The following is a 283,652-nucleotide window of genomic DNA, read 5'->3' on the forward strand; positions in this document are numbered from 1 at the left end:
ATTAAAAGGCATCCTAAAAATCTAATTAAAAATCATGTGTTGCAAAGTTAAGAACACAATATTAAAACAGGTAGTATGAATGACAAAAATGTACTTTTGACCTCTGTTAAACTGCAACTTAATGTCTTTCAATATCCACCTAAAAGATTTCTTTCATGACTTATTTGTGTTCAACACATTTACATCCAGTTGCCAAAAAATCCTCATCAGTTTGAATTTTTATAAAATGTCTTATTTTACCAGGCACACTGTGGTTAAACTAACATAGGCCTTGGATGCAAGAAGACAGTAAACCACACAAATGATACATTTAAAAGCGTTTTTATTAGAGCTGTTGTAGATATAATCTTAACCACAAAACCATATAAAAAGAAGAGAAGTGATCTTGCAGCACCAAAAGAATCAAAAAATGCATTCATAATCAAATGTAAAGAGCAGCCAATAAAAATAATGATACAGTGACACAGACAACAATCTGTTTTGCAAACTAAGCATTTAACAATATTTTTGTTTCTTTTTTTCATTTTTGATAACAATGCTTCTCATGTGGTCTAAGATGAAAATATGCAAATAACACTGGCAGTAGATGAAGCTAGAATTTGGTCCACATTTTAAATATTGACAGGAGGTCACCTCTGTGGCTAGCTTGACATTTCCCTGAATGGCCTAGTGCCAGTAGGGTCAGCAGCAAAAGGTCAGGGTTTAGGAGAAAGGGCATATTTTCTTCTTCTCTTGACGTAAGACTTTGGTTGCTTTGGTGATGGCATCCATAAGAATTTTGGAGATACACTCTGGAGCCTCTTGTAAAGGTGCGCTGCAACAGCGACGGACAGCTGGAGTAGTAGTCTTTCTTCCTGAACACAGGTCCTCCGACATTGTCTCAAGCTGATTTCATGAGAGAGAAAATTAGAAATAGCATTAGAAAATCTGAATTTTGGGTTAATAGATCCTAAACTTTAATTTTCAAATATTGCATTTCAGTGTAGCAAGGGATGACTGGAGTCTGGATTTTAAATATTTCTAGCAACCGGCTTCATGTGTACAATCAAGCCCTAAATCATTGACTAGATGCATCTGTAGAGTAACCCATATATAGAGTGACTCATCATGCATGCTTCATTTTGCACTGAGGAAAGTCCAACATGGACTGAAACGTTAGCACTTCTGCACTGTTCTGCACATTTTTTCACTGCCTGTACAGCCCTGTAATGTACTGAATAGAAATATTTAAAATCAAAACTCCAGTCTGAATCTCTTTTTGTTTTCTGTGTGCAAGTCCTCCCTTGCTGCACTGTAACTTTTTCCCTGACTACTGCACCAGAGAAGAAGACAAAGTACAGTTTTTAAGGAGCAGCTCAACCATTGTGAACCACAAATATTGCATTTAAAATCTTCCCGGCCCAAACTTTTGTCTTGCTAGATTTTGTGCAGATTCCCTTCCTTTTTTAACTCACCTTTTGCAAAAAACAAATGGTCTTGTCTTGTTCAGACAGGGGCAGGCAGCAATGGTTCACAAAGCTCTTGAGAGGGAAACCAACAGGGAACCTAAAACATAGTCACATCGTTACTGTGTTTCTAACTTTACATTGGTCACAGATTGTGTGCATATATTAGATCCATGACAATCTTGATAACAGAGAATATACTGTAGATAAGTGGTGTTAACACATTTATGATAAGAGATTTTTCAGCATATTAGGCTGCTTGAGATTAATTTCTTTTCTGTGACAGAAGAAAAAAAAGCGTCAAAAGAAAACAGAAATTGTAGAAACAAAAAAAGAACATTAAAGAGAAAGAGAATGAAGACAGACAGAAAAACAGATCCAATGATAGATATAGGAAGTACTCTCTTACTTCTTCTTGATGATCTTGTGAGTGTCACAGATTTTGTGCAGTGAGAGCTCTTCGATGGCGAGAGTCATATTATAATGTGGGTCAGGAGAAATGTTTTGGAAACAATTGTATCGTCTAATTCTCTCATGAACCATGCAACAGAAGTAATCCTCCTTTTCCCCGTTCTCACCCAAGCAAAACCTGTTAAGCTCCTGACGCCACTAAAATAAAAGGAGAAAGGACATGAGAAAGTACCAAAAATTACAAAATTAAGAAAAATATTTATGTTTGTAGGTTCATTTACCTTCAGAACAGCACAGGACAGCAGATCCTGCTTCTTTTTGCAGCACTCTTTGAATCCCTTTTCTATACGATTAATGGCCTTTGCCTGACGAGCCAGCCATTCGTAGCCAAAACCTGGCAGGCACTTGATATTATAGAGGGGGCGTTGCTTCTGGGTGAGACACAGTGATTCAATGGTATCTGCAGTGGGTCGTCCAGGGGGAAAGATGATGTTAATTTTCTTGGGAGCAGATGGTCTTTTCACATTCTTTCCTTTGCCACGGTACGTAGTCACTGTCCTGTAAAGTATGAGGCATTTGTGTGTTTTGCAATGTGAGGTCCCTCAATAACACTTCTCACTTTCTTTCCTTTGTCTTAAAGGATAAGGTTGGAGTTACTCTATATTTGTGATTCCCACTTAGTCCTTCTCTCAGTACTTTCTGATTTTCCTACCCTGTCTCTTTCAATCCCAGTCCCTACTGATGATGTAAAAATGACTCACAAATATATTGTTAGAATTTTTTTAAAGGCTCAGTAATTTCCTCAAACAGCTGGTCGCTGTAGTTTTTAGCTAATGTTACTCAAAGAGGAGTAAATAGTGCATTTGTTGGGGACTATTAATACACATTTGGTAAGCATTTACAGCATCAGAAGACTGTATGTGGGATTGACTCAAGATAAACTAGTGTCAGTGTTCATTGCAATGAAGGAACATGTCACCCAGTGCAACAGTGTGAATCATTGATATGTTTTTAATAGTGTCTCAATGACACATTTTGCCAGACATAGTCTTTCAGGCAAATTTGCACTGGCAGCTGTTCAACATATTAAACACTGCAATAGAAACATATTTCTGGTTTTGTCCTCTACATAGGAGCATAAATGGTGTAAGTTTCTTTCGCCAACTGCTTAGTCGGCCTAGGAGAAAGACAGAACCTGTATTATTACTCATGAATTTCATTGATTTTTAATATTATAGTAACTTAGTGATGCTTAACAAAGACTTGATTGTCAATATAAACAGCTTTATTGATGCTCATTTTATTTATTTCCCTGCATACCGCTGGCAAGTGTTAGGGTCAAAGCTGAAGTTGCTGGTAGAGGGCAGCGGTGGCACCGGCAGCTCCTCTGTTGGCTCGTAGTTTGGGTTTGGAGCGTCTTTGTGGAAGCAGTTCAGCCTGTCGCTGTCTTTTTGACTGCAGCACTCATATTGACGATCCTTAACTGATGAGTCCTCCTTACAGAAGGATTCGACTGACATCTCCCACTGTAGTAGGCACAGAAAAATAAGACAAATAGTCCGGGTGTATGAATTAAATCATAACATATACTGACATAAAGTCAGTATTAATGGAGTCAGTATTAATACTGACATAAAGTCAGTATTAGTAAGAAGAAGTTCCTAAGATGAAGATAACAGGTTTGTTGCTTGCCCTCAGACAGCTCCACTGGTGATCATGCCAAGGCCCGTCTGATATTTCAGGCTGAGCTGCATATAATGGGCTTACTGACTGGACGCACCCCAAGGCCTTCAACTTTGTTTCAGAAATGCAAGTACCATCATCTCAGCAATGCGAAGAATGTTTCTTGCCCTTTTTATATTCGGGGTAAAAAAGGCTGTGTTTGGTATGAGTATATGACACTATGCCTATTACATTACAGCTACTGTCTATGAGAGCCTTCTTCCTCATGAGCTATGAAGTGGATAACATTAATTTTCCCGTGGTTTTTAACATGAAATCATATTGGTTTGGGATCCAATTTGATCTCCATAGTCCATAATGTCATTGTGTTTTTCATTATGTTCCACTGCTTCTTGAGAAAGTAATTACGATTAGACTAATGAGAAGAAAAACATAATCAACAAAGTAGAATGAATCAAGAGGAGCAGAATTAGGGCGTGAAGATACAGGATATCATATTGACATTGTACTTTTGTACAGAGTAAGAAATTGCTGAATCGGCTGTAGGAGTTGTTGCGAAAACTTACCGCCTGTGTGGCGCAACACAGCGTCACTTCCCTCTCCCAAGTTTGGTTCCCTTTGCAGCATGTACTAAACCAGGACTCTGCCTTATTGACAGCACTGGCCCTTCGCTTCAGCAAGCCAAAACCAGAGGCAGGAAAGTAAGAGTCTGGGTAGCGGGGACGACGGTCTCCATGGAGACAGATGGCTTGGAGATTGTCGAAGGTCGGTCGGCCGAGGGGGAACTGAACAGGATAGTCCAGGAAGGAAGGACCACCAAAGGAACGGGGGCCAAAAATTGGTTGACCTTAGGAGAAGGAAAGGAATCATTTTGTTATTTGATACTTTTACAGTAGTTGGTAGTACAGATGAAGTAAACGAAAACTCAAGAGAAGAAAATAGATACGAACGTCCTCTAGGTGTCAAAACTCCTGGCCTGGAACCTCCTGACAGAGTAAAGCATGTATTATTATTATTATTATTATTATTTTCAAGTGTTTTCTATAATTGCTGCTTTATTGTACAGGATTTGGGGGAGTAAGACAGGGAAGATGAGGAAGAAAAAGCAAGAGAGAGAGAAGCAATAGCAGGCACTGAGCCAAGATAAATAGATAAATAGATTCAAGTGGATGTGGAGCTATGTAGTTATGTCAAGTTCATAACAACACGTAAGAAGACGAACAGTACCTTCGAGGTCGAGGAAATCTTTCAAGCTCAGTTGTTTCTGCAACACGGGTGAATTTGGTTGTTGCATCTCTGAAAGACATATGGATCTTTAAAACAATGATTTAAGAATAATCAACAGTGTCTTAAATACATTTATACTGTATTTCTATACATGAACCTGAGCTACATTAACTATAGTCACGTCCTTGACTTGCCCATAAGCACTCTATGCCTACAGTTACCTAAATTCTTATCCTAACCTTAAACTTAAGGGGGTTTTCTCTAGTGATTTAGTACGTCACTTCAATAAAGTTGGGGACTCACAAGAATTTACAGAAAGACATAATCAGGGTTATCTTTTCAAACTTTGGAAAGCTCTCTCCAGAGCCACAGAAGACAGCCATTTTCAAAGGTTAAGTAGTACTCCTTGTGTACTCCTTGAGTAAAATCAGTGGAGTACTCCTTAAATCTCAATCTCAAACTCAAGTCCTAACCCTAAAATAGCCTCTTGAGGTAGTGAGAGCTGGTCAGATGCCACTCTGAACATCTGAGATTCTAACTGGTCCTTGCAGAGATACTGCACTTGTATGTGAATACACACACCTTGCATGATTTTGTCAAGTTCAAAGGTGACTTCACGCTGCTCAATTATGCGCTCATCTGAAAAAAATGTACACAAAAAGAGAGGCAGAAAGCCAGATGAAGTTATGCAACTCTATATTGGTTTGCTTTCATGCACAAATTATACTGAGAGACAGACAGTGGTGGAAGAAGTATTCATTTACTTAAGTAAGAGTAGCAATACCTCAGTGTAAAAATACTCCATTACAAGTCCTGCATTTAAAATGTTACTTAAATAAAGGTTTGGCAGTATGAGAATTGAGGTGGAGTTCATTTTCAATATTTACATACTATTTGTTAGTTTCATCTATTACAATGCATCATATTCCAAAGTAGCTATAGCTATGAAAAAAGTGTAAAGTATTTGCCTCTGAAATGTACTGAAGTATCATAACATAAAAATATTCAAGTTAAGCATTAAGTATCTGAAAACTGTACTTAGGTAAGTAAGTAATTGCACTTAGTTACATTCCACCACTTCAAAGTCCTACAGGATTCATGTCAGTGGGTCTACAGGCAACAGAAACAAACGTACTTACAGCAGCTCAGACGAACAAACATGGAGCCCGACCAGCAGCCAAGAAGCAAACACAACAAATTTCTGGCATGAGAACAACAACACAAAGAAGAGGGAAATAATATTACTAACCCTTGGATGCTGAGCTCAGTAAAACCAAGACAAATGCGGTGGAGCAGACTAGAGCCCGAGACGACCCCATTGCAAAGTTGATAGCGTCTGTCTGGTACGGTTTGTCCCGCTGCTGCTGACTGTCCTGGCAGAGTGAGCAGAGGCCGCCCGGGGCAACACTCTCAGGGGGGCAGCGCACAGACAGGCCCGTTAATTGGTCCAACAGAGTCTGTCTGTCTGTCTGTCAGAGCAAAACTCCGCAACCGGGCAAACTGTGTTTTATAGTTGTTGTGGGGTGTGGGATAATGGGGGGTGGGGGAGTTTTTCAACATGACTCATAAGTGATCCGTTCAAATCCTGGGTGCTGCTAGGTTGCTCTTATATGGGAAATTATGATCTCGTCTTTAGTCGCTGAGCCTGAGCTCATGTGTGAACATGATTCTTATTTCATTTTTTTATTATTATTCAGACTGGCTGTTACTCTTCAGCAATTAACTCATCACTCATTGCCCTGCCATGAATTATATAATTATCACTTATTGACTGAGCCAGTCAGCAGTTCTTGCTGAAACAGGTAAGCAAGTAAGTAATAATTGGACTAATTGTACGATTTTGTCACATAGGTAATTAAAAGTGAATTATTTTTATTATTGTTGTTGTTGTTTTAGCAAATATTTCTTATAAAATAGTTGACAAACTTCAACAAACAGTAAATTCAGTTTATTTGGGAGTATGGTTATTTACAATATCCAATCTGAAAACAACAAAACAATCTAATCTTATTCGAAATGGTGGAATTCCCCATTAACAAAAACTATGATATTTTATTCTGTGCTATTTTTAAGATTGTAAGTGCCATTGTGTAATGCAAGCAGATTTTTCAAGGATCAAACCTATGAAACTGCTACCATTTGCCATGAATCAGACGGATACTTAGCCTTAATGCCTTTACATATATTTATATCATGAAAAAATAAACTGTGAATCACAGTCCTTGTGTCTAGATAAATGATTGATTACGGTGAATACAATTTTACCAAACTCTATCACAGTGTGAGACCTTAAAGGGGTACTCCAGCAGTTTAGCATTGCACTTCCATGAAGTTGGTGGATTGTAAAGAGATCAGATTTAAAAAATAATAATTAAAATCAAAGCAGCAGAGCCTGAGATATCCTGTCTCAAATATATATGTAGGTCAGGAAGACAGGGTCCTACATTTCCCATAATTCAGCCTCCCGCTGTAATGAAATACACTGCTGATTGCCTGGTAAAACCCTATGTTTTTCAAACTCCACTCCCCATGTTTGTAACACAGGCTTTCTGCTAAAAATGTGTTGCCTTCCACCTGAAGCAGGTTTTGTTTTTCAGGCTATAGAAAGGCTGAATATCACTCTCTGTGATTGGTAAACTGAACTTGATGTGAAAAATCAGTGGTCCTTTAAATATAAAAATATAACAGCATGTATCAATGTCAAGATAATACTGTGTTTGTTACCTTGATCTGAATTTTATCCATCTCACCCACCATGTTTGTGATTCATTGTTTGCTTGTCAAGAGATATTAAAGGCCTTAAAATCCTTGTTATCTCACATTGAGTTTGAGTCCAGGGTTATCATGCCCTCACGGATTCCAGTCTGAAACACTAACTGTGACCTCTAAACAATCCCTCCCACCATGTTCTTGTAAATAAAAAGCCAAATCAGACCAGAGAAGAACTCCCTTTGCAGCTGTAGACTGTAATTTAATGAGTTTCCACATTTTGCTCTCTATAGGCCACAGCTTAAACTGGCAGGATTAGCCTGCCTTCAGTAGCTCTGCCCACAGCTCTTTCCCATCATATACAGTAGACATCAGGAACAAAGATTTTGGTTGGTGGTTGTGAGTGATGGGGGTCCGGAAACTGTTCAGAAGTGTTTGTGCCAGGTAGAAATCCCCCCGAGAGGTCAGAGAGCAAACAATGGCAAACAAACCCAGACAGGACTGCAATGCACTCCCTCTCATACTCATACTAAAACAGAGGTCTGTTGTTTGTCATGAAACTATTGAGACATCTGAATGCAACAGATTTAACTTGCTTTACAGCTGAGAATGCTTTTTATGGTCAAAATATATGCATGAGTTGACAGTACAGACTGCTAGTGTTTGTTTACAATGTTGTGGCCAGTTTCTGACTGTTTTCCTTCACTTTCAGGAGTAAAAATCAAGTGAGGTCTAGCTTATTTATATTGTTCAATTCCATGTCTCTATGGACTTCATATGTTCAGAACAGCAAAAATAACATAGCACATAAGAAAAAAAAAGAACAAACCACAGGAATGGAAATTAAAAGACAGCTTCCCCTCCTTGGATTACTGTGGATGCAATAGTTACCATCAGTGGGGACATTAAATAAACAGTGGGTTGTACTGCAGTTGTCCTCTATTCAACATGTGAGAAAGAACATTACAACAAGAATTGTTTACCTGACATCTATTCAAACCAAACTCAATAAAAACATGAGTAGTTCTCTAGCATAACTGGAGGTACATTTTACATAAATTCACATCCAAATGACTCACAGTCTTTTAATGTGCTTTTTCTTAACTCAGTTAGCAACTGTTTCTGTTTATGACAACCTAATGGCAACTTTCCACTACCCAGTCTGCTGTATCAGCCACAGTGACTAATATTTCCTTTGTGTTAAATGCTGCAGCCACAATTCTACAGTATAGTGCTGGGACTGGTGCCTGGATGTCCTTCAATATGCTACCGAGAATGATAAAACCTGTTTATCACTTCAGAGCTATGTCTGCTATGTATAAACAGTTTTTGTTGAGTTAAGGATTTTTCTTATCATACCATAACAGGATTGTTCTTGCATGTCTGAGTCATACACAACTATATTATATTACACAGTTTTGGCACACAATAGAATAATAAAGTTACCACATCTTCTTGGTGTCACAGCCTCAGCAATTTATTAGAAGATTTACATAGAATTATCGCCATCGTAATATCAGCTGTTCCAGGAACAGAGAGGATTACATCCAGACATACAGTACTTAATGCTGAAACCTCTCATCGGTTCCTCTTTACTCATGTTTTGTTCAAAGATACGTAGAGAAAACAAAACATATGCAAGTTAATCTGAGAGAAAAAAGGGAAAGTTTGCACACAGAGAAAAATATTTCTACTGTATCTCCACATTTTTATTTGAATATTTATTTCTACATTTAATGCAACATCTTTTCAAAAGCTCAAAAGATATAAAAGCCTGTGAGGATTTATTCAAACACGAAGGATAAAACTTTAGAGGTACTGCTGCTTTGTAGGACTTATTAGTCAATCTGTGACAACATCAACCTGAGGAGAAACATTTCTCTAGAGATGTACAGACACAAAGAGGCAGGCCGTCTGTTGTTTTTGGACGAGGACTGAGGTTACCACGGTGAGGATGAGACGGGGGTGGCTATCATATAGTTTACTGGCATTTGACGAATCTGAAATCTTCCAATTGTTCATGTTAAAATAACCTTCAAATATCTAACATTACTGAAATAGTATAATCCACCAATGATGTTGAGAAATCAATCTGTGTAACATGTTCTGGCTGCAGCCTATTTTGCAGGATCCTGAAAGACTGAGAGGGTACCTGTGGCTAGTTTGGGAACAACTGGTTGTCACTCCGGACCATCAGAGATGACTGCACAAAGATAAAACTTTATTAGCTACCCCATGTGCACTGCTGCCTCTCTAAGTCTCAAACACATGAGCGTGTATTAAAGCAATGCTGCAGCCAAAATCTTTTGAGGCGGAAACACTGAGTAGGAGCAGGAGGATCTAATTCAAGCAAACTCAGAAGGATTGTGCATGAAGAGTAAAGAAGCAGAGTACTTAATTAGCCATATTTGTGAAAAGTGAAAATTACAAGTGAAAATATGAACTTTTGGGACATACAGAGCACATGAATAGACAGTGGAGAAGTGGATTGTGTAATGTTGATTATGTTATGAAACTAGGTCAACATCTGTAACAGTTTTGTTGAGTGGGGTGTGCACATGTGATTATTATTTTGATTGTTATTTTGCTCCTGGAATGTGATGTTTACTTCTCAAGGGAAGAAGCATGATAAGCTTCTTGGTGTTTTTGGCTCTGCCTGCACATTTGTTGTTACTGTAAGATTCTTTCTCTGTTGCTTAACCGGTTACAATTTAGTTTGGCTTTTTATATTTATGTTTATGTTTTGTATTGTACAAACAAACAAACAATAGAGTATTTTATGAATCCAAGCTGATGGCATTCATAAAGGGGCATACTCTTTAAAGTCACCTTTTAATTCTACAGGAGGTCAGTGTTTTATACTAAAACACTGACCTCCTAAAGATAGATTCTGGGTGAAACTACCATTTTAAGTTTCAGTTGACAATGATGGTTGTCCTGCCTCTTTGAATCACCATGTCTGAATGCACTGTGACGCACAGTAACTGTAACTGTACTGTCAAAGAACAACAAAACGCATGTTTCCCTGGAATAATCAAAATAGTTTTAAACTATCAAACTATTTTAATTTATGTTTGACACAATCCAACCAAAAAGATCTGCTGTCAAATAATACTTAACACACTACAATTACTGTGCTTTTCTCAATTATTTTCATTATTAGAAAAATAGATTCTGTCAGGAAGTAATAATGAGACTTAAAATAATGTGTGTGTCTGTGTGTGTACACGACTGTGTCTTTGCATATTCTAGTAAGTCATCAGTGAGTGGTCCCCGGCAGCAGCTCCGCCTCAGAGGCGAAGAGCTCCTTGTAGAGTGGAGGGAACAGAGAGTGAGCAGTGAGAGGGTGACGCTGACTGAACCAGCGCAGCTTCTCCATGTGCAGATTGCACAGTGAACGCAACACTGCCATCTTCTGGTACAGCTGCAGGGAGGACACAGACATATTTAGCTTTCTTCTTCAGTGAGGAAAATACAGATCAAAGAATAATACGTTCGCTATTTAACCAGCTTTTAGCTAATGAGAGACACAGAGACATGTACCTTGTGCATTAGACTTTCTTGGTTGTCTCGATGTAGAATGTGTGTGAGTCCTAACTCCACGCTTCTTTGCACTCGCTGAACCCTGCCTCTGTCCTCCAAACATGGACGATCTGCACAGAAAGACAAAAACAAGCAAAGAAGGATTTATTTTTAAAAAGGGTACACCTTTCCATTTACTCAAATCACTCTGTGAATAGTCGTGGTTCACTGTGTGGCCTGTTAATATTACCATGTCTGGGGCCACTGGGGGGCGGAGAGGCTAATTGTGTGGGAATGAATGAATGAATAAAACCACAGGGAAAATGTGATGGAAAAGATACTAAAAGGACGACTTGTACTTGTCCACCAGTTGTCTGTCTACTGAAAGCTGAGAAGTGGATTTAAAAAGGTAAATATTTCAGGAATTATTTGGGCATGAAAATGTAATGTTTTTTACAAACTGAGATATTTAGCTAGAGGTGACTAAAATATGTCTCTCATTAGCAAAATCTGGACCAAAATGAATAAACTATACTTTCAAAATATTAACTTTTTGGTCTGTAAAATGGCCACGATGCACTGACTGGATTTAGCCATAAAGAACCATCAATGTAAATCAAAAAATGTAGGTAAACTAGGTAAATCCCGGAGAACAAGGAAATCAGCTTCCAAAAGGTAAACAAAATAAAATGGATTTTGCCTGATGGAGAATGCATTGATGTGTCTTCCCAAATTTTTATGTTTCAAAACTGAGGAGTATAACGCAACATAATTGGTGAGTTGATCTTACCTGTGCTGATCAGCACCAGAGCACTGAAGAGAGCAATCTGGTACTCAGTGAGCTTTAGAGCACACATATCATGAGCAAAGTCAAACACCGACGTGATCAAATCACCACATGCTGCAAAGAAAAGAAACCACAGAGCGCTGATAAACCACCATATTTATATATTGAGCTCATTGCATGAATGGTTTCAGAACTGCCCTTGTGCTTCAGGTAAGGAATAATGTGTAGAGAAATCCTCACCCAATGACTTGAAGACTTCTACTCCAGCAAATTTCCCATCAAAGAACACGGTGTTGTTCTCTGTGTTGAAGAACCGACTCATTCTGACCAGAACCACCTCCATAGAGCCTGAGTGAAGATGGAAGAAAAGGCATCAGTTAAAAGAAGGGGAAAGAGAGATTAAAAGCATTTTAGATTGTGATTGAAGGTGACGGCCCCTTCTGGTAAGTGACAGGTAAACTTACCACTCTTTAGGAGAGCGATCTGGTCGTTCTGACTGAGCATACGGAAACCAGGGATGTGTTTTGCGAACTCCACCACATACTGTACAGCATCGGTCAGTCGGATGGCACAGTGCTGCCACATCTCATCCACTGACTGGGAGTGAGAGTAAGACAGAAAAAAAAAAGATTTTAGGATAGGTGTTTTGCAATATAACATTAAAATCACTCAATTTTGAACTCATTCCACATAAATTCATCCTCGCTGTCCCAACCATTGAGTCTACTGCTCTTTCTTCTAATTTAGCATATCAAGTTTCTGTATTTTATCTCTTTATGTACTGATTAAATATTAAATGTGCGGCTTTAAAGCAATTTTTGGAGGATCAACAAAGTCATTAAATTTAAATTGAACATAAGCTTTCCATGTGATGAAAGAGGGAGAAGAAGAGGAGGGGGGAAATTATGAAACAAGTTTTCTGTTTGATGAATCAAAAGTAGCTTCAGTCTCCAGCCATCTGAAATGACATGTACTGTTTTGAGACTGCTTGAATAAGGTCACACATATGAAAGAGGAAGCCTGAGAGCCAAAAAAAACAGTAATCAAGTTGGTATACTGTACTTTGCTTTGGTAGGCTTGGATCTCCTCTCTGTTGAACAGTTTCCATCTGAGAGCGTGAAGCTCCTCCACTCTGTACTGACTGGTCTCTCTGTGGGAACGCACAATGCTGACACACAGCTCATCTGAAAAAAAAAAAAAGAAACACTCATGAATATTAAAACTACACCGCACCAACATGCACTTTTTGCCCACTGTGCTGTTTGTTCACCTATGTTTCTCAGAGAGAGAGGATAGAGGCTGTAAGGATCCTCCAGATGGTTGTAAGGATGAATCCCCATCAGATCATGAGATGGCTGTCTGGAGTCAAATCCTGACATGATGAATAGAGAAGACAGACAAATAAGAAATAGTTAGAGGAGGACGAAGGGAACTGCACAGAGTGAAGGGTGTACACACACGAGTGCCTCACCTCTTATGTCAGGGTGTCCGCTGTTGTCCCCCCTCCCCTGGGATCTCAATGTGGGAGAGACACCGGAGCCTCGGGATATCATACCTGACACATGCGACTCGTTCGGGGAACACACCAGGTAAGGATGAACGTCAGCGGTGTACGGCAGCAGCTCGGCCTCCCCGGTGAAGGAGTAGGTAACGGGCTGAAGGAGCTGTGGGGACCGGTCTTGGCGGGCCTTGGTGGGGTAGGACAAGACAGACTGAGTGTCTCCCTGAAGCTGCTGCTGTTGCTGCTGTTGCTGTCGGTGCCTCTCCACTTCAGCGATCAGAGAGTCCCGTTGACGTTTGGACATCCGTCCAAACTTCACAGCTGAGGAGGACAAAAAATTAACACACGGAAATAAACAAATGCTGTGAATGAAGCGTATAGTTTGTCTGTCTGTCAGCATGGGTGTGTTTGTGTCTCACCATCTCTGCTCATGCCTTGTGCCAAGCACTTCTGCAGACGGCAGTGTTGGCAGCGGTTGCGACTGGCCCGGTCGATCTGACAGTTGCTCTGTCTGGAGCAGGAGTAGGATACAGTAGGCAGCTGGCTGCGCCGGAAAAATCCCTGAGGGGTGGATACCAAATGGTTAAAGGGACAGTTCACCTCTAAATCAAAAATATATATTTTTCCTCTTACCTGTAGTGCTGTTTTATCCATCTAGATTGTTTTGGTGTTGCTGAGTTTTGGAGATATCAGCTCTAGAGATGTCTGCCTTCTCTCGAATATAATGAATATAATATATAATGAATATTTTTTTGGCACTTTGAGCACCACAAGCTGAGTGCCATCCAGTTTCATTATATTCGAGAGAAGGCAGACATCTCTAGAGCTGATATCTCCAAAACTCAGCAACTCACACCAAAACAATCTAGATGGATAAACAGCACTACAGGTAGGAGGAAAAATATTTATTTTTGGAGTAAATTGTCCCTTTAATAGAGCCCAACACAAACATGATTTATGAGGCAGATACCAATATTGATATTCAAGATACACATAACACACGCAAACATTTTTGAGAACGATCCCTTAAATTTGAAAAATTGAAAAATAAACGTGCCTGTGCGCTCTGATGAGCAAACAATATAACAGTGACATTCTTTCTAAATTACCTCAAACATATCTTGGACGTTTCTGTGCTCACATTTCTTATTACATCAGCTGAAATATACTGTTGATATGCTGATACCAAAAAATCTGTAATAAGATAATTCAACATGATAGTTCAACATTTTGGGAAATATGCTCATTTGCTTTCTTGCTGAGAGTTAGATGAAATGATTGATACCTCTCTCATATTTGTATGTTCAGTATGAAGCTGGTGCCAACAGCCAGTTAGCTTAGCTTACCGTCTCATTAGGAAACAGCTAGCCTGGCTCTGGCTCTGGAAGTCTCCATAAAACCACCACGTGTCTGTTCAGGTTTTTGTATGGATTAATCAAACAAGATATAATGTGTTAATTGGTGCGCTTTAGAGGTGCTGGTAGTAGGACTTTTTACCTTTAGGCTAGCTGTTTCCCCCTGTTTCCAGTTTTTATGCTAAGCTAAGCTAAGCTAACAAGCTGCTAGCTGTAGCTTCATATTGAATAGACAGAGATGTGAATGGTATCCATCTCCTAATCTAACTCTCTGCAAGAGAGCAAAGCGTATTTTCCAAAATGTTGAACTGCTCCTTTAATACGTTTGTACAGTGAGAATGTGTGCCAATGCTGTCATCTCACCTTGCAGCCCTCGCAAGTGATGACTCCATAATGCACTCCAGAGGATTTATCACCGCAGATCTTGCATGGGATAACTTCAATCTGGGCTGAACAAACACAGAAGTAATTTTAACATTTTCAGATGCAGCCCTCTTTTGCTTTTCTACATACAGGTGCCACTTCACAGTCACTCAGGTAATACGGCAACACACGCATGCAAGCGAACAAGAAGTGAGTTTGTCATTGTCAATCCATTCAGATATACTTGATCGTCAGTATCACAACTATTCTTCATGCAACTGAACAGGTCATGAACAGCTAAAATGTCAAAATCCAAGACTGTGTGCTGAAGGAAACATGTCATATGATATCATTGTGAAGACTGGCCAAATTTAGATTAATCAGTCCCCTGTACTTGTAACATTAACTCATTACCTCAGATTTCTTTATTCACACGTCAGCACTATATAATCTCAATCAAATTAATCAATACAATAGTTTATGTTGTTTAAACAATATTAAAGAATTCTTTATGTTTTCTGAATCATAAATCAATTTAATCCAATAAAACATCAATCTTAACCTCTATAGCATACAGCTAGAAGTAAAATATGCCAACAAGCACCATAATGATACTACATATTTTTAAAGAAGTAAACTGGAGAATGATTCCCACTGTGAGAAGTCGCATGCTGTACTTCCCCTTACACATCTATCAATGTTGTGTTACCAGAGTAAACCAAAGGTATTTTCCTCTCAAACACTTCCTGCCTTAATAATAATACGACAAAATAGCATCAAATACGACAAGGAGAGAGTCTTCTGAGGACGTGGAATATTTGCAAATGGAGAAAGGCGGAGAACATGAAGGTGTCAACCTCAGAGTCCTTTTAAGTGGTTGACTGGCTTCTCTTTCACTATGACTGTCCCTCTTTCATGTCATTTCTTTCTTTGTGAATCCTTCTCTGTCTCGCTCATAAAGGACACAGCTGCCAGTAATTTACTCTTTCTCCTTCATCATTGCCAGTAACGGCCACCCCCCTCTCACCTCCCCCCATGCCCCTGATCTCTGTAAACTCTCACACCCCTCAGTCTTTTTGCATGGTGGCGATTTTTGTCAGAATCAAATGTCATTTGATTCATTGTCCTGACGACAGGTGTGAACAGTTTTATAGTATGTCCTGACAAACATGTCCAATAAATTGATATAGGACTGTGCATCACATACTGTATAAGCCACATTATTTAACATATTTATAGTAACATTGAATGATGACACACATACAGGAAGCAGAGCATGCAGTATTGTCTTTTTTTCTAACACTAAATAACCTCTCCTTTTATCTATTCCTGTCATCTCCTCTCTTCCTTCCTCAAATGCACTGAAGTTGTGATTGTTTTCTGCCCGAGACGAGCATCTGCACGTTGATGCTTATACACAGTAGTATTTGCATTTCCGTGCATAACTGTGTCAGATTTTTTGCACAAGTGTGTGTTAGTGTGTCAGTGTGTGCCCTCTTTATCTGGTGCCACAGGGATCACCTGAAAGCTCCAGAGGGGGACAGCCGATCCGAGGTAAAAACGCACTTTTTAAACGCAGACGTTGAGCACAAGCAAGAATGATGAAACTGACTGCGCAACTGATGAGACTACTCCGTCTACTAAAACAGGTGACTGATTAATCTCAGGATTCTCCCTGATAAGGATTAGAGTATTTCATAGATTCAACAAGATTCTGACACTGTAAAAGACAACTGGATGATTTGGTTCAAAAAAACCACTCAACAGAAACATTTCTCTGCAAGCTAAATATCATTGCTTATTTAGTAAAATAAAATTACTGAGATGTGACTATGATTGCGTTTCTGTCGGCAGTGCGTGATAGAAGAAGAGAACATGAGTGGTCTTTTTTCGCTATTTCAGTTCTGACTGTCAACCTCAAACAACAGGAAATCCACTGTGACCCACAACCTTTCACTGTTCATACACACACTCACACACAAACACACAAACGCACACAGCAATCACATACACTGCTCCTCCATCAAATTTCCATGCAATCATAGCTCTGATCATTCTCAACTAAATTTATATGACAACCTAAACACACATTATCACGTTATCTAAAGCAGCGTCAAGTTAAATTCTGACTTTTTTTTTTATTTATTTAAAAACCCCCTGCAAAACAGTGTCTACAATCTGCCTTTGATGACCCAGGAGTATCAAGACACCAGTATCTGTAAGTGGAACTTAACTTGACAATCACCAATTCAAAAAGCTTCTATGAGCTTTCTTTTGGGTCTCATCTGGTTATCTCCAGCCACAGGCCAAGACCAATCAAACCCAGCATCTCCTGGTGCATGTGTGTGTTTGTGTATGTGTGTGAGAGAGATAAAAATACTGAAAAAGAACTAAACCACCTTTATTTCTATTAGTGTCTTTTTCAGTGACAAAGAAGAGGTTGTGTCTAGCGTGGCAGGGCTGCTCAACAGATCAGCATGACCCAATAAATACGATTTTTGGGTTAAAAAGATATTTTTACTGTGTGTTTTACTTATGTGCTCGATGCTCAATCAGTAAAATGAAGAATCATTTTGCTTTCCAGTATGGTCAGTCCAAGCAACACTAATTACTTTAGGTGCATTATGTTATGATTTGCAATCTCTTGACAAACCCTCAACATTTAATATTTCCACTGCGCTCCAGTAACACCGTACAGTATGAAACCAACCATAAACACACCACACAAAGCTGCATAAAATATTGCTACTGAAGTGAGATAATTTAAGCAAAACAACCAATCCAGTCGATTCACATTGTTCATCCTAAAATCGATGCAGTATGCCCTGGATGATGTTAAGAAGTGAAGAGGTTATAGTACAATAGATGTGCAGCGATGGAAATATTCTGGTTTGTCAGTCAAAATACAAGACTGCCATGTCCCACGCTTCTGCATACAAAGTGTACCAAGACGCTGCTACACAGAGATGGACTGATTTATGTCTTTCAATCAGTTATCAATGACTTACACACTCCCACTTAAAAAGCACATCTGTCAGTGTCGTCGTACAAACAACGGATGCTTCCGTGTATAACAGCAAATCAGGTTTTCTTGTAAGTGTAACGACTGCCTTCTCAGCACTGGACAATAAATTCGGTTCTCAATTTTTTGTGTGAGAGGTGGACGATACAGATTGCCACTCTCAACTCATCACTCTGTCTAAAATCACCTTGTCAGCAGTCTGTTCTTTTGCACTGTAAATGGACAAAAAACCTCAACTTTCCCTTGACGGAAGCTTACCTTTGGTACACACGCAAGCAAGAGTGCAAACAAAGTTTGTTTACACACCTCACACCCCTACACACACACACACACACACACACACACATACACACACAGACTAACAAACAGATTGTTAATCTCTCACAAACATAAAGACTGCTAATCAATCACAAGTTTTCAAATAACATGTTATTAAACCCAGGATAGGAGGATTATACACAATTCATGATCATTTTATTTAAGTACAACACCTCTGTTTTCACAAATAATAATTCTTCTCATCATTATTAATAATAAAGAAAAGTTTTTTGTTTATGTCACAATCTACTGTAATTCATATAAATTATATTTTAAAGATTTTAATTTAGTATCTTGCTGAGGCAAACGTTTAAAACATTTCAACAGTTTTCTAATTTAAAAGATCGTGCATCACTTGGGTAATAACTGCACTGTATTTTCTATTGTGTCAAAATGTATGTGGAGGGAAAAAAAGAGTATATTGCAACATATTTGTAGTTAACAAAATAAAATAGTATATGCATAATATGCATGCTTTTTCTCATGTATTTGCAATCGAAAAATACAGTTAATAAAAGGTAAATGTCATACCGAATCCAACTTTAGATTCATTGGTCCTGCCGTGCAAAGTAGAAAAGGATCTGTAAGATCTCTAAACATTACTCTGACTTACTGAAACAAAATTAAAATATGCCTGTCAGAATTAATTTCCTTTTATGAGAAGCCATGATTTAGGACTGCAATTTCTTAAAATAACTGTAATATGGATTTATGGAAGAAAAAAAGAAAAGAAACAAACAGAAAGAAACAAGTATTCATCATGAGATAAAATAAAAGTTACTGCCAATAATGACAAACTGGGGTATTTAAATAAGAAGTATTTCACACCACTCATCTGTATTGAATATTTTGTTACTAAACATTTCTGGTTACATATATTTCAGTGCTGACTTCAGGTCTACAGATGTTAAATATCGTTCTGTTTTAGAATCAAACTGTGATGGTTGTTACATAAATGTGAGAACTCCTTCACTACTGAGTTTCATTCATTATTTAACAACAACAAAATGGAAAAACTACCTACAGCACCTTGTCTGAGAAAAAGAGAAATGATCAAAGCTGATCTGAACACCAATTAGCATCAGATTTACCATATTTGACTTTGAAATGCAGGCTGACTTTGGGGGTGTTTGAAAGAGGTAATGTTTTGACAGCAGCAAAGGGTGTGAATCAGCTCAACTGCTGTATTACATTTGCCATATTTTGGGTGGGAATGTGTCACCTGCGATTTTGATGTTAGCTTTGATCTAAAGCCAACCGCTTTTGCTGCTTTGGAAGTGCTGTGCAGGTTTCTGCACCCAGAGGAACAAGGAAATCCTTTCTGATAAAGAAACTATAAGAATCTACACAGGAATCCCCCGAACACAACAACAAAGCCATATGAAATGTGTGTGTGCGTAAATTCTGACAGTATCAAACCCACCGTGAGTGTGTAACAGCAGAGAATTGGATCATTAATTGTTTCTTGCTGAAGTTATTACGTTAGATATCAGGCTGTATATCTGGCAATGGGAGCCTCCTTTTCTCCCTTTCATGCACACAGTATCCACACACAGCTGCAGGGCTGAGCTATGCTCCATCTAGGCGCCATCTAACAAGCAGCTGCAGATCTGTGTGTGCATGTGCATCTATACGTGTGTGTGTGTGTGTTTGCATGTTGCAGGAGAGAGAGCGTGTGAGCAACTTGCATAGAGAAGATTCATTATTCCTCATCATTTGTCCCTCCGTGTGTGGTGTGTGTATTTAAATCTATTAATTTCAAATAAAATAAATCAAATTCATTATCATTTTAAGTATCACATTTTCATAATATTAACAGCCTCTGCATCCTGTCTACTGTATGTGTGTAGAGTTAGTCCATTCAAACCGATGCACTGCGGTTATGAAGCATCCTGTTTTCCTGTCTCTTTCGTTTTTACATTGGTTAGAATTCGGTGGAAGTATCTGCAAAAAGGTTTGTAACATCTATGATTGTCATATCATGAACTGGTCCCTTGAATCTTAATTGGTTTCATTTGTTTTTTATATTACTTATCATGGAAATATGATGGCTCTAAACAAAAGGTGTTTTGCAGATCAACTCAAAACGTGTGAGATTTGTATAGTATACAATATAAAGTATACATTTTTATACAACTTATTGCACTCTGATTCTCAGCATCTTAAGTGAGCTCAGCTTGTTGCCCGAGGTGCACTGTGTATGTGGGAGGGAGGGTAGAAATATCTGAGACATGATTCAAATCTTAAATTCATCAAAGGGAGCTCAAAATTGAGTCATGTTACCAAACCATAAAACTGAAACACATAAATCGATGTGAACGTACTTAACAGTCATCCAATTGAGAACTCTGGAGAGACCCAATCAAGTTTCAAAACAAATAATATGGTATATTTTAAACTGTACGTACACAAACACATGTGTATTGTATGGGATCTGTTACAGAGCAACTAAAAATATCTTAAAGCTTGAATGTTAAAACATTAATAAAAATAAGTGCAAAATTGTGACATTTAGAGCCACTTTGAACTTCAAGAACGTTTTACTGTTCAACTCGGTGTTGAATCAGAAATGAAAAGTGGAAACTAAAAGGCTCAATCACAAAGCCTGATAAAGTTTTTTTTTTGTTTTTTTTTGTTTTTTTTAAAGTTGACGCATTTGAAGCCACAGGTGTTAAAGTCTGTGTGAATCCACAGTTACTTCAAAGATTTGACAAAAGCTAAAAAAAGATACAACTCTTTAAAACCTAAACGTGACGTTATTAGACGTCTTGATAACAATAAGGTGCACCATCAGAAGCATCAGGTTGCAGTCATATTATCACTCTTAATAACCCTAAACTATAAAATCAGAGTGGATTGGAGAGAAACTTTGACCCAAAAATATGTAACTGATCTAACTGATAAAATTATTTGATTGTATTGCCCACACATACACACAGACACACACACACACACACCAAGAACTTCATCCTTACCTCGCATCATCCTCACTCCTCCACTCGTCTCAGACGTTTGTCCCACTTTCACAAACACAACAGTAGTCTTTCACACTTTTTTCGCACCACCTGTTCTTTCACTCCTTCAATCTTTCTTCTTTTTTCGTCCGTCCTTTAGCAAGCCAGGTCGGGTGCTCATTGCAACTTTAGCACACATATTCAGACTTTTGAGTGTCAGTCACCGCCTCACCTTCCTTGTTAGTGTGTGTGTCAGTGAGTGTGTGTGTGTGTGTGTGTGTGTGTGTGTGTGTGTGTGTGTGTGTGTGTGTGTGTGTGTGAGTGAGAGAGAGAGACAGAGAGACAGAGAGAAAGAGAGAGAGACAAAGACAAAGAACAGGGGGGACTGTCCCCGGCCCTGGCTTCTTTCTCAAGGTACTTTTTCCTCATACCTTTGTTGTTGTCCATCACCCCCTCACTCTACACCACACGTCAAAAAATTAGCTTTGTAAAGTCTAGCACCTTTAAGAATTTAAATCAAACCCTTTGCAACAGGAATAACTGGGGGATGCAATAAAAACATGTAAGTCACAGAATCATTTCAGTACAGTGAGATTTTATTTATTCTCACACTCACACTTGTGATTTCAATTGGGATTTTTTTTAAGTCGTCCTGTTGATTACAGGAAGATTGAACGTAATAAAAAATATCAATTAAAGAATAATTTCTTTCTTCTTGCAACGTCTTTTCATCTTTCTACGCTCGATTCTTGAGCTTATTAAAGTTTAGTTTGCAGATCTTCGGTCACGAACCTCCAGTGGTGGAAAAAGTATTGAGATCTTGTATTTGAGTAAAAGCAGCAATACCACACTATTTAATTACTCTCTTACAAGTAAATTCTGAAATTCATAATTTTACTTTAGTAGAAGTAGCCAAAAGTAAAAGAATGGCCCCCGTCAGCATTATATCATATTACTGGATTATTATTACTGATGCATTATGTAAGCAGCATTTTAATGGTGCAGCTGGTTGAGATGAAACTAATTTTAACTACTTTATTTACTGTTGGGTAGTTTAATCTGTAACAATGCATCATATTTTATAAGCTGGTTATATGATTTGTGTGTAAAAAGTAACTAGTCAGATAAATGTAGTACAATATTTGCTGCTGAAATGTAGTGGAGTAGAAGTAGAAAGTACAGTACAAGTGCAAGTATATTGAAGTACAATATATGACTAAATATACTTATCTTTCTCTCCCTCTATTATCCCTCCATCTATCGCACCTGACTAAAGCACCGAACGACACAAGACCACCATGGCTCTCTATTTCACCCCGCCTTCCTTACTGCTAACCTCCAAAACAAAATCCAAAATGATTCTTCCACTCTGCAGGCGCAGCAATCAGGTTTTACATTCACGTGCACTCACTCACAAGCAGCAATCAATAAAATCATTATTATTTATGCTCAATTTATTTATCATCACACCACCTAACATGAAGGTGGGTGGTGTGTTACACACAGCATCTCCACACTTGATAACACACCCAGGTGTGTTAAAGTTGTGGCAGAAAGTGTTAAACCAAAGAAGTTAAAAAAAGATGAGATGTTATCGCTGTCATCTGCATTCAGATGCCAAAGTACCAAAGCCATAGTACTTGGCATTTTCATCACTGTGTGTATGCAGTGTGTGTGTGTGTGTGTGTGTGTGTGTGTGTGTGTGTGTGTGTGTGTGTGTGGGGCAGCACAGGTGCAACACACAGCATACACACTGCGTTGCTAATGGCCCAACTCATGTGACACCACAGTGCGTGTTTGTGTGTGTCTTGCTGTACAGGTGCAATGTTGTATGTTCACTAACTATGAAGTTAACCACAATGCATGCACAAATATCTAGCACAAACACAAGCAATGTGATGCCACATACAGACACACACATGCTCACATACAAAGAGATACAGTATCTCGTAGAAAACTTACTCAAATGAGTCTTCTTGGACATGGCTCCTCCTGAGGGAGAGAAAATGTAGTTAGTGAATCAAAACATTATGACACTTACTGTAAATAAATGTAAGTTTTAGTACGGCCTGTATTATTATTATGAAATTATTTTATTTTATTTTAGAAACAGAAACGCAACACTGGCACTTTTTAAAGAGGGTTAAGATCTGATTTTAAAATAACTAAGTACATTTACTCAAGTACACTTTTTACGTACTTGTACTTTACTTGAGTATTTACATTTTCTGCTGCTTTATACTTCAACTTCACTACAATTCACTGGGAAATGTGCTTTTTTATTGCATTACATTTACATTTTATGACAGCTGGAGTTACAGTATAAACAACCACAACACCACCAGCTAACATGAAAGTACTGCTGACATGTTAAATACATGTCCAATAATATAACACTGACAGGGGGTATTCTGCATAATGAGTACTTTTAGCTTTGATACTTTAAGTACATTTTGTTGCTAATACTTCTACTACTTAAGTAAAGTTTTAAATGCAGGACTTTTTTTATAATGGAGTATCTCTATAATTTCTTATTTCTACGTTTACCTAAGTAAATTATCTGAATAATTCCTCCATCATTGAAACCTGCACTGCAGGGCTTTTAGCTTTGCAGTGAATCATCAATGCTTACAATTGTGTAAATCATTCTGATGTTCAAATGTAACATCAAAACCAATCAAATCAAATATGCAAATGAGCATGTTACCCCACAGTCATCAAACTATGTGAAATCCTGAAAAAGAAATACACGTGGTCAGAAACTAGCATGAAATATGACAGAAACTAGCCAAGGCTTCAAGTTAAACTGTGGCGAATACTCTAACTCCTCAATGTCAAATCCTTAATGTCAGTTTGGAATAAGGTTTGCAGGGTTTGTATTTTTTCCGATATACAAAGGCCTGTGGACAGATAAGAAGCCTTACTGATTGCAGAGAGATTAAATTAGAGGATTCCTATTTACTCTGGTGTGCGTCTATGTTATGTTTGTGTGACTCTTTAGCACCCATACACACACAGCAGATAAAGACAGAGGAAGGTGGGTGTCTGTGAAGCAATAGGTCCTCTTTTTTGCTTGCCTGTATGACCACAATTGTGAGAAAGACTAAGTTGCATGCATAGAGGGTCTGAACAAAGGGGTTTATTTCTGGAGTTGTATGTGTCTGTGTGTGTGAGAGACAGAGATGTTTAAAGGCAGGAGAGATAAGTATCAATGGAAGACGTAGAGCTAGCCTGTCTTTGTCTGGTGCCAGATCAGGCCCTCTGTGGTTTCCACTGTTTTCCTCCCATCATCAAATCAGTTTTGCTTCGTAAGCAGAAAGCATGGAATGAAAGCAGAACAGTGCACGTACACACGGAAAATGTAAAGAAATGTCAACACTAACTGAGCTTGAAAGTGATTGCTAAATAAAATGAAAAACAAAAACAATGTCAAATGAAATAATACTTCAAAAGGAACTTTTTACAACTAAATATAGCATCATTTCCAAATTGAGAGCAATACATTGTTTTATTCTTTGATGGGTTTTAAATGTTTCCATGAGCCTGAGGGTTGTTGAGCATAGTTAATATGTAAACAATTACATAAGCAGTGCATTAGTATGGTTTCAGCGAGGAGTGTGAAGACTGATTGTTCTTCTTTTCATTAGTCAGTTCTAAAAAAGCACAACAGCATCTTCCCTAAAATATATAAAGATCATTTGTAAGGTATTTTTTTATCTGCTAACCACATGACTGCACCCACACTTAAAAGATTAAAGATGTTGGCTGATGGTTGGTTTTGTACTTTGGTAAGTTGCACAATTTTATCAACAGAAATAAGCCAGGTTAAATGATTTAAAGTCACCCGAAACACACTGAATTTCCGCCACTGTCATCTGTGTTATTAAAGATTTTAACTTATTGAAAGTGATCTCTATGCACACAGAATGGAATATACGGTTGTGGTTGGTGGTTGGTGGTGGAAAAAGAATCTAATGCAATCACCAACGTCGGCTTCTGTACAAATTAAATGTTACACAGCATGTACACATTTAGCAAAACACACCTGCCAGCCAGGCCATAAACCCATCACCATGTACACACACACACACACACACACACACACACACACACACAAACAAACACACACTCACTGTTTATGACCCTGGTGATTACAGAGGCACAAACATCAACACCACTCATCAGTCAAAATCTCACCAACGTCTCTACACTCTGACATCTAAGCTGACTGCTGAAGTGACAGTTGCTGCGTTACATAACAGCACTGAAGACCACTGAACCCAGAGAGTAGGCCGGCAAATTTGCCTGAATATAAACCATGACACATACAGCACAGAATAGATACAAAATGTTAATATATTAAAAGCCAGATAAGCTACTTTATTACCTCCTCAGTACTCCTCAATCTCAATGTCAATGTAACATTATGTAGAGTAAAATAGTCATGAAAGCAGATGGTGTTTTTTTCTGAAAAGTCTATGATGGTCTGGATAACTTAAATAAATAAGTAAATGACAAAATAAATGTAAGAAAGTAATTTACAAAATAACAAAAAATTACAATATACAATAACAATATATTATGAAAATGAACAGAAAAGCAAGCCTGAGCAGGTTTGGATGTTGGTCAGGGTTAAGGTAGGTTGTTGACCAAAAAGTGCAATTAGCCTTAAATCTTTTGTCCTAATGGGTTCATAAAGAGGTCAGAAATCTAGCTCAGCAATGATCTTTAACAAACCAAAAAAATCACCATCAATTTGAATCAATAATAAACTAGTCAAACTAGGTAGTCAATGAGGGGAAACTAAATTTGGGGCAAAATACTCTGTCTCTTTGATTAAAATAAGAGTTTAAAAAAGGACAAGGTGTCAGGGTGTGACAAAATAAAAGTGTCACACAATAAAAGCAGATTCACAGTTTTAAGGTGATTAAAAAAGACATTATTGAAGAATGTCTTATAGAAAACAATACATAACTGTTTAAACATGTTGGCATATAAGTGACTGATTAAAAATTACTTGAAGAGTTTGAAAATACATTAGTAGAAAGGCCAAAATGGTTGTGAACTTTATAACTGAAAGTATTTTTGGTCCCTTAAAAATGTATTTAAACTTATTCGTATTAAGTTGCAAGCAAATTAGCAGACAGCTGAAGAGGCCAGATGCTTGATATCACTTTGGTTTACAGAGAGATACTTTTGGGTGTTACTACTGTGACAACAAAGGCTGATATTAAGTTCACAAATGACTGCAAAATAACATATGCAAAAAATATGCAAAACAACATTCTCCATATACATACAGTATATGGAGAAGAGGATTGGACCCACAATAGATCCCTGAGGGACACCACAGACAGTTTGTATCCAATAATGAACAGGAGCAGAGTTTTACCAGGCAGGAGGAAAGGCTATGTGGAGCAGTACCAGCGACGAAACCCAGCGCTCCAGAAAAATGAGAGGACACCCACAACAGCCACTAAAACCAAGACACTCATCACCTTGAGAAGAGTCATGTCAGCAGTACGAAAAACTGTACAACCACACTGAAACTCTGCTTTAACCAGATTAAAACACCATCACAGCAGTTCCAGTATCTGATAAGTAAGCTGATGTTGTTGGGGTTTTTTTTAACAAAAAACCTTTAACCCCTTAACATCCATGTTATTTCCCCTTAAGTAGCTTTAATGGTGTTAAAAAGGTCTTTTTCCACTCTGTCAGACAGTATCATGTATATTGTGTATCATGTTGTTCCAGCTCCAGCTGTCTTGTGCATCATTTTCATATTTGGCATATTTGGAAACTTTGGAAAGAGCAATTATGATATAATATAAAAACTAACCTGTGTTTCCCTACAGTATTGAGAATATGATTACATTTAAATTTAAATTTTCAAATCTCTACCACTTGACAATATATAAAAGACACTTTGAACCATATTTGTGTACATGTCTTTGCATATACCTGACACATATACCTAAGATAAATACTGTATGTTTATGCTCTTATCCTCTCTTTCTACTATACCATAGTACCACTAAATCACTCTATTAATGGCAAACAACATCACTTAACATAAACAAACAGAGGTGGAATGTAAGTACATTACTCAAGTAACCAAAACTATCTGCATGGCTCAATATCACTGGCGATACTGTCCGTTTAAGTAAAACTGATGTCCTGCTACGTTTACCTGAGTAAAGGCAATAAATGCTTGTTCTTGTACTTTATTTTTCTTCACTCTGCACTTCACATCCATTAAACTGAGCCATGAGCAACAATGTTGTTCATATAGTCATCCTTGATACAGCAGTGCAGGTACACTCTAGCAAACTGTGTTGCCATGCTATGAGAGTAGTAAGGTGTGCAGTGGGTTTTTGTGGCAGAGGGACAAGGTGTCTTATCTCAAGTGACTGCCAACAGTTTGATTTTAGCTGAGGAGAGGCTTTGAGTAGGAAAGCATTGACCAAAAACAGAAGCAAAAATAAGAACTAATCCCCAAGGATTACTTCGGCTTACTGCCATTCTTACCCACTCACAGCACCTTAACCACACCCTAGTGAAAGGGATGAGGAGGGTTACTGGGGTAAAGATGGATGAGAGAGGAGGGAAAGAAGATAATAGTGAAAACGGTGACAGGGAAGACAGAAACAATCAGCTGGTACAGGACAGGTGAGCAGAAAGAGGTAAAGACTTGGGGTGAGGAGGCAGATATGGGTGGGAGTGGGCACAGAATGGCATGCTGGGAGATATAAGCAAGGCTTGCTTTGTGTAAAAGGGAGAGGGACATAATGTCACAACATAACACTTTAGAATAAAAGTAAAAATCAGCTGAAACTATTCAAAAAGCTGCAAGCTGCTTGCAGAGGCATTACAGTTCAAACAGCTCACACATGCTTACAGCAGTCTAAATGTAATCTGCAGAATAAAACCAAAGTGAGGTATCCTCTTACCTCTTTTGAAGGGGGCGTCAGCTGGGGGCACCTCGGGCTCCTCATATTCCATAACTCTCCTGTCGAAACACTGGGTGGCCCTACACACTCACCTCACACAAACACACACCTGCTAAGTCAGTCGGTTTTTTAACTCCCCCTGCCGCCATTTGACTCAGAAGGTGATGTGGCAAAACTCGGGCTCATATATGTACTACCTGTTGGTTGTTCTAGCGCCCGGGCCGGCGCAGGCATTTGAAAACATGCACTGCCATCTCGCCTCCTTGCTGTCCTCACAGCGGCTCCCGAAACTCGGTCGTCATCTTGTTACCCTCTCAGTCAGCCTCCCTTGTTTAACACCTCCTCTTCTGTGGTTGTTTTGAAATAATTTAATTCCCCCCGAGGCAGCAGCAGAGAGGAGAGTGTGCAGCTGGACCGGCCGGCCGTTCACAAGTCGTGCGCCCCGGTCCCGGGTGCCCCCCCCGCGCGCTCTCTGTGCGCCCTGACCGTCCCAGGCTGGAGAGAGTTATGTCACCGGCTGTTACGTAATAGCAGCGGATCGGGTTTTGCTTTGTAGTGCTCATTTGAGAAATATAATCCCATGTTGCTGCCACAAATTTCCGCCACACTAATCGAGTTAATACAATGCATAGAGAGGAGACATTAAAATCCAGTGCAGGTTTGGCCTTTTTACTTCATGGCTAAATGGGAAATAATATACTTAAACAAAATCCCTTTTCATAGGCTGGTATAATTAGGTGCCTCGTTAAAACCACCTGCAGGGCTCTGTGTATGCAATATCTGCAGGGAGATTAGTTTAATAATGGCATGCAATAACTAATTTTAACTGAGGTAGGAAAACAACTGCAGACAGAAAGAAAACGATGAATAATCGATATGTCTTCTCGGTTTACATGCTCTAACATGGCGCTTACACTGAGTCCACACACACACACACGCTGAACAGTCTATGTAAGTGGTGGAATGTAACTGAGTCCGTTTACTCAAGTATTGTACTTAAGTACAATTTTGAGGTAGGCCTACTCTTATTTTACTTGCTACTTAGCTTCACCACATTTCAGAGGCAAATATTGTACTTTTTACTCCATTACATTTATCTAACAGATGGAGTAATTGGTTACTTTGCAGATTCACATTTTACAGACAAAACCTCTTAAAATATGATGAAATAAATACAAGGTAGTTCAAATATGTTCCACCTCAACCTCCCCCAACATTAAAATGCTGCTGATATGTTCATGCATTCATAATAATAGTACGTAATAATATAACTTCAGCAAGGGCATTCTGCTGTATAATGAGTACTACTGCTCATAATATTAATATAATTTTACTTAAGTAAAATTTGTAATATAGGAAATTTAAATGTATTTTAATTGGTATTTTTACCATGTGGTATTGTTATGTTTACTAAAGTAAAGGATCTAATACTTCTTCCAGTACTGCAATATGCTAGACTGTTAAGCATCAATAAAATCCACAGCTATTATGTCCCATTGGTCAGTGAAAGCTGTTGATGACCATAGGGGTCCACAGGTGGAGAGGGCCCACACAAATCCAGTATGATTAAGCGTGCAACATTTTTATCCATTACCAATTACTGTTTTGATTAGTCAATTAATTATTAAATCTAAAAAATACTTTAAAAAACAACATGGCCATTACAAGTTACCAGAGCGGTCATTTTGTGTGACCAACAGTAAAAAAAAATACTAAATCATAGAACAAGAAATGTTTCGTATTTTTACTTGATTGACAATTTTTAATCAAAAAGATAAGTGTTCACTGTCACTGTTGCAGTGGAAATGAGGCTTATAGACACCTCACCATTCTGTCATTGTCATTGTGCTTCCTCTTTTTGCAAGATGTTTTGTTTAGAGATTACAAGTCAAATGGGCCATTAAGCTTTTCAAGTGGAAGGTGAGCTTTCAGGCTAATTTCTAAAGTAAAAATCAGTTCTCTAAGTGCTACAGTGGACACAGAGCTTGTTGCAGGTGGTTTTAACTGAAAGTTGAAAATAACGCCCACCCACCCACCCCCATCCGCTTCCTCAAACCCAACTTGACCACATGGCTCTTCAGGGGAAAAGAAAAAAAATGCTGGCGTTCATTTGTCCTGTATCTGCCACCCAACACACATGCAAAAAGGTTTTAGGCACTAAAGCATTTCCATCTGCACTGAGGTTAAAGAAGTGAGGGGCCCTCAGAAGTCCTCCAGGCCTGTACTGTGATGAGCCCATTCACTTAGAAACCACACATCAGACCAAAATGTGTGAGAACTGAAGTTAAATGCAGTTAAATGCGTGCAGGGTTGGCATACTAGTAACCACTAATTTACTGTCAGTTTTCTAACGCAGCAAAGTCTGTTTTTCCCCCAACATGTCAAGCACAAGGAACATTAGTGTTACACCAACAAGAGAAAATGTTGGGCTAGGGATATCAACATTACATTCATATGCAGATGTTCTATAGTCCAATGTAAAAATCAATGAATGCAATGACGTCTTCAACCTATAGTCAGTACAGTATGTGTATAACCCAAAATGGTGCTCTATATGCTCTCTACTTTTTAGTATCGTGGTCTGCAGTAGCTGCCAGAACAGCACAGATCTCTGTGGTGTGGGCAGTGTTGCTTATTATGGCACATTGCGGCATGCCTCAGTCATCTCTGACTGTAGAAACATATTCAAAGTGTCAGAGTGAGTGAGGCAAACCAGTCTATGAACAAGATATGATGATTTGGGGTTTGAACCCCTTGTGTCTCCATGATATTCTCATAGCATGCAAATTCACACCTCATATTCAAATATAACCACAGCCACCACATGGTGGGCTAGCAGTTAACAACCCCCACCTGAAAATCTAAATTAAAATGTGTAAGTAAGAAGTGTGAAATGCTTTCTTGTTGGCTGAAATGTTACAAAAATTAGATCTCCTTGATTGCACCAACTTATCAAAGTGACAGCAAAAATTAAGTTTCAAAAGTAAACATTAAATCTATACATCCTCTAAGTAAATTACAGACAGACAAAAAGCAGCACATTCTGCATTAGTCTTTGGCAAATTTATCAAATGCCCTATTTTTTTGCACAAAATCCTGACTTTTGTGGAATATAGAAAGATCAGTATCTGTGAGTTAAACCTTGTGAAATGTACTACATGTGATGTTAGTTATATTAGCAGTTAAACTATCAAGTTTGATCAGGGGATTAATTAAACATTTTAGATATACAGTTTGTAGTGTTTCTGGGCAAAAATCTATGGTGATCTATGTACAATATTTAAGTTTTTAACATACCAAGAGAAACTTAAAATGTCCTTTTGAATGTAGGTGCAATTCGACATCTAATTCAAGAACCAGTCTTATTTTGGAAAGTTCAGAAGCAAAAACCTCAGAATATTAACCCAAAAAAGGAAAACAATAAAAATTGTATTCCCTGTTGCAAACAATTTCACTTGTTGACAAACAAATAAACACATGGTTTTATACAATACCAATGGGTAAGGCTTTATTGGAGGAAACAAAATAAACCTACCCCATAAAACCATCAATTTTGTTAAAGTTACAATAAATATTCCTTAACATTTAGTTCAATAAATTTAGATATGTATTGTTGATGTGTTAGTAACACTAAGCAGAGGTAGTGATGTAAAGGTACTTCATTAACTATACTGTTTGTTAGAAATAACATATTGGTGATTTAAGAGATGCATGAATATTAGGATAAAAGGTTTGTGTTAAACAATGTCATATTTAGAGAAGTTATCTCTTAAATCACCTGGCAAGTAAGTACACACTCCACAAAAAATACTCCAAATCAATGGCACACTCACACACACATTCGCACACACTCGTCGTGGCCTCAGCTTGCTGACAGTGCTTGGGTAGGTCGTAGGCTGGTGCGTTTGCGTCATGCTCCCAGTAGTAGGTGGCTGACATTGATTGACAGGAACAGTGCTGCACGAGAGGCATGAAAGAAAACAGGACAGTGACAATACAGAAGGTCGAAGAGTAGAGATGTGACCAATCACAAGCTTTGACACTGACATGTCCCATCAGACCCGTTGTGTGTATAAAAATGTATGTTACCTGTTGTTTCTGTGTGCACTCTGGAGCCATCGGTGCTGGTCACTTTACATGAAATAAATGTTTTTCTGCCTTCCTTCTTATCCAGAGAGGATTCAAGCAGCACTGTGCTTCCCAGTGGGATGGGGCTTGGGACAAGATAAGTGTTTGTTAGGGCAAACTGACCATGGATGATAACAGTCATACAGTATGAAGAGGTTAGTTTGCGCTGATGCACTGCTATCTTATTAATGGCCCCAAGCAAATGTCTAATGATCCTTGGCTGACCACAATTAGCAGACCAGAGCATTTGGGCTGACTTTGCGAGGCAAACACTGTTGTTACAACTACAGAGATCGCCAAACTGAATATTTAATTTGTGCATTACATCATCTATGTGGGATCATTCAATGCTCATCCCAAGTACCTGATACTGAGATGAGCTGATAAAATGAACATCAGGGTATAATATTGAACAGAGGGTGTTAGGGACACAAGGGTCTTCAAAATGTACAGAAAACTATTAGTCTATCATTATACTGACCAAATAAAAAGTAGCATTTCCAGCAAGGTATTTTACATTTTGGTGAATATTGAAACAAAGTATGACTATGTATGACAAAAAAAATAAAAATCTACACAACAAATTAACTGTTGCATGTCTATAAAAATATATTCTTCCTGTACCTGCGGTAGTTGATGTTGAGGTTGGCAGTCATAACAGCTCCAGAGAGCAGAGCAGCATGAGTACCTGTCACAGTGTCAATCATAGTGGCTATCGCCCCCCCGTGGACATGTCTGGAAACACACACAACGTCTATTAGACGTCTAAAGTATTGTGAAGTATTCCTGGTTAGCCTATTCGGCTAACCAGGAGCCCCAAACTAGCATATTTCAGACCAAGACATAACATTTTTTTAAAAACATAAAATGTGCAAATGTATTAAAGGTAATATTACTGTGTTGCTTACAGTATGGAGTACAGTTAAGTAGGAACAGTATGTAAAAATATTGCAAACAACATTAACTGTTATCTTACCCTGGTGGCCCCTCCAGTAGGTGTCCAGCCTGGAAAATGCACACACACTTCTGCTCCTCACTGTTAACAAACAAAACATACTCAAATGCTGCCCCCGGGTCTCTGATGTTCCGGGTAAAAAGACGAGCTTTTGACTGGATTATTTTACTAAGATACACTCCACCTGATGGGAAAAACACACAAGTGAACTGTCAGCAGCTAACAGAGCATCCCAGGGGGAAAAAACATAACAAATACAGGTGCAAACAGGGGTTGTAGGGTATCAAACATTTATATTTAAAGATTTAATGTTTCTAAATTTTTACTTTAATGCATGATACAATCACAATCTGAGATTATCACATCCAAAAGTCAAATATATATGTATTTCTCTTTGTACCAAGAAGGAATGGGACAATTAATATAAGGATATGTCAAAATAAAAAACATAAATAGGTTAATATAGTTTTTATTGTTATATATTATTTTATTTATTATTGAATATGTAATACCAGCACATGCTTAGTTCCAACTTTATTGTTGTTTATGTATTTCATAATGACAAAGGTTTGATCATTTCACCGTCAGCAGTTCATGTCCAGTCAAACATATTCATAGTATGTTTGTATATTTATGTATTGTAGCAGCACAGCTCAAAATTAAATGTTAACTTAGAAATGCTGAAAATGCATCTTTGCAGACTTTGCTGATCATCATTGACACATCATCACCTTTTAAGTTGATATGGTGAACTTGTTAGCTAACAGTTGCTTATTTACACATCCAGCAATTATGGAGCAACATTATCATTTGGATTCGTGTTTGTGTCCATCTGATGAATGTAAGTCCAATATTCACTCTCTTTTAGCTCTGTTTTTGGTCTCCAACAACTCCTGAGGGAAATTTCTGGGTCTTTAGCGGCTGAATGCTCCTCTATGTTCACCAGCTAATCGATAACTGTGTCTGTCCGCTGCTTGGTGCTGAGCAGGTAGTGTACAGTGGGGTTTTAGAGCTTTTTATCCAAAAATAGCTGCCTGATGTGGCCAGAAACGACGCTATGAGAGCGGTGAGAGTGAAGTTGCGGGCCGATAGCTAAACAATGAGCTGAAACTCACTATAAAAGCTCTGTAAAGCCGAGGAGAGCTGCTGATTCAGGTGATAATTCTCTGTAGGTTCATAACTACGAGCGACCCCTTTCACGTTGTCACATTGCCATTTGATACATTGTTATTATAAAAATATTGATTGAAACAATAAATGGATATTTTGATAAAATACAACAAACAAAAACAACGCAATTTAACCCCGAGAGCTTGACCCCTTGACTATTTCCAAAAACTCAAGTCCCTTCACTGCTTACTCTATTTCATAAACAAAACAAACAAGCAGAAAGACAGACAAACATCACACTCACAATCTGCACTTTTACCTGTAGCATACTTGAGGAGGCGATTGTAGCTTGGCAGTCTCCTCCACGGCCCTTCCTGTTTCTCACCTCTCTCTGTCTCCACCTCACACTGGCTGTTATAATGCTCGTACAACCGCGTCATTTCTGAGCCCCATGAGGAGTTCGGCAAGCTGAAGTCCCGTGGCTTGGAGGAAAAGGGCGATGGCAGCGCCTGCCAAACAGGGAAATGCTTTACCACCTTAGTCTACTACCGTAACTGGGTCTAAAAGGCTTGGGGGAAAGTTAGCAGTGGGACGATGTGTTGAGACAGAGCATGTCATAGGATTATGTAAAAAAAAATAAATAAATAAAATATTTAAGCTCACATGCCAATTATTGGTTTCTGAAATGACAATTATATAAATATTGACACAATAGACATTTGTCATCCATCATACCATTTCTACCGAGATCGCTATCTCTTTAAAAGCTCTGGTTGTATTAGGCCACTGAGGGCAATGTTGTCAACCAAAGACCTGCTTTATGGCACTACTGAACGATATTTGGATCAATGTGATGAAATACCTTGGCTTGTCAGGTATTTAATTCTGCCAAAAACTGTTGTTCCTATGTGTTATTTTCTTTATAAACATTTTCTCAATTGAATTTCTGGTGGAAGTGTTTTTGTAAAGCAAAAACCTATGCAGCCACTGTTGTGTAGAGTTTTGCTTCCTGGCGCCAGAACTGTAATTAATACATTAATTTTAAGTCAGTGGAGACAGACCAGAGAGTGTTTTTTTTTAATTCATTACAGAGAGGTATTCATTTCACTAGATGTTTGAGGTTGTAGTTTGTAGTGTTGTACTAGACTGCATTATATTAAAATGTGTTTCTAATATCCTTCCCCCTCAAGTTTGAAAATGGGGTGGACAAAACGTTAGAAAACACCTCTCGATGCAGTCCGGTTCAGCACCACTGCAAACTGCAACCACAATAATAAACATATAGTTAAATTAACACTTCTCTGACAGGTGTACCCAATAAAGTGGCCACTGAGTGTATATCAATATTGCAATATAAAATTGCACATGCTGTGATATAGAATGGTATGTGTGTTGGCCACCCCTCATAGCATGCAACATTTTGCATAATTACGCATGGACATGTGTTTGTTTTTGACAATATTGACATGACTGTTATATTTTCAGGTCCCCTTGGTGTCCCCAGTGTTTGTACAGGAATGCACTTAACGCTAACCCATCAGTGCTTTACACTGTATCACAGGCTAACTAAACCCATCACTGGACTGAGAAACATCTGGAACGAGAGAAGGAGAATGAGTTCACAGGGCACACATATGAAACCCCATTCAAAAAGATCCGACCAGTCACTTCAAGCACTTTCCTCAAAACAGTTTACTCTACCTACCACCATGGTCCGTACAAAGGTGGTCCTGGCTGAAACGCTGGTCGGATGGCTGAGTTGAGTCAGTATGGGAGAGTGTGAGCCGAGGCGTTGAAAGCCCTTGATTGTTCGACCGAGGCTCCTTGCCATCTGTACACTGTTTCAACTGACGAGGACGGAGGAAAAGCTTGCACAGAAAATGATTCTTACAGAGCTGCCTGTATTTTCAGGAAATTAACTAGATAACTGCTGGTATAAACGCAGTTAACGGTAATTAAAAGGCAGCTGTCGAACGCGTTTGCTAGCTAGCACCGTAACAAACTAGCTACTATCGCTGCCATAAATACGGAGCTGCTTTATAATACACCGTAAGCATGTTTAACGCATATTTGTGTTTGCCTATCTCGGAAAATTAAAAATACACCCTGCTGTGACACACTGTAATTGTTCTACCGGTGACTTTCACGTGTCATCGGATCGGATCGGATCAGCAAGTATGTCAACTTCCGGCACGAGGTCGCGTGGTTTACGCATTGCACTGTGATTGGCTGTGGAGGATTTAGGAAAGATATTTAATTTGTTTCAGAATCAGAAATACTTTATTGATCCCCGAGGGGAAACTCTTTTGCTACAGCAGCTCACTATCACGTCAGTGCACACAGGAATAGAAGTACTAAGCAAAAAAATATATAATACACTATAATACAGTTTCATTTGTAATCATCTCGTACCTGACTTGAATTTAAATACGAAGATTTGATTTTTGGTATTCACAAGTGTCATACAAGTCAGGTATCAATATTTTAATTGTATCTAACTATCATTCATGGCAAATACTTTTCACACAAATGCAAATTTGAAAAGGTGAAACTCTGCTTTGTATCCTTTTGTAACTATATGGACTCTTACATAAAGACTGTTTCCTCATCACAAAACACAAACACTCTGAAGACATATTAACTATCTCAGCAATACAGATTTGGAGATGCATTATTCTATTTTATAATTTTCCATGTATATCTACCCCTGGCAGAAGATTGCCAGGGATGGACCAGATCAGACATGCAAAAAGATTCTTTCCCAGGTGATTTGCAAGAGAGGACAAAAGTTGTGATGTGGATGAGAATCTGTGGCCAAATGCAGAAGACAGAGCTATCCTCTACATGTATGTTTAGTGAATACATACACATTTGTTTTGCATTGCATTTTTTTAGTTTAGGAAAAAAAGCCTAGTGAAGCATATTGCAGCATTTCTGATTCATTTCTGTGACATATACTGTAAGGTAGCACAACCCATGCAGTAAAAAGGTGCCATTGTTTTTACTGTAATGGAATCTTGGTTTATGCAAAACAAAAAATGTTTAAATTAAATAAAACAAAAATAAAAAGTACAAAAACAAATACATGTTTTTAGATTGCTACTTCAAAGACAATAGTAATACATATTGTAATGTTACCAGCTGTTAGTGTTTTAAAAAAAATAGCCATTTAAAATATTTATTAAGGATGACTCAGTGTTCATATCTATGTTATTTTACAGAATGCTAAACAATAGATGTAGCCATAAGAACAAAATTTTCATAAAATGTTTATCAACTGTGACGTAACAACACAAGGGTTTTGCCGGAGAGTTTCACAAATGGGCAGCAACAAAATAACTGAATAGGGCATCTACTACAGAAGTAGCTACAATAAATGTTTTGGTTTTATTTATTTTATATACATTTTTTCAGTCTTATGATACATTTAAGTTACTCGTATGTCTTGCCACAATTAATGAACACTTCTCCAAATGTGATCCTATCCATATAAGATCCGATTGTTCACAGTGCACATGTAACACTGAAGTGTTACTTCACTACAATTTCACTCAACATCACTTAAATTGAATATGATTGTGAAAGACACAGCCACATTTTGTTTTCCAGTTAACTTCAGTGTATTGGACTTTTGAGGAGGTCTTAAATTGATCAAGACAGATTCAACTAGATGTCTCTCAGTTTGTTGTTCATCAGAGGAGGCCAACAGACTCAAAACAGAGACAGTTTGGCGGCAGCAAGACTCCGAAACGTAGTAGATTGATCTGAAGGGACAGGAAATGGGAGATAAACTATGCATAATAAGTAGCTTTTAATCGTGACTGAAAAATGCAGTGAGACTTTCATTCTTAATCCTTGGTTCTGCACTAGGGGGAGGTAGAGGAACATGCCATTGAACTTATTTGGTTTCTGATGAATAAGATGATAGATTAATATCATGTGTCATAAATTTGTGTACGTTACATTTACTTTCCAGCTCAGTTTAAAGTATGATGGTTACAGCCCGGCAGTATAATCAGCCCTCTAAAGCAAGAGAACACCAGAAAGTTTATCAGCCAGGCAGCATTTCATTTCAAACCAGAAACAATGGGGCAATTTTAGATTATTGTGGCTTAAATAATTACAATATCTGCTTGTCAGTTACCATTTATTCTGAGAGTGTTCAACTGATCTTTTTCACTCCGACATGTGACATGACGTGATAGTTCCATGAAGCTTATTGCTCCCAGCAAAATAGTAAATTTGGTTCACACATTCTTCCACACACAGATTCAGGTGCTATAAAAAAGTAGCTTTACTGGTTCGGTCAGGGGAAGCTATTTCAGAATCAGAAATACTTTACTGATCCCGAGGGGAAACTAAGTTTTTGAGTTTACTTTGTTTAAAAGGTAATGACTATTATCATTTGTGAAAGCTGTAATCACACGTATCAGTCAAAGTGTTTTACAGAGACAAAAAGCCAAACTAAATGCAAACACAATCCCATTACAAAATGATATAAAACTATGTAACATTTCCCCACCCATAGGTCTGTGCCACTTGTCGAATGGATGTAAGACCCCCTTCTTTTTTTTCCTTAAAACATAGTTTTTATTTTCTCATAATAAACAAGCACAGCTGCAATCCCATCAGTATGTGTGCATGGCATGCTTCTATTGTTTAAAAGCTCACAGTCATTGTTGAGTGTTTCTGAGTTGACTTTATTTTGGAGCTTCAGAGATTCCACACAGCTTCCTGCAAAATTAAGAAAAGAACAAACCATGTTAATTTAGTGTGTCCTGACATCTTTACTTTTACAGCCATGACTATTATGTGGTGCTGCTCTGTTATGAGACAAGTTTACTGTTGAAACTGCGAGGCCTAATGCCCCATAGGCCTGATTTTACTTTCACAAATCAATGATCATATTGTAAAGAAAATATCACTCCCATTACATACATTTGGTTTGTTTTCAATTCTCTGTGCGTCCTAAAAAGTACTACGTTGTGATCTGTGACAAACAAATATGATTTATACATACAGTATCTGAAATACATCTTATGGAAATGTTTGTCTGATGCTGAACGTCAATAAAAAAAATTAAAAAAAATAGAAAAAGAAACTGAGGCCTGGGGTTCTCTGATGTTGGATTGTTCTAGCTGACCCTCTTATTTGCATTATTGATGCAAATAGGCATTTCAAATCTTACCGTGCTTCTTCCTTGGTTGTATCTGCAAAGGCACAAATAGCTTTGTCTCTATCCAAAATCTGTTGTTTCAAGTTCTGAATGTCGCCCCCAGCCTTCTTTTTAACATCATCGTGATCAGCTGAGGAAATGACAGCAAATAACAGAGAGAAACAAATGTTATTCCAGAGTCTGTACAAATGAGAATTTCCATATTTTATATTACACTATAAATTGATTTTAGGTGGAAAACAAATAAAGACTAACAATTAAAACGGTGCAAACATGTTAATGGCAGCTGCTACTTTTGCTAAAATCATCTCAGTTATATCAGCTAGGATAAGAAGTGTGCTGATGAGTGGCTGAAACCAAGGGCAGCCTGCCTGGATGCTTGTGGGTAGGTGCTGTCACATCTAGTTCTACTGGTTTCTATAGGTCAAAGTTTAAACTGAATAAAAGGCAGTTATCCCAGGATATCTGGTTAGCTTGGTTTTTCAGAGGCCTGTATAGACAGTGCAATAATGACAGATCTCAGCAGCTCCAATCCATCCTCCTCTTTTAAAAATGGCAATAAGAAAACCTGATCAAAGGTGTGTAGGGGCACACTATGGTTTATTACATTCTCTTATCTGGTTTTGGATTGGTTAATATCTGTCCAGAGCTGATATCACCAGACCACAGGTGAAACAAAAAAGCTGCTTTACCTTTGAGTTTGATTATGGCCTCAAGCATATCCGTTTTCTTCTTCTCAACATTCGCCTAATAAGGACACAGGTGAAAACATTTGTCAGCAATTAGATTAACGCATGAGGATGTTCACTAGAAACACAAATCAAATATGTGCATGTAACAGAATACGGAGGTAGAAGTTGATCCTAACATGCCATAGTCAATGTTAGACATCGTGTGCATCCTGCAAAGTGATACTGTCCTGTATAATGTTATGCTTGTTGGTTGTGCAGCAGTGTGTGCATAGTAAATAACACCACTTGTGAGCAAACTGCAGGTGTTTGTCGCGTGCCTTCTCTGTGTTACAGGTCTGTAGACTTTTATCAGTGTCCTGTGTTGATTTCTCCGTGTCTGCCTTCGTCTTCTTCAGCTCATCCACCTTAGTGTTGACGGATGCCAGCTTTGTCTTCAGCTCCTGGATTTTGTTTTTCGCTTCGACGATGGCTTCCTCTTTGGTCTTGACCTCCGCCGAGTTCTCCACGATGCGGGTTTTCAAATTACGCAGGTTTAGCTCCTGGCGCACGGCCTGGAAAACCATTATAGCCATCACAACCACACTCAGGCCGAGTAAAACAATCGCAAGCTTCATCGTTGTTGATACGAGGAAAGACTGGTTCAACTGGTGGAGACTGCTGCTGGTCACTTGTTGCTCATTCCGGGTAGTTCTCCACCCCTGCACGCGTGTCTCCTCCAACTCCTTCTCTCAGTGTGACTGTTGCTACTGTGCTTGTAACCTGCTCTACCTGCTCAACTAGCTGGGCGTGGAAATCCACCTATTTCCTCCTTAGACTCTCATGTAGTGGCCTAGGCACGCACGCAAATACAAACACCTTGAATGTATTTGGATCATTTTGCTGCCCTTGAATATCTTATAATATCATATTGTGTTTGGTTTCAACAATAATGGGCAAAATAAGCAACAAGACATTTGTGATGGCAAAATACGAAATTCAAACTCAAAGTACCGTACTTAAGTATATTTCTACTTTACTTGAGTGTCTTAGTTTTCTGCTGCCTCTCCTCCCCTACTTTTCAGAGGGAACTATTGTACCTTTTACTCCACTACATTTAGTTGACAGCTTTACTTTCCATATTAAGATTTTACATACAAAACAATAATAATCTTTTAAAATGAATTGTTAGAATTTAAACTACCTAAACAGTATATAAAATACCAACACTCATCATTAACATGCTGCTTACATTAATGCATCAATAATAATATAATACTTTTTAGTTTTTTACAGTGCGGTACTGCTACTTTTACGTAAGAAGAACATCGGAATACTTCTTCCACCACTGTCTCTGAGTAAAGTTGAGAAAAAGTATTATTAAAATTAATATCAGGCTGATTTAAATGTAACCTCAGATGTTGTATTAATTATCAATGAGATAATTACACTGCGCAAATAATGTGTCACTGGACAAGATGAAGCAGAACTTTTATATCAGCTCCAGTTTGTCACATATAAAACATAGGATAACCTGCTTATCTACAGTCATATTTGACTTCTTTATAAGGTAATAAAGCTCAGAGCCAACACACATGAATCCAAACGCGCAGGTGAGACAGCCTCCTTGGCTGATTGATTTTTATTCGGCAAACGCAGAGAGGTGTAACAAGGACAACGCGGAAATCAACTCTGTGTTCAAGCTGAGGACTGGCTGACTCTGAATCCCACATGGAAGTTAAAGAAGCTGTGCTGGGACACCTGTAACAAGACTCATAGCTGTATATCAGCGAGGATAAACACCTTACACACAAAAAAGGCTCACGGCTCTCGTAAAATAAAGCATGAAGGTGCCATTGATGCTACCTTTGACAATAGTCGTGTCTATCGCTATAGTGGGGATCATGAGAGTCCGGAAAAAGGAGCAGGACAAAGTAGAAAGACGGAACAGATTTGAGGATATCAAGCTGCGGGTGGTCGACGATGTGCTGGTAGAGTATCAGACCGGTATGGTAGAGCAGCAGATGCTACTGGAAAAGACCCAGAGTGTGTACCAAGCGCTGGAGGAAGAGGTGAACCTGCTCCGGACCAAAGCAGATAAGGCGAAGGGTGAAGTGGACATCTGCCTGGGAGGCCAGGTGGGGAGAAAATGAAAGATGCCACGTCAATATTATGTTGAATTTAGTTTCCACAGAAGATTGTCAGCTTAAACGGCAATTAAATGCTCCACAACTGAAGGAGGAACTTGAGTATGGAGTTAAATATAAGTTTATAACCTTTTTATGCATCACCTGTCTTTTCATAGCCATTGGGATATTCTTAATGTAATGTAATCTTTCTGTGGGGGAATAACTGATTTGAATGGCGTCACGTCAGGCACGAGCCAAATAACCGTTTCACCTGGTAAGGAAATAAATACATATCATCAGCACCTGCCGGGAAATCTGGCTTGTCTTGTTAGAGCAGGGACTGGCGATAGGCCTGCAGGCAGACTAAATTCTAATAGTGTACTTTTTCCTACATTACTGTATGGTCTGTAAACGATTTATTGTTTGAATGATGTATATTAATCTACTGTCCCTGCTTGTATACATGGCTGGCCTTAGTCTCTATGGGGTTATAGGCCAATTTCCTAATTTCCCAACCAATCATTCCCCACACAGCCATTAATCTACAGATATCACATTGGATGTTTCTTTAAAAAAGATTGTTTGGCATTCTTTTTGAAAAAACAAAATATAAATGAGAAATATGATCCGAACCCTCCTGTGTCTGCCCCCCTAGTACTCCTGTAGAAAAATGCTTGGGGTTTTGCTCATATTTTTACTTCTTAAAAGGGCACTAAATACATGAAAAAGTGCATCACCAAAGCGAATGCGAACACTCACATGACCGAGGAGCAAGAGAGGACAGTCATAAAGTTATTGTACTGTAGCTCTGTGTGGTTTATTCATGGAGAAACAGAATTTGCATTTTACATTCATTGTCACCCATTTACTGACCTTTATGACCCATCTATGCAAAGTTGATCTAGTGGCTTCACAGTGGATTAAGGTGATTCCTCAGTGTTCCTCAGAGCATCTAAGGAAAACAGCATCCCTAAAAAGAATCTTTTAGGGCACAGAAAATGGGGTAATGTGAAAAGGATTAACAAGATAAAATGGAAGTAATAATCTTGTGTAGCCAAATAAGGGGAAGACTTGTCAAAAGAGAAAGAAAATGAAGTATATCCTTATACTTCTTGACATAACACTGTGTTGTTTGCAGATCCAATTAATGTTATGACAGAAGTGACATAACATCCTGTGGAAGTCACAAGGAAGTTGCTGCATCACACTTGAAGATGTAGATGCAGTGTGGTAATCTATGTAGGCAGGATTTCTCTAACAAACTCAGGTTTGAGTTGCTGGATTCTCTTTTCCACTTGCAGAAATCTGCAAGTGACGAGCTGGCAGCAGCAAGCACCAGATTCAATGATCTTAAAGGTAGGTGCCGATTTATGGGCCTCAATGCCAAAAGTTGTCATGTGTTCATTAATGGAGAGAAGAGACTAAGCAACTTTCCCCTGTTTTACCAAGCACATTATACTGCTTCAAATACATTTTAGTTTATTTCTCTTCCAATTTGATGGTCTTAACCTTGATTTTTAATTTGTGAAACACTTAAAATTCCTCATGTCATATAATACTTGTAGCTGAAACCGAGAAGGAAAAGACCAGCTGGAAAACAGAAGTGGCAACACTGGAACAGCAACTAGCAGCACGGAGCTTAGTGTGTGACTTTTTGAAAAAAGGATCCCAAATAGCAAGGTATTGTTACTACTTTACTGTTTCTGCAGAGTGTACTCGAACATCCATAATGAGATCTATGCATTCACTACATTTTCTATTGCTGAACTTTCTCTTAAAGCAAGTTCTGTGGCGAAGTGATTGTGGAGGCCCCTAAACAAGAGGAGCCAAAGGCAGAGGCCCCTAAACAAGAGGAGCCTAAAGCAGAGGCCCCTAAACAAGAGGAGCCAAAGGCAGAGGCCCCTAAACAAGAGGAGCCTAAAGCAGAGGCCCCTAAACAAGAGGAGCCAAAGGCAGAGGCCCCTAAACAAGAGGAGCCTAAAGCAGAGGCCCCTAAACAAGAGGAGCCAAAGGCAGAGGCCCCTAAACAAGAGGAGCCTAAAGCAGAGGCCCCTAAGAAGAGATGAAGTATTACAACACGTGTTTTCTGCTCTACAACGCTTCATCTGTTTAAAAAAATCACTGTTTTTGATACGCTGCAACCAGATTCCAGCACTATGCTTTACAGGGTCAGTGTCACATGTGACAGGCCCTAAAGGGGGACTACTTAGATTTTGTAGTTGCTAAGTGAGATGTTAATGAATGTCATTTTCAATCTGTTATTTATATTTATGCAACACAATGAGGAGGAATGAAGATACATTAAGATGTGAGTCATATGTTTTGTGTTTGTTTAGCTTTTGTGTATGTTGGTGTAAAATGCTTTGTAATAAACAGCTATTGTCATAATTTTGCAAATATTCTGTGCTTGTTAGGTGCACCGACATCTTTGTAACTGAAAGGCAATGAGGAAATAGATGAGTGATGTGGGTGGACTTGCAGGTTCATGCTGTAGAGTCATACAAGATTTCTCACTTTAGCAACATTGTTTATCTGCCATAATTCAGTTTGGATTTATGGTACAAAGAAAATAAACACATGCTGTGAACCAATTTTGTTTTAAAAAGGGGGTGTTGTATTTGCAGTATCTTGTCAATAATGTAGTTACTTTGAGTTGAACTTAATAAATATATTAAAATATATTGTAATTAAAGACCATTCAACATGCACTTTTCTACAAATATCAGCAAAATGCACTCAAAGTATCAAAAGTAAAGGTACTCATTGTGTAGAATGGCCCCTTCCAATGTATTATATTACTATTACATTAATGTGCAAACAGCATTTTAATGTTAGTTGGTCAAAGTGGAGATCATTTTAACTATTTTATATACTGTTGTGTAGTTAATCTATAAAAATGCCTTATATTTTTGATATATCATTTGTATCTAAAATATGCAAACTAACTAGTAACTATAGCTGCCAATGAAAGTAATGGAGTAAAAAGTACATTATTTCCCTCTGATGTAGTGGAGTAGTATAAAATATCATAAAATGGAAATACTCAAGTAAAGTTCAAATAGAATTGTATTTAAGTACAGTACTTGAGTAAATGTACTTAGTTACATTCCACCACATGTCAAACTCCATTATACTGTACCAACATTCAATATCTTCACAGTTGTAAACTGTGATGCCATCTCCATTTTGTGCTTTCAGAGTAGTAGTGGTATTGTAGAGAAAATAACATCCACTATAGTACTCAGTTGTGATACTTGTAAAGAGTAAAATGCATGAAGGATATAGCAAAATTAGTTATTTGTAGGGGGGAAACGACAGGATATTGGTATGTTATCATAAACAGTAAGACATGCTGTAGTTAGATTAAAAACACCACACTGGCTCCACCCGCATGTGGTGTCTCATAATCTGTCACAAAAATAACCGTTTGAGAACCTTCTGGAAACATTCCTTGAACCAGAATACCTACTGGGAACGTTCCTAAACCATTCTTTAAAGGGACAGTTCACCCCAAAGATGCATATTATCCCTCTTACCTGTAGTGTTATTTATTCATCTAGATTGTTTTGATGTGAGTTGCAGAGTTTTGGAGATATCGGCTGCCTTTTTTTGAATATAATGGAACTAGATGGCATTCGGCTTGTGGTGCTCAAAGCGCCAAAAAATGTCAATGTCTCTTTTCAGAAATCATGACCCTGTTACTCAAGATAATCCACAGATTTGTTGTGAGCAGTTTCATGCCCAAAAATTTCCTACTCGCACCAAAACAACTGTGAACTGTCCCTTTAAAGGTTACAAAAAAATTTTTTGCAAACATTTTACCAAATGGGAAGCTTTAAGGGTCATTCTAGGAAGGTTATGTTTGCTGGGTAGTATGTCTTCCCTTGCACACATCACCACCGCACACACACACATCTCATTGTTCCTTGAGGATAGTAATGAACAGCACGTCCGAATGCTCCACACATAACACACTGTACACAGTAGTCAGGGTGTGGGGCTCACCAGACACAAGGTTGTGCAATACTTAGCCAATAACCTGTTTCCTGGTTGCACAGGTAATTATTAATTCATGCAAACTGTGTGAGACATAAAGAGACACAGAAAGTGATGGGGAAAATGCTGAACAAGTCACATAGTGTGGTCATGTGTCTTTATCACCAAAAAATGCAGATCTACTCTTATGCTGAGCCTCAAAGCAGGTTGACATTCCCCCATTAAATTATTTGTTGTTTTTATATTCTGATGGCAGTTATTTGACTGCATGTAAATAGGGGATGCTGGGCAATGCAAATAAATTCTGAAAAAGGACGAGAGAAAGAATCGTTTGTGTCTTTTGCTGCAGGATATTATGCTTTTTTTCCTCTGTTAGATAACTCCTCTACCTACAATGCTGAAAGATAGGCATTGAATAATCATTGTTAACCTTGTCTGCCTCTCTCTTTCTTAGTGACCCTGCCTCAGGGTTTGTGTGTGTGTGTGTGTGTGTGTGTGTGTGTGAGAGAGAGAGAGAGTGACACCAAAGCACTGACCAATCAGAGAACCCAAAGCCTTTGTCTGTCACTCCCTATAAACTTCACTGAAGTCTGGCTCATTCTAAAGCTTCATCATGTTTATCTGTTGGAGTGTGAGTTTTCAATAAAATGTTGCATGTTGCATGATATTTTAAACCTTAACACTAACAATGCAGAAATGCACTTTTGTTTAAGTATGCATTTTTAATTTATAGAATAATGTTACAACAGTAGCTTTGTAAAGGGTTCCTGTAGGTTGGTTTAGCATATTTTCATCCTTCTGGAATATTTTCAACAAAAATTAAGCAATATAGCATTCACAAGTTCAAGGTTGAACAGGTGTTTCTTTTAGTTTGTCCACCGCCTGTAAGGTTCGATATTAATTACATTAGATTTATTTAAGCAGTTGCACAGAAATCATTTTGGATTAGACTGGATTCATTTTTGTACCTTAATGATGGGGCTGCATGATCTGATTTATACAATCATTATATTCAATATTTCTATGTTATTTTGATGATGATGTCTGTTTGTATTTGTGGTCATTTGGTTATGTGAAGTAATGGTGTAATGATATAATCCCCTGGTGTTATCAGTCTGTTTTTATTAAGAAAAGAGCCTTTTCACATCAAAAAATTCAAATGTTGAATTTTAACCTTTTCGTTGTTGTCCATCTTAATAACAACTTATGTTCCCTGTATTCACCACATGTGAAAAGGAAGTGGATTTTGCCCTTTTTTAAAATTGTCAAATTAGATTAAGATGTTTTATATAATTTGATGTTTTAGTGCTGCATCCTTATTAGATGTCAAAATACATCGGTAAAACTGATTCACGTCAGCTGAATATAGGCTCATTTCAGATAAATCTGCATTGAGTCAGGCTCCTATAACTGTTTCTGTTCAACTAAACTGAAACTAACGTTGACGTGTTCAAAATGGTTTGATCTTTCAACCTTGAATATATGAGTGGAGAAAGCATAATAACTTTGAAGCTTGGACTCACTCAGAGGTAAATGATTTTCCTCTGTGTAGTGACTAGGACTATAAAAAGACAAGCTAATTATTACACTGAATATATATAATGTTTGGTCATTCAAATGATTACTTTTTTAAAACCACATGTTGTTTTTTGAGTAATTTCTCTTTTTTTTACCCTGTCATCTCTCACTTTGCCTCACACTGCCCTCCATCTGTAGCGCGCCCCCCCCCTGGCTCATGATTAGGCAATCAGTGGACCATCATTCCGCCCCAATAGGCTCACAAGGTCAGCGTCATACCCGGAGAGGATACAGACACAGCAGCGGGGGGACATTCAGTCCGACTGAAAAACGAGGGCTGTTGTTCATGAAGTGTACTGTCCACTCTGATGTGTGTGTATAGAGATTTAAAACATAGCATTTTTGTGTTCAAAATTGTATGTTGTCTGTCACTAATGATGTTTGTAAATGAAGGAATGACATGATGGTGATATTTCTGAAACAGTCAAATACTGAATGTCTCTATGAATCATATACTGTATTCTGGATACAGAGTAAATTCTCATTCTCACAATGTACTTTTTATCAGCTACACCTGATCTGCACCCACTTCTTGCTGATTAAAAACCACAAAAAAAAAAAATCCTGACTCGCCTACAGGTTAGAGTGTTGTGTTCTTCATTAACCATCATATCTGCCATGATGATGTGAATTCAACACGTGTTACAGTCCCACACTACCCCCCAAACACACAGTTGGAGTGATAATACCATCACCAGTCACCTTAACAACCAGAGGTCATCCTGACAGCCAGAGGTCACCTTGACTGCAGAAATGTAATAGTGGGATTGTCAAAACATCTCCTTTCACATCGGGATGTTTACCAATCAAAACACTTATTTTCTTAAGCTTTTAATTGACGTTCTGAATATTAATATATATAATAGTTATGTCCATCCAGTTGGAGACCTTTTATTTAAGTAAAAGTAGCAGTACTTAAAAATACTCCATTACAAGTAAAAGTCCTGCATTCAAAAACATTATCTAAGTAGAAGTACAGAAGTATTAGCAGCAAAATGTTCTTTAAGTATCAAAATAAAAGTACTCATTAGGCAGCAATGACCACTATTAGATTATTATTATATATTATATTATTATATGTGTAAGAAGCATTTTATGAAGTAAAGCTAACTACTACTACTGTATGAACTGCTGGATAGTTTAATCTATAACAATATATTTTGTATGTAAAGCCAAGTACAAGTACCTCAAAATTGTACTGTAAACATCACAAGATGAGACAATAATGCCATTTAATTGTTAATCTTAGTCAGTTTTAGGATTGTTAGACACAAAAAAGTGTAGCCCTGCAGATCCACTTTGTGTATGACAAGTTGCCATGTGAAGGGTGTAGATCAATTTCCCTAAAGGTAACAACATCTTCTGACACCACACCAGCCTTCCACTTTGGAAATCCAAAATTTAATTTTTCTTGCCATATTGAACAAATGTCCAATAAGCTTTGCATATTGTCTAACAGGAAAAATATCAAAAGTTGCCTAAATATGGAGAATGCAGTAAATGTTAAGACTGCTGATGCTGACACAGGATGGAATTTATATTCAAAAATATTCATTTTATTTACATGTTTTTGTCATGCTACTCTGCACCCTTTTTTCTTTTTCATTTAATAAATATTTTATAAATCCTGTTATAAAGGTAGTCATTTGAGATATCAGTTATTTGATATATTTGAACTTTAAAGGAAATATTAGTGATATGATACAACTAGTGACTTAGTGAAGTGACCATCATGTGTTCATGTTTGTCCTCCCTACAGGCAATAACTGAAAGTTATTTGACTTTGCATCTGCAGTCGTGTGTGTGTGAGAGAGAGGGAGAGGGAGCTCACAGTAGGATGAACATCACATCTATTGATCAGGCTAATGTGGGGAGGAAAGGCTGCAGGCCACAGCAGCTGATCAATATACCTCTAATTACATGGGGCACTGAGTGTGTGTGTTACTGAAAGAGTGAGTGTAGGTGGTCCCCCCCCCAAAAAAAATCACAGGGTTGTATATATAAATGCTGTCCCACAGAAGAATTGCACACAGATCATAGCTCACACACATTTAACAATTTTTAACACATTTTTTTACCTTTTTTAACCACACATATACTCAAAGTAACCACATGTTTTACCAAGAGTTTTTCTGACAGGACAGTGGGACGATGTGCATGGATAAAGAAAATTGGTAAGTATCCTCATATTTGATTTTTTTTTTTTTGAGTGTGGAGGATTTCTTTTTGTGAATTTTGCCTCTCCTTTTCTTGCTTTAACTGTCCAGTGTTTCCCATCAACCCCTGTCTTTTCTGAAGCAGTAGAGTCACTGATAGGTGATCTTACATGCCAACAGGATCTCTGATTTCTTGTGTTAGTGACTCTCTCACTCTCAAGGCCTTTCCTCTGTCATGTCCCTCTTATCTTGGACAGGTTGTTCAGGTCTTTCTTCATTATATGTTACACATTGCATGCTTTCCATGGGATTGTGCGTTGCCAACATTCAGTCTGAAACAAGCTGACTGACTGTGTGATGTTTTCAGTATAATTCATTCCCTTGTTTATTCTCACTGGATTGTCTCTCTCTATCTCCAACAGACTTTTCCAGTCTGCTGAGGCTCTGACTGGCCAGAGGCTGTGTGATATGTTTGATATTCGGTTGTTGTTGTGCTTTATCCTGTCAACTAAATATCAGACATATTCCTACAGAGTCTGGCACTGACTTCTGATCCATGTTGTACCTCTGAAAAAAGACCAAAGAAGTCAAATTGTTTTGGACGGTACACTTTGCATTATTTGTGTTATCATCTATTGCTAAATATTGTAGAATATTATTGTGATGTTCACTGAATTCCTCCAGTTAAATTGCATTGTATTGTGGTGCTTTACTGTTGCAAAAAAGTAAAATACTCTATATGTTCTGAATAAAAAAGTAAACAAATATATCAAGTTTCACTGTTTGCATGCTTTTTTCATTCTCTCTCTCAAACACACACACACACACCCAATTAACAAGACTGACTCTGCCTTTTTGTTTACAATGGGATCTAAGCGTGCAAGCACATCCTGCTCCATGAGCAAACAGGTGTTTTCCTGGCACCATACAGGTTTGAGACATCAGGAATCATATCAAAGCCAACCTGTTAACAGCCTCTGTCTGTTTTATTCTCTCTACAGTCTAAAGTTGTTAAACAACTCAACTGCTCTTGACAAGGCTTTTTTTTTGCTTATTTTTCAGTAGGACTGTATAATTAAGGACATTTTTTTTATCATCTGTGATTTTATCCATGCAGGACATAAATAAAGCCTGATGGCATGTTAACATCGTCATTCATTACTATCTCCACATCACTGATTCACATCCTGTTGCATCAGACATAGTGAGCTTTATGCTTCAGATACTATTTTAATACTTTAATTAATTGATTTTACATAGCGGGAACATGCTTTTGGACTTTTGGCTAATGACACATCCTCCCTCCCAGTCAATGAATTCTTCAGAGGGCATTTTATTAAACAATAGTCCATTTTCTAAGGAAGCGTAGGCCTAATAAGTTACCTCCTAATGTGCACAAGCCTGCGGAAGCACTGGCTGGAAAATCAGTGGCACTGATGTGAGTAAATAATATGCTTTCTAATCAAATGAGTTACTGTATAAGAATAATGCAGTCAACAACTGGGTATCACAAAATTATATATTCAGCTTTACTTCAGAACTCCATTGTAAGGTGAACACCAGGCCACTGAAGAGTTGCCTCTTGATGCCTCATGTTGAAACTGAAACTATTCTGACAACAGTCAGGAAACTGGATAGACAGATCTGGGTGCACAGAAGCCATCTGAGGCAGTCTGTTAAAAATGTGATTTGAGGGTATCTGGGTTGAGTGTATGACCCAGTGTGTGTCATCTGATCTGTTGTCAGATTTGAGGACCAATTTCAGGTTTGATTTTAAACCTGTTGACCCTGCTGGAACAGTTGTCTAATTTCAAACGAAAGGTGTGTCCTTTTGTTGTCACTGCAGATTCAGTTTCACTGTGAGTTAAAATGAATTGTGTAGGGTTATAGGGATTGGTTATAGGGATTGGTTAAGTTTAGAGTAAGCTTATGTGTGTGTGTGTGTGTGTGTGTGTGTGTGTGTGTGTGTGTGTGTGCGTGTGTGTGCACGGTTATGTCCACATACGGGCATCTTATCAGAGGACTCAGGGTGGTTTATTCAAACAACTCCCAGCACAAAGAAGAAAAACACTGACACAAACCCATCCTCCAACATAACAATAACCTCAGATTTAACCAAGAAGCCCTAAAAATGTAATGCCCCCTCCGGGCAAAAAAAACCCCACAATGACGCAAAGACATACCATGTCAAAGAGACTCAGTTCAGTGAATCATGTAAAACCATTCTGTGCTGATTCATTAACAATATAATATGAAATTGAATTAAGTAACTGATGTGCATCAATGAATTTGATCATTAGTCAGCTGTAAAGACAATTATCATAAACATCCTTTTTAAATACAATATAACAGTGGTGGGAAAAGTATAATTACTCAATGAATGTACTTAAGTACAATTTTGACATTCTTGTACTTTACTTGAGTATTTCCATTTTATGCTACTTTATACTTTTATTCCACTACATTAATTTGACTCTCATAGTTATGTTTTACATAAAAAAGAAATGACATGCTTGTATGTTATGATGCAGTACTATACTACTAATCTACCCATTAGTATATAAAGTATCTAAAATTGGCTCCACATGGATGAACTACAACATAAAATGCTCTTACATGTATTTGTTAGCGATAAAAACAGAATAATATAATTTTCTATTGAGCTGTTGCATTTCTATTTTTACTTAAGTAAAGGATCTGATTATTTCTTCCACCACTGCAATATAAATAATATTATTTTTTAAATTAGCTTTTAAACATTCTTTTCATTGAATGTCACAATAGCACAAGTATACATGCGTCTGGATGATGAGCATGGGGTCAAGGGTTCATACTCCGTACACACACATGCGGCTGCTGTGTAGGACAATAGGCCACTGGCTGGTTGTCCTATGGATGGTGTCACTGGGGAGATCTACTGATAGGGTCAAATGACACCTCCTGAGACAAATGTTATCTGAAAGAGTGCACAGTGTATACTCTAGGGCAATTTCTGTGAAGCAGTAAAAAGAGGGAATGACGAACATTGTAATAATGATGCTTGTATGTTGCATACAGATATAGAATGGTAACTAATGGGTGGTAGTGGGGGAGTGGACAAATAGCAATGAAGAAAGTAGAAATGAGTGCGGAGATAAAGACGTTCTGGTTCAGTATAAATATCTGAGAGCACAGGGAGAGAGTGCATCAGCTCAAAAGTGGCACTGAAGAGGAGACAGAGGTGAAAAGAGGGAGTAGAAAAAACAACAAGAGGGTGAATGAAAGCAAGAACTGAAAATACAGCAAGGAAAGGTTTTTATAGTGGAAATAGGTAAGACTAACAATCTGGCATTTCTCTCATCTGGTTATTATGTTTTGGGGTTTGTTTTTTACCTGTGCACTGCTTTTTTTTTTCAGAAATGGCAAACACAGCGAGAGGAGAGGTTTTGGCTTTACTGTTGTTCCTCAGTGCCAGCGTACCATGTTTTTCTGTGCATAACAGTGGCGAGTGCTTCTTCAACACTAAAGGTACAGTGTGTGTAAATGTATGTCTGTAGAAATAATGTTTCCTATAGGATAACATGTGTACATGTCCAGTAGTAGAAATGTAATTAAAAGGTACTTTACTCTTATGCTACTTTATACTTCACTATATTTCAGAGGGGCTCATTGTTTAGATTTTTCATCTAAAACATATGACCAGCTTATGAAATATGATGCATACTTATATAATAAGCAACTCAACAGTATATAAAGTAGTCAAATAGCTATACCCAGACCTGCTGCAACATTTAAATGCTGCCTAATGCATCAGTAATAATAAAACTATAATATGTTTAATTATGTAACAGTATGAAAGGCACCATTCTGTATAATTAACTACTACTTTAAGTACATTTTGCTGATAATACTAATTGGTATGTACCTCCACTAAAGTCGCATTTTTAATGCAGAACTTTTATTTGTGATGGATATTTTACATAGTATTTCTAGTTTTTCTCAAGTAAAGGATCCGAGTGCTTCTTCTACCGCTGTATATGTCACAATAAGTGAATTTTCAGGGAGCTGTGAACACATGGGACAGGTGTACGGGATAGGAGAGAGCTGGATAACCAGTGACTGTTACCAGTGTGTCTGCATGGAGCCTTTTGGAGTAGGATGCTGTGACCAGTGAGTTTGTTTCAAATTCACAACCACCCCCAAAAAGTATTTAAACCTATTTGGATGTAGCATATATGCACTCTAACTCTGATCTTCCCTACAGTGGATCTAAACCTGTGGACTATCCAGACTGGTGTGAGATCATCCGCAAACCTGACTCTTGTACTAGTGTTGCAGTGATGAGAGTCAATCATAAACTACCCTGCCTCTGGGGACGAGGCCGTCTCAGACCAGCTTCAGGCCAACCTTGGAAATCTGACAATGATCCTATATTTTGAGTTCAACAATTAATGAAAAAAATAGCAATATAACAATGTGTGATGATTATTTTGGATTCAATAAATAAAGACCATGGGTTTTGTGAGAGACTAAACTATACTGAATTGTATAACAAAATGCAAATAACTACCACAAGAATTATCTGTTAATTCTGTTTATATGTACTTGTATAATTTCATATTTTACGATTGTGTTGTTGATGTTAGTTGTTGATGACTCTGTCTGAATGTTTGGATTGTTTCTGGTTCCTGTTTTAAGATTAAATAAAAATGTATATTTAATTGTTCTACTACTTGCTTTCTCTACAACTGAGTAACGCATTATAAAATAGGGAATATGCCCTAAAACAGAATTTATGTTGTGCTATTCTAAACATATTTGACAGCTCAATCAATATCTGCAAACATATGGAAGACTTCAGGTCACTCTATAGCTGTGTTTCCACCGCAGGAACTTTCCCGATTATATCCTGTTAATGTTGTTGCAGTGAGACACAACGTTTATTTTCTTTCAACGTGTTTTTCAGATGAAACGGGAGGGCACATTGAACTGCAGACTGCAGCAGAAGTGTGTTTAGTGTGTTTACTCCTGCGACCAACTGCATGTCTCCTGCTGAAGCACACAAAAGCTGTATTTTGCACATTTGTATTTCTACAGATAAATAAATAGCTGTGGAACTAAATGTGTGTATAGTGGCTGTTCTTGTATCTGAAAACAAGTAGCCTATGTACTGTATGTAAAAAGACAAAATGCTTATGCTTCTGTTACCATATTCTAATATTTACAATGCTCTGAAGAAGCAGTGGCTCTTAATTTCACCATTATACACTGGTAAGCTCAGTATTTAAAACAGGTGAGAGTGCATAGGTTAAAATAAGCAAAGGTCCTTATGCTGAGTTATGCAGCTGTGTGATGGGTGTAACCTAATGGGTATAATTTGCCTAGTCTTCATGGTGGAAACGCAGACAACAACGGGCTGAAGGAACCTTTTAGTTCCTTGAAAAGTAGTTCCTCGAGATAAAAATACCAGTACTTTGGTGGAAACACGGCTTATGTCGAATTCAGAGCATCAAAACCAGAAGAGATGATTGTCAACAATTGTGTCCATTGACACTGAATTGGTAGGCTCAGGGAATTTTGTTTTAGCGAAATTATTTTAATGTACTAATTTTTATTTTATTTTGTTATTCCATCATTCACACAAGTCAGGCTATGTTTTATACAGTCTATTCCCTTAATAAATGAGGGAATTGACTTTTATTTTGAAAAGAGAGCAGTGGCGCAGTATTTGAACGTCACCAGGTGGCGCGCTGAGAGTGCCCGTCCACCCTGTTGATAGTTTTTGTAAATAGACTGGCTGTTTTAATATGTTGTCTTTGTCCTGAATTGCGGGTGATTTGAGTTTATGAAAGAGCAACAAAAAGCAGTAAAATGTGGATACTGACACCCCTGCAGCCTGGAGGTAACTTTTTCTGTCGTGGCTGACATTTTAACGCTAGCTTAACAAAGCTAGCAAGTTAACGCTTTGATCAAGTTAGCTATGACAACGCTAACGCTGAAGGTAAAAATGTGGTCATAGACTGTATATAAAGTCTACGACTTTGGTTAATAGTTACCGAAATGTCAATGAAGGTGAGCTATTTTTGGTGGAGGCTGCATAATGAACTTTAGTTATGTGATTATAACTTAACAGTTACTGTATCATAGGTATCATCTAATGTAAAAGTGTGTTTTATGTCAAAGATGCATGTGCAGTTTAATGCAGTTTAATGCAGCCTAAGCATGCCATTGGGTGATTGTTTCAAATTGGGCTCATTTATAACTGCTGTCATTTCACAGGTAACAGTAAAAAAAAACAAAAAAAAACAGTTACTTTCATATATATGTTTCCACATTTTTATTAAATATTCAGTTACATATAGTCCTTTTATAAAATAGACACTAGACATTGAAGCATGCAGTGTCTTAATTAAATATGAAGTCAGTCACAGTCAGTGATTTAATGTTTGCTTAGTATTAATCCACAGAATTTCATTTTTAGATGCAAATTAATCAGCAACTATTATGATAATTGATTAATTAATTTGAGTCATTAGAATAAGAATAAAATGTCACATTTCTCTGGTTCCAGCTTCTCCAATGTGAGGAAATGGTGGTTTCTCTAGTTTCTCTACTGGGTTTTGTACTGTTGCTTGGACAAAACAAGACATTTGAAAATAAATTTTCATTTAATCAATTAATTGCAAAAATAATTGGCAGATTAATTGATAATAAAAGTAATTGTTAGTTGCAGCCCGACTGATCTTAGAATTTGACATTTTGCTTTTATCTTGTATAATAACTCCTTAAACACCAGTAGTGCTTTGTGTTTTTCTCAAACAATGATATGCAAATAGGATACATTTTTGTCCTACTACAAGTCAGCCTATCACCACAACATGGTAATATACATCTCTGCTACAGTGATGTAAAAACTGAGTGTGATATCTACTGTGCAGTGGAATGTGTTGTCTTTTCCTGGTCATAAAGGCGGCATTGCATTTTAAAACAAGTTTGGAAATGGACTGCACTTATACAGCACTTAAGCTTGACAAAGCACTTTACAGTGCCTGTCATTCAGCCATTCACTCACACACACGCAGCCACATATGCAGAGCTGCCATGCAAGACCATCGGGAGCAATTTGGACTTCAGTGTCTTGCTCAAGGAGCCACAGCCGCCACACAAAATAATGTGCTTGTTTATTCAATAAGTTTCTCTACCTGTTTGGCTATCATATTTTCATTACTCATTGTTTTCCACTGCGACCATTTCTCCAACTGCTAGTTTAGATTAAATGTTGTGTGAAACCTTTAAATGTCATACTCAATAGATTGTCACATTATTGATATCAAGTACTGAGTCACATATATCGTGATATTTATTTTGAAAATATTGGCCAGCTCTAGTGATAGTGAAACAGATTTATGGAAAGACGATTGGCACACATAAAAAAGTCACATGCACTTACTTTAAGATTCTTTTTCAGCTTGTCATGTAAGTAGATGAGTTTGTAACACCACAGTTGTGTTGTCTGTTTGGGATTTTACATTAGAAGGTCCATAACTTGGCCCCTGTCACTCACAGGTGTGACCCACTATCTCTTCTCCAGTAAAGAGTATGTGGTGGGGCGCAAGAACTGTGACATCCTCCTACCCAGCGACCAGTCCATCAGCAGGGCTCATGCTCACCTCACTGCTACTGACCAGGTGAGAGGAAGATGGGAAATGAATATAAAGTTTAAATTATAGTATATATAGTATTTACTGGACTGAATGTGTTCAACAGAATCTGCTGTGCTTAAACAATTCACTGAGCTCATCATATGTACAGTATCTTCCATGTTAAGGCTGCTGTATGTTCATGATTATGTACAAATATTGTGGAAGCTGTCAAGTGTACTCAGAAGTAACACATAGAGATCTTGTTACAATGATTTTCACTTGTATGAAGTCATTGTTTGTGATAGTTTAAGGTGTGTGTGTGTGTGTGTGCGTGCTTGTAAAGGCATCTGACTAAAGACAAAGGACTAATTCTCTGGCACCAACAAGACTACACTGCAGGTCTGTGCAATGACCATTAGTTTGCTTATATAAGTGTTACAGCACATACAGTTTGTATAGTAGATAGTGTCATATTAGTGTGAATATTTTGCAGGATTATCAAGATATTAATTTGACCATATCACCCAACCCTTCTAATAATGTACCAAGTAGATGAATAATATGATTTAATTTGGAAAATGTTTGCCTGTCTGATGGCACTTCTGCACAGAAGGTGGTGCTATTGCACCAGTCCAGTGTAACTAAAACTGAAAACTGAAACAGACATTGTGATCACTCCCACGTCTAACACCAGCCACTAAAATAATGGACTGCTCAGAGATTTGATATCTCCAGTAGTTAGTTAGATGTTATTTATTGTGTCATGCACATATAAGTACCCAGCCCACTTAATACCACCATAATATATTGGACTTAGACAGTTGCAGTGGTGGAACAAGTGCAAAACATAAATCTATGGTTACAAACACAATCTTAAAATACAAAATTAAAGTTTAAGGCCAGTCATGTTTTGGTGAAGTTGTATGTTGTTTTAAGGCAGTGTATAACTTACAGCTTCCACCTTTTGTGTGTGTGTGTGTCTAATGGGGATTATTAACCTTGATGTTATTGTTAATTCTAACATAGATTTTTCTTTATGTCCATGTTTATCAGAATCCTCTGGATTTATTTTCTGATGAAAATCCTGTCTGTCTTTCTGTTTACTGTTGTGTGCTTTTTGATTCATAAATTCATAAACCTACTGTACCATAAGAGTGTGTAAAAGTAATTTAATCTGTTAATACTCAAAAGAATCAGAATTTCAAGTGTTTCAAAACAGCCTTCTTTTAAGTTCTGGATGCCACTTGTAGATAAGCCTGTAGTCCTGTCTGTTTGTTCTTAAGTTCTTACACTTTAATTTTTTTTTTGTTTAATTGATTTTCTGAGCTTAGGATACATTTCCATCTTAGGCTTAATTTATGGGTTTCTCGTTGAGACATGAATAATTAAACACAAAGATATAAGATGGTTTGTTTGACTGATGGACAATTGCGTGAGTTGCTCTTATGAACTTTGTTCCTAGACCCTGACTCTAAAAGACACCTCCAAGTATGGTACATTTGTCAACAGCCAGCGCTTGACAGAGAACACACCAGTCACCCTGAAGTCAGGGGACAATGTTACATTTGGGGTTTTTGACAGCAAATTCAGGTATGAAACTAAAACAAGACCTGTTTAGTTATGTTTTATATCACAGGACCATGATTTTGTTTTTAGCACTAAGTCTATCATGCTCAATGTAACAGTTAATATTAATTTAATTCATTCTGAACCTGCTGCATTATGAATCTCCTTCATTGTTACTGCTTCATCTCAGTGTGGAACATCAGAAGCCAGTGGTGTGTTCGTCGTGTTTGGGCAACGATGGCAAGGCATCACTCTCTGAGACCCTGTTGACTTTGGGTGGAAAGCTGGTCAACAGCTGGACTCAGGACTGCACCCACCTGGCCATGCCCTCTGCTAAAGTCACCGTTAAGGTCAGGACCAGATTTTGTATCATCATTAGCACATGTGACATGTTTGTACCTGAATATGTGTTGATGTGCTTTCTGTTTTCCTAATTAGACTATTTCTGCCCTGCTCTGCTGCCGTCCCATCGTGAAGCCAGAGTTCTTCTCAGAGCTCAACAAAGCTGCTCAGCAAAAATTACCCCCTCCTAAAGCTGAGAGGTACAATGTAATCCATCCTTATATATACACATTCACACTAAGGATGAGCTGAACATCAGAGGCCACACTGAACCAAACATTATCTCATCTGTGCTGTTCATTGTTTCTAAAGTTTCATCCCTGAGATCGATGAGCCCAGCTTGAATAAAGAGGATGTTAACTTTGGAGCGATTCCAGTTCGCAAACAGCTTTTCACTGGAAAGACCTTCATATTCCTCAGTGCCAAACAGGTGTGTCTACTTCTTTCTTTGTGTTAACCTAATATTGTTTTCATGCTCTACAAACCACTTGGTAAACTAGTCATAGAATAGCAGGATTTCAGGTGATCAGTTGTAATTGCTCTGTAGTTATCCTATATAGAAATGAGCACTTGTTATAGGCTATATAATCACCTATCGCCCTTCTTGTTTTTCAGTCATTAGCCTCAAAAATGATGTGAAAGTCACATGAGCTTCATGTTTATCAGCTGCACATTAGTTGCCAGGCAGTAGGCAGCACGGAGATCCTCTGGGAGACTCAATGCTCCAGTGGAGAGCCTGGGTTTTACAAGAGCTGCAACTCATGATTATTTTCACTATAGATGAGATAGAGATGAAAATTTGAACCTCCAGATGAGGTCAGGTGCACCAAGGGGTTTGTGCAGGTTATGAAATCTCATCAGAGACAGCAAACGTATCTTTACTGTCTTATAAAAAAGCTCTAAAATGTATCTTTTATCTCCAGGAGAGTAAACTCTGCAAGATGTAATGTGTTTTTGTCAGCTTTATGACTTCCCTGCTTTAAGAAGCCAGCTGAAATATAAATTGTAGTTGACTATTATCACATTATAAGTGAGTGTTTCTGCATTTTCCAAGCTTGAAGTGACAAGTGAACATGAGAACAACAGCACTGTAGAATATCTTCTGGAACAAATGCTTTTACAATAACTAAAATATTTCTGTATAACTTAAAGGCTTGAACCTTTAATCAGATTAACACTGGAATAGAGGGCATTCAGCTTTAACTGGGACACAACTAAATGAGGGGAAATATAAGAATGTTATTGTCAGTAGACACACAGGCACTCTGATCTTCTGTACAGATAAACAGTCATGGTTGTGTAACTGCTTCTCTGCTGTGTTGTTTGCAGCTGAAGCGCCTGAGTGCAGCAGTGAGTTTTGGAGGTGGCAGGAGTCAGCTGCTGGAGGAGGGCTCTCTGCCCCGGGACCTGCTGGAGTCTCCACAGAGCTGTGTGGTCGATGCTACAACAGGCAGCTCCCAAGCTCTGCTTCCTTTCTCTACCACAGAGTGGGCAAACTCTGTGAAGAACATTGTTCAAAGGTTTGCACAAACTGAACAGTGTTTTAGCAATTTACTTGTCAAGGTGATTTGTGAACACTTTAAAAGTCTCTGTCTGGCATTTGTCCCTTTTCCACTGTCACAGAAAAGGCCTTCGAGTCATCACAGAGTCTGAAATTGGTTTGGCTGCCGTCTATGCTTCCTGTAACAAGTTCTGCAATCCATCCAGTGTAATATCAGACTCAGGTGGGTGACCAGACACAAAAGTACTGATTGCTTTCTTTTTTATAAATACATTTTTCTCTTTTGTTAACAATTTTCTTTGATTTGTTTTTGTCTTTGTTTAAGTTTTAGGCTCAGTCCAAAACATGAAACCCAGAATTCCAAGTGCTTCGCTGTCACAGAGCGTGGCGGTGGATGAGACTGTGTTACCTTCAACATCCCAGAACATCACAGCTTATGCAGCTAACACAGAGCCATCACAAGGGTACCGACAAGCACTCACAGACACGTGCATTATGTGTTAAAGTTGCCCAAACTCTGCATTCTTCAGTTTGTTCTAGAAAGCCTGTCTAATGTGTGTGTTTTTTTTTTTTGTTTTTTTACTTATTTATTAGGACAGAGCTATGTAAAGTTACAGGGGTGACGGCAGTAGGGGAGACTCCTGAGAAGAAGCAAAACCAGAATGCTGGTCAGCTCTGTGGATCCAAACCCGTAGCTAAGAAGACAGCCACTCAGTGCATTGTGGCTGATACAATGAGATCATTGTTTAACACTGTAGAGAACACAGACTCACAGAGGAAGAAGCCTGAGTCCAAACCGACAGGTAGCTGCATGAATGTATTAGGGATGCACCGATCTGTCTTTTTCTCTCCTGATACCAATTCCAAAGTCTGAGATATGCAGATACCAATCCAATACCAGTGCTCTGTTTCTTTTTCAATTTGAAGTCTATGTGAAACTGATTGGATTATTCTGTGTAACATAACAAGGAGCTTTACTGTATCTAAACATAATTTCTTCTTAATTGTTCATAATTAGGTCACTTTGTAATGATGAACAACAGACACAGTTTCTAGAGCTCATCCTTCGTTGTTCAACAATATTTTTTGGCTATAGTAAATTTTAAATAAATTGTTCCAAAGGGTTTGTTAAGTTGTGCTTATACAAATGATGGAACAAAATTATGTGTAGGCATATACCAATCCAATACACTGGATTGGAAATGGCACTATTACTCTGACCTAATTTAAAGGATCGGTATGGGACACACGTGACCGATGCACATTACACACTTTGTCCTAATCAATGCTGTTTTATCTGTCAGATTGTATTGTGTTTTAAACGTATTTTGGGGTGGCCCAGTGGTTACTGCATCAAGGCACACAACACCTACCTGTTAAATGAATAGTGAGAGATATATCGTGTTAATTAGTGAGCTTTAAAGATGCTGGTAGGTGGATTTTGTTACCTTTGGCCAGAGCCAGGCTAACTGCCTCCCCCTGTTTCCAGTCTTTATGCTAAGCTAACCCACTGTAGGCACAGTGGACAGATATGAGAGTGGTATCAATCGTTTCATCTAAGTCTAAGCAAGTACTTCCCAAAATGTTGAACTGTCCCTTGAATTGACTCACGATAGGAGCATCAGCTGAATGCCTATAATGCTGTAACAAACCAATCAGTGTTTGCACTTTCAGGTGCAGGCAGCAGTGGCATTAGGTCCCAGACATCCCTTCCTAGGACCAATGGTGGCACAAAGACATTCCTACAGAAGCAATCTCCTCCGAAACAACAAATCTATGCACAAGCTTCCCCACAGAAACAATCAACTCTGACCAGTTTCTTTCAAACAGTCAACAAGAAAAGGTAAATCTGCTCCTTAAGCGAGTTAAAGGACCATATCAGTGTTTTTGCATGTTGGTAGTAATGTAGTGCACAAATTGTACAACAGGTTTACCCAATGCCAATAAACATACCTTTGACTGGCAACAATATAAGCTCCCTGGGATCCTGAACAGGATAAGAAGTTTAGAAGATGTTTACTGTGATGGGTCATCTAATATTCAAGTTTCCAGTGTCAGCAAATTGATTTTCATATCATAGTGAAATGAAGAGAAAGCAATGATACCACTGTACCTATTAGATGTAGGCATGTGGTAGGAAAATTTGTTATACAATGTAATTTTTGATATTTACTGAATAAGATGAAAATTGTAAAAGAGTACTCCTCTGATTTAGCATTGCACTCCTATGGACAGTAAAAAAATTAATGCAGCACAACCAGAGATATCATTTTTGCAATTGGCTGAAAGTCTATGTCTCTTTGTTTGCTTAATCCCATCAATAAGGCCTTTGGAGGACGAGCTCTTCGCTGTTATGTCAGAGCCAAAAAGGCCTGTACTGGAATCATCCATCAGCATACAGGCACCAAACACCCCTGCAGCAACATCCCAGACTCCACTGGGGTCAGCAGCTGATCTTTTTGTAGGACAGTCAGAGGTTCAGTCAGACAGGGTCTCCCACGCTGTCCAGGAGGAGCCACGGAGCAGAAAGAGGAAGGAGATGGAAGCAGAGATACAGATGGATGAACTGGAGTCTATTATGTCTGAGGATATGGACTGCTTTGATGAGCAGCCCTCAGATAATCAAGGCCAGCAAGCACAGCTAATGATGCACAGTTCAGCCAAACAGAAACAAGGTTTAAAAACTGTGGAGGCCTCAAGCAAGAAGCAACGGGTCCACGTAGAAGAAAATGGAACCAACAAAAGGCCACAGGTGGAAAAAGAGGCAGGTTCCCATAACAACCACAGCCAAAAATCTGAACAGCACATTGTCTCCATCAAGACAGAGCAGGTCCATCCTTTTGAATACAGGACAACTTATCATGAGCCCAGCAATCCTCCAGAAGTGTCAACTGCCAGTACAAGTAAAAACATTGAGCCTTTTGAAGATGACGAGGCATCTTTCATTGAGGTGAGGATTTACTGCCAGTTTGTCAGTGTTCCTCTGTTCATCCATTCATTTAGAGAAAATAAGTTAAAACTTAAACTGTCTCAGCACACATGATGGCTTCACTTCTCAGTTGTATATTCAGTTATGTTTCACTATTACCACGCATAATTTTTCAACCTTTTTATCCCTGTAGGATTTAGAACTACTCAAAGCAGATATTTGCCAACCTAAAGAAGAGACCAAGACTCCTCTGAAACCTGTTACAGTCAAACAGGAGCTTCAAGTAAGTCCTGTCAAAAAGCTGAAAGAGTTTTGTCTCTCTTCCTCCCCTTGAATAAGATACATTTTCTAGGTGTACCTTGATGCTTTATTTTCTGTATTTATTTATTTGTCAAAATTGGCCTTTCCAGTTTTCAATGACTCTAATGCTCGTGATAGGAAGCATTGGACGCATCAAAGTTAGCGAACACCTACTATTTCCTGTGGCAGCAAGCCAACAGTGTTTATTAAATGGTACATCAAAAATGTTTGATGTGGTTCCAGCTTCACGTTTTTTGGCATCCAAGAACTGTAAGAGTGGCTAGCCAAGTTATTTATTGGGCTGTGTTGACACTTAAAATATGCAGTGTAAAGTAGTTGTATTCCTGTGATGTTTCCTGTCTGTCCAACGCATAACCGTGCGCTCACATCAGAAGCTTCATGAGCTACAAAAGTGGCCAGCAGTCATTCATTTTCAGTGGGAGCTGGCGACGAGAGGCATCCGATGCCAGTGACCAGAGTGACGAGTTGAAGTTGTGCAGAGCTGAACTTTATGCAAATGAGCATCGCACACTCAAGCAGCAACCAATTGCACATTGGGATTTGATTTTCTTCTCCCTGTAAACGTCTCCCTATGTACTGAAGTTCCTAGCAAATATTTGTTCTATACTGACATTGGAGGAGAAACTGATTGTTCTGGTCGCAAGTTTCCCAGAGTTCCTGACTCCTGGTGAGGGCTGGCAGCGACCAGAGCACCCAGCAGCGCTCAATTTAATTTAGAAGTCTCCGTATCACAGAGCTGAGAAGTTTATTTATCAACTGTGAATTGTCCCACTCAGTACATGTCTTGGTGACAATTCCTTAATAACCAAATTCAAGAGATCCTTATCAAAAATATGCATTTATGTTATGCATTTGTTAAAAAACAAAAATCAGCTGATGTATTGTTATCAGATTTTCAAATATTCATATTGGCATTGGTCAGAATCCAGTATTGGTCAGCTGTTGTCTAAAGTGGATGAGGGCCATAGTTGGATCAAGACTACTTTGAGCAAAATATTCACACAGCATTGTAAACCATTCAGGATTCACAGAAGATACTGTGCATCATGTTATTGTTGTTTAAGTCACTTTAGTTGTGTTTTCTTTGATATTCTACAACATTAATATATGCTAGAAAGAATATTAACTGTCCATCAGACAAAAGTTGACTTCTTAATTTGCTGTTTTGCAGGAGTCAAAGATTGATGAAGACCTTCCTAAAAAGGTGGTGTTAGTGGAGTTTAGATCTCTCACTGTGACTGCACCTCCCAAAACCAAACCAAAGAGGATGCAGGATATCGGCTATGCAAAGAACTTCAAATGTTTCCGCAAGGTCAGACTACGATGCAACTTACACAACAGAAACACACAGTAGAGCGTCATTTGAATGTTTTAGAAACAGTACTGATATGAATTACAAAACTCCCAACAAGCTCTGTAGTGTTGTATTCAGTTGAAATGCTTGTAGTTGCATGCATGCCAACAGATGTCTAAATATTTAGTCCTCCACTAATCATACGCAAATTATACAGCTCACCTTTTGAGTGACAACAATTAACATTTCCATCAATTTAAAAAAAGAAAAGTTATGCCCTCATCCATGCGAAGTGTGTAAAAAATAAAAATAATAATAATCCAATTTCAGGCACTCAAGTGGATGATTAAAATTAAAAAGTTTAGAATTGGATGATTTATGCCACCCAATACCCGTGGATGGGGGCATATTTTTTCCTTTTTAAAATGACATATTTTCCCCTCCAAGCACACCAGTGAGTGATTCCTTTCTTCATAAAATTTCCATTATTTGCGAGACACATGTCCAAATCTGTAGAAAGTTTAAGAGATGATTATATATGCCCTGATGAAAACATTGTCTCCATTGATGGGGCACACATCAATGGAGACAAAATCAACTTTCAGCCCCACCACAAAGCACAAAAAAGAATTTCCAAAGTTTGCCTCATGTTCAGAATCATCTTCTTTTATTTATATATATATAAATTTCCTTGTGTGCATGTGACAGATCTGCCGGCCAGGCGCAGGCGGCTCACCCCACATTATCGGAGGGTCTGATCTGCTGGTTCACAACAGGGGCAAGAACTCTGATCTGGATGAATGGCTGAAAGATGCAGCTGAGGTACTGTTGTCACTCTGTCCCTCTTATCTGTCTGTGATCTGTTTGAGCCTTGCATTCATGATTTGAGCCTGTGTTTGTTTCAGGAGGAACGTCAGAGCAGACGAGACGAGAGTGTAGGAGATGACCTCTTTAGGTGAGAAACTGGAGCTCATTTTCTGTAAGATGTGTAGTAACCTTGTTACCCCCTTCACAGATTCCTAAAAAGGTAGGTTTCTAGTATGTGAAGACTTGTCACATGTCTCTTAGGTGCATAGGTTGAGGTGTGCTTTCCCAAACCATTTCATCTTACCGTCATTAGGTAGACATTTACAAGTAAAACAGTTGCTCATTCTCTCATATATCATACCGATTTTATTGATCATTAGTAATGAGTCGACATCTTCCTCCTGCTTTAGTTACTGTCGGTTTGTTTCCTGAAAAAGAAAGAATCCTCGGCATAACTTACTCATATAGTATAGGTACTCATACTCATATAGTATAATTTTCTAATCAGTTTTAGTATTTGTGAATTAAATTCCAAAAAGTAATTGTCATTTGATATCCAGTCTTGGAACGGGCTTCGGCCAATTTTTCGGGGCTTCCGGTGGGCCAAGACTTGCTCTTACTCTTAATCAGGTGCAGACAACATAATTAACTGAGAATTATGGATATGGGGCCACTGTAGCTTCAGTTTAACCAATCAGAACAGTAATTCTTTTGTCACAGTGGTTGCCAGGGTAACAGAGGTGATGTAAGCTGGCGCTGTTGCTGCTGCCGCCGCTGCCGTGTTTTCTTTGACTAAGCAGAAAAGAGACAGTCTGAGATTGATTTTGTGTGTGTGTGTCAAGGCTGAGCTGTTTGATCACTGAGTCATGCTCAGTCAGTCATGCGTAGCTGGGGAACGGACCCTGCTGCTAAGAAAACAATCCGGTATTTTTTTGGTAGGTCTAAACGAAGTTTCCAGACGTGGTTTATAGGAAGCCTGTTTGCTTTAAGCTGTTCAAACACTGTCCGTGTTTTACAGCGCTTAATTTGGGCTGTTTTTATTGTTTGTTCAAAATGCCTCTAAGGACATTGAGGAATGATCCATGAGGAATGTTAAAAGCCCATCTGACATGGGCAGACCAATGAGATAAAATCTTTTATGTGTGTGTGTGTTTAGATACAACCCCACCAAACTAACCAGGAGAAGATGAAATGCCTTCATTATGATGTCCTATGGAGGGAATTCATTTCAAAGGCACAGGAAGTATGTCAAACACCAGAAAGGACTCCAGAAAGAATTTGATAGATAATTCTTGATATGTTTTTCACGTATAATGTAGATGATTACAATGCAGAATTAACAGCTTCATAACTGCTAAAATGATCAGAAATGTTTGTCAGTGTTTTGTTTTGCTGATCTTCCTGTTCTATCCATAATTGTTTTCATACTCTTCACTAATTAAGCCACTGACAGCAATCAATGTAACAAAACAGTCTCATGTTCAGAGATTTTCGCAGTTTTTATTTGTCAATAATAAAAAAAAATGCGGCATACAAAACATTAAAAAGTCTTCAATTGTACAAGAGAGCATTAAAACTCTACATGCTGAAAGCAGCAATTCCTTCGCTTTGAAGTTAAGACCAAATGTGTTCCCTGGTTTTTGCTGACGTACAAACTTAAGAGGGATTCAAGTTGCCGTTCCTTAAACGATCTCAGATGAGCCAACCCTACAGGCACTTTTACAGATCTGAAACTGTTCAGATAAGTAGTCGTCATGCCAAAACTTCAGTGGGCCTTTCTGTGCATTCAGCATGAATTATGCAGTAATAAAAGTTTTTTTCATGGGCAGCAGAGTGCCAAAAGGAAGGAGACTGAGCTTTAAACACAGTTCTTTTCTCTATTGCAATGGGATTATTTTTCTTATTACTTTGTGATAAAAGCAAATTTTCTACTATTACTACTACTAGCAAGTTTCTTTCTAAAATCCATACAAATCTGTACTAATATGTAAACTATGTGGATGGACACAAAATAAACCTGTCATTGCTTTATTAAGCAAGCAGATTGCGCTTGGAGTTGACAGCAGTGGACAGTTGTGTCCAACCTGGATGTAACAAGATCATATTCTTATCTTTAAGTAAATTCAAAACAATAATAAGAGTTATCTCCACTCTTGAGTCACCCAGTCTCCTCTGCAGTCCTTCAATGTACTGGATTAAAACTCTTCCCACGTCTGTTCTCATATAGCACTTTTCTATCTTCTGCTCACAGCAGCTGCTGCTAGGCAATGCTTCATGCCTGCATGCATATATTTAATATTTATATCAAAACAATACTCAGAAGTCTGTGAAAAAAGCATCAAGGAATAATTCAGCTGAAATTCAATATTTAACACAAGTAACATTTTCACTAGTTAACTGTTATATGATTACCAAAACTTATACAGCAATGTTTTAAACTACTTTGTTAGTGGAAAAAGTAATGTGACTACAGTAACATGTTACTTTGTAATGCATTACCCCCAACACTGACTGACTACCATATTGTATTGAAGGGGGCAAAAGAAAAATTTCCCTACACAAAGATCAAAGTGTCACATCACAATAAACAAACCATGAGCTGTGCGTGAGCGGCATACAGACAAAATATGCATATGGCATCACACTCTTGCAGACAGTGTTTAAATGACTGAAAGGAAGGAAAATATAGTGGAAATGAAGAATAGATTGCTACTTTCACTGCTCACAATCTGTCTAAACTGGCATTTAACAAAACAATATTGGCTGTTTACTGTGAAGCCGTATTAAAAAATGGAAGAAAAATTTGGGCAGTATGGGGGGGAAAACACATTAAATGTGCCTAGTTGGTGTAGTCTGACTTGGTAATAGCTGTGTAGTGTTAAGTAAACAAAGTTGTGTACCATGTTGACTACAGGGATAGACAATAAGTCATTGACATATTGCCCAGTCATGGACACAAGTTGATTGAATAGTTCCAAGATGGAGCTTAGATGTTAGCCTTCATAAGGATAGCCACAACATGTTAAAAAAATGGCATAATGTAATTATAAAACTAAAAGAGGATGCTAAGATTTATTTTGCTAAAAATCTAAAAAATAAATGATTTGGATGGTATGATTGTAAAAATTGGTATTCTGCAAGTGTGCTTTTTTTGTTTTGTCTTTTTCAAAGCCCTTTCTCTCCATGTGTATCTATGAGTTTAGATTCAGATGAGCTGGCAGTGACTCTGGCCAAAATGACAGGAACATTTGCCCTAATTGTTGTAATTGTGGCGTCTAGATAAATGGATTATTAAGGCAAGAATTGTATTACTTTTTCACTATATTCTAGTTATGATGTAATTGGCAGTTATTAAATTAAAGGACCATACTGGTGTTTCTTGTTTTATTTTAATTACATTTTACTGCTAAAGGACCTTCTCAATGAACACCATGCCCATCGTATTTTGTCTAAATATATCATTTTGGAGTAACAGTTTAAAGCATGGGTTAATTAGTTTGAAAGTTAGCTGTCAAATGGCAGAAGCATTCACAATATTTCTAGAAAATCAAACCCAGAAAAAAACAAAACAATAAGCAAACATTATCAATCTTACTGTAGTCTCTTGTGCTATGAAATTTGCTGTTCTGAATGTAAATCTAAACAAAAATAAAAACTGCAAAGATTTTCTTCCTTAAAATGTTTATACTGTATGGAAATAAATAAAAAGGTAGGAAAATTTCAAACACCAGAATGATCCTTTATAGACCAGATCTTTTGCCAGGATACTTGAATCCAAACAGTAAAATCAGAAATGGCTGCCAAAGAATACATTCAGATCTGCAAGTAAAATTATTTGCATAGAAAGCCTTTCAGTAGCACTATAATCAAAGAAACAGGTCAGATTTATTATTCTTTTCTAACTTTTTTAGGTAGACCTACAATAGCAGCTAAACAAAGAATCCTCCGAAGTAAAAAACAAAAGCAAAAAATGGTAAGCTCAGAAGAATCAGGAACATTAAGATTGCTTATCCATGAACTTGTGTGCATCTACTGTTGCAAACACTCACCAGTCATGATTGTATTACTTCAGATGATCGTAACTTTGTAAGTGGGACCACAGATTGCTCTGCAAGTGTTAATCACTTACACATAGCTGTCGTATGTTGCATGGAGAATGAGCGTAGTGGCCTCTACTTTTGAGCATTCCCTCTCTGAAAGGCTAAAATAAGACTTAAAAGTGTGATACAAGTTGTAAGTATTGTTAGTAAATGGATTGAAAGACACATGGTGAACGAATAAATAACCCTGATGAAAATAAGGTCCCATTCAGTCTAGATTGACTAGAAAACATTGGCACACAGTAGCTTGGACTTATGGGGACTTCTTATGAAGTCAGACAAGACTCTTAAAAGCTGTCATTTGTTTCTTTAGAAACTAATTAGTGTACATCCATTGTCTTTTTGGTCTCAGAAAGTTGTAAAATGCCTAAGCTTTGATGAGAAAACACTGAATTAATGATTAAAACTCTTCTATATCAGTTGGTAAGAGTGCTTGAAATCTGTGCTAAACGACCAATGTGTACTGCTCTTCTTTCCATCACGTTTTCAAATGAAGTTATTCCCTCCATTGCTGATGAACTTCCCTTTCTTCTTGAGTCTCTTCAGCAGACAGGAGGCGATGCCTAAAGCGCCACCCTTCAAAAAGCGAACAAAGTTGTCTCCCACCAGCGGGCCCATGGCAAACAGACCTGGCTCCTTGGTACACTCAAAAGTGTAGGGGTGGATGTCAATGGGGTTCTGTTTGCAGGAGATGGGTTTCATTGGATCCTGACCCAGGTACTGGCCCTGCCCCTTCAAGAAAAACAAGTTTGGGTTGGTCCCAATCAGCACTAGGGCCATGGAGATTTTGAATGCCTTGAGGGAGTTGTTCCCCTGCAGCAAACACTTCATGTCAGACTGGAGGGACACCACACAGTGTTCGGGGAAACTGGTGTAGTCAGGAAACAGGCTCACACTGGCATTACCAGCCATGTTACTTGCGGCAAGTTGGGGCTTGGGGCACATCTTGGCACATACTGAAAAGGCAATACTAACTGCCTGGGGTCTGTTTGAAGCAGAGGAGGGAGCCACATCCGTGTACGTCTGAGAGCACATCATGTTGTAGACTTTGTGGTACTCTGGGTACAGGGTCTTAGGCAGCTGTTTGAAGATGATGTCTGGGTCATCTATGTTCTTACGAAAGACATGCAGCACTCTAATGTTGCTGTTACAAGCGCACAAAACTGCATCTGCAGCGCTTAAACCGGCACCTACAATTAAAACCGGATCAGAGTTCATATCCAGTTTTCTCCGGCTTACGGCCAAACCCAGGTCTGAGATGCTGTGGAATACAAATGGTAGGTCCTCACCCTCTACACCTAATCGAACTGGCGAATCGGACGCACCGGTGGCCAGAACTACATTCTCAGCAAACAAAGAGAAGGGGACATGAGTGTCGTTCTGCACCTGCTGGTATCCCCTTACTTCCCAGAGAGCTCCCCCTCCTCCATTGTTTAGACACTCAACTCCATTTCCCTCAAAGCCTTCATTCCCACCATCTCCCATCCCTCCATCTCTTTGATCAGTGTGCCTATTTTCCAGACCTTCCCCCTCGTGCCCCCGGCAGAGTTTCTGGACAGAGGTCACGTAGGTGTTATCAACAAAATTCTTTTGGAGGCCCTTTAGTTTCACATAGTTACGGTAATAGGATGAGATCTCCTCTGGGGTGGCTCTGTCACTGGTTACATCCCTAGAGAAAATAGAGAGACGATGAGGAACGAAAGGTAGCACAGAATTAAACTGAGACCTGAGCCATGTATTTGCTGTCCTCTCAGTACCTGCGTTTCCCATTGGTCAAGTCTCTGTAGTTAACCCCGGGAAGCTCCATCCAGATGCCAAGACTAATAGTCAGCATGGAGCCTTCCATTGCCTGAGGAAAGAAGAGAAGGGTAGAGGAAAAAGCAATGTCAGAGAAGGATAAAAACCAAAATATGGATTAATATGAATAAGGGTGTGGCAGACTAAAGCTTGTAGCTTACATGCCAGGCACCTCCAGGTGTTGCCCTCCCCAGCACCAGATGTGGGATGTGTTGCTGCTTGTCCCTCCTCCACTGAAGGACAGGGGGGAACTCATAGCCAAAGTCAGCATTGGGGTGCAGTAGTGTGTCAAAAAGCACAGCCACAGGGTTCCTTGACCTCCCTTCGAGACCTTCACTCAAATATTCCAGATCCTGCAGGAAAAAAGTCCCTATCATGACACACCTGAGTGACTGTGATCATGTGTGCATATGCAAGGAATTCGTAGGGGTTTTTACTTGTTCAGTGATGGGCAGTTGCTTGGTCTCCTGCAGTTTCCTGTAGAGTATCGGGTTTGGGTGGACAGTTGAAGTATCTAGGTAGGGCTTGTATCCACTCAGCAGGTAGGACAGACAAATACCTGATGGCCCATTGCCTAAAAACAGACCCAGGTTTGGGAAATGGTGAATTAGCATCACAAAGGAGAACACGGAATTACGTGATACGTGAAGTTAGATTGAGAAAGATGCTTCTAAGAATTGGAGTAACAGTGCAAAACCATTAAAGGTCAGGAGGCAAAATGTTTACCTATGATGACCACGGGCACAGTGGGTGGGTGCTCTTTTGGCCGAGTGGTCTCTTCCAGCAGAGGCATAGCTGCAGCCTGGGCCAGAGCCGGCACTGAGAAAGAATGATAGAAATGTGAAGAAAGTTTCACATTCCAGACCATTTGATATTCAGATTATGGGAGCAGGTTCAAACTGGCTTGCTGTCTATGTATCTGCCAATGTTGTTGTCTCATATTAGCATAGATCCTGTCTCCATCCACCATCATCAGCTGACTCAGAAACACACACATTGAACGGGGAAAAAACCTTTATTCATCCTGTTATTGTGCTTCCACACATAGCCATGACCCTCCCTGTCTGTCTGGGGCTTCACACACGTGGAAACACCCCGCCACAACACAACGTGACCCCAGCTTTTCTCTTTGCCGTCCCGCCAACATCCACACACCCCCTGTCCTATCAAACATAGCCCGCGGCGAGGCTAGCCTCTGTTAACCCCGGTGCCGCTTCCCAAACAAAAGGGAGTTCTAATCAGATTTATGTAGGCTTGGGTCTGTTGTGAAACGTTGCTGTTGAGCATGTGTAGTGTGTGTTTGTGTGTTACGCGACAGTGCCATTGTGTGCCCGCCGGGCAGCAAATCCCCCCTGATCACTCCTCCGAGTGGGCCCTAATCCCACTGGGCCTGTTTATGTCTTTACTGCCCCTTTCAACAGCAGCAGGGTGAGAATGTGGTCCTGGCATGCTGACAGACCAAACATCAGAGCTCCTCCTCCTCTCATAGCCCCCCTGCCAGCTACTGCAGCTACCACCACACACACACACTCACAGACACTCCCGCCAAAACATTACCCACCGGCCACAGCAAACAGTGCCTACTTGCCCCAGTTTCATACTAACCAAAACACTGCCCACACCGCCTTTGTCTTACATCCCAAAACTCTGGCTCACATCCCTTAAAACTCCCATGTCTCCCTCCCTGCTGCCAATACAGTCCGCCTCATTTCACGTGCATCCCTCTCTCCCTTCCTCCCTCCCCGTCTGACACAGGTCTGTAGGCCAACCCGTTGTCTTTGGTTGTCAGCTTGTTTACCCTTTTCATTGAAAGCACTGGGATTCCGCCTGCCCTGTTTGGAGAATGTCGTGCCCCCACAAGCTGATACTGGTATTTCCATGCCACTGGTCAATTTGACAAACCCTACAGTGTTTACAGTCATAAGTTGTTTGTTTATTTGTTTTTTACTAGAACTTTCAGTTTGCACACCCTTAGCTCAGTGCATACCAAAATTAATCCCTTACTGTACGTGGATTTAAGGGCATCCCATCTAATTCACAAGAATTTATTTTAATTTAAGATTATTGTGTTATTTGTCAACTTTTTCCACCAATAAAATAAAGAACAGATCAAAATAACAAAAGTCTCCCGAGATGGTTGACAAAACAAAAATATGTAGTTCAGTAAGGAAGTTCATTCTAGACATTGGGAACAGTATTTATGACGAAACAATCTAAATTTAAAGGTCCAATTACTAGCTTTTTGTTTAAGCTTTCAACTGAATCTTAATCAGCAAATGGAACAAGATCACACTGCAGTATGTAGTGGGTAGTGTATTTGGGATGGTTAGGTTGTTATTCAGTCCCCTGAACATGCAAACTTAGTCTTCCAGCTCTCATCTATCAGCCTGATAGGATTATTATTCAGTACATCAATTACTGTTGTTGCATCATTTGCTGATTACACCTGTTTTACAAGACAGTTTTATATTTTTGGATTATGGTGATAAATGCAAGAGTAAATAATGAGCATAAGTCTGTGTGTTTTATTTACTGTATCTTTGACATTTAATTAAACGCCATTCAAAACCATAGCAAACAGTTGTGCAGATTTCAAATTTCAGGGAAACCTTGAGAGTAAAAAACAATACATTCACAGCTGAAATGCGATATAAATAGCAATGTTGACTTCATTGTTGTTGTTCATGCGCCTACATGTGCGCGTTTTGCAGCATATGTGGATAAGATACTTTTCTAGAACAGTGTACTAAGTATTGAGGGCTATATATGGAAAACAAATGAAACTTTTAATGCTCAGTGGGGTCAATAGAATGACAAAATGTATTTTTCTGAAACCATCAATCTTTTTGTCAAAACCATGCTTGAAAATATTTCTGCGTTTCAATCAAGAATCCTCTTTTTTGTCTGATTTATTAGAGACCATGTTGAAAAGGTGCGTTTGGTTTTTACAGGCCTACAACTACAGCCTCATTTATGCAACTTGGGCTAATTTGCACGGAGCAGCCTGGAGGTCAGTTACAAAATTAGGTTAACATTAACCAAGCACTGGATTATATATATATATATATATATATATATATATATATATATATATATATATATATATATAATGTGTGTATATGTGTGGATGTTGTTGCAGCACAAGCTACTGGAGGAACTGAAGAATGTTGTAGCTGTCTGTTACCCCATCATGCACATCACCCTCATGGACCCGCAGGCTCAAACCTCCCACTACACTCCTGACTCCTGAGCAGCGGTCCTTGCATCCTGCATCCAATAAGGCACAAGGAGCACATGCCACAGTCTGTCACCATCATTGCATAATTTAGGTCAAACACACACTCACGGACATCCGCAACACTTGGCCAAGAACAGGATCTCTTACCGCGTTGTGATATATCTCTCTATTTCCCAGTCGCGTCCTGTTAGCACGACCTAGGCAGCGTTTCTAACCGTATAAATAGGCAGACACCGGTGGGAGGACCTATCCAACTGTCCGGGCTCTTGCGTGAAATAATAAGCCAAGCTCTCTCGTCATCATACACACACTTACCTCCGTGCAGTTAAATCAATGCAGACCTGGTTTATTAAGGTCTGATCAGCCTGAAAATGTCGCCTGAGGAGGTAGATCTTTTCTCTGTCTTGATTGCAGAGTGAGTGTGTGTGTGTGTGTGTGTGTGTGTGTGTGTGTGTGTGTGTGTGTGTGTGTGAGAGAGAGAGAGAGAGAGAGAGAGAGAGAGAAACCGGGTCCTGCGTTTGCTTTTGTCGTCACATGCGCATCTCGCTCCGCACCGGCAGGCGTGAGCGCGTTCACAGAGAAAGAAGAGAGTCGGAAGATCAGAGCATCTCTCTCAGCATCCCTCACAGCGCCGCCGACACTGCTGTTCACTGAGTGGGCTTGAAGTGGAGAGTTAGTAATGCTCAAGCCAATGCTGTCCCATGTTGTTTCTGGCCATATATAAACAAACAAGTAAAAGCCTGCTATGAGCCCCTGTAAGCTGTGGTGTGTTTTACATCCCATAATATAAAAGTGTTGTCCAGCATTAAAAACATATTAGTGATTTTGTTGTTTTCCAAAATGTCCTGGGGTGGCGCTAGAGAAATGGCTCTCCAAATTGGAAAGCACAAAACTATGGGAGAGAGAAGATAGTAACATGCATTAATGGGATAAAAATGCCTACAGATGAAGAGGGAGAGGAGGAGAGAGGAGCTCAGTGCATCATGGGAAGTATCCCGGCAGTCTAGGCCTATAGCAGCATAACTAGGATGGTTCAGGGCTCACCTGAGCCAGCCCTAACTATAAGCTTTATCAAACGTTTTCCACCTGACAAAATGACCTACCTTTAGTCCATTTTGACATTTCACAAATGACCGGTACTGTTAGGTACCTCACTTTAAAGCATGTTTTATTTGATGGGTAGTTTTTTCTGATAGAGTAACTGATATGCACAATGTATAAGCCATACATTTAAAATATTCAACATCATAAGTATTCTTGAACTACAGCTGTATTTGCAGGGGCGACAACTTCATGCAGCCTGTTGGTAAAGGTCTTTGTTTATGCGGGGGAGGGGGAAAAGTTTGTCCGCACCAGCAGGACATGTGCTGAGTGTTTTGGACTGGAGCGCCAGGATCCCAACCGCTGTCACTCAGCCCTGCGGAGTCCCGCCTCTTTGTCTCATGATCCAATGAGCTGAGAGAAACCACCACTTCCGGTCTTTCGTACAAACACATGTATACTAGCCGTTATCTCAGTCAACAACACAAAAAGTGGCAATAAACGCCGCTGAAGATGGTCCAGTTTAGTAGAATTTGCTTCCGGAAGGTAAGTACTGTAGCTGACCCAATTTTAATCTCATGAAAATAATTGAATTTAAAACCAAGACTGTTTACTAACAATTATAATGTAGACATTGGCTGGTAAGCTAACTGCTAGCTAGCTGTGTGACAGGCTAACTAATGTCCAAACATCAACATTGTCTAACTTGTGTGTGTGTGTGTGTGTGTGTGTGTGTGTGTGTGTGTGTGTGTGTGTGTGTGTGTGTGTGTGTGTGAGATCTCTTTCATCATTGTATAATCTTAATACGATGCTAGCCATCTGTGACTGAACAGAATAAGAACGAACTAGCGTTAATGTTGAATAAATGCACGTTAGTTTAACGATGTGTTAAATGCGTAAAATACATTGACAACAAGGATATATTTTTACGCATGAAAACTCACTCTTGGTCTGAGAAATAGTAGTTTGACAAAACAATCCCAATCAAGGTCCACTTACTTGCTTTTTCCTGAGCTTTCGACCGTCATGGAGATGTATCTGTTGACATGCAAGCAGAGTTAGTAGCTGTGATTTAATCCAAAGCACTTTTAGGACTTCTCGCCCATGTCGGCTTAAGAGTTAAGCATGAAGAATTTTTGAGCTTGGAAATGTCTGTCAAAAAAATCCCATGATGCAATTGAAAGCTCCAGAAAAAGCTAATAAGTGGACCTTGAGTTGGGATTGGTTTGTCAAACATCATATTTATAGTTTATTGACATAATAAGAAGGAAGACATTAAATCCAGGTCAGGTGATCAGATAGCTTTTACTAGTAAACCAACATGATAAATACCTAAATTATGATCAATAAAATCACTCCAAGTCCAACAGAAAAAAATAAGTTATAAAAATTACACAATATTGCTAGTATGATAAGCTTACACTTCCAAATTTCCCATAACACAATTTGACCTTGTTTCTAACATAGTAGTGGTTACTTAATTGTTTTACGGTGCTCTCCAAGGTTGAATACCATGTCGGTATTAAATGTGATGTTGCTATTAAACCTAGGTGAGCAACACTAGCTCTATTATGGTGGACATTAGTTCCCCCAACCCAATGAAACTTAAAATATCATGTACCCCACTGAGTTGTACTTGTATGGCTTTAGCCCTCAAAGGTAACCACTCAAGCTGTTGCAATTGTTGTTGCCAACATTAGCCCTTTTGTTCAAACCCAACACAACTCTGATTAATTTGATCCAAGAGATCTGTTATTAAAAATACAAATAAAAACAATCTAGCTTTCTTCATGGATGGATGATAGATAGAAAAACCATTGTGTAATTTCTCTTTCTCATGTTACTGCCCCATGTCATTAGATCTTGCTTGTAAAAATTATAACATTTTAATAGTTTAGGTTACATGTTGGGGTCAATGAGGCAGCTCCAGACTTGACCAACCTGTTTATTATAAATTGCATTGTCCTTAAAGGTACTTGGATACGTTTTGAATCTCATCACTGTAATGTCTCTTTTCCTCCTCCTGCAGTATGGAAATTTTGTGGACAACCTCCGCCTGTATGCCCGTGGAGGCAGTGGGGGCATGGGTTTACCCCGTCTTGGGGGACAGGGAGGGAACGGTGGAGATGTTTGGGTGGTGGCTACAAAGAACATGACCTTAAAGAGAATCAAGGACAAGTACCCCCAGAAACGTTTTGTAGGTGGAGCAGGAGCCAATAGCAGGTTTGTTTCTACAAATACAACCTAAAGTTTCCTTTCAGGAGCTTTTTTGTGTATTTAGTTCAATTCAATACAATTTTAGTATATAGCGCCAATTCATAACAGAAGTTATCTCATTGCACTTTTCCTATAGAGCAGGTCTAGACCGTACTCTGTATAATATTATTTACAGAGACCCAACAAATCCCACCATGAGCAAGCCTTTGGTGACAGTGGCAAGAAAAATCTTCCTTTAAGAGGCAGAAACCTTGGACAGAACCAGACTCAATGGTGGGCCGCCACCAGGTTTTGAGAGAGAGAGAGAGGTTTTGGGAAAGGGGGGTGCACAATGCAAATACCACCTAGAATTTTTAAAAATAGTAGAAATGTAATTGTAGTGTTAATATTAATAAATGAATAATAGGAATGACAGCTATAGGAAAAATATAATGTCAGTATTAGTAACAGAGCCAATAACAACAACTGTAGCAGCAGTTGTCAAGCAGGAATTTGGCGGCAGCAGGTGGCCCACAACCACAGTTCCAGTGGACAGAAACAAGAAAGCACAGAACTACGGGAGAGAGGAGATGTCGAGTTAGTAACATGCAATAATGGGTTAAAAATGCATACAGATGGAGAAGGAGAGAGGAAAGAGGTGCAGTCTAGGCCTATAGCAGCATAACTAAGGGATGGTTCAGGGCTCACCCAAGCCAGTCCTAACTATAAGCATCATCAAAGAGGAAAGTCTTAAGCCTACTCTTAAATGTGGAGATGGTGTCTGCCTCCCGAACCCACATTGGGATCTGATTCCACAGGAGAGGAGCTTGGTAACTGAAGGCTCTGGCTCCCATTCTACTTTTGGAGACTCTAGGAACCACAAGTAACCCTGCATCCTGGGAGTGCAGTGTTCTAGTGTATTTAGTGTGTGTGAATTTTATTTTTTGACAGTGTCCGAGCACTGAAAGGAGAGAGGGGGACGGACAAGGAGATCTTGGCTCCTGTTGGTATCACAGTCACCACTGATGATGGCAAAATACTTGGTATGTCAAACGTCTTCTGTCTTCTGCTGACCATGTACTGTACTTTCGTACAGTGCATGGTCAGCGTAGTCAGCGATACAAGGTTTTATTTTCTAACAGAGCCTTTACTTTGCTTTAAATCATCCTGTATTTTTCACTTCTTTTTAGTTTAGTTCATAAAGAACAAAGACTTGATGCAGTGGATCCCTGAGACTATGTTGGTGAACTACATCAGTTATTAGTCTTGTTATCCAATATGACACAGCACTTGCTGTTGGTCAAACATTTGTATCTCCTTTGTATCACACTGTATCTGTGTCAACACAAACTCAACGGGGAAGTTTCATTTGAAATATAAGCAAAGGGTGGAGGTTGTTAAGTTATGGGGTTAAGTACGTCATTTGTGGCATAAAACGTATAGTGTCAGTAATCAAATGGGAGTGGAATAGCCAAGCCATCTGATGTTGCAGTAAAAACATAGCCTCATATTTACTATTCTCCCCCCAAGGTGACCTGAATACTGAGGGTGATCGTCTGATTGTGGCAAAAGGAGGAAACGGAGGCTCCTTCTACTCTGCGTTTGAGCCCAGTAAAGGCCAGGCCAAACACATAAGGCTGGACCTCAAACTCATTGCCGACCTGGGCCTTGTTGGGTGAGAGCAGAAAAGCACCCATGAACATGTTGGTTAATTTCAGCTGAGTCTCACATTGGCACAAATCTTTCTCTAAATATTTGATTTTCTTGTGTTGATTTGCCGTCAGGTTCCCAAATGCAGGAAAGTCCTCTCTCCTGACAGCCATGTCTAATGCCACACCGCAGATTGCCAGCTACGCTTGTGAGTATACAAAACGACACACGTGTGCAAACTGTGTATTTGTGTTCTTATTTGTGCATTTCTACTTATGTCTGAGTTGAATAATTCTTCGGGTCAATATACTGTGATCTTTTTTTTCTAAAATCTTTATTTCAGTCACAACTTTGAAGCCAGAGATTGGCAAACTGATGTATAAAGATTACAAGCAGGTATGGAAATTCATATTAGTTTATTGTCCTTTAACTGTCCATTGAATTGGTTTATTTTTAGTGGTTTCCCTTCATTGAGTAGTGTATTTATCATTTTGTTTTATTTTTGGTAGATTTCTGTTGCTGATCTCCCAGGCTTGATTGAGGGAGCTCACATTAACAAAGGCATGGGCCACAAGTTCCTAAAACATGTGGAGAGGACCAAGCAGCTGCTGTTTGTGGTGTGTAGTGGAAGTGACAGAAAGTATATAAGTTGACACCTACATATATGTTTGAATATGATCAGAATAACCAGCTGATAAGTTTAGTTTGGTGATGCTTTGTCTGGCTGCAGGTAGATGTTTGCGGTTTCCAGCTGGCAAGTAAAACACCATTTAGGTCGGCCTTTGAAGCTGTACAACTTCTCACCAAGGTAAGACTGATGATATGAAAGACTTTCATAATTCTTCTTCTTACCATTCTCCTCTTTGACTTGACTCCTGATCCATCCACCTCATTTATTTACCTTCTAAATCTTCTTCTTCATCTTCTCCTCCTCCTCGCTCACCACGGCTTCAAGGAGTTGGAGTTGTACAAAGAGGAGCTTGTATCGAAGCCGGCTTTACTGGTGGTGAATAAGATGGACCTGCCTGATGCTGAGGACAAACTAGCAGAGCTGAAGGAGCAACTACAAAACCCAGACAGTACGTTTGATGGATTTTTTACTGTTTTATTCATTAGCTTTATAATTTCAAATTCAGTTGAATCTATGGTGCAAATTCAATTATATATTCAAAGGTTCTTTGTGTGACATTCACTGTCATTAAATGTCACACTAGAGCACCAGCATCTCAGACCAAAACAAACGGGTCCTATGACCCACCAGACTCCATTGAGGAAAAACACAAATTTTACCTCGCAGATCATCATAAAACACACAGAAACAAAATAAAACTCACCCAAACCGTCTTTATTAGTCTTTCCACTGTTCAAAGAATCGCCAGCTCTGGTTTGATCTAAAAAAATACTTAATTCACGTTCAAGTTAGATGAGATAAGGCAGCCGTGAAACAGGCTGCAATGGCTGCAACATTCGTAATCCTTGGGGACAAATGTGCCTGTGAGAGTACATCCACTAAAAGTGCTTGTTTTTGCCACTGACAGGCTCAGATTGTTATTCTAAGTGTCTGACAACATTATGGAAAGGATCCCTACAGAGAGAGACCTTTTTGTTTAACCAGAAACATCTGTTATATCGCTCTCGCTCACCACCAGACTCCATTGATAAATAGAATAATTTTACCTCGCTGATCATTTTAAAACAGACTTCATTCAAACGGGACAGAAACAAAATAAACTCACATGCACTAACATGCACGTGTGGCCGGACTGGCTACCAAAACAAAGAACAGAGAAACTCGGTTGACAACACACATAGAGGAGGTGTGGCGTCATTCTCTGCTCAGGATGCTATTACTCCACTATAATTTTACATAGCAAATAATTGTTTGCTGCTATAATAATGTTCAAAATCCTGTATACAGAAACTTTTTAAAGATAGCTTTTGCCCTATAGCATCTCTAAACCCCATGAATCCACCTCCATCTTTTCCCACACATGGACAAAAACTATTAATGCATTTGGCTCTGGGTTGAGACATCAATTAAATGCAATAACAAGGTAAAAAAGCACAACGTGGTGATCTTTTGTCTCTAGTTTGACAGTTTAAATTTGGTGCCAAATAATACTTAAGGTGCTCCCTGCAAAGAAAAAAGTATTTCAGATTTAATCGGCTGCTCTTTTTTGAATAAGTTTATAAGTGAATAAGCCCAGAGATACTAAAGCAAATCTTCCATTAATGTTTAATGATTTATGATTAACCTACTTATAAGACACAGAAAACATGCTAAATGCAATCCCATCGATATTTTATTATTTCATTACAAAATTGACCTTTTTTTTACTTTACTATTGCATCTGAATGAGAGGATAATTTTGTAGCTACCTCTCAGTTTGATGTACCTGAGTGATTCAAAGGTGGAGTCAGCCTCGTAGCAGTTTATATGAAGACAGGAAAAAGACAGGAAAAGACAGGAAAAAGAGTTACAGTTGGGACCAATGGCAATAATAAAAGGGTTAACAGACTTAGGTCAATAACCCAAAAAGGTACAGCATTGAACATGCATATTGACTGATGATAACCAAGAAACAAAGAATCACATCAATCTCATCACATCAACCATTTGTGTTGCCTGTAACATGTTAACAGGACAATAATACATATCCTTCCTGCAGAGTTCTCTGATCTGTTGCCTGATGACATGATACCGAAGAACTATATGACCTTCAGACACGTGGTTCCTGTCTCTACCTCCACTGGGTTTGGTATCGACCATTTAAAAAGTTGCATCCGAGAATCGCTTGATGAAGATGCAGAAATGGCAACTAAAGCTATCCATCAAGAAAGACTGCAGGCACTGAGGTCCCAGTCACACGAGCATTTGTGATAAACACGGACAACACGTTGCACATTTCAGTGGGACCTACAGTGTACAACGACAGATGAGTCTTATTCTGTCTGCCAAAAAAAGTTAAAACTAATTGAACTTTAATGGCAGGTAAATATCATCCACTGAGAAACACCTGTGACAACAGGAACTATGCGGTTTCAGCGCAGACCTGTCCGTGGAAGTGACGGAGGATGACTTTCTCACTGACCGTCACAGCCAAAACATCCAATGTGACGAGGCTCCACAAGTTCAGGATGAGCTGAACCGTGCTTCGAATAGTCGTTTGTTTGGTCGGAGGTTGTTATCAAAATCTAAGCAACAATTAACAGGGTCCACCTTTATTCAGAAATTGTACATTGTAATAAGACGGATTTACGGATTTATATGCTTACTCATGAAAGAATGGCAGCATTTGGTGCCAGATACATTAATTTATAAAGAATGTACTTAACACCCTTGAGAGAGAGGACAGGTGCATTTGTACCAACCAGTCCTTTTCTGTTTCATCCAATTGCTTATGAAGATTAAAATTGTATTTATTTTTATTTGTGTGTGTGTGTGTGTGGTAAGGATGCACTGATCCAACTTTTTCTCCCCTGATACCGATTCTAATACCTCAAATCTGGGTATCTTACAATACAGAATAACGATCTGATATCAGTGCTCTCTTTTTCCCAAGTTTAAAATCTGTATATCTTACTGTGGAGAACTCATAGCAGTGAGTTTGATGTGAGGTAACATGAGGCCAGGGATTACTGTGGCACCAAAACCTGAGTCTGCAGCCTGCCCTAACTGATGGTGTAAAGTAAACACTGAATTTTATTATGACATTGACAAAGAAACTGTATTTACTGTTAGATCTGTCACATCTGGCTGATACCCATTCCGCTAAATAATGTCAGTATTGGATCAGTCCATCTCAAGTGTGTTGCCCATTTACTGAATTGTAATACAAAACAATTAATAAATGGAGCCCATTTCCCAGTATACCTGTAGTGTTTCTTTTCCTCTACAAGTTAAGAGTAAAATCTGAAGTTATTAGAAGCATAGGCAGATGTGTTGATGAAAGTTTTATTTTATATTAAATATATTACAATACTGAATGATTAAGAGGGGGAAAATAATATGAGGATTGATTTTTGCATCAGTCTGTACAGCATACAGGCAAAATTTAAAATAAAAAAGAGCAACTGCAGTACTTATATTTGAACTAGCACATGTGGGATTTTCAAGGTTCCTGCAGCAGAGTGCTGATGTGTCTGGCTGGATGGGACCACATGGTTGAGAGACTGGGTGGTTGTTGTGCTCCAGTACACGAATACATTCAAGTCTCTGGCCAGACAGAGACAGACCGCTCATCTGTGGGGTCGTTTTCGCCAGAGTCGTCCTGCAAGGATCTGTCAGTCCAACCGTGTGTGCAGGCAGATTCAGCAGATATGTTTGGAAGATTGACAGCTGTACAATCAGAAATCACTGCAGCCTGCATGGTCCCATCCTTAGCGGAGAGTCCTCAGAATGTAGTACAGTGCAATGTCCATGACACCAGGACAAATGTCTTGCTGTAGCACAGTATTATGATGTTAAAAGTATTACTCAAGATCTCTGAGATAATGCTCTCCATAGCCCAGGAAGATGGCTAGGTCACTAGATGCTGACCAATACTTTAAGAAGACCAGAGCAAAGAAGAAAGCTCTGGCGGAAGGCAAATCATGAGCCCATACAGATCTCATTTACAACATTATGTTTGTCCAAACCTTATATGATACAGATTAGCACATGCCAGAGGGACGACTGCTTCTATTGGCCCTGGGACAAATGTGTTTAAAAAAAAAAAAAAAAGCCTCCCATTCAAACTCATCAACACACATAATTACAATAATGCACTTAATTACGGTTTGAATCGTTGCTGTACATAATGCTGAGAAAAAAGTGAACATTACAAAGGTACTTAATAAAAAAGATACTAGTAGCAATATTAGTCCAATATTGTGAAGATCATATTACCTATACAGTCCTAATGCATACATGAATTACAAATGAACAAGTGTCCACACTGGAACAAAAACTAAACAACAGTAAAATGACAAAGAGGAGGCTGTAAGACAACAATTTCTACACAAGGTAGAGCAATGAGTTGTAACTGTACAGAGAACTTGCTTTTGGGGAGCGATATGGGATTAGGTTCCAGAAAACCCACCTTAAATAGCTACACTGGCATCAGTCAAAGCACAAAAACTCCACTCTCAATAATTTTTTAACCCTGTGAATTCTTGCCATGAATTGTCCTGACTTTGCTGACAAACAGTGTAGTCTGTGGTACACAAACCCATTTAGACAACAGCAAATAGGCATTGGGGGGGGGAGTGTTTCAGTGACATGCTCGTTTCCCGTTAAGGTCTCACAAATAGCCTACCAGAGAAATAACTTAATTTGATATAGAACTGTCATGCTGTTGGTCTTCACAAGCTCAAACAGCAAGCACTGTACAGCATAGTTAATCATTTACAAGGCTAAATATCTCATTCACAGCTAAATCCAAAATCAATCACAGTTTCCAGATTCCTCACCCAGTTAGGTCATCAACCACATTCGCGTTATAGACTTATTCTCACATTGATCTGAGCGACTTTGTGTGCTGCCATTGTAAAAACGGGAGCACACTGGTCTCAAACATCGAAATGTAGAATCAGGGGAAACTAAATACATCTTAATATTATCAATGGGAAATTTCCAAAAACCACATGAGTAAAAAGTGGCACCTCTATAACTACACTAAACACATCCCATTCATTTCACTCGGGAATGGGACATTAAACTATTAAATTTTCCTAAATAACACTCATCAACAGCCGCGTCAGCAACATTCTTCATGCACCACAATCAACATCTTTATCAATACTTCCTCAGTCATTACTGGATGTCTGTGCATTTCTCCCAGAGGTGGATGAAACCAGTGCCAAGATCATATAAAAACACTTTTACATTCTGCTGTGGATGGAGAAAGCTATATAGATCACAGTCACACAGGAAAAAAGCCAGAGGGAGGAAAAAAAATGAGGCCGGAAACACAGAAGAACGAGTGCAGGGTCTCTACACTTATCTACAGAAATCCGCTTCTGTCTACAACACACAACACAACAGGCAGAGGAGAGAAGAGACGTCGCTCTCTTTCAAAATAAAAGCACAAACATACTCTGTGTGTATTTTACTGTACATATTTACACACGCACAAACAAACCGAGGGGAGGAGGAGCTGGGTGGGGTCAGGTTGGGTCTGTGTCATGGGTTATGGGCTATAACTGGTGATACAATATGAGTTACCTATAGTGGAGAGAAAGTGTCTAAGCCTACAGAAGGTATAAAATCATTGCCCCCTCGCATGCTTTCCTTTCAGATCAGACAACTGTTCTCGTCTTCTCAGTAGGAGGAGGTTGCTGATAAACAGGGTTGTCTCATGCATACAGTGTTGGAGTTTCTACAGTGATTCACGTGCGTCAAAATGATCCAACAAATCCAGCGATGCAGTGTGATACGATGCTCCTGGCTCCACTGCTCCTTTAGAGAGGAGCTCCAAACAACTGGGAGGGGGGTTGAAGTGAGTATGGCGAGAGCAGAGCTAAGGAGGACGTGTCGAGGTTTGAAGTTTTAGGACAGGTAGGGAGGGTTGGAGTGTTGGGGTTTCCAGTCCCATAGGTGAGGCCTGAGCAGACAGGAACAGCTCAGTCTGAGCTCCAGCTGGTCTGGAGTGGATGTGGAGCTGGTTTCTCCTCCGGCACTCCGCATCGCCTTGTAGAGATCCACTGAATGATGCCGTCTGGCAAGATAGCTTCAGCGATGCTTGTACACACTTACTCACACATACCTTTGCCTATTTCAACTCCAGTGGGGGGCTCGCTCTCTTTCTCTTGTATCGTTTAGAGTCAATTTTGTTTCATTTATGTGTTCTTCATTCATAGAAAAGGAGAGACAAATATAGCTCCTTAAGGTCTTTTGCAGAGTGGGCAAGATTGCAGTTATATTGAAGTCTCCCACAGCTGAAGAGACAAGAAAGGGAAAGCACAGAGAAGAGAAAGGGATGAAAAAATGAAATAATATTAAAAGACATTTTAACATTGTCACTTCACTTCCTATTTACATGAATTTAGTTCTGTCTTTGTACTTAAAAGATTAAGCTGGTCTTACTTTATCTTTTTATGATGATAATATGATGACAAAAAGACAAAACTCATGATCCTCATTAGCAATGTTTTAGTAACCTTCAGTGTTCAGAGTTTTGTCTTTTTAAAGCCATGAACACGCTACACTACACTAACCCTAACCCTAACCAAGTAAGAAAACTGCTGAGATTTAAGTCTTATGCTGAATTCAGACTACATGATATCTGCCCAATAATGGCCCAACCAGACAGACGAGGGACGTCAAACAAAAATGAGCATTGGGTGCAACAGTTGCTCATTTTATCCCATGTTGCTCACGTAACATCTGGGACATCGCATGACGTCATGGAAAAACACTCACATGTCACACATTTTCTCTTTTCTCATCTAGTTTGACATCTCTGTGTTCTGTGACGTTGGCTCAGTAAACATGGCAAAGCGAGAGAGCAAGAGCCATGATGTTTTATTTCATTTCAGTGAACATGTAACCATTAGACTATCACCCTTGGGTCAGAAGCATTAAAGCCAGTTAATCACACACTTGTCCTCTTTCTATAGACTGGACAAAAAGTAGACAGAGCCCACCATCACTGCTGAGTTCACTTTCGTTATTAAAACGTGATCACAGGTGTAAACGCGTTCGTTGTTGGTGCTGTCAGGTGGAAGAGTGAAGTCGATCCCTGGCATGTACAGATCACCTATGTGCGTCACACAGGTCATGAAAAACTGCAAGCTATAGTCTGCCTTGTTTCTTGTCCAAACCATGGCAACAATTTATTACTCTGTAATCAGCTAATCTGAGACATTGACCATCTCAAAAGACAAAAATATTGTTCAGTCTGATCCCAGCACTTGAAAAAGCACAGACTAAAAAAATATATATATAAAAGCATAATTTCTGTCAGCAACCAGCTCAAGCTACAAATCCAGGTTCAGATTCATCTGCATCGCTCTCAAAAATTGACAGCTCCAGCTGGACTGTAGCTCAGTCTGGGGCAAAAGATTTGATTCCTAACCACTTCGTACATTAACATACTCTAACTGCCCTCTTTTGTGCAGACCAGTGCAGCATCTCCACTGTATTAAAATTAGTGTTATAATTTGGCTTGTGTTCCTGATTGATACTTGCCCTGGCACTCTGCCTGTTGGCTTTCCTCTGGTCATCGGGGAGAGGGGGCATGGGGTACGGGTATCTCCTGCTGGATGCAATAGATCCTGTAGAGGAAGTGGGAGACTTGGCAGGGGATAGCGTCCTGAGGAGAAGAGGAAGTGACATTATTAAAATATCACCTCCTATGTCCTGGTTGTTTTAGGATTAAGTTGGCCAAAGACACAGATGGATAAATGAGGTGAGATTCAGGAAGGTGAGCTAATGTTAGATCTGTGACTTTGGGCAACATCCTCCTTGAGCTGCTCTAATTATTCACCTTCCTACAGAGAGAGGTTGATCTTAAAAGCTTTTACTGCCGTTCACCAAAAGCACAGAGACAGACACATCATGTAATCTGTTAAAAGATAAACAGGTGTGACCATAGCTCAGCTTTTAGGGGCAACCTCTGTACACTGTATGTACCTCTGTACACAACAGTACACAGTTCCCAGCAGCAGTGTGGGCATAGTCATAGTTTCCTGCAACTCACATGCTTCACCCTGCCACAGCATTACTTTTTCCATCATCGGGCACTGACACACAAACAGCCAGAGTTTGCAGAAACTCACCGTTAGCCACTTTTTAAAAAAAGCATGCTGCTAAAAGTAACTTCTGCTGTCAGCTGAGCCGGTGTGTAGTCTTGAAAAGTTGAATCACTGTGTGTGTTTAAATGAGGAATGCTGGGAGCAGTGAGTATGATGAGGTGACTGGGACGGCAGACCAGACCGCAGCTGGGTGAGAACAACAGACTGAGAGAATCTGAGGGAGACGTCCTGTCCAGTGACAGCCACAGAGAGCCCGCCCATGTACAGTAGTAGCTTGTTTACACCACTGTTGTGTGGTGAGCGGAAATACCTGGATTGGTCAAAGTAGTGGAGAGAGTGAGGACGCAGGTGAACCACTAGTTCCAGAAGTACTTTTTCTTACAGTTAATTCCCATATTAACGTTTATTTTTCATTTTTAAAAACTTAAGAATTTCCCGAGGATAATTAAGTGATTCACTAAAATTAAATAAAGCTTTTTTTAGTAGTCCTAGTGGTGTGGTTCTACGGATGGCAGTCCACCACTTTGGTCCAGGCTGAAGTATCTCAACATATATTGGATGAATTAAGATGAAATTTTATACATACATTCTTGGTCCCCAGACGATGAATCCTACTGACTTTGGTGATCCCCTGACTTTTCCTCTTGCGCCGGCATGAGGTTCACATTTGTGGTTTCAGTATGATGATTATTGGATGGATTGCCATGATGTGGTACAAACATTCATGTCCACCTCAGGATGAATTGCAATAACGTTGGTGAACCCTTAACTCATCTAGCGCCATCATCAGGTTGAAATTACAATGTGACCAAATAACTTAAAAACTAATGACATTCTCATCAACCTCAGCTGTACTTTGTGTTTAGTGCTAATTAGCAAATGTTAGCTTGCTAACATGCTAAACTAAGATGGTGAACCTGGTAAACATCAACATGTTAGCATCGTCATTGCAAGTATGCTGACATTAGCATTTAGCTCAAAGCACCGCTGTGCCTAAGTATAGCTTCACAGAGCCGCTAGCATGGCTGCGTTGGTCTTGTTATTAGATTAGTATGTTAACGGCTCTGACTACTACAGTACCTATCAGCCTACTCTGGAGAAGTGAATTTTTCTTATATTACAGGCTGCTAGTACTGTCTTATCCCGCTCTAAGTATACACGCGTCCTTAATGAGCATAGTGCCTCAAAATTCTGTACACTGTTCAATTCTCCTGGGATTGTGTTTCCCGATTCCTCCAACACCAACGATTTGGTTGATCATTTTAACTACCTGTGTTCTTCAACCTTAGATCTCATAGCTCCTCTGAAAAATAGACCAAACTCAAAGACTAAAAAACAGCCATGGTTAAATGACTAAATGGTTAAATGAGTATTTGAAGCTGTAAAAGGAAATGCAGAAGAGCAGAACGCAGATGGAAGAAATCAGGTCTCCAGGTCCAATTTGTGGCCATGAAAGAGTTATTACGCCTTTGTGTAATAACTCAAAGTTTGTTTTGCACTTTGCTGGAAAGGTGGCGTTAGTAAGATCTGATATCACCCCCAACCATGCCTTTTTAGATGTGGGTCACATCAGGGATCAGGGATTCTTTGAGCAATGTTTCTGCTGTTACGCTGCCTGAACTCGCAGACATCATGTCGCTTATGAGGGTATCCGGTAGCCCTTTGGACAAAATCCCAACTAGGTTTTTATTGGAAGTTATGGATTGTATTGCGCCCCTTTTATAAATTATTTTTAACACCACGCTGTCTACTGGCTACGTCCCTGATTACTTTAAAACAGCTATCGCCCAATCTCCAAATTGCCTTTTATTTCGAAGATTCTCGAAAAACTTGCATCTAAGCAGCTTCTTGCTGCTGTGGAAAACAATAATACCTTTGAAAAGTTCCAATCTGGCTTTCGTCAACACCACAGCTCTGAGACAGCCCTTCTCAAAGTCACCAATGACCTTTTAATGAATGCAGACGCAGGCATGTGTTCAATTCTTGTGCTGTTGGACTTAAGTGCTGCTAACCCCTGTTTTAGCCTCTTTACATTGGCTCCCTGTTTGTTTTAGGATTGATTTTAAGATCTTGTTGATTACTTTTAAGGCTCTTCATGGCCTGTCTCCAGACTATATTTTAGACCTTGTAATCCCTTATGAACCTTCACGTAGTTTGAGATCTTCAGGCAAGGGTTTCCTGTCTGTTCCTGAGTCCAGGATGAAAACTATAGCTTTTGCTATCAGGGCCCCAAGGCTCTGGAACAACTTGCCCAAAGAAATTAGGTTGTCTGAGTCAGTGTCTTCGGTTAAGTCTCTTCTCAAAACGCATTTTTATCTGAACGCATATCCTGATTTTACTTGAACTGGCTGTTTATTTTATTGCTTTTGTGTATTTTATGTTTTTTATTTCTTTATATTTCATCATTCACTGTGATATTGTATTTCTCTTGTTGTGAAGCACTTTGTACTTTGTTTTGATAAGTGCTCTTTACAACATGCAACACCCTATATCCTCAGTCCCTTGTTTCTGATAAAGAAAACTCCACAAAAAATTTAACGGGGGAAAAAAGCTAGATTACTGTTTTTTAGGTTTTTACATTTGTTGCATGTTATATAACTCTTTCCTCTTTTGTACTCAGCTTTTTTTAATAAATTATAGGTTTTCTTTCAAAGCAGCTGCTACTTTCTTGTACAGACAATTTAATCAGAAGCGCTTTGTGCCGATTTAAGTGTTGGAAATAATCAAAAAGTATAAATGTAACATTGTCAGTGAGAAAAATGAGTCTCTAGTTTTAGTTGTGGAACCAGGGCTCCCTAATGCAGCTCTCCAAAGCTCTCCACTCTTTTGGACTGTTTCTGTCCTTCAGTAGGTGTCTATAGATTACAGTGATGATTGACTGTTTGGTGACGTTTAGCTTGTAGAAGTGAAAAAACAGCCGGTGCGTTGACATGGGACCAGCGCTCTACAGAGCCAGGGCACCCATGAGCTTCCTTGTTGTTGTCAAGGAAACCTTGGGGCTTGTGGTTATGATTATCTATAGACCTTGGACACGATCGGAGTGGTGGTCTACAGTTTGTCACAGCAGCACAGTGATGATGTCAGCACAGCGCCCAAAATGTTTGGCTCAGCAATGACATCACACTGATGCGAAGGCATGTGAAGTCACTGGGGAGCGAGGAGGGGCCCGACACACAGACACTCACTAACAGAACAACACACAACATGCAGCGGTAACAGGAGACTGAGGGGGAGAAGCAAAGAAGGGAATAAGGAGAAATTAGGAATAACATGACTGTATTATAATTGTAACACTAGCACGGGCAGTAAGAGCCATTTTTTTTTGCATCAATACAATACAGCTGAATGATTTTGCAAAGGAAAGTGCAGCTGATCAAAAAGAAATGAATGTCTTCACTCAAACTAAAAGGAAGAATGACATAAAATAAGATATATTATAATGTAAAGCAGAAAAATCTTTTTTTTTTAATACTCAGCAGCAACCCCTTTTAGGAACTTCAAGTCGCAACATGCCAGCTGTCAATAACACTTTCTCTGAGATATAACTTAACTTTAAACGTCCACAGAAAAAGACCAGATTGGAGCAAATTGTTACTTTCCTTGACCAAGCCACAAATCAAACCAAAAGTGAGGGGGTTTTTAGAGAAGCGTGTGGGGTACAGGACGTGGTCTGAGGTAATACCTAAGGTAAGGTCCTTGAGTGTTTCTATTCACATCTTCTACCCATTTAGTTACATCATAAACCTCTGCTTTGAAGCGAGGGGTTAAATACCTGTGGGAGGGGGAAGGGGGTGATGGACACAACACAAGGAAGGGGGGGAGAAGAGAGAAAAGGAAGAAAGGAAGGAAAAGAAATTGTAAAGGACAAAATCTCCACAAATAAGCAAGTGTTGGGGGGAGGGGGCGGAGAGAGGAAGAGGAAATATTTTAGGAAAGCAGAGCAGAGCAAAGATATCCTGAACAAACACCAAGATGCAATTGAGAAAATGGTGAGAAGATGGCGGACAGACCTGTGTGTGGTTTCAGATGAAAACAGCACCATGGAAATCACAAACAACTGTGGCGTGTGTTACAGGCTCAGTTGCATATTGGTTACATGTCGCATCATTCCAAGCTTCTCGCCGCTCAGTCAGTCTCATGCTTGTAACGAGAACAGGTGCACTGCAGACTATTTCAAATGCCAAGACCTTCAAACCCACAAACAATCAAACCAACGCGCCAGGCTGGGAGGCAGCCGATGCACACTGTTCATTCACAGTCATCAGGCATATATGCAAATAATTAATAAATACTGTTTGTTCACAGGTAAGTGGTGAGTAAAATTTAAAAGACTTAGAGGTGTAGTGCAGCCTCACAAGCCAGACAGGAGCTGAGAGTTCACACGGCAAGAAGACAACATGATCTCACTGTCTTGTGACTCAACCAGCTTGCGAGGCTCAGTGCAATATGCTCTTTATACCTCTCTGTCTCTCCGATACTAAATTTGAGGAAAGCATTTCTTCCAGAGTTGTGTGAGTTTTTTTATAGCTACGCTACACTTATAAAGGATAAGGACCATAATATTCTTTATTTTCTTACTGTCAACAAATCTAATGAAAAGACCAAAACCAACAATAAATTGATCCTACTAGAACGTACTGTTTGTGTAGCCAAAGCCTGATTTCAGTTATTCCTTTGTGCCATTGACTTTCATTTTTGTTCAAACACTATTTAAAACACATGAATGATCACAGGCACTGTCGTTTATTTTGAGTCTATTCCTGTCAATGCTGTAAATTTGTTTTCATGGGATTTGTTGACATAAAAATATAAAATAAAGAATAACGCCAGCTTTATCCTTTAAAAGAACCCAATAAGTCTATTTTCCACTATAGCTTCTCCTTATCTACATATCCCATGGACAATGTTCATTGACCTCACAACGTGACCGACTCGCCAGAAGGAACTTACTCTGTGGAGTTAGAGCGAGCACGGAACTTCTTTCCTTTCAGTTTCTTACGATTACCACTCAGATTTCCTGAAGAGAAACACAACATAAACACACACTTTAAAAATACAAACATATACAATAACATACAAAACATTTACTGGGGTGCAATGTTTAATGCAGGAGAGAACATGTATGAGTAGGGCTGCAACGTGTTTGTTTCCTCAAAACAAATTCAGGCAAATAAAAAGGCAGTTATTTTGGCTTATTTTATCTCCATTACTTCTAGATAAAAATCACTCAAATGATCAAGACATGAGGTGATTTTTTGCCCCCTTTTTTTTACCATAGGTGTGCTGCCTTTTTGGGGAAACAAACCCATTGCAATCCTTCTTTTAGATGCACAAAAGTGAAATTAAGTGCAGGAGAAGCACAACTGTGTGTGAGTGGGGAATTGTATGTTACCTTGCCATGAGTTGCTCCTCGGTCGCCCATTTTCACAGATGTCAGAGATGTGTTTGGCATCTGGGATTCTCTCACTCCATGAGTGTGATAGGCCGTTAGATCTACATACACACACACACACACACACACAAGCGCGCACACACAGACGGCATGGACAGAACATTATAAGCACAGCATCGTCCTTCCAAGCTGCTACAAATCACGAAAACGCTATTCTGCTCCTGTTGCATTAGTGGAGACAAGGGAGAGGCTGACATAAACCATCGCAGCAGATGGCATCGTTATGAGCTGTAAAACAATATCATGACAGCTGAATGTGACATGATATGAGAAATGTAGTAGTGAGGTATTTTCTGCTCAATTCTCCATTGGCTAAAATGTCCATTTTTTTTAACATTTTGGTTCAAGTCCAAAATGTTCACAGAAAGAGACGCATAATGAAAGCCATGATAATAACAAAGCATGGTATGAATACACAAGAACACGCCAGTGATTTAGAAAACGCAACACACACACACACACACACACACACACACATTTTTCCAGCGAATGAACGAGTGATGATGAGATGGCACACCTGAAGCCAAACAGTGAGATGTTCTGAGAAATGGATGGGATGGAGGGAGTGAAGGACAGGGTGCAAATCTGCAGGTGCGACAGGCAGGCTGACCTCTTCTTGGAGCTGCAGCCGGAGTTTGTGCTGACACCCGGAGGCATGTCACTGTAAAATGAATCTGCATCCCCAGGCTTTGTTACATAGTCACCTGGGGGCATTTGCCTGGAAATACAGAAGAGTGCTTTTAGATAGGAAGTAACAGTAATTACAGAAAAATTATTATTTTTGTTTTTACTTGGAGAATGTGCTGTTTGTTACTTAATTTGTTGAAACCCCTTCAACCTGTGTATGTCTACTTGTACTTGATTGCTCTTCAAGGAAGACTTTTTACAAATCACCAAAAACAGATCAGTTGTTGCCCTGAGCTGTGAGTACTCAACATGCAACATATCTTGTGGCTGTATTGCATTTAAATCTGTTGAACCTCCTATTAGTGAAAAAAAAAACATGCATTTCTCTCTTTTTTGTGAGGTGTTTCTCACGCTACAGTTGAACAGCTGTGCCAACAGTATAATGTCTTTCTCACTGGTGCAAAGTAACATTTACTCAAGTACTGTAATTAAGTACAAATTTTAGGTACTTGATGCAACTTTATTCTTCTACTCCACTACATTTCAGAGGGAAACCTTTTACTCCACTACATTTATCTGACAGCTTTAGTTACTGGTTACTTTTCAGTTTAAGAATTTGTATACAAAACATACAGTAAGATCAGCCTCTAAAATATGATGATTTGTTATAGACTAAACTGCCCCACAGTATATGAAATGGTTTAAATTAGCTCCACTCTCAAACAACTACAACAGTAAAATGCTGCTTACACGTCTGTAATAATAACCCAATAATGTAATATATATAATAGTATAACACTCTGAATAGGGTCATTTTACATACTGCATACTTTCAGTTTTGATACTTTAAGTAAATTGTGATGATAATACTTATCTACTTTTACTTAAGTAAAATTGTAATAGAGTAAATTAACATTGTGGTATTGATACTTTTACTTGAGTAAAGGATTTGAGTACTTCTACCACCACTGGCCTTTTTGCAATGGGGATATTTTATTCACACAGCTGATTTATAATTTAAGAGAAAGACGTCTGTTGCAATCAAATACTTGTGATTATTAACCACAAAATTGGTTTTATGCAAAAATAAAAACTACTGTAGTAAAAAAACAAATACATTTAAAAAAAAAAGCAATATTGAGAGAACACTAACTCTCAAAACATGCTCAATCACACCATAGCTCTGTCATGTAAAATCAACTTAAATGCAACACATTGAGTTAAAGTGAGCAAACCGGCAGAATCTTCGGTGAACCTCAGACTCAGCGTAGCATCTCTGCTTGTAGCTCCTGTGAAGAGAAGTGCAAGGATCCTCAGTCCAACAATAATATAGCTCTTGTCAAATGTATTGCAAAATATAAAGCAGTGATTCCCAGCCTTGTTGACTTCTTGCGCCACTTTGTCATTGTTGCAAATGTTTATTACAAGAAAAAAAGACAAGAGGAAAGTCTGAAAAAATAAACAATTGTGTGTAGCAGAAATTTGCTTTTTTCTTTCCTATCCTGTTAATCCTCTCACGAGTCACAAACCCTCTGATACAAAATATCACACATGCGGGCTACAGGGACACTCACTTGTAACACAAGGCTGTAACAGCCAGTATGAGGGCGAGGAAGAGTATGGAGCCTACGATGGCCCCGATGATGATGTTGGTACTGGTGATACCTGAGACAGAGGAAGAGAGGAGAGTAGGGAGCAGAATGTGTGTTAATTGAATGTGTGTCTCTTGTTTCCTGAATCATGTGGACACAAGGGGATACACAAACCACAAAACACTGCAGCAGAACACAAAAGCACAGTACATTTAGCAGGAAAAGTGTAAAAGGAGAACAGGGGAGAACAACCAAACTGCTGTCACCCTTCAGCACTACTCTGAGAGGAACTTACATGTGCAGTAGGTTCCCATTCAGGATAACATTAAAAACTGCTTATTTTTTAACTCTATAGTAGTCAGAATGAACTGACTAAGGTGAGCTGAAGTTGGGGTAAAAGAGGAAGAGGACCAGGAAATTACATCAAAGACAGGACAAATACAATGAAAAGGAACTCAAATCTGACCTCAAGTCACTCCGTCAAAGACATCAGCCTGTCGACAAAGAATGAGTGTGAAAATAATGACAAACAAAAAGAATGACATGCATGGTTCAGTGAATACAAATGCAGCTGGTTTTAATGAGCAGACATGGACCTAAAATAAAAAACAAAATGCAACGAACAATCAACAAAAAAGCAAATAAAAAGCTTTGAATATTCAATATAACATTTGTGAATGGGATTAGTGAAGGAGAGGGATTTTTTTTAAAAAGAACTGAAAGAGATGAAGTGGGGTGGAAAGAGTTGAGATGTACGGGGATGGAAAGCAGAGGAGAATGAGTGGAGAAGAAGGTCTAGAAAATGTGAGTTGAAAAGAGGTATGGACAGAGGCAACAAATAGTGAGAGCGTTATCATCTCTACCTGAAACTGAGGCAGTGGGTCCCACCACAAGATAACTGAGAGGAGACGTGGAGTTACAGTCCTCTCCTGCCCAGCCCAGGTAACACACACACTTCAGTTCACTACTGCACACCTACAGCAAAAAAACAAAATAGTTAAAAAACAAATTATTTTGGCACTGTTCCACAACTGTGAGGATATTTTTTTAACTAAAGCTTTTAATAGAAAAAATGTAATGTTGATTCTCAAAAAAAATCAGAAATAAAAACACATTATCAGAGCAATTCACTTGTTACTAAAAATTCAAATTATTTTGCAAATGTAAAATAAAAAGTCCCACAATTCCTGTCAAGAATGTGCTTTTGCTCAAAATTATTATTCAAGAGACCTAGTTTGAGGTTTTAGGGAGTAATGCTAATGTTTAAACTATGTAGCCTATGTATTTAAAGAGTAACACTATTGTTAGCAAGCTCAGTCAAGCGAATTAGACCTTACATTATGTCCTTAACTGAACAAATAATTGTTTCTCAACCTTATGGTAAGGACCTCTTGTGGGACTGTTTTATATGTCATAAAGCTAAATTAAAGAACCTTATAAAACATCTGGAGCTTCTTCATACTCTGGATAATAAAGTACAAAAGACTACCCGACTTATATTCACACAACAACACTCTGGGGTCAAGTTATTAAAAAAACCTTGTCAAGGCTTAATTGACAAGATTATTGAATTATTGAAAGGATTTCCGGGTTTTCCTCAATTATATTTGAAGTTAATTAAGATAATTTGCCTTTTGTTCACAATCATTCAATTGGCCAACCTAAAACATTTTGTGTGACAGAATAGTCACTATAAAGAGGTGAGGATGGACATGAGAGCAATGACATCTGATTTTATGGTAATACCAGGCCAATACATCAGAGAGCGAATATAACCCTGTTTTAACCGTGATAACAGTTTCAGCAGTATAGCTAAAACGGTTGTACATGTATATATTGATGTGTGTGTGTTCACTGCATGTATGTGTACCCCGTGTCCAGAGCAGACAGTCTTGTCGGTGGTCCCGGGGCAGGTGCTGAAGTTGAACTGTTGAATGGGGAGACATTTGTGATTGAAACAGATGCGGTCTGTCCCACAGGCCGTCCCATCCTCAACGTATCCCAGGTCAGTGTCTCCATCGATCAGCACATGAGCACCACTGAACAACAAATATGCCTGAGTCACTCAAACAGCACTTAACATGAAAACGACATGAGTTGAACTCACATAAATGTTGGAATAAAAGACATGAGGCCATTGTCTGTTAATACAGTGCAATACATACGAGCTTATGTATGTCTGATATTTGTCATGTATATATTTTTTCCTAGGTAAATGGACCTCTGTGCAGAAAAAATGCATTCTTTCAAAATGAATTATAGTTGATCAGTAAATGTTGCTCAGCTGTGCACAGTATGTGTAACTGCTGGAAACACAGAACCAGAGAACAAAACTAGTCCAGGGATGAAAGATACATCACCAACAATCTTTTTTAGGTTATTTTAGGGCTTTGAGTATTTCAGGAAGTGTTTTTCCTCAATAATGTGTACCTGCAGTCAAGAGACGCACTGTGCCGGGCTACTGAGAAAGAGCTCAGCCCTCCCTGCAGCTCTCCCAGTCGCGGGGCAGGTGAGATGTTGGAGCACAGCAAGTACCCACAATGAACATCCCTGAAATACAAAGATGATAAAACCGACGATCACAGAAAGTGAAATAAAATGACAGCAGAACTGCAAAGGGTTCAGTCACAGAAAAGACTGGCTCACTGTTTGTTACACTGGATCCAGGTGTCCTTGTCCTTCCCACAGTTGCCTTTCTCTGTCCCTTCAATGTTTAACTTCTCGTAACAGAACTTGTCGGCCGCTGTTGCCTCTGAGGGAGACACGATGAAACACAATGAACTTTAAGATCTACAGTTAAAGAGTTTATCTCTACCAAAGGTGTTTAACCCTGGAAGATGTGTTAGTATAGAGATTTCAGATTTGTCAGTACAAACTTGATTTGCACATAGGAATATTACACTTACTCTCTCCCCAAATGTACTTGCACTGTCTGTCTTTGGTTTTGCACCTTCCATTGAAGCAGCGACCCTGTAGAGAGAAATACAGTGTCAACAAACGTCACCTATGCAGAAGTAAAGGCTTTTCTTGCTTAAATGTAAAATGCAGTAAGACCCAATAACCATCTGTCAAACGTCTCACCTGATCCTTTTCACACGTGTAGCCATCCATTTTGTGCACATTTGGTGGACACTGCGAAAAACAAAGAAAACCTCAGATACACTGTGATGTACTGCATGAGCCAATATTAAGTTTATTGCTCCAGTGTGTGAGGGAAGCTCTTGCTCACCTGGCTGGAGTTGCCTGTGCAGTTTTCTGGGATGTCACAGTCATTGACTGCATCTCTGCACACGACTCCCATGAACTCCATCTGTAGCAGCACATGATACAGATCAAACAGACTCTGAGTGTTTAGGGTAGTGTGTCAGAGGAATCAACCTTCTGCACAGTTGGTGACCCCAGGGGCCCTCTCTCTCATCCAAAACTACCATTAGTCCGATTATGACAAGTCTGTGTACCCATCCACAACTCAACAACATTCATTTATTCATTAACTTTGAGATATTTGAGAGTGTTAAAAAGCTGTCATTTCGTAGTCAGATGAAAGGAAAGATGGAAGAGGACATTTTTAGTTTAGTATGTTCAGGGATAAAGTGGCTGAATCTTGTAAATCCAAGTGGAAATGGCCACTTGAGCTCCTTCAGCTTGGTGCCATGAGTAGTTAGTACCTAACACAACACCCCAACAGAGGATGAAAGGTGTAGCTGTGGCCTGTTCTGTACCTGGCAGTTGTTACAGCAGAGTCCGTCGCTACACTTGGAGCCTTGGGTCAGGGTGCACTTGTTACAGCAGGCCTCCCCCTCTCTGGCACACTCCTAAAAGACAAACAGAAACTGCTCTCAGTTGTCTTCTTTTGATTTGATGTAAGTTGTTTCTGTCTTTTATGTAACACGTTATCTCATCAGACAGTATAATCCATTTAAACAGAGGTCTCTCTGGACAAATTCTATGATCGTGCAATAACTGTTATCACTGTGTATGCAGTGCCTTAATTTCTCCAATGAAACCACTTCATTACTTTAAATAACCTCTTATTAGACCAAGTCTGACAGCAGGCAGTTTTGTTGTCAGGTAATTAGCCCATCACTTTGACCTTGGATGATTATCAAGTTAAACCTTTAGGATAGTACATTACATCCACATTAGCATCCATCCAGTCTCATCTACAGTACTGTAACTTACCACTGGGCTGCCACAGTCACACTCCTCTCCTGGCTCCACGAAGCCATTTCCACACACCGGAGGGTCCAACAGCTGAGGGGAGCAGGGGCAGAATTAACATTCAAACTACTAAGGAGACACATGTGTATATAAATGTATATATGTGAGTATGTATATATGTGTGTGTGTGTGTGATGTACCTTCAGAGGTTTGTTGAATAGACAGGCTCCTCCACCACTGTTTAGAAAGTTATGGTACTCCTCCACATTGCAGTCGGAGAACCTCTTGGGCAGGTAGAAACTGTTCAACACAACCGCAGCATATTATGCCGTTACCGTGGATACAGTACAGACAGCATCCTCAGATAAAAACACAATCAAAAACACATTAACACAGGACAAAAGTCTTAAAAACTGGTGAACTGGACAAAATATAGTTTTAAACATTTTTACCCACACAAATTGACTTTTTATACCTCAATTAACCTAATTTCAGTGCTACAGACACAGCAGGTTTGTCATATATATTAAAGTTTGTGTTTCTTACATACCATGAATATTTATGGTTCTGTCACAGGTTTACCATACTCACAGTTCAGATGAGATCCTTACTATTGGTGGAGGTAGATATACAGTAAAGCTAAAATTGTGAGGATCATATGGAAATGGATTCTAAGATGCATTTATGAATTTGTCCTGGAAATGAACTTGAATAGTGTGGATGATTCACTTTTGAACAGTTATTGCATTATCATGTGATACTGTGTTACCAAAGTGATGACATCAATGATTAACACATTTTCAGAAGATACTCAGAACCAAAATCAAGCTCTACATTGATGATGGCATCGTCAACTCTTAAATGCTCCACGTGACTGCTTCTATTCGCTTCCAGTAAAAATATAAAACACATCTTGATGATACATTCACCAGGAGCCCAATCAACGTCTGAAGGATCTGAAGTATAAATCTATTACAATCAAATGTCCTGTGTTCATTCTGATACTCTTAATGACATCGACCCAAACCTGAGCAGCACTTAAATGTTATTATCTTCTGCTGCTATCAGACTTATTATGCTGCTGACACATGTTTAACTAGAGTGCCTCTGGTAGTGTGGCTCCTCAGGACTGGCACAGGAGATAATGCAATAACAGACAGACTCTGTGAGAGCCGGAGAGAGCCAGGGGCTGTGAGAGGTCGTCGTTATTTGATATGAAACATGACTAAATGAAGCCACCTACTGTGATAATGATTGTATAAGGAGCCGGTAATGACGCTTGGATGACGGATGAAGTACACTACAATATTTCAGGTAGATTTCCTAAACTTATCAGGTTTAAAGTTGTTCCGAGTATCACGTAGGATTTGCATCTTTGATTTCTAAATCTATGCCAGTGCTTAATCTTGTCAAAATCTTGTAGTGTTTATCCCCTTTTAAACAGAAATAAGGGGTGAATCAAAGATGAAACGTGCTTGAATGATTCACTGGTCACCAGAAGAAGTACGTTGTGGTTAAGAAGTGTCGTTAACATGTGGATTAATATTATTATTCAGCCACGAAAGACTTTTCATTTCACATCACATAAAACCAGATATTCAGATATTTTACTTGATTAAAAGTAGCAAATCTACAGTGTAAAAACACTCTGTTACAAGTAAAAGTCCTGCATTCAAAATCTTACTTAAGTAAATGTACAAAAGTATTAACAAATATATTTAAAGTACCAAAGGTAAAAGTACTCATTATGCAGAATGGCCCATTTCAGAATAATTCAATTCAAATTATTGATGAATTAATGTGTTCATCACTTTCATGTTGCAGCTGGTAATGGTTATTAGTTGAATTATATATTTTGTATTAATAATCAAAATCTGTCAAGTAACTAGCATCTAAAGCTGTCAAATAAATGTAGCGGAGTAAAAAGTACAATATTTGACAATGTAGTGGAGAAGAAGTATTTAGCAGCATAAAGGCCATAAAATGAAAATACTCAATTAAAGTACTCGTACCTAAAGTATAGTACTTGAGTAAATGTACTTAGTTATATTCACCACTGGGATCAAAATATGTATTCCAAATGATTGAAACACAAATGCTACTGTATTATTTGCCTGTAGTGTGTAGATTTATTTAATAGAGTATGTGAAGCACCTCATGTATCCAGAAAAAGGTTCAGTAACATCTTCAGTCATTTCTTTCTTCATTCAATCATTCATGCATTCACAGTCAGCCTATCACCACCTAGTGGTGGAGAGGAGGCATGGCAGTGTCTGAAACCACAATCATTCACTTTTCTGCATTACTCTCTGCATTACTGCTAAATTGCGAAGGGTGACTAATGTCTTTGTCTTTGTCTGTATGTCCTTGTATGTTGTATGTATATTTCAGACAATTTGAATTAATTAAATCATACAATATTTAATTTATAATATTATAATTCATATTTTGTCCTGGTTTGTTCATAGCAAAAATCCATTCTTTCATGAAAAGAAAACAAAAGGAAATATCAGTAAAAAAAAAAAAAGAAAACTGCAAAATATATATAAAACAATTCTAAATCCTAACTCGACTGTAATGCATGTTCAAACAATGAATTGTGCATTTTTTTTCTCTATGGACTGTTCCATCTGCCATATCCATACTAGGTTTAGATTGATGATGCCCATAATAAATTGCCACACACAACGCAGAGGAATAAGCACATATATATGAAGAGACAAATTGACTCACACACACACACATTAGCTGAACCCTGTGAAAATGTGAAAATAGTTAGTAGTATTAGTCAGGTTAGGTTGATCAGACATGCAGGTGCTGAGGGATAAAAAAGAAATGTCCGTCAATGGACATGACTGAGGTTTGCTCATTGAATACAAGCGTCTGAAATACCATTGACCTTATTTTAGAGAATACAGATCAGGGCCAGGTCCATTCACAGGTGAGAGGCTCATAAGAGCGCAAAGGCACCTGTCCTCTGTCATGTGAGTACATGACATTAAAGCAGGTTTATTATGGAAACCCAATAGAGCAGAATCTGGACAGGGTGTGTTAGAGGGGAAGTGTACTGTTGTTACAGCGAAATGAGGTAGACAAATATTGGCCTAAGATGAGAATGACATTGCAGACTGTATCAATCGGGTAGACATGGACAAAAAGAACTGATGAAAAGTCCTGACTTTCACAGGGCAGGAGGGAGAAGTGGCCTATCAATAATTAGAATTAAATTAATGACATTTTCTTGGTTGATAAACCGGTGATATCGGCCAAAAATTGAAGAATACATGTAACGTACATGTGAAATTGTATAAAATGATTATGAAAAATACAGCCAGTGTATAATAAAGGGACATCAAACTGTATTTGTTCATATCATTTGAATAAAAAGTGAAGCTGGGGGCCACAGCGGCTGTAGTGCTGTTGGATGAAATGGGAAAGGTTGTGATGACTGACAACCCCTCCGAGGCAGCCAGTTGGTTCAAAACAGCACAGGCAACGTTCTAGCCAAGCTTCTGCTCACCTGCTGTCCCATTCGGGATAGAGGGGGAACGCGAGAAGTATTTAAGAAGAGGGGTATACACACACACACATACACATCGCAAACACAACACACAGTCACATCCGTGTGCTCACAGTGGCAGAATGCCAAGCTTGCACAGTACATACACTGCACATGTACACAAAAGCATTTTAAGACAAAAACTGTCATGATTTGTGCATGAAACTGAAAACACAAAACATACACAGACTGATTTATCACCTCTTTTCTAATCTTAGCAAGCAACAGATTATATAACACATTACTGCTGAAAGAACCCCAATGAAGTTATATAAACAAGCCATATGGAAATAAACATCGACTGACACTTAGTGGTGAGTTATCAAACTACACTAACACTCCGGTGGATGAAAATATTGATATCAGCATATTTACATTGATAAATAGATGAATATTTTGATAAAATTTTAGAGACCCACATAACTTGTCTAACATACACGTGGCGTGTGTGTGTTAGAGTTGCAACAATTAGTCGAGTAATCGATTAGTTGTCAACTATTGAATTAATCGCCAACTATTTTGGTAATTGATAAATCATTTTGAGTCATTTTTTAAGAAAAAATGTCCAAATTCTCTGATTTCATCTTCTCAAATGTGAATATTTTCTGGTTTCTTTAGTCCTTTATGACAGTAAACTGAAATTCTTTGGGTTGTAGACAAAACAAGACATTTGAGGACGTCACCTTGGGCTTTGAGAAACCACTTTTTGACATTTTATGTACCAAACAACTAATCGATTAATCAAGAAAATGATCGACAGATTAATCGATAATGAAAATAATCGTTAGTTGCAGCCCTAGTGTATGTGTGATGTATTACTGTGTGTAACGTTGTATTATGTGTCGTGTTTGTTTGGGTCTGTTCTGTCACTGTGCGTATGTTTTAATTGTGACCTGCAAAGAAATTAGCTTTAGCTTTAAGCTAACTCTGGTACAATACATCAAATGGTAACAATTATGTTTAATATTGTATATGGTCCCTTACAAATAAATTAAACCTGCTGTAAGCAAACATTTAGGTTACTCCATTTATAAAGATTATAAAATATAGTTAACTTTTAACTGCCTCGAGATACATAGGAAAATATATTCTAGTTCAAATTATAAACAAAAACCGTAAACTTTTAACTACCTTTATGTCAGATTTCAATTAACTCTTTGGAGATACCCATCCATTTAAAAGATCAAATAAATGTGCAATAATTTTTTCAGTTAAGTGTGATGTTAGCATTAAAGCCACAGCACAGTACAGCATTATCCAACTCTGATGTTGTGATTAAAATGTATTTGTTTGTTGTCAATAAAACACAAATTTATTCAAATGGACAATGCTGGGATCCATTTCGGATTTTTGTCAAAATTTGTTGGGGAAACAGTTGTCTGTCTCTGTTGTGGCTTTAAGTTTATGACTTCATGAGGAAATGTACTGTAAAAGTAACTTACCCAACATCATCCATGATGCAGCCCGACCAACGATCATCACACTTGCACTCGCCTGGGGGAAAAAACACATCGTCATGTTCCCATCGCATGAAAGTAGGCTTAAAAAATAATTGTGTGCTCGAAAAGTAAGAAATAAAGGAATAATTAAGGTTTAAATGTGTACCATTAAGGATCCTCTTCTTGTCAGAGAAGATGCCAATGTTCTGTCCAAGAGACTGAGCGAGGGTTATGGCCATCTCATCTGTTTTCCCGTACTGATGAAGAGACAGACAGACAGAGACAGCAGGAGACAGAAAATATACAAAATATCAATTTGGAGAAAAGAAATGGTGTTACAAAGGAATCCCCTTCAAAGTGAAAAAAATCATTGGATTAATTCATTAAGTGGAATAACAGAAACAGATGCACAGAATTGACATCTACATATGCCTCATTTAATAAGAGAAAACTGTTTTTTGGAAACCTGTAATCATAAATTTGTGATTCAAGACTCACCTCATTGACTCCCCCTCCTTTAGTCAGGGAGCAAACTCCTCCCATATAGGAAGCTCCTCCCCAGCTGCTGTGAAAACGATTCCCTCTGATAAGAAAAGAAAGTTATGTGTTTAATAAAAAGGTTCTGGAGCGCCAAGAACACAAGAAAATCCTTTTAAATATTCAGACTTACGAGAAGAGGTGAACAGAATCGCATTTCTCCTTGATGAAGTCTTTTCGATACTTCATGAACTCCCTCAGTGTCACCATGGGGTCATCGTCGATGTTGAACTTGTTGTCAGCAGACCACGTTTCCATGGCAACTAGCACAATCCGAGTATTAAGCTGTTCCTTGAAAATCTGGGGAATTAAAAGTAAATCTAACATCAGTTAAAGTTATCTTTTGAAAGTCATAAAGCTTCAAGTTCAAAGTCCTTGTGTGACTGAAAGTGGTAAAAAATACCACTGTGCTGATCAATATTAAAACTGACTGGCATGCCTCATATTCATCAAGATCTCCAGCTGTTTGTTATAACAGTCGGTGTGATCAATATCATCCTGCCACCAGACAGCAGCACATGACAGGTGGCTAGACGGAGTCAACAAGGGTAACAGTCTGAAGGACATAGAGGGAGCAAACTGGATGGCAAATAATAATGTTTGCTTTCATAAGATGGAAATCTATCGGGGTACCGGGCCAGACAAACACCGGAGTAGAGGATAAGTGCAAAGCCTCTTTGTTTAAGCTGAATGCCAATAGTCTCAAAACAAAGCTGACAGAGAGGAAGTGGTCAGTGATATGTGCATAGTTCAGTCCCAATCCTGCCCCTACAACCTCACTCTATCCGCTCCACCTCGGTTTGTGCACATTAAGAGCCGTCCTAGCACTAGTTTGTGCCTCGATACAATCGAGTCACAGAGCTAAGCATTTGATTTTCAGAAAAAGAAATAACCTGTGATCTTTGAAAAACCTAGAAGGTCACTTAACAACACTTAGTACCATTCTGAAGGTATTTCCAGAATCCTTAAAGACTCTTCTAACCGTCTGGATGAAAATTAATTATATTAATTAAATTATATTTATATGTACTGTAACTTGTAAGCAATTGCTGTAATATTTATCGTAACTGAGGCCACTGTGAATGTGGCCTCAATGCCGTGGCAGCACGGCATACACTGGGGGAAAAAGGCAACTATGCTCGTACATGGAAATCAATGTGTACTTCCCAAATAGAGTCTGCTTCATATGATCCTCTACAAGGGCACGACAAAAAGCGTGACCTTTCTCCAGCTTCACCAGCCTATCAGCTTACAGACATGACCCTGTAGCAGGTCAGATTTCAGTAGCACAGCACACAGACGTGGCTACAAATAATGAAACATTGAGATATCTGCCTCAGTACTGTTGGGATACCGCTGTTGTTTCAGTCCTCTGAAACCTGAAAGCTCATGACCGGCTGGTTAATGGCTGCTCGCAGCATATTATGGGCCAGGAGAGGTTTTAAATGTAGAGAGTGAGGTTGGTTAAATGAGAAATCAGTGCAATGTGCGCTCAGCTCTAATACCTGGTAGTGCTTGTGGCAAGCTTTCCAAGAAGAGGATCAATACAATTCTTACCATGTCAGCCATATTGACCACTGACTTAGCATAGTTATTCGTGTGCCCAACGGAAAGCCGATGCTTCTTATACTGAAGAGAGCGACACAGAGAGAGAGACACAGAGGGATGGAGAGGAAACAAATAAAAGTGGGATTCACAATCTGGAACAAATTCATTTTAAGCCATTTAAATGTATAAAAGGAGCCAGCGTCTGCACATTCGATGCGCTCCAAATATCACCTTTATTGTGTATAAAACAATTTCAGTCCCAGTGGATTTAAGTCAGGCCCATTTGGATCAAAACTGTCTGTTTTATGCACAATGAAGGTCGTATTTTGAGTGCCTCAAGAGTGCAAACACTTACTTCATTTATAGTGTTTACTCTGCCCCCCCAACCCCAGCATCCTGTACTAAGCTCTGAGCAATTTAAACGATAAGTCTGGTGATATTCTATATTTGTTTTACTGTCAACATATCCCATGAAAAGACCAAAAACAAAAATATGTTGATCTTACTATCAAGTATGATATAGCTAGCTCTGTGTCGTAGGAAATTGTTTAGCCTTTTTAAAAAATAAAACTATATATTTGTGACCTGTTTTTAAAGATTTACATCTTCAGAAGGAGTGAATGGGCTTGTGGCTGAGTGCCAGGTCAGATGGACAAACACATTGTTATATTTTTCTTTAGGTCTTTTCATGAGATCTGAAAAGCATTGAATAATTCCAGCCTTAAACTTTAAATGTAGATATGTGTAGTGTCCTGTGCCAAATGGCGCCCAGCCCATGTGGGCTTACAAGACGCTAGACAGCAACAACAACCAGAATGGCCACACGACAAATCATAATGTACAGTTCCACAAATTCAAAAAGGAAACATGCAAATGCACAACTGTAGCCATACATCTTTGTCAACACTGATAGTTTAATAGTGATTTAATAGTGATTTTTTTTCAGCAGAAGGCTTCAGAGTAATAAATATATTAGAGAGTTACAATTTTACAGTATACAGTCTATCATGATTGTACATCCATACCATATCTTTGTAGTTAAAAGCTTACCATTAGATGGTCATTGATCACCATCAACTCAATGTATTTGGTCTCATCCTCTACACTTCGTGACACATGTGGAGCCTGAGAAGAAACAACACAGTTTGCCAGTTTTACCATAAAAACAGACAGACAGACAGACACCCTTTTTTTTCAGTTTTCCTCGACTGGGACTTTTCAACATCAACAACATCAATTTCAGAACAGCACACACAGTAAATACAAAGATCAACTCATGTCTCATGCGTCACCAAGAAAAGAAACGACAAATCAATGTGGATGAACTAAACCAGAATTTTCTGTTTTCCAAATTCCAAATAAAGATGAGAAGCAGCTCTGAGGGCTGAGAGACAGAAAGCTGCAGACATCTGACTGTGTCTGAGAAAAGACGAGGCTGGAAGCAAGGTGAATATTTCATGATAAAGACAAAGAAGAAGAGAGAGGGGTGGAGAGCTGTGTCAGAAGAGAGCGAGGAAACAGTGCTCTCTCTTCAGCTTTGTGAATTAATATAAACCATACAGGCAGGAAACAGCATAATCAAGTTTGGACAAACAGCATCCAGAGCATAATTATCTCTCTATCTTGCACTCACACAAACATACTCATGCACATCATCCAGTGAAGTCAACATGAGTCCATCAGCATCCCTTTGCTAATGATTATGATTTTCCAAAAAACATACCTGTCTCTTTTTTCTCCTGTGAACAACTTTTGAGCCGGGAAAGGGAGGGCTGGGAAAAGGCGGCTCTGGAAGATCACCTAGGTAACAGAAACATTCATTGCTATCAATATGCATGTTCAGTTTCCAAAACAGTCAGACACAGCTTTTATGTTTAAGTGAATGAATAAGTGAACATTTATTTCACTACTTTTTATAAATATGAATCAATACATTAAATTCCTCCTCATGCCTCCAGTCATCATCTTACCACTGAGGAGATCATTTAATCCCTCTTGCCCTGCAGATTTATAGATCATGTGAATGCGGACATCTCCCTGAAAGACACAAAAAAGGAGGAATTCAATCACAGATCCCAGCCAAGTCTCTGATATGCAGATGGAAGTCAAGCAGCTGTGTACAAGTTCACATCCATGCTGCTAGTTTGATCAGCAACCAAATTAAGATAAATCCAGATTTGGTCTGATCTGTATTGATGACCTAAATTTTGTTAATATTGCACTCATACACACATCCCCCCTTTAAAGCTGTAATTACATCTGTCAAACTCAGAGAAAATGAGATAACAAGGAGCACCTGAGAGAATCATCAGACAAATAGGTGGACAGAAACAAGTACGGTAATATCCTTTGGTTTCTATGAAAACGAACGTTAAAGAGGGGTTGGACAGAATATTGGTTTACCTCTTCCACCTTACAAAATACTTTGCTGCAACTGCAACTGAATGTCAATAGCAGACCAACTTATATGTTTTGCAATTTATTATACTATTTGATATTGGTGAACAAGGATATCGCCTACGCATGCGTGAAGCACCTGTTAGACAACCCTGAGGGCGGACACACAGCCTCTATTTTGAGACCACATCCTGTTTACGCTCCCATCTAAGTTACTGTACTGTACTGTGTGAAAAGGCTCTGGTTTGGTTTGGGTCCTTGTGTGTAAAGGGGTACCAGGCTGACATGCCACCGACTTCGATCTAAACACCATTGAACTGCTGGAAATATAAGGTATTGTACTCTGTGTTTCATGTGTTTGAGCCTCACATTGAGGAATTCGGGTCGCAACAGGTTGCTGTAATGCTAATTCTTTAGCCATCAGATAGCTAATCAGCTAATCTAACGAGCTATTCTAGCGTTAGCGTTAAACGCTGGTTAGGCAGCCCATTAGTATCACACACTTCTGGTTAATTTTTTCATACTTTGGAGTTATTTTTAGCGACCAAAATTGTTGATATGTGCAACTATTAATTAGGTTATTTAGGTGTTTAACAGTTGTCAACCGGCTAAACGAGCTAACCTAACGTTATTGTAAGTTAGCTAGCTAGCTAGCTGGTGAAACTTCTCAGACAGGGCTAACGTTATGTGGCAAGCAGTTGAACGTAATAATAGCTTCCTAAATACCTGTTATTACTCGGTTATGGTGTAAAGTTAAACACAAAATTGGATTTGAGTATAGTATCGCATCGCGTGTCTGTATGACTATATTGCCATGGTCTTAGTCGGTGTATTATCAGACAGCTTTATTGGGATGATGCAGTCATCATTGACTTCTGCTGATGTATTTTAGGCACGTATTACCATGATGAAAACATTAAATAAAGAAACAAGTAGCAAGGTGCTTTGCATGAGTAAATCAAGATGAAAACATTCCGGGACTACAATAAAATCAGGCAACTAAAATACAAAAAATAAAACGGAATAAAATACTAAACAATAAAATAAATGTGAGTGAGAAATGAAATAAACAAATGAAACAGATAAGACATATTCCAACTGGACAATAACATTTGGGGCAAGCATTTATAAAAGGCTTTTGAAAAAAAACATACGTTTTGATAATGATTTAAAAGATGTTGCAGACTCTGCAAACCTCAGATACTCAGACCTGAAGGGCCCTAACTGCAAAAGCCTACTCACCTTTAGTTTTGAACCAGGACATATTATAAACAGCCTGAAGAACCAAAGAACTGAGGCTGCACTCTAGTTTGTATGGGACCAGCAATTCATTAAAAAAGAGCTAGTGGCCAGCCCATGAAGTGCTTTAAACACAATCAGTAATTCCTAAATCAACTTCAAAATGGACTGCTGACGAGTGTTAAGTCTGAATACAACGAAATGTAAGTATCTAGACGTGATGATATAAACATTTTTCTGAAGTTAAAGTTTCCACACAGCCACATAAAGAAACCTCAAGCATCTAATTCAATTGCTCATTGTTTAGCTGTACAGTCTATGTAATGCACTGCAGTATAGACAGTCTTGCCCTCAAGTCGTTCCCACTTTGTTTGCTAATGAAATGAGAGCATTGTTTCTTGGGGACAGCAGATATTGGGTCAACTATGCTGTGGTGAATATAAATACAGGGGGTTGGCCCATAGCTAGGTCAGTCTGTGGCACAGTTAGCTTACTTCAATAGTATTGGGGCCATTTGGAGAAAATTGTATAACCTTGCCTTTTTTCTATGATCAGGAGTTCCGTGTACAGAAAAATGATTACTATAGTCACATTATGGCCCCATTGCTTTCCATGCACTGACCAGCCACTTCTTTCTGCCTGACTTCCTCTCTTCGTCTGTTAAAACAGGAATTCTTCTCGTGGCCTCCTGTCAGCACCCACCATGTCGTGCCGGGACATCCACGCCACCAACGCTTTTGCCTTCATCATTGCCTTCGTGTCTGTGGGAGGGATTGCTGTAGCAGCGTTAATCCCACAGTGGCGTGTAACTAAACTCGTCACCTTCAATCGTAATGCCAAGAATATCAGCGTGTATGATGGGCTGTGGGCTAAATGTGTGAAACAGGATGGCTATTCAGGATGTTACTACTATGATTCAGAGGTATTACTTTGATACATTTCCTCTCCTTTTGCTGTATTTTTTTATGTCGTAAGTCGTCCTAACAGAAATCATGTCGTCTCATGTTTCCAGTGGTACTCTAAAGTGGACCAGCTGGATCTGCGGCTCCTGCAGTTCTGTCTGCCTACAGGCCTGCTGTTCGGTTCTCTAGCCTTGCTGTTGTGCATGGCAGGAATGTGTAAGACCTGCTGCTGCTCAGACAAGCCTGAACCAGACATTAAGACCATCAGATTCCTGGTTAACACTGCAGGCTGCCACCTGGTGGCTGGGATGTTCTTGTTCCTGGGTGGAGCTATCGCCATCGCACCCTCAGTGTGGTTCCTGTTCTGCACCAAGGCAATGAACGTCAGATATGACAATATTTTCTCTGATGGCTTTGCTGTCTATGTATCTATAGGCTGCTCTGGAGGACTAATGCTAGCTTCCCTGCTGATGTTCATGTGGTACTGTATGTGTAAAAAGTTGCCTTCACCCTTCTGGTTGCCCCTGCCCTCCATGCCTACCTCTCTGTCCACTCAGCCTCTCACTGCCAACGGATACCCTCCTTCCCCGGTTTATGCTCCTCAGCCCTTCCCACCACAGACCTATCCTCCTGCAGTGATCGACACCCAGCCGTATGGGCCATCCCAGGGCTACGCACAAAGTGTGGTTGCCCCTGTACCACCACAGGTGTATATGTCTCAGATTTCTGCTCAAGATGGGTATGGTTCAGAGGTGGGAGGGACCCAGGCCTACAGCTACGCTCCTTCACAAAGTTACGCACCCTCGCAGAGCTACGCTCCTTCTCAGGCCTATGCTCCTTCTCAGGGCTACGCATCCAGCTACGCAGGCCACCGCTACTCTTCCCGTTCACGGATGTCTGCCATAGAAATCGACATTCCCGTGCTGACACAAGAACAGTAAGAGAATAGAGGCTGATAACATCAGAACGTTGAAGGCTTCTGTCCATGAAGTTCACCACTGATAAAACTAATAGTATGATAGATTAAAATTAATATTTACAGCCCCTAGAGTAATAGTTTTAGTCAGTCCAGGTCTGTAAATTGCTAATTATAGAAGATGAGACCCAGTCAGAAGAACCCTGGAGGTACTATATGAAGGATGAGATTTTCTTTAAAACGAAGATCACTAAAGCATTGGCGCAAACAATACTGTATTTAATTTAGTATTGTAGAAAGGAGGAAAAATAAAGTTATTTGCAGCCACAAATACTGAAGGACACCTTAACCAACTAGCTTTTTTCACTACTAGCAGAGTAGGACCACTAAACACTAGCCCTAATTTGCGGCCAATGGACCAACTTACTAGCTATAAGCACAGTTACTAGCATTTGGTATGTGGCTTAATATAAGTTTTCACTCTTGACTTTAGATTAAAGAAGCCTTTATACTGGCTGCCAAAAAGCTAGTGACAGCTAGTCATCAAAATTATATTTTTCTGTTACATTTGTGTATGTTGGACACATTACATTCATACTCAAATGACTTGTCACTTTTGCTTGTGTAAAGCTCACAGTATGGAGGTCTTCTGTTATCACTACTGAACATAACACTGACCATCATCAACTTTAAATTTGGTGGTTCTGAATGGACAACTACTAACTGCCTCACCTGTTTGTATCTTTTGTGTCTGTTGTGTATCATGTATTATATTGTTGTAATGTCAGAGTGCCCTGTGAGAAGCAGCTGTTAACATTTCTAATGCACTAATTATGTGAATACTGTGCCAGTTTACATTGCCTTTGTTCACTGACTTTGTTAGCCTCAAGTGTTTTCTAACATATTACTTAATCATTTATTGTAACTTGATACTTTCCCTAAGTGTTTATGTCAAAAAAGATGGCATTAAGAAATGTGTTAGCTGTGTTAAATTTACAAATGCAGAGTTTGATTACTGTGTGGAATTGCATTATTATTACATAATTATGATCTGTAATGGTAAAAACACTAACAGGAATGAGAGTGCTGTTCATCTGCACTCAACATGTCAGCTGATTGATCAGATGATTAAAACTTCTGCCAATTTAACTGGAAGTCCAATGTCATAAGGTTGTCAGTGGTGGTAATAATTGTTATTTAAGCCAAATTTAACTTTAAATCTTGCCTTTTGTATGTTTTACATAATGACCGCTGATCAACATGTCAACATGATGTGTTCATCATGTTATTCTACAATGTTGAGGTCAATGTTCTTCACTGTCATCTCTATTTGTTTTTATTAAAACATAAATCGCAATGTGTCTGCATTCCTGTTTATGTGCTGGGGTAACAATAACAAAACCAATTTACTGCTATAAAATATGTAATATGCGTAATTGCAACAAAAATAGACACACAATCAATCTCATTTATACTGAAAGAATTGATGTTAGTAAATTGTCCATCCTCAACCACCTGGCAAAAAACTAGCCGGTGAAACATTTCAGCCGGACTGAATTACAAACTGGGAAAGAGAATCAGCTCATATCTGCTCCAGTGATGGTTTCAGCTGGTTATGTCTCCAAATTTACAGTTTAATTAACAAATTGTTTGAGAAAATCGATGGTTTGTGAGGTTCTGGTTTCGCAGGAATGTATCATCATAAAATGTTATAGTTCCTTCTGTAATCCCTTCATGATGACTTGATTCATTGAGGGATTTTAAAGTTGTTCATATGCCAGTCTGCGCCATCATGGACTGTGCCTTTGGGTGACTTACAGTAAAAGATTCATAAAGGTTGTATAATGTTGTACAGGTGTTCATCTTCTCCCTGTACATGGAGCCTACAATAAATTTCCATAATGCCACACAACTGCATGTCAGCAGCAGCTTTCTCCCTTTATAATAAATCACATTTCTTTGTAGGACTAAGAGCATTTGTTCAGCTGTTAGCCTTGATTAGTGAGCCAAGCAGTCAAGCTGTGGACCTGTTCAGAATCTGTATTTGATAAGTGGGCGTAAAAGCGTTTGACCTAGTAATATATTCTCTAACAGTGGCACCTACAACCTCCCCATCTCCAGTAGCTACACTAATCTATTCTAAACTGACACAATCGTCATATTTTCACACTAACAAAGACTAAACTACTGAATCTAGTGCAAAAATCTAGAGAGCTAAGAGAAGACCAACGATTACTTTGATTATAGATTCCTCTGTTGAAAATTGCCCTCACAATTTAAGTTAGTTTTACTTTATTTCCCCAGGATAATCTACTTAGGATAAATACTGCTTTCTAGGCAGTCTGGGGTACCTACCTATATTAAAAACAAACAGTTACAAGTGCCGAGGGCCCAAGGTGGAGTCTTCAAAAAGTTTGTTTTTTTCCACCAACAATCCAAAAACCAAATCTATTCAATTTACAATGATGAAAAACAGAGTCCCACAACATTATATTGAAGAAGCTGGAACCAGATAGTGAAATTGGCAAATGCCTTAAATTATTAATCAGTTATCAAAATCGTTGGCAAATTTTCTGTTGCTCGACTAATCATTTATGCACTGTAATATATGACAATGCAACAACAATACTGCTTTGCCTTTGTTTGGCTTGGGAGCAAGATTATTTTTTAGCCGTCATGGTTGAAATGTGCTAAACAGAGCACTTTAAAAGCAACTCTGAGAATTTAAACTCATCGACATATGCCCTGAACTATGATCTGCTCTGTGGGTAAATATTTAAATTATCAGATTGTAGGCTCTAGAGGGAAACCAGAGCCAATTAAGAACAGTGAGCACTCTATTAAAATGAATCTTTTAGCACTCCAGTGTTTTGTCTTATCTTTGATGTAGTCCTAGTGGACTGAGCATCTGAATTAACAGCCACCAGCCTAAATTGCAGCAGTCATAACTGGAGCCAACTCCTTTGATGAGACACTTTGATGTTGACTGAGAGTTTAGTGGCTGATGATTAATAAGACCATAATTAAAAGAAGTGTATGACATAGCTGCTTTGGTATTTTTTGCAGCACATACACACATCTCAATCCATCATAATCGAAGCAGTTACTCCTGAATTAACTGTTCTAATAAAGCATTTTCTTGACCAGCGTCTTCTTTGTTCCTCAGATCATCACTCCCAGCCAGTTGTCTCAGTTAAAGAATACACACACAGCATATAGACTCTGCAGGGAGTGTGTAGCGATGGAGATTTAGGGTCTAAACACAGATGGCTTTCATATGTTGTGCTACAAAGAGACAGGGGCGGAGCCTGGGTTGCCAAGGGAGATGGTACCTCAGACAGACTGCTGGCTCATGAATATAAAGCAGGGAGGGGTAACATGCGTTTCATTCTCGCTCTCTCTCTGCATGTGTGAATGAACTGGTCCAGTTTTAGTAACATGAAGTTGGCTTGAGGCCACAGGGAGACACCCCCCCCCCCCTTTAATCCCATCAGTTCCAACTCACACTGAGCTTCATTTCTAGCTTGTGCTAGTTTTAAAAAAAAATCTCTCTTGGCACCTAATGCAAACACCCCCCACCATATAACCTGCCACCACCCCCATGAATACACCCCTTCCTTCATCCTTAAACTCCCCACCCCCTCTTCCACAGTTATCCTCCCAACCTCTCCTCATCTTGTAACTGCAGGTCATATCGCCACACAGGATCTGATGACTGCAGCAGTAAAAACACGGACCAGTTATAAACATCACAATATGGGAGGTTTGGGAATATTTTACAGAGATGTAAAACCGAGAGATATTCAATTTCAAATTATTTAAAACAGAGAAAAGCCGCAAATATTCACATTTGAGAAGCTGGAATCAGAGAAAGTCAGGGCAATGTTGGCCTGCCCACCACTTCGGTCCAGACTGAAATATCTCAACAACTATTTGAAGGATTTAGATTAAATTTTGTACAGACATTCATGGTCCCCAGAGGATGGATTGTAATAACTTTGATGATCCCTTAATATTTAATCTAGCACAATAATCAGGTCAAAATTTCACTTTGCCCAATACATTTACAAAACTAATGACGTTCCCATCAGCCGACAGCTGTATTTTGTGTTTAGTGCTAATTAGCTAATGTTAGCATGATAAAATGCTAAACTAAGATGGTAAACATTATACCTGCTTAACATCAGCATTTTAGCATTGTCATTGTTAGCACATTAGCATGCTAACATTAGCATTAAGCGTGAAGCCTCAGAGAGCCGCTAGCATGGCAGTAAACTCTTACTCTGTGTCCCAAATCCATACTACATACTAAGTCTGTACAGTGTGCACTACATACTAATCATCATAGTATACTGTTTTAGCAGCTCGTATACAAAAAGCCTGACAATTAAACTTCACAAACAGAAAGCAAAATGTGTTTCTTAAGATTGATTACTTATTTTTATTTTCCAAGATCTTTCTGAAGCTGTTTCACCACCATCCACAATTTTTTTTAAGTATATAGGTTTGGTTTTTTATTTTAGATTTTTCCAGCTGTGACCAGCTCCTCCATTTCCTTTGTCCATTGCATTGTAGGAGAATAGTGTCCATCAACAGCACAGTCAAAAATCGACTGTATTTAGTATGCAAACTGTCTGGTTTAAGTATACTTAATTTTGTGACTTTTCCAGTGTGAACACACTACATGCTGAAATCCTGCTTAGAATTAGTGTGTAGTATGGATTTGGGTCACGCGGTTAGTATTGCTGCTTGATAAGTTACTTAAGCAATTAATCGATTATCAAAATTGGTGATTCATTTTCTGTCAATCCACTCTGTCAACCACTTTGTCTTTGTTTTTTTGGCCTTCACAGTTGAAATGTGCTGCAACACTGAACGCATGGTCACTGCACCATCAACAAACCACAGCACTATGCTTTGTCTCAGTCTTCACTGAAAGCCATTACAAAGAGCTGTCAGGATGAAGCCGCAGAGGCCCTGAGGTGCAGGTGAGGTTGGAAAGGTGTCCAAAAAAACAAGAGGGCTAAACATATGGTGTTTTCTGCATATGCAAGTCAGCATCACACAGCCTCACTCCAAGTTGTCTGCACGCTCACGCAGACACTTATACACTCAAGATTTATTGGCCACGTAGCGCCCGGGGACATCGAGTTCTTAGCTTGTGAACTGTAATTTTGGTGCTCTGTATTGCTCACAACCATAGTCTACTTGTTCACAAGCCTATTTACATAACACGATAAGACACTTTGAAACCAGTTCAGCTGCAGAAGGTGACGAGAGCAGCTTGTTCAGGACACACTTAGCTAATGTCCTGCATAACTTTTTCTGCCTTGGTGGAAGAAGGGCAGATGGATTTACCATATGGCCGATATGAACCATGCTGACTCTCTATCTCAACACCCCACCCCCCACCCTCATCCCGCCATGTTTTTTTCCCCTATCACTTTCAACTAGATCATAACAGCCGGAATTAGTGGTGCATCACAGGACACAAAGCAGATGCACAGGACCTGTGCATTAATACTGATACTAATTGATAAAGAGTGATATATGGCTGTTTCAGGCTTTAACAAGAACATGACTGAGCAGACAACCTTTTACAAAGAGAGAGCCCTCTAAAATTAACTCAAAGGCATGCTATTTTCTGTGTGCATCTGTGTCAGGGTTGATACACAGGATACATGGAGAACACTTAGGGTTTTGCAGCAGACATCTGTGTGTCTGTGTGACAAAAATGCGAGGACGACTTGCAGACCAAGCAGACTGTCAAAGAGACAAAGATACATAGACTGAGAGTGAAACAGAGAAAGATATACACCGAGAGGAACCAGGAGATGCAGAGGGGGGGAGACAGTCAGGGTGGACCATCGCCCGTGGGGAGCAGACATCCAGAGCTCAGTGCTGACAACCTGACAGCCACCGCCGGGCTTGCGGGCAGTGCTGTCCCCGGCATTGTCATGCAGACAGGATTCCTCCACAAGCCAAAATCAACACTGCCAATGGAGATATGTGCCAAATATTTTCCAAAAACACATCAGTACTTATGCTACAGTCTAGACAATTATGTTTACATATTTTACAGTATCTTAGAAGCTTAGATCTTTGAGCCCAGTTGAGATCCGGTATCCGGTAACTGTACGGTCCAACTGCAAAACAAAAGGTGATCGCGCTTTGCTGTTTTAGCACCAACCCTCTGGAATCATTTTCCCCAATCTTTGGGCTGTTTTAAGCAGCTTCTAAAAACCCATCTTTATAGGCAAGCCTTTCAATAGATCTCCATCCCTGTCTTATGTTTTGGTTCGTTTAATTTGGTTTTGTGCTGTGCTGTTTTATATTGGAATTTATCTTTATTTATTTACTCATTTATATTTTTCATGTGTGTGAAGCACTTTGTAACTGTGTGTTTTAAAAAGTGCTATATAAATAAAGCTTTACTTACTTACTTACTTACATTTCACTGGAAGAGGAAGAGCAAATGTGTCCAATGTGCAGTGGTGGAACAAGTATTTAGATCCTTTACTTCAGCAAAAGCTGTAATACCACAATGTAAAAATACTCAACTACAAAGTTAAGTCCTGCATTCAAAATGGTACTTACGTAAAAGTATACAGTGTTATCAGCAAAATTTACCAACGTATCAAAAGTTACTCATTAGGCAGAAAAATGGCCCATGTAAGTGTTATACAATTGTATATGTTATTATTGGACTATTATTAATAATGCATTAATGTGTAAGTAGCATTTTGGCATTGTAGTTAATCGAGGTGGAGCCAAGTATAACTGATTTATATTCTGTTGAGTAGTTTAATCTATAATAAAGCATTTCATTTGTTTTGTATGCAAAATTGCAACTGCAAAGTAACTAAAGATATGAAGAATAAAGTAGCATAAAATGGAAATACAACATTGTACTTCACCTAAACATTTTACTTGAAAGGACAGTTCACCCCAAAATCAAAAATACAGATTTTTCCTCTTACCTGTAGTGCTATTTATCCATCTAGATTGTTTTGGCGTGAGTTGCAGAGTTTTGTGAGCAGTTTCATGTAGGAATCGGTAGAAAGAAAATAGTTCCTACATGAAACTGCTCACAACAAATCTGTGGATTATCTTGAGTAACCGGGTCATGATTTCTAGAAAGAGACATTTTGATATGTATTTTTTTGGCGCTTCGAGCACCACAAGTCAAGTGCCATAAAGTCCCATTATATTCAAAAAATACAGACATCTCTACGGCCGATATCTCCAAAACTCGGCAACTCACACCAAAACAATCAAGATTTATAAATAGCACTACAGATAAGAGGAAAAATATGTATATTGGGGTGAACTGTCCCTTTAAGTAAAATACTTTTAAATGTTCTTACAGTAGTTATTTTCCACCTCTGCCATCTCATTACTATTGAAAATTTGTTCCAATTTTTCCTATTGTCCTTTTTAGTGGGAACCACTACACGATACACAAAGACAGAGTTGGCTATTCACACGTGAAACATTTAAGTTAGCCAGTTACTTGAAAATGAGAAAAAAAGCCCACTATCAGGCAAACATTTAAGCTTGTAGCATTAAAAGTTCTTCTATTTGTTGCAATTAATATGAAATGTTGTACATAAACATATGTTACTTGAAATTATGTAAATCTGTTTACATTATGACCTATGTCTCTATTTTGGCTTTATATATGTGCTACCACAAGATGTTTTGCTGTATTTTTAACATTTGATATGTAGCAGTGTTTTAGCCATATGTTTAGCATGACATGAAAATGTAAAAACTGAACTAGTAGAGAATCTCTTCCAATTTTTATGTGCATTTTATGTCACTGTGTCTGTGTGAATGACCAAAAAAGGCTGCCAAGATACTGTATCTCTGAAGACGAGTGCTGCAGCAATATTCTGAGTAAAGATCTCTCTCTCTCATCGCTTGAATAATTCAGTCTCTCCAGAAGATGTTGGAGAGGAATGACAGAGGCAGAGGGGAGACGAAGAAGAGAGGCCAGAAAAGGAGGGAATAAAGAAGAAGTGGTATGGAGGAGAGAGCCGTGACATATTCGAAATAAACCTAGTGGGCTTGAAGTATCGTCTTCTTTCTCTGTTCTGTCATCAGTGTTTCACACTCAGAATACTCTATTACTTTCATTAACATCAAATTTTCTCTCCTCTTTCATTATTGTATAACTGTGATATAGCAACTACCATTACAAACAAATGAGTTCTTGTTTTACAGTTTCTCTGCAGAAGATAGAATGACAAGCAATCTAATTTCATTTAAATTACCAATGATTTTGTGTTTTTTGCTCAGCTCCACCTCCGTCTGTATACGTGCCTACTTCTCATCCCTTTTCACAGTTAACATTCCTCTTTTCAGCCCTACCCTACTGTCCATCCTCTTTATTTCCTCTCCTATCCGCTCTTTCAACACCGTTGGCACTAAAGCTGTCATATGGGAATGAATCTTAAGTAGCTCTGTCTGCCAGGCCGCCACTACCAACACCCATGAGTGCACATACACACTTCCACACAAGAACACATACACATTTGGGCACAAACACAGACACAAATCCCTGACCTCTCTTATCTTGTCCCCTTTCGTCCCTTACTGATTAACACCACACACACATCTTCAGGACGTTTTAATTAGAGCAGAAAGGACACACATGCACGGTATCAGCGGCTTGTTCTTTCGCTCTCATGCTCAAGGCGCCTTTAGACAATCTCAGATCTGTCCTTTCATTCATAATGCCTGTAATTGTTATTATCTAATTGGCTGAGGGCTTTTCTGCTTTCTGCAGGCTTTGTAACCCAGCAAATCTCTCTGTCCTGAGACCTGTGTGCCATACTCAGGGTTCATTAGTGGCAATGACTGGTGTGTGACCTGTAACTGATTCTGGTTTTGTCTCAACCTCCTCTGAGGACAATAACTGACCCCTGTATGAATCCTGTAATACTACGAAAACTATTTTCACTTGTCATCAGCTGCACACACAGTCCTATAGCACAATGATTTCCAGCCGGGGGGGTACTTGTGCAGTTCTTGCAGATTGTGGAATAACTCAGCTAATTTGAAAAAGTATAAATTATGATGTGGTAAAAAAATATATATTTTTAAGAATTTGTGTTTAGAAGGAAAACAAAAATACACAAATCAGATAACAAATTAGCATCAAGAGGACTTTGGCAAATTGGCAAATCAAATTTTTATTTAAGTAAAAGTGCAAAAGTATAAGCATTAAAATATACTTAAAGTACCAAAAGTAAAAGTACTTATTATGCAGAATGGAAATTGATAAACCCCTCTGAGAGGAGCCATCACCAGCTCCTACAAAGTACATACATTGTTGTGTAGAGTGCTTACATCGCTGCTGCCTTGTCCTCCAGGTTCAATCATGTAGGTGTGATTGCCATCGAAAAACATCCCACTGAAGAAGAGACAGAGGCGGGGAGGGGAGAGAGGAGAACACATATCAACAACAGTTACTGTTTTATTCATCACTAAATGGAATAATGCATCTGAATTCAACTCCTCCTCAGTTATCAGTGTGATAGATTAGCTATTTCAGTGCTTGCCTAAGGGGGTTTATTGTATTATTGGAGCATTTGTCAGAATAATAACTGTAATGCACTCCTACAAGGTGCAGTTTTGGACAATATCCTCTGCTGTCCTGACTGCTGTATTTGGTATATGTACAGCTTAGGAGGGGTGGAGGATAATGTGAAACAAAAGGTCATCCAATCATCTGAGAGATTCCCCGCACACAGCATAACTTAAAGGTCACCTAAGGATTTTATCTCTGGAACAATGACTAAGAGTTTGAACTGGTTGACCACACATTTCAGTGACTAAGACATCTTTGAAAGGGGTGCATTTTAGCAGAAAATCGGTGCAAATTCTGATGATCCTCTCTAACATTTATTGAAATATTGTGCACTTAAAAACTCTTAATACATTCACCACATAAAGGTATGGGAGAAAGAGACCATGACACACACACACACACACACACACACACACACACACCAAGCAATCATTTTAAAGAGATCAATTTCTCATTTAGCAGCTGGGTGAAGGTCTCCTTGTCTCTGCCCGGACATCATCCGTTAATTAACTTTATTTGAAGCTTTTAGTAGATTGGTCGGGTCAAACTGTGAAGTCAGGAAGGTAAACACTGCAGGAGGACGGGTGCTTTACTCCAAACAATTTCACTGTATGTACCCGGACTGTGTGTGTGACCTTTTGGATGTATAGAAGAACACAGAACATTAATTAACATTAGATCCTGACCGATCAAAATAAATAATCAATGAAGTTACGCTGCTTTTCCTCGTGAGTAAATGCGCACAGTGTCTCTCTTAATGGGAAGACGCTTCACCCTATTTCACCCACCCGCAACCCATCCACTATTAATCTGAATGTTCATTTTTATGACCCGACCCGCCCAATCCGCAGGTATAACTGCTCAGAGGCACAGGAATCAAAATGCGTTTATATTAGCAGAATGCGTTTATATTAGTTATTCATTATTTGCATCTATATTTCTTGATATTCTGATTGTGAATTCATTATTGAATAACCCAGAATATGATTATGGTACATTATATATGTGGTCCTTTTGTTGTTCAGACCTACAATGAACACAGATTTTTAACTAGATGGTCCGATCAGCTGCAGTGTCCAATCAATAGCTAATATCCAAGAAGGGGGCATGTCGGCCAGTGAAAGACTTCCGTGGAGGCTGCTCTTGTGTATCCTCGCTGATGGCTCTTCAGAGATCCCTCCTAGATCCTTGGAGCAGAAATAAGAGCTTTGGGACGGCCTGAGAGATGGCGGCCCAGAATGACTTCCGGTTCAAGCGGGGATCGAGGAGTGAGGAAATATCAAATAAGAGACTTGGGATGTACTTGACCATTGTCAATCAAATCTGATCAAACCACATCCTTAATGTCCTTTGACTGACTCTTTATAAATGAGACTAAAGGTCTTTTCAGACCAAACACGAAAAATTTGCATGTCGATTAAAAGATTCTAACCCATCTATCTCTATGAGTCTATCCACACCGAATCTGAAACTTTCGTATTTCGCGGTGCAGATTTTTTGCAGTTCAAGAGCCAGAAATTTCTCTCAGTAGTTGGTAGAGACCAAAGAAGAGTGAATATTGAACTATTCGCCAGGTGGCCCGAAACATGACTCCAAATAATTGATAATGTTGCTCAGTATCTTTCAGACGTGTAAATAAGCAACTGTTTGCTAACAAGTTCACCATATCAACTAAAAAGGCGATATGTCAGTGTTGTGTTCACACAATGTTTCCACTGCCCCCAGGTGGCCAAAGAAATCAGTTTTTGCAGGTTTAAGATTCAAAAACAAGTTTTGAGGGGCTTTAAAGATACACCACATAATTGTGCACTAGTGGCAAAATGCAGTGTCCCAGATGAAGCCCATTGTTGTTTTGAATCAAAAGCAAATTTTAACTGGCTCAGCATTTGAACATATGCATTCTGGGAAATGAGAAGGCAAAGTGTTCAGGCTGATAATTTCTTAATCAGTATGAGGATTTGCTAAACAGGAACTCTGAATCAATGCTTAATTGTCTACATACATCTCATGTTATGGATGCAGCTTAGAGCACTATCCCTCTGTATACAGTTAATAACCTATTGCATTGCAGGGTAACGTTTGTGTGTGTGTGTGTGTGTGTGTGTGTGTGTGTGTGTGTGTGTGTGTGTGTGTGTGTGTGTGTGTGTGTATAAGAGAAAGAGAGAGAGAGAGAGAGAAAGAAAGAAAAATACCTGACTCAGCATAAGGGAAATACTTTCCCTCTAATGTCTAACCCCCCAACACCACTATGCACTACCTTAACTCCCTCCCTCTCACTGTGTCTCTCACCCACACACACACACACACACACGCACCAACAGGGCATACTATGGGTGTGTCAATCAGGAATGAAAACCCCAAAATCTGAGATTTCAATCAAAGAAATACTACTTCTATTAATAATATTACTACTACAACAAATAATAATAATAAAAATAAGCATAACAGCAGTATTACAACATGCTATACTACTAATTAGTCACACATCAAGCTTTAGCCATACTAGGAATAACAGAAGTCTGCAGGAAACACTATTAATCTTGTCTGTCACATTGTATCCTATTCTGTCCTATATTTGAGACTGTACTGCATGTGCAACACGTTTACCTTGTTTGGGTTTGACTAAGTCATGACCTACTTTTCATTATTTTGTGTGTACCGTTACATAATTTGCTGTGCTGACAAACATGTAGCCACAATCACATGAAATATGCAAACGTTATTAAAAGCCTGCGCATAGTTTAGCTTATTCAGCAAGTATGAATCTGATTGCCTTAATCGAGCTTTGAAACAAGGGAAATGGATAATTACATGAAATAGTGTATACTGTCAACAATGTGCAGATGTGAATGGTGTTATATACTCTCTACTGTTATAGCAAAAGACTTCATAAAGCTCAGATCTCTCTGTCGTCACACCTCAAACCTTAAATTTACATCCAAAAAAAGACTATTACAAAGCTGTTCTACCTACCACACACCTCTCTGTTTTCTTAGCGAAAACCCTGTTATTTAATATAAAACTGTCTGGTCATTACAACTAAACATTAATTAACACACAGTCTTGAGGTCCAAACACTAACAAGCATGATGAATCACCCCATGAATATAAGGATTCCTGTTATTGAATGAGCAGCAGATCAGACTGACAAGGAGCATCTTGTAGCACCGTTTTTCTTACTTGTTTACAGATAGAAACTGTAAACTCTGCTTTCTTTATTTTATTTTTTGCAACTACTTTTTAAGTCACCTAAATAATTAATGTAAGAAATAGCAAGTGCAAAAAATACTGTATAGTGTGTTAAAAGCAGTGTGGGTTTTTCGTCTTATGTTCACAGTTTCAGGAAAATAACTGTTTCCTTTCAGGAAATGTGTGTAAGCAAAATGTGAAAAACTGTAATACATGCACATGTGTTATATCTAATTATTCACAGGTGCCTTTTTATGCAAGTGCGGTATTGTCGGCACACTATGACATTCAGTACCACATAATATATTTTTGCCCTACAGGATGGCCACTCTCTCGCTTCTCTTCTCTTCCTGTATACAGTATATACACGCACATACTGACTCATAAGATGCATATACAGTGTACATGCATTCCTTCCAGCAGGCCTTGTTTCTGACCTGTCTCTCTTCAACAGAGCGCTGCTTTAGAGCACAAACTCTAAAAATACCAACACCAGGAAGAGAAGAGAAAGGAAGAAGACAAGACGTCTGAGCAGCACCTGTCTGTGTGAATGATAATCTGTGTAACGAAAAATGCAGAGAGACAGAGAAGGGCTGGCTAAAACTAATTACATTGACCTAATGGATAAATGGGAGCAAGGCCCAGGACCTGGATACACAGAGGCAGCAATGTTGGCTGAGAAACACACACATGCACACATATATAAAGTCACACACACACATAATATTTGTACTTACTGCAATCCATGACAGGTCGAGAGAGCCACAAATGAGTGAGGAATGTCTCTGACCTTCCCCTGATAGTAGCAGTGCTCTCCTCCCTGTGAGCAAAACACAAACACCCACAGATTAAGATCATACACGTGGTTGCCTCCTAAAATGTCTCACACACTGAAACAGAGAGCAAAATATATTTTATTACCATATTCCATCAGGAAATGAGTTCAGAGTGATCAATCACACAGAATTAATTTGCTAGTGCAAGTGTGATCTGGTGTAGATATGTGCTTTGTGTGTTTATGAGTTTGTTTTGTACTTTGCACTTTGAGCTTAACCCATTCACATCCTACCATCTGTGTATTAGCTGCTCTGGGACTTTTCTTTCGTCCATCCCAACTTCTACCCACAATAGGAGGCCACAGTATCAGTGACTCGTAAAGTTTTTTTCCATATCTGTCACGACTCACCGTCAACCACTCATACTCCTCCCCTCTCTGCGAGCGTAAACACACATTTATTTTCTATAGACGTGTATGATGTCTAAGTATCTAAGTGCTCTGCAGGCCATCTCTTCCTGGTCCATTTCTCGCAGCCTAACAGCCATTAGGCAGGAAGCTGGTCTCCCTGAGGAAACGCAGCTTTTATCAGAGGATCAATTTCTGCTCTACAGTCTGATGCTGTGCACAGCAACGCACTGCTTCGTCCACTTCTACCTCCAACTCTCTGGACTTCATCCCAATCCACGCCTGTTTTATGGGTTCGTGTGAAGATGCATGTATGTGTTTGTTGTTGTTATTAAACTACATGGCCAAAAGTATGTGAAATTTAATTAATTTAAATTTTAGTTAATTGTGCAATATTCTGTGTAATACTCCTGTGCAATATACTCTTTTCAGTTTAAAATTCCCTATTTATTGTTATTGATATTTACTCATACCTCTTTTACTGCTGTGCAATATCCTCCGTCTCATTATAACCTTAATAAGCTACACTTAACTTGACAGTTCATGCACTATTACCTTATACCGTATTATTATTATTATCATCAACCGGTAAACCCACATTGTACTTCACACTTATTTTATTTTATACTTATACCCACTTGGTACTTAATTTATTTTCTGACCTGTATTATAGTGTATTATATTTTTTGCTAGTACTTCTATTACTATGTGCACTGACATAAAGGTGAGCTGCTATAACAAAAGAGTTTCCCCTCAGGGATCAATAAAGTATTTCTGATTCTGATTCTGAAAACCCATTCAGCCACAAGAGCATCAGTGAGGTCGGCCCCTGATTATGGGCCTTCCAGTTCATCCCAAAAGTGCTGGATAAGTTTGAGGTCAGGTTCTCAGTGCAGGCCAGCCAAATTCTTCCGCTCTAAACTCGGAAAATTATTTGATTACAGGAATTATTAGACATTTTGGGAAATACACTTATTCACTTTCTTGCCGAGAGTTAGATGAGAAAATGGGTACAACTCTCATGTCTGTGTGTTAAGTATGGAGCTGGAGCTAGCAACTAGTTAGCTTAGCTTAGCATAAAGACTGGAAACATGGGGAAACAAGTAGCCTGGCTCTGTCCAAAGGTAACAAAATGCGCCTACCAGCACCTCTAAGTCTTGTCATCACCAAGAGGTTGTTAGACAACCAGTGGAGACTCCAGAAAGTTTCTCTGTTGACTGTTGTTTTTACTCTTTGTTGTACGTACAGATTAAACAAAGGAGATATAATGTGTTAATTAGTGAGCTTTGAAGGTGCTGGTAGGTGAACCAAACCAAAATTACACAAAATTATGTGGACAGGCATGGCCAGACATGCTGAGTTTGACTTGTTTTTTTTTGTTGTTGTTCTTAAGTTTTACGGTTCTCTGCTCTTACTCTCTCTCTCTCTCAGTCCTAATTATGTCACTCTTAGCTATTATTTTTGAGTCTAATTCCTTTAGGACACAGGAAACAAGCTATGAGCTCGAGGCTAGAGGCATGTATCATACTAACACTGACTCTCTCTAACTCTCTTATTTCCACAATATCACATCAAAGATGGCCAGATCTGACAAATAAGACTAAAGCATAGCCAACAGCAGTGCACTATAATGACTGGGAGATGAAACATATGAGTGGGGTGCAACAGAGGAAGTTGTACAAGTCAAGTAGATAAACCTAAATGGAGCTATAGATGAAGAGAGAGAGAGGTGGGTAAAGACACGTAGAGAGAGCGTGAAATTAAGAGACAGAGAGGGCTATTTATAAGTGGCGCTGTGCTCTACTATCCCAGCGTCTCTCCTCCTCTTGTCGCCCTGAACCTTCTGCTCTACTTCTCATCAAAGCAAGAAACACCCAAAACCCAGCGCTGTGGGGTACATCCTCAGAGTGTGTGTGTTGCTATATTGGTCTGATCTGTGATCTCCTTAGACCCATAATTAATCATCTAATCTGGACATCACAATGCACAATGAAAAGGGTCAGACAGGAACAGAGAACAATGAACAGGAATAAGGAAATTACAGAAATATATATCATATTTTACAATTCATGAGACAGAAAGTGTGTGTATGTGCGTACGTGGAGTTTAGTTGTGCATGTACAGTATTCACACTTGATGTACCACTTTAATTACTTCAGTCTATCCCCACTTACCACTCTTGTATCTATACTTTTGTAACATCTCTGGGTGTATCAGGCCATTGTGAGCAGTGCTGAAGATTAACGAACAGGACTGCTTTATAATGGGAGTTTCCATATGAAGGACAATAGACTCACTCTATAAAGAAATACTTAAAGTAGTCTATAACAAATCCAATTATCACCATGATCATATCATTCAGAGATACAATTTATCCAGTATGGAAAGTTTTAAATGGTGTTTATATAGATTGATTCTAACTTGTTTATACTGTTTTAGAATTGCTTGGTTGGATAGTCTGCCTAAATAAAACATAACATAAAGTGTCATGAATTTAATTTAATTTATATTTTAATTGCAACTTTACTATGTATGTTTTTCATCTGTTTTCATTCGTCAGTTTTTAGTAGTGTTGGGACTACATGCGCAAATTAGCTGTTATGCTAACCCCGGCACATTTACATGGAAATTTTTTAAATGTCGGTGCTGATTAATGTGCATTGTACCCTGCAACTAAACAAATAATATTCCATCAATGTGATGAAGTACACTGATTTCTCAGGTATTTAATTCAATGAATTGGACATTCCTGTCTGGTTATTTTATAAAACAGTGTTTCAGTTGATTTTCCAGAATACGTATATGTCTATATCATGATATATATTGATGTGGCAATATAAAATTACATATACAATGACAGAGGATTTAATTCATACCTCCCACCCCTAAAACAATAAGTAAGTTTGAGCCTTTTATTCTTACTGGACAGAGCTCCAGCTTTCCATCTTCAAATCAATGCTATTGATGTAGGAAAGTTGGTAACACTTTATTTGGATAGTCTGCCTACAGATAGGTTATAGAGTATTTATAACATTTCAACTGTTTCGCTGTTGTCTATAGATGTTAAACAGATTATCAATAAAGTATATGTGACAATTCATGAACATACCCCAACCGAGATGTTTTTTGTGCCTAAACCTAACCAAACCTTTATTTGTGAAACAGCTGAATTGTTCAATCTCAACTAATAAGCAGTTGAAATGTTTACAAATACTCTAGAAACTATCTGTAGGCGGACTATCTAAGCAAAGAGTAACTGGAAAGATTTCACCATCATTGTTCAGCACAAAAAAGCCAAAATTATGCAACAAAAGTCTAACAAAGCAAAATTCAAGGAACTGAAAGTTTTTTGTCAAATCAGTGCGTTCCTTATATCCTCTCGGCTTCCTTATTTGTTTATTCTGGGTTATCGTAGCAATAAAAACAAAGAATAATTTTTACAATAATTACTCAAATACTCCATTATAGACAGCTGTAGCATCATGTTAGCTTTAGTTGAACAGTAAAATGTGTTTTTGTGCTAAACAAGGATTTGGGAGTTGTCCTACATTCATTGCAATAAACTCTTAACTGTTGACAGAAAGCTTGAACTGCTACCACATTTAGCAGTATGTACTACCTCTATTACCTAGGTACTACATGAACAGAAGGGATTCTGAGGTAGACCTATGACAGCAGCTGCTGTGTTACGATGGCTGACATTTTGACCTCTGTGAGCAGAGTAACAAACAGGAGCTTGTGCCATATTAACCTTCCTGAACAGCAGCCATTAATAAAGAGGCAAAGTGGCTCTTATTCTTTCCACTATTTAAAAAGGAAAATATGACAATAGAATTTGCAGACAAAGTACATTCTGGAAAATCATCTACAAGGTGAATTAATTCAAAGAAAGATTATAATAAGTTCCATAATTACCAAGTGACTATATCACACAATATGTGGTGTAATAATTTGGATCATTCTCTGTAAAGTATCTAATATCTCACTAATCTGCTGCTTAGCTAAGTAAATCCTGACCATTATAATCCCCCCCCCAATTTATGTGATATGTAATACGAAGCCTCAGTGGGTGTCCTGTAATTGAAGACCAGATTTCAGAGGATTATCACAGCAATCTTAATTTCATGTTAGTTGAAAGTTTAGGCCATAGCTTCAGTTCCACTATGGTCCTCTGAAATCTAAACTGAACAAAGACTGGATGGGCTGTGATTTCTGTGTGTGTGCAAAGTAGCACAGTGATTAACCAATAAAAGGATCAGGGAGGGAGAGGAACCTGTATGGTCTACAGGAAATTGCAGCTGTACTAACATGTGATCTGTATCTGGATACATTATCTTGATTTTGACATCTGACAGACCTTTACATTTAGACCTGGTATTATTAAGGGTTCTTGTTTTTTCAGTTATGCCTGCATTGTGATTTTATCTCAATATGCAAATTAGACAGGCGGAGCTGGTGGACACATCCCAGGTCAATGGAAGCAATGCTGCTGTACGGGCTCTACTTATTGTACCTTTCCAAAACGCTATGGGGGTTATCTGTAGCTTCTTGCTGGGCTTGCTTGAGACTGCAGCATGTGACCTTTCAACTTGTTGGAGAGATGGGGGTTTTTGTCCACTTGGGAGCTGCACAACAAGCTCTAAACACAACGTTGACATATTTTCTCCTTATAAAGTCTTTGTGCTGAACTTGTTACCAATCAGTCGCCTATTTACACATCCAGCAGATATGGAGAAACATTAGCATTCATTTGGAGTTGTTTTTCTGACCAATATTCACTCACCTTTCAGCTCTGTTTTTGGTCTCCACTAACCTTTTTACTGCAATTGAAAACGATAAAGCTGAGAACAGTAAGAGTGAATCAAAACATTAAAGTTGAGGGCCATAAAAACTAAAACAGTGAGCTGAAAGATGTTAAAATGCTCCGCAGAGCTGAGGGGAGTCCAGTGATAATTCTCTGTGGGTTTGTCACTACAAGTGACACCTTTCACATTACACATAGTCATTTGATCCATTGTTGATATAAAATATTGATTACAGCAGCTTTAAGAATGTGTTCAAACTGTACAGAATGTATTTGAACCTGGCTGAGATCTGATCACAATTCAAACCAGACCACCTCCAGATGTGTTTTGGCTGATGCAATAGCATTTTCAATGTAATCCGCTCTGCATTCATTTACACCTTGAGTTAACATCTTTTTATCCCTATCCTCATAACCAGATACAGATTGCATGGTAATACCAGGGGTAAATGGGGTCTTAATGTCATGACATAAAAACACTATAGCTTCCATTCTAACTGCAAATAGTCTAAGGATGATAGTGTGAGTGAGCATGAGGAGAGATGATTTGCAGAGTCTTACATTGGTGACGACAGTCCTCCCTTTTTCTGACAAATGCCTCTCCACGTACCCTGAAGACAGTAAATCACTGGGAACAGAGAAGAAAGACAAAAGAAAAGTTAGAAAATGTGTGATTTTTATTCAAGTGTCACTCAGTTATATATAAGTGTGCTTGTATTTTATAGAATGACTGCATTCAGTCCTGGCAGCACAGGGCTTCAGAGCATCAGCCCGGCTAATTATGACCAGCGTACGGGGACAAGGCTATTTCCAGCACACAAACTCTTACAAACACAATTATACAAATCCAGCCTTCTAGCAAATGTCTGGCGTGTGTGCGTGCCTGTGTGTGTCTATTCGAGGAGTGAAGGACAAGTGTAGGTCAGTAAAGAGTAAAAGAAGTGACACAGGCAGAATGGGGAGGCAGGAAATAAATTGAGAGAGCAAGGAAGAGAAAGACTGGCATAAATAAGAGGAAATCAGTCTGTGCTTTCTCAGCAGAGCTGGACCCAAGAATCCCAATTCTGCAGACAGAGATGTATGAGCCATGGTGCACACAAAGCCCCCCCCCCCCAACACACACACACACACACACACAGAGGAATGCGGCATATAAAGCCTATTTCAAAATATTATACAGTTTAAAGTTTTAGCCTCTTATCTCACAATTAAGTGACCTGAACGCACACGCACACACAAACACACAATGCTAAGAACAAATCCAAAGCAACTTTGCATCAGAAGAGAGCAGTATAAAAATCAAACAGTACAATCAGCATAACAAGCTCATTTTTTATCAGATTAAACTGAGTTTACTTTTGCTGAATCAGGAGTCTTGAAATACTTTCCAAAAAAACTAAATCACTGGCAAGACTGCTGTGTTTATCACTCAGAGTACAGGAACTGACACAAAAATGTGCAACCGAAACAGTAACATAACGGTATTTGAACAAGCCACTCGCCACGCTAAACCAGTGAGCCATCAATCAACTCCAACTTCCTGTCAACATCCAGACATGGACAAGAGACAAGTAGGTGGGATGAATTTTCATCTTGTTCACTCACCAAACATACCAGCCTCTTTTTCAGTGTCACATAAACAGTTTGAGCGTATTGTGATGGATGGAAAATGTGGGTGAAAGTGTAAGGAGATTTGCATTGTTTTTCCGAACAATGCGAATGTAAACAGTGGACACTAAATATGAAAATAATGATCATGCACTGCATTAATTAAGATTTTTTTTTTGTTTAAATTGGAGAAAAATATATGAAGATTGTTATACAGATAAAAACTGCATTCATAAGAAAAAATGAATAAAGCTAATAATAAATAATTGAATAGGGAAGAAAATAGCTGTGTTTAGAATTTTAACATACAGTAAAAATACTTGGCGATGACATCTTAAATCTTAGTTGTATTTATAGGATTCACTGAAGAAAAGATAAAAGTTATGAGAAATTTAGGAACAAATTCAACACAGAACTTTGGGTAGTACAGAGGCTGATTAGATACAGTACATACATAAGAGTACATAGATTTGATAAAAAAAATATATTAGAGCTGCAACGATTAATCAATTCGTTTATCAACAGAAAATTCATCTGCAAATATTTTGATAGTGGTTTAATCATTTAAGTCATTTTTTAAGCAAACATACTAAACATATGATGGTTCCAGGCTCTTAATAATGAGAATATACTTCTTACATACTTCTTAATGCTGTTTAAAGATCTATGTCCAGTTTTTAAGTCTATTTTGTCATGGACCAGTATTAATAGATACATTTTTTATATCCACCATTTAAAAACAGTGATATCTTGACAAAAGGACAGACTGTTGAAAGCAAAGAAAAATCAGTTACCTTAATGAGCCATAATAAGGCAGATGGTAGGAAATTGTTTTGCTTTTCAAGGCAGACACATCATGTGTTTTTCAAATATTAACTGAGCTTTCTTTCAGGAAGTTAAGGTTTTCCCAAGACGATATATATTATTTGAACGAAACCCCTGACATCAGCGTGCACATACATGCACAGGGGAAGGAGGCTGCTTTCTAAGATGACTAATGGGCATTTTGCTACAGCAATAAAAAAAGTATGCAGGGAAAGAGGAGAGAGAGTGAGGTAAAATGGAATAAGGGAGAGAATGGCCGTCAAGGGGGGATTAATGAGACAGAGGAAAGGAAAGAGGCAGTGAAAGTTTAAGAGAGGATAACAACAGATATCCCAGCATGCATTGCCATGAAGCTCGCTCCTGAAAAACCCCTGTGACATCTACAGTATGTGTAAAACAGGCAACCACCATTTGTACACACTTCACACCCTCTAACTTCAGGTCACACATCACCTCAGACTTAAACAAATTAAACACAGCATTACATATTACATAACATTTTATCAACATTTTGCATCAAAAAAAAAAAACACCGTCAACATATTCATACACTCCTGTGATGAAGACGTTCGGTGTGCGCATGAGTGCGCTGTTAGCCTTTGTTCTGCTGGGATGTGTGTTTAAGATTCAGAGCTTGTGATCTTTATCTGGCCTCACGCTGAGCCCAGACGGGGGGGAACAAGCAAGGAGCACACTGAGGCAGCAAGGCAGACACGCGGGCCTCTAATGGAGGACGCTGATAACAGATTTCAGCTTTAATTGTTGGGGGATTTAAATAATTTATTTGACAGACAAAGATGCAAACTCAGCCTCGACTCCATCCCCCACACTGACACACACACACAAATGTAGAGAGCTCTCCCCACCAATGCATACAGCCCCCCCTCTCCCTGTTAACATGCGTACACACTTATGTATAAATGTATAACTGTGAGCGACCTCTTTGTAGCTTCACTGATTTGGAAACAAACACAAAAATGACAGAAATAGAAACACAAACTTACTCCTGTGCACTGTTTGCACATGATATGTCTCTCTGTGGACATAAATGCTGCAAACTTTCAACATAAATGATCAGAGGGAGGCGGTTTGTAAAACAAAGCTGAGGACTTCATTAACAAGAATAAACAGAAAAAAGGGATGAGGGAAAACAGAAATAGAAGCAGTAATGTTCATAAACGTAATAAATTATCACAACATTCAAGAGCTTAAAGTAACAGATTTATGGCGGCGCAAGTGGTCTATCTCATGTCAGACATATTTGTGTGGCATCTGGCACCAGATGTGTAGCTGAAACAGAGGCAAAGTGAAAAGCACCCACATCTCTTGCTCATTTTCTCCACTACACTGGAAAAGAGAGTTTTCTTGGCTCAGTCACCGCAGCAACATCTGTTTGAGAGCTGGCGTCCAGCTGTCAATCAGGCCTGGAGGAGATGAGGTGGATCCACAGACGCTCTTACTTTCAGCCTACAAGATTTCTTAGCCAATCTAGAACATCCATTTACATAGTAATCATATCCCTCTCTCGCTTTCTCTACACTTTAAGTCAGTTAGTCAGCCCACACACACAAACGTACACCTAAGAGCACTGACACTGCTTCAGTTGGGAAAATGTTGCTCTGAAAAGACTTATTCAACTTTATTAAGTCTTGAGGAGGTAAAAACTGAGAAGCAGTGAGTGCACCAAGTCCGTCTGGCTGTCAGTCACATCAAACTTCATCTTCACTTTAAAGCATTTGTTGTGAGTTGCTCTGGGCGAAGACATCTGCTATGGCAACCCAGTTCAATCTCCTGAGGTGAATCATGCACACACACACATAAACCAAGTTTCCATGTGGTCTAAAATTCTTCTCACGACCTGTGTCGCCTGGCACCGCCGTGGCACTGGGATGAAAAACAGCACAAAAAAAGGACAGATTGGCAGGACTAATGTTTATGTGTGTGTGTATGTGAGCAGATTGGCACAAGTGTTGGGGTAGCAGGCTTTTCATTGCTTTCACGCAGGCCAATCTAGCTGCTTTCAAAAACTCCTCTTAATACACCCAACATCGCAAAAAAACACAAACATAAGCACACGTGAAAAAAAGTGAAGCAAATTTAATCAGCTGCATCCATACGTCCATAAACATCTGCACACAAGCACTGTAGCTATCAAATGGGGTTCTGCTCCATATATGGACTTTTGCTATTTAACCCTGTAATAAAAGGGCACCGCCACACAAAGGAAAGAGCATGTGCTGTGTCAGGTGTATGTAATGAGGATGGGGGAGTGCTCAGGAAACAAGAGTTGAAGGGATAAGTGCACCGGAGAAAACATGAAGGGGTGCAGTAAGATGGAAAGATGGATAAAAGAAATAAAAATGTGAAAAGGAGAGAAGAGAGGGGGGTGGAGGTTTCTCTATGAGGAAAGCTGCAGCTGCTTTCACCTGCCCACCACCCCCTTCTCCAGCCTCACCCACCCTCCCTCCCACTGAGGCCTCATTAAAGGTCTCCAGGCTATAATTCATTCACTCTCCAATCACTTATCAGACATGCAATTCCACCAGCATACTCACTGGGATCCCTCCTCTTATTGCACAGGGAATACTGACGCTCACAAACAAGAAATATTGATGCTAATGGAACAAAAAAGGAAGAATCAAACAGAAAGCTTATATTTCTGTTCTCCGCAGTCTTGGCTCCATTATGCAGTTGGGTCTATGGCATGCAACATACAGGCCAAATTGTGTTGACTCCTGAATTATGCAGTGGCCAGGGATATTGTGGGCACAAAAAAGAACATGCAGATCTGTATCTGTGACAACATGTGGATTGTCAGTGAACTCCACGCCATGTAAATAGGGTCAATAGAGACGCAGAGACAGACTTTTGGAGCCCTGTACACTTGGGACCAAGTAATCATGACTCGTTTACTTTTTATGTTCCACTGATAAGATTATTCTGTTTTATGCCCTTACATGCATTATTATGTGTGTGATTGTGGGTAAATTTGCTGGCCATCCATCCACCATCAGATTTTGCGCAGTGGTAAATTTTGTTAAATAGTTAATCTCCTGACAGTAAACCATACTTTCGATTGATTTTTATTCAGCATGACAGAGGTAAAGGAGTAATCTATGAGAGACAATAGTCTTTAGAGAGGCATTAGTATATTTTCCTGCTGAGAGAACAACAGTCTTTCCTTCTGTCCCTGTCTTCAGTGAGAGTCGGCTCCTGGATCTCTCTTTGTCTCCACTAATCCTCCATACTGAGTCGAGACGGCTCGACTGAAGAGGGGGGGAAGAGAGGGGTGGGAGGGACAGAGTGGGAAGAAATAGAGGATATGGGGAGAAAGGAGATGGGGAGAAAGAATTATAAAGCATAAAAGGGGAAGCTGGTAATTCAATGCTTGACATCCTGCAAAGTCTACAAACACAAACTCTGCCCTTGAAGAATAGGTCCACACAAGCGGCGTGGCTCTAAGGATAGCAATGTCCACCACTTTGGTTCAAACTGAAATATCTCAACAACTATTGGATAGATTGCCATGAAAGTTTGAACAGACATTCATGTTCCCCTCAGGATGAATTGTAATAACTTTGGTGATACATTAATTTTTCATCTAGTGCCATCATCAGGTCCAAATTTCATTTGTCCAATACTTTGGTTTATGACCAAATATCTGCAAAACAAATTACATTCCCATCAGCCTCGGCTGCACTTTGTGTTTAGTGCTAATTAGAGAATGTTGGCAAGCTAACACACTAAACTAAGATGATGAACATGGTGACAATATACCTGCTAAACATGTCATTGTGAGCATGTTAGCATGCTGATTTTAGCATTTAGCTCAAAGCATTGCTGTGTCTAAGTACAGCCTCACAGAGCTGCTAGCATGGCTGAAGACTCTTAGTCTTGTTTTAAGTCTATCTTTAAACAATGCTCACATGTCCATTTGTGCATTAAAACAAGTTTTTGGTTGCTATTGTTTTTCCTCCTGTTCATACTGGCCCTGAAGAGATCCCATCTCCCAATGTAAGTGATGGGGGACAAAATCCACAGTCCTCATTATGCACGAAAAAGCATTCTAAAGTACAGCTGAAGCTATTATGAGACTTTAGCAGTGTGAGTTAGACAAAGTGCTTTTAGTGCAAAATTCCCGCTTGATTTATCTATATCAGACTGCTGAAGCCTCATATGAACTTTGGCTGTATTCTGAAATTCATTTTTGCACAGAACAAGGACTCTCGATTTCCCCCCCATCACTTACATTGGAAATGCACAAGGAAGGGATCTCTTAATGGGCAGTATGAACAGGAAGAATTATGCAGCGACCAAAAACTGCTTCAATATACATGTGGGCACGTGAGTTTTGTTTTAAGACAAACTTAACAAATGTGAACCTGCACTTTAATCTTAACTTAACTTGTTTATCTGTCATCACAAATGCTAATAGGTCCAGCAGGGCCTCTGAAGTGTGACACGTCTTTACCAGCACAACCTCAAAAAAACACATACATACATTTACACGCTGTTACTGCTACCATCCTTGCTGCTATTTGTTCTTCTAAATTAACCTTGCTCACCTCCATTCAGTTAATCTGTATCCACCTTTCTGACACACACCACAAACTCACACTCAGATACACACAAACATGCACTCACTCCCTTATATACCAGGACATACTGTATATACACAGTTCTGGATGTGACGCTGAGCCACTTAGCAAACACAATCTGTAATATACTATTTGTGAGCAGTGTATTTGTTCACAGACACATCCTCACAAACATAATTCCCAATGTGATAGCTAAAGTGTTTGTGTGATCAGACGACAAACAGATCAGAGAGAGAAGCTCTGCCTGACGGAAGAGAAGAAGAAGAAGAAAGTAGGAGATGGAGAGAAAAGAGGAGAGGAGAAGTGGGGACGATTTTCTTTTTAGGGTACTCCTTTCAAGTACCTACCTCCCCCGATCATGCACACACACTAACACATACACTCCTCTCTATCTCTCCCTATCTCCTGTACTTAACCCACCCACCAAGACTCAAGGATGCATGAAGGACGTCCACACATTTCTCTCTCTGTCCTCTTCATTCTCTTCATCCTTAACTATTTCTTTCTCTCTCCACCTCTCGTCCTCTCCATTTTTCTCTCTCTCTCTCTCTCACACACACACACGCACACACACACACACACACACTCCCTATCTGTGTTTTTCTCATTAAATCTGCAGTAAATCAGATCACGCCTCCCTGTAATAAATTACAGACCTGGGAACGGAGGAGTAACAGAGATGGAGGTTGAAATGGAGGAGAAGAGTGGAGTTGGGTTGTAGCAATGTCAAGATGCAGGGAGCGAGACATGGATGGATGATAAATTATCTTGGAATGGGACATAAGAGAGAGTTAAATCATATACATGTGGAGATGTAAGGCTGCATACACATGTATGTATAAGCGACACACGCATAAATACACACATGCACACACACGCGTACACACATGCACAGCACAGGGACGTGCACCGAGAACACCACAGCATCAGTACCTTTCACGGTCCATGGCAGCCGGCTCAAAAACAAGTAGGAGGAGCTATTCTGGTCGTCCAGGGTTCCAGAAATAAAAATCCCACTCATTTTGTACAAAGATACTGTTAGATGGCTGGCATTTAGTCCAGCTGAATCATCAAAAGCAAGATGTTAGAAAATATCTGGTTATTTGCTTCCTGTGTACATAAAAAACAAAGAGAAGCGTCATCTACGACTTCCAGGGAGCCTTGCGCTTAGAAACATCCAATCACAGAGCTTAAAATTCTGCTGCTTGCAACACAAACACTAGCAAAAGTTAGAGATCAGCAGTTTAAAGGGACAGTTCACGCAAAAGTCAAAAATACATATTTTTCCTCTTACCTGACATCTCTACGGCTGATATCTCCAAAATTCGGCAAATCACACCAAAACAATCTAGATTGATAAATAGCACTACTACTACTATAGACATGAGGATACACCTACACTTATCAAGAATGATGAAAATGAAGACGCAAAGAATCAAGGTAATAAAGGTGCAAGTTAGTGCACTTTAAAGGTGATCCAAAATTCAATTTAAAAATCACCAAGAGTGACTGTAATTAAAAAAACAACAACAAAAGTTAAAATAATTTGCCTTTCTTTGCCCAAATTTTCCTCTTTTCCGTCTGAGCCTCATCTTTCCAATTCAGTCTTGTTATCTCTAATTAAGACAACACTTAACATGCCTCTTCTGCACCTGAGGCCCAACAAAACGACAAAGACTCTGCAGCAGCAGCTTTTCAGGGTTCACGTCATATTGACGACTACAATGGTAGGAACAACCCTCCTGTCTTCTTCACACATACACACTCCTGCCCATGCACAGACGCACCAACACATATGAACATATTCATCAAACCACTGAACCATGGGATGTTTGGTTAGCTTCCTGCCTAATATGGGCAGTTGAAGGGACCCCATTGCTATATCAGTGCTTTATCCCCGCCAGGCCCTTCCCACTACCCCACTAACACTGTCATCCCTGGTGCACACACACCCTACCTTCACATAGATGAATAATGCATTTAGCATTGCCCGTAATTGTCCCTGAGCATTAGCATAAAGCATTTGTGTGCATGCAGGGAAAGCTGACACAACACAGTAGTAGAAATAATAATACACAGAGTGTCTGTCAATGTCAATATTGCACATGAGGACAGGGAGAAGCCCTCTTCTCTTTATGCTGCTGCAGCAGATTATTTCGTAACACTGAAGAGGTTATGAAACTCTCTCGTCCCAGCTGCACCTGCCCACCTGTTCTTCTATCTGTCTGCACTCACATATTTTCATACATACATAAGCTACATACTGTGTGAATACAAAATCACATAGTAGACATGTTCACTCTGCTCATTCCCTCAATGTTTCTCTCACATGCGCCGGCAAACGTCACCATCTTCCTTCCAGCTTATCATCATTTGTTGTCAGAAACTATGCTGTTTGTTGAATATATATTTTGAATGCATGTGAAAGAATTTTCTAAATAATGTGAGGGAAATATTTTGAATAGTAGCTGATAGGAACTAGCCTGGTCAATGTTTTGTTTCAACAACAGAATGAGTCAGGGATAGGCAATAATTAAATATCATTTAATTAACTTTCAGTGGAATTGTATCGTCATGATGTGATCATATCATGATGCTTGTTAAACGTATGACTAATTTGAAATCGCTACTTCCAAATTAGTGATTCCCAGCAAGTTGTAATTTAAAAATTATTGATGTTTATAATAATTTTGGGGGATGCGATTCATTGTATTGAAAATCAATTTGATTATTTTATATAGAAGTCTGCATACATTTGCCATATTGTGAAATCGGGTTGCAAATAATGATCATTTTCATTACTAAATAATCTGCTATATTTTATTTATTTTTGAGCAAACAACAAACTTATCTAATCACATACACAGCAGACAGTATATAGCTTCCCCACTGGATTACTCAACTTTTCTGTACTTGTGCATGCGTGTGTACATACAAATATGAGCCTGAGTTGACTGTATGTGTACTTTTATGAAAAGGCACTTATACTGTATGTAACACTGCACGCACACCGTCTGGATGTTTCCCATTCAGTGTACTATGGACGTGTGCACACTCCTCTTTAATCTTACAGCACCATCTATTATTCAGCGAGAGCAGGTGGGAGGGGCGGGGTAAAGGAGTAGTAGGGGCATGGCTGAATGGAGAGTGGGTGTGGAGGAAGGGGGCAATCAAGGGTGGAGACATGTGTGTGTGTGCTGGGGTTGAGGATGATTCTCAAAAGAGAGGCAAACCCCCCATCCTGTGAACATTTTCAGCTCATCTAGTCCCATGAATGGTAAATTGTAACCGGCCGCTGAGATGGAGGAGAAAGAGGAAGACAAAGACAGCAAGGGGGAATAAAGACCCCATGACCCACCAACCCCCTTCTGACTACTTCTCTATATATTGTCACACTTCAGATGGGTGGCTCGTGTCAATACGGCATGTTGCTAATGAAAGAGCTAACGACTACAGCACACACCTTAATACTATTAATTGATTATTCTCACCATACAGGACACTCATTTTGACCAATTTCTTATCTAAACAAAATGTCTCTGTGCAAGTTCTGTGATAAGACAGCAACCTACAAAAACATACAAAAAGGTCACACATTTAAAAATAAAATATAAGCACAAATATGAACACTTAAAAATGTCTCTTAGCAAAAATAAATGAAAGTGAAAAAGTTTTTTGTAAAACAAATACTGATAGTCTTCAGCCATACTAGTGGCTCCGTGAGGCTGTACTTAGGCACAGTAGTGCTGTGAGGTAAATGCTAACATCAGCATACCAGCACCATCTTGTTGCGCGTGATGCTGAAGCTGGCAGAGCAGTTTTGCCTCTACACACATCTACCACCCGTCTTTGAGAGACCACAGGGACAGCCAAATGACTCTCAATTCATAGAGAGAGATCGCCACCACACTGGCAAAAGATAAGTCATTTTGTAATAGAGTGTGGAAAAGTATGAGGGATCGCCATGTTGGATAATGACATTCTTGCAGTAACACTCGTTGACTTCTTGCTTATTCATACTTTGTTTGTACACCCCTTGGCTTGTCAGAAAACACTGCAACGAACAAAGCACTGAGCATAAACACCTCCTCTGTGCATGCTCACAGCTCTGTGGAGGTCTGTGCCATGGTGTCTCACGCGAGTGTAAACAAAGCTTTAGTGTGCCGTGTTAGCATGCTAACATTTATTAATTAGCACTAGACACAGAGTACAGCTGAGGCTGATAAGAATGTCATTAGTTTTTCAGGCATTTGGTCATAAACCAAAGTAGTGGACAAACTGAAATTTTCGCCTCATGATGGAGCTAGATGAAAAGTCAGGGGATCACCAAAGTCTGTAAGATTCATCCTCCAAGGACCATGAATGTCTGTACAAAATTTCACAGAAATCTAGTAGTTATTGAGATATTACAGTCTGGACCAAAGCGGTGGTCTAACCGTCCGACAGACATTGCCATCCATAGAGCCACGCTGCTAAAATTGCTAAAAATTGTGGGGACAACACAAACCAAGTAAAATGTTCACATCTGAAAGTAAGAGCACTAAACAGAAAATGTAGCCTACATATAACAACCAACAGGTCCAAAAAGCACATGTGCTTTGAATTCACAAGACTTATGACTTTATTACAAAACGCCTACACTCCTATTATTCACAGTCTATGGCCAAACATTAACTCGAGGCAAAGAGAGAGAGAGAAGGCTGCTCAATGAGGATGACAATAATACGTGCCGTAGACCACACTAGAGACACAGCCGTCAACTAAAGCTGAAAAACACAACTTTCTTGTTTGCTCATATCAACAATTAAACACAAAAAAATGCACAGCAGCAGAGTCCCTCATTGATCAAAATGAAAGATCTAGGTTTTGTTACTGAGAGCCAAAAAACTATGTTGGCCCATTCAGCTAAAATACCTCCCACTCCTGCACCCACTCACACATCAACTTGGTTTATTCTGTCTGGCATGAAAGCTATCTGTAAACAAAATCATTGTGGCTGTCAAGCAGGGAAACACTTCACAGAGGAGTGTGGTAGAGGACAGTGATGAAGAAGGGCAGCCGGAAGAGGAGGAAGACTCTGAGGTGTACTCATTTGGACACAAAGGGAAACTCGAGATCTGCCCCGCATGAGGGACGGACAGCTGGGACTGGGACAAAGACAGGAATGCAGCCGCAGGCAGAGTGACAAGCCAAAACAAAACATTCCCACAATTTACAAAATACCAATCACCATAAACACAGGGCACCACCTAATGATTATTTTCATTATCAGTTAATCAGTTGTTTTTCCTTTTCAATTAATCAGTTTATCATTTCGTCAATTAAATACTAGAAAATAGTGGAAAATGCCCATCACAATTTCTCAGAGCCCAAAATTTCTTGTTTTGTCCATCAACAGTCCAAAACTCAAAGATATTCAATTTGCAATGACATAATACAAAGAGAATCAGCAAATGCTCACATTTTTGGCCTTTTTGCTTGATAAATTACATCATTGATTGTCAGAACAGTTACGATGATTATGATGACGATTAATTTTCTATTAACTCCCTAATCAATTAATCAACTAATCGTTTCATTACTTAACTGTTTTGGCTATAAAATGAATATAGTAAATAAAAAAATGCCAATCACGATTTCCAAAAGCTCAAGGGATGTCATCAAATTGCTTGTTTTTCCCAACCAACAGTCCAAAACCTAAAAACATTCAGTTTACGATCCAACAAAACAAAGAAAAGCAGCAAATCCTCACAACTGAGAAGCTGGAACTAGGAAATGTTAAAAAAAACAACAGATTGATTAACAGAGTAGTTGACAATTATTTTTCTTTGTATTGACTAATTGACAATTGACGTTTCAGCCCTACAAATAGTACGAGGGATTTTTAGAGAAAACAGATAAACGTCACACAGTACAATGCTCTATTGCACTGATCTCACTCTCTCATTCTTATTCAGAGCCACACATGTCAGACTGTTGCCCAGAGCTGTCTGGTTGGAGGCTAATTCCCTCTCTGGTAAGCTAAGAACAGGATTTCACTTTAGTGTTTCCTCTCAGCCGATACTCTGACGGACTTTTTGCACCACATGCAGTTAAGAAATTATGGAAAAGGATGCTGTAAGCACACAATGTAACACAGATGAATAATGACTCTGCATCAAACCAAGTGCTGATGTGTATATGCATGTGTGACAAGCTTGTGTATACATATATGCATGTGTGTGTACTTGTGTATGTGCAGACGACACATTTATATACTGGTTGATGTGTCACGCAGTCAGTTGCAGGCTTTACAGAAACATATCCTCTAAACCTGGGAACTCCTGTGATGCAATGCTTCACTCAGTAGGGGAGTGACTTCCGCTTTGATGAGCGGGCAGCATCACCTTATGTGGCTGCCAAGTTCACAGGCTTTTCTGTTTTGGGGCTAAATGAGAAAAACAAGCCATGGTCTCAAAGAGTTACAGAAGGAAACAGAAACAAAACAGAGGAACAGGGAAAGGTTTAGAGAGGAAGATGAAAAAAAGGGTGATGAGTATGAGGCATGGCGAGGTGGAGGCAAAAAGAGAGTGAGAGAAAGAGTAAGAGGGTGAGAGAAAATATGGAGAGAGTGGCTCGCTTTCCATCAGCAGTGCTGTGATCAATATCAGTGTCTGACAGGGCAGTGCTCCAGCCTTTACCGTAAATCACTTCCTATTATGATGGACCCTCTAAATCACACACACACAATAACTGACCTGCTGCAAACATACGCACACACATTTACACACACAGATACATATACATTCATTCATACAATGGCCCATTTCATCACACACCCACATTAGGTATTTATGTCCTAAGAGTGTATTCCCAAAAAGAGGCAATAAACAGCACTAACAAAGCAGGAAAATATGACCTCTGTCCAGCAGTACCACAATGACCAACTTCAGTTAAAATACTGGAGTCAGCACTAGATTAACGTGCAATATGAGCTTGGGGATTTACACTAAACACGAAAATAATGTGAATTTCTACTCAAAGGTGTTGTTCAGGCCCGAGAGACTGATGTATGACTCCTGCTGGGATCATTTCAACAAGCAAGTGAATGTTAAAGTGATTTCATGAACATTTAGGGAATAAAAATGAATCCACCTTCATTTAAGCAAAACAATATTGTGATTGTCAGCCAAGCCATAGCATATTATAAACATTAAAAAGCAAATGGAGAAATAAAGCCGCAATGAAGACATCAACTTACAGACAGATGGTTTGATAGCCAGACAGATATCTATTAGCTAGCTACCCAGACAAACAGATAGCCAGACTAACAGACAAATAGCTAGATAGCTAGCTGGACAGACAGCTAATAGTTATCTGTGTGTGTGTCTAGCTAGCTAGGCACGCCGTTAGCCAGACGGATAGCTAGCTAGCTAGACAGACAGACAGATGACCAGTCAGACAGACTTAATAATGTAATACTCACTGATTCAGTTCCACATCCAAGATGAATTTTCTGCCAAAAGCGTCGACTTGAAAGCTTGCTTGGGCCACATGGTTCACCTAAAGAGGCAGAGAAGGCAGGTTATTTTACTATTACTAAAGGCAGCCATTATCATATTCATGGTTCAATTCATGATCATATGCGAGGATCAGTTCTCATCTACACTGATGGATGGCTGTATTGTCTTTTTCAGCACCAATCAGCACTAAGAATAAGACTGTTTTCATTAAGCCATCAAGCTCTGTCTTCTTCTTATGAATTTTTTTGCAAAGGATCTAACGTAACACTCTCCCACTCTCAAACACATACACACACTTAAGTAAACATGCATGTGGACAACATAATGTATTATTATTTTACCTCGATGACCGTTCATTTATGTGTTTAGCAGACTGGTTTTGTAACAGTTTCACAAAGCCAAGGATTCATTGACATTCCTAAACCCATACTGAACCGTATTTTTGTCTGGCAGCAATGATCTGTATGAACAGAAACACAGAAGTGCACACTCTGTCTTCTCTGACTGCGTGTACTACGTGTGTGATTGATTTGGCTGGACCATGATCTGATTCGTTCCCAGCTCTGGGCACATATGGTGCGGGCTTCATTACAGACTCTTGGGTCAATGAGAACCCCCCACAATCATTCCTGTGCAGGTCCAGGGAAGTCCCAGAGCTGTGCTAAAACACAGCTCACCCTCCCCCAGACTCTGCCCACGGGCTACCTTCATTACAGACCGGACACCGCATGACAATGAGGGGAGGAGGGGTGAGTGTGTATTTTTTGTTTCTGTTTGAGGAGGTGCCCCTGTGCTCACCCAAAGACAACCGCAGCCCATGAGGTCCCCATTAGCAACAGACTCTATTATTTGTAGGAGTGTGTCTGTGCGTGGTCAATGCATATATGAGCGGGTAAGAAGGTGTGTGGGTGTGTGTGTGTGTGTGTGAGCACGTACAAAGGGCAATCCCTTTCCATGGCACACTTGTGATGAAATCTAATCTGGCAGATTGGAGCCATGATGGGAGGAGGTACCAGTAATTGTGGTTAATGAAAGCGCATCCCAGGTTGACTGAGCCGGGCCAATATTCTGAAGCCACCGCTGACTCTTCTTACATTGATTTCTGAGTTATAGCAAGCCTGACTTTCCACTCATGAATGTCAAAGTATGACTGTAAGTGCTATCAATCCACTGCACACACACAGAGTGTGATAGAGAGGCAGGAAGGCAAACATACAAACCAACACACACATGCTCAGACTGAGTCCACTTGAAGCGTTTGTTTTTCCACCAAAACAACACGAGCACTTTGCTGAACTCCCCACTTCTCATTCAGTGGTGTAGCTGTTTGTGTCTGATACTGAAAATAGGCAATGCAACAGAAGTCTATAAATAACTTCCTGTGTGTCACACATTTTCAGAACTATCTGACAGATTTGTTTTTAGGCTGTTGATCTAAAAACAGCCAATAACTGATCAAACTTTGTGCAAGTGACATCACGGCTGACTGCACACCAGATTCAACTCTCTGGAGAATAAGAGACTCAGAATATCAGAAATCAAATCAAAGATGCCATCGCCTGTCTCCTCCGCCTCCTACCCTGGATCTATTCCTCACTTACCCGTACACAATACATTTACAGAGTGTAAAATAAACACAGCTCCTGAGCTGTAAACTCAGGAATTACACGGAAATGACTCATGAAAATATGAGGTTTTAGGCATGATATGACATGGTTTGAGCAAATCTTTTAACAATCGGTGTAGGTAGTTAAAAAACTGTTCCCTTGTTCTGCAGAAATTAGTCTCCTGGCTTTAAAATCCAGTTCACAGAAACACTGTTAAGTGACAAACCTTTGATGGAGATTAGTATCAACTTCAAAAGGAAAATATTAAAATTATATCTGATGGCAGATGGTTCCTGTTAGCTTGTTTACCCATCGGGCTGCAGCTCTGTCTGAGGTGTGGGAGAGACAAAGGGTTAGCACCTCCCTGCATGCTACCATCTGCAGTCCTCACCACTCTCTGAGCCTTGAATAGGTTAGCCTACACAAGCCTAAGCCGCACAAATTAAAAACGCATGACAGGTTTGCACAATGCTAATTGACTCATCTCTTGAAATGAACCCAGCAGACAGGCTGCTTCACTGAACTGAGTCAGTGAACACAGTTAGTGATTATGACTATTACCGCACTGTATCGGTTGTTACAGACAAGGCCAAATGGCTCAGGTAGGTTTTCTTGTCCAACAATATTGTTCTGCCCATCGGTTTTAGATAACGACCAACAGATTTTTGTATGATCATGTACAAACATACTGCAAAATAAAGCCTACAGTGTTTTTCTTGGCTACATGAAGGTGCGGACATCCAAACACTGGCTACAGAACAAAATAATGTAAAAAACTGTAAACTTAAGCCCCTTTCTCAAGTACATAAAGAATATTACGTTTTCAGATATTCCGGCCTAATAAATTAATTGTAGAAGAGTAAGTAGTAAGGTGTGGCAATGTTTTTTTGTTTGTTGGGTTTTGTTGTTTTGTTTTTGTTTTAATGAGTAGAGGTAAAACATTAATGTGCTGTTGAACATCTTCATTGTCATGTGTTTTCATTGTTTTCCAGTTTGCCTGTTTCCCTGCTGATATGTGCTTGTTATTGTTCCAGGTCAAATGTATGAATTATCTTGGGAATCAATCCCTCTTCAGAACACTTTCCTGCAGATTATCGCAGATTATCACATTCAGATATTCAGCTACTAGAGCCCAAAAGATGCTGGATTTCTTAAGGCCAATTCCAATATTGATATTTGAGAGCTAAAAGAATCTGATAGTGAGTTGGGGTTTTTTTAACATAACTTAAACAAACATTTTTGATGAGGATTTCTCAAATTTGGTTATTGCATTTGTAACAAAGCGGGACATTTAACTATTGAAAAATAAACGTTTCAGTGCCCTCTGGTGGACAAACTATGTAATGGCTGCACCGTTTCTAAATTACCTTAAACATAGTGTATCTATAGCATTTTTTTTACTGCAACTTCTTGGTAGATATCAGCCGACATATACGGCGATACCGATATATCTTTGATAAGAAAATATCTGCTGATAATATCATCCACTCAGATATATCAGTCAGGCTCTAACAGCTAACCTCTGGTCACTTTCATTCATAAATAAAGTGAAAAATGCTGCTTAGTGCGATATAAGATATGAGCTGATACAGGTGAGGCAGCTGCTGGGACAGCAACTCAGCCGGACACAGAAGAAATCACTAAATTATTAATTATTCTGGTTGGCCAGATGACTATAGTTGATGATTTCTTAAATGTACAGTGTGGGCAGAGAAAACGTGACAATTGAAGACCTATCACTAAGCGGAATATTCAAAGGCAGAGCGGTCTTCCTTTTGCATATGAAGGCGATGATGACCCATATATAGCACCTGCAGACAGCCTAATTAGTTCGGCCTGTTCCTGCCTAAATGTTTCTTCTGTTTTGCTTGTAATTAACTAATTATTAATTTCCCCTCTGAGGACAAGGGCAGAAGAGGAGATGAATTAACGCAAACATAAACACGCAGGAAGCACACAGCCTGCACGTCTCTCTCTCTCTCTCTCCATCCTGACAACACTGAAAACACCGTGTACCTGTGCAGAGCCGGAGCTGGCTTTAACCCTGGTGCTGAGCTCATCCTCTGTGATCTGGCTGTGGTTGTGCCTGCTGTAGAGCAGGCGGAGAGGCACCGTGTCCTCCTTCCCGACAAACCTGCCTGCATCACGAAGAGCCTTCAAGCTCGACAAGGCGTCTCCTGCACAGAGAGGAAAACACCGATTACATTACCCGCCTGTCTCCCCTCCCCAGTGCGGGAAGCGATACAGAGACACATTCATCACAAACACCGCCATCTGAAATCTGGATTGGTCCTATTTTCCTTTGATAACATGAAACAGCTACAGGCTACATGCATATTTTTGATGGAGATCATGAGGTAGCCGAAGCTATGATAAAAAAATAATAAACACAGGCCTATTAATGATGATTTAACGCTTTTATTGCGCGATAATAATTAATGTAATATCTAAAATAGCATCAGTTACCATTTGGGGCATTAAGGTTGCTCTGGTGACCGACGTGCATCAATCCACAGACGCACAAAAGGGAAATCCACCATCGCGGGCGCATCATCACCTTTCTCTCTTGGTGGAAATTATAAAACAATGCGGTATTCCAGGAGCAGGCTCTCGGGGTCCTGCCTTCGCTAGGGGAGCTTGAAGCCGGGGCTGGTCGTCTGGTTAGCGCAGTCCCTCTGGTTGGGGGCCATCGGGGTCCTTACGAGACTGAACGCCGAGCGCGTCTGAGCGCACCGAGACCCCGCGGATCAGCAGCACGGAGGAGGCAGGGAGGAGGGGGAGAGAGAGAGAGAGAGGGAGAAGGTGGGAGGGAGGGGTGGAGGAGACTGGGGACACCTCCTTAAAACACATCAATATCCAGCGTCTCACTGCAGAAACGCCTAATGCATAAATACGAGCGAGCGGTAGAGACGGGATGGAGAAAAGCTGCGGGCCCGGCCTTCCGCCGATATTAACGCAGCACCTCCTCCACGTCCCTCCATGTTCAATTGCTGCAGGAGCGCCATTCCTGCCCAGTTCTCCCTGTTATTATCATCATGAGTCACGCCGTCATCTGTCAGGGCTCCAGAAAGCCAAGTTATAATAAGAGGAAATTAATGAATTCCTATAGGGCCTGTGTGTGTGTTTCATCTATATATTAAGTCCTGTCATATTTACCAGTTTTGCAACAAATAATAACATGTTTAGATGTTTATAGACCAGATGCTTAACCTGGTGCTGGACTTGCCCCAGAGCCACACAGCAAATCTTAAGGAGGTAATGAGCTGACTGTATACTCAAGGAGCTGATGTGGCTCTGTGGCAAGAATTCAACACAGTCTTAGAGCCAGTTAATGTTTCTAATGGATTGAAATCAGCCAGCTTACATTCAGGGCTCTCACTTTCCGCTGTTTGTTTGTTTTTTTTGTTGTTGTTTGTTTTCAATTGCTCAAAACACCTTATTTGAGATTACTGTAGCAAAGGAAAATAAATCAACATAAAAAGTTTAATTTATGGGTTAGGGCCACAACCAGGGCTGGTGCCTTTATGTGTTAAGTCTGCATGTTCTCCACGTACTGCAGGTGTGTACATTTGAAACTTGGTTTAAGGAACAGTAGGTATACATACTCCTCGTATGAATGAGGCAATTACAGTTCATGCACTAAATGATCATAACAGCACAGTGGCAGCAAGTTAAAATCTGTATGAGGAGAAAAAAATGACAATACGGTCTGCATTCAGTGTTGCCTTTGCCTTTTGCAGTATAGCTGTGCTTGTATCTTGGAAAACATTGTTGCTCATGTCTTTTTCTTATGCCGGTGGCACAGAGACTCCTATTTAAGAGCAGTGAGGGAGAACAAGGGCACTATGCTAATGCACTAAACGCAGGGAAAAGGGAGAAGCTGAGCTAATGCATCAGAAAAAAAGCACATGAAGTAAGGTCAATAAAAGTGCACTTAGGAAGAATCCTAAAATGTCATGTATAATGTCAAGTACCACACATCCAACCTGCAGGTCATTCACATTAAAATACATTTGCAATCACTATATGTATTTTATACACATATACAATCAGTCTGGAAAGAGTCAAGTCATCTTTCTCCAGATTACTGTGTAAAATATTGTGACTAAAGCTGCCTTTTTCTCGATGTGATGCTCCTGTAAATGAACAGTCTGTATTCTGTGGGAAAGACTGCATGCAGAGACTGTAAACTCTTAAATAAACACTTCTGTAAACATTCATTCACACAGTAATATTTCATAGATTTTCAAGTGGTAATAATATGTATCAAACTGGTGAAATTGTTTAAAAATACACATTTTTCTGTCTTAAATAAGGTCCCTTTAATACTTTGTGATGGGACTTTAAAGTGTTGGGTGTTTTCTTCTGCTAAACAGTGTCATCTTTACGTGACATTTTATTCCAGTTCATGGTGTCTTGAAGAACTTTCTCCACATAAAACTAGCATGCATACATTGCTGTGAGATAAAGTTTAGAGGCTAAACTTGCTCTGCATTTTTTCCTATTTCTGATGTAAATTACAGCAGCTGAATTCAGGTAAAAGCAATTATTGATTTCCCTTACTAAATGTATACCCATCACAAGAGATTTAGATATAGACAAGCTGAGTTATAGAAATATTTAAGTCTTGAGACAACTAAGAAGTGGATTGTACTAAAAGGGCTGCAACTCAATATCAAGATGTCAAGCAAATATTATAGTTTAGAATACATTTCTTCAATTTCCAGTCCACCTCAACACTGTGTTGAGTTTAGAATCTAAATGCCAAATAAATGTATTTTCTACCATTTTTTCACAAGAAAATGTGCAAAAACGGCATTTTAAAGCCACAATAAAGAGAATTATAAATGTCATTGTATACTGGTTTACCTTTCAAGTTTTGTATCTTATACAATGCATGTGCCTTTCATCTGATATAAAAGAAAATAACAAAAGAATTAGGCATTTTTTCACCCCTGAAACAAAATAAGCCAGTGTAGATCATTTAGCTGTCTTTAAACGGATGTTTCTTAAGAAAAGAAAAGTCTAGTGGCTTGCATTGTCCATGGCACAGAATGTGTTATGGTTCTGGTATTGGAAAAGGCAATAATAGTCCAGTTTATCCCTTCAGTTCATGTTTTTCCTTTGTAGTCCTCAAACCCCAGAAATTCCACGTCCATGTCATCACTTGACTGAAAAAGCTCCCAAAGTGTCAGTGTGGAGTTGTCAGGAATGCCACTTGGCTTTACATGTTCAATATGTGTGTCCACTTTCCGTCTTTTGCGTTTATAAACTCGGATCCTCCTCTGTATTTTTCGGACTGGAGAGAAGCTTTGTGTAGGAAGGATTGCTTCTTCCTTTTCTGAGAGGTTGTTTCCAGTAATTTTGTCGGGCAAAATGTTTCCGTCCTGAACAGCCTCAAACACTGAGGAATCCGGTCCAGAATCCTTATCAGGCGTCTCTTGTTGATTTGTTAGTACATTAAGGCTTTTTGAGGAAACTTCATTCTGTACATTCGTATTATGGAAGTGAGAGGTTGAGCTGTTCATGTCTTGAGCTATTATTTGGTCCACCAGGTCGACCCGAGTGTATATGGAGGGAATAGAGGCAAGACATTCATCTGTAGAGGGAGCTGTTTCCATCTTGGGCTGAGGAACTTGAGCCTGCGCAGCTTTTTGAGTGATAGAAGTCAAGGAATTCTGTCTGCAAGGCCGTTTAAGTGCAAGAGATTTGTGCTTGGATCTGTCTGAGTGAGTGTAATAGCTCTTCCTGTCCCTCTCTCTGTGAATCAGAGGAGCAGAACAAGGAACTGATCCGATATTTAAAGTGTGTCCTGAATAAGATCCCTCATGCCCATCGACAGTCCGGTGCTGCTCTTCTTTTATAATCTCTATGGTATCGAGATCTCCCTTGTGCCTTAGCTCAGTTTTCCCACATGGTCCAGGAGCAATCAGAACAGAGGAAACACTACACTTTGGTCTGATAGGAATCAAAGAAAAAAAATGAGATGAGTAGAGTGGAATAGAAAGACAAATCATCTGGATATGTCAAAAACTAATTTAGCAAAGTGAGATTACATTTACATGTATTTATTATCTTGTAAATGTATAATGTTGATGGAAGTTTTAAAGAAAGGGGGACAAATTACCTTTTAACTTGAGGTCTGATGTGGATGAAGTTGCAGTGCAGGGTTGAAACCAGTTTGTCTACCACCAAGTATTCGTCGCTCTTGGAGAAAGCCTTGTGACGTTCACTCTGTAGATGCTGAACAAAAAAAAATTCACCCAGTTAAATAATTGATGATTACAGCTGTCCAGTGGAGGCTACCGAGCACACAATTTCCACTAAATACAAAAAAATCATCCTTGTGTTGCTTCTGCCACTTATACACCTCCACTTATTATTGTGTGGAACTCAAAAAAAGTTTACCAGCTGCTGAGTTGGTCATTTAATATTATTTCATAACACATTACCAAATAACAGCAAAATAATGTCTAAACACATCTATACTTTGAAAATGTAGACAAAGTAATGGAGTTGTTTTCATTAACCGAGCAGTGAAGAGTGATCACTACTGAATCACAGTGCAACACCTAATGTTAGTTCAGTAATCATCGCTTTAATGTAGGTTACAAATCTTTGTTAACTCTGATCCATTTTATTACGCTGTGGCCAATATGAAAATTGTGGTTAATTCAAATAAATAAAATAGTTTAAGAATGCCTCTTTCATATAGTCTTTCAAAATAAAAGACATATAAAAGGTAGTTCTGCTACTTAGGTGTTCATATTGGCACTACTTTTTTGATACAACAGTAAGCCCTGCATAATATGCCCAATACTTTAATTGTTAAAATAGCAGGATCTAAAACATATATGCATTGTGCATGTGGTATTACCATACATCATTATTATATTATTAATTGTATTATATGGCATAATGGCTGGTGATGCAAACAGACTCAATACACTGGTCAGGAAGGCAGGCTCTGGCAGCCTGGAGGAGATGGCTGAGGGGAGGATGAGGTGCAAAATAAGGAACATACTGGAGAACCCATCTCATCCCCTTCATGAGGAGATCAACGGCCTAAGAAGCACCTTCAGTAACCGTCTCATCCTACAGAGGAGCGCTTCAAGCTGTTTTCTATTCCCTACATATCTCTGCTGTTGTGAAATGGAAATTTCCCCTCAGGGATAAATAAAGAGCTACCCTACCCCTAGTGATGGTTTTGAATTGACAGTTTTCACTTTTACAACTTACCGTTGTGACGTTCTCATATTTGATCATACAGCACTCGCAGTAGCCGCCTCGTTTCTTGTCTCTGTTCTTCTTTCGGCCGTGTGCTCTCTCTTCACTGGCTGAGGCTTTCGCACCTCTGTTCCCACAGGAGCCCAGGAGTTGCACAAACAAAACCAAACTAAGATGAGAACAGTTTGGATTTCTGCATTTTGAGGAATTTTCATTCAGTCTTGATGGGTGGCTCCAGAAGTACCAACTCAAATTGTGCGGAAAAGCACTTTTCAAACCCACAGAGCTTTAAATTCTACTCTAGTTCCCAAAGTTTCAAAAGATACCAAATACAATGCAGTACAGTAAAAGACCACTGATAGATCACTGAAAAATACAAAAGGAGTTTTAGTTTAGTTTAGCTACCTTTGAAGCTCTTAAGAGGAAACTTAGATGGGATATGATAGTTTCAGTGGTTAAAATATAATTGATATTTCTGAGCTAGAAGAAGTTTTTGAAAAATGTGAGTCTGGTGAAAGCGTGACATACTGTGCTGCCCACATGTTAGGTTAGCTAAAAGCAAAGCAGAGAAGAAACACCATACCTTTGTCCGTGTTGTTTGTTCCTAGGAGGATCCTTGTCCTCGACACAGAAGGGACTACAGGGAGGAACAGTCTTCAGGTTGAACTCAGGCATGTTTGGCATAGTGAGGGAGATTGGACGGTAGTGTCTGAAGAACATTTTGTAGTCAATAGATGTAAACAGACAGTAGGTGGATGTCAGCTTCTTTTAACCTACTGTCTCTTACCTGCTTGAATCCTCAACCTTGACAAATGGCTTACTGATCCGCCCCCCTGGAACACACACCATTGATAATCAGTTTAAATGTATTTAATAACTAGTAAAAACTAAGAAAACTAGTTTAGTCTTTGATAAGACATTTACCTTTGCATTTCTGAAAGCCTTGCTTTGATACTGACTCAGCTTTGACCTAAAAAGAATGATAAAAAGTTAAACAATGTTAAATCAATCATTTTCAAGATAATAATCCCAAAATGTGATAACATTTTTTTACATAGAAAGCATTTAAGAATTTTTAACCTGTAAACTTACACTTGTTTTGACAGCAGTGGCAGCAGGACACTGGCTGCTGATGATCTTTTTTTTCTTCTGAACATATGCCATTATATCTGCAAGTGCCATAAAAGAAATATATTACAGTCATTATTTACTTTATACATTCAAATAATGTACACAACGGTTGATGTAACGTAACACAAACCAATATACCCTCTATAACATACCATCTATGTAGAGGATTTTCACACCCCACTCCAGAGCATTTGACAGGATCTTATTTATTTGTACCCTCTCCTAAAAACAAACAAGTGTGTATTAGCACAGAAAACAAGATGTAATTACAGTTCCTTACTAAACTCATTAGTGTTGACTTAACAAACCTGCTCTTTCACCACTCTCTCCACCAAAGACTTTCCTCGACTTGTAACAAACTGCAAAACAATAACAGAAAATTTAAATCTATGACATTAATAACTAGAATTAATTATGTAGAAGGGAATAGCACTGGTAAGAAGTAAAACAGACCTAAAAACATTATATCTGCACTATGGTTGATGAACGAAAGTGAACTCACTGCATCTGTTTGGCCCGGAGATCTGCTTTTGATGTTGTCCCCATGGCTGCCAGGCCGGTGCAGCTTTGAGCAAGGGTGAGGTGAACTCTGTCCAGAGTCCGGGCTGGGGACAGGAGAGTCCTGCCGGAGGCACTGCACATATCTAGCCTCCCTCTTGTTGGATACAAGATACTTAATTTCCTTACTGAAGAACTTCTCAACAGTCTGAGTGTCAAAACAAGAGAAAAAAAAAAGGATAAGGATTTTGGGAAAGACCTTTACACCAATCTCTCTCAGAGTAACAACTGCAAGACAGAAAGTGTGTTAACTGTGTCCTACAGAGCTGGGTAACACTGAAATGTGTCCATAGCACAGAGTATCGAAAACGGTCAAGTACCAAAAGCTGGCATTGAATGTCTGAGTCAGATTCGTATTGCTACTAATATTGAGAAATTTCAAACAATACCCTGCACTAGTGTCTTATTGCAATCATCATAAATATTATCATATCATGATGATGTAGAATTATCGTAGTTCAAAGGCTAAATTAAGTTGGCCTGTAATAATATAATGCTACCAAACAAAAGAGTCAGTCTACATCAAATGCAGAGGAGAAAGCTGAGATGGGGTGAAGCCTGATGAAGTCTGCAGGGCTGAGAGAGATGATATTGTGAGCAGAAAATATAACATTATGTGTTGTGAATAACTCACGGATATGTCAAGCTGACACAGGAGAAATGACAGCGATTTGAACTTTTCTGACAGCCAAAAAAAAAAAACAACAAAGGGAAAATGTGTTTTTGTCTCACCCCTCCCAGTTCTTTGATGTCACTCTCCAATGTCTCTGCTATTCTGTTTGATGGCAGATCCAAGTAAAACACTTTCCCAGCAAAAGGTTTGACTTGAGCAGGAAAAGACACACGCGATGTCGGCTTAGCTTGGCTCAGTGTTGCCTTGTCACCTGCAATGACGCCTTTCCCTAAAAAGGCAATCAATAAAGTCACATGATGAGACTTGACAGTGGTAATCTCAGATGAAGTGCTTGAATAAGTAGTCGCTACTCAATTAAGTGATCAACCACAAATGTAACCATTCATATGACTAACTGATTGATCAGTCACTTATCCAGTCAAATATCAAACTTTTACTGATAACAGCTTCAGACGTACAAAGAGCAGCTTGTTTTTAAATCATTCTAACTGATTACACCTAAAACGTGTATGTTATGTACCAATCTTGTCATTCTGTTTCTCAGTATTGTAACTCTACTACTGCTACTTTACTTTACTTTACTACTATTGCATGTCTGTCCATTCTGGAAGTCGCTTTCCCTTAAGTTTCTCCCCTTTTCCCCCTTTAAAGGGTCTTTATGTCAAGTTTTTCCTTATCAGAATGAAGGGTTTGAGGATAGCATTATTTGTTGTACAGATTATAAAGCCCTCTGAGACAAATTTGTGATTTTGGTCTATATAAATAACTGTTAAAGCTGAACTGACTGGGTGTGACTTCAGTTAAAGTGAAGATAGCTAGGACTCAAATAACTTGAATAAAAGTGACTTTTTCTTTGTTTTTTAGCTTTTGTGGTGCAGATTTATAAGTAATTTATAAAATCATTATATTAGTCAGTGATTGTATTAACCGATAACTATATAATCCTACGTTTCAACTTTAATTAGAAAACACGAAAACAGGCTTTGGTAATAAAAAAATACTAGTATAATATGGTAGCAAACAATAACATTACCTTGCCAATTCGGTCCTGTATGCCTCTGGGTGCGTTTTGGCTTCATTTTATTCTCTTTGATTGAGAAAATAATGTGTCAACATGAGTCAACATGCCCCAGGAAGTCCTTGTCTGTCCCCTGTGTGTAAACAAAGAAAGAGCTATTTACAAAGAAAACACTAACGTTAAGACAAAAAAACGGTCTGAATAGTAATATGTGAGCAATGTAACAGTTGAGGTGGGGCGCTTACTCTTTCCCCGTTATTCAAATTGAACTCACGGTAACTTTTAAATGCAGTCTTACCGTGTAGTTACTGTTAGGGTCTCGTTTCCCCAACGGACAGACAGCTTTGTCGGTTAGCTGCTTTTTTTAATGTACGTTTTATTATTTCGTAAGCTAACATTACTAAACGGCACGAGAGCTGTGTTAGCACGTTTGTTAACACAAACTATACATTGGCAAGCGGTTTTACTAAAGTTAAGAGAACTGTAGTAAACTTTTTAGGGCACTACTTCGCTAAACGTTCCTTTCCCGCTTTAAATCCAATGGTGGACGACGTTTATGTTGCCATGTTTGACACTTTCCGGCCACGTAACCATTGTCACGTTAAAAGCACGAAGTTCCCCAACGGGAAGCTCTTCAAAACTGGCAACACCGGAAATAAGTAAACGCTTCCTTTGTATTTGAATGTGATGTTTCTACAATGCTCTTAACGATATAAATAAAATAAATAGATACATTAAAATGTAAATCAACAAATTTTACATACAACATTTTATATACTATATGCGTACGTGTTTTATATCCTTTATTGCATTCATTCATGTAACGTAAAATTTTGAAAAATCCAAGAATGTGCTCTGCCGAAATTAATATTGCGTAACATGTGTCATCATGTAATATTTGCTGTGCAAACCTAAACTGACCAGTTATCAGGGGTTACATCCCTCGAGCATACACACGTGTGTAAGAAATTTATTTTAGAGCCTGTAGGACAGTAGCAACTGTCATACTGTCGGGAAGCTAAAAAACCTGAGAGGGATGTGTGTGTTCATGGAAGACTTCGCTGAGGTGTTTTAACAGGTAGGAAGTTAGCTAAACTAATTAGCTAACTCGGGTTAACCTGCGAGCTTTCTTCATCATGTAATGTTACGGTACCTGGAATTATTTTGTAATAACTTAATAACCAAGCCAACGTTTCTATGGCCGCTAATGAGCTCATTTAGTAAAGCAAGTTCTTGTATGCGCCATAACTAACGTAACGTCTAATGTCGATCTGTATCTTTGTGTTTTGAGAAGACAGCATGAGTGGTCAAAGTCCTGCTCCTTCAGCCAGTAATGGCATTACTCCACTCCAACAGATGGTGGCGTCCTGCTCCGGAGCCATCCTCACATCTTTGTTTGGTGAGATAACCAGACGAATCGCCTGTCATGTGTAGTCTTTTCCTTTTAAATGACTAGACTGGTGTTTTTACTTTATTTAGCTCATTTGATGCAACATTACTGCTAATCATTTCTCACAAAACGTCATTTGTTTTCCTTTCCTTCCAGGCTGTCACTTCACCACTACTGTTTCTACTCAATTCAGTACATTAAAGGCAACTTAAAAATAATTGACACCTACATCTCAGTTTCCACTTTATTAGGTACACCTATACAATACTATACTGTTTTACAGTGGCATTGACTCAAGTTTATGGTAATTTTGAGGAGGCTATAGATTGTAATGCAAACACTTCTCTGTACTGTGCAATATAATTCAACAGTACCACAAACTGCAGCCTCTAAAATGACCATTAAGTTGAATCAACACCTCTCTAAAACAGTTTCAACAAAAACTGAACATTATAACCTTCATTAATGTAGGATTTATTGCATGGCTGTTATCTGAGACTGCACTAGTTTTAGCTAGATGTACCAAATTATGTGACCAAATAAACTATCAGTGGTATGTGTTCTACCTCATCTGGCATATTTTACAGGCCAAATATATGTACAAGCCTTGACGTATTATATAAGTACAGTAGATCTACATTTTGCATAGAAAGACATCACCTTTGGCAACATTTGTACAGTGTACCTATTGTCACACATAGAGGCTCATGGTAAGTTTTTGCTTTTTTCAGTCACACCTTTGGATGTTGTGAAGATCAGACTGCAGGCGCAGAAAAATCCCTTCCCCAAAGGTAAAATGAATATGAACAGCATTGGTCTAGTATTATGGTTATTAGTACAATAAATGTTAGATGACCACATATGTTTTTTTCAATACCTCTCAGGCAAATGCTTTGTCTATTGCAATGGACTTATGGACCACATATGTGTGTGTGAAAACGGCAACTCAAAGGCCTGGTACAAAGCCACCGGTCACTTCAATGGCACACTGGTAAAAATTTCACATATCCATTGCATGTCACCTTTCAGTGTTTACCAAAATAAAATATAAAGATTTAGACTTAGCAGTCAGACAAGTTCCCTATCTTGTTTGTGTTTTGCTTTAGTGGCTGATACATAAAGTAGAGCTGCACAGTCACATTGTGATAGAAAACCCCTGACTGACAAACAGCACATCTTCCTACACTGACTCTACAGTCTGTATCTCTGCAGGATGCCTTCGTCAAGATCGTACGCCGTGAAGGAATAAAGGCATTATGGAGCGGTCTACCTCCAACCCTGTCAGTGTGAAGTCTTCTGTGTTTCTTTTATTCCCTCTTTGCACTTCAGTCAGCCTCCTCTCCTCTTAAAGCTGAGTTGTTGAACAAATGTGGTTGGTCGACAGTCGTTTAGCCTGTAGCTGATGCACTCATTAAGGGAGCTTCCGTTTGAAGTTGTACCGATTAGTGGCAAACCACCTAAGCTTTTCTTGCAGGCTGATTACCAAAGATTAATTTATGTTAAGTATTATCGTAATGGAATTTTCTTTAATAAATCACGTTCATTCATTTATTGGTGGTGTTTTTGTGGTTGATGTTTTCCTCCGCCTGGAATAATTTTGATAGAAGCATAATTTATGGATATTTTCTGTGTGCGCTATCTCCAGTGTGATGGCAGTCCCAGCTACAGTGATCTACTTCACGTGCTACGACCAGCTGTGTGCAGCGCTGAGGGTCAGGATGGGAGACTACGCTCAGGAGGCTCCTCTTCTGGCAGGAGCTATCGCTAGAGGTGAGCTTACTGCAGATTCCAGCTCTCGCACAGCATCTGTAGATAGTGTTACAAGCATTAACATCAATTACTGTTGATCGTCTGCATTCAATTATTGTTTACCGAATGGAACATATCTATTTAACAAAAAACGGGTGAAAAGGCATCTTTTGAGTCATTAGAGTATGAATTCATTTTAGCATTGTTAACTCATTGCAGTATTTTAATAATGCTGGAGGTTTAATTTCCAGATTAATTTTCAAGGGCAACCATCCACACTTTTTGCCCTACAGCCCTGAGTATCTGTCATTTCATCCTACACTAGATTTCATTTTGAGAACGTAGTTTGACACATTGTGACTCTGACTTGGATCGACTCTGTTTTTATAAGCATGAGCAGTTATTAAAAAGAGAGTAAAAAAAGCACAGTTGGTGAGGATGACTACAATTTGCTTGATGATAATTCATAAAGAGATACACTACTCTTTTCAATTAAAATGCTCCACCAAACTGAAAAAATGGTTTTCAATGACAATTCAGTTTTTTTTAAACTCTCAATGTCATTGTTAGCTGGTGTGTTTTGATAGTGTTTTCTCTGCGACAGTATGATTTTAGCACTTTTCTGTCCAGCAGCAAGAGTAGATGTGTTTTTTAACTGTTCTCTCTGTTTTCTCTCCGTTCTCTGTGTGTGTCAGTGGGTTCAGCGACAGTGATCAGCCCTCTGGAGCTGATCCGTACGAAGCTGCAGTATCAGAAACAGTCGTACAGGGAGCTGACTGACTGCATCCGCTCGGCAGTGCAGACAGAAGGCTGGCTGTCTCTGTGGCGGGGTTTGGGGCCCACACTCCTCCGAGACGTGCCCTTCTCGGCCATGTATTGGTACAACTATGAGAAGAGCAAGAGCTGGCTGTATGAACGGTACAACACCAGAGAACCCACGTTTACCATTACCTTCGTATCTGGAGCGGTGTCTGGCTCTGTAAGTGCATCTGCGTAGCATTCAGCTTTTCGACCTGTAGATGAGGATATTGATTAACTTGACAGAAAATATCACAATTCATAAGTAAACCGTAATCTTATCATTAATCTAGTAATTAATACATGTTTCCATTTCTTTCAGATTGCGTCCATTGTAACGTTACCTTTTGATGTTGTCAAGACAAGAAGGCAGGTGGAGCTGGGAGAGCTACAAGCAAAGAATTGTAATTATGGCAATAACTCTTTATTTTAATTCGGAAATTCTTCGGAAGATTGCAAACATCAGTGGATTCCCATATTTGGGTTTACGAGGAAAATCAACACATAAATAGGATTCTAACTTAGTGGCAGGCTGATCTTTTGTAAATTTAATGTCATTGTACACAGAAAATAGCCATTAACTACCAGCTACGATAAGATGACTGCACACATTTACCACCACCCTCAGTCAGATGAAACATTGTGTGCTGCGATTGAAAGCAAACTAGTCAGTCAGCGAGCAGAGACGTTGGACTTGATGACTTAAAGTAATGGATAAATGGTTGCATTGATCACTGTCTTGTATGAAAAAAATATTGTAACTAGGGCTGTCACAATATCAGATTTTCACTACATGATTATTGTGGCCAAAAGAATTCACGATAACAATATTATATCTATAGAAAATTTGAAGAAAAAAATTAATGCTATCAGTGAAATTCATCTTTTTTTCTGTGTTATGGCGAGTGGCAACCAGCATTAAGGTGACTATGACAAAGTGAGAAACAGAAAAGATTTAAGAGGCGTTGGATTATTTACACAATATTATCATTTGTATCAATATTTCATTTTTAAATATCATGGTTATCGTCAATACCGGTATATCGCGACATCCCTAATTGTAACAATATATATATATATATAATTAATTTATATAATTAATAGCCCCTTAACAAGCAGCGCATGCCATTGGCCAGTCATTACAAACTGGTGCTGTGCATCCAAACTTTAATCCAAGACAATTTTCTCTTTCAGTAGACAATACAAGAGATATGTCAGGGTTAAGCTTGAGTCTTGGTCTAAAACATTTCCTGGAAGAACCTGATACATAATATATATGTGATACTGTCAGACAGTGTGGAGTAAGATGATTTTTCCTACATTACAGCTACTTGAGGAGGGGAAAAACTGTATGTTAATGTGTTAAATAGTTTGAAACCAGTTCAAATGAACACATTTGGAAATGATGAGTGGTGTTGATGAAGGGGTACTTGAACTCATCTGACAGGTCTGTGGGGACGTCAGATTCCTGAAATGTATCTATATCTATTGTGGGCAGTTTTTTTATGTAGTTCATGGGTCATATTATGTTGACTGTTGTCTTTGTCTTCTCAGTGTCATGTCAGGTTTCCTCCTCCACCTTCAGTGTGATGAGCAGGATTGTGGCACAGGACGGTTTTGGTGGACTGTTTGCAGGTGGATACTTTTGTATTATTTTGTGAATCATTATAGTTATATCTAACTGAACTGGTACGTAATCACGCCTCTTATGTGTTGCCTCTCTGCCAGGTTTCCTCCCCAGGCTGATCAAAGTGGCCCCGGCATGTGCCATCATGATCAGCTCTTATGAGTTTGGGAAGGCCTTTTTCCACAAACACAACCAGGAGAGGATACTCGGACCGCTGCAGACCAGCAACACCTGATAGTTTTCCAGTCATTTCTCTCCAAACCAAACGCCACTATGATTGCACCTGGAAGGAAAAGGCTTATGTTGCCAAATTACAAACAAGCAGAAATGGAAGTGAAAAAAATAATGAACTGCTTGACCCATTTCTGCAGTGCAAGATATTATAGTTGATCAAAATGTATTTTAAAAGCTATTTATTAGTATTTATGATTTAATATTCTATGGTTTTATGTTCACCACCATAGATCCTGTGCGCACAACTGAAAAGAAATAATGTTTGAACAGCCAGCAGATGGCAGCCACAGTTTTGTTAATAATGTGTCATTTTCCAGGTCCCACATGTGGCTGTCTCACTGGGATCATGTGCATTGTGCCTGAAGTCCTTACATTAGAGATGTATGATTAATCTGTTTTATTCCTCTGTGTGTCACTCAGAATCAGTGTTTCCTCCCCTGACACAAAGACAATCTCCATGTTTTTGCACTTCCACTCAAATCCACACACAAAAAGCCAATATTGTGCCAGACAGTACAGTGTGAGTGTAAAGCTATGAGTGTTTTTCAGTTTGACAAGAGACTGTGCAAGAGGACTGTGACACACGTCTCAAATGTTCAATATACATACCTGATTTTCTTTGGAAATTCTTTTAATTCATTGACTTTATTCAAGCTTTATCAACACACCTGTTCATTGTCGACAAGAAACTCGAATCAAGTTCTCACTGTTTGAGTAAGAGGAGTTTATTCAAAATGATAAAAAGGCAAACAAATCCAATAAAACATCTGCTGTACGTCTGTGCAAATGACTGCTGGAACGAGCTAAAGGCATGAGTTAAGTGTTGAGGTACACGGCTAGTCACCAATAATACAAATTACATTATACTGATGCTCTGCAAATACACTTGATTCTCATTCTCAAAATATCTATTGTAAGATAACAGATCATTATTCAGAGTTTTATGAATTATTTATTTGTGGTAACCAGCCATTGGAATACTGCATTGGAATATTTAAAGGGAATAACAACAATAGTCTGTTTCTGATAAAGCTGAACTGTAAAGAAAACCCAGAACTGAAGGGTGATTATTAATCAGTGATCATTACCTGAGAAAGAAATCATGTAATGCAGCATTAAGCACAACACTGACGACATAAAACTGATTAAATTAAATAAAAAACGGGTGCAGGAACATTTACACCTGAGAACAAAATGTGAGACTACATTATGCAAAACTTCGATGACAAAAGTGGAAGTACAGTCACCATCATAAATCAAAGAAATTGCTAGATTAAAAAACTGTTCAAGGACCCTTTTAACTGCAGGAAATAATTCGTAGTGACAAGACTAAACACTGACTGTGGCTTACTGTGTTTCTCCTAAACTCTGATCTGCTCCACAGTCTGCAGTATTTTCAGCATGCTATAATCTCCTGGAAAACCTTTTTCGAGGGGTGAAAATACTTGCTTATCACTGTCTTCTCAATAGTGTAAAGTGACACTAGTGGGGGGGGGGGGGGGTGACAGATGCTCTGCAGATAAAAAACACCAACAAAACAAAATATTTTAAACACATTGATGAAGTTACAGGTGCAGATCCTCTATAAAGAGTCAGAGGTTGTTTCAGCTGAATGGTACATTATTAAGACATTATTCGGTCTGATGGAGCTGCTCTTGAGTTTTCACACAATTCAAAGAACATGCTACACCAGATTCTCAACCTGCAAACCTTTCTTCCATTTGTTAAAGTTCTGGGCCCCAAATACAGAACATAAACTTCTACAGACAGCACGTCAACATCACCTACACTTAGAAAGTTCCTGGATTGTCTGGCCCTGGTGGTGATCTGTTTGTTCAGCTCTACATTCCCTATGAAGGAGTGATGCCTGGGCTGCTGATCTCTGCTGCAGAACTGGCCAAACACTCACTGGACTTCAGGCTGGCCAGAGACTTGTAGCTGGCGACTGAGGTCAGGGAGCCACACAGACCTCTTAGAGACGGAGTTTCCTCTTTACCTGAAAGACGTGGTTTCACATGATTAACGCTCACGACAGAGTGGCGGTCTTCCTGGACAACAGTGCTTACGTGCAGAAGCAGACGTACCTTGGTGGGGCCAGTGTGTGCTGGCCGACCTGGCCTCCAGACTCAGCGTGTGTGACGGCTCGAGAGAAGTCTGGGAGAGGCTCATGTTTGCAGACAGCTGCTCCAGACTCTGGAAACTCTTCCTGCAAAGAGAGGATAGAGGATCAGTAAAGATAGACATAGAAGATAACATAGCTAGTGTTGAAACAATTAGTCCATTTTTTATTTTAACCATTTTAATTGATTCATTTGTTTAAGTAATTTAAAAAAAAGCAAAAAACAGCAAATATTTGCTGGTCAAAGATTCAGAAAATTGCTGATTTTTCTGGTCGTGTTAGTTTTTTTATCATTGCAAATTTAGACTGTGTCAGACAAAACCAATTTCATCTTAGCTCTTGGGACATTGTCCACTATTTTGCAACATTTTATAGACTAAACAATTATTTGAATAATCAAAAACAAAAATTTGCCCCATTTTGAATCAAGTCATCTTTGTAGTTTAAGATTTCCTAAAATAACCAATAAGAATATAGACGACACACAGAGATAAATACACAACAAAGTATCTGTGGAGTTGTTATGAAAGTAAATATGTTGCTGTCTCAAGTGCTCCCTCTCACCTCCTGTTTGAGCCCACTGATCTCAGCCACAGATAATCCATTGTCAACATATCTACATATGCACCACACCACCAATGTCCATCTAGTTGCCAACAACCTTATTGCCGCAGTAGATCCAGCTAGCCATCATTTTTTTCTGAGTCATGTTTAGGTTCAAGTTAGAATCATCATTTAATAATGGAGGTAAGAGCAATCCAATCACTTTAGAAATCAATTAATTAGTTAATAATTGGTTGCAGCCCTAGACACAACCAAACAAAACCTGGAAGCTGGAGGATGTCAACTCATCTACATACTCCTCCCACTGTCCCGTGCTCTTCCTGTACAGCAGCGTGTCCAAGGCAACGGCGTTGGCATCCAAGGCGACAGGAGACGGCCACTGATTGGTCAGATGGGCTGTCAATTCTTGTCTGGACCGCAAATCATTGTTCTTCATCACTGTCCTAAAGACAGTAGACAGTGTCCAGAGTTAGAGACAATGTATTGACTAAATAAAACTCTTAATAATAACATATTAATAATAACATAAAAAGGCTTTGACTGGTAGCTACTCCCAACCTTTTTTTCCCGTTTGTATACAAATGTATTCTTCTCAAATACATGAAGTAGACAAAACTTCATAAGATTATAAAAGATAATGCCTAGCCAATAGAGCAGGCATACGATATTATTGGCTATTATTAGCTTATCACAGATATCTCAGTATCGGCACGTGTAACAAAAAAAGGTGTTTTTCATTGCATACAATAGTTTGTCTACAAGAGAACATTGACACGTTTATTTTATCTTGGTCACAATTATTTAATAACCAAATTTAAGGGCTCCTTGGTAGTTTGTAAAGTGTTGGTGTAAAATAAAATGAACACCAGCCGATGCATCATTATCAGTCACAAAATCATAAACCTGCCTTATGTTGTCACAGGAGATCTCCCACATCTGTCACTATTTCTTTGAAATATCCAACACTTTGATTTCATCTCTGATCACACTTTTACCTGCATTTTACTCTGACACGTTGTCGTTCTCACAGTTTCTCTCTGTCTTTTCACTTTGCTTTTCACTATTTGCATTTGAAAACGTCCACCGACTCATCGCACCGACTTGAGACTGCAGCTTCATTTACAGAGATCATGACCCAAATCCTCTTGACAGACTTTGAAACCTACATTGTATCAGTGAGAACCGTTTTCTCACTGATTAGAACATTAATGAAAATAAATGGAAAGGCACAATCGTGATGCACCTTTTCCTCTTCCCCCGCACTGACTGCGATTCAACTGCACACAAATAACAAACCACCTGCAACTTCCAGGCTTCTTGCTGTGTCCTGAATGTCAAATTCACAGCTGGATCTGCTGCAAAGTTCTCTCCACCTTATCGTCAGCGACCTCACATGCACTCGCTGTCAAACATCAAAAACACACAGTTGGTCCTGAACTCACAGTTGGTCCTGTAGTTCCAGTATGATGTACTCAAGCTGTTCTTTCTCCAGTGTGTGGGAGAGGTGTGTGTCTGCTAGGCTCTGCTGAAGAGCTTTGTTATGAGACACAGCCTCTGACAGCTGGGCTTCTCGTAGACGGACCAGCTCTTCCAGGTAACCCTGAGACACAAACACACAAACACACAAACACACACACACACACACACTATCATTTGTTTGTTTACTGCCATGGAGGTTTTGGCTCAGAGCAAATGGATTAACCGCAGAGCAGAGACTGTGGCAGCTTCATCATCTTGAACAACAGCTGAAGCCACAGAGGGAAGAAACACTATGGATGTTGTGCATGCAAGAAATCCCATCAAGCTGAAAGTGTGTTTGCTTGTGTCAAAAAATATTTCTTCACAGAAGACATTTCCTCCTGGCATTTCACAATTCAAGCCTCTAATTATCATCCAGGCATCAAGGAAAATGTCACATTGGCATATATTACCATCCAATTTGTCTATCCCTAAATAACAGTAATATTGCTCTCTCACTCACACACACACACACACACACACACAGGTGCTACCTTCTGCTCCAGCGCCATGCGATACTTCTGCTCAAAGCGCTTGCACTTGCTGACCAAGGTGCTCTGCTCGGTGAAGATGGAGGCGGCGGTGGCCATTTTGTCGGGAGTGCTGCTTTCACTGCCGCTGCTCCCCAGAGTCCTCATCTCCTCCTCGTCACTGCTGATGCTGCCCGCGCTGCACAGGGGACCAGCGTGGGCCTCATATGAGTACACATCCTATACAGGTAAACAGCGGCCCGTGGGCCAAATCTGACCCTACAACAACATTTTTGGCTCCCTGACCAAAGCTGATGTCTTGCTTTTCATAGTTCAAACTTTTACATGATTTTTCACAACTCTGCTGTAGATAACAATGTAAATATCATGTAAATCCCAATAAATACAAAATCTAATACTGCCCCCACATAAGGAGATGCAGGCTATTTGCCCAGTGCATGCTGCTGAAATAATAATGAGGTCTAGAACAGATTTAAGTCAACAACAGTCCTTTTATTCCCCTGTTTGGTGTGTGTGTGTAATCAATTACATCTCCAGTATCTTTGTAGTGCAACACAGAACATATGTTAATGTTTATGAGTCATTTTTTGCCAAATGAGGATTAACATAAAATGCTGAAACTCTGTTAGTCCTCACTTACTAACAAGAATGATATGCTGCTAAAACTGTTTGTTAAAACAAATAGACAAAAAGAAACAAACAAAAAAACATATGGGAATGTGTTTCCTGTGTGTTGCCTGTAAATGTTGGACCATTGAACAGTAGTGGCTGAACCTAATTGCTGACCCCTGCTATACAGTACACTGATGATGAACTGTGTGACGGAAGTATTTGACCACATACCTCTGGGTGAACTTCAGGTAAGGCGTGTAGTCGATCACGGCGGGGCAGCTGCCATCTACACCCTCTCCTTTCAGACAGAAGCTAAAGAGAGAAGACAGGATGGAAAATAAAAGCACTGTCTCTTCTTTTACCAGATTTACAGCTGTGTGTTTCTTAATGACGGATTTAACTGGACTCCAAGTGACTTAAAATTTTATTGTATCCATCCCGACTTGTACCTTTTAATCACCTTGTCGCAAAATTGCATGGAGTGTTCTTTTGTTTCATGGTGAAGGTACTGACTCACCAAAAGTTGGACGGTTTTATATTATAATCAACAGAAACCCCTTGACTACATACAGGTAATCTCCATTTAACGACTTATGTCACTTCTAAAACCAACAGCCTACACCAGTGATGACGTAGGTGTGTCCTATTAAAGAAGGTGAATACTTATGCAACAAGTATTTTGTATTTTATATTTATAAATATTTTCCACTTAGTAAAGATCTGTTTTTTTACTTTAACTTTAAAAAAGTTAATTAATAAGTATTTTTTTCTGTTGATCAGTGTCCAAAAAAAGCCAACTTAAATCTACTTTAATTCAATGCTGTAAAACAATAAAACATGAAAACTTCCAAAGGGAGATGGATTCCTTTTATAGGCGCTGTATACGTCTTTTCAGCAGGGTCAGACAATGGTTTATTTCTCCTGAGCACCTTTAAGTTTATCCAAAAATGTATAATTCTAAAATCTCTAAACTAGTGATGTGAACCCAACTGCTGCTTAACCAAATGCACAGATAGGTTTTTCAACTAATTTACAATCTTCTATGGGATTTTATATTTGTTTATATTTTAAGAAATTATTTTGCAAACAACAACAACAACAAAAATGTTTCTTCTCTCTACTAATCACACCTAGGGCAGTAATCAACACTGCAGTAAATTGTACCAATTTGGTGAGGATGGATTTGTTTTTGTAGAGACAGATGTGCTGATTCTACTTAATGGTTATTTTTGGAGGACATTGTTTGTAGTGTTCAGCAAATATCCCATTAAGTGTGTTTATTGACCACCTAGGATCACTGTTCATCTTTGCTAATGCGGTTTTCTTGTGTTAGGTATACGATTTATTATTTGAAGCTTTCTTTCTTGCCCCATCATATGATTCTGCAGCATTTGCAAGTCATGCACCTGCAGTTCAGGCAGCAACTATCTGGCCTCTTTGTATCTCTGGTAGTTGTATTATATTGCAGCTTCTTTTTCCATCCACATTCTCCTTTTCCACTAATTAAGATGAAAGCCTTTTGGATCACCCTCAGAATTTGTAAAGGGATTGTTACTTTTCCGATGACACTGCTGCCTAAAATGTATTGCATGCAGAAAAAGCTACACACTGAGAGAAAGCAGGACTGAAGAGTTACAGTAAGAAAAAGCAGAACATGATTAGTACCTGAAGTCGATAGTGTTGAGTCCGATGAGTGTGTCTGCTAACAGCCCTGCCTCCTCTCCCAGCATGATCGCTCCGTCCTCGTAAAACCTCCTACAGTCAACACATGCGTGCACATTATTTGCATTAATTCAGCTCACGCTCCTCCAGATCTAGTCAACAGACTGGGAATTAAAGAAAAAACAGAGCAGACAGGTGCAGCTGCAAGATGTGTGATCACTGACTGCTTGAGGTCAAGTGTAAAAGGATCTAAATGATCCTGCAGCACACTGATGTTGGAGAGAGACCCTTCCTGAATACACTTGATTTGATAAAACGTCTGTAATTGGGTTGAAGGGGGAAACTGTGTGAGTACAGTATAAGAGCACATTAAGACCTGGTCGTTTTGAAGTCCCTCAGTGCAGATGAGATGTATTCTGATAATCTTTTCTCCATCAGGACCACTCTGATCCACGCTCTGCCCTGCAGAGAGAGAAACAAGTTACATTGAGCTGTTAGTGGAAGCTTGTATCACCAGAAATACTCTCTACAGGATAACAAGACTAAGAGGCTACAGCCATGCTAGCTGCTCTGTGAGGCTGTACTACAGTGGTGATTTGAGCTAAATGCTAATGTCAGCATGCTAACATGCTAACAATGACAATGTTAAAATGTTGATGTTGAGCAGTAATGTTTATTATGTTTGCCAACTTAGTTTAGCACGAAACATAAAGTACAGCTGAGGCTGATGGGAATGTTGTATGTTTTGCAGGTATTTGGTCATAAACAAAAGCACTGGACAAATTTTAATTTTGACCTGATGATGGTGCTAGATGAAAAGTCAGGGGATCAACAAAGTGATTACAATTTATCTTGAGGGGGGCTTGAATGTGTGTACCAATTTTCATGGCAATCCATCCAGCAGTTGTCGAGACATTTCATTCAAAACCACAAATGTCAACCTCATGGTGGCGCTAGAGCAAAAGTCAGGGATTCAACCAAAGTCATTAAGTCAATGTTGTGCCAATCCATCTAGCAGATGTTAAAAGATTTCACTGGATGTGTGGTGCAAGTGAAAACTTGACCTGCTACTGGAAATGTCAGGGAATCACCAAAGTCATTAGGATTCATCCACTGGGCACCATGAATATCTGCACCAACAGTTGTTGAGATATTTCACTGAAAACTAAAAATGTCAACCTAATGGTGGCACCAAAGTGGTGGACTGACGGACCGACAGACCTACCGACATTGCCTTCCCTAAAGCCACGCCTCTAGCATGGCTAAAAATGAGCTGCTGAGTGGTAATAAAGCAGATAAAAGGCCCTGATGAAATGTCGAGAGAGAGAGATTAGCTCTAGGCTCTAGTCGTGGGGTAAGACTGAGTCATGTTTTATGCGCATGTGTGTTCTTAACATTTTTTTTTGTTCCCTTTGTTCTTTTTCTAAGGGGATAATGCAAAGTAAGCTAACATCACAAATACCTGATTGTGCTGTGGGTTAAGATACACTACTCAAAGTAGAAGATTTAGTACTGTGAATACAAAACTGATATTACTTGTATCTTTCAGTTTTTGGCTAAATTAAACATGTATTTTGTTTTTTAATCAAATACTCTGTATTCGTCTTTCTGGTGTTGAAGACTGAAGTTATTTTCTTCCCCACTGCCTCAGGTAATTTAATCTGATCCCAAGACAGTTTTATTCTCACTTTAGCTCTCGATAATCGCACATTCTCCATGCTCTCGATGCTCCGGATGCAATTATGAGGGACTTTACTGCAGGCAGCTTTTATGTAATCCCAGAAACTCCGAGGACTCTCATAGCCAAACCAAGTTGTCTGACCTGAGAGAAAAAGGAGAAGAAGGAAACAGGTTTTTACGAGCTTGGATCGGCATTCATACTGCTCTGAACGTTTGAAGATGCACACATCAACTTTGCACTTGTTAAACAAATGGCAGTGGAACACAGTTGAAGGGCTTTTTTTACCCAAAAAATTACATTACAAGTGACATAAATTGTGCACTAATTAGACTTATATGGATTTTTTTGTAGCTGTTAGGGGTGGGAAAAATATAAAGAAAAGAGTCCAACTTTCTGGAAGTGGAGGCCTCAAATACAAGTCTGGTTTTCAGTCTATAGTTTAAGAATAATAAGAAGATACTGTGTATGGTATTAAGAATATTGCTTACGTTTTTACCTTTGAGTCGATGGCTGAGGATGTGCTCCAGGATGGAAACAAAGTTAACGAACTCTGGAGACGAGTCATCTATTGTCTCAAAACATGAGCGGTCCAGCAAAGTCTTCACTGAAAACCTGAACACAAAAGAAGACATACAAAATCCGTACTAAAATCCGTGATCGGACCTGTAGCTTAAAGGGCAACTTCACCAATTTTACACATAGAATAAGCAGTATAGAGGAAGTCACCAGGGGTTGGTTCAGCTTGGAGACTATATATTTAAAACAAAAAGACTGCATGGATCTTTATAGGCATTTATCAGGAAGTAGTGTCTAATGAAAAGCTGCTGCTGGTTGCATTATGGGAATTGTTGGATCCAGTGTTTTTGGAGCTTCACACATGTCACACAAGTCGGGATATAGCGGCTTCAATTTTTTTTTTTTACCATTCTACTTTCTTTTTTTTAAATCTCTCGTGAGTCCCCCAACTTTATGGATCGATAAATACTTTATTTATCCCCGCGGGGAAATTCTCATGTCACAGCAGCAGCACATGGATGAACACACAAGAATAGTGCAAAAAATAAAAAAACATTTTAGATATATTTTAAGTATAAAAGTATGCCCTTTAAACATGTGCATGCATACAGTGTGCAAATTGCTGTAAGGTGTGCAAAATGGATGCAAGTATCCCTTTAAATGTGTGAGGGATCGAAGTATCCACAATGATAAAATTACTTTATTTCATTGCTGTCTGATCCCAGACTGAATGATGTCAAAGATGAAGACACACTCAGACTGGCAATGCACATTTTACCAAACGCACATAAGAACAAAGTCATCTTAATTAACATAACAGTTTATTGTCTTACTCTGAACTTAACATTTCTCTCATTAATTACAAGGTACGAAAACTAAACACATCTGGCGTCCATAGTTGTAATGAGGCTTTGATAGTATCCTGGGATGAAACCAGTCATAATGTGCTGCCCACTATGACAGTCATGTGCACCGACCGACTCTGCCTAATCTGGTTTCATCTAATTAGACAGGAAGGAGAGTTAATGGCCAAGGCTGCAGTGTGTGTGTGTAAAGTTCTGCCAAATTGTGTGTAGCCCTTAACGTCGGCTAAATAATCTGACTTCATATCTCTATCTTGTTGCTTAGCAGCCGGGTGACCACAGAGTGTGTGCTTCCTGTGAAAGATGGTGAATACTGACAGATGTCAGCTTATTTCAATGAATAAGGGCAGAGTTTTTAATCACATATCATGTAAATTAACTTTTAGACACTTCGAAAAACAACCCTTCACGGCAATTTAGACAGACCTAATTTCCTGTCTGTGTGGAGTATATTGCACTTATCCTCTCAGTTATTACTTCTGTCAGCATCCACACAGTAAAAATCTAGGCACAGGGACTTTCAGCCAATGTGAGAAAACCTCAAATTCTGAAATAAACTGCGACAAAGAAAAACACATGTACAATATTCTGCTGTAAATAACGACTAATGTAAAACCGCTATTTTACAAAACATACATCTTCCGATAATATGATATTATATACAAAAAAACCCCGAACAAAATGAAAAAGATTACCACATTATGAAAACACTTCCATTTTATTACAAATAACAGATTTAACGGTGGAGTATGCAATTCTAATCCAATACACGTCTTTTCGTCAAATTCAGTGAATATCTCCTCGCAGTACGCTAGCTGTCCAGTGTTCGCACAGAAATAAACTCTGGTGTTTGTACACAGCCCTGCCTCTGTAAATGGGAAACAAACAAAATGGCTCGGACCGAGCCACACAACACTATTCCAGCCATGCTTTGTTTGTCAGGTAACGTTACATGACTTGCCAGCTTACCTTCTAGTTTGCCGACATATGTTGCTGTTAGCTATAGTAGCAGGAGAGTTGTGAGTATCGCTGTCTGGAGCTGGTGTGCTGCCTCTGGGAAACGTCTCGTCCTCTCCGGCTGTTTCTAGCAACTGTAGCAACAGTTTGCTAACCCATAACCTAGCTAAGCTAACCCACTAGCTAATATTAGTTATATTACTTGCTGTGTCATTGTTCGCTCTATAGCATGGTACTTGTCATTTTATTGGAGATTCTCCAGAATGGCATACCCCACCTTTAAAATAACAGATGAACTGTACACTGAACTGTACACCTACATTTTATCTTGAGAGCTTTTTTTCTTATCTCCCAGGCTTTCTCCAAGTAACTAGTAATCTAAATGTTTCATTTGTGTAACATATATGTTGTTATATAACTACAAAAAGACTAAATTAGAACACTAACTATTTATTAATAATTTAGGGAACTGAAACGGGAACACAGTCATTTAAAAAGATGATAAATTGATCTTTCCATTGCATCAACTGAATAAAAACGTCCCTTTAGGGTCAGACAGCCTGTCAGTTAACTGGTCCTTAAAGCCTCAAAACTTCCACAATACAGCTGTTTTATCTGACGCTGCATTCAAATGTAAGTCCTGAGGTTGTGTTTTTGACATGAAAGGTCGCGTGCACAGTTTTGGCATTGAAGTGGTTGAAGTCGTGAGAACCCTGTTGCTAAGCGACTAACAACATAATGAATTTAAGCTTGTTCCCTTTCAAAAAAAAATAAAAATAGGTGAATGATCTGTTTTCTGCATTTCAACGTGATGCTTATGAATGAGAGAAGTTACAAACATCCACGGACTTGTGATGTGTCAACTCATTAAGTCTGAGGCATCAGAAAACGTACATTTTAAACTCCACAACAAATGGTTATAAGACAGGAAACGGGACACCATTTGCTGATTGAGTCAACATAAAAAAGTGTCAATTTCAGCAGAGAACACTATAAGAGAGGGACATTTATCGCAGCATCAAAACAAGTTAAGAGGCTTGTACTTCTGCAGAAAGAAGAGGTATTGTGGACTGATTATTTTCAGTTCCTCAGCCCATAAACTAACTATGAATTAGTCTACTTGATTAATCATTTGGTTTATAAAATGTCAAAATAGTATAAAATAACAATTAAAATTAGCCCAACATCACTATCAAGTTGCTTGTTTTTGTCCGACCAACAGGCCAAACTCCAGTTTACTATCATATATAATAAAGAAAAGCATCGAATCTTCACATTTGAGAAGCTGGACTCAGTGAATAGTTGGCATTTTTGCTTAAAAAAATGACTGAAATGAGTAATCAATTATCAAAATAGTTGCTCACAGTGTAGAAGAACATGATTTTGACAACCTTAAATGCTACATAAGAGGACACAAAAGGGGGATATGTATGTAAGGGGTTGATTTCCTTAGTCTTTCTTTAACTGCAGTAATATTTCATCTACTCCTCATTGTTTTTGCCAATCTCCCATCACTTTCCTCACTCTTTTCCCTCCTCCGCTTGCGCGAGTCAGCGAGTTGATGGCTGGTGCGGAGGCAGAAAGAGGCGGGAAAGGACCATCCTGGTCAGGCAGGAGGCACCTGCGTCTAATTACTCTCCCTTTACATCTGCTTCAAGTGACGTTAATGGAGGAAGGCATACTGAGCACAGCCACACCTGAACCGTCCTGAAGCCTGAAAATTTAGATTTGTTCTTTTGTCAACTGCTACACTTGACACCAGCTGGGGCAGGTGGTGCATTATCTGTTTGTTTTCTGAACTGTTTAGTGCCAAAATGAAAAAAATAAAAATAAACTACACCTCCGTATCTTCCCTTTTCTCTGACTTCTTGTAATCTTCTGTCTCAAAAGCACCACAGGGACTGTCAGTCGGTAACTGACATATGCCAGCAGCACAGAGAGGCCCACAAATCAATACTCGGAGAGCTTTTCACTTCAACTGACAAAGAGAGGGGGAGAAACAGGCAGGCGACATGTGTGTGTGCACACCTCAGCATCTATACATGCTCCTTATTTATTACTCAGCTTATCATTTATAAATGCATTGAGGAATGAACTGAGGAAAGCGAGCTCCTGTCCTCAGTATTGTTTTCAGGAATGTTTACTGTGTATTCTGCAAAAACACCCAGTTTACGCAGTGTTTTCAAGACTCAGTACCTTTAAATTGGAGTTTGAGGCAAATTTATCTACTCGAATTATATTCCTGTGTGGAGGGGCGTCTGAAACTGTCTTTAGATCATGACTAAGAGAAATTAGACAAAAGATATTATTGCACAGTTACATGACAAAATTTCAAAAGATAATTTTACAAAGTGTTTTTGATGGCTAATCCAAAATTTCTCAAGGGGGTGGGGTTGTGAATTTGGAATTAGGACTCGTGGCCTCAGTGTTTCTAAAACCCTGACCTTAATCCTACACTGAACTGATTATGAGGGTAATTAAAACTGAAATGTGATTGCATGAATGTTTAATGGAGGCTGCTGGTGGTGGGCGTCAATGTGTGTGTTTGAGTAAGTGAATGAAAGAGATGATTTAATGTACAACATACACACGATAGAGGCATTTATCTGAGGTCAGCCAGCTGATAATTTAATATTTTTTCAATACTATTTTGATGCAACTCATCCAACAAACACAGAATGACTTTCTTCTGTGTGCATAGTGAGTCTGTGGCTCCCCAAGCTAACCTCAAACAAACGCGTGCCTCTGACATGATTAATAAACAAATCTGCCGTCAGAAATTCAGCTGCAGACGCTCTTTCATCCTCCCTGTCATTAAAAGAACGAACAGTGTGTGAGGATTACCCACCGGCACACCGTGAGCAGGTTCCTCCTCTCCACCGCGGTGCTCCTGCCTGCTCCCCGCTTGCGGATGAGATGCATCCCCACGCAAGGCGACGCCATCCCCGGCCCGTGTCTGTGGCTGCGGCCGGAGGCGGTGCGCAGTCCCCCCGCTTAGCTCCTCTGCAGCAGGGCAGGACCAGCTGTCTCCGTCACCCCGGAGGAGCACACGCCGCTCAGCTGAAGATGGGGCTGAACCACAGACTAACAGAAACCTGCGTCAAGTCTAGTGTTAAAGGACCCCCGGCTGGAACTTTCAAAATAAAAGCTCGCATGGCAGACCAGCAGCCTGTGCTTCTGACTCGACATAAAAAATATATATTGTTATTGTTCATTTATACACGCATTAAACCCAGTTCCACAGTAATAGAGTTTCATTTAATTTACACTAACATTTTTAAATAAATAATCAGTCGGCAAATACTTTCTAGAATATAATTAATAATTGAAAACTGCTGTTTGCTCTAAAAATAAATGTGTGTCAACACACTGATATGGTTTGGTGTTATATAAACAGGGCTAATAGCTAATATTAAGGACACTGAAGTCATGTCCTCTGTATTGTTTTAATTTGGGAGTTTTAGTGACCTGGGGTTTATTATAATTTAACATTAGCATTTATTATCATCATCATTATTATTATATTTGTATTAATAACTCAGTACTTCCCTACCAGAATGCCTTGCAGTGTGAAAAACACTTTGCAACAGCAGTCAGACCTTTACGCAGAAAAATTAAATGCACAGAAAATAAAATACAAAGAATACTTATAAGACTTTCTATTTCAGGGCTAGTTGTATGCTACTTTTCGCATTTAAACAGTATAGACTTGTTAACATAAGGCTACCTGTCCATATTACACAGGTTGTATTTCATGCTGTTATTACACCAAACACTGACTTTAAATGTTCTAAAAAGCGCCAAATGTGGCCTACTTTTATTTTGAAGGTAGGTGTGTCCAACCGGTAGTATGATGCTGTTACTGACAGCAGAGGGTCCTGAAAGAAATGATTTTTAGCCTGTCGTCGGTGTGCGGAGTTAAATAAGGGTGTGAGTGGCTGCCTGTCATCCATACAAAGAAAATGATCTCATGTGTAAATGGCATAGCTGTTTTAATGTTGCCTGTAGTCAGCTGCAAGCGTTAAAAAGCTGATTCATCCAACAAAATGAAAGAAAATATTCTGTATCTTTTATTTCCCTTTTTGAACATCACATTCAAGAACGTGTGGGAACAGGAAGTTGTTGTTTTAAGCTCAATCAGTGGGCTATTTCTGACCATATGAACTACAGGTATTTCCACGTGTGTGTTACTGAAGGGTCTGAGTCATAGATTTAACTAGAATTTTCTCAGTTATTCATACTTGAAATATATAGATCTGTTTTACTCCTGTGTTAACAAAACATTAGGCTACTGATGTAAACAAACCTTTCGCAGCATCAGAAAACATAATGACTTACATTTTGTTGTTTTGTAGTGTTTCATGTTTGTTTTAAAAGAGCTGTGATTGTGAGAGTGTTACCATGTTCCAGTCCTGTGTTTTGATTTTGGTCTTGCTTTGAACATACGCTTTTGTTTACATTTAGATCACTGAGTGTGCCTTTAAAGTTAAGTCGTCTTGAAGGAGGAGAGCGCCATCCAGTGGCCTCAGAGAGAACAACACATTCTGTCTGGGTTCCCTCCAAAACTATATTTACTATATTTACACAGCCTTGCTTCCTTCACTTGTATCTCCTCCTCACTCCTTGCCTCCTTCCACCGATGAGCTAATGTGACAATTATCTGTAATAATACTTAATTTGTGAAACAGTTCTTAATTGTTGTTGCCACTGTACCGCAGAGCCGTTGATTAAACTCTGTGGTAATTTTTGAGCAAGGCTGGATTACCAACTGGACAAACCGGGGGCCCTGTAGGTCTGGGGGCCCCGGTTTGTTTGAAAGTACCATGGTTAATGTGTGTTAATTGCAGAGTTGTTAGTAAATCTGTGGGTCCAACATTATTAAATCATTTTGTGGCCCTGTGTCAAAATCTAGTGGGTGAGGGTGGGTTGTCATTGGGGTCCCCTAACATGTTAATCTGGGTATGTTTTTGAGGCTGTAGTTTCTTGTGTTGTTGTGTTTGATTCCATCTGTGTTACTAATCATTTTGTTCCTCTTTGATAATATGTTGGACAGAATATTAGAAGCACCTTTTGGTAATTTAGACCAATACAGCACCACCACAAGTACAGCTATAAAACACATCACAAAATAAATAAACTGACGGCGAAGTCTCAACACAAACTGAAAATTGTATGTACGGTAGTTTTTATTGCAGTGCTGTTATATTGCATTACATTACATCATGAAGGGTTTTTACTTTTTTGGTCATTTGGTATAAAAATGAATTGTGCCTGACCATCTACCTACTTGTTAGATTTGAAAGCAAAACAAACCTTTTGGAACTACCTCTCATGTTTTGACCCATAAAATGATTTCTACTCTAATCTTTACTTGTGTGCAAAGGAAACCAGAATAGCAGCGTTCATGTGTTCTGACTAATCTGACTGTACTGTATGTGGTTTCGGTTTAAGACCTTTTTAACCTCTGTGCAGCCAGAACGTGCACTTCAGGAGACGTGAATCAAACAAACCACAGGAGTGACGTTTCCCATGATGTTGGTGACCACGTTAAAAGCACTATTTAAAGGAAACACATGACACAGTGGTAAATATGATGACCTTTACTGAGTTGTGACAGTGATAAGAAACGTGATTTGCCTCTGCTTTGCTTTGTCTCGTATGAGAACAAATGTGAGGGAAGGATTTAAAACTAGTACAATAGGCCCCTTTCATCTAAAATATACTGTATTCTATGTCCATATTTTGTACTTCTCATAATACTCTTAGTTTTTAGATTGGACTTAAAGGAAAGTTATACAAAGGTACAATAGAAAGGGCAACATTTGACAAGATAGGATATAACAACAAAGGGTGAGGTCTGTCTTTATGGTACTTTATCAATGAGTCACACAATGTTCAGAGTTCAACAGGAGGTTAAATGATGGATATAATATGATTATTAAACATATAAACTCTTTAAGTTAAGCCCTTTTAAGGTTTACAAAATGATGACTTTAATCACTCATTCCCTGACATCTGTGTCTGCTGTGTGATTGGAGTTGCGCTGTCAATTGATGACTGCATATTACTCGTCTTACTGAGGCAACATCATGACCTTATGTAATGCAGTAATTTGACCATTCGACACCACACACACACTCAAGACTCAGCAGTAGCCTAATGTCAACTGTTGCTCTTCCATTTCCCTCTTTTTACTCTCTCTTTATTTCAGAGATTGCTTGTGAGCTCATTTTGATTTCTGGACTTTATTAAAACAGAGATCCCTTATAATATTTTGTTGTTCTGCTTGCAGAAAAGCAAGATTACAAGTGAATATGAACAAAACAAGCAACTGACCCCAAATGACAACACAAAAGGACAGATGATAAAGCACTGTGATGAAATCATGGACATGGACACCATTTACAAACATCAAATGGATGCGAAGTATCTGATTTCATATTATTATGATTCTAAAATAATATTATGAAACTGTTAATAATGTACCATGGGGGGTTATTGAAGAAGCAACATAGATAAAGTATTATTTTTAACATTACTCACCGTTGTCCTCACTACCATCATATCTGGTATCATCATCATCATTAGCACTGATTGGACTCATATTGTTTCAAATGAATCAAAGAAAAATAACAAAGCTAAACACATGAATTATAAGGCAAATTGAGACTTCCCTGCTCATGCGCCTACTTGGCTGTCTTGGTCAGTGGTGGAAGTATTCAGATCCTTTTCTTAAGTAAAAGTACCAATACACTAATGTAAAAATACTTTATTACAAGTAAAAGTCCTTCATTCAAAATCCTACTAAAGTCAAAGTAAGGAAATATTATCAGCAAAATGTACTTTTAGTATGAAAAGTAAGTACTCATTGTGCAGAAAAATAGCCCCTATATTATAATATATATTTGATACTGATACTGGATCAATGCATGCATGTAAGAAGCATTTTTTCTCTTGTAGCTGGTCAAGGAGGAGCTAGTTTTAAGTACTTTAAATCAGGCCCCCTCCAGTGGGTCACAATATAAATCTGGGGGGGGGATGATTAATGGGGTAGAAAAGAAGAAAAAACAAAGTTCTTCTACACAAATTAGTATTGTGGGGTTTTTTTTACTTTTCTCTAATCCGTACCGTTTTTAGTGAAACATTGGATACTTTTACTTCTTTGAGCCACGAACAAGAATTTAAATGAAACCATATGAGAAGTTAAGAGAGGAAATGTGGTGGAGCTGCTAACATCTCATAGACACCTGAAATGTGACAAGGGGCCAAAATCAGAGGACGGAAGAGTCAGCAGCACTTTCATTTCCCACCGAGGCTCGTGCTGCGATACAGTAGCCTACAGCTGTTATAAAGACACGTGAGGAGGGGAGAGAGGCGGAGGGGAGGAAGGTGAGGAAGGACGGGACAGCCTTTGGCCCAGGCTTGCGTGTGATCACCACCTCTTTCAAAACGACCATAGCAGCCTACTGAGAGGGGTCTGGGGTGACAGCGGTGGAGAAATGGTGGGACACCACATCTACATGCTTTTAGTCTATTTCTGTTTTATTCTACTTTTAAATGTTTGTTTTTCAGTTTTGATAATACAGTGAACTATCACTGAACAGTGATACTATACGTTGTTTAGATTGAGCTGTGAAATGTAAACAGGTTGTTCCTCTGACAGGACCCAGGCATGGATGTGAAGGACGAGATGGAAATGTTGGCTACAGCCAAACACGAAAAAAATGGAGATTTAAGGTATTAAATTCTCTCTTTCTCTAACCGAGCTCAGTAGGTGTCAAGAGTGATGATTTTAAAACAGCGCCAGTTCATATAAACCTCAATAGGTGCCCGTGTTATTCTCTTTTTTTATGCAATTAAGACTTTTTATTTGACATCATGCTTTTTATATATGACTCCTCCAGTGAGAGCAAGAAGAATGACAAAAATAAGAGAAAGAAGAAGAAAGAAAAAGAGCCAAAGTTGCCCAAGGTCGGCCCCATTGCTCTGGTAAGCTCCGTTATCACCATACACCGTGATCTCTTTCAGTCAGAACCTGGTGTTTATGCTCTGTAATTATGTTTTGAAGCAGTTAATGTAACTTTATTTTTCCCTTTCTACTGTCTAATTCTTTCTACTGTTTTTAAATTGCTATAAAATAAAATGTTATGTTGTGTGTGTAAGAGTGTGTGTGTAGAAAAGAGCAGTAGCCGAAATGGGAAAAGTGGTGTTGATTTGTATGATCTGACAAGCATAACAGCAAGGTGCATGTGTGTGTGTGTGTGTGTGTGTGTGTGACAAGGTTTGTGTGAGTGTGTGAGGTAAGCTGGGAGAGAGGATGGGAGTGCGGCATATCCTCCTGTTGTTTGGGTGGACTCCACCAGTCCCCTGCTGTGAGAACATAATAGCTCCTTAAAGTTAAAAGTTGTTTTCCCTGTTCTGACTGCATGATTCAAAATGCTTACACCCAGCAAATTATCAGGAGCATCCACAAGATACATACAGGCTACTAATTTCTGCTGTTCTCTCTTTGGTCTTTCCACACTCTCTCTTTTATGTGAGTGTAGTTCAGGTTTGCAAACCGCTTGGACCTTGTGTTGATCCTTATTGGGACGGTGATGGCCATAGTCAACGGGGTAGTACTTCCTCTCATGTGTGTTGTGTTTGGGGACATGACGGACAGCTTTATAAAGGACGCCATGATGTCCCACATAAACATATCCAACCCCAGTGAGTTTTCAGCAGGCTTGGGTGCACATAATTTACGGGATTAAGAAGCAACAGTATATATATATATATATATATATATATATATATATATATATATATATATATATATATATATATATATATATATAAAACACCTTTTAATAATGTCTTTGTTACCCTGTATCTTCAGATTTTACCTACACCCCAAGCAACAGCTCCTTAGAAGAGGAAATGACGGTGTAAGTCATTATATGATCAGCATAAATGTTTTTTACGTCAGGAGAAAATATCTCCAAAATGTTGAATTTAAAGTTGATGTTTGTAGTTTTTTGTTTGTAAAGAGTTTCATAAGTGCAGGAAGCTCAGATAACTTAAAATATCAGAATAGAAAATTGAGATGCAAGAGATTCTCTAGACACAAAATTGCATCAATTATTAATTTCTTGTTACTTGAATCATCAATTGCCATCAGCTTTCACTGTAATAGACACATTAGAGAGTTTACATTTCTCTTCAAGTCAAAGCAAATCAACTTCTAAAGTCATACGTCTCTGAATACTCCTCTTCTGTTCTTCCAGTTATTCTGGTTACTTCTCTATCATGGGGGCTATCGTGTTGGTGGCAGCCTACATGCAGGTGGCCTTCTGGACCCTGGCAGCCGGGCGGCAGGTCAAACGCATCCGCAAGTTGTTTTTCCACCACATCATGCAGCAGGAAATCGGCTGGTTCGATGTCAATGAGACAGGCGAGCTCAACACACGTCTCACAGAGTGGGTACCAGAAAAATCGCACACTCTTTTACATATGTCTCATTTCAGTGAGTAATACTGAAGTGTAGATGATGCTGTGTGATGATCATGCCACCCGCAGCCATATTACTGTAAATTATTTCATTAGTCATTTGGTCTCTATAATGTCAGCAAATAGTGAAAAAAGCCCATATCATAATTTCCCAGAGCCCAGGTTCACATATATAAATTGCTTATTTTGTCCAACCAAAAGTCTAAAACCGAAAGATATTCAGTTTACTATCATAGAAGATAAAGAAAAACAGCAAATATTCACATTTGAGAAGCTGGAATCAGTGAATTTTTGCCATTTTTTCTTTGAAAAATTACTTGAATGATTATCAAAATTGTTAATGATATGTCTGTTCAAAAACTAAAGTGTAAAAGCCACTTGTGGTTTTGTGCTTGTCCTCCTCACCATGAGGTTGATCGAATAATCTCTTTTTAGTATCGTATAATATAATCCATCTGAAATTAAAAGATCAAAATCAGGATTAATAAAGGTGCACAGTTGTCACATGATCCATAATATATAAATGTTGCAGTACTCTGAAGATCAATGGTGGACAAGTTGTTTATATTTGCATGCGCAGTGATATCTATAAGATCCAAGAGGGTATGGGTGACAAGGCGGGGAGGCTGATCCAGGCCTACACCACCTTCATCGCATCCTTCATCATCGGCTTCTACAAAGGCTGGAAACTCACTCTCGTCATCCTGGCTGTGAGCCCTGCGCTGGGCATTTCAGCCGCAGTTTTCAGTAGGGTAAGCTTCTCTCCGTAGTGTTTGTGTTGCTCTTTTAAAGTTTGCGTTCTCTTTGTCTATCTTCCTGCCTTTCCTCACACCCCTAATCTTAATAACATTATGTCCTTGTCTGAACAGGTGCTGGCGACTTTCACTAGTAAAGAGCAAACTGCATATGCCAAAGCTGGAGCTGTGGCGGAAGAGGTGCTTTCTGCTATCAGGACAGTGTTTGCCTTCAGTGGTCAGGACAGAGAGATCAAGAGGTGTGTACAGTATGTTATATATGTAGGTGTACATGCACCTGCATCTGTACTGTCACATATTTCTGTGTTAAAACGGGTCTCATTTTATTTGGGTAGTCCCACTGATTCTCAACTTATTATCACATGGATATAACGACACAGATTCCCTCAATAGTGTGAAAAATACTCCAAAAATATTCAGTGTTCTGTGGTTATAATAAAACTTTATTTGTATAGCACATTTCATACAAAAAGATGGGATACATATATGGTATGTCCCTATGACCCTATGGTAAAAACAAAGCAGAAATTATTTTAAAAGAGATCATTAAAACCAAATAAGATTGATAGTAAATAAATAACAATTAATACTGTGGGTGGGGTAATATATAGTATCAGTGGTTTATAGGTCATTTTAGTCACCGAACTGATAGCTGAATGTCAGTGCTGGAATATCTGAATCCAAAGTGTCACCCTAAAATTATAACACAATTTTGACGTTATTATGACGAAGTTATGACCAAATATGGTTATTGTCTATTCAACAAAGCAAAACAACTGTGCAGAGCAAATAAATATTGTTCTATAAAGTGATCAAAGTCCTAGAAAAAAGCCCCAGCAAATGCTGTAACTGGATAAAACCCATACAAAGCCATAGAATTGGATTAGTGTTTTCTACTGATGCAACACGCCCTGTTGTCATTGCAATCCAATTTATATTTAACCCTAACTTTGCTTGCCATTGAACTAGCACTCATGCTTTTGTCTGCGTGTGTGTGTTGCACCACAGATATAATAAGAACTTGGAGGATGCTAAGAACATGGGAATAAAAAAGGCGATCTCTGCAAACGTTGCCATGGGCTTCACCTTCATGATGATCTACCTGTCCTATGCTCTGGCCTTCTGGTATGGAAGTACACTCATCCTGAGTAAGGAGTACACCATTGGAACTTTACTAACCGTGAGTAGACACATTATGACAGAATTTGTAATTATTTTTTTCCCTTTAAACATAAGGGACACTGAAAAAGAAGGTTGGTGCAGTTAACACTGATGTGTGTGTGTGTCTTAAGGTGTTCTTCGTTGTGCTTATTGGAGCGTTCACTGTGGGACAGTCGTCTCCCAACATCCAGACCTTTGCCAGCGCGCAGGGAGCTGCATATAAAGTCTACAGCATTATTGATCATGTAAGTTATGCAACATTTTTCCCCAAAGCACACATGTCAGAAGATTTTTATTAATCTCTTTGCTGCTGGACAGCTGTCAGTTTGTATTACTGAACATGCACCGCTGCACTCTGGCTCTCTGGGAAGCCGCTTTGATGCAGCCGACAACTTGAGGTCAGTAATGAGATGTCGGATTTTGCTCTAATTGGAGCACCTGCTGTTTGAATGAAGATTGCAGGTCATTTGGTTGATACTGCACAGCTGTGGTTCTCCCTTTCCTGAACTTATTGTGAGGTTAAAAGAGGTATCCGTTTTGCAAATATTGCACTACTATCAGACAAGTACGGTGGCTTCCTCGTCACGGAACTAACAACAGTGTAATGTAAAGTGGTCGTAATAGCTTCAGAAAGATGCAGCATAACTAATTTGTTTAGCTGAATGTCTTACAGGGTAATTTCAGGCAGAGTCTTGTCTCTAGCTACTCTGGGCAATGCCTATGTTTAGTTTAAAGTTTACTGTTAATCTTCCACTAAGACAACGCACACTCAAAGTAGTTTATAAACACAGATGCAGGATACTGCATTCTACAAACTACTGGTTGCACTTGAATACAAATCAGCATTTTTACAGCCTCAAGCAAAACTGAAGAAGTATGAAATCTCCTCTCAGGGAATATTAGTTACTCCATGCTCCAAGCTCAAAACTGAAGGAGACTGTGGATTCAAAGTCATGGCTCCTAATTTATGTAACTCTCTCCCGTTGGACTTAAGATCTGTGGACAGCTTGCTTTTACTTAGTTTCATTTATTTTTATCTGTAACTTTTTGTAAAAAGGACATAAAACGGTCTCAAATCCTCCGTCAACACAGAGCTCGACCTTTGTCAGCAGCAAAACAGAAGAGAGAATAGCGGTCAGTGTTTAACCGCACTGAGAGACAGTGAAAACACACAGAGCTGTGGAAATAAACATTAGCCTTGTTGAATTCGCTCACCCTAACCTGGAGGGCTAACAGCCTTCCTCCCATTGTCTGTTTGAGGTTATGATAAGAATTAGGTTCTTTATCCAGCTGTGGCAAAACTACAAATCAGAACGAAGCTTAGTTTTAGAAGTAAAAATATTGTTCCCTCTTGTCTCAACAGAAACCAAGCATTGACAGCTTTTCAGAGGCCGGTTTCAAGCCTGACTCCATCAGGGGAGACATAGAGTTCAAGAACATCCACTTCAGCTACCCTTCGAGGCCGGACATCAGAGTATGTTCCAACAATCAATAGACATTATATTACTTCAAACTTTATCTCATAACTGACATTGTTATAATTTGCAGATATTAAATAACTTGTCTCTGAGCGTGATGAGTGGACAGACCATTGCCTTGGTGGGTAGCAGCGGCTGTGGTAAAAGCACCACGGTTCAGCTGCTGCAGAGGTTCTACGATCCTCAGGAAGGAGCTGTAAGTGATATTTCTAAACCACCTCATTCAAAGAACTGATTGTCATCATATCCACTCTGCTATAGTTGAGTGTTTTTTTCACTTTAGGTCTTAAAAGAGTACTCCACTGATTTAGCGTTTGCTCCTATAACATTGTCAGACTCACAGTTAGTTTAAAAAACAAAGTATCAGAATCAATGTGACAGAACCAGAGATGTCGTCTTTTTTATTCCACACATTCTTCTTCCTTGTCAAAAACCTGGAATCTACATTGTGGACCATGTGTGTACAGATTGACCAAACCAGATATAGCATGTTAATTGAGCTTTAGAGATGCTGTTAGGCTGACTTTGATACCTGTGAACAGAGCCAGGCTGGAAACAGGGGGAAACAGCTATCCCTCAGTTTCCAGTCTTTGTGCTAAGCTAAACTAACCGGTTGCTGGCTGGCTAGCTTTATAATTATCACACATAGTGGTATCAATCTTCTCATCTAACTCCCAGCAAGAAAGTGAATAAGGGTATTTCCCAAAATGTCAAACTATTCTTTTAACAACAAGAGTGGAGATACTGTTTCAAATATGCATGGCTGTGTTTAGATTTAAATTAAGTGCTGCATCTGTTTGGCTCCCGCTTTTTAGGTAACTATTGACGGTCACGACATCCGTTCTCTTAACATCCGCTACCTGAGAGAGATGATCGGAGTGGTGAGCCAGGAGCCCATCCTCTTTGCCACCACCATTGCTGAGAACATCAGATACGGCCGACTTGACGTGACTCAAGAGGAGATTGAACAAGCCACTAAGGAGGCTAACGCTTACGACTTCATTATGAACCTTCCCGATGTATGACTGTATTTGTGACTCCCTGTCCTCTGTGCTTATCAAGAACTCTGTCCACCACTTGCTAATATTGAGACTCTTCTCTTTGAGCAGAAGTTTGACACGCTGGTCGGAGACCGGGGAACTCAGATGAGTGGAGGACAGAAGCAGAGGATTGCGATTGCTCGAGCTCTAGTCCGCAACCCCAAAATCCTTCTGTTGGACGAAGCCACATCTGCTCTTGATGCTGAGAGTGAGACCATTGTGCAAGCTGCACTCGACAAGGTACAAACACACACAAACACATGCTCTGCCTCATTCAGAACACAGCTTTAAAGCTTACTTTGCACTTAGACATTGATGCAGACATTGTGCTGTCATTTTAAACAAATACAATGAAGATACACTTAATATGAATTAGATTACTTTGGTTTACTACTTTCTTTATTGACGCTAATGGCGTGGCTGTATGGACGGCAATGTTGGTCTGTCTATTGATCGGTCCACCACTTTGGTCCAGGCTGAAATATCTCAACAATTCATGGATAGCCATGAAATTTTGTACAGACATCCATAGTCCCCAGAGGATGAATCCTGCTGACTTTAGTGATCCCCCGATTTTTCCTCTAGCGCCACCAGCATGTCTCGACCATGGATGTATCAAGAAAAACTGGATACCATGTTTCAAGTTGGCACCCCATTCGTTCCTATCAAAGCTTCTGTGGGCTTCTTCATGTTGTTGTGTTTTTTGGCCCATAGAGCATGGGCGTCAGAGACTTCCTGTGGCCGAGCCAGCTGACTTCCTGTTGGCTACCCACACACATAAATGGTATAAAATAATGTAATCATACAGCTCCTCTAGACTTTCCTAATCCTATCGGACCTAATGGACCAAATTCTGATCATACTAAACAAAAAACTGTTATGTATGGGAAAAAGTCTTTTTGGGCCAGTGTGTGTCACGTGGTGCTGCCATGGTGCCCAGAGGATGCTTGAACTTTTGTGATCCTCTGACTTTTCTACTAGCGCCACCAGCAAGTCATAATTTTACTTTGTCCAATACTTTGGTTTACCTAGTATTTGCAGAACTAATTGCATTCCCATCAGCCTCAGCTGTACTTTGTGTTTAGTGCTAATTAGCAAATCTTAGCATCATAACTTGCTAAAAAAGGGTGGTGAACATGTTAAACATTATACCCGCTAAACATCAGCATGTTAGCATTGTCATTGTGAGCATGTTAGCATACTGATGTTAGCATTTAGTTCAAAGCACCATTGTGCCTAAGTACAGCCTCTAGTATGGCTGCAGACTCTTAGTCTTGCCACTAAAATTAAAACATGCATTAAAAAAACATTAAAACTGCAAACATGTTGTATGTACAAAAATAAACATTTAGCTCCTTCTTGTAATGTAAGCAAAGACAACAACTCATATCTTTGTGTGCAGGTTCGACTGGGTCGTACCACCATAGTTGTGGCCCACCGCCTCTCAACCATTAGAAACACTGACGTCATCGCTGGCTTCCAGAAAGGTGAAATTGTAGAGCTGGGGACTCACAGCCAACTGATGGAAAAAAAGGGAGTCTACCATACACTGGTCACCATGCAGGTAATATACACACACATAAACACACATTTGGGTGGACTGGAACTCGAGGGGAACTTTGTAATTTCAAATTGGTCAGTCTTTGGTATTGTTTGTGACTGTGGTTTCCTCCCGTCTCTCCCTCCCGCAGACATTTCAGAAAGTTGAGGATGGGGAGGAGGCAGACAATGAGTCTGTGGATGAGAAGAGCCCGTTAGTCAAGTCCTTCTCAGAGTCCTCTCTGTACAGGAGGAAGTCCACAAGAGGATCCTCTTTCGCTGCCTCAGAGGGAGAGAAAGAGGAAAAAAACACGTATCACCAAGACAAGACAGAAGAGGTGAGCTGTGGTGCACCATCTCTGGGGTTTGAGTGGCTGGGTCAACATTTGCATATGAAGAAATCTCATAAGTTAAAGGTCTCGCCAACTATTATCTCAACAGATCAAACAGGTTTTGTAAAAAATAAGTTTTTATTTTTTTAAATCGCATGGGTGAGGTTATTATACCTGTCTCCTCTTGCCTCTGTCCAAGCTAACTCTTTTAGATCTGTATACTTTATATTACAACGAGGGACAAAGCTGGTCTGTCCTTCTTTTATTCTTTCTTGCTATTAAAACCTTAGCTATTGCCTTGCTTGGTTTGAATGGTTATGATGGGATTTATAGAGGGGGGAGGGAGCACAAGGTCTAGTTATATGCTGACGATTTATTATTATATGTAACCAAATCAATAGCAAATAGTCTGTTCTGAGGGAGTATGGCGGGGTCTCTGGTTACAAACTGAACTTGTCTAAAAGTGAACCTTTTCCACTAAACACTGTGGGACCATGTCTAAACTATTTAAATGTTAATTTTAATCCAATACTAGATCGTACTACTCTTGAACTGGATAGGTGGTCCCATCTCCCCATTTCTCTGACAGGCAGAATAAATGCACTTTTAAATGAATATTCTTCCCAAAGGAAAATGGGAGAGAAGCAGAGAGAAAGGAGATGTGACTCATCTCTTTCTCCCTCTTTCTGCAGGATGAACATGTTCCCCCCGTGTCGTTCCTTAAAGTGATGCGTCTAAACCTTTCCGAGTGGCCATACATGTTGCTGGGGACCATCTGCGCCATCATCAATGGAGCAATGCAGCCACTGTTCGCTGTCATCTTCTCCAAGATCATCACTGTAGGTTACTCTTAGTACCTGTGTACCACAAAAGTTATTTTAATGTTTCATGTTAATTGCAGCATTTGACAGATGTTGTAGAAAATTTGGTGTTTTTTTTCTCCTCTCAGGGGTTTGCAGAGCCAGATCAAGAGGTTGTCAGGCAAAAATCTGCATTCTTTTCCCTGATGTTTGCTGCTATTGGAGGGTTATCCTTTGTCACCATGTTTCTACAGGTTTGCATGTATACACATGCATGTTGACTTACATTCATTTCTCAGGTGTGGTCATTGCCCTCAAAGCAATAGTTTGACATACTGAGAAATACACAATACATAAGCTGGTTAGCTTAGCTTAGCATAAAGACTGGGAACAGGGGGAAACAGCTAGCCTGGCTCTGTCCAAAAGTAACAAAATCTGCCTACCAGCACCTCTAAAGCTCACTAATTTACATGTTGTATCTCATTTACTTCTAACCTTATACCTAAAACCAAAGATGGTTAAAAATGTGAAAACCTTGATATCTATCAAACAGGCTTACAGTGTGATATTACGAGAATGCCTCTACAAATGTCACCTGCACACACACATGCTTTATACAGATGATAGTGCTGCAGTATAAACACATGCAGGTGACAAAGTTTATGCCAGTGTCCGGGTGTGCTCATGTCTTCTGTCTGTAAACTTTTAACAGGGTTTCTGTTTTGGTAAATCGGGAGAGATTCTGACCCTGAAACTGAGACTCGGGGCCTTTAAGTCCATGATGAGACAGGTGAGTGCAATGAACTGAAATGAGAGACCTACACAGGGTCCTACATGAGAACTGGTTCTCATATATGTCCTTGCTTTTTTCACTGGTTTGAAATGGGTGGGTCTCAGTTGGAAAGGAGTGATGTCATGTATTTCTCTGCATCAATCAGAGTTTAGCAACATATCAAAATGTCATGACAGTAGTTGCGTCGTTTGCTTATGTTGCCAGTACTCTCAGTAAAATCTGACCTAACCACACCCGAACAGTTTTTTAAGTGTTAAATTCTTGATAAATACTAACTAAGCTTTAACTTTGATTGTTGATTATTTATTAATTAATATTTAATGTTAAAGAGAAATTAGGTTTTCAGGAGCTTTAAAGCTAAATGGTTATAATACAACAGAAGTCAGAACAATGTGGCAATCAAGCTCAAAATGTTAACATATTTCTGATTGCTGTCGTATAAGTGAATGTATTCTATTTCTTTTCAATGGAAAGTGTTTACCCCTGTTTTCTTCTAGGACCTCGGCTGGTTTGACGACCCCAAAAACAGTGTTGGAGCGCTCACTACGAGATTGGCCACAGACGCTGCCCAAGTACAGGGGGTAAGTCTCAACAGCAGTCACACACACACAACAATCAAAGCTATTTGCCAAAGACTACCACAACGAGTCGTCTAATGATCTAGTGATCTTGTCATCTGCTTTGTTCCCATCTTTCATGTCTGCTCAGGCTACAGGAGTACGTATGGCCACGCTGGCCCAGAACCTCGCCAATCTGGGCACCGGTGTGATCATCTCCTTTGTGTACGGCTGGGAGCTCACCCTGCTCATCCTGGTTTTGGTGCCTGTCATGGCGGTGGCCGGAGCTGTGGAGATGCAACTGCTCACAGGACAAGCTGGTGAAGACAAGAAAGAGCTGGAGAAGGCCGGAAAGGTAGAGATTCAGTGTAAGATGTGGCAGAGTAAGAACCACGTGCAAATTCCTTTTTAAGACTCTCTAAGGATGAGCATTATTTGTTAAAAAACTGACCTTGTGATATATAGTAGATATAATGTGTGTATGGTTTGTCTCTACAGATTGCTACAGAGGCCATCGACAATATCCGTACTGTTGCCTCTCTCAACAGAGAACCCAAGTTTGAGTCTTTGTATCAGGAAAACCTCAAAGTGCCATTCAAGTATGAGAAATTACATAATTTAAACCAAAGATCCATCATCTCCATGGGATATATGAACAAAATGATATATGAATTTTAATCAAATTTAATTAATTTGACAAGTGCTCACTTTGATGCCACCTTTCTCTCACTCTCTGTACAGTAACTCCCAGAAAAAGGCCCATGTGCATGGTCTTACCTTCTCCTTCTCCCAGGCCATGATCTACTTCGCTTATGCAGGCGGATTCCGCTTTGGAGCTTGGCTCATTAAGGCAGGAAGGATGGATGCTGAGGGGGTATTCCTGTGAGTAAACAGACAGCATGACTTTGTCTCGTCTCTTACTCAGAAGATTAACAGTCATGAGTTTTAGTTTATGATAGAGAAGATGTCCAACAGTTAGTGTACACTCATAGGTTACAGCAGGTAACATCAGACTAAAGCATTCCTGCTAGGAGGAGAGGCTGTTAATATCGCTTTTAATCATTACCCTGGCCTGAAGCATGTGACAGGCCGCTGTGAATGAGTGGGCTCCAAATCCAGAGCACATAGCCACACAAGACACCTGTACCTTTGGTGATCCAACAGACACACACACGTGTTTTAGGATGCTAACGTAACTCGGTGTGTCATTGTTGGAAGGAGTCACCGCCTTCATCCAGTTACACAAAGGGGAAGTCCGAAGTTCATCGCACCTTGAGCTTTTCAAGGGACATATGTTACTATAAAACCCAGAAAGATTAACTCTTCATCCCCATGGAGCATTTTATACAAACACATGCATTGTAAACGCTCAGATTTGCATGTTATGATTCTTTCCAAGATCCCAAGGTTTCCAAAGACCTACAGTGTGTCAGGCTGAATTATAGGAAATGTGTTTTAAGTTATGCACAAGACATCTAGAATTGTCTATTTGGTTTAATTATGCAGTCATAAAAAATTCATTTTGGATTTGAATATTTCACTCATTTCATCAGAATAATGTAGCTTATAGAAATAGAGAAACAAGCAGATACATTTTATGGTGTGAAATGTTATCGGTGTGGAAACAAGACAGTCCACAGCCATCTTCATGGCTGTGTGAGACTGTATTTAGGCACAGCGGTGCTTAGAGGAAAAGTGAAGGGATCACCAAAGTTATAACTATTTATTCTGAGGGGATTATGAATCTTAACCAAATTTCATGGCAATCCATCCAATATTTGTTAAGAATTTTCACTGAAAATGACAAATGTCAACCTCATGGTGGCACTAGAGGAAAAGTCCAGGGATCACCAAAGTTAGGAGTATTCATCCTCTGGGCACCACAGATGTCTGTACAAAAATCACGGCAATCCATCGAACAGTTGTTGAGATATTTTACTCCGGACCAGTGTTGATCACTGACATTGCCATCCCTAGGGCCACAAACATCTACAAACACATAATGTACACACAAAGGTTAGGATGTCATTGTTTCGTGTTAGTTTAGCTTTATGTAATCCCATTTAACACTCTGACTCTTAAATGTGAAAGGTACAACTAATATGCCTTTGACTTCCTCTCCCAGTGTGTTTTCGGCTGTTCTGTACGGTGCCATGGCTCTCGGAGAGGCCAACGCCTTCGCTCCAAACTATGCAAAGGCCAAAATGTCAGCTTCCCACCTCATAATGCTGATAAACAAGGAGTCCGCCATTGATAATCTGTCACAGGAGGGAGAGTCACCGGTACATAACAACAAAGTCCCACACACCAAACACAATACTTATAATACAGGTCTTTACACACAGGTCTTAACATATCACTCTTCTGTCTCATCTCTTCAAACTCTAGGACAAATTTGATGGTAATGTGAGCTTTGACAGTGTTAGATTTAACTACCCTTCACGCCCTGATGTACCCATCCTTCAAGGGCTGAATCTGAACGTGAGAAAGGGAGAGACTCTGGCCTTGGTGGGGAGCAGCGGCTGTGGAAAGAGCACCACCATCCAGCTGCTGGAGAGGTTCTACGACCCCAGAGAAGGGAGAGTGGTGAGAAGACAAATACACACCTGTGCTCTGTGTAATGGGCTGCCTCTTCACCTACTGTCAGTTAGCTAATGGTTAGCTTGCCAGTGTGTTTATAGCATCTTTACAGCTGCTGTAGACCTAGAGATGGTGTGAGGTCTGTGTAGCATGTGTGTTTTTATCTTTACTGCACTAACCATTGCATTTTATCTTGATGGGATTTCTGTTAACAGTCCTGTGAGTGAGAAAAGAATATGTATTGCTATCTCCCCATGTTATCACAAGGTCACTATTTTAAAGCCCTTCTTCAGCTGCTTTTCTGGTAGCACAAGAATCTTGTTTTTGAAATATTTTTTTCATTTCTGAATCCCCACCAACTGTTATTTGGTGACTTGTTGACTTTTTAAAGTGGCTATGATCCAATATTTTTATATTAACAATGGATCACCAGACAACTTGTATGTGAAAATGGGTCGGCTTGGCTCTGGGGAGCTTTATATAGTATTTCAGCTCATTGTTTTGGTTTTCCGGCTCACAACTTGACTGTTTTGGTTCACACTATCTGCTCTCATCAACGTTGTTTTCGGCCAGCCTAAAACCCACTGTACACTACCTGCTCAGTACCAAATAGCACACAGCTAGTTAGCAACTAGCTTGTGAACATAGTGGAGTATTTAGTAGCTAAAGAGCCTCAGGAGTTTGTGGAGACCAAAAAATCAGCTGTTGCATTAAAGACATCAAGCCTCACCTCACAATACTTTCTGCTACCATTTTCTCCTTCAGGAGCTGGACAATATAAATGTAAACAAGCTGAACATCCACTGGTTGAGATCCCAGATAGGCATCGTATCCCAGGAGCCCGTGCTGTTCGACTGCACCTTGGCGGAAAACATCGCCTATGGAGACAACAGCCGCACTGTAACCATGGAGGAGATAGAGGCCGCTGCTAGAGCGGCCAACATTCACAGCTTCATAGAAAACCTGCCAAAGGTAACTGCTGTGATGTCCTGGTGTTTCAGCAGTGCTCTATTCTTAGTCCTGACAAAGCTGAACATAAAAGGGCGGTGTGATTTTTTTATTTATGCATTTCTTTTTTAAATCGAGTAGTTATTATCTTTAGAACAATCTCAAGGACCTCTAAGTCACACAGGTAAACTTATACAATTGGGATATAGTGTCTGTCAGCGTGCCAGTGATTATACAACGGCAACAGATGCAACTCACCTACAAGTTATGTACTCTACAGAGTCAATGATTGTTCACCCAAATTACAATAAAACATATTTCCTTTCTTACCTCTAGTAGTATCTAATCTTTTACTTTTATTGGTATCTAATCTTTTACCTCTTGTGGTATCCAATCACACAGGGTTCAAATACATTTCTAATCAGTGAATTTCAAGCGTGCACAGCAGGTCAGCTGAACATGCGATTCAACATATATGGAAAGTAAAGTTTCCAATAATTAATAAAGAATGGATGAATATTAAATGTAGCTGTTCTTCCAAGAAAATTCCTCTCAGTCTTATAAACTCAACTAAATAAATCTTACCTAAAAGAATAGTCTCAGACTTGTCTCTCTATTTTCTTTATAATTAGTACAAATGACACGGTTCTTTCCAGAAAACTTCCTAGGAAATTACTGATGCGTAAAATAAAGTGTTACCAGACCATTTCTTCAGTAGAAAGTATTTAGAATAATTAAAACTGTTCACAGCGAGGTGTGTGGATTACTGGATGCATTATTTTGGCCCCCCCTCTCTGTGTGTATGAGCAGAAGTACGACACTCCGGCAGGTGACAAGGGAACACAGCTGTCAGGTGGCCAGAAGCAGCGCGTGGCCATAGCCCGAGCCATCCTCCGCAACCCCAAAGTGTTGCTCCTGGACGAGGCCACCTCCGCACTCGACACTGAGAGTGAGAAGGTGAGTGTCTTTTCACGGTGTTTGAGCTAAACAAAGTCAACAGTAGCTACATGAGCTAAATGAAACCTTCCCACAAATGATGTTGGCACCAGTAAGACGAATGAGAAAGAAGACGGGATAACAAAAATAACCAAAATGAGTTAGTTAGCTGAAATTTTACTTGATTCAAATTATGTGTGGCAACATCTGTTAAAGCAGAAAATCTCATTTCAAAAGTGGAAAACAAGTCAAGCATTTATTTCACTTAAAAGGACCGCTGAGTACAGTGTTACAGTTACAGTGTTAAATTTGTTTTTTTTTCATGTGGTTATAAAAGAGGAAAATATAGTAGAGCCAGATTCCTCTTCTGAATGGTGGTTGACAGAATGGTTTCACATTTGTGAAGTGTTACGGTTCAAATTTTGCCTCGATAAAATAATGGAAATTACTGTGCTCCCATCTTAATAAACCAACACTGATGACAAAACACAAGATATAAAATACCCATAAAATTAAACCAGAGATTAAAAAACAAGAAATATTCCACAAGCAATAAAAAAAACAGCAGTACTTAATATGAAAAGTGGTGGTAACTTATCCGTATTAATGCGGTATATACCCTCAGATTTTAATAACAGTGTTGGAGTGGATGTACTCAATGATCACTGGAAATTAAGTGAAAATGCATCAAAATAAAAATAAATTCAACATGCATCATCCCATCAAAGCAGACCTGCAAATGCGAAACAGGAAAACTAAACAGGTAGACATGTACAAATCAATAAAGAAAGTGGGTCTGAAAACGAAATATTTCCCCAAATGACTTCATGTGAGGTCACTATCTCTTTCCAGGTGGTGCAGGAGGCGTTGGACCAGGCCAGGAAGGGCAGGACGTGTATCATCGTGGCCCACCGCCTGTCCACCATCCAAAACGCCGACCGCATCGCTGTCTTCCAGGGGGGAGTGGTGGTCGAACAGGGGACACATGAACAGCTGCTGGCCAAGAAGGGAGTCTACCACATGCTAGTCACCACACAGATGGGCCACGGAAGGGAATAAGAGGACAGGGAAGAATACTACACCGATTGTTTTTTATCTTTATTTTTCCTGAGGGCTGCTTAATATTCAAACAGTTAAACATATTCAGACTGAGCAGCTGCAGTTGGGGTCTGAATGTGCGGACTGTGTCCTGGCCTGTTTGGAGATTTGACTCTTTTTAGCCTTGTGAGTCACATAGTTTGGTCACGATCAAACAAGTAACCTAGTACCTCTGTACTGTTTATTAGTCGTCACTTTTAGGAGCCTTTTTTTTAGATAGATATTTTGGACATGTGACAGCAGGAAAAGCACAGGGGTAAATAATAAAATGAATGACTGAATTTAATTTAGCTGCTTCAGTTTTAGGGTTACTGTACATGCTGGTTCACTGTCACAGCTTACTGGGACACTGAATTTTATAAGTAACACCAGTACTTTTCCTACTATACGTCAAAATGTCTGCTGTTAAAAAGGCCTATTGTATTGTACCCTCTCTTGTTTTCTTTCTTCTCCTTGCTTGAAAAGATCCATTCATGTTTGTATCCCGTAAACTGTGAGTCATTTATGGCCAGTCTTTTTTTCTCTTAAGGTGGAGCTACTTGATGCAAACAAGCCTTAGCTGTTTTAAGTGCAAAACACTTACGATAAATGTACAGTGATTAAGACTAACAATACACTGGATTTATTATGTATCCTGACACTGGGATCATCATCTACAGTATGTGTGTGGGCAAATTCTTAATTACTTTGATTGTCATGATGCAGCTTATCTTTTTCTACAGACTGAATTAATAATGTAAAAGAAGTGCCTGAACAGTTTAACCCAGGAAAATATTGTATATGCAGGGCTGTGCAGATTTGAATTTTTTGTTCATGCATTAGGCATCCTGTTTTGTTTCTACAAATGCACGGAATCACTAGCCTTTTTGGAAAGTATGCTTATATGTAACTATTAAAGTTTTATATTCAATTATTGAAACATCACCTCATTTTAACATTTTACTCATTTAACTGCACAAAACTAAAAATCAAACAAACAGATGGAAATCTCTCAACTTTATTTGTCAGAACAACTTCACTACATATATTGAGCTATTTTTCATTTGTATATAAAAAGGAAGTACAGTCTTATTCACATTTTCCATTTACTGAAGTTTAGTCAACAATCACAGACAGATTATAGATTAGTGTAAGGCTTTAAATGCAGAGGAAATAAAATTAAAAAATCACAGGTTTTAAGGTTCAGTGATGTTTAACAGCAGTCATACCTACATAAAGTCATGTGAACATTCAGCTATCTTTAACTTGACAGACATGGAAACACAAACAAAGGAAAGCTGCATAGTGTGTAAAACCCATTAAGGTGCAGTGACCAAGTTAGTCAGGTTTTGGTTCACAGAACGATGCAACAATCAGAAAACCAAGTTTCACTGATGTACTGAAGTAATACAAAACAATGTGCAGTACCTCAAAGATCGGAAGGCCACCCTTTAATTTTTAAAAAGCTTTTAGTCGAACTGAAATTCTTTTCACTTTTTGAGTAAGGAAGCATAAACAATAGTGACTATTTTTTTTCAAAAGAAGGTAAAACTGTTTTTGGATATTTGTGTGTTCACAGCGTCTGTGTGGGCAATGGCAGCGGTTGACAGACAACTGTGAGCAGGTGTTGCTAGGAGACGCGCTACTGACTGGAGAACGTCATAGACCAACAGACGTTGATACAACGAGTTTATCCCCTTTTTCGACAAGTAACGTTACTGTTAGCAATTTAAAACTATCTGTCCCTGTACAATATATAACATTTGGAAGGACCCATTGTCTGTTTCACTCGGAGAGTGGAAGCTAGCAAAATGGTAACATTACTTCCTGCATTATATAAAGGATGGCAAATGACCAGACTGTCAAAACTCACAGCAACAGGTATGTGTGACCTCAACGCTACATAGGTTATGCTGTAATTTTAATAAACTAACGAGTCAGAGAGTAATGTAGGGAGTGCTAACAGCAAAAAGCAAAGGCTCACAGCATAGCCCCCCAGCCGATTAAAGGATAGGTTCACAATTTATCAACTCCGTCTTCGAACAATATCCTCTAGATGCCCATTTGAACACCGAACCATTTTTTGTTTATTGCATTCCTCCTGTTCAGACTGGCCATTAAGAGATCACTTCCTAATGCCCTTCCAATGTAAGTGATGGACAAAATCTACAGTCCTTGTTCTGTATGAGTTGTTTGAGGACAGACTAAATTGTGAACCTATCCTTTAACTGCACGTGTGGCTGTTGGAACTCAAGCGATATTTAATTATTTTTAGTTCCCGCCCACACAGATATTGCACCAATCAAATTCTAGTACCGACATCATCAGTGTCCACAAATTCACGCCCCCTGCAGAACACTAATTACCACTAGAAAAGTTAATAAAACTTTAATTTCTTCTTCTTGTTGCGTACAGTTTTGACTATGTAAGTCAAAAGTCAAAACAAACACAAAGAAGATATTTACTGATTCCTTAGAAAAAAAATGAATTTTAATTTCAGTCCAACTTTAATAGTTAAGTACTGTTGTTGCATATTTCTGTAGATTTGCATAGGGAGACAATGCAAGTCAATTTTATTTAACTTATATCAAAGATATTTTTATGGGTTTAATTGGAATGCTTTTTATTATCACAGAAAAATCTGAGGCCAACAGCCAAAGCAGCCTGAAGTTATTTTCTACAATTCTTGTATTGAATCTTTACCTCCTGGAGACAAACATAATTGAAAAAAGGTATTGAGCTTTAGCATAATCTTAACTTAAATGTGGATTAATACAGCATTTACAATTAAACATTCTCAATAAAATATTACTAGTATACTACAATCATGAAAATCAGAGAATCAGGACAAATATATACACTCAAAAGAATAATTTACACTAAGATACAGATAGGTACTGAGTCTGTACCTTTGCATTGATCTGTGCTGAGAACAAACATGACTATCGCTAGCTGTCGGCTATTAACTGAGGGTTTGTGAACTGTGTGTGCATTAATATTCAGTGCTGAGAGGTAAAAGGTAAATTAGCCTGTGTTTAGCTACTTTGTATGTTGGTGTGAGCACTTATAGCTGAGAGGTGGTGGTCAGGTAGAGAATCTCATGCATGGAGCTACAGAAGCTGTTAAATAGTGTCGCTGCATCTGTCTGACGGCAAGATTTCCACGCTGAGATGGAGACCACAATCCTGGAGGGGAAAAAAGACAGCGTGGTGTGGATATGACTGCAGATTGCAGTTGCTGAAACTTGCAACTTTTAACTGCTTAATGAATTTAACCCTACTGTGGAATATAGCCTAAACACAAGTACAAATTGGGCAAATAAAAAAACATCAGGAAAATATAAAACATATTTCCTCATGATGGTGAAAACTTTGGCTTGACTAGTGGCCATTTCTAAATTCACCCTGTGTTTTTAAGATCTGCCCGAAGGTTGTAGAATTTTCTGGTAATTATTCAACTTAAGTTTTAACACCTCACTCAGAAATCAAGGCAGTTGGAGTAAAAGATTTTAAGAAGAAATAGCATTATGAAAACATGCTTATGTCTTGTCTACCCACCTGTCATCTCTTATGCGGTAGAAAAAGCCATAGCCATGGTGCACCATGGGAGCCACGGCCCCCAGAACTGTGGTGTAGCCCACCAGACTGGACGACAGCACGAAGTTACCACCACCACCACTGCAGACACAAACACAACGAAGTTACAGGCAGACAGAAAGACCCCCCCCAGGACTTTTCAATTTAATGCAATGTCTGAAGTCTGCTCGATAATATCTGTATTGCAGTTCAGTTTATCAAACTGACCATTTATCAGGATGTTTGTTATGATCCAGTCGTGTTTTTTAACTGTCCCTTAAAACGTAGAATCTTTGTGCATCTACACCCGTTTTTCAATGTTGCAGTGAAACCGCATTTATGTACGAGCCCGACCAACATGGGATCTTACTTACTGGCCAATACTGATATCCATATTTGAGAGACACTTTTGAAAAAAATTCTATTTTTAGCAGCGAAACCTCAAATTTGGTTTTTAAAAAGGCTGTGAAAAAGGGGCAATAATTTTAATAATAACTGAATTAAAAGGTCCAGTGTGTAGGATTTAGTGGCATCTAGCGGCGAAATTGCAGTTTGCAACCATATGAATACTGCTCGCCTCACCCTCCCCTTCCAAGCATGTAGGAGAAACTACGGTGGCTGCGAAACTCGTGAAAAGCCCTATGTGGAGCCAGTGTTTGGTTTGTCCGTTCTGGGCTACTGTAGAAACATGGCAGTGCAACATGGTAACCTCCGTGGTTAAACGTGGTAAAAACGGTTTATTCTAAGGTAATGAAAACACAACAATTCTTATTTTCTGGTGATTATACACTAATTAAAACAAACTTATAAATATTATGCCAATAGCTCCTCCTAAATGTTATACGGACATACAAACACCAAGAATACGGACATACTGTAGCTGTGATACGGCAATATCAGTTGACAATATTAGCTTTGCAGATAGTACCTCTTCGCATAGAGGGGATCCATGAAGAGTTCTGGAGTGGGACGTCCCTCCTCTTTGGCAATAAGATACAGCCCAAGAAGATGCCTGTCAAAACCTGGCAACAATGTCACAACATAACACATATAACACATAATTAATATCAGAGACACACGCGTCAGGGCTCCCGCCCTTAACATCTAAACATGTAACACCAAACAAACAAACAATAATACTCCCAGTGAAAATAATAAACATTCTGCCGGCAGTTGGTTTCAGTTGAACATTCTGTTGCTATAGCAACCCCTGCTGACACAAAGTTCCATAACACTGTTACATTAACATTGTAACGGACATCATTACAACCTACTGTTTAGTCAAAGAAAACACATTATATGTCGGTACTGTTTTTATTATAGCTGTGTTTTGTGATTGGTAATTCATGATTTGTTAATATAGTTTTCCTGCTTTCAGTTTACTGCTAACCAAGCTAACCATTATAATAGCTGTCTGAGGCTAATGTGCTAATACAACATTCTAAATAGTATTGTAATTTACTGTTGGGCTTAATGTTACGTGTTTTATTCGTTCACTTTTACTCTTGTTGACTATGTTCGCTAAATGTATTACTGTGTTGTACTTCCTATGGTGACTTGAAAGGTGCTCTGTGGAGTTTTCTTGTAAACAAAAACTATATTTACATTCAGTGTTTCTTACCCAAATGTATTGTGCATATCTTTTAGGTCCAACAAATGTGTTGAATGCATCTTCTTCCCCATAAAACATTTGCAAAGCCGATTTCTATAATATTTTAAATCATGCATTCTTTACATCCTTCTTCTTGACTGGCATTGTTGGTACATTGTTACGTTTGTTGGTGAGTCACCGCTACCAACTGCAACTGTTGATTAGCAGAATAGCATGAAACCAATAGATGAGAATCCTGCCATACCCGTCCGTTCATGCGTGTCTTTGTGGCAATTGTGGTTTTACAAAACAAAACAGGGACACACGAGTTGCTCCATAGCTCTACTAGTGGTCAAAAACTTCACTTGGTGCCTTTTAAAGTTATTCTTTCACTGGTGATACTTCCTGACATGAGGGACAATATACAATAATTAATTTGATAGTCTACGCCATTTGTGAATCCAGTTTTCATGTTACTTTGCCAATTCATTTTTACCTTTGTTCTAACTCTTGCATCTGTCATCTCACGTTTTTCTGATTTGTAATCACTATCAATTGAATTGGTTGGAAAAACAGTAAAGGCCACCTTCTGCCTTCAACCTTGTTTTTGGAAGTGTTTTAGTTTATTATAGCTGTGCACCTAAACACATAGTGAGAGTGGAGGAGAAATAATTTCCATTAATGGAATAATGAGAGCTGCTTAGAAATGGTGGTCTAACTATTGAACAGCAACATGTAGAAATATCAAACAGTTACACGTACAGTATGTAAAGCAAACTAACCTTTTCCTTCCTGGGCTTCAGCCATCAGTTTGTTGTGTTTACTGAAGGCCAGCAGCATGGCTTTCCTCTTGGCATTAACCTGACAGAAATGTTTATGTAGCATGTCAAATGAGCAAAGACTGCTTCCACCTCCTTCGGTGGTGTGATTTTGCCACAGTGCAGGGTTTCAGACACACACTCACATCGCACGTGGGGTCCATCATGGCTTCACACCACTTCACAGCCTCCTGGGTGCAGGGTCGCATCGTCTCGGTCCTGCCGTGGTAGAACTTGCGAGTCATTGCTGTCTCATAACAACTTCCTGGCCTGAGAGCGATCAGAGACATTCAGGGTCATTCACTTCTTGGACTTCAAACAAACATCAGTAAAGGCATAGTCAAATTTTTAACCAGTACATACTTTTTGTGTATTCTGTAGTAGGCCAACTGCATTGCTAGTTGAACAAAAGTGTCTGGATGCAGCTTCTTCTGTTTGATGGCTGCTTTTCCAAACGCTGTGAAGGCGTAACACACAACCTGCAGGTCTTGTGTCTGTTAAACCAGCGACAGAGTGGACAGTCACACAGCTGTGAATATGGACAAGTCCTTTTTCTAGCATAGTTTGGCGTTTAATGTTGGCTCACCGACTCCAGGTACTGCTGTTTGGCGTGGCTGATGTCACTCCTGACTTTTTCGTCCACAGTAAACACCAGCTCCTCTGGAAGGGGTATAGGTCTGACTGCGTCTGAGCCCTTAAAAGCATTAGACATCAATGTGTATCAATCAGTAACAAGAACTATTTCAATGTATGTACAGAATCAAGTAATAGTCCATGTTTACCTTCCATTTGCCTTCTGTAGCTTTAATTTGCTGGTCCAGATACCAACACATAGACACCAGTACCATGGCATCATACGGTGCATGCTGCAAAACAATTTGATTGGAGTTTTTAATCTATTATTTTTAACCCCTTAAGAATTATGTTTTGAAGTTTTTCCATGGTAGAATTATTTTTGCTTTTGGACAGGAACTATCCAAGGCACCAAGATGAGCAGCATTAAATTCTTGAATGTAAAAACGTATCATATAGGCTTTCACAGAGTGTCTCTAAACTCCTCTAGCATGACACACACATACAAACTCACATCACAAGTGGATCCCAAAGTGCCATCGGAGAACACGATTGAATTGTACGATTTGTCACCCCAGCGGATGGTGGCGTTGCCTGAAAGGGCTTCCAGGGTCATCTGTGTTAGGAATCGCAAAGTCACACAATCAGACACACAATTGTTTTCTTTTAGCCAGGGAAGAGTAAGTCATGAAATCATAAATAATTCAACTTTGTGCAGCCCCTTACATTTGTGTAGTTCTCTGGAGTGGAGTAGGGTTTCGTTTCATCCAGAGATATGACGAACAGGCTGCTCTGGATGGTCTCCAGGATGGTCTTATTGTGTGGATCAATGCTTATTAGATGCTCCCTGGCCTGCAGAGACAGTTAACAGTTAAATGCTGACAGTACTGATCCTCAAGTATGCTTTTGTAATATGAGAACTTTTTCACAAATGTATCAATAATCTGTTTTAGATCGCCGAGGTGAACACCAAAGTTTCCAAACGTGAGCACCCTTACCTTTGCCCAGCGAGTCCTCTCCTCTGAGGTGAGAGCAGCCACACCGTCTCCCTCTGGCTCTCCCTCACAGCGCTCTTTCACATAGCTCAGCTGCCTATACAGGTTAACACACACACATAAAATAAAACAAGGCAACATTGAACCCTGGGTCCTTTCCTTTCAGCTAATTATGCTTCCTAAATAATTCATTCATTTAAGTTCATTTAAGTTTTTGCTAAAATCGACACTTGCCCATTATGAGATGATGAGCTTCCTAGCTGCTGTAGCTAGCAGTAGTGACAGTGTTTGCTACAAGATTGATGGTGCTGACTGAAACACCACAAAAAAGGATTGAAAAATCCACTGTCGAAACATTCTCACTGATTACTGCCTACAGCAAGAGAAAAGATTTAAGATTTCTGTAAATTAAAGACTTTTTAATACCTTCTAAACTGAATCAAATGCTTTGTAAGACTATTCATAAGTGTAGCACCCTCTTTGGGCTAATTAGTATTTATATAATTCAATATTTCAAATTAAGTGGTAAGATGCATAACAGTCCTCCATGTTTTATCAAAAGTTCAGTTTGCAGTGTCAGAAGCAGTTGGTTCATGGCTCCAACCCCTCAACCGGACATTTGTTTTCTAGGGTGCTAGCTTTCATATTTGGGTTTTATTTTTGAGTGGTGTGTGTACTTGTAATCTCTACCTTAATAGTTCTGGAGGAGTGAGGATTTGTCCGTCACAGAGTGCGTCAAATGTGAAGATCCGTCCACGACACATCACTACCAAATGGGAGGGGCACGGACCCTCACGCTCTGTGACACAGCACAAAATGCACTTACACAACGGTGATATGTAAACTGAGAAAGTAAACTAAAGAGTAGGCAGGTGTGTCTAAAGGTTAGAGATAAGAGCTGAGTTGATCCTACCTGTCTTAAAGTAGTTATGAATGGTGTCCTTCTTTACTCCAGGTACTTTGCACGTGCAGAACAGCATTCTGAACTGGTCCATATCTAATGGTGTTTTGCCAGCTTTCTGAGGAGCCAGCATCTCACTAACATGTAAGAGGAAGAAAAATAAACAGATTACATATATATGTGTCTTCATGTATAAAAGGAGAGCAACTTCTGAAAAACACAGCTTGTAAAAATGTGTGTGAACATGTCTTACGTGCGGATCAGGTTCCAGTACTGTAGTGTATACCATGTGCTAATACTGGCCCTCTGCAGATGAGTTCCCTCTGCAGGTGGCCAGCAGTGCTCTAGGTAGGGCGCTGGGCCGCCAAAGTTCACATTCAGCTGGGAGGGGATGCGGACCTCCAGATATGCAGCATCTAACCACCATTCTTCCAGCTGGGGAATAACATTTTAAATAAATAAATAAATAAAAACAGTAACAAGTAAAACATACATGACTAAAGAGGATATCTGTAACATTTACAGCTCAATTACACACCCAGTTCTTCTTTGTCCTGGCTCTCTGCAGTAGTTTGAGGTGCAGCTCTTTGCCAACACCCTCTTGAAATTTCTTCACAATGTCCGCTGTAGCCTTAAACTCTGTCTCAGATGCAAATGGACGAACTGATGGAAAACATGGGAATGCAAAATTAGTCAGTCTGTCAAGCAAGAGCACCAGCTCAGGTCATTGTGAACATTAAACATCTTCTGTTGTAAAAACTGTGGATTTAATTCAGTTCTAGCAAATGTACAAAATGCCTACACATATACAGTTAATATGAAACATACAATCATACTGTACATTCATACATAAAACACTTATTGTCACACTTGTATGTGTCCCGTTATAATATTCAGAATTAAAGACCTACTGAATTTTACATATGGTTAATCGAAATTACAACACCTCTAAGCAAGGTGTTGCACCTATGACACAGATTAATCCAAGAGCTGAAGTATACTGATAAATGCCATTGCATAATTTTAATTTCAGTATTAATAGTATATTTTATAACAATAAGGCACCCATTAATTTTCCAACACTTACAAGACCTTTGCTCTAATCCACCAATTTTCAGAAGTAGTCTTAACTATTGGCTGAATACACCAGGAACCAGTTCAAAAGATCAGGGTTTTGCAGGGCTAAAGGGCAAAATGACAGAATAGCACTTCTCACACTGTTAAATATTTACATAAATACAAATAGAAGTAGCAGCAGTGAGTAGTTAAGGCCATTTGTTTGTGTAAATATTTGCATGGTTGTACAAAACCTGAAACAGAGTAACTCAGTGACACAGCAGGTTGTACAAAGCTGCTATCTTACCTGCATCCAGGTACTTGGAAAGGCTAATCTCTAGTGACGGGACGGGCAGGGGTGGCAGGCTGCTTTGGTGCTGGAAAGTCCGCTCTGGCAGAGACTCTGATAAGTGATTAGCCATTTCTTTCCCCTGTAATACAAATAAATGTTACACTGACATTAAGCTGAGGCTGACATTGCCTTCTATCACTCGTCTGCAGCTCGCAGCATCTGAAGTTGATTTTGAGGAATTCTTCCATCAGACTGGATCCACAACTGATACAATTATAAAACAAACAACTGTTATGGTCTGGTCTTGTCTTGTCATGTTTCATAAATATACAGATAATTCTAAAACCTAAGGTTAATATAATAACAGTGGTGTTGTTACATTGACTGCATTTTCCACATCTGAAGTTTCCTTTTAGATGAAGCCAAGTGTGATTAGGTTTGGTGGGTTGAAAAGTTTGTACAAGATTGTCTCCGATTGGCGCTTGTCAAAATGATGGGGACTTTTGGTGATCCCACGCACGATGATGGTTCTGCACAGGAGCTTATGGTGACAGTGATTTAATTCAGTCATGAAAGTTATTCTTTCTGTTTATCAGATATGACTTTAGGCTTGAAGTTGGTTGTAAGCTTTTTCTATTATGGAGAGATGGTAATTTCTTTCATGGAATCGTGATTTCATCTCATCCGCCTTGTATTTGAAATTCATCCAGTTCTGAGCAATTTCTCCTTAGTCATAAGAACTGTCCCTCAGGTATGTTTTGTTTCAAGTGGTTTGGGTCAATTTAACAACACCACTGATGACAAGTTTTCACCCGTCCACACACTGGTAAGAAGTTTCCTATCAAACAATTCATAAATTGCAATACAACATCAGTAATCTACAAGCTTACATGCCCCTGTGGACATGGACAAGCACATGTTGGACAAACAAAGAGAGCACCCAAACAAAGAATCTCAGAACATAAAACTGCTGTTCGCACAGGGAACATGGAATACGCCATAGCATTATCATGAAGCCAACCATGGCTCTCCAGCCACTCTGCACTTTACTGCACTTGAACATGTAACTCCTCCAGCCAGAGGGGGCAACCTAACAAAACTGCTCTCTCAAAGAGAGATGTACTGGATTTCAACACTCAACACAATGACACCTGCTGAACTGAATGATGACTTCCTCTGAACAAGCTTCATAATATGGGAACATAAAATGTGTATCACAAAGTCTGTAACCTCAGTTAGAATTGTTATATTGTATGAGATTTACATTTCACCTATATTTAGTCATTGCACAGTAGATAAGAGCTTTGAATTTCACTGTGACCACAGTCTGTTTAGCATTTGGTTCCTCACTTCTGCCAAAGCCTGTACCGTGACCTGTGTTAGAAGTACCATAATTCAGCCACTAGTGTGCTTGTTCTTCATTTGATTTATATATGAAGACATTTTTATGAAAAGCTTTCTGTCAGTACTTCGTGACAATTATCAACATTTGATTGAGTAATCATTTAATTAATCTTGTTTATCTGTCCACTAACATCTGCCATCATTTCAGACCCTGCTCTCCTTCTCCTGTCCTACCTTTGCCAGTCGCCTGAACTCGCACCTGCCTGCAGACATAATCCTCATTACCCCATTATCCAAAGGGTTTATACTGTAGACCTGCACAGAAGTCTAGTCATTTGCGACACTGTCATGTCTCCCAGTCGTAGCGTCCCAGCCCATTTGTTTTGCCTGAATCTGCCCGCCTGCAATTGCGATTATAAACTATGCTAGTTTTTTTTTTTTTTTTAGCTCTCTGCCTACCTGCATTAAGCTTCTACCTGTTTAACAGGTTGGTGTCCTGAGTTATGCCTGCAGACAAAGTAAACTCTGTTTTTAATGCTCCTGCTTTTTGAGTCTGTCAAAATCCAGAGCCTTCACAATGAATTCAAACATGCACATATTAAACACACATACCACACACTTACACCTATATATACATTTTATACAGTGGTGGAAGAAGTAATCATATCTTATAAGTCAAAGTCCTGTATTAAAAACTTGTGTAAAAGTACTAAAGTATTAGCATCAAAATATACTTAAAGTACCAAAAGTAAAAGTACTCATTATGCAGAATGTCTCATTTCAGAATAATGTTAATAATGTTATGGGTTATTATATCATTGGATTATAGTGATGCATTAATGTGTAAGCATCAATAATGTTGCAGGTGGTAAAGGTGGAGCAAATTTTGATTACTTTGCTGGATAGCTTAAGGCATAAAAATACATCATAATTTCTTCCTTGATTTATATTTTGTATTAATAATCTAAATCTGCAAAGTAAGTAGTAACTAATGTCGTCAAATAAATGTAAATGTAGTTAAAAGTAAAATATTGGCTTCCAAAATGTAGTGGAGTAGAAGTATAAAATAGAATAAAATGGAAATACTCAAGTAAAGTTGTTATTACTTCTTATTACATCTTATTTTTGCCCTTCGTGTATTTTATCATTCACTGTGATATTTTATTTTCCTCTCTGTGAAGCTCTTTGGACCTGGTCCAATGTGAAACCGAAACTGTGTTTTTAAGAATCTTTAGTCCCCCTGGGATAATCTAGTCCGGATTTGACAAGTCTAGGTATAGTGGGTTTTGATCTGAACCTGGTCCAATGTGGTCTAGATGTGACGAAAGCAGTCAAATCGCCCCTTTTTTGCGTTTCCACAAATAAGTGAGATAACTTAGCTAACGTTACCCGTCACTCAGAAAAGGTTTTTACTCGTTTAACGTTTTTATGAATTCAAAAGGACCTAACTGTTTCCAGTAAACTAGCTAGCTAACGTTAACAACATTAAGCTGTTACAGTGCTACCTAGCTACTCTCAACAACAACGTCTGACATGTGGCGTTAGGTTAAACTTGATTTAAAAACTTGATTCGTAGCTTTCAAACACTTCTGTCAGCTCACCTTCTTCAGGATATGTTGACTTTATCTTACAGGATCCACGCACAGCAGAAGTAGCTTTAACGTTAGTCCGCTGTGTGATGAAGTAGTCCAGTGTTGTTGTTTGCAGTCTCGCTGCTCACCTTTACCCCACTAACGACTGAAGATCCCACTGCGCCTGCGCGGGAAATTTCACTTGGCGCGAGGGGCACATGGGGGAAGTTTGCCCTCAGTGCACTTGACCTACATTTTATCAGTGAAATGATGAGGCATTGATATTGAGTTTCTATGCTGCAGAGAGGTAGACAAACAGATCCACAGGTCAATGTCGCAGTAAACCTTTCTCAACAGCAAAGTCAAGCTATTCTTGGAAAAGTAGCCAAAAGTATGTGGACCCTGGTTACACACTTTTGAGTATTTTTGATGTGGTTCTGTTTTTAATGGTTTGGACTACACCCATTAGCTCCAATCATGAGGAATCCTAAATGATAGGTTCACATTTTTTCATATCTGTGTTAAAACAATACTAAAATGTCCATATGTGACAGCTTTTGCTTGCTGTAATCATTCATACCGGCCATTAAGAGATCCCTTAATGTGATGGGGAACAAAATCTACAGTCCTTGTTCTGAGCAAAAATACACTCAGTTGCCAGTTTATTAGGTGCACCTAGCTAAACCTAATGCAGTCTAATACAACATTCCTGCTATAAATCCTACATTCATGAGGTTATAATGTTCAGTTTTTGTTTAAACTGTTTCCAAGAGGTGTTGCTTCAACTGCATGGTCATTTTGGAAGCTGCAGTTTGTGGTGCTGTTGAACTGTACTGCGTTATACGGACAGGTGGTTCTATTATTTTGTCCACTCCATATATATCAATGAAGGTAGGCTAAATAACAACAAAAAACAAAACAAAAACAGTTCAGAAAGAGGTTTTATTTTTCAAAATGTGTGCAGTCTGTTCACATTTGACAGCATTTAGTTAGTCCAGTTTTGATTAAGAACCAAGCTACACATCAGTGCTCAAGTGTACAGTATATTGCTGTCAACTCACGTGGATTACAACAATTAACTAATTAGATAAAATAGCAATTTGCAAATCTATTTATTTTTAACCTTAAAAGGGTGCATAGTTGTTGTATAAATTAATGAGAAAAATCTATGTAAAAAAGATAAACCATGAAAAGAAATCACAGCAAATATTAAATCACACTTTATCCTTCATAATTATGGCCTCTGAAAGCAAAAGGGTACTTGTTACATAGACAGCAACATTGTTTAAGTAAATGAGTTAGTAGACTGTTGTCGTTTTTTGCATTAATTTGGCCTCCTCAGTTTATTGCAAGCCTTACAGGCCATATTTGCTGATGATTTCCTTCGCAAGTGTAATGTAGGCTGACATGGCATCGTCCTTGGACATTCCTGAAAGAGTGTGTACATACAAAGTATTTGGATTAGAAACACAAAGTATCAATGTGTTGGGTTTTTTAGCCATGCTTACCGATACATACAACGCACATGCCGAGTAACAAGCCCCGTCTTTCCATTTTACACCTACAAGCATTTTTAACTTGTTACCTTTCCTGGAGTTCCAGGCGTCCCACTTGGCTTTTCCTTTGAAGTCCATCATTCCTGGTCTATCTACAATTGTGATATCACACAGAGAAGTGGAAGTGTTCAGAATTAGGGAGCATTGCATGGAAGTGATTCTGTTTTTTTACTGAAGCAACACATACCAGTGTTAATGTCTCCGACGACTGCCTGCTTATAAAGGCCATACAGGTCCAGCAGCTCCTGGTCCGTAGGCTTCGTCTTCACCTTTTTCACATCCTCTGCCATCTTGTCAAACTCTGCCTGCAGGTCAGAAAATAAACAGTCAAGTCGGTCTTTGTATTTTTGATCAATTATTCAAAACATAGCCATTATGTTTGCACAAGTAAAGCAATGATTATATATCGTTTTTCTGCTCTTTGCCAAGTTTGACAGATGAATCAGTCGAAGGTATTTGGTGCAGCGGGAGTGTGTAGCAATCACAGACTATGAGAATGTGCATATTAATCAGTTACAACACTGAATAAGAAATCTGAGCATAGTATTCTAGTCATGGAGCAGACCCTGGGAAACCTATTGTTGCACAAGTTGGAGACAAACAATAGGCTTTTATTCAAGACTCTAGTGCTGTTGTGCCTACTTGAATAATCTACTTTACAAAGGATCTGGGACATTGCAGAACAGATCATTATAGACGATAGGAAACCCTTTTAGGATACACAAAAACATGATAACCCATAAACTCCGTGTAGGAGTTTAGATCTTCCTGAAACCATTTAAACTGCTAAAAAGATTCATCTCTAAACCTTAACTATTAGTCAAAATGGGTATTACGTGGGCCAGTCAAATATTTTTAGTTAACTGTAGCTGCAACTTCAGAAGGACTACAGAGCAAAAGAATAACTATGTTTTTCTTACATTTACACATCTCACACTGTCAAAGATGGATGACACCACGTACAGATAGCGTGAACAAAGCACTCCACTCCGCTACAACCGTTATTCCTTTCATAGCGGTAATCTGTGCATCGCCGGTATACCGCTGAATAACATGAAAACAAAAGCAGTTCATACTTTACCTGATGAGACATTTTCGCTTCTGCAGCCCCGTATTTCAACTAAATGTATTTTCCCTGTCGGCTGGACGTCTTTGCGCAGCTGTAATTGCAGCACAGCTGATCGATGCAATATCGTAGACCAAGGAGAAGCCTGCAGAGGAGGGAACTAAAGAGCTGCTGAGGAGCTGATTGGCTGCCTGTCACCCTCACACACTCACACACTCACTCACACTCACACACACACACACACACACACACACACATCTGAGCTGTAGTTACTTTCCAGATTTCTTATAAATTACCCAACAGCGGATTACAATTACTATTAAAAAACAGTTATGAAGTAGGTACAGCCAGAAAACAATAGGGCTGATTACTGGGCCATCTTGGAAACTATTAGGTCCGTTTCAGGTGAAACTAGCTAATTAACAGATACTCAGGTAGATTCCTTCCTGAGGGCAGGGCTTATGTAGCACAGAGTAGCTTAAATTTCTAGTTCCCGTCCCATTTTTTCACAGTTGAGAATGACTTCCGGATGGGAGCCGAAACGTCTTGATTCTGAAAACAGTGTCCAGATGACTACGACTGAAACCTTTTCTGCGAAATTACCCAACAGTTTTTGTTGTTAGCTACAATAAGCAAAACATCAACCAACCACAACAGAAATGTACTACTTACCCATGAAAGCATCAGTAATAGCTAATAATCCAATAATATAATGTATATAATGAATACATCTTCTACATAATGAGTAACCTACTTTTACTTTTGATTCTATAACTCTATTTTTCTATTGATAGTTAATTAATAATATGTACTTTTACTCAAGTGAAATTATGAATACAGGACTTGAAATGGAGTATTGTTACATTGTGGTATTACTACCGTACTTTTATCTATGTAGAGGAATACAGGATACATATTCTCAAAGGTCATGTTAGGATCACATTAAACAATTTAAATTTTAATAGGGTTTTTAAAAATCTGTTTAAAACACGTTATATGTTTCCGGTGAGTCCGTTATAATTTGTGCGACACATGATCATTCGGCCCATTGAACGCTTTTTAAATAAAGTTATTTCAATTCGAACAAAATGGCGGCGCCCTGTGGACAACCCGTGTTGTTGGGCTGAAAAAAAAGAGAGTTTGCTGCATTAAAAAATCGGGTAAAGTAACTAAATGCTGCTCTTGTTTGTAGTATGTTGTTGACTGTCATAACGTTGATGCGGTTATAAGAACAGATATGAAGGGTTTTCATTACAGTTGAACGGAAACACGGACTTCACTTAATTTGACAGTGTATGCTTCTCTGGCCATCAAACATAACTTTTAACTGTTTTTTCCCCCTTCGGAGACATAATCATTAAACTCTAGTTAAAATATTGCATGAAATCATCAATAACCACACCCAAAACAATGTCACAATATTATATATAAATTATAATACTTTATTTATTTTATTGATTATAATTATTATTTGTACTGCCCACTCAAACCTTGTTATTATGGCCCGACTGATACTGGATTTTTGAGGACCAATACTGATATCAGTATTTGTATAAGTATTTTTTTGATACGGATCCCCTAAACTTGGTCAGAAAAAAACGGAAGACCTGAGATAAAGAGATGTCACGAAGAACTTATTTGTATAGTTTGGTCTTTTTGTCATTATTTGTATTCATTGCACCCTCAAATTTTGTATTCATCCTATTTTCTTATCTATTTCAATGTGTTTATTTATTTTCATTACTGTTTCCTAAAGTTTATTTTATCTTTACTGTGTCTACCTATCAGCATTCCCTTTATTCTGTTCAACACTTTGAAAAGTACTATACAAATAAAGATTATTCTATGTTTTGAGCGGGACATTTTACAGCTGAAAAATAAAGTCGGTGCTCTCTACTGCTCTAAACTATGCCAAATATGTTTGGCATGTCCGTATTATGATTTATTTTTATATAATGACTGATAATATATATATTGATTGGGCTCAACTTATGTAAATTTATTTCTCATTTACTACATGTTTTCTTGTCTTGATTTCAGAGGAGGTATGGCTACTGCAGTCAAGCCAGTTAAAAAGGAAATCAAAAAGGAAACCAAAAGGCATATTCCAGCCAAGACCTCCTTCACCTCACCATTCACTCCAAAATGGAGCCCACTTCCCCAAGAAGACATGCATTTCATCCTGAAAACCCTGAAGGACAAGCTGATTTCAACAGGTCTTGAGAAGAAAGAGGTGAAAGTGTTTCGCCCGTGGAGGAAGAAGAGAGACCAGAAACCTGAAGCCACATCAGAACCTGTTCCCCAGGTGAGCCAGGACGCACAGGTGCAGGATTCTCCCAAAAACGGCTGGACAGACGTGGCAGCCAGAAGACAACTGGCCATTGGCATCAACGAGGTCACGAAAGCTCTGGAGAGGAATGAACTCAAACTGTTGCTTGTGTGCAAGTCCGCCAAGCCGAAACACATGACGAATCACCTGATAGCGCTGAGTGCAACGAGAGGCGTGCCGGCCTGCCAGGTGCCTCGGCTCAGCCAGAGCCTGTCGGAGCCGCTGGGGCTGAAAAGTGTCCTTGCGCTGGGATTCAGACGGTGTGCCTCCAAAGACGACGAGGCGTTCACTGACACTGTTGATGCCATTACACCCAGGGTGCCTTCACTGGATGTTGCTTGGCTACAAGGTGCAGCACCCAGTGTAACACCTGAAGACCCCGTTGACATGGAAGAGGAGGAGGAAGCTGGCGAGAAGAAGGGCCACAAAAGGAAACTTGAGAGTGAATCTGCAGAGGTCACAGAGTCGGCCTCCTCCTGCACTTTGCAACCTCTCAGAGTGAAAAAAATTGTTGCTAACCCTGAAAAGAAAAGTAAAAGAAAGGTGAAGTCATAGATAGTCCCATTTTTTGCATTTTTTTTTTTTTTACTTAAAATGAGGCAGAGTCTACTTGTGAGCTCTTTGTCACAGGTTATGGCCGTAATGTGGACATGGGAGTCATTTTTCCTTGTCAGGTTGTTTCATTTGAAGGATTTTTAGAGGCCTGAAGAGGTGAAAACATCTAGTATTTTACAGCAAAAAAGCAGCCAGAAAAAATAATCTGTTTTGTAGGACAAGAATTTATTTATTTTTTTTAAATCCTGTTAATCGTTTTGTGACGCCTCAGATTTATCTTGGGAACCCTCTCAACCCCAAAGTCGGGATCCACTGTTTTAGCCCAATTACATAAACTTAGCATATCACAGTTTTTTGTTTTGTGAATGGTAAAACAGATGACTGACTTTCAAAGTCAACAATCCATTACAACAGAAAAATATGAATTAAGTTTTGTCAAAAATAGAGGCAGACGTTATTTGTAAGTATATATAAGTAAGTAAATCTCTGTTTTCATATTCCACTGAGATGAATGGAAACCAGTGGCTCCATGGAGGGTAGGAAAAACTCTTAAGCATGGGATGGTTTGGAAGATGGCCTGCAGTTTACATGATTTCTAATAACTTGGTTAAAATGTGTAAGGAATCTGGTATGATCCTTTAAATTGACTTTATTTTTCAAAGTGACATTTCATTGGCCAAAACAGGCACAACATAGGAAATTTAAGGTGTTTCTGAATTTAACCTCATAACTGTGTGTGAGATGATATATTTTTCATGTGTTTTTGGACCAAGTCCATTTAACAATTCTCACAGTTAAAACTGTAAGTGTGTCACAATACTTTCTTTGTATCCCCCCCGTCATATTAAAAAGAAGGGGCATTACTCATGTTCCTTTTTGAAGTGAGTTTATTCAATCAAATATCCATGCTGGTATAGCTGACGTGTGTGTGTGTTGAAACAGATTATTTGCATGGGGTCATGTCGTAATGATGCTGGTACAAGTTATTCAGCTTTTTCACAGCTTACAATGGATTTGAATAAAAATATTGTTCTTCAGTTAGAGAAAGCTGTATGTCGTTTCAAAAGTACACCCCCAAAAATTTTTTTAAATAAGGCAGGTACTTCGGGATGAGTTCTCACTAAAGGTTGTGGCTAGTAACATCAACACTAAAATCATCACAGCAGCAGAACTAACATGCTCCAAGTTCACTCAGACAGCTGCAGGCAACACATCTGTGACAACCAACTTCATGAGGCGCACCGTTGACTCAATTCCCTCATTTCAATGTTAAATTAATGCCGGTAACATCTGTCTTTGAATGTAACTAATTCAACTTTGTTTTCCCAAAACAATCCCCTGAAGCACTGACTGTCCGTTGGTTGTCCTTTTCTTGCTAATATATAAAGGGATGAGAAGAAAATTACATCACATACAGAAAAATGGACAAAATGGCAGCAGCCTCTACGTCTCACGTTATGCAGAGCCACATGAATAGGAACATCAAACAAAAAAGTAACAAACTCAGAGCAAAAAGACAATCTGAAAACATTTTTAACCCTTGAGTACACCAGCAGCTCCACCACTGAACAAGTCATCTGACAACAGTTTTTCACCCTCATCCTGCTCAGTTGAGAACAGGGAAATGTCAAATGCTCCAAACGCCTCAAAAATCAGCATTGAAGTTGCCTATTTAACTGCAAATTTTAGGGAAATACTGGAAAGAAAAAAGAACAGGAATTATGCCTTAAGACATTTTGCAAAGTACAATTATAAATATCAGAACTTTTCAAAGAATTTCACACATTTAGCTGCACAACACACAAAAAAATCATCCACAGTATATTTTTCAGACACAAATACAGTACCATTAAAAAACAAATCCAGAAAAGTCAATAAAAATGGACCTGGAAACAGGAAAAGCTCAAATTTCAAAATGATGCGGTTACTGATACAGGCAGGTTTATTCAGCCACTGTACTCTGAATACATGCTGTTAAATTATTCCCCAGACACTGAGTGTTGTGATCAATTCTCGTTTTATTTAACTGAGAGTTTGATTAAGAACACATTTAACATCCTACAGCACGTGTGGGAATTGATGGTTACGTGTGCATTGATGTGAATGAATGTTTACACGCCCAGTGTTGTACTTCTAGCCAATCGGCTGCGTTACAGGGGCATCTTATTCTCTGCTTTGCAACAGGCTACAGAGAGTAATAAGACTAGAGAAGACTAAAAATCTAAATCTACCCTGGCTATAGTTTAACTGGTATTTTACTGTTTTTTCTGGCCTTTGGTGCTATAATTCTCACTGCCCTGTTTGTGCACTGAGCATGTGATCCTTACTGTTTTCAGCTACTGTTACTTTTGCCTTTCATTTAACAGCCTTGTTAACTTTAACTGGATAACACACCATTCACATGCAGATAACCCTAAGCTGTGTTTGTTACTACAAAGATCTGCATGAGCGCATCAGTGAATAAAAATACCAACTCTAGAAACAGGTTTATAACGTGAAAACAGTTTACATCCTTTGTAAAAACCAAGGTTGTACAGTATGTACCACAACCCATCTGTTTTGAAATCTGACCCTTTAAAAAACAACAAAAAAAAAAAACGACCCTTTTGCTTGTTTAGGAACTCAAAAATTGTGCTTCATTGATGCAATACATTCTTCATCAAAAACCACTTAAACCCACATTGTCTGAACAAACTCAGTGACATCTACACTACTTATGAGGAAAATACTTTGGATCAGCCCTCCCGAACCCCAAACTCACACTACAGGAATAAATATGTTCTGGCTTTAAATGTACAGGTAACTATATATTTTTAACAAAAAAAAAAAAAACAAACAAACAAAAAAACATGTATATCAATGCACCAGTTGGATGAGTCCTTCCATGAATATATCCTTTGTGTGTGTGTGTGTGTGTGTGTGTGTGTGTGTGTGTGTGCGTGAACATATTTGTCATTTAAAAAGATATTTTTTTCCAGAATGCTCGAAGAAATAAAAGTTTCTTCCTTTATACGTCAGCTATCACAGAAACACGTTCTTTGCTTTTTTCTAATTCTACTGAGGCCCGAAACAGCCAACAGAGAAACGTCTGACCATAATGATATGAGACGGGAATAACAACTCTTCAATTGCCTTTAAGACCCTCTTATACTGCAAGTGTGCAGTTGCAGTGAGGACACAATAACTAACTGTTTTGTATTACCGTCATGTTTACTTGTTGAATATCATTTACATAGTTCAATGTCAGCGAAATTGACATGACAGTCCCTTGTAACAAGGTGTCTGCTGAGGAAGAAGAACTAAACAAAATTCACAATGTCAAGGCATCCTCTTGTATGTCTAACTGGTATGTTTTAAATGTGAGTGTGTATGTCAGGAGCATTGTACTGTATGAGTATCTCAGGCATAGCATGACTTCACATTCAGGATGTTGATGATTTAAGAGTTTTCACCTCCGGGTGAACTGAGAATGTTCTTGATGACGGGTGAACCGCCTCCCAGTCTCCAGGTTGGTTTTACTGTTGTAGTTCTCATTGTCTAGCTTGGGCTACCTGTATGTATTCCAGGTAAGGAATAGCCAGAGGTCGCTGAAGACCTCCTGATCAGTGTTTGTGTAGCAGCCGTGAAGAGACCTGCTACTGAAGGACGAGGCCAACCTGAAAAACAGAGGGTAACCTGCTGTTAGAGGAGTTTTGACCAAAAGAACACAAACATTTTGTAAATCAGATGCTGAAGCTTAGTTGTTACTAAGTGTTTACCAAGTGGAGATTTACGCATCACTAAATTAAAATGGACTGCACCACTTAAAACTATGGATTAGTTGTTAATAAATATTTACACAAACTATCTGCCAGGTGTAACTGTTGCTTTCTGTTAGCTAACTAGGTAACTGACAAAACTAGCATTAGCTTGCTAATATATGACCGCTTTAGACAAGTCAAATCTGACCTTGATCAAAATGCTGTTTAATAAAAAGTAAACTGGGAAGATTTTAAATTACATTTCCCAAAAAACAATATCCCTCAAATGACAAAACATTATGCTAATAATTTAGACTAAAAGACCAAATACTGTTAGCTAAATCGGATATTTCCTACTCACTCTTAACACACAGATTTCTAGATTAATGCATTTATAAATGAAAAAAAGTCATACCTACGTTTACAAAGCATTAGCAGCTAAGTTTAATATAACATTTGGCCTCCTTAAATGTTATTTTTGAAGGCTATATTATAGCTTGTGATGCTACAGTTACTTCCTGTAACTTAGCTCTTGACTGGACAGAGCTACAGATGTTTTCTAGCAACTGATTTACACGTTACTAAAGTCTATAACATAAGAAACTTTTACTGGTGCAACCTGATTTAGTAAAGAATTTAGGCGACTTTACACACAAACTTAGTGAAGGATTTACAATGAACTGGTGCAACCCAAATGAAAAACAATCATTCTTTAAATATGTACTACTGCTAATATCATTGCCCCTCAAAGAGTCTACTTTTTTCAGTGTATCAGGCATGATTTCTCACAACTGAGCCTTTGTGGGCTACTACTAATCACCTTGACTACAGCATTTTAGTTGACTTAATTTGATTGTGCAACTTGCAGAGGCTATGGCATAACAAGCACAGGCTTCATATAAAACAGAAACGTTAAAACACAGACAACTTCCACTACCAATGCTTACAAAATAAACCTAGGACCTACTTCATCTCTCATTACTGGGTCTTAACGCCACACTTTGAAGGATGCTGACTAATAGTTGATCGTTAACTCAGACAAATCATGCTGCTGACCTTATCAGGGTCCATAGTGGGACATTTCCAGTTGTAGAGGTAATACTGCAGATTTCCGTCTCCTATGCCAAACTTGAGCTTCTCCAGGAACACCTTATTCTCCATTAGATCCAAGGCATTGAACACATCAAAACCTTTCTGTTAAAAACACAGAATACAAAGTCACAAACTAAATGTCACGAAAATCTATAAAAAGTTGAAAAAACTGTTCAAGAATGATTTATTTATTGAGACCCTTGGAATTTAAAAGTTAACAACTGATAGTACCATAAAACAGTTTCATTATTTAATAGTGAGTAACATTACCAGTTTGGCCAGGATCAGTGCATCATTCATTAAGTCCAATAGTGGGGTTTGTGTATGAACGTTGTAAAAAGAGTAAGCAGCCTTCAGGCTCCTATGGAGAGGGTGATGCATCACGGTCGAGGGCAGAGTGTAGAAACTAGCCAAATCTGTCAGTACACCACCAGCACCCTGAGAGGAGAGAGGCACAGCAACTGTTAAAACAGACAGAAGAACCAGCAGACAGGCCGTCAGTATCTTGAGGATAGAAACTAATTCCAGATACCTCTACTACATATGTGTCAATTATGTTGTCCTGTGGCAAGAACCAGTGAGCCACCTCCTCTTCTCCCATAGAAGGTGCAAGTTGGAAACATCTCAGGTATTTCTGTAGCAGCTCGGTGACCTGGCGGAGGTCACGCCGCTCCATCGGCCGCAGACCCGGGGTCTTGGTGCTCTATATGGGGGTGTGGAGAGCAAGAGAAAAAGTCGATACAAGTTCCTGCCATTAATAAGAATTGTAAAGAGAGATCCAGGACTGACAGGTGTAAGTGTTTACATCTGGTAGTCTGTAGAGTTTCATTGTTCTTTGCAGGGTCATGTTTCTGCTCAGGTGCGAGAATTTAACTTCCACAAGTTTTCTGGGGTTCAGAGAACGATGCCAATACCTGACACAGACAGACAGACAGACAAAAGAAGAGGAAAAGAGTTAAGGAGTATTTGTTTTTTGACATCATGTCCTATATGTTTCATGTTTGAATAGTGCACAGCATACCTGCATGTGGACACAGGTTTAGGCAGTACCACTCCTGCTGTGTATACTGCCTGAAATATTCCTTCTAAGTTCACCCTCCGTGTGATCTCTCTGATTAGCACTGGAGCAACGCGCTTTGAACGCAGCTTCTTATGGACACACAGGAAGTTGATTTCAACCATCCTCTTCAGTCTGGAGCAGCAGAAGGAAAGAAGATGACTTGTGCATTACAGTAAAAGGGTTTCTATTGACTCATATCACTGCACTGCTCGATATGCATATGATCAGTTATGAGTGCTCACGTGTCATAGATGCGTATATCTGCAGGGATGGCACTGATGAAGCCAACTAGCTTCTTATTTGAGGACACTCTCACTCCACAATGCCACTGTGGTAACCATCCAGGTGGACGCAGAGCCCTGAGAGGGGAGGAAATGCTTAGTGGGAGAACAGACATTTGAATACTGTTTATACATATTTGGTGAGCAGTTTATTTAATATCAGCAAAGTAATAAACAATAACAACATCTGAACTGAAAGCTTACCATTTGAGAAAGTTTGGTGAATAATCAAATCTGAACATGTTGTCGTCGTCCTCCACATAGTTCTCATTTAACAACGTGTACAACTCCTTCAGCTGAAAAAGACAGCAAACAATATCTTCTGTGTATTGTTTTTACAAAATGTATTTTAGAGCTGCAATGATTAGTCAATGAATCAATTGAAACAAATTTAATCTGCAACTATTAATCATTTCATTCATTTTTCAAGATAAAATGGCAAACATTTGATGGGTCTGTTCTCAGACGTGAGAATTCCCAATTTGGTCTAACATTAAATTAGAGTGAACATTTTTGGGGCTTTGGACAAAACAAGACATTTGATGATGTCACTTCTAGGATACTGTGATGGGCATTTTTCACAGTTACCAAACAACTAATCAAGAAAATAATCATTAGCTGCAGCCTTAATGAATTTATTGTCTAAGTGTCAAGACAAACACTATACTTACTACATCTGCATTGCTGAGATCCAGAGTGTCCCACATAAAGCCTTGAGGTAAGGAATACGGCTCCTGTCTAATGTTTTCTTTGTCTGCTTCTATCGGCCCATGACTCGTCACCACCTCATCTGCAAAAATAGCACTTGTCAAAGACATAAGACTATTTTCCAATCACCACATTTCCAATGAACCTGTAAATGTCCTGTTCTTGCATTTTGCCTAGGTGACACATATCCTGAGCAAACACCAACCCTAAATTTGTTTTTAAAATTGGTAAAACCACAAAACTGCTGGCAGTTACAATTATAAAACCTGCTTCTGTTGGTCCCATGTTGACCAGGCAAGCCTGTGGCACTATCCCTCCTGCGCAGACCTGATCTTTGGCCAATAGTTGTCATGGAAACAGCTTAATCTAATGCCACTAAGCATGCCCAGTGAGTATGCCTGGACCCCCACTGAACTTCACAGCTGACATGTTTTTGGGACTCCAGCTTTGAGCAGCACCGACTGTGGTGAAATAAAACCAGTAGATGGCACTGGTGCACAGAAACACCGTCCAAGAAAGATGATGATGGCGCTTCTGCTGACAGCAATACTGTTTGCGTTAGGGATGCAAATTTTAAGCAATTTCCGTAATCATCCATTGGCCAAGCTAATGATTAATAATCACTCAATCATTAAGAGCTTTTGAGGTACAAAATGCATGTCTTTCCTCAACAAAAGCTTAATTTAAATATGATATGGACTATTTTTGCATCACAATTCAAAGAATTTTGATATAAATGAAATGCTCTTGCTCGCTCTAAGTTGAGTAGGTACTTACTTAGCTTCGGCACAGGCTGGGTATCCCAGAACTGGTACTTGTGCTTGGCTGCCTCGTCGATGCTCTTTGCTGGACCCTGGCAGGACAGCAGCTCCATGGCTCTTTGGATATCCTGCAGCTTCTGAATGGGCAAGCCAGGGTTCTACAAATAGCGAAGGGAAATGTACACAAATAAGAACAAAGACAGTGGGCCTTAAGTACGAAGACAACATGAATTAAAGCTGCAAGCAGCGATGAATGGGCCCTCGCACCTGACTGCACGTTGGGGCGTGCTGCAGTCGCGTCGTGATTGCCGGAGGTTCGGTCGACTCGGCTGTGAATTTTCACGTGTTTTGGATGCTGCACGGAGGAGGTAAATGTCACTTCCTGTGTCCACTATGTGGAGCTCAAGAACACCCACTAATTACACATTAAGTTCCAGTAAATGAAGTGTGGACCACACCCTGAAAATTTCATGTAAATCAAATGATGATTGTCACGCGAGGCTTACTGCCTGTTGCCAGTAGGTGGCACTATGACTAAGTCTGAATTTGGACATGTAGACGTCTTCAGGCCGGGACTCTTATCAAACATTTGAAGTTTGAGGCAGATTTGATCACGTAGAGTCAAGTTATAAGAACTTCCTCTTTCATGGCGAAACATCAAAATTCGACGCCACACCACAGCTACACCGTTTAACAAAAACTCAAGCTTTTGATAACTTTTCATCACCAAGGTCTTAAGATTGCACTGCGAAAATTTAAAGTCGATCTGATTAATTCTCTAGGAGGAGTTAGTTAAAAGTACAGGATCTGTAAAACGCAAAAAATGACCACTAAATTCAAAATGGCTGACTTGAGTTTAGGGTATGGGTCCAACAGGGTTTTTTAAATGTCTGGACATGATACACGTTCCTCCCAAATTTCGTACATTTAGGAAAAACGTGCCGCGGGGGCTGCTCTTTAGAGGGTGCTATGGAGCCATTTTGCCACACCCATGAGCAAGACCCATAAAGCATAAAATTTTCGCCACATCTGACATGTGTGCAAAGTTTCATAAGTTTTCGTGCACATTTAGGCCCTTAAAAATGCGAATGAATGCAGCAAATAAAAAATAAATAAAATAATAATAATAATAATACCTTCAGTTTCAATAAGGACCTTGAAGCGGTCGCTGCTCGGGCCCTAATTAACCTTTCCCTGTATGTGTGACATGCAGAGACATGTAACACACAGTCTGTATATATAATATGGCCAAAGACAGAATGTCCTACATGATTCAAATGTAGCACAAAAGAGAGCATGTGTAAGATTTATACCCCTTTCAAAGAAAAACCCTGGTAACTGATAAATATCACTGCTCACAAAACACCCATGTCCACAACTGTAGTTCAGCACATGCCCCTGTCAAACACTGCTATTGTGAGTGTGATCATTCTGGTTTTGGTCATTCTTGGGAAATGATGTTTACATGGAACATGACAAACCTGGTTATTCATATCCCAGTATACATGATTTTAACAGTACCCAGGTTTGTGATAGTGGAGGCTTGTGTTTTTGTTTTTATTTAAATTGTAGTGGTACACGTTTCCAGTGATTTTGTCTCTCGCTGCCTGAATTCTGTTTGGTTTGCTTTCTTCATCTTATCAGAATCAGCTTTATTGGGTAGGTATGTGTACACATACAAGGAATTTGACTTTTTCCATTGCTCTCTATGTACATACACAGAAATAGATACAAATATGGCTAAAAACAAGGACAACAAGCTCAACAAGGTAGACAAACATTAAGCTACCTTATAAGCAGAAATAAAGCAGCAATTTAAATGGATCCTCTGCTCTGCTGTCAGACTTTCATTTCAGTGTTCCTCTTCATTACATTGTTTATCATCATGTTTTTTGTTTTACTGACTAACTACTCACGTAACTCAAGTGGATGAAGGACCTGCCCACATGACAGATGGTGATCAAAGACCTGGTGTAAACATGCAAGAGTATCCCAGATTTGTATCGGAGTGCTCCAGGTAGCATACAGCATTCATGTTTCTCAAAACCGGGATAAGGGCTTGTCCAGGTTTCTAAAACCAGTATATGATGTGGACATGGGCAAAAAATATAACTAGGATAGCAATGTCCATGGAAATGTGTTTCAAGATTGCTTTGACTAGAAACGCTGCCGTTATAATTAGGGTTATCTCAGTAACTCTAGGGTTATTATAGGCCATGAGTCTAGGCCAAGGTTGGATAACACCTACTGACCCATTCACACCGATGGGAAATAAACAGGTTTTTCTTGGGTTGCTTATATGCAAAAGGACCATTCTGCGTTTCTCCTCACCTACTCCCAGTGGTCAGCCTGGCAAGTGACTCCACCAGGTTAGTGGGTTATGTTTTTGGATTTTAGTCCCTGCCATGAAAGGGTCTGTGCACATTTCAATGGGTCAACTGCGCACCTTTATCTCCTGAGAGTCTGAGGCAGAGTCAGACTTGGCTCCCCCCGAGCTTGGCTTCTCTTTCTTCCTCTTCTGCTTCTTCTTCTTCCTCTTGGCCCCCAAATCTCCCCCTGGACTCCTACAGATATGAACACAAGCGCACAGCACATCATTGAAAAGGGGCTGACTTTGTTTGAGTCACACTTGACACAACCAAAGCAGCAGCGAGCTAACGTTAGCTACCATAGCAACGAATGACAGCTGAGCTAACCTAACGTTAGCTAACTAACGGTTTGTCTGAGCGGTTGGCTGTCATCATGTCATTCAGTCAGGATGCTAGCTGAGAGAATACATTTGTACGTGAAGGGACAGACGCATAAAAAGACAACTCATAAAGGTTTAAAATCAGCACTTCCTAGCTTGAAATGATGGCCTTGTAGCAAACAGCCTGGCTGTGTTTGTGTCGGCTAACGTTAGCTAACTGCGCTAGCTATTCCCGACCGACAACACACATAAACAGGCAGCGCACAAACGGGCTGCCTGAAATAACGTTAGTGTTTCGCAACCGGACTGGACAGGCCATCCTCACCCTTGCATGTGCTCATTCTCCTCTTCGTTGTCTCCGTCTATCCCGCAGGTGTCCTGGTCGTCCAGCTCCAAGCTCTGCTGACTGGCCGCGGATTCACTGTCCTCCGCCATCATAAAAATGTTTAAAAAAATTGCCAGCCACCGTATGATAGAGATCACGGACAACGGGCGAGAGATGGAAAAACAAAGAAAATGCCGAAGGAAACCGCACCGCCTAGAGGCCAAAGGAGGGAAAACAGAGCTAAACTCCTACCTTTTAACGTGAAATACAGTGCATTGGTAACAAAATAAAACTGTTATCTAATTTTAAGATAAACAGAACTATCACTACTAACAGTATATGGGGTTTCCATGCGTCAGTTTGTGGTAATTTGATTAAACACACGTTTATTAGCAGTATGCACCATGTGACCACAGTTTAATAAACAATATATATTAGATCTTTAAACTACATTTTTACACAGGGCCCCTCCACAAGACAGGATCATAACATCAGGTAATGCAGAACCTGTCTTAGCTGATATTGTACTTTACTGGTGCCAATTCCCAAACAAATTAGCAATTAGTCCAAAAAATAATTGACACGCAGCAAATGTGGGATTTTTGGGGCCTTTGGGGTTGTATTGCCGCAGGACAGTTGCCATCCTTGTTAAAAGATAACTAATATTTGATATTTAATTAAATAATGGAGAAAGTGAAATTAACAATGAAGCAAATGCTTTTTTGCTCACCATAGCATTACCAATGTACATTGTACAACAACATACATGATATAATAATAAAAAAAAACACAGACTTAAAACAGAGGCAGACTACTTCAAGACGGCATCGAATTTACATATAACTTTTGATATTTAAACACAGATGGACAGTTTAAATAGTACTTTCCCTATTAATAACAACCAACACTATTTATAAAATGCTTTAAAAGCACTGTCATCCCATAAAGTATTGACACACTAATGTATCTGGTGAAAAATATTTTGATGTTTGATACTTCCCTCAGGACAGGGTCCCTAAAGAAGACACAATCACAACAACAGGGGGTCTGTGATTTAATGTGAACTTATTGATAACATAACACGAAGAATTGAGGAAATAAAAACTCTCAGGCTGCACATGACTTCTTTCATATTTGTTCAATTTTACAAACACAGACATACACACAAATCATTCCAGTTTGGCTGTTTATTCTGAATAATAGGCTTCAAATATAATACAAGCAACCAAGTTACACACTCAGGATGCTGTATTGCAAAGAGAAGTGGCCATTCACAACACCAACTCACACATCATTTTGACCAGGTAGAGGAAAGGAAAGAACTATACACACTCTGTAATATGATTGCTTTGACTATATGAACCTTGAGTGGATGTATGATGATTATTTGTCAGCGCTCTCATGTGGACACACAGTCTGACACAACACAAACTCACAGCCAGCAGCATCGCAGGTGAACACTACCACCACGCAGGTGCGCATAAACACATTCGAGACAAACATTCACCCTCCAAAAACACAAAAATAGGAAAATGCACTGAAATGACCTGCAGTTTAGCTTCACATACAATCGCACTTAGCTTTATATATTCTGTGCTACACTGAAAACTTCAGTAAATCCTTAACTACTTACTCTAGGAGAGACTGGTGCCTTGCTGATTACTGTAGAGGATTTTACGATTGCAGCAGCTGGTAGACATTTTCTGAGATGTCTGCAGTGTAGCTTGTGACACGCTAGTGCTGAGGAAAGTTTACTGCATGCTTTCTTTCACAAGTGGGAGAGAAAGGGAGGGCTGAGGTAGAGAGGAGAAAAGCTGAAGGCAAAAGAAGGCGAGAAATAAATAAGGTAATCTGTTCCACATATTTGTTGTAGAGTCAGGTTGTTCAAAGGCACTTGGAACATGAGGAAATAGGGAAATAAATGAAGGTGAAACACAGCATGCAAAAATAATTTGGTTTCAGGTAAAACTTATGCAGTTTGCTTTTGTAGCTCTAACAATAAGGCAGAAGAAAAATAAAAACCCTTAACATATTTGAAGAAATAAAAATAGCAATTTTAAGGTAAAATACTTCATGTTGGCAATTAAAATCATGGTGATTAAAATTACAAAAAAAGGCATCTCAAGCAGCCATATAAAAGTGATGCATAGCCTTCAGAGCAAAAATATGCTAGTCAGTGGTTCAACAATTACAAAACCCTTCATATTATTACACCTCACAATTATTTTGGGTGGAACTACAGTTTCGTAGTGGTATATCTTTAACCACCAGCATAGTGGTGTGTCACATTGTCTGATTACGTTGCAGTGCGGATAGTGGTTTAATTTCTTCAGTCCAAACCAACACTATCCCCCTGTGTAGATCATGTAAACACCCATACGGCCTTCTGACGGGCTGGATTCTAGAAACATACTCAAAACCATTCAGTACAGGATTTACATGTTCATGTCAGGGGTGATTCTTGCACAGAAACACGCTATGAAGACCTAATTTCCTAACAGACTGTGAAAAGAGTAGAATCACATGCCGCATTTTGCACAAATGCTCCACAATCTTAAAAATCAGTCAGTGTGGCTAAATTAGGGTTATAATCTTTAAAGAAGTATAGTGTGTCAGTGGACTGAGGCCAATATGGCTCGAGAAAAAAAGATTCCTGTAGTCTTTCATTTGTGAGAACCACCCTACAGTTTTTCCTTTATGCTTACAAGGCTATTTATAAAAAAAAGGCATATATCTGTGCATAAAATATTCTAATTTCTTGTCTCCAAAGTCCGTTTGTCTCCCTCAGGCAATGTGTATATCGTGCCCGATGAGTGGTCTGTTTATGTAGGGAGTTGTGAGAATGACAAAGTGGAGGACAACAGTGGTCATTTCATAAAGGGGACCTGGAAGTTCATGAAGGATCTGAACCATCTCTTCATGGGTCTAGACTAGAAGGGATCCCAGTGCTGAAATATTCTCTCAGTGCTATATTAAGAAAAAACAAAGGGCTTCAATGTATCATATCCTTCACGGTATGGTCTGAGCAGAGGGGGAGTCATGGTTAAAAGATAGGTTCACATTTTTTTAAAAATCTATCTCAAAACAAAACTGACATGCTCATATGTACAATTGAACAGTTTTGGTTGCTGTAATTGTTCCTCCTGTCTACACCAGCAGCAAAGAGATCCCTTCCTAAAGAGATTTCAGATTTGTAAGAGACAAAATCCAGTCCTCGTTCTGTGTAAAAATGCATTTTAATGTTCAGCTGAAGCTAATATCTGTCTCAAGTTAGACAGGCCAAGTTAAAGTCTTTTTAGTATAAAATTCCCTCTTTGTGCTTCCTTGCTGAGTCACAGCAGAGGGATAGTAACACAAAGTTGTACGGCACTAATTTCAAATTATAACCAGAACTGTTTGTTACATACATTCCTATATTTTATATACATGTACGTAACTGTGTGTCTACAAAGATTTAGTGTATAACGGTTCCCTCTACTCATGTATGCAATTCAAATGAAGCACCTTGCCATATCCGTACATGATAATATACAGTATCTATTAGACTTGCACTAACCATGTTCAGAATATTACCAGGAACGATCGCTGTAAATCAGGGGTTCTGACAATGACAAAATCAAATACAGCTGCGGCAACTGGAACCCTGTTTTTTCCCCCCTGTATTTGTTTATATTTTGGAAAATTGGCACCATTAAAAGTGTGCCGAATTAGTTATTAGCAATTTCTGTTTGCAGTGTAACCATGGATGTACAAACAACTATCAGGATTAACAGGATTACTTTGATACTGAAGAAAACTTAAAAACTTGATGATTTTTAGTCAAGTTCTGGAGTTAAAAGGAGCATCTTTCCCCCCTGATTTCTAACCAGATTTATGGATGTTTATTCACGATGGACATTGGAGATAATGATATCAGGAAGTGTAAGTCACACTGAATCTAAAAATATATGTATTATGGCTGTGTGTTCAGATATGACTGAGGTTATACTCTGAGAATGATTTTTGACTCAAATTGTGGCAATTCACCTCACCCACGTCCTCCCCTCAACCCCTCACGCCCCTGAGGAGGCACACCTTACAGTTTGAAAACATCTGCTGTATATATTTAGAGTGTGGTCCTAGTTTTTTTTATTTGACTTATTTGTTTTGTTTTTTTGTTTGTTATGTGATTCATGTGTGACTTCGCTGCCAGAACGCTGCAATTTCCCATTAGGATTAATAAAGTACTCTGTCTAAAAAGACTACAATTTTGGAAGATCCCCACTTGATTTGACTAACTGAGAATGAATTTCACAGAACAAGGACTGTGGATTCTTACACTGAAATCGCTTTAAGAAGGGCCAGTATGTACAGCAGGAACAATTAACACAAAAACATTTTCAATGTACATATGGGCATGTGAGTATTCTATTAAGAAAAAGTGTGAACCCATCCTTTACGTGGTCATCTGTGGATCATTTAAGGTTGAAGGCCAGCAGGGGTCGCTCCTCTCTCCTCTGCCAGGGACTCTTCTTCTCCTCCTCTCCATCCTCGTGTGCTGCATCGTCATCAGGAGAGACTGACAGCAGCGCGTGGTCAGTCCTGAAAGTCTCTCCCTCTGGTGTTGGCAGGGGAGGAGGAGAAGCAGGCGATGAAGAGGAAAGTGAGGGAGGTTCCTCTTGTATTCGCACCCCCTCTACTCTTTTCCCCTCCACATCCCCCTGATCCCCTCTCTGACCCTCTGCTTTGTCTGACAGGATGGGTCCTGTTTTACTGTCCTGTAGGCTGCACTTGGGCGTCTCCTCCTCGCTGCCTCCCCCATCCAGATCATCCACATACACCAGCTGAGTGTAGGCCATGGCTGGTGTTGTGCCCTTCGACCTGTCTTTCTCAATCTCTCTTTCCTCCCGCTCTCCGTCTCTCCCCCTGCGGCCCACTCTCGGCTCGTTCAGGTCCACACCGGAGTCCAGACTGGCATCGTTGCCATTGCCACGCCTCCCACCGCTGCTATTACCTTGCTGACCTCCTCCACCTGGTGTGTTGCCGTGGCACCCCGCCCGCTGGAGGTCGATGTAGGAGTGGCGAATATGAGCGTTGGAGCGTCCATCAAGTGAGACAAACCAGGCTCGCGGATGAGGCAGAGGCTTCCCTCCTCTTAGCTCCATTAAAGTCTTTTCAGCCAACAAGGTGTCCTCACTGTTTATTTCCACTAGACCTGTTTCCCCAAGTGCTGCAGGAATAGACAGAGACTCTGACAGGCCGTGGCCCTCTCCGTCACCCTGCTTGGTGGGACCTGGGGTGCAGTCAGTGGGGGTTTGCCCCAGGGGCTGCTGGGAATGTGAGGCATTGAGCTCAGCCTGGATGGTCTCCAAGTCACTCTGCTGGTCAGTCTGCAACAGGAGGGCCTGACCAGACAGAGGGTGCTCCCCAGGCAGGCGCATGTAGTGTGCTGGGATCACCAGTGTAGGACGCACCCTCGGGTAGCCTTCTCCTCCACTCAGCAAGTCCACAGAGCCGCAGCAGAGCAGCTGGCCGGGCCGGGAGAGCAAAGGGGGACTTGGACGCTCCAGGTGGTCCACAGAGCGAGACAGAAGGTAGTCAGGAGCTCTGCACTCACATCCCTCCCCTCGACTCGGGGAGTGAGGAGGAGAGGATGGGGAGATGCAATCAACAATCCCAACACTGCTCAGATGGTTACCCGACACCTGTCCGTGATTGGCTGATGACAGTGCATCTGAAATCGGGTTGCTGGATGAGCAGACGGAGGTGTATGATTGACGGTAGCCCCGGTCTGTTCCGGATGAAAGGGCAGCCTTTAATTGGAACGTCTCTGCAGACTGCCGGTAGTCTCTGCTGCGAGGCGTCAGATTGCCAAGAGATGAGCCGTGGTGGCTGTTGCCGAGAGACGAGCGGCTGTGTTTGTTGTGATGGATTACGCTGTGTTGACGTTGATTGTCTTGATGCTCATATGAGAAAGGCTTTAGCATTGGTGTGGTCATGTCGGGCTCAGTCGCTGTGGAAACAAGTTCCAGCTGCACCTAAAGACAACAAAATATTGAAGTGTAAGAAACTTTAAATATACTCAATGTAAATCAAGATATAACACAGACACACACCGAGGAAAACATCATATTTATCAATGCAATTTTATCACAGACAAAACAAGAGAACATTTTTGCAATTGATCCTTCGTAGTTTGAGAAATTAATTTTTCCTTTTTCTGCCTACTACTGGGATGTTAGATGAATGACTCAGCTACAGTACAGCACCTCCATGGACCTTGGAGCTTGAACCAAGCCACCCAGGTCTTAATTAAGTACTTTCTCGGTCTGATATTCCCTAGGACAGTGCATTGTGGACTAGTGATTGAACCGTTCTCTGTAAGTCAGACAGACCTCGTTGCTGATGAGGTTCAGGTGGGACATGGAGGTGGCTTGGTCCCTCTTACTGCTGTCAAGACCAGAGGACAGCGTGAGCTTGCGGTGAGACCCTCGAGGCTTCAAACAACGACGCCTGCACAGCACAGAGACAAGCGGATGTCATGAGTAAATCAGAGGAATCTGATGGACTTTAAATGCATCTTTCCTAACACTGGCACTTAAATTGGACAACAGAATTCCCTGAGCGCTTTTATTTGCAGTAGAGCACTGGTACCTGAGTACTTGTGCAGTAACAGACTGTTTTGTTAACATTTAAATTAACCATATATTGTGCTGCAACCAAGACAGCTTATGTCATGTGACATAACCAGTCATAAGAACTAACTCATATTATTGTATATTCCTGACACTGTCAAAATATTGCCTTTGTTTCCTCATTTTTGAGACAAATCTGGCATCTTCTGACAGTCTTTTAGATGGGACATATTGCTGTGTAAGGTGTTTCACACACCTGCAGTAGCACAACAGGAGGCAGAGCAGGCACAGCAGGATGAGAGCCATGCCTCCCAGTATAGCCAACAGGAACACGGTGTGGTATGTGCTGATGTCCTTCGCAAAAACTGGACCTGTTGGACAGACAAGAGGTGGGGAAAAGAGAGAAACAGTTAATTTTGTGAAAAGATGAGCTCATAAAGAAACTGATTTTTATATGAAACAGGTTTCGCTCACTGTTTGTTAATATTATGACTATATATCTATATTCTATATCTTTCTGCAACACTGTCTACAAACAGTGTGTGAGAACATATATGCCAAAATGTGTGATGTGTTTTTTTTTTTTTTTACAGTAAATATAATCTGTGTCAAAGCAGTTTCTCACCTGAGTGTAGTGGGGACATGGCGGCCACCCAATATCCCAGCTGAGGAGCAATGTAGGTCAGACTGAGCTGGTTGCCCTCCTTCTGCACATGACCCCAGCTGCTCTTTATCCATGCACCTGCACACACACAGACACACACACACAACCGCGGAGCTTGAAATCAAATTTCCCAACAATTATTCTGTATTAGAACCACCTTCAGAGTGCATTAGCCATAAAGTGACAACCGACAAGGCCTGCAGTAAACTCCCACCTGACACTTATTAACGCAGTATAGACAAAGCGGCACTCCACTTAGCTACATTTAGATACTTGTCAGGAATAAAGTAACAGGGTTTCTGCAAGTTATATTTAAGAGTTTTTAAGACCTTTTTAATACCACATAAAATGCAATTTATCACCTGTTTCACAGTCATACTGACCAAAGTATCATGAAAAACCCGTAGGGACGATATGGCATGGAATTCTTTATTTATTTATTTTTCCAGTACTTCACTGCAGTATATAACAATAACTCCTAACAATAGCTACTGTAGCTAGCAGAAGTGACAGAAGTGTTTGCTACAGGTCTGATGGTCCTGACTGAAACTCCACAGAAAAGAATTAAACACCTTCCTGCGTGCACGATCCACTGATGAAACAATCCCACTTTTAGTTTATAATGTCTCCCAACAACCCGCAATCAGATACAAAAGCATTTTATAACTAACATTACTGGCTAAGACTTTTGTATATTAAATGTAAGACTTTTTAATACCTTCTAAGGCCTTTTTTGAGAAAACTGACTGAAAAAGACTTTTCAACCTGATTAATAGCTGGTAAAACACAGACTCAAGCTCAGCAGTGTGAGGGAGGGGAGAGTGTTTAGGCAGTACTTAACTCACCCACAGGGAGGCAGCATGCTCAGTCAAATGTCACTGGGAGCCTATGAATAGGAGCACAATAGCAGCTCCAGCAGTGCCAGTACCAAAAACCACAACAAAGCCGAAGGCACTGATTGATTGGCTCACAGTAAATCTGCTCCAAGAGGAAACATTCAGTAGTGCCTTCACACTTCCCCTCCTTTGGCTCTCAGGGCTAGCATGGTGAGAGCTACTTTGGTTCTATGTTGATTCGCAGTTATACAACATCAAGTAGTCAGAAATCTGCATCGATCTTCAGGAGGGGGGAAACAAAAAGGAAAGGAGGAGAGGATATTTAACGAGGAAAGACAAATATATATATATATATATATATATATATATATATATATATATATATATATATATATGAGCCTGGAAAGGGGAAAAAACATAACAAGGAAACAACAGCGGACAAAGAGGAGGGATGGAAGGAGAGATAAGGGAAAAGACACAAGAAACAGAGGCAAAGAGAAATGAGAGAGGCTGTGTGACTCAGCACCTCACACACACACACACCAAGCCCTGCCCGGATTTACTCTTCTGTCTGATTGTTTCCACAAGGGAGTCCTCTCTTTGTGTGACTGACCTGTTTAATACTGACATTTAATGACTGTTCCCACGCTTCCATACAATACACTGCAGAGAGTCCGACAACTGCTTCAACACAACGCAAACATTTATAACGTCAATACAGCCTGTATATTACTTTTTGTCCAAGTCAACACAGCTGACATTGGGTTTTTTTTTTGTTCACAGACAGTAGTCTGTTCATTTGAGGAAGCTGTCCTTATTTGCATCATCAAACTCCTCTCAGGATGAAGGTGCACCTGTTTACAAATGACACACACACACACCCCAACAGGTGAACTTGATCTGTTTATATATGACATAATTTCGCCCCATGCTCCATTAACATGTAACAATGCATTAGAGGTTGTCAGTTATACAAGAGAAACAGGTTTTTGTGTGTGTATGTGTGTGTGTGTGTGTCTGTGTGACGTCCATGTGCACACTTTGTAAACAAAACTAGCTTCTTTGTGAGGGAGCTTTTATCAGCCTGAAATATTACTCCAAAAAGGCACCGGACAGATTTCAAAGTTCTTTCTTTGTGTGTGTTTTTTTATCCTCAGTTTAACACATACATTACCACACACACACACATTTCACACACTTAATCGCTCAGTGAAGAAACTCAATCAGGAGCCGGGCCTTTCTGTTGTGTTATTTATTTGGTGGGTTGCTAAGGAACACGAGATGTAGCCCGGAGAGAGGTCCGGGGATGGCTTCTGTTGTGGAAATACTTGCTGCTACAGGCTGTGTGTAGGCTACAAGTGTGTGTTCTCTCAGCTTTTATCAAAGCCCTTTTTATAAGGCTTAGATGTTGATACTTTGGGCACTTCAAACTGAGCCCTCAGATCCTTAAAATCATCACAAAAGCGAATATGACCCAGATTTTCAACCTGATTGGCCCAATTGCTTAGTAGGAATATTTTCAAGGGCAGATTTAGAGAAATGCTAGTCTCATCACACATGCAGTTAGGACTAAAACATGTTTAATGTAGAAGACATTCATCCCAGTGACAAGTGGCCTATTATTCTTGTTAATGTTCATGTAGTCTGACTCAGCAAATGTGGACTGCAGGGGTAGGCCTCAGTCTATTGGGCAACAACTGTTTTCCAAGAATATGTTCATCTAACATTATCTACCAGTCTATTAGACAAGATGTTGACAAGTCTGATTAGTTTAAGAAGATCAAACTCAATTAATCTTTCAATCATTTCATCTGTTGATTATTTTCTTTATTCATTGATTAATCATTTGGTCTAGAATATGCCAGAAAATTATGAAAAACAGCCATCACAATTTCTTAGAGCCCAAGTTCACATATTCAAATTGCTTGTTTTGTCAAACAAACAGTCATAAACCCAAAGGCATTCAGTTAACTTCCACAGAAGACGAAGGAAATCAGCAAATATTCACATTTGAGAAGCTTGAACCAGTGAATTTTCTTGCAATTTTGCTTAAAGCTGCTAAAATAATGTTTTTATATTATACTACTTATAAAGGGGTCGCTCATAGTGACGACCCCACAAAGAATATTCCCCGACTCCACAGTTCCCCTCAGTCTACAGAGAGTTTCAGCATCTTTCAGCTCATTGTTTTGGTTTTCGGCCCCGCAACATCACTGTTTTGGTTCACTCTCACTGCTCTCATAGCGTCATTTTCGGTGGCAGAAGGCACCTGCCTGCCCAGCATCACGCAACACGCACACACAACTGGTGAACAAAGTGGAGCATTTAGCAGCTAAAGAGCCAGATATTTTTCTCAGGAATTGGTGGAGAACAAAAACAGAGCTAAAAGAAGAGTGAATATTGGACACAAACACAACTCCTAATGAATGCTACTGTTGATCTGTGTCTGCTGGACATGTAAACACGCAACTGTTGGCTAACAAGTTCGCCATATCAGCTTGAAAGGTGATGATATGGCAGTGTTGTTAACACAGCTTGTTTCTGCTGTCCCCAAGTGGCCAATTGCTGCAGATTATTCTGTTTCCCTACAAAGCGATTAAATCGACTAAATGTTTCAGTTCTGCATCAAATAACCCAGTACATTTTATTTTAATAAGTCCCGACAGACCTTTCTTCTGCACTGGCACGGCACAAACGTAATGTGGAGATACAGTAGATCTGGATGTGGCAATGTGACACTTACGTACACAGAAGGATGTTTTGTAGTGCAGACACGTCTGACTCAACAGATGATATAATCATTGTCTTTCAGCTCAGCCTGTCCAAGAAGAACTGGCTGTGTCACAGTGCAGGACGTCTGACCACACAGACTTAAGATTGCTAAAATAAAACAGTGGGTCCAGAGAGGCTTGAAGGGTCTCGGCTGTAGGAGCCAGCACCGCAGAGCCCTTTGCTATTGTTTAGTTCAGTTCAGGATTTAACTGAGCTCCAGCAGATTATGCATCTACGGTCCAATCTTATGATGTGAAGCAGTATTTGTGTTTTGATTTGCAGATTAATGTGGCACCATATGTTGGTAATTTTTTATGACCTTATGAATAAATTCATTCATCACTCTGACACAGTGCTACAAGTGGCAGCACTGTGCAAGTGGTTTGTATTAATGCTCCTATTCTGATAATATCAAAAATAATTCACCCATGGAAAGAGGTCTCATTTACATAGAAGTAAATATATTACAGCACTGCATTTTTAGAAAGGGTGGAGGTTATTTTTCAGAGATCTTAGGGGAAAATACAAACACAGATATGTAGATGAGAGAATATTTTTTGCTTAGAAAGTCAGAAAGCTCTTGTGTTTCTGTCACTACATACCCAAGCGTGGGTCAAATCTCCAAGCAGGGATGTGATCATTTTCCTTCAGGCCACTGTCAGCCGGCAGGGGGACGGAGACCGTGATTGGCTCATTCACCTGCAGTTCCACTCCGTCGCTGGCCAATAAGTGAACAGAGATGGCTGCTACAGGAGTCAACTCAAACCTCTTCTCGGTCCCTGTGAGAGAAGCGGGAGAGTGTAAATGAGAAAAACACAGCAAAAAGGAAAGGGAGTGGGAATAAGGCGCACAGGACGGGAGCAGTGAAAGCAGCAGACAGCGCGGGGGGAGTAACATAAAAAAGCGAAGATAAAAGGAGAGTTGTCAGGGGAAAGACAGACAGGAAAGAAAACAAGGGAAAGACAGGAAAGAAGGAAACAGGGTGGAGAGTGAAAAAACCGAGAGGCTGAGGGTGGAAAGTGTCACAAAGCACAAGTATGCTTGTGTTGCCTGGAGGGAGAAGGTATGTGCTGTGGGGAGGGGGGGCTTTTGAGGGGTATTCAAACTGAAGGAGAAAGAAGGACATACAAATTCATACAACACGCACACACACACATCAAGACGTGGATGAGACCGCCTGAAAGCGTGCGGGCATGGGGGTTGTGTTAGACAGAGAGCACACACACAGGGGTTATTGTGTTTCAGGAGGTCAGATAGAGAGGCCTCTCCAGGGTAGAGTCTCTCTGATGTACTGCTGCTTCTTCTCTTCACTCCCCACCCCCTCTCAGCAGCCTTTTCCCCCTGTCATCTGTGCCCCGACTCTTCTTGGCCCTATTTCCATGGTCGAATCTTAAACTCCTTTGTGCTGTTACCATCCGCCAGTTCGAGCCTCACCTGTGCCGTTGCCGCCGAGGACCTGCAGGTGGGGAAAGTGCTGGATGTGTGAGGGGGTGCTGGCCACGGTAAGCAGCGCAGTTAGGTTGGCGTAGGATGTGTTGGAGGGAAGACTCAGAGCTCTGCGCTGGAAATGAACACTGGGCTGACGCCTGAAACCTTGAGGAGTGACAGACAGACAGATGTCATGTTGAATGCATCTCCAGTGTTGCTAAAGTATTCGACCAATTTCAAATTGCTTTTTAAGATCTCTCCCCTCGTTTCCTGTCATCTCTCTACTGACCGCTCTCTAATTAAAGCATACAATTCCCCAAAATATATATTCCGATTGTTCTGTGAGTTATAAATAACACCAACATTAGGTACTTCTTTAAATTGTTTGGTGTGCAAGATATTCAAAAATGCAAGACCAGATCTCTCTTCAGTACATCTTAAAAGTATGAGGCTGGTGATTTCTGGTTATTAATCCCTGGAAAACACCAAAACCAATAATGATTTGATCCTTTAACAAGTATTGCCTGTGTAGCCAAAGCCTGATACAGATTATTCCTCCGTGCCACACACCATTGCTTGTGTTAAATACACTTCAAAGAACAACACAGTTGCACTGGGTGACATATGCCTTCATTACGATGAACATGGGCACTGTAGTTTATTTTGAGTCAAACCCACATACACCGTCCTGCTGCCTACATATTCATTAAAGCAACAAAAGTGTGTGTAGTAATTGACTGTGCCTTCTTTAAAAATGAAAGTATGTAGTCGTGACAAATTTTTTTATATTTACGTCTTCAGTAGGAAGAAACTGAAACTGAATGCCAGACAGGGTGGGGAAGTATTGAAACGCAGACTAAGGCATGAGGGTACAAAGAAAATATAAATCACCAATTCTCCATCTACACTCAAGACACAAAGGTTTTATTTGTCAAATGCTCATACAATATGTGCAGTGAAATCCAGGGTGGCATACTCTTGAGACTGTGCTAAAAAGGCCAGTGTGCAATAAAGATTCATATTCAGAACTAGAAGGGCACTTGGAGAGCGCAGACCTCAGCCGACCCGATCTCGCAATGTTAATAAAAGTGAAAAATTATTTGTGTATCCGCCCTGTGATTCGGATCCGCTCCAAAATTGAATGGGTTCTTCCTTCTGCCAAGTTTCATGAAAATCGGGCCAGTATTTTTTCCCGTAATCCTGCTGACAGACAAATAAACAAACGGCACCGAAAACATAACCTTCTTGGCAGAGGAAATAAGAGTAAAACTAAGAATTAGAAAGAGATAAAAGATAAAAATTCAAAGATATACATTTTTAAATATGCGAACGTGTATATTGGCCCAGTGTGTAGGTGGGCTGTGCAATTTTTCTGTATATAAAAAGGTAAAATGTTGTAGGGCAAACTGTAAAATAACATTTTGTAAAAATATAAAACTACAAAACATTTTCTACTTCAGTTTTCCTATTAAAGTCAATGGAGAAATCAGACAAAAATCTTTCACCTGACAGCAACAGTCCATCTTGCACACTGATGTTTTACAAGACAGTTTTCTACTCCTCGTCTTCACCTAATGCCTTTTTATAAATTCAGCCATCAAACTAGGCTTAATGGAGGTTAATACAGTAGAGATAATGCCTCGCTTGACTGCATCGCAGTGCCTCGGCCAGTGTGATGCCTCTCTGATATTTTGCTGTGTAATTAATTGTTCTCTTTTCATTTCTCCCCATCGCTGCCTACCAAACAGTCTCTGTCTGCCATTAACAAATTATAGATAAAGTGCAACAAACAGTAAAAACTGCATGTAGCTGGACTCAGCAAGGTGATGTCATTGTGGTCCGACTGTGAGTGCACATTCCTGAGCAGTGAGACACAGATCCAGCTGTATAGGAGTGTTCACTGTTTCTAGTTGCACTCAACATGAATTTTGGCTCTGCAGTGTGTGCATCTTTTAACTTTCATGTTTCTGTCTGAGGCTTGTTCTTGAAAATCAGGTGTGAGTGTTATTTCCCTTCTGTGGCTCTGTTTTTGTGAAAGGAAATGGCCCTATTTCTGTTCTTTGTGTGCTCCCTTCCTCAACTCTTCGTCTTTTTTCCCTCCACTTTTCTCTCACCTCATCTGTTCCTCCTTCTGTTGGACACCGCTCTGCCCATCCCCCTTTCTCTCCGACTGCTCCACCCAGAACCCCACTTTCCAGCACATACTGTATCATCCTCCTCCTCCCCCTCTTTTATTCTCTTTCTTCGTGCCACATGCCAAGGTTTATCACTCCCCTGGGCGCCCAAGTTCACAACATCATGACAAACAGAGTGTGTCGGACAAAGGCCAGAAACTACGCTCCACTCAGGCACGTGCTGTGGGCAGTGTGTACTTAAGAAGTTTACATGTTAATGGTGTCTGTATATTTATGTGTCTGTTAGGTTTTTTTTTTTAGTCAGACAAAACAGCTGACACGTTAAATTACTCCCTTGTCGGTCACATACACACAAAAGACCCAGCAGACAAAGAGACGATATTGATTCTGCCTGAGTGAGAAAGCCTTATCTAATATAATTACACACACCTTAACAAAGAGGCTGACTAACAAAGACAGACACATGATTTATATTTGTGTATGTGCGGACGGGGGAGGGTGGATTTTTCATTACCTCTTCTGCCAGATCTTACGTGACAGTAGGCCATTTAATGTATAGGTAATGCTATAATACCAAAAATACCATTTTCAGCACAAAAACTCTAGTTTAACAATTTATTTTTCTTACAAATACAGATTTGAAGAGGGCGTAAAGTTAGCAGCTCAATTATGTGTTCTTCACCATTTTTCTCGTCACTGTCTTTAACTTAAAGTATATACTGAGCTATGTAGAAAACCAAGTTTAGTGTGAACTACAGTGATCAGTGTCTTCTGGCGGCTGAAAACACAACAACATTTGGGTACATGGAAACCTGGATACAAACTGAGATTGAAAGTTCATTCCTGATCTTGAAAAGCAGTTGGCAAAACAATCTCACCACAAGGTCCTTTAGTATCTGTTCTGGAGTTTTCCATTTCAACTTCAAGCTCAACTTCATCTGCTGAGGAAGATTGTGTGATACGAACGAAAGCTCCAGCTACTAACAGCTACTAATGGACCTTGTGGTGAGATTGTTTTACAAACTGGGTGAGACTTGTTTTAAACTAATCTGCGTCTTTTTTTTTAAGATTTGGGTGGGATTTTTTTGGTGAAAAATGTTGAAAATCAAAAACAGTTGGCTGTACATATAGCTAAATAGACAACAAATGATCCGTACACACACACACTGCATTTTTTTTACCTTGTAAGCCCGAAACAATCTCCACAACATCTTCATACACCATCAGAGTAGCAGCTCTTTCTGGTAGCAGGTCCAGGCTGATGGAGGAAAATACTGAAACAAACAAAACCACACAAGTGTACACACTACATTAACTGAGTGAATAAATTCACAATCAGATAAGAAGCAAACTGCAATCTACCTTGCCACTTTACTGATCACTATCGGACATAAGTCAATAAACCATCGTTATACATTTTTAATAGTCCTGCTTTCATCCTGCCTTCTGTGCAGGACACAAGTCTGACCCAGCAAACTGCACTTCTTTCCTCTTCCTTCCTTCCTTTCACTCCTCCATTGTTCAGAGCTGGTAAGCGTGATAATCCAATTGGCCGCCGTTCCGTTGGCTCATAATACCCCCCCCAGTCCAGCTCCCCGCCGCAACACACACACACACACACACACACACACACACACACACACACACTGTACTGCAGCCTCTTGGGAGGTATTTTGTGTGTTAGTGAAAGGGAAGCTTTAGCAGCCCCCTTGCTGGGTTTTGGCATCTACTGTAATAAATTAGTAATGGAGCACTCCACTCATCATTAGCTCACACGCCTGGCACAAACGCACACTATTTCTATTTCACACTAACAGACACATTAAACTGCAAGATTTCATAATATCACTCTTGCGTTTGTCCTAAAATATCTTTCTCTCTCTCACACATCTCTCACACACACACACACACACACTAACAAACACACGCACACACCTACCAGGTAATCTAGAGGGACTCCATGGCACAGAGTTTGGCACATATCCCTGTTTGGTTGCGGTGACGACCAATGGTGTCCCAAGGCGGTAGGGGAAGCGCAGGTAGGTGTTGCCATCAGCTGATGAGGTTTCCGTGGTTACAGAAGTGTGGTTGGCGAAGAGCTGTATGGTGGCTCCTCCCAGGGGCTGGTGAGTGCTGGCATCGCTCAGGTGAACCTTCAGAGTCACCTCTGTGAACAAATAAGAGTGTGTACTGAACCGAGTATATACAGTAGACCTGAGTGTTGGTGTGAAGAGACTGCAGAAAAATCAACCATAACAGGGAGTGATATACAGCCACAAAACACAGTGGTGTTATAATTACAGCTGCCTAAAATACAGTCTTCTCTTTAACTGGGTTTTGTTTCAGTGCCAGGCCCTTTGCCTCGAATCCACAGAGGCTGCGTTACACATCCCAGCCAATCACAAAGAGACGGCCGTCTGACATTTCCTGGACTCTTGCCGACAGCACTTCCCCTCTAAAACAATGGACCGTTTCCCTCTCTCAAAGACGCCTTGGACCAGAGGGGAAAAACAACTGTATATATAAACACCTTCCCTAACGGAGAGGAGCAATACAAAAAATGTACACAGACTGCCTGTTGATTGAAGAGAGGCTCACAGTAAAGGCGCCTGTAGGCTGGAGGATAACAACAATCGTACAAGTTCACTGCATGTCACACTGTGCGAGATGAATAAAATATAGGTTGCAGTCTCTTTAAGACTGATTTCAATGAATGTCTGGTGAACTGTGCCGCTACGATGCAACAAGAAAAAAAATATTGAATTGCAATGATTAGCCTGCAACTATTTTGATAATTGATTAATTGTTTTAGTAATTTTTCAAGCAAAAATGGTTCCACTTTCTAAAATGTGAAGATTTGCTGCTTTTCTTTGCCATGTAGATTAGAAATATATTTGTGTTTTGGACTGTTGGTTGAATAAAATAATTTCAATACATCACCATGGGCAGTCGGAAATGGGCATTTTTCACTATATTCTAATATTTTTCAGACAAAATGATTATATTCATCACTGAATAACCTTCCTATAATTTTCCCCATTAATCAATTACTTATTAGATGCAGCCCTAGAAAAAAAGAGACATCCAATAAGTGACATGTCATCAACTTCCGACATCCATCTGTGCTGCTCTCTCGTTTTGAAAATGTAGCAAAACAATAAACAAGCTATGGCCGTAGTGACTTCATGCACTGAAAAACCTTAAAAGAGGAGGAGAAGAGTTTGGACCTGATGTTACATATTCTGTGACAACTGTTGAGTGTGACTGCAGGAGGTGTTGTTGCATGGATGTTACTTTGTATAAGTGATTGTTGTTATTAATGTTTATCAGTCTCTAAAACAGGTGAGATAAACGCAAAGTACCTGACAATATTTAGATGCTGCATTTTTGTTAAATTTCCAGGGACGGTAGAGTCACATTTTCTGATGGCCTGTGTTGGCAACTGTCTATGTCTATTATAATTTTGGATTATAATTATTGATGCATTTAAGTGCAAGTATCGCTTTTTTACATCTGGTAAAGATGGGCTAGATTTAATTACTTTATATACTGCTGGGTAGCTAGTGAGTTTCCCCCCTGAAATCATTAACCCTTATCTTGACCTATAATAATTTGTTGATTATATGTTGTATTATTAATCTGAATCTGCAAAGTAACTAATAACTAAAGATATCAAGCAAATGTAGTGGGGTAAAAAGTAAAATATTTGCCTCTGAAATTGTAGTGGTGTAGAAGTATAAAGTGGCAGAAAATGAAATTGCTCAAGAACCTCAAAATTGTACTTAAGTAAATGTACTTAGTTAATATCCACCATATACTTATTTACTTTCCACCACTGCCAAACAATGTATGCACACATCTATTAACTATTCTGCAGAGAGGCAGCTCAAACACTGTGAGGTTCATTATATCACAAGCTGAAAAACAAACAAAAAGTTAATTTCAGCTTTATATCCCAAAGGTATGATAAAAAAAAAAACTTGGTACAAAAACACTATAATTTAACATCCACACAAACCCACGCTCTCTCTCTGTCTTTGCACACGTCAACCCTGTTTGATCATTGGCTGCTGACTGACCCATAGTGACCTTTCAATTAAAACTGAAAGGGTTTCTCCCTTGACCTAAACATGCCCACCTCTTCCCATACGCACTGCAACTGAATTTCGTCGTAACTCTTTCTTGTAACCCCACCCTCTCTGTGACACACACGCTAACACATACACACCCTGGCTAGACTAATCCCCCTCCCCCCACCACTTAGGGATCCTGCGGTCAGCGAGGGAACCACTCTGACAAATCTGGTAAGAGTTCAGCCCGAGTGCAGGCTGGCTCCACCTAAAAACAGAGCACTGCACCAAATGATACCTTTGGATGGGTGGAAGTTATGTGGTGTTTTGTAGGCGACGAGGTTTGGCAGAGCAACGTGTCAATCTCAAGCCAAACACATCATTACTTTGAGAGGTCTGGTGTAAAGATCTGCTCTGTGGCTGCTTTCTGACCCCCCGGCCCTCATTACATTTGTACTGTCATAGCAGAGGATTGGAAAACAAAAAGAAGGCTGGGTTTCCCCTCGAGAGAAACTCCCCACTGCATAAAGATTTGGTGGAGATCATGACCTCACTTCCTGTCCCATTCCCAGTGATATGCTGTTAGGGGTACCAGCTGTGCTCACTTTAAAAACACTCCCCTGGGAGACTCCAGACTGACAAATGCAACAGTCCCCTCCCGATCCTCTTCCAATAAATCACCATTGCAGTGGCATCATTGTTAAACAAGCTAGGAGTCTCCTCTCTGCTCCGACACACAGGACCGACGAAGATGGTCGTCCTGAAGAATGACCGAGAACACCTTGATTCTGCAGCTAAACCAGTACCTCTACAACTGCTCCTCACTGCATTGACTCCTTATCTGTGTGTATTGAGTACCATATGGAGGATAAAAGGCATCAAAGGGAGTTTTGCCTGACCAATGCAGCGATCTCAGACCAAATTATCCCAGGCAACAGCAGCCAAAGCAGCAGGGTTGGTTGTGTGTGTCTGTATGCGAGAAAAAAAGATAGAAAACGGCAAAGACACACCAACTGTGTGTGTATGTTTTTCAGCCCACTACAGCTTCAATTCATGCATGTTTGGTGTATTAATCAGAAGTTCCAGGGAGGCAAAGCATTTGTGCACCATAAAAGTGAGGTGTGACAAACTGGAAATGCATGGTATGGCTGGCCTCCATTGGGTGTGTGAGGGGCCTTTGGTGTTCTTCCAAGCAGAGGAGGAAACAGATGCTTTCTGCACACGAGGAGTGGAAAACTTGCTTGTACACAACATCTAGTATAAAAGTTGCAGCTACGCTAGTGCTCACTGCTAATTAGAATCAGTGGCTTATCACAAGTTACTGGAGTTCAAAGTGATGTCAGTGAAAAAGCCCAAATCATTTTGTTTATAAAACAAAATGTGTTTCTATCACCTGTTTTTATGTGCATTTTCAATTTGCGCATTAAAAAAAACCTGCGTGGAAATGCTGAAAATTTGTTTTAAAAAAATTACATTTTAATCGCAACATTGTTTTAAAGCTTGGCTGAGGTGGAAAAGTTGGTGTATCGATAAAAGCAAAATGTGACAAAGTGTACTTTTAATTTCTTAATCTTGATACGCCCTCTTCTTCTGCCCGGCTGGAGAAAATGCTCAATAATGTGGAATTGGTTTGGTTACAAAAGATCAAATTTTCAGCAAACCACAATAATATGTAAGAAGACGGTAATAGCAAAGGGGGGAACACAACTGATTTCTTTCACCATCTCAGGAGCACATGGCTGAGTACGAGAGGCAGAAATCATGTGACAAGAGCGCAAGAGCTCTGTCACATGAGTTTTCAATAGCTGAAACATTGGCAAGTTGTTTAAATAAATTATAAAAATGTATAGTAAAAGATTTTTTAAGTAGTATTTTAGCATATATGTACAACTAATAGAAAGCAATGCATTTAAGGAGTCAAGTCTATGAAAACTATACCAATGAATGTCATTTTAACTTCAAGCTGTTGTTTGTGTTTCTGGATGTAATAACACAATGACGGAAGCTATTTGTTTATCATTCAGATAAATAGCAAACATTTGATTCTCAGTGTCGTGAAAAATAGACCTTTTGAAAATGTTATGGGAACAAAATGAGGAATACACTAAAAGGTCAATGAGAAAGTATGAATCACCAACAGGGACAATGAAAAAATAGAAAAAAACATGTCACAACATGCAACATGTGGAAACACAGAGAGGCAAATCAAAGCATGGTTTTAAAAAAAAATGAAAGCAGATAAAGACAAACACTCACTCCTATCTGTTGAACTAAAGTTCTGCCATTATAAATACAGACTATTAATAGGTGTTCAGTCTGCTATTTTCTCTCATCTGGATTAAAAGTAAGATTAGATAGCGGTGGTCAATCCCATTAACTCAGCAGGGGACACCGCAATTAGGTTACATCATCAGGTCTCCACTTTCAGACTGGAGAGCAAATGGACTCTCTGCATCTTACTCCAGTAAATATTCCAGTCTGCATACCGTACTATATACCATTACTGGTTCTGCTGTTTGGCTAAGGAGGTTGTTGACCCCCTCCCCAAACACTATGCTTTCTCACGACCTGTATCCTCTCCAAAGTGGGCTGCTGTTAGCACTCACACCAGCATCTTGTGATTAACATCAAGCTTGGCTAGCTGGTGACAACATGATTTGATTGGTCTACTTCCTGGCAGCCCTTGTCCAGCTCCAGCGAATGTTTGTCTACTGGAGATGCAGTGCCATGCCTATTATGGGCAGCAGTAATGTGAGTGAGATCTATATCTGCGAGTAGATTGTCTGTCTGGCTCCACTCATCCATGTTGTCTGCTGGACAGACCAGCAGAAGTCCTCAGTATCGACCTGAACAAACCCCCGGCCTACGGGGACAACTGAAGGTCAATCTGAGGAAAAGTGAACACCAGAGAGAGAGAGAGTGAGAAAGAAAGGGAAAACAGAGAGCAGAGGCCGGGACTTCAAAGCACCGCAATCGTGTGATTATCATCGCAATTATACCTTGTTCTTTACCAGAGCTTGTTGTGAATTTAGCCGATTTTCATGATGCAGAAAATACCTGATGCAAAGCCTTAAAGTAGAACTACTTCAAACACTCCTCAACTAATCACAAAATTATATAATATCAGGAACTAACTTGACAATTTTAAGAAAAATCAGTGCTCAGTGTTGCATTTTTTTTATACCCTGACTGATTTACAGCAATAGTTACTGTATGTTTACATTCATACTTCTACTGTAAACACAGATGTGGTGAGAGGACCGAATGTAGGCCAGCCAAAAACGTAAGCGAACACAGGCGACTGCGATGTGTGTGTGCTTGTACATGTAACTGAGAGTTAAAAGTGATAGATAAAACATGTGTGACTCCACTTTAGTAGTAACTATGACAGGGCAGCTTTGAAGTTAGTGACTGAATGAGAAGCCAACAGATCGCTGAGATTCATGCTGGCTTTCAAACTTTGCTGTAGTGACAGGATACCCTCTGACGCTGAAGGGAAATTAATATATTCACCCACCACATCCCTGTTATGGTTAGCTGCTAGCACTGCAATCTGCAGACACTGCTAACAAACTACTACTACTTACCAACTACCCGATTTCATTCCTTCAAGTGCAATTTTTGTATTTAATTCTTTACTGGAACATCTTGTCTTCTCACTTTTTTTGTCTAAAATACTTTGCTGTAACTATTTATGTTTAGTGAATATATTATTTAGTAGATGATGAGCGATGATTATTTTCATTCTCAATTAATCTGACTATTATTTTCTCGATTAATCGTTTGGTCTATGAAATGTCAGAATATAGTAAAAAGAAATTTTACAAAATCATTTTTTTTTATCAAATAAGACAAAGACAAGCAGCAAATCCTCACACTGGAGAAGCTCGACCCAGAGCTTTGGCATAAAATGACTTAAGCATTAATCAGTTATCAATATAGCTGATTAATTATTAGCATATGATCTGCTAATGCTTCAGTGCTAGCATTTATAGCCTTATATTTTAGTTTTCATTCTTCATTTTGTGTAAAGTGAATGCTCATAATGTATACAGTAGTTTTGCATAAGTTCTTGTACTTCTACTGCTGTAACATGTTAATTTACCTGCGTGGGATCAATAAAGTTTATCTTATCTTATTGCATCTTATCTTACAAGTAACTAAAGTTGAGTTGAAATAATTGGTTTTGTTAATCAGTTGACGATTGACAAAAAATTAATCTGCAAAAAATTAAATGACTTTTAAAGCAAAAATCTCAATGGTCTAAATGTTAACATTTGTTTATGATCTTAAATTGACAAGCTGTGGGTTTAGGACTGTTACCTGGACAAAACAAGCAATTTGAATATGTCAAGTTGGGCTCTGGGAAATGTGACAGGCATCTTCCAGTGTTTTCTGACATTTTACAGACTGATTGCTTGATTAATCAAGAAAAGAATCTGCACATTAATCGATAATGCAAATAATCATTAGTTGCAGCTCTAGCACATAGGCCAAGCATAAAGTTAGAGCTTGTTGGTATTCATGTACTTGCTGTGGGACACCTGAGCAAGGTGGGCTCCCTCTTCCCACACAGACACATAACTTACAAAGAGAGAGAAAGAGTGTTTTATGAAATGTAGCGACGCTAAAAATGACAAATCACAGCAGCTGGACTCCCCTGCTGCCTTATTCTGGACAATATGTGGGCATGATTTTACTCTCTACCACTAACAAAGCACTTTACACCGATATGACTACATCAGGTTGAAAAACAGTTGGTTTAAAAATGTTATCCCGGGACATAAAACCAGGCTGAATAACAAACATTTCTGAGAAGTTTTCGTGCTCCCTTTCTGCCACCAGCTAACCTGCTAACGTTAGCTAAGTTTAGGTCACATCAGCATCCGAGCTGGCTAGCGGCACCATTAGCCACCAAAATAGCCAGCTAACTGGCTAACTGTGGACAAAGCGAGCGGACAAAAATGTTTAAAGCACCTTTACCTTCCGTGGCTGTGTCCTCCGGTACTGTTTTGGTGGCAGCTTTGGAGACAAGGTATCCCAAAAGGCAGAGTACAATCGCGGCGGTTCTTCTCCGGTCCACAGCCCGCATCGTTGCAGATGTGTGTATCAACGCCAACGGTTAAAAAACAAAACAAAAGTAGAAGCCAAATATTTTGCTCATACAAACTCACTGACCGGCCACATCAGCGTACCCTCGGTTTATTCCGCAAAGGAGGCGACACTCCATGTTTAGCAGCATCAGCACTCCTGGTTTTTCGCCCGTAAAGCCGTGTTTCTTCTGTCCCGTTGTGCATCCCCAGCCCTTTCGCCGCTCGGTCGGTTTTTTCATCGACGGGTCAGAGAGAGGAAGACGGCCCCATTCCGCTGAGCCACATGCCCCAGAACAGCACCAACAGGCGGCTTCTTCCACACGCAGCACCGCTAACATCTGCGAACCTCCAGCGCCACCTGCCAGACAAATACTGGACAGTTTCTTACAGCTTTTTCTTAATTGTTGGTTTGGGTAATTTTTCGCAACAGATCTTTAAATGAGCAAAAGTATTACACAGTATCAAAGTATTAACATTCTCTCAATTTTGGGCTCAAAATTATGGAGGCCCAATACTGACAAAATTAAGTAAAAGGTTAAAAGATAACTCCAAAGTACAACTGGATATATCAATAAATAATATATTTTGTTAAATAATTAAAATGGAGCGTGAAGAAGAAATATAAGGCTGTATGATCAGTTGGTAAAAAAAACATTTACAACTAATCAGTTGATAGAATAAATGAAAACTAAAACATTTTTTACTCTTCTTTTTATTTTTCACCAGTTTATTTCATTTATATATACATATATATATATATATATATATAAATTTAGTATATAATTTAACTTTTAATAATAATAATTTTATTAATAATCTCCATGCAAATATTGCATTGGCCTACAATGCAAAATCACTACATTGATCATTGTGGGATTCTAATCACTGCATTAAAAAAGTTTGCAATGGTCATTTCCTCAGATATTATAGCACAGAGAAAAAAACTTACAACTTACAGTATTTAAAATGGTGTCGAGTTGTTATACATTTTAAGAACGTAGTCTGGCTTTACATTACAGTAAAGCCTTCATTCATATGAGCCAAAATGACTGTGACTGTACAGCAAGGTTTGTAAGGGAATTAATGATGGCTAAATTCAATTTAGCCTTCCATTTCCTATTACTGTTCATGCTGGTTCACTGTCACACTGTCTATTAGTAACACCTGTGCTTTTACAGCTGTGACAAGTCAAAATGTCTGTTGTGAAACCAGCCTATTGAACAGACACTGCTGTCCTTGGCATGACCAGATTAAGATATCCAACCTGTAATGTTATTTAGCAGCCATGCAACCTGGATATCTATCATTACATTTTTATTAAACATAAATTGAAAGAAAAAGTTCAGAGACAGGTTGTTCTGTGCTGCTTGATTGCTATTTGTGCCCACAACATTTAATGACTTAAATGATTTATGTTTATTTTCTCTTTGCGCATGCAAGGGTCCATTGACAGGCCTCTGGATTGAGGGGCATCAGGATCCACGCCCAGGACACCTTGATGGTAAATTGGGCTATGCTCATTATAGCAGCAGATGCTGAGGAATGTTGCTTGTACAACCTTCAATACAGTAGATAAATGGTAAAATGAAGCAGTGTCTACCTGTGACACCCTCATCGCCGGCTGCATATCTGTATGGTCAATGACCAGGTCAACCAATTTTGAATCTTCCTAATTTAAGGCCTGAAGAAGTACAATTATCTAGTAATTCACAAGGAAAATGGACAGATTAAGTTACATGCACAGCATGGCTATGTGGCTTATGGCAACTATGAAAGTTGTATAGCAGAATGGCTCTATAGGGATGGCAATATCGGTTGGTCACTTGGTCTACCACTTTGGTCCAGACTGAAATATCTCATTAACTATTATTTGAATTTCCATGAAGTTTTGTGCAGACATTCGTGGTGCCCAGAGGATACTGACTTTGGTGATCCTCTGACTTTTCCTTCAGCACCACCAGCAGGTTGACATTTTTGGCTTTTACTGAAATATCTTGACAACTGTTGGATGGATTGCCATGAAATTTGGTTCACACATTCAAGCCCTCCTCAAGATAAATTGTAACCACTTTGGTGATCCCCTGACTTTCCATGTAGCGCCACCATCAGGTCAAAATTTCTGTCAAATTTGTCCAATACTTTATGACCAAATACCTGCAAAACTAATAAAATTCCCATCAGCCTCAGCTGTACTTTGTGTTTCATGCTAATTAGCAATTGTTAGCATGCTAACATGCTAAGCTAAGATAGTGAACATGATAAACATTACACTTGCTAAACATCAGCATGTCAGCATTGTCATTGTGAGCATGTTAGCATGCTGGCATTAGCATTTAGCTCACAGTGCCACTGTAGACTTTTAGTCTTGTTTCTAAATTATTATCGTTACTTGTTCTATTGGAGTGATTTTACTGATGATAACTTTGGTATTTATTGCATTGGTTTGTTGGTAAAACGATGTAAGACAAACTCATTCATCTTTATCATTTTTACATCAATCATCAATTTAATTTAATTAAAATAACAGTCATATTGTACATATTCTTTACTATTTTTATAATATTTATTCATATCTTACTGTCTATTTTATATTTATGACTTTGACTCTCAGTACTTGCTTTTTATCTTTCTTTATATTTTCCTACTTACTATGTTTAATGTATACACCATAATACCAAAGCAAATTCCTTGTATGTGTAAACATACTTGGCAATAAAGCTTTCATCAATGACATTTTGTAGTTTTTTGTGATTTAATTTCCTCCTTCTCATCATGTCAACTAAAGTAAATGATCTTGGAAATGATCACTGAACCATTCAACAACACTGCAGAAAGGCAAAAGAAAGTAAGTAATCTGTTGGATTATTATGCAGCAAGACTAGGTAGAGGAACGGTAGAAGAACTTTTGTGATATCAATGGAAATATGGTGCAGGGTTTGTGATAATTGTCTTTTCAGAGCCCATGCCTGGCCCAGGGATGAATAAGATCGCTGATGGGGCGGCAGGGCGTCTGCTGGGTCTGGCTTTTTCAGTTCCGTTGTTAATTTACAACAAGAAGAAATCTACTGGTGAGAGATGAATTCTAATTAATATTAACATTAAAATTTTACCTCTCATAATAGCAGCTTAGAAGTGTCTGTATTTTTATGTGTTTTTTTCTAATTGCAGTGCGGGTTTTGGTGCCAACAACTGAGGTAGGCATTTACATTAAACAATCGTCTTTCTGTCTTGTTTGTCTGAAACATTTGTCGTAGTGTCATTTATCTACTTCAATTATCTATCTTCCCTACAGGTTTTATATCCAAAGCACACACTTTAAGTCGGAGAAACCTGTGGGGATTCACTGAGAATACTGTCCTGATCAAATCCAATGGATCAGTCTATGTGCTCATTTCTATCCTTAGATGACTCTTTATTTTCTAGTCAACATAAATATATGTTCATCATATAGGGTATGACTACAATAGATTAGCCTAAAAGCTCAAAGCAGTGTGGATTAATAAAAACCCAGATCTCAGTAACACCTCAGAGTGCTTTCCTTCTGTACATCTCTACAATGTTGTGGCCTAGGTTAATATTTGCTCTTCTCTTATAGGTTATTTGAGCTCTTAGTGACAAACCCACCTTCTGCATTTCCCCTCAAACTCTATGGAGCCTTTTAGCCTCTTTGAGCTTGTTTTAGTTTTCCAGCCTGCTCAGCCCATTTTCCAGCGGCAGCAGGTTTTTAGCAAGAAAGCTCTAACAAGCTCTTCACCAAGAGTCTTCAGCCAAGCTAGCAGCGCTGTGAGCTTGTACGTAGAAACAGAAGCTTTGAGCTAAATGCTAACATCAGCATGCTAACATCCTCACAATGACAATGCTAACATGCAGGTAATATTTACCAGTTCACCTTCTTAGTTTAGTGTGTTAGCAGGCTAACTTTTGATAATTAGCACTAAACACAGCTGAGGGAATGGGAATGACACCATGACAACTGATATTCATCTCTACCTATCACTTCCAAATAGGGACCCCAGATATTACTGAAAACATTTAAACTATTATTAACTCTGTGGATAAGCTGCTAAAAAGAGGCTATGCTAGCTCATCTCTCCATTCTTTGAAGCTGACTTTCTCTTTTGACTTTGAGTGCCTCAGCGCTGTTCTGCTTTGCGTTATGAGGGCTAGTTTCACATAAGAACATATTTGTGAGGACAGGTTAGCCTCCATTGGTAAGATACCCAATATGCATAATGCTGGACCCTCAATGAACTCCATTTCTATTCAAACTCTTTCTGAAGAAGAACTGCTGCGGTCGAGTGACTCACATTAGCATTTTAAAAGATATTTTCCAAGGAACTGAATACTTCTTTTTGAGTCATGTCTTTTTGATTTTCTTTCTGAAAGTTTTGATTCTTAAGTATTACTCCCTAAACTAACACGAGGCCTTACGACCCTTATTCCACACCTCAAAAAAGATTTAATAAATAATTGGCACCTTGCCTGTTTGCTTAATATTGACAACAAAGTCACTGTAAAACACTGTAAGCTAGTTAAACTTAAAAAGTTGCCCTGCTGCTTTAAAAAAGAGTTAACTGAACTTGAATGATTTGTTCAAAGTCTTCTGGTGAGTTGAGAGCACACAGGGCTGCTTCATTGATGTATTAAATTTTTTGTTTTGTTTTACAATTGCTAAGTCACATTTCTCTATACAAGTTCACTTTTTCAAAACTCTTCACACAGTCTCTTTACCAACATACAGCTCAGCACAACAGTTCATCTCACATCCAAAATGGATTAATGTGACTAAAATACTTCATACACATCTCAGGATCAACTCTTGTACCCTGAACACTGACAACATTTGTCTGCCAACAGTAACACTTTGTCACTCCTTATATATTGACCATAAAAATCACTAACAACAGGTATAATTAGTGTCACTATTGTCTTTGTAAAAGTATCTTTTATTTATTCCTTTACAACAAACGTAAGGTCACTTCTTTATTTTATGGGTTGTGTTACTTTACAGTAAATGTCACAGAAATTAATGTTACAATATGCTTCAATGGGCTTTAATTTGTGCCATTTTTGCATTGAGTAATTCCACATGCACAAAATGAAACTAAGGTAATTCCAGTAATGCAATACAAAACTATACATATTCACTCTACGTACATGTATAGGATAGATACAGATATAGAAATACAGCAGTGCCAGTCAACTCGGAGTGTAAATACAGAGTTTTGGTGGTGGTTGAGTTTGAGTGAGAAAACAAAAGATGTGGTCATTGAATGGATTTTGTGTAAAAGCAATGAAAAGTGATTCACAGTTTAGTTCACATTGATTTCTGTTGTGCTGACTGTGTGAAGAGGTTTGAAAAAATGAACTCATATAGAGAAATCTGACTTAAAAAAACCCCAAACCCTCTAATAGAACTGGATACCACTCTCCAAGATGACGCCCCTTTCATTCACATACACATTCCTGCTAATAATTTGACACTATTGCACTGATCTACAGGTGGCCAGCACAGACAGTACTTTAAGTCTGAAGAACTCCTGTTTATAAGCTTAGCTTAGCAAAGATTAGCCTAGTTCATTCCACCAAATTGATGTTTTATAGTTTAAAACACGCTTGTGTGTGTTCATATCCCAAAACATTTACAAGAACTGTAGCTTCTATAATTGATGAGTCACAGTTTGGCTTTATGGCAGATAAATGTATTGCAAACAATTTTAGATTAGTCTGGGATTTATTTCATCACTGATGTGAAGCAGAAATGCTCAAACACTTGTATAAATGCCCTTTCTCTTTGTTTTGTCTGACTCGGCACCTGAACTGCTTAAATTATTAATTCCCTTTTCCCTTTTGTTGTTTTTGTAACAATACTTTCACTCCTATTCACTCCATAGTGATTTCCTTCATCAAAAGTTGTGTAACATTCATGTGCCCATAGTCCAACAGGCAGCCTCTTCCACCTGCACGAAGACCTCCAGCACCACCTGCAGCCCAACATGGGGACTTTATTATGAAATTATTAAAAAAAACTGCCAGAGAAATGCATGTATAAAATCATGTTACCTGTTCTTATGTAAATGAATAAGTTATAATATTATTGCAAACAGCGTAGGTGAAAAATGTCTTTCCTGTCAGAAGGTGATGTTAGCAAGCACTGCGTCGTGAAACACATTTTTTGTATGTCTATAACTACAGTAGGCTTTTGTCCTCCTGTGCTCTTGTCTTTGTTTATCTTTTCATGGTGTCTTTTTTACTTGTTTTACTTCGACTTCAGATCTCATGCAGTGGTGTTTAATCTCCTTCATCAGTAAACCTGTCCAGTCCAGTCTGGACCCTTTGTCTAAAGTAAATGAGACACCAGTCTCCTGTATGCATGGCACACATCAATAAACCAATCACCACCTCTCATTTAAAGAAAATGTTAATGGAGTTGGTGTTCTGTGCTCCGAGGTTATCATTTGTCCCCAAATTCATTTGACTGTAACTTAGCCAATTTATTTTATTTTCTCTTTGCTCATGCAAGCACTCATTGACACACTGATAATAGATGTGACCATGCTGCTTGGGTGAGCACCAGCACTCTTATAGCAGCAGATGTTGAAGAATGTTTTAATTCTTTGAGAAAACAATACAACCATTAATATATACAGTAGGTTAGTGGTTCCTAACCTGGGGTTCGAGACCCACACGTCTTTGCTTCACAAAATTATACACTTTTTTTTCAGATTTTTCACTAATCTTTGCTTTTCTTACTGAGAAACTAGATAGCTTTACATCTTCTGCCCTCTAAAAGCTATTTAAATGAATCAATCACTGCTCACAACTCACAATGCAATATACTGTATATAGCTACCAGTATGCAACCTGTGATAAGGGATTCTGAGTAAATATTAGTTGACAAGCCAAAAAGTTTGGGAATCATTGCTGAAGATTTTATGATTTTATTGAATAATAAACAAGTCTGGTTTCAAAACTAAATATCTCCTCTGCTTCAAAATATTGTGTTTGAAACTCCCAGTGGAAGATATCCATTCAACAGTACTGTTAGAAAAGCTAAAAGTAAACTGATCTCTCAAATGGCCTCGTTGTACATTTCTCGGATGATGATGCAGGCAGAAAAGCTTCAAATATGCACTCTGTCATTTCTAACTGCTGCCAAACTTAGAGAATCTAAAAGAGAAAAATTGAAAAACTGAATTCCTAAGCAATAAAAAGCACCCTTACTCAACTCAGTACACTCAGGGATTTTGCTGCTACAATCTGACGTGGTCTGGTATGACCTGCAGCTTATGGTGGCTAATGTTAGCTAACATTAGCATACTTTAAATAGATAGAGTTCACTGGGTTTTCTTTACTTGTACTGCTGTTACACTATGCTTTATCTCATGGTTGTCATTTGTGGCCACATCGGCTGCTGTTCAGTAAAAGTTACATAGTCTCATCTCACTTTGAATCAAGAACAGGAGCGAAAATTAAATTGGACCATAAACCACACCATTGTAAGACACTACAAGGAGCGGTCTGCATCTGCAGCCTCTGGCCTTACAATAGTGCTATCTAGTCCAAAATCAGGAAATATAGTAATCCACTTTTATTATAAGAAGCATTTTGGATTTACACATTGAATGTGAAAGGGCCTTATGGTCTGAATGAAACATTTTATTTATTTATTTCTAATTAATTTACTAGTTTCTTTTTGCCTTCTAGGTTGTTGCAGTTATTTCCATGTAACAAACTGTCTGTCTGCTTCAGTGTTATCTGTAACTTTGATGTATGTTAAGAGAGGTTTCAATTATACACTACATTTTTTGTATATTTTTTATTGTTTGTATAAAATAACCTTTAATTAATCAGGCAATATTATTGAGATCTCTTGCAATAGTGGCTTGAGTACAGCAGATAACAAGAAAAACAACCATAACAAAAGCACATACAACACCAGTTACAATCACTTTTGAGTTAAAAGTTTAAAATCAGCCAGTGCAATGAGACATTCAAGTTTTAAAATCCTCTGTAATTCATTCTATTTTATAAGGTGTGAAGTAGTGTAAGGCAGTCTTCCCAAGTTCAGTATTTACCTGAGGGGTAACTAGAGTCAGACAGTCCAGAGATCTGGTTTGGTGAGCACTGGTTTTAAATTTCAGAAGAGAAGTGATGTACTGTGGCAGCTTTTGCAGGAGACCTTGGTAGAATGTAGTTTTCTTCAGCCTACTTTTTTCATATGGTATACAGTGATGAGAATGACATTTATCTCCTGTAATGAAACACAAAGCACGATGATAAACTGCTTCAAGTTGTTTTAAGGTCGAGCGAGCAGCAGAGAATAAAGGATATCTCCATAATCAAGCACAGACGTGATGGTTGACTGTACAATACTTTTCCTGTCCTCAAATAAAAAGCAGTGGTGAAAATGAACTAAGTACATTTTCTTAAGTAGTGTACTTAAGTACAATTTTGAGGTGCTTGTACTTTATTCTTCTACTCCACTACAGTTCAGAGGGAAATATTGTACTTTTTAGTCCACTACATGTATCTGACAGCTTTGGTTACTGTTTACTTTACAGATTAGATTTCACATACAAAAACATATGATGAGTTTACAAAATATGACGCACTGCTACAGATAAAATTTCCCAAGAGTATATAAGATAATTAAACTAAGTTTCTCCTCCACCAGCTACAAAATTAAAAAACTTCTTACACCATAATGCATCAGTAATGAAAATCCAATAATATAATATAACTCTGACATGGGCCATTCTGCTCCTTGATGAGTACTTTTACTTTTGATTATTTAAGTACATTTTTCTGATAAGACCTACTTGTACCCAAGTAACATTTTGCATACAGGGCTTTTACTTGTAATGGACTGTTTTTGTAGTGTGGTATTGCTAAAGTTAACCTGAAGCAGTAAATTCTACAGTAAGCTGCTTATAAATGTAACAAATCAGAAAATATTTTTCACTGTGCTGTGTGATCCCTTATTCATACAGTTCAGAGTTTCTGCAACCTACAACTGAAGGTGACTTTAGCTGCTTTAATTCAAGATTAATTAACAAGAGCCTCTGTCTAGTTTTTAACACTTCTCAACACCAAATGATTGTGACTCAAAATCAGTTACGTGTGACTTTGCTGTTCTTTTTGTTTTTATTTCTAGGGCAGATGTTGGTGCCAACAAGTTATGGTAGCCTGCCACTTTGGCTGAAACACTTGTAATACAAGTGAAACCAAAATGGTCGAGGATCGAATGGGTAAAAAGCTTTCGATGTGGAGAAAATCACACAGTTCTCCATGGGCAAAAGAGCTTCACTCAGTTCTTGAGGAGCAAGCTTTTATTATAATTGAGGAAAATATAATATCTTGTCAAAGCCTACATTTTCTTTTGTTCTGTACAGATATATGATGATATAAGAGAGCTTATTTTCCATGAAATGTCTTGTCTAAACCCTGAAATATTCTGGTGTTCAGATGATCAAAAACAGGAATGGTTGTTTAATTTTGAATTAACTAACTTTGCCTCAAATGCCTGGAAAAGAAGGCAAGATTGACTATTTATTTAGTATTTACTTTTATTTATCATGTACAATATACTGTAGTAAACCAGTGGTTTATACATTTTGTTGTGAACAATGAAAGTCTGAAGACTTGAACGTGAAAGTTGTTCAAGAATTTTTTGACTTTTTTTATACAAGATATAATAATCACATGATCTCTTTGCAACATCCCACGAAATCTGTGGATCAATGGAGCCCTGCAATGGGATTTAAGGCCATGATGCAAGAGCCCAGAAATAGGCAGAAAATAAACCAAAAAATGGCTGCTACAGAATACATATCTACTCTTTAAACCATTTGTCCTGTGTTATTTTTTGAGAAAAAATCAGAAACCAAAAGGCAGAAATATTTATTCTATATTTTTTGGTTTCATGATGGCGCCCCCTTACATTGATTTGATAGTTATCCGTCCCCATGGTGACCTTGTTTCCATAAAGCCAATCAAATCTTGGCATAAAGCAGTAACATCACCATTCTATCAAACACAGAGCAGACGGTCACCCTAGTCGTGTTTCCATCTAATTGTCAAGCGAATTTGAAGCAAAATTTGAAATGTCGAAAAAAAGAGAAAAAGGCACAAACCACCTCAAACGAGAATAAAAATTGTTAATGGAAACACAGCTAATGAGCCAGACAGCAGCCTGCAACACAAGAGCCACAGACTTTGAACAACGACCCACATTAGCTTTCCTGCTAAAGCCTCCTTCTTAACTAAAACAACAACAAACATGAACACACGTTTTGTCCTACACCGTAGCTTGTTGAATGAGTGACCAAACATTCACCGAAAAAGTGCACTAACGTCAGTTTGCAGGCTAGATATCTAATTAGCTGAGCAGCTGCAGCACATTAAACAGTGTGTAAACGTACCTGCAAATGTCACTTTGGTCAGTTAAGAGACTGGTGTGGTCCTTTCTCTTCAATGCCACTAACAACATGCTGTCTGCCCATAACATGTCAGCTACAGTGCAAGTTTGTCATTCCCCTGCCGGTGCTCAGCCTGCCAGCTGCTGTCAGTCAAACAGACACCGAGACTGATATTTCCCCAAAGACCTTTTTTCTTCCTTTTAATAAAATAAAACTAACAATACATTTTAAAAAAACATGTTGACATGATATTTTTGACTGCAAAAAAATTGCACTTTAAAGGTCCAGTGTGTAACATTTAGGAGGAGCTAAGTATGTTTTAATTAGTGTATAATCACTAGAAAATAAGAATCGTTGTGTTTTCATTACCTTAGAATAAGCCGCTTTTATCTACATGGGGAGCAGGTCCCCTTCCACGGAGGTTACCATGTTGCACCGCCATGTTTCTACAGTAGCCCAGAACAGACAAACCAAGCTCTAGATAGGGCCTTTTATGTTTTTCACAAGTTTCGTGGTCACCATAGTAGCAAACTGCAATTTCACCGCTAGATGCCACTAAATCCTACACCCTGCTCCTTTAAAGGCAAGCTACAAAGGATCAGTGTGTCTACTTTGAGTGCCACCGCATGAGTTATCAAGTAAAACAGACTTTAGGTAACTAGATAAACTCCTTAACTGCACTGAACATGTGTGATTAGATTTTCCCCAGCATTTCCATGTATCTTGTCAACTTAAAGGATAAGAATAAAACCTACTGTACCAGCAGTTTCATGTTCTCATTTCTATTGTTGCGTCTATTTTTTCTTCTGCCTATAAACAGAGAGATTATTTTGACAAATAAAGATGTGTGATCCACAAACTGTACTAAGAGCCTCGTTGATTTTTTTTAAATACTAGAGCTTATGGGATTATAACATTTTGGTTGCTGTTATTTGATGGTTGTATGTTACAGATTAAACTGTATGGTAAATGTATGCATGCAAGTTTTATTGAATTTTAATGATTATGTTTTTATTATAAAACTGAGGTTATTACTGAAAAGGTTGTACAATACAGCAGAATTGGATTATTCTGTACAGTATGTAAACAAACAGACAACTGGAGACAATGAAGGTATCTGACACATAATAAAAAAAGAGAAATAATTGAAATGAGTGCCACACCTACAGGAGCGTTGTTTATCCGACAGCTAATGAACTTCCTCATGCAGAATCAGCATGCATTTACCTTTCTTCCTATGGTTGAGTTGACTTGTTTTGTTCTTATCTGTCACATTAACATGATAACAAACCTGCTCTTAGCTTCTTTTTCTGTCCTGCTGCTGTTACTGTTCAAACTAGTACAAAGACATTATGTAGCCAAACCAAATGCAGCTAATAGCATTGTTCAGGCAGGAACAGAAAGTTTTGTGCCATCAAGATCTCTTTAAGTTAATTCACTGACACTGAGCTAACTATATCACTTCAGGTATTATATTCAACCATCTTAACCTATGTGTACAGCTATAGTAAACAGCAGTGTGTTACATCTTGGCTTTGTTCGGTCTTTTCACTCGGGATTTGTTTTTGCCCTGCCCAACAACAGAAGGGTTGCATTTGGGAAATACGCCTCTTCACCTCCTGGTGGAGGTTAGATGAGAAGACTCCAGGAAATCACTGTGTCCGGCCAAGAAATAGTCCGCCACATAATCCTCCATAAAACAGTGAATTATGGTTTTACTTTGGGTTTTTTTTTGTATAGATTAAACAAGATAACGTGTTTGAGCTTTAGAGGTGCTGGTAGGTGGAGTTTGCTATCTTTTGAACAGTCAGGTTAGAGAGGAATAAGATTGCTGTTGGGACAGCAGGGCTGCTGCTGGGTCTGGTCGATTCAGTTGCAGGGCTGCTGCTACCACAAGAATTCTCCTGGTAAGAGACAATATATCAAATTAAATCGATAATAGAAGAAATGATTAAATTTGCGTAAGTGATAACAGCTGAGTTGAATAGATGTATCTGCCTGAAAACCTCCCTGGTGCAAATGTTTTCAAAGCCATCCAAAGCAAAATCAGTTTTGTGCATGTGTTTTTTAAATCATAAATCGTAATGCCTCTAGTTTTGAACACTTGGTCCTGCACGTTTTTAACTCAGTAACAGGACAAACAACTATCCAGTAAAAATGTCTCAACATAACTAGGCTGGAAAAATCTGCATATACTGAAGCAATCTTTAATGTAATATGTGCTTTTTGCAGGGTGGGTGTTGGTGCCAGCAAGTTAAGGTAGTTTACATTAAAAGCTGCCCTGTTACTTTGTCTGAACATTTCGTTTATCTGGCTCAATAATCAATCTGTCACACTGGTTTTAAATTCAGAGCGTACACCTGAAGTCGGAGAAACCTGTGGGGATTCACATGAGGACCCTGATCAAATCCAATGGGGCAATCTGCATGTGCTGACATACTGTATCTTTAAATGACTCATTCTCCTCATGTTTACTCTACACACCTAAAACATCACACAGTATCACTGTACAATTAACGAGCTCAACTGTTTTGAAGAATAACAATCCAGATTGCATTTAAAAAAAAACAACAACCTGGAAGTAATGTGGCTTTCTTCTGTAAAATATAGTATGTTGTGACCCACTTTCATCTCTGCTCTCCTCCACAGTTTTGTGGGGATATCAGCCCTTAGTAATGTCTTACAGACAAGATGTGGCATTGCTGGGTTGTTGCCCTCAACCAGGTTGGACAGATTGGACACACTAGCCTTGTTTAATGTTCACACAAAATATGGGGAGGGAAAGGGACTGGGAGTAGGAATCAGAAATGCAAACAAAAGCTGACTTGTTGGTCTTTGTTTTGGGGGTGTTGTGGAGCAATACACATGCTGTATGGGTTGTCTTCTGCTATGTCACACTACATGGGATGGAGTGGTTTACTTTCTTGTTCCCAACACAATGGGTCATTATTTTTATATAATGTGGTCTGTGGAGGCTCTTAGAGTTTTAGGGTTGCAGATATGAGAGGGACGTTAAACTTGTAATTTGCTATCAGTGGTTCACAACTGGGATCATATCAGGAGGCCCCCAAATGAACAGATTAAGTCATTTGTTGTACACATGTGAATCATTTGTCCTTCATCAAAATGTTAATATTAATAGATATTATTTAATGTGTTCTCATTTAATCAATATGCAGTTCATCTACTGAAGTTTATGTAACTTATTTTGGAGATGAAATTATTAATTGATAAACACTGGATCCACATTCCCTTCTGGTTCCAAATGTGAGTATTTGCTCATTTTTCCTCGACAATAGTAACTAAATATCTTTGGGTGTTGAACTACTGGTCTGACAAAACATGACATTTGAAGATGTCACCTTGAGCTCTATTGGAACTTTTCAATATGTTTCAGTATGTTCTGACATTTTATCTTTCCATCATAAATCACCTGACTTTCTATCTATAAATCTAATTCCAGTGGTGGAATGTAACTAAGTGCATTTACTCAAGTACTGTACTTACGTACAATTTTGAGGTACTTGAGTATTTATGCTAGTAGTTATGCTACTTTATACCTCTACTCCACTACATTTTGGAACCCAGTATTGTACTTTTTACTGCACTATATTTATTTGACGACATTATTTACTAGTTACTTTGCAGATTCAGACTATCAATACAAAATATAAATCAACTAATAAATTATGATGTAGGCTACTATTATAGGTTAAGCTACCCAACAGTATATAAAGTAGTTAAAATTAGCCCCACCTTTACCAGCTGCAACATTAGTGATGCTTACACATTAATGCATCAATAATTATCATCTAGTAACATAATATGCATTATTCTGAAATGGGCCATTATGCATAATGAGTGCTTTTACTTTTGATACTTAAACTATATTTTGATACTATTACTTAAACCACTATGTCACTTTGCTTGATCAGTTCATGAACAACACCAGTTGTGGGTACCGCAGGTGTACTGCTATTACCTTAAGTTTTGATTTAATTGCTTTTGTATAGTTTATTTTTATTTTATATGCTTATAATTATGTATTATTTTAAGATTCTCTATGTATCTGTACTCATATCTGTCTTCCTGCTGCTGTAACACCCGATTTTCCTCTCTGGGGGATCAATAAAGGATTTCTATCGTATTATCTTGTGTAATTTTACAAGTAAGATTTCGAAAACTTTTAGTTGTAACAGAGTATTTTTACACTGACGTATTGCTACTTTTACTTAAGTAAAATATCTGAGTACTTGTTCCACCACTGTCTAATTCTGCCCAAAACAGTTTGGACCAGTGCGTCAACTTTCTCTGTAAGACAGCGTCCAGGGTTAAAACCCCCTCTCACTGCTTCTCTTTGTGCGCATGCGCTTTCTGGAATAATGAGCCGATTTGGGTTCTATTTTGTTTTTCTCTTTTTGTTAATTAAAAGCCCGAGTTTGATCCTGTTCTTGTGTTTCGCCATTTATGTTTACATTCATTACAGAACAAATTAAAAAAAATACAAAAAATTTAGAGGGGGAACATTCGACGGACATTGATGATGGCTTGTGGTCTCCTCAGCAAGACAGCGGCTTTTCTTCTCAGCGTTCATGAGTTTACAAACGCGTCAAGGGATCTGTCCTTGTCACTGCAGCTCTGTATGGCGTCAGTCTGCAGTGATGGACTGTGCTGTTCCCGTCTCGGAGGTCGTCCCAAAAACCATAATCAAAACACCGGAGAGGGCGGCCCGGTTACGTTACCGAGCAGCGAAAAGACGCACGAGATACATGATAAGAGACTGTTATAAACACACAGATACAGGACGTCTGGAAACAGTCCGCATCAAACTACAACAGTGAAGGATTCAGCAAAACAACTGGTAAGATGTAAAGCCTTACTGGGAGCTTGTAGGACACTGTTTGTTTTGACAGTTTAAATAACCTGAACCATCTTTAAATGTGAGCACGTGGAGACTTTTTATCTGTTGTTATTAGGCTACATGTTTGTTGTTTACTCATTTCTTGGCTAATTGGCTCCACTTCACTCTACTCTAACTTCCCATACCGCTCTGTGTTACCTTATTCTACTATACCTTACCCACTGGTGGAAAGTAAGTACGTTTACTCAAGTACTGTACTTCAGGACTCGTTTGAGGTACTTTTAATTTACTTTATACTCCACTACATTTCAGAGGGAAATATTGTACCTTTTTACTTCACTGCACTGATTAAGATTTTTAAAACCTATAATGAGCATATAAAATGATACACAGTATATGCAAAACCCACCAACAGTATATAAAATACCTATAATTAGCTCCAGCTACAACGTTAAAATGCTGTTTAAATATTAATGCATCAGTAATAATTAACCAGTAGCATAACATGTAACAATATAACTCTGAAAGAGAACATTTAGCCTGAATAGTTTGTATTTTTACTTTAGTAGTAAAAGTAAATTTTGCTGATACTTTTATTCAAGTACAATTTTGAATGTAAATCTTTTAGTGGAGTATTTTTACTGAGTCGTATTGTCACTTTTACTTAAGTAAAGTACTGAATACTTCTTCCACCACTGACCTTACCTTATTGTGCTCTACTTTTACCTAGGCTCCTGTACTCTACTCCACATTATTGTACTTTACTCAGATCTGCTCTACCTTTATTCTGCTCTTCTCTAACCTACCCTACCTTTATTTCTCTGTTATTTTACTTCACTCTGTTCTAGCTTTAAATTTCTCTACTGTACTCTACTTTACCTATACTCCTCTACTACTTAACTCTATTCTACTTTCTGCTCCCCTTTATCTATTATTCTCTACTGTCTAGTCTACTGATACTTTACTCCTCTCTACGTTTCCTTATTCTATTCTACTCTACACCACTGTACTATACCTTACCTATTGTCCTCTAGTCTATTCTACTTTACTGTACTCCCTTACCTTATTCTACTCTACACCACCTGACCACATTCTACTTTAATCTATTTTACTCCACCTCACCTTACTTTCCTTTTCTCCTCTTCTTTACTCCACATTGTTGCCTGCTACTTTAATCTACTTTCCACTCTACCTTATTCTACACCACCTGAGCATATTCTACTTTATCTAACTTACTTTACTCTCCTCTACTCTAGCTTGTATGAAAAAAAATAGATGAATCAATCATGAAAACAATCAGTTAGTTGTAGCCCTTTTCATTTCAGCATAAAAGGTCAAACTTACATGTCTACTAGATGAATAAAGTTTTATACAAAGTCACACTTCCTTATTGTGGAATTGATCATGTGTTATTTTTCAGTGTATAAACAAGTGTTTTGTCTTCTCCACAGCTCTTCCCTGACCACACTGTGTTCAGCTGTATAGTCTGTTTGTACCAATGGGTCTGTCACTGTCAGTTTGGCTGTGCAGCAGGGTAGACGACAGCCCCCCCTCCTCTTCATCAGCTTTCCCTCCGCTGGCTGTCCCCACCTCCTCTCGCCTCGCGGTCACTCTGAACTCCTCTCCGGTCGCTCCAGGAGACAGTCGCTCACACTGGAGCTCAGTCCACCGCTCTCCTCACTTCCTGCTGTCTGCCTGCAAACAGGAAGTGACCCGCTCACCTGTTGAGCGGAGCAGCGATGGGGTGAGGGCGGAGATAGGGGTGATGAGTGGGCTTCACGTCTGGGAGGTGCTGTGGAGCCCCAACCACAGAGGGAGTCATGCCGTCTTGGGCATTTCCAGGCAGAACTGCCCTCTGCAGGCCTCAGGGTACAACGTGCTGGTCGGTGGAGACTCACAGTCCTGGGGCTGGGAACTCAAAACCAATCAGCTCTGGCATGCTGGACAGAGTCTGGGACTTTACCCAGCAAAGAGGAAGAAGTGTCACTCTGAGGCTGCAGAGTCTTCACAACACATAAAGGTGGCAGAGACACCTCTCCCCATCCCCGAGCGCATCCTGCTGGTCCTGGACGCCGACGCAGGGACTCTGGGGTTTATTGTTGATGGCTGTTGTTTTCTCGGCGAAGCTTTTAAAGACCTTCCTCGTGGAGTGGAGCTGTTCCCAGCAGTGAGCAGTGTGAGAGGGGGAGCCAGCATACGACTACGATACCTGAACGGTGCCACACGTGAGTTTTTACACAAATCTGCATTGGTTAGAAATGAATGTGAATGGGGAGCACTGTGTCTTATAAAACACATAAACTAACAGAGATTTTCTTTCTCTCTCCTTCCCAGGTGATCCCCCTGCGCTGATGGCTTTATCTGGACTGTCAATTCGACGGGTTTTAGGGCAGCAGAGGCAGAATCAAATGCACAAACTGCCTCTACCCCCTTGTCTCCAGCACTACCTGCTTTCTAGTCAATAATGTACACTTATGCACACACACACACACAATAGGAAACATTTTGTCAATCACTGAAGTGTACCAAGAATTTACAGAACATTTCCTTGTTATATGAAAAATTATGTACACATGTATTTATTCATCTTATTTATTACAATGTACTACATACACAGTTCACTGATAATATTTTAAAACTAACTGTTTAGTTTCAAAACATCAACAGTGAACTGGGATTTTGAGGGCACTGTTGAATTAAGGAGTGTATTTTTAACTCTACTTCTTTCTTTGTGTATAAAATAAATGACTCCCATTTAAATTTGACATTGTCATTATTGCTTTTTTACAGTTTCATCCTTTTGTGGATGTTAGAAGAAAGGAGAATAAGGGCAGTTTGGTAGTGTTGTGTGGTAGTGTGGAGGCCTTCATTTTTAGAAAACAAAAATCACATTCAGTAAAGAGGAGAAAATTATATTATTATATTACTATTATTAAGCAGAATTGAAATGTGTTGATGCACATAAAAAGTTAGAGAGCCTTAGATCTGTGATTTAAACCTTTTCATTAAACTCTGTCAGTTATAACTAACATGAAACATATTGATGATGCGTTAAATGACATTATACAGTTGCTTATTTTACTCATTAATAACTCCCAAACAAAACTCTCTATGAATTGAATTTCTGAATTAATCTATATTGCTCAATGATAACAAACTGCTTAAATTCAGTTGTATCTTAAAATGAGCATCTGTGTGGTTCGACAAGAGGCAAATATGACTCAGATTCCTGGCTGCTAGCTCAGCTGCTACAGTGCCAAACGGCCAGGCTTTAGAAGGTGAGAAGTATACACTCAGACCACCAGTAATGGAAAATGTTTACTGAGGATGTATGAGCAATATCACAAGGGAAAAATTCCGAATTGAAGTAGATCTACTAAATAGTATCAGTGGTGGAAAGTAGAGGTACTCATGTACGATACTTTACAGCTTTGAGGTAGACCTACTAGCACTTTGAGTAGGCTAACCTATTTATATTTATATTTTTAAAGCAAAACATTACACTCTAAAATATGATGTATTTTTATAGATTGAACTACCCTAATCTCCCTGAGATGTAGCAGAGTGAAAATACAAACACACAAAAGTTGACTTTTATTAGTCCACAGTTTGATCATATGTAAAATCTTTAATAAAACTAAATATAATGACTAAATGTTGTGTCTGGGTCTTTTGTTTAATGTTGTGTCCGTTTAGCTGATGATAATCATTAAGTGAAGTCAAAATTTAGCCAAACAAGACATTTTAACTGTAAAGACTGTACAGTACCTGTCGTCATGACAACAGAGGGACAGGAAGGAACGCCCGCGCAAAAGAGCGCACGTGAAGGTGAGCTCTCTGGGAAACTGACAAGCACTGTTACAGATTTGATCAACTCTTTATAATTATACGTCGGACTTTACCAACGATACTTAAGCTTTCCAATAAAAAGTCCCAACCCCTCCTGTAAGTATATGTTTGCTAACTAAATGAAGAGTAATAATAGTTAGCTTGGCTCAAGGTGGCTAGCATACAATAGCTAGCCTGGCTAAATGGCGACTAACCTGGATTAACATTGCTTTGTTGGCTAACTTATTAACCTAGACTGCTAACTGGCTAAAAGTTTAATTTAAATACTGCTTATTATATACTCAAATAACAGCTGTAGAGCATTAAAGGTGCTATTGTTAACGTTGATAACATCCAGCCACTAGAGGACGCACTCCCCTCCATTACATTGGTTGCCATTTCTTTGCATAACCTGCATTTTTCATGGTGGAGTGGAATGAGACTCAGTAATATCAAGTGATTAATCTTTCTTGATAGAGTAATTAATTCAGCAACATATAGCTATAGCTTAGCTGTAGATGTAGGTTACTTTGTGCTTATGTAACGTTATCTATGGTAATCTTAGGATATAGCTTATAAAAACAGCTGAGCGACACACAGCAACAATGGCTACAGGGAGAAAGGACGACTGTATGATCATATCAGTATTTTCAGATTTTTATGTTAACATGAGTACCGTAGCTGTTGAGCTCAACGCAGCTGGCTACATGGCTAGCTAGCCACAAGTACCTCAGTGAAGTGTCTCATAATAGGGCTAACGTTAGACTGCTATATGAGATGACACCGTCAATAACAGTCACGTTTTGGGTTTAATCACTATAATGAGCAGATTTACAGTAGTTCTGAACCTTAATTTACCTTCGACATGACACATTGGTAAAATATTGGGATCCCACGACCACTCCGTCCTTAAAGAACAGCGACTGTCTTTTCATAAAATGACCAGTCAATCAAGTTGCCCTGCATTAACTTGTACTGGCCCCGGGCCATCGGTTATATCGGACCCTGGCCCACTTCTAAATCCCCTCTGATACGCATCTTTGTTATAACGTTACATTGTTTGAGGGAACTATAACGTTAGTAAACCGGATGCAACTGTCACTATAGCTCCTCAGGGATTGACGCTGTTTTTTTTTCTAATTTTGACAATCTAACCGGTGACATCACATTAGTTAAGGTTTTAAGGACTATGACTGCAATGTAGTTGTTGTTTATATTGTTTAAATATGCAGAACTGTAATTTTATGGGTTATTGTTGTTCGGAAGATTAAGCTAAGATAGCTAATATGTGCTAACATCAGTGTCCGTTTTTACACACTAACTGGCAACTATACCACGTGATACCAACGTGGTTATACTATTGGCTCACAAGCCTCGGTAGAAGCAGGAACCAAACGTCAGACATCTCACACAGAGATAAACAAAACATTAATTTTGGACCCATCACCCAACCCCAATTTTTAAAATGATTAATTCATAATCATAATTTTATTTTTTATTTTTTTAGGAAAAGTGATACTTTTCTTCGGCATCTTTCTAAAAGTTCTGTGTATGTCTTAAATATTCATATACAAAAAATGTTATCAATATAACCCGTCAAATTAGTAGCTTAATTTGACTGTCCCTATTTAGAATTAACTGGTCATGGCAGCACTGGAAAGTCTGAGAGGAGGAGGAGGGTTGGGTTTTGGTCTCCCTGGCATAAATGGAGTTGTAGAAGAGGAGGAAGAGCCACCTGCGGTAAGCTCAGACGTCACACTCACCAGCAGAGTCATAGATAGTTGCAGCAGTTAGATGCACACTCCTGTATTTGTTTATCACCAGGTTTTACTGAGTGTTTTAGCCCAGCATGGACAGGTCGGCCTCTGCTTCTATGACAGTAAGGACTCCTCTTTACATTACATGATAGACACTCCTGACAACTACAAGCTCCAGCTGCTGGCCAGAGGTAAACAATATACAGCATGTTACGCAATCCCAGTCACAATCTCTTCCCCAAGTAAGATTAGGTTTATGGTTATCATGTATTTTCAATAGCGCAGAAATGACAATTATGTATATATAAACTGACAATTGTGCTTGCCTTACTATACTGTATGTACCTCATACCTCATTTTTTCTGTTGTTTAGTCATCCAGGAGGTTAGTCCCCATGTAATAATTACCAGTGCAAAGCAGGAGCGCTGCATGATACACTTCCTACAACAACTTGGTGAGTTCTGGTAGACAAGAATTACCTCGTCATGGGGAGGGGAAACAGAAAGATGTCACACATGGTACAAGTAGTTTCTGGGTCAAGGGAATGCAATGAGATTAGGTCTGCTTGACACTGCAGCCAGCTAGTGTGATAAGGGAAAAGAGTGATTGTATAGCTATTATACATAGCTTTATACATAGACTTTTAATGATCACACTATAGTGACACAATTCTACCATGTGAAACTACTACTTTGAAAATAACTTTTTCTTTCACACAACCAACTATTTTTTTTTCTTCTTTGTTTTCTCATCTGTTGAAACTCAGGTTCAAACCCAGACTACAAACCAGAGGTGGTTACTTATCCATATGTTGACTTTGGTAAACAGACACTAACCCATAATATCCAAATGTCCTCATTAAGTTTTAGACAGGATTTCTGTATTAAATTTGCATGATTTTTCACAATGAACAGTTTGATTTTGAATGGTTGTCAATTTTGAATGTTGCAGGTCTGGAGGTCAGTAAGCAGAGGCTACTTTCTGCCCATCTGCCTTTCCTTCCTGCCTCCATTTCAGAGAGAGACAAAGTGTCCTACCTCTCCTCCTGTATCTCCTTTGACTCGCCCCTGATGGTGAGCCAGCTGTCTACATATCCTATCCATCAGTCTATCATTGTCCATCATTTTCTTGTGTGTATGTGTGTTCATGTGTGTTTGTGTGTGCATCTGTTGGGTAGCTGAGGGCAGTGGGCGCTTTGCTGAAATGTCTGGACAGGAGGAGAGTGGGAGTAGAGCTGGAAGACAGCAGTGTTGGAGTTCCTATTCTACAGTTCCACGCCTACACACTGTAAGACACACATTAATGTGGCCAAGTACAAACACACACACACACACACACACACACACATAGGACTGTGATTACACATTTTCCATAATGAGTTTTGTCAATGAAGAGGGATTTTTACTGCTCTGTATTTAGCTACAGTACACAGGTTTTAGCCTGTCAAACATGCAGCAGTGGCAATTATTTGTGGCAATGTGTTTTCATAGTATATGTACATTTACTGGATTACATTTTCTCTATTCTCTCTATTGCTCTACTTCTCTATATAAAAATGTTGCTTCTCTGAAATGTGCATTGTTTCTTCCCACTATAGTAAAGGCATTGTTTGCATTGACCGAGACACCTACAGGTAAGAGTATTCTTGCACAATCTCTATTACATAAATTATCTTTGTCCAATATATGTAATAATAATAATAATAATAATAAGTACTTTATTTGTCTCCTTGGAGAAATCCATTTTTTCACTCTGTTGTTATTTTTCTTCATTTTTACACACACAGGCCTGAAATACATACATGCACACACTGGACCTATAGACATGCATTGATGTAGAGAGATGGGGCTGCCACATAGCACCGCGGCCCGAGCATTTAGGGGTTCGGTTCCTTGCTGGCACCTCTCCAGCTACCAGCCACATTTCCTACCGTCTGGTCCGAGCTGGACTTGAATCGGCTACCCGCCGGTTCCCAAGCCATGTCCTTACTACCATGCATGTCCCTAAAAGCTGATACTGATCTCCTTAATCGCTCATGAATTGTTCCTTGTTCCACAACCAAAACCTACAGTCCCGCTATTTAGTACATTTGAATTCCACTATTACTTGTAAAAGAAGACTTAGACTATATTCTTAACTTTAGCTCTGTGTTATGTCTTTGTTTTGTTTTTGTTGCAGTTTTAAATTGTTAATGTGGTTTGGCACCTTTTGTGATAAACACTGTATTTATGTAAAATAAGTAAATATAATGTGTTATTGTGTAAAATATGGTATTCAAATCAGCTTTATTATTAGCTGAGGCAGGTAAAAACATATAGAAAGAGACAAGGGGTTGTTGAGAGATCACCATGGATTTTGTATTTGTTCCAGTGTACTGCAGATCTTCAAATCAGAACTTCATCCATCAGTGTACAAGCTGCATTCAGGTGAAAAGGAAGGACTCAGTCTTTATGGTACGCGAACCTGAAGATAGTTTTCAGGACATGATCCCTCTTTCTTATCTAATGATGTTTACATGAACTACTTGTTCTTATTGTGTCACAGGAATACTGAACCGCTGCAGGTGCAAGTTTGGCTCCAAACTGCTACGGTGAGAAACACCTCTAGAGTCCAATCACACAGCAAAAAAATAATGAGGGGCCCTTTACTTCATCAAAAGAGAATATATGACTTTTATTAGAAAAGGTTGTTATTTCTTTCAGCGGGTCCTCAGTATCCAGTTAAACTAAACTGATGTCTTTACCACCTTCCCGTATAACAGTTTATGCAATTGGTATATGAAACTGATGTCTGTTATCTCTAGTGATGTTGCAGCAGCACCACTACTACTACTACAAGTATTATGACTACTACTAAAAGCTTTATAGCTAATTTAATAAACAGAGGAAATTCAAAGTGCTCTACATCATGCATACGACAATAATACTAAACATAACAATTACATAATCATAACTATCTGGTTAAGATTATCACATAAAACAGTTAACTTGAAAAGTTGATTTATTATAAGGAACATTAGGAGCATTAGAAACAAACACTACCAAAGTAACACAAATTAAATTAAAGTTTTTGTCATGTATTTACAAACGAACCGCAGCACAGCTGTTGTGCGATTCAGGCAGAACATTTGTGTTTGTCTCAGGAATTTCAAGGTTTGCATACCGCTGCTTGTATCTATGGCAACAAGATAACTGTGTCAGGTTTTCCAACATAATGCATAATCTGTTTTGTCACCAGTGATATTATGGAGATTTTAATTCCATGCTATGATTAGTGTGAGAATGTACATTTATGTAATTCTGCCATTTTTCTTTACACGACCATTATTTTTTGCATACACACAACATCTGGTTAACTCTGGTAACTCTGGTTATTGTCACAGACTGGAAGTTTTAGAGTTTGCTAGTTTGTAGTATTTGCTTTATAGAAATACGATGAGTCTGAGTGATGTCCTTTCTTCTCTCAGTCAGTGGTTTCTGCGGCCAATGCAGGACCTGGCCGTGTTACACAGGAGACAGGAAGTGATACGTTTCTTCACATCACCGCGGAACTCTGACGCCTTGAACACCCTGCAGTCCTCGCTACGCAACATCAGTAACATACCAGTAACAACTCTGACCAATGACCTACTTTTTTCTCCACATCTGTGACTATTTATCCCCTTACATGCTGTGTCCCCACCTGAACATAGAAATTAGGACTCTGCCTAAAGCCAGTCTGTGTGTGTGTGTGTGTGTGTGTGTGTGTGTTAGACTCTTCTGCGCAGGATGTCTCTCTCTCACACCAAAGTGACCGACTGGCAGAGTCTCTACAAGGTTGGAGCTACAGTATTACCATACACAACACACTATATCCATCTGAGAGGTTCTGTTAAGTGTTGTGTTTGTGTGTGTGTGTGTTTGTCAGACAGTGTACAGTGCAGTGTGTATTAGGGACACGGTGCGACACCTGCCTCAGTCCATTCAGCTCTTTCGTGATATCAGTGAAGAGTTGTCTGACGACCTCCACCATATTGCCTCTCTCATCAGCCGAGTTGTGAGACACACACATTAATACACAGCTGTCAATCTGAGAAATCTCCTGGCTTTTGTTGCCATGATCAGTAGTACACAATTGTTTTGCAGACTGTTGAGTGTTAACGAGTTTGACTCCACCTCTGATTGATTACATGTAGGTGGATTTTGAAACAAGCATAGCTGAAAACCGCTTTACCATCAAACCAAACGTGGACCCAGCAATTGATGAGAGTAAGTGCCTCCATACTGGACTCAAAACTGGAGAAGTTAGTTTAACATTTAATAAGTGTTGAAATGCCTGATCAGAAATCTCTAAGTGTTATGAGCCTGTGTCGATAGTTTCATGTGGTGGTCGATTTAAAGTCTTAACAGTGCTCCCTCCCTCTGTCAGAGAAGAGGAGGATGATGGGGTTGTCCGACTTCCTGACAGATGTAGCCAGAAGAGAGCTGGAACACCTGGACGCTCGCATCCCCTCCTGCTGCGTCATCTACATCCCTCTGGTCTGAGCTTTATGTCTACACAGTTACCGGCTGATATATATTTTTCCAACAACTACATTTTTGTTTCGTCATCTGGCTTGGCCCGGATGTACTGAATGATTTGTGGGATTCATACTATCAGACATGGCTCATATATGATTGTTTAATTCTCCTTACAGATTGGATTCCTGCTCTCTGTCCCTCGCCTGCCCAGCATGGTGGAGAAAGAGGATTTTGAGATAGAGGGGCTTGATTTTATGGTTTGTGTATGATCTTGTCAACATGTTAATTTTGTGTGTTTGTGTTCTTCAAAATGACAAATGCTCATGTTCTGTAATACTCTGCCTTTTCCTTGTGTGCATGTAACCTAGTTTCTCTCAGAGGACCGTCTGCACTACCGTAGCCAGAGAACCAAAGAGCTAGATGACCTCCTAGGAGACTTACACTGTGACATTAGAGGTCTTTAACCTTCTTACTATCAGAAAACTTTTACCTGATAGCTGTGTACCTGACATTTTTAGAAATGACCACAACCACTGAAGGCTTTTTCTGATGGTATACTTCCTGTTTCTCAGACATGGAGACGGCAGTAATGACACAGTTGCAGAGCACAATCCTTGAGAGGAGCGGCTCCCTCTACAAGGTTGGTTTGCATCACTGTGCGCTTCCAGGTTCTAGAGTTTAAAACATGACTCCCACTCTGATAAAATTATTGTTGGCATGAAAGTAATTCTGTTAATGTGTGTAGCTGATTAGCTATCAGTTTGTTGTGATTAGCTATCAGTGTTTCCTTGGATTGTGTTGTACATTTTCATTATGAAACAGGTCCAGCTGCCATTACAAGTTATTTTCAAGTGCTGTGATATTTGTCTCATGACAGATGGGTGTGCTGCTATTTCATGCTGTAATTGCAAATTTTATTGTTATTTTTCAGGGCAGAATGAACAGTAATGTTAGATGATGAGTTATTGTGTTTACAATATTGTAGCTGTGTTTAAAAAAACTTGGCAATTACATTAATGTAAAATAAACAAGGAGCTTTATTAAAATAAACACCTGCAGGATTTCAAACTTATTAAGCTTTATTAAAGTGATACCCAAAATCTCTCTTTTGAGAATTAAACACTTACACTCACCCACCCTCACTGTGGATTCCCATATCAACAAAAATGTTTTGATTTTGTAAAGAAAATTCTCACTGCTTCTGCAACATAACCCACTTCTTTGTTGTTCATCTGTATGCTCAGCATGTTCTAAATACTCATACTTTCCACCAAAATGGACACAGCTTCGATCTCAATTCACATACACAACCCTGTTGAGCTCTAAGTCTAACCTGCTTTTATCAAAACTGCTCAGTTCAGGACAGTCAGTGTGTTTAATGTGTGTGTTGTGTAGGTTCTGGATCTCACTGCTGAGCTGGACTGTCTGATGGCTATGAGCAGCGCCTCCCAAGAGTACGGCTACACCTCACCCAAACTAGCCAGCCACAGGACGATAACAGTCACACAGGGCAGGTAGGCACTCAACCACCAGATAGAAACAATTTTCCAGGTACTCCAGTTCTCTGTAATCTAAAACGTTTCATTATACTATGATGAAAAGTGTCATGTCATGTAAGCTAATCTAACATTAGCTGATTACTAATCATATATACTGTTAACTACCCAAACAGGCATGTGCACACACCACACACACACAAAGCAGAAGTGGTATTTAATATGAGAATGCAGTACAGGATGATTAATGTCTGTATGATTTTCTAGACACCCGCTGTTAGAGCTGTGCTCTCCCGTGTTTGTCGCCAACTCCTTCCAGAGCTCAGAGTCGCAGGGCAGAGTCAAGATCATCACTGGCCCAAACTCATCTGGCAAGAGCATCTACCTCAAACAGGTGGGACAGTCAGAAAAAACTCTCTGCTCCTATAAATTATATACAAGTTTGATCATCTTAGTAACGGGTTAAATGATAAACTGCTTCTGGTCCTGACTGCCTCGATTATACTTTATTATGATTACATAATCTTTTGTGTCACTTTGCCCCATGACACTGTTTCAACATGTCTGTTTCTGTACTGTATGTGACCCAGTGTGTACATGTTTCAGTTTCCTGTTTATCTGAAATTGGCTTGTCATTGATGTTTGGTAGGTTTTGGGGCCAAAAATGCTTTTTTGTTTGTTATTTCTTTTGCTACAACCAGTGATAAGCTGTGTTCAGGCAAGGCGTGTTTTGACCTCCAGGCTGCTATTGAGAGTGACTGATGAGAAGGACTCCTCTCTCTCATTTGGTTAAGTTCACACTACAGCAGTTGTCATCCAACCCTGACTTGTAACTCAACCTGCTTTCTGATTTGACTTTGACAGGTGGGTCTGATTGTGTTCATGGCTCTGATTGGCTCAGACGTGCCTGCAAAGGAGGCAGAGATCGGTCTGGTGGATGGGATCTTTACCCGCATGCAGAGCAGAGAGTCTGTGTCTGTGGGCCTCAGCACCTTCATGATAGACCTCAACCAGGTACCTAACACACACACACACACACACACACACACACACACACACACAAACTTTTATGCACACAGGCTTCTGTGTGTGTATGTATGGCAGTGTGTGGGTGTGGAAATAAAAGATATGAACTTCCAACATTACTGTCCTCCAGCTCCACTCCCACTCTCCACCTGTCAAGACATTTTTACTGCCTACAAACATAACACACACACACACACAATAAAAGTGTAGTATAACACTTTGTGTCTCTATTCTCCAGATGGCCCAGGCCCTCAACAGCAGTACCGGCAACTCATTAGTTCTCATCGATGAATTTGGAAAAGGAACTAACACAGTAAGAAGAACTTGTTCCAGTGCTTTGTGAATTAAATACATATGTATACACATAACAAGGACACACAGTGTCATTAATGTGAAGCGCCTGAAACCAATCCCAGCCAATATTATCCAATTTAGAGCTGCAGCACGAACAGACCTTCAGTTCAGCCCAACATGTGCCACCTATCAGCAAGAAAACAACAGCAGCTGTGTAGAACTACAGATACACAGTAGAGGTGTTGATGTGCGCCATCTACAGGCAAGGGAAGTAATAATGCAATTTTGGAACTGCAGGCAGGATATAACTGCTAATTTTCAGTAGCTGCTATTTGTGTGTGTTGAAGTGTTTCATATATACTTTTTTTTTTTACATTTTTTATTTTGGTTTTGGTAACTGGAGCACATTTCCTGCTGGATACTAGGAAACGTACAGAGTTCACACTGCATCATTATGTTCTCTGTCCTCCATCACTGTCTGCCAGGTTACTCTAGAGAGGGATGGGGACTGTCCAAACCAATTTTATTTGTCTAAAGAAGAAATAGAGGTGTGAGTGGCAAAGGCCAGAACAAAACAACAAAAGAAAATTACCAGTGTAGGTTGAATAAGTTTCGCCTTAGCCCGGATCATAGATATTAATGACAATAATTTAAAGCGACTATAATCAATATATTAATCACAACGGTGTATCAAATGACAATGTGAAAACAATGTGACAAAGTGAAAGGGGTCTGTCGTAGTGATGAACCTACATCACCTGAATTTGCAGCTCCCCTCGGCTTTACAGGGGTTTATAGTGAGTTTCACCTCATTGTTTAGCTGTCCTGCCCACAGCGTTACAGTTTTGATTCACTCTCACTGCTCTCATAGCATTGTTTCAGTATCAAACAGCCAGATATTTTCCTCAGGAGTTGACAGAGACCAAAAACAGTGAAGTGAAGAGTGAATATTGGACTTACATTCACCAGGCGGACAGAAACACGACTTCAAATGAATGATAATGTTGCTCCGTAATGGCTGGATGTGTAAATAAGCAGATTGCGACTGTTTGCTAAAAGTTCCCATTATCAACATAAAAGGTGATGATATGTCAGTGTTCTGTTCACAACTTGTTTCCACTGCCCCAAGTGGCCAAAAGTTATTGCAGGTTAAATTATAGATTTCATTTTAAATAATCTTTAAAAGCTAACATGTTGCTGCTGTTGCTTTCCTTTCCTGTAGGTGGCTCAGGTGGTCGGACCATGACGAAACACCTCCCCCTTGTGGAGAATGTGCAACCTATTTATACAACAAAAGTTCCAACGTAAACATACAAACTTTGATTTGTCTTTTGTGATTAGAATTCAAATAGACTATAATTACTTACACAGATAATTTCTATTCTTGTGTGCATGGGTACATGTTTTCGTCATAAATCAATACATTTAATCAAGATGCCTGGCTTACTTTAATAATAATTAGGTTACTGTGGCATGATTATTGCCAGTAAATAGCAATTCATTTGCAAAGATGAAGTATAATCACCTATGACATTAGCGTCAATAAAGTCAACATTTGTTTTTGCAAAACTGTTGATCACTCAAAAAGAAATGGGGACATCTGGTGGGTGGACCTTTTAATCCACAGACCATTAGGCAGGAATGTTCTGTTCATTGGTTTATTCGTGGCACCAACTCAGTCTCAGGCTGTCAAGGGTTTGTGTAAAGAGCTTAACCATAACCTTAACCAATAGCAGCTTCGTCCTTGCTCAGAAACACAACCAACAGTATAATGTTTCCTTTCAGGTGGACGGACTGTCCCTGCTGGCTGCATCGATCTCTCATTGGTTGAGAAAAGCTCCGTTGGATGTTCCTCACGTCCTGTTGGCTACTAACTTCCACAGTTTACTGCAGCTGGGCCTGCTACCCTCCTCTGGCCTGCTGTCTCTCCTGGTACTGAGAAATACTCAACCGAGCTTGCACAATGAGTGCCGGAAGCATTTTGTGAATGTTCAGTGAGGTTTCATGATGGTAAAATAATGTGCTGCAGAATAATGTTGACAACAAAACTTGATCAATTAGATAATGAGGCTTCACTTGAGATTTGTTTTACCTCATTAGAAGTTTATTTTATAAGTATGGGATTTTTGTGTGTGTGTGGTTGTGTTTTAATGTGTGTGTGCATGTGTGTTAGACTCTAGAGACAGCAGTGGACGGGGATGAGTTGGTGTTTCTGTACCAACTGAAGGAAGGAATCTGCCAGTCCAGCTATGCTGCCAACATCGCTACATTGGCAGGCTTGCCAACTAGCCTTGTACAGAGAGGAGTGGAGGTAAACACACACACACACACACACACACATAGATACACAGATACAAAGAAGCATGCTGACATAGACTGACTGTGTGTGGGTGTGTGTGATTGGTCAGGTGTCTGAACTGTACAGAACAGGAAGACCTATCAAACGCATTGACAAAGCATCATCAGATGAGCAAGCAAACAGGTTTGTTAAACTCCAGCTACACAGAATGACAATGAAAAACAGAGCAGTGTATGTGAAACAGACAGATATGTTTGCATGTGTGTGACTGACAGGTGCAGGTCTGTGGTGAAGAAGTTCCTGAGCCTCGACCTGGAGGACAAAGACTTGGACCTTCAGCACTTCATGAAAGAGGAGCTCGTGCCCTCTGCTGGGGAGCTGCTGAACCGCAGCTGAACTGTTCCGCAAACGTATTTCTACAGCTCTGTGGTCAGTTTGTTCATTCACTATCTAATGTTTTCAGTTGGTTTTGGGAGAGAGAAGACTTATTGATGTTCCACCTGTAGACAGGATATATTTATCTGAATACATGACAATAATTCTGTTACAGTATGACTGAAACATGTATTATACTGCAAGTGTTGAAAAGGTTTATTTTGTAGCAAAGGGAAAAAAAGCAGCTTGATTTTTTCTTGGTTTTTTTTCAGTTGAAATACCATAAAGTTGACAGATTGGTTGGATTAAAGTCTTTCAAAATTAATATGTTTATGCCATAATTATCTAAGTGGTGTTTTCTAATTCAGCAGTCTATTGGACAGTACAAAAGTTCTGTAAAGCTGGTGATTTGTCTTCACCATATGGTTGAAGTCCTTTCAGCATCACTTCAAACTTCACGTTTTTGTCGAAACATAAATAAATGCAGGTTGTTTATTGTACTCCCGCTGAGGCTTCAGTGAGGTGCCAGGTAGTTAGAACAGCCACAGTGAGATACAAAAATGTGGTGACTGGAAGTTTGTACGCCGAGTTGCAGAAGGGAGTGTCGCAGCAGTGTTTGGTCATGACAAAGATGGTTTTGTTGGAGAAAAGCTCCACCGTGGTCTCCACGCCGCACTCCCCTGCCTTCACGCAACCCAAAGTCTTAATGTCTAGAGTATCAGCTGGGGAGACAAGACGATGGTATTCAGTATAACACCTCTAATAAATTAAACTAAAATACATTGAATAAGTTTACCCCGGTAACCTTTCTAATGCATAGATATTCATTAATAAACAAACACAGACTAAAAATACAGTCTTATCCAACACACCTGCCTTCCCTCGGCCCGTGTAGCAGCGCTCCCCGAG

General features: G+C 39.3%; 22 protein-coding genes across 57 annotated transcripts; 10 read left to right on the forward strand and 12 right to left on the reverse strand.

Annotated features, from left to right (window-relative positions):
* Positions 1-305: 305 nt before the first annotated feature.
* Positions 306-6,279, reverse strand: LOC122882203 (extracellular matrix protein 1-like). Of its 4 annotated transcripts, XM_044209350.1 has the most exons (10): positions 6,016-6,275; positions 5,349-5,405; positions 4,767-4,835; positions 4,490-4,525; positions 4,106-4,386; positions 3,177-3,382; positions 2,138-2,414; positions 1,855-2,054; positions 1,455-1,545; positions 306-885 (listed from the first exon to the last, which is right to left on the reverse strand). In XM_044209350.1, exons 1-10 carry the CDS (start codon positions 6,083-6,085, stop codon positions 703-705), a joined length of 1,470 nt encoding a protein of 489 aa, XP_044065285.1. In that variant the 5' UTR covers positions 6,086-6,275; the 3' UTR covers positions 306-702. The 4 variants fall into 4 exon arrangements, with proteins under 4 accessions (XP_044065285.1, XP_044065288.1, XP_044065286.1 ...); XM_044209353.1 differs by lacking the exon at positions 5,349-5,405 and having other exon boundaries at positions 6,016-6,278; XM_044209351.1 differs by lacking the exon at positions 4,490-4,525 and having other exon boundaries at positions 6,016-6,277.
* Positions 6,280-8,927: 2,648 nt separating this feature from the next.
* Positions 8,928-28,957, reverse strand: rorc (RAR-related orphan receptor C). Of its 6 annotated transcripts, none has more exons than XM_044209356.1 (13): positions 28,445-28,957; positions 28,248-28,334; positions 23,260-23,289; positions 15,004-15,089; positions 13,705-13,846; positions 13,256-13,606; positions 13,055-13,156; positions 12,847-12,968; positions 12,249-12,381; positions 12,025-12,132; positions 11,788-11,898; positions 11,019-11,128; positions 8,928-10,899 (listed from the first exon to the last, which is right to left on the reverse strand). In XM_044209356.1, exons 1-13 carry the CDS (start codon positions 28,479-28,481, stop codon positions 10,735-10,737), a joined length of 1,584 nt encoding a protein of 527 aa, XP_044065291.1. In that variant the 5' UTR covers positions 28,482-28,957; the 3' UTR covers positions 8,928-10,734. The 6 variants fall into 6 exon arrangements, with proteins under 6 accessions (XP_044065291.1, XP_044065290.1, XP_044065292.1 ...); XM_044209355.1 differs by having other exon boundaries at positions 28,248-28,327; positions 28,445-28,952; XM_044209357.1 differs by having other exon boundaries at positions 28,248-28,339; positions 28,445-28,952.
* Positions 28,958-31,728: 2,771 nt separating this feature from the next.
* On the reverse strand, positions 31,729-36,646 carry them4 (thioesterase superfamily member 4). Its single transcript, XM_044209361.1, has 6 exons — positions 36,146-36,646; positions 34,760-34,949; positions 33,352-33,514; positions 33,000-33,110; positions 32,337-32,461; positions 31,729-32,204 (listed from the first exon to the last, which is right to left on the reverse strand). Exons 1-6 carry the CDS (start codon positions 36,269-36,271, stop codon positions 32,158-32,160), a joined length of 762 nt encoding a protein of 253 aa, XP_044065296.1. The 5' UTR covers positions 36,272-36,646; the 3' UTR covers positions 31,729-32,157.
* A 958-nt stretch (positions 36,647-37,604) lies between these two features.
* si:dkey-87o1.2 (uncharacterized protein LOC796684 homolog) lies at positions 37,605-41,091 on the reverse strand. Of its 3 annotated transcripts, XM_044209368.1 has the most exons (5): positions 40,626-41,080; positions 40,309-40,363; positions 39,629-39,746; positions 39,112-39,174; positions 37,605-38,204 (listed from the first exon to the last, which is right to left on the reverse strand). In XM_044209368.1, the coding sequence occupies exons 1-4, from the start codon at positions 40,920-40,922 to the stop codon at positions 39,141-39,143; spliced, it is 504 nt and encodes a 167-aa protein (XP_044065303.1). In that variant the 5' UTR covers positions 40,923-41,080; the 3' UTR covers positions 37,605-38,204; positions 39,112-39,140. The 3 variants fall into 3 exon arrangements, with proteins under 3 accessions (XP_044065303.1, XP_044065304.1, XP_044065302.1); XM_044209369.1 differs by having other exon boundaries at positions 37,605-39,174; positions 40,713-41,091; XM_044209367.1 differs by having other exon boundaries at positions 37,605-39,174; positions 40,626-41,078.
* A 787-nt stretch (positions 41,092-41,878) lies between these two features.
* On the forward strand, positions 41,879-45,004 carry zgc:174935 (uncharacterized protein LOC796019 homolog). Of its 4 annotated transcripts, none has more exons than XM_044209364.1 (5): positions 41,890-42,422; positions 43,715-43,769; positions 43,979-44,093; positions 44,194-44,221; positions 44,282-45,004. In XM_044209364.1, exons 1-5 carry the CDS (start codon positions 42,129-42,131, stop codon positions 44,477-44,479), a joined length of 690 nt encoding a protein of 229 aa, XP_044065299.1. In that variant the 5' UTR covers positions 41,890-42,128; the 3' UTR covers positions 44,480-45,004. The 4 variants fall into 4 exon arrangements, with proteins under 4 accessions (XP_044065298.1, XP_044065299.1, XP_044065300.1 ...); XM_044209365.1 differs by having other exon boundaries at positions 41,891-42,422; positions 44,194-44,401; positions 44,462-45,004; XM_044209366.1 differs by having other exon boundaries at positions 41,891-42,422; positions 44,194-44,341; positions 44,462-45,004.
* An 8,288-nt stretch (positions 45,005-53,292) lies between these two features.
* On the forward strand, positions 53,293-54,848 carry msmp2 (microseminoprotein, prostate associated 2). The gene is made up of 4 exons (XM_044209370.1): positions 53,293-53,453; positions 53,540-53,650; positions 54,184-54,292; positions 54,387-54,848. The coding sequence occupies exons 2-4, from the start codon at positions 53,542-53,544 to the stop codon at positions 54,559-54,561; spliced, it is 393 nt and encodes a 130-aa protein (XP_044065305.1). The 5' UTR covers positions 53,293-53,453; positions 53,540-53,541; the 3' UTR covers positions 54,562-54,848.
* Positions 54,849-55,843: 995 nt separating this feature from the next.
* Positions 55,844-71,044, forward strand: nbn (nibrin). Of its 2 annotated transcripts, none has more exons than XM_044209382.1 (17): positions 55,844-56,024; positions 57,689-57,810; positions 59,228-59,355; positions 59,522-59,681; positions 59,770-59,873; positions 59,986-60,103; positions 61,003-61,193; positions 61,297-61,397; positions 61,500-61,638; positions 61,769-61,977; positions 62,849-63,017; positions 63,500-64,124; positions 64,297-64,386; positions 65,596-65,736; positions 66,427-66,540; positions 66,624-66,673; positions 67,682-71,044. In XM_044209382.1, exons 1-17 carry the CDS (start codon positions 55,994-55,996, stop codon positions 67,713-67,715), a joined length of 2,526 nt encoding a protein of 841 aa, XP_044065317.1. In that variant the 5' UTR covers positions 55,844-55,993; the 3' UTR covers positions 67,716-71,044. The 2 variants fall into 2 exon arrangements, with proteins under 2 accessions (XP_044065317.1, XP_044065318.1); XM_044209383.1 differs by having other exon boundaries at positions 61,506-61,638.
* Positions 68,006-78,724, reverse strand: osgin2 (oxidative stress induced growth inhibitor family member 2). 4 transcript variants are annotated; one of them, XM_044209386.1, is made up of 6 exons: positions 77,701-78,724; positions 73,149-73,241; positions 72,860-72,996; positions 72,584-72,775; positions 72,383-72,474; positions 68,006-72,294 (listed from the first exon to the last, which is right to left on the reverse strand). In XM_044209386.1, coding segments are annotated over exons 1-6 (1,698 nt in total). In that variant the 5' UTR covers positions 77,702-78,724; the 3' UTR covers positions 68,006-71,111. The 4 variants fall into 4 exon arrangements, with proteins under 4 accessions (XP_044065321.1, XP_044065322.1, XP_044065324.1 ...); XM_044209387.1 differs by lacking the exon at positions 77,701-78,724 and adding an exon at positions 75,976-76,548; XM_044209389.1 differs by lacking the exon at positions 77,701-78,724 and adding an exon at positions 75,808-75,966.
* gtpbp10 (GTP-binding protein 10 (putative)) lies at positions 77,008-84,418 on the forward strand. The gene is made up of 10 exons (XM_044209396.1): positions 77,008-77,247; positions 78,731-78,924; positions 79,849-79,940; positions 80,428-80,572; positions 80,682-80,755; positions 80,891-80,943; positions 81,057-81,164; positions 81,278-81,355; positions 81,503-81,626; positions 83,217-84,418. The coding sequence occupies exons 1-10, from the start codon at positions 77,215-77,217 to the stop codon at positions 83,426-83,428; spliced, it is 1,113 nt and encodes a 370-aa protein (XP_044065331.1). The 5' UTR covers positions 77,008-77,214; the 3' UTR covers positions 83,429-84,418.
* Positions 84,419-84,488: 70 nt separating this feature from the next.
* Positions 84,489-151,547, reverse strand: adam22 (ADAM metallopeptidase domain 22). Of its 3 annotated transcripts, none has more exons than XM_044209375.1 (31): positions 151,030-151,547; positions 150,580-150,740; positions 146,920-146,996; positions 132,985-133,051; positions 127,174-127,256; positions 122,986-123,070; positions 110,169-110,235; positions 109,922-109,998; positions 109,249-109,323; positions 108,208-108,279; positions 106,784-106,950; positions 106,612-106,696; positions 106,280-106,370; positions 106,117-106,168; positions 101,316-101,415; positions 101,137-101,208; positions 100,677-100,769; positions 100,184-100,264; positions 100,036-100,086; positions 99,861-99,924; positions 99,601-99,706; positions 99,385-99,504; positions 98,825-98,993; positions 97,818-97,929; positions 96,937-97,027; positions 96,598-96,651; positions 95,253-95,453; positions 94,676-94,776; positions 94,234-94,300; positions 88,718-88,841; positions 84,489-87,465 (listed from the first exon to the last, which is right to left on the reverse strand). In XM_044209375.1, exons 1-31 carry the CDS (start codon positions 151,115-151,117, stop codon positions 87,445-87,447), a joined length of 2,874 nt encoding a protein of 957 aa, XP_044065310.1. In that variant the 5' UTR covers positions 151,118-151,547; the 3' UTR covers positions 84,489-87,444. The 3 variants fall into 3 exon arrangements, with proteins under 3 accessions (XP_044065310.1, XP_044065311.1, XP_044065312.1); XM_044209376.1 differs by having other exon boundaries at positions 123,007-123,070; positions 151,030-151,544; XM_044209377.1 differs by having other exon boundaries at positions 95,346-95,453; positions 151,030-151,537.
* Positions 110,590-115,009, forward strand: cldn12 (claudin 12). Its single transcript, XM_044209397.1, has 3 exons — positions 110,590-110,928; positions 112,504-112,756; positions 112,847-115,009. The coding sequence occupies exons 2-3, from the start codon at positions 112,538-112,540 to the stop codon at positions 113,675-113,677; spliced, it is 1,050 nt and encodes a 349-aa protein (XP_044065332.1). The 5' UTR covers positions 110,590-110,928; positions 112,504-112,537; the 3' UTR covers positions 113,678-115,009.
* A 941-nt stretch (positions 151,548-152,488) lies between the features above and the next one.
* dbf4 (DBF4 zinc finger) lies at positions 152,489-159,746 on the reverse strand. Its single transcript, XM_044209384.1, has 13 exons — positions 159,430-159,746; positions 159,147-159,264; positions 158,212-158,381; positions 157,424-157,627; positions 157,230-157,280; positions 157,074-157,143; positions 156,883-156,959; positions 156,715-156,760; positions 156,578-156,623; positions 156,374-156,499; positions 155,803-155,917; positions 154,691-154,806; positions 152,489-154,521 (listed from the first exon to the last, which is right to left on the reverse strand). The coding sequence occupies exons 2-13, from the start codon at positions 159,190-159,192 to the stop codon at positions 153,675-153,677; spliced, it is 1,914 nt and encodes a 637-aa protein (XP_044065319.1). The 5' UTR covers positions 159,193-159,264; positions 159,430-159,746; the 3' UTR covers positions 152,489-153,674.
* A 269-nt stretch (positions 159,747-160,015) lies between these two features.
* slc25a40 (solute carrier family 25 member 40) lies at positions 160,016-165,704 on the forward strand. Its single transcript, XM_044209398.1, has 10 exons — positions 160,016-160,209; positions 160,426-160,530; positions 161,253-161,312; positions 161,406-161,512; positions 161,734-161,801; positions 162,167-162,291; positions 162,966-163,249; positions 163,391-163,472; positions 164,623-164,703; positions 164,797-165,704. Exons 2-10 carry the CDS (start codon positions 160,431-160,433, stop codon positions 164,928-164,930), a joined length of 1,041 nt encoding a protein of 346 aa, XP_044065333.1. The 5' UTR covers positions 160,016-160,209; positions 160,426-160,430; the 3' UTR covers positions 164,931-165,704.
* rundc3b (RUN domain containing 3b) lies at positions 165,633-179,033 on the reverse strand. Of its 3 annotated transcripts, none has more exons than XM_044209393.1 (11): positions 178,761-179,032; positions 174,073-174,188; positions 173,584-173,717; positions 172,272-172,357; positions 171,899-171,988; positions 170,465-170,545; positions 169,625-169,799; positions 169,055-169,212; positions 167,909-168,055; positions 167,014-167,135; positions 165,633-166,925 (listed from the first exon to the last, which is right to left on the reverse strand). In XM_044209393.1, the coding sequence occupies exons 1-11, from the start codon at positions 178,853-178,855 to the stop codon at positions 166,780-166,782; spliced, it is 1,350 nt and encodes a 449-aa protein (XP_044065328.1). In that variant the 5' UTR covers positions 178,856-179,032; the 3' UTR covers positions 165,633-166,779. The 3 variants fall into 3 exon arrangements, with proteins under 3 accessions (XP_044065328.1, XP_044065330.1, XP_044065329.1); XM_044209394.1 differs by having other exon boundaries at positions 166,784-166,925; positions 167,875-168,055; positions 178,761-179,033; XM_044209395.1 differs by lacking the exon at positions 167,909-168,055.
* A 4,234-nt stretch (positions 179,034-183,267) lies between these two features.
* Positions 183,268-200,328, forward strand: abcb4 (ATP-binding cassette, sub-family B (MDR/TAP), member 4). Of its 3 annotated transcripts, XM_044209372.1 has the most exons (28): positions 183,268-183,414; positions 183,576-183,649; positions 183,817-183,901; positions 184,459-184,621; positions 184,791-184,839; positions 185,179-185,370; positions 185,982-186,153; positions 186,271-186,395; positions 187,165-187,336; positions 187,449-187,562; positions 188,681-188,791; positions 188,866-188,991; positions 189,611-189,814; positions 189,905-190,075; positions 191,238-191,399; positions 191,527-191,712; positions 192,399-192,545; positions 192,656-192,760; positions 193,219-193,296; positions 193,797-193,880; positions 194,008-194,211; positions 194,355-194,455; positions 194,598-194,738; positions 195,982-196,138; positions 196,245-196,442; positions 197,202-197,408; positions 198,195-198,341; positions 199,173-200,328. In XM_044209372.1, exons 1-28 carry the CDS (start codon positions 183,412-183,414, stop codon positions 199,377-199,379), a joined length of 3,885 nt encoding a protein of 1,294 aa, XP_044065307.1. In that variant the 5' UTR covers positions 183,268-183,411; the 3' UTR covers positions 199,380-200,328. The 3 variants fall into 3 exon arrangements, with proteins under 3 accessions (XP_044065307.1, XP_044065309.1, XP_044065308.1); XM_044209373.1 differs by lacking the exons at positions 183,268-183,414; positions 183,576-183,649; positions 183,817-183,901; ... (5 more) ...; positions 187,165-187,336; positions 187,449-187,562 and adding an exon at positions 187,899-187,923; XM_044209374.1 differs by lacking the exons at positions 191,527-191,712; positions 192,399-192,545; positions 192,656-192,760; ... (8 more) ...; positions 198,195-198,341; positions 199,173-200,328 and adding an exon at positions 190,550-190,619 and having other exon boundaries at positions 191,238-191,360.
* A 71-nt stretch (positions 200,329-200,399) lies between these two features.
* On the reverse strand, positions 200,400-212,304 carry crot (carnitine O-octanoyltransferase). Its single transcript, XM_044209385.1, has 17 exons — positions 212,144-212,304; positions 209,214-209,337; positions 208,389-208,513; positions 208,104-208,285; positions 207,863-207,987; positions 207,640-207,748; positions 206,953-207,046; positions 206,681-206,806; positions 206,469-206,570; positions 206,164-206,247; positions 205,968-206,075; positions 205,745-205,875; positions 205,528-205,651; positions 205,346-205,424; positions 203,901-203,994; positions 202,955-203,074; positions 200,400-202,582 (listed from the first exon to the last, which is right to left on the reverse strand). Exons 2-17 carry the CDS (start codon positions 209,326-209,328, stop codon positions 202,462-202,464), a joined length of 1,839 nt encoding a protein of 612 aa, XP_044065320.1. The 5' UTR covers positions 209,329-209,337; positions 212,144-212,304; the 3' UTR covers positions 200,400-202,461.
* Positions 212,305-213,036: 732 nt separating this feature from the next.
* acbd7 (acyl-CoA binding domain containing 7) lies at positions 213,037-214,898 on the reverse strand. Its single transcript, XM_044209400.1, has 4 exons — positions 214,751-214,898; positions 213,857-213,974; positions 213,699-213,761; positions 213,037-213,542 (listed from the first exon to the last, which is right to left on the reverse strand). Exons 1-4 carry the CDS (start codon positions 214,760-214,762, stop codon positions 213,469-213,471), a joined length of 267 nt encoding a protein of 88 aa, XP_044065335.1. The 5' UTR covers positions 214,763-214,898; the 3' UTR covers positions 213,037-213,468.
* An 856-nt stretch (positions 214,899-215,754) lies between these two features.
* Positions 215,755-218,486, forward strand: rpp38 (ribonuclease P/MRP 38 subunit). Its single transcript, XM_044209399.1, has 2 exons — positions 215,755-215,895; positions 216,776-218,486. Exon 2 carries the CDS (start codon positions 216,783-216,785, stop codon positions 217,617-217,619), a length of 837 nt encoding a protein of 278 aa, XP_044065334.1. The 5' UTR covers positions 215,755-215,895; positions 216,776-216,782; the 3' UTR covers positions 217,620-218,486.
* Positions 218,487-218,488: 2 nt separating this feature from the next.
* On the reverse strand, positions 218,489-228,407 carry nmt2 (N-myristoyltransferase 2). Of its 2 annotated transcripts, XM_044209391.1 has the most exons (12): positions 228,276-228,407; positions 227,708-227,825; positions 225,278-225,419; positions 224,464-224,582; positions 223,997-224,088; positions 223,754-223,870; positions 223,473-223,643; positions 223,257-223,365; positions 222,984-223,154; positions 222,722-222,889; positions 222,416-222,553; positions 218,489-221,275 (listed from the first exon to the last, which is right to left on the reverse strand). In XM_044209391.1, the coding sequence occupies exons 1-12, from the start codon at positions 228,386-228,388 to the stop codon at positions 221,255-221,257; spliced, it is 1,479 nt and encodes a 492-aa protein (XP_044065326.1). In that variant the 5' UTR covers positions 228,389-228,407; the 3' UTR covers positions 218,489-221,254. The 2 variants fall into 2 exon arrangements, with proteins under 2 accessions (XP_044065326.1, XP_044065327.1); XM_044209392.1 differs by lacking the exons at positions 227,708-227,825; positions 228,276-228,407 and adding an exon at positions 225,529-225,610.
* A 1,040-nt stretch (positions 228,408-229,447) lies between these two features.
* Positions 229,448-252,232, reverse strand: fam171a1 (family with sequence similarity 171 member A1). 3 transcript variants are annotated; one of them, XM_044209378.1, is made up of 9 exons: positions 251,772-252,231; positions 244,664-244,891; positions 243,906-243,998; positions 240,596-240,754; positions 239,764-239,940; positions 235,515-235,631; positions 235,146-235,260; positions 234,650-234,767; positions 229,448-234,292 (listed from the first exon to the last, which is right to left on the reverse strand). In XM_044209378.1, exons 1-9 carry the CDS (start codon positions 251,884-251,886, stop codon positions 232,730-232,732), a joined length of 2,685 nt encoding a protein of 894 aa, XP_044065313.1. In that variant the 5' UTR covers positions 251,887-252,231; the 3' UTR covers positions 229,448-232,729. The 3 variants fall into 3 exon arrangements, with proteins under 3 accessions (XP_044065313.1, XP_044065314.1, XP_044065315.1); XM_044209379.1 differs by having other exon boundaries at positions 251,778-252,229; XM_044209380.1 differs by lacking the exon at positions 240,596-240,754 and having other exon boundaries at positions 251,772-252,232.
* Positions 252,233-266,681: 14,449 nt separating this feature from the next.
* si:ch1073-228j22.2 (SPRY domain-containing SOCS box protein 2) lies at positions 266,682-269,934 on the forward strand. Its single transcript, XM_044208612.1, has 3 exons — positions 266,682-267,169; positions 268,621-269,394; positions 269,504-269,934. The coding sequence occupies exons 2-3, from the start codon at positions 268,668-268,670 to the stop codon at positions 269,632-269,634; spliced, it is 858 nt and encodes a 285-aa protein (XP_044064547.1). The 5' UTR covers positions 266,682-267,169; positions 268,621-268,667; the 3' UTR covers positions 269,635-269,934.
* A 135-nt stretch (positions 269,935-270,069) lies between these two features.
* Positions 270,070-282,770, forward strand: msh5 (mutS homolog 5). 10 transcript variants are annotated; one of them, XM_044208600.1, is made up of 26 exons: positions 270,070-271,114; positions 272,630-272,737; positions 272,822-272,996; positions 273,128-273,208; positions 273,521-273,574; positions 273,706-273,827; positions 273,932-274,041; positions 274,352-274,387; positions 275,125-275,207; positions 275,299-275,344; positions 276,221-276,359; positions 276,507-276,569; positions 276,661-276,789; positions 276,929-277,001; positions 277,162-277,271; positions 277,430-277,510; positions 277,622-277,709; positions 277,826-277,893; positions 278,649-278,767; positions 279,017-279,143; positions 279,614-279,763; positions 280,014-280,088; positions 281,855-282,001; positions 282,243-282,380; positions 282,478-282,551; positions 282,644-282,770. In XM_044208600.1, the coding sequence occupies exons 2-26, from the start codon at positions 272,642-272,644 to the stop codon at positions 282,762-282,764; spliced, it is 2,505 nt and encodes an 834-aa protein (XP_044064535.1). In that variant the 5' UTR covers positions 270,070-271,114; positions 272,630-272,641; the 3' UTR covers positions 282,765-282,770. The 10 variants fall into 10 exon arrangements, with proteins under 10 accessions (XP_044064535.1, XP_044064538.1, XP_044064536.1 ...); XM_044208603.1 differs by having other exon boundaries at positions 276,221-276,348; positions 276,665-276,789; XM_044208601.1 differs by having other exon boundaries at positions 270,070-270,997.
* Positions 282,771-283,652: the final 882 nt, after the last annotated feature.

The sequence above is a fragment of the Siniperca chuatsi genome, linkage group LG9 (assembly GCF_020085105.1).
Source record: "Siniperca chuatsi isolate FFG_IHB_CAS linkage group LG9, ASM2008510v1, whole genome shotgun sequence".
Classification (NCBI taxonomy): domain Eukaryota; kingdom Metazoa; phylum Chordata; class Actinopteri; order Centrarchiformes; family Sinipercidae; genus Siniperca; species Siniperca chuatsi.

Coding starts and splice junctions, on each gene's coding strand:
- LOC122882203 (XM_044209350.1), bottom strand. CDS start 6,085: ATGGGGTCGTCTCGGGCTCTAGTCTGCTCCACCGCATTTGTCTTGGTT. Junction 2,055..2,137: donor TGTCCTGTGCTGTTCTGAAG/GTAAATGAACCT, acceptor CTTTTATTTTAG/TGGCGTCAGGAGCTTAACAG. Junction 886..1,454: donor CCATTTGTTTTTTGCAAAAG/GTGAGTTAAAAA, acceptor TCATGAAATCAG/CTTGAGACAATGTCGGAGGA.
- rorc (XM_044209355.1), bottom strand. CDS start 28,491: ATGTTTTCAAATGCCTGCGCCGGCCCGGGCGCTAGAACAACCAACAG. Junction 13,607..13,704: donor ACAAGGCATGAGCAGAGATG/GTGAGACACAAA, acceptor TGTCCTCCTCAG/CTGTGAAGTTTGGACGGATG. Junction 10,900..11,018: donor AAGAAAGTCTAATGCACAAG/GTACATGTCTCT, acceptor TCCTCCCTGCAG/CTGTACCAGAAGATGGCAGT.
- them4 (XM_044209361.1), bottom strand. CDS start 36,271: ATGGCAAGGAGCCTCGGTCGAACAATCAAGGGCTTTCAACGCCTCGGC. Junction 34,950..36,145: donor CCTTTGTACGGACCATGGTG/GTAGGTAGAGTA, acceptor CCTGTTTGGCAG/GCGCTGCCATCGCCCTTTTC. Junction 32,462..32,999: donor CTCAACATCAACTACCGCAG/GTACAGGAAGAA, acceptor TCTTGTCCCAAG/CCCCATCCCACTGGGAAGCA.
- si:dkey-87o1.2 (XM_044209368.1), bottom strand. CDS start 40,922: ATGAAGCTTGCGATTGTTTTACTCGGCCTGAGTGTGGTTGTGATGGCT. Junction 39,747..40,308: donor GGCCATAATCAAACTCAAAG/GTAAAGCAGCTT, acceptor TCATTTCCTCAG/CTGATCACGATGATGTTAAA. Junction 39,175..39,628: donor ACAACCAAGGAAGAAGCACG/GTAAGATTTGAA, acceptor TTAATTTTGCAG/GAAGCTGTGTGGAATCTCTG.
- zgc:174935 (XM_044209363.1), top strand. CDS start 42,129: ATGAAGGTGCCATTGATGCTACCTTTGACAATAGTCGTGTCTATCGCT. Junction 42,423..43,714: donor ACATCTGCCTGGGAGGCCAG/GTGGGGAGAAAA, acceptor TTCCACTTGCAG/AAATCTGCAAGTGACGAGCT. Junction 43,770..43,978: donor CAGATTCAATGATCTTAAAG/GTAGGTGCCGAT, acceptor TAATACTTGTAG/CTGAAACCGAGAAGGAAAAG.
- msmp2 (XM_044209370.1), top strand. CDS start 53,542: ATGGCAAACACAGCGAGAGGAGAGGTTTTGGCTTTACTGTTGTTCCTC. Junction 53,651..54,183: donor GTGCTTCTTCAACACTAAAG/GTACAGTGTGTG, acceptor GTGAATTTTCAG/GGAGCTGTGAACACATGGGA. Junction 54,293..54,386: donor GGAGTAGGATGCTGTGACCA/GTGAGTTTGTTT, acceptor TCTTCCCTACAG/TGGATCTAAACCTGTGGACT.
- nbn (XM_044209382.1), top strand. CDS start 55,994: ATGTGGATACTGACACCCCTGCAGCCTGGAG. Junction 57,811..59,227: donor ACCTCACTGCTACTGACCAG/GTGAGAGGAAGA, acceptor CTTTGTTCCTAG/ACCCTGACTCTAAAAGACAC. Junction 59,874..59,985: donor CCCCCTCCTAAAGCTGAGAG/GTACAATGTAAT, acceptor TTGTTTCTAAAG/TTTCATCCCTGAGATCGATG.
- gtpbp10 (XM_044209396.1), top strand. CDS start 77,215: ATGGTCCAGTTTAGTAGAATTTGCTTCCGGAAG. Junction 79,941..80,427: donor TGATGATGGCAAAATACTTG/GTATGTCAAACG, acceptor TCTCCCCCCAAG/GTGACCTGAATACTGAGGGT. Junction 81,165..81,277: donor CCAAGCAGCTGCTGTTTGTG/GTGTGTAGTGGA, acceptor GTCTGGCTGCAG/GTAGATGTTTGCGGTTTCCA.
- osgin2 (XM_044209386.1), bottom strand. Junction 72,997..73,148: donor TGTGCCCGTGGTCATCATAG/GTAAACATTTTG, acceptor GTCTGTTTTTAG/GCAATGGGCCATCAGGTATT. Junction 72,295..72,382: donor TTGACCAATGGGAAACGCAG/GTACTGAGAGGA, acceptor TATTTTCTCTAG/GGATGTAACCAGTGACAGAG.
- cldn12 (XM_044209397.1), top strand. CDS start 112,538: ATGTCGTGCCGGGACATCCACGCCACCAACGCTTTTGCCTTCATCATT. Junction 112,757..112,846: donor GTTACTACTATGATTCAGAG/GTATTACTTTGA, acceptor TCATGTTTCCAG/TGGTACTCTAAAGTGGACCA.
- adam22 (XM_044209375.1), bottom strand. CDS start 151,117: ATGATGCGCCCGCGATGGTGGATTTCCCTTTTGTGCGTCTGTGGATTG. Junction 123,071..127,173: donor TCGACCTGTCATGGATTGCA/GTAAGTACAAAT, acceptor TCTCTTCTTCAG/TGGGATGTTTTTCGATGGCA. Junction 95,454..96,597: donor GTTCACCGAAGATTCTGCCG/GTTTGCTCACTT, acceptor CTGTATTTCCAG/GCAAATGCCCCCAGGTGACT.
- dbf4 (XM_044209384.1), bottom strand. CDS start 159,192: ATGAAGCCAAAACGCACCCAGAGGCATACAGGACCGAATTGGCAAG. Junction 157,628..158,211: donor ACATCAAAGAACTGGGAGGG/GTGAGACAAAAA, acceptor TTTGACACTCAG/ACTGTTGAGAAGTTCTTCAG. Junction 156,500..156,577: donor AAGGTTGAGGATTCAAGCAG/GTAAGAGACAGT, acceptor AATGTTCTTCAG/ACACTACCGTCCAATCTCCC.
- slc25a40 (XM_044209398.1), top strand. CDS start 160,431: ATGAGTGGTCAAAGTCCTGCTCCTTCAGCCAGTAATGGCATTACTCCA. Junction 161,802..162,166: donor AGCGGTCTACCTCCAACCCT/GTCAGTGTGAAG, acceptor CGCTATCTCCAG/TGTGATGGCAGTCCCAGCTA. Junction 163,473..164,622: donor AGAGCTACAAGCAAAGAATT/GTAATTATGGCA, acceptor TTGTCTTCTCAG/TGTCATGTCAGGTTTCCTCC.
- rundc3b (XM_044209393.1), bottom strand. CDS start 178,855: ATGGCGTCGCCTTGCGTGGGGATGCATCTCATCCGCAAGCGGGGAGCA. Junction 171,989..172,271: donor AGGGACTTCAAAACGACCAG/GTCTTAATGTGC, acceptor TGTTGACTGTAG/GAGGTTTTACGAGGACGGAG. Junction 168,056..169,054: donor CTGGAACTACAGGACCAACT/GTGAGTTCAGGA, acceptor TACTGTCTTTAG/GACAGTGATGAAGAACAATG.
- abcb4 (XM_044209372.1), top strand. Junction 194,739..195,981: donor GATGCTGAGGGGGTATTCCT/GTGAGTAAACAG, acceptor TTCCTCTCCCAG/TGTGTTTTCGGCTGTTCTGT. Junction 197,409..198,194: donor TCATAGAAAACCTGCCAAAG/GTAACTGCTGTG, acceptor GTGTATGAGCAG/AAGTACGACACTCCGGCAGG.
- crot (XM_044209385.1), bottom strand. CDS start 209,328: ATGGCTAATCACTTATCAGAGTCTCTGCCAGAGCGGACTTTCCAGCAC. Junction 206,807..206,952: donor AGAGGACTCGCTGGGCAAAG/GTAAGGGTGCTC, acceptor CTGTCTCTGCAG/GCCAGGGAGCATCTAATAAG. Junction 205,652..205,744: donor TACTACAGAATACACAAAAA/GTATGTACTGGT, acceptor GATCGCTCTCAG/GCCAGGAAGTTGTTATGAGA.
- acbd7 (XM_044209400.1), bottom strand. Junction 213,762..213,856: donor CGTCGGAGACATTAACACTG/GTATGTGTTGCT, acceptor TCACAATTGTAG/ATAGACCAGGAATGATGGAC. Junction 213,543..213,698: donor CGCCTGGAACTCCAGGAAAG/GTAACAAGTTAA, acceptor ACACTCTTTCAG/GAATGTCCAAGGACGATGCC.
- rpp38 (XM_044209399.1), top strand. CDS start 216,783: ATGGCTACTGCAGTCAAGCCAGTTAAAAAGGAAATCAAAAAGGAAACC.
- nmt2 (XM_044209391.1), bottom strand. CDS start 228,388: ATGATGGCGGAGGACAGTGAATCCGCGGCCAGTCAGCAGAGCTTGGAG. Junction 224,583..225,277: donor CCAGCCTGTGCCGAAGCTAA/GTAAGTACCTAC, acceptor CTATTTTTGCAG/ATGAGGTGGTGACGAGTCAT. Junction 223,871..223,996: donor TCACCAAACTTTCTCAAATG/GTAAGCTTTCAG, acceptor CTCCCCTCTCAG/GGCTCTGCGTCCACCTGGAT.
- fam171a1 (XM_044209378.1), bottom strand. CDS start 251,886: ATGCGGGCTGTGGACCGGAGAAGAACCGCCGCGATTGTACTCTGCCTT. Junction 244,892..251,771: donor CACAGCCACGGAAGGTAAAG/GTGCTTTAAACA, acceptor ATTTGTTCACAG/AGGTGACTCTGAAGGTTCAC. Junction 243,999..244,663: donor GAGTCCCTCTAGATTACCTG/GTAGGTGTGTGC, acceptor TGTTTGTTTCAG/TATTTTCCTCCATCAGCCTG.
- si:ch1073-228j22.2 (XM_044208612.1), top strand. CDS start 268,668: ATGGGTCTGTCACTGTCAGTTTGGCTGTGCAGCAGGGTAGACGACAGC. Junction 269,395..269,503: donor ATACCTGAACGGTGCCACAC/GTGAGTTTTTAC, acceptor TCTCCTTCCCAG/GTGATCCCCCTGCGCTGATG.
- msh5 (XM_044208600.1), top strand. CDS start 272,642: ATGGCAGCACTGGAAAGTCTGAGAGGAGGAGGAGGGTTGGGTTTTGGT. Junction 276,360..276,506: donor GCAACATCAGTAACATACCA/GTAACAACTCTG, acceptor TGTGTGTGTTAG/ACTCTTCTGCGCAGGATGTC. Junction 282,552..282,643: donor TCAGATGAGCAAGCAAACAG/GTTTGTTAAACT, acceptor TGTGACTGACAG/GTGCAGGTCTGTGGTGAAGA.